Source organism: Myiozetetes cayanensis, unplaced genomic scaffold (assembly GCF_022539395.1).
Source record: "Myiozetetes cayanensis isolate MyiCay16 unplaced genomic scaffold, myiCay2020 scf4, whole genome shotgun sequence".
In the NCBI taxonomy this organism is placed as follows: domain Eukaryota; kingdom Metazoa; phylum Chordata; class Aves; order Passeriformes; family Tyrannidae; genus Myiozetetes; species Myiozetetes cayanensis.
Window position 1 is genome coordinate 47,383,839 of NW_026087631.1, and position 288,358 is coordinate 47,672,196.

General features: G+C 37.9%; 4 protein-coding genes and 1 long non-coding RNA gene across 14 annotated transcripts; 3 read left to right on the forward strand and 2 right to left on the reverse strand.

The window, feature by feature from the left end:
• The first annotated feature begins 13,733 nt into the window (after positions 1-13,733).
• KIF2A (kinesin family member 2A) lies at positions 13,734-68,404 on the forward strand. 6 transcript variants are annotated; one of them, XM_050330064.1, is made up of 21 exons: positions 13,734-13,942; positions 33,307-33,401; positions 34,002-34,121; positions 34,533-34,587; positions 36,578-36,700; positions 37,237-37,337; positions 39,729-39,824; positions 40,632-40,686; positions 43,704-43,866; positions 47,142-47,232; positions 47,373-47,436; positions 47,838-47,929; positions 48,170-48,312; positions 49,049-49,253; positions 52,470-52,580; positions 57,884-57,951; positions 59,614-59,697; positions 60,856-61,006; positions 62,607-62,708; positions 64,710-64,845; positions 66,665-68,404. In XM_050330064.1, exons 1-21 carry the CDS (start codon positions 13,879-13,881, stop codon positions 66,748-66,750), a joined length of 2,205 nt encoding a protein of 734 aa, XP_050186021.1. In that variant the 5' UTR covers positions 13,734-13,878; the 3' UTR covers positions 66,751-68,404. The 6 variants fall into 6 exon arrangements, with proteins under 6 accessions (XP_050186021.1, XP_050186025.1, XP_050186024.1 ...); XM_050330065.1 differs by having other exon boundaries at positions 13,736-13,942; positions 36,578-36,643; positions 59,614-59,727; XM_050330063.1 differs by having other exon boundaries at positions 13,737-13,942; positions 59,614-59,727.
• On the reverse strand, positions 68,361-75,868 carry DIMT1 (DIM1 rRNA methyltransferase and ribosome maturation factor). 3 transcript variants are annotated; one of them, XM_050330109.1, is made up of 12 exons: positions 75,731-75,868; positions 75,563-75,636; positions 75,107-75,193; positions 74,669-74,730; positions 74,470-74,563; positions 74,332-74,381; positions 73,395-73,518; positions 73,188-73,280; positions 72,446-72,510; positions 72,183-72,246; positions 71,596-71,702; positions 68,361-70,915 (listed from the first exon to the last, which is right to left on the reverse strand). In XM_050330109.1, the coding sequence occupies exons 1-12, from the start codon at positions 75,783-75,785 to the stop codon at positions 70,873-70,875; spliced, it is 918 nt and encodes a 305-aa protein (XP_050186066.1). In that variant the 5' UTR covers positions 75,786-75,868; the 3' UTR covers positions 68,361-70,872. The 3 variants fall into 3 exon arrangements, with proteins under 3 accessions (XP_050186066.1, XP_050186067.1, XP_050186068.1); XM_050330110.1 differs by lacking the exon at positions 75,563-75,636 and having other exon boundaries at positions 75,731-75,860; XM_050330111.1 differs by lacking the exons at positions 75,107-75,193; positions 75,563-75,636; positions 75,731-75,868 and having other exon boundaries at positions 73,395-73,522; positions 74,335-74,381.
• Positions 68,361-212,224, reverse strand: LOC126647666 (uncharacterized). The gene is made up of 2 exons (XR_007630636.1): positions 212,096-212,224; positions 68,361-68,934 (listed from the first exon to the last, which is right to left on the reverse strand). It is a non-coding gene; the product is annotated as an uncharacterized LOC126647666 (long non-coding RNA).
• On the forward strand, positions 77,504-240,109 carry IPO11 (importin 11). 3 transcript variants are annotated; one of them, XR_007630630.1, is made up of 33 exons: positions 77,504-77,563; positions 78,028-78,097; positions 85,140-85,222; positions 85,514-85,657; positions 86,127-86,227; positions 91,004-91,076; positions 94,388-94,591; positions 96,205-96,337; positions 97,170-97,228; positions 98,017-98,065; positions 100,158-100,228; positions 101,038-101,230; positions 102,603-102,755; positions 103,013-103,056; positions 103,980-104,070; positions 105,522-105,569; positions 106,208-106,313; positions 110,582-110,708; positions 112,722-112,755; positions 112,938-112,978; positions 114,035-114,151; positions 115,534-115,647; positions 117,002-117,117; positions 118,566-118,642; positions 122,362-122,441; positions 122,948-123,028; positions 125,345-125,440; positions 126,882-126,995; positions 127,876-127,997; positions 143,082-143,177; positions 145,481-145,565; positions 199,846-199,927; positions 239,615-240,109. XR_007630630.1 is itself a non-coding variant. In XM_050330051.1 (32 exons), the coding sequence occupies exons 4-32, from the start codon at positions 85,520-85,522 to the stop codon at positions 151,148-151,150; spliced, it is 2,928 nt and encodes a 975-aa protein (XP_050186008.1). In that variant the 5' UTR covers positions 77,504-77,563; positions 78,028-78,097; positions 85,140-85,222; positions 85,514-85,519; the 3' UTR covers positions 151,151-151,304. The 3 variants fall into 3 exon arrangements, 2 of the variants coding, with proteins under 2 accessions (XP_050186008.1, XP_050186009.1); XM_050330051.1 differs by lacking the exons at positions 199,846-199,927; positions 239,615-240,109 and adding an exon at positions 150,986-151,304; XM_050330052.1 differs by lacking the exons at positions 77,504-77,563; positions 199,846-199,927; positions 239,615-240,109 and adding an exon at positions 150,986-151,304 and having other exon boundaries at positions 77,699-78,097.
• LRRC70 (leucine rich repeat containing 70) lies at positions 135,983-140,489 on the forward strand. The gene is made up of 2 exons (XM_050330078.1): positions 135,983-136,283; positions 136,767-140,489. Exons 1-2 carry the CDS (start codon positions 136,190-136,192, stop codon positions 138,692-138,694), a joined length of 2,022 nt encoding a protein of 673 aa, XP_050186035.1. The 5' UTR covers positions 135,983-136,189; the 3' UTR covers positions 138,695-140,489.
• Positions 240,110-288,358: the final 48,249 nt, after the last annotated feature.

The following is a 288,358-nucleotide window of genomic DNA, read 5'->3' on the forward strand; positions in this document are numbered from 1 at the left end:
ATGCTATAGGTTTCTGAGAGAAAAAAAAAACCACAAAAAACACTATCACAGGAGAAAAGAAAGGTTTTTTAATTAAAAGATTCTTGGTAAATAAAAATGCAGTGGTATATGAGCACAGGAACATATTTTTGTAATTCTCAGCCTAAAGAAACCTGGCAGGTTCCAATACTCTAACTGAATGAACGTGAAACAGAAAAACCACTGCAAAAATCCTTCTGGATGAATGCAGCCAGTTCTATACTTTTTCCACCTCTTTATGCAGGTGCTTAACAGGAAACATATGTGAAAATCTGCACTTTGAATCATGTTTTTCAAAAAATGAATGAATTATCAAAAGTGATGCGTTATTGACATTACTTTCTCACTGTAATGTCTTTCACTTGCATCAAAACACATTGGAATAACTCAGTGGTGTCTACTATTTACTATATAGATTCCTGCCATGGTTATAACAGAACATTCTCCCCCTGAAAAGCTCCAGAATTTTGCAGCAAGTCCATCTTTCTCTAGACACATGCCTGCATGTTTCAAGATCTATGGACTGACATTGTGTAACTCCTAAGCTGAAAAGGGTAAATATTCATATTTTTTCATATCCTACAAATATGTATATGGTTTTGACTAATATTAAACCCATTATAACATAGGAAATCCAACTCATGCACATAGACTTGGTTTGGGTACTTCTTCAATTGTTATGAAAATGTGGTGTCAATTGAGAAAAGAAGGGATGGGGAAATTTTCAAAGAGTTCTTCTGCTTTTATAGGCTCCTTGTTTATTTTTTTCTTTCTACTCTAAGCAAAGACATTAATAGAATAAACTTCTCAGAAAATTCTTGATTATGCCTCAATAAGCTATAATTTCTGATATTCAGGGTATATTAGGGAGGTAGTATTTATCAACAAGTATTTTTGCTTACTATTATGGGGTATCTAAGTAAGTACAGAAAGCAGGAATTTTCAAGGTTACACTTTTAAAATTTTTCTCCTAATATTTTAAAATCCAGTTAGACTCATTCTAAGAGAAACAAAACTACACTCTTGACTATAGCAACCTCATTGTGCTGTACTTCTAGGAGAGCTTGTCAGCAGCTGTCTGATCCACTCTGATGTTTATTCCCATTGCAAATATCAAAGAGGATTTTTGTGGCTTCCCCTAAAAATGAGCATCAGACTTCAACATGTGCTCTTTTGGTTGTTTTCCTCTGGGGACAGCAAACTGCAAAAATTCTGTGCTAGAAGAGATCCAAACAATTTCTGCACTTTCTGCTTTCCCTGTTCCAGCAACCTTTCATACCTTCCAGCAACCTCTTGTTTCTCTTGTAAAAGTTGCGCCATTTAGTCTTTTCCACAAGCAACTTTTATCTTAAAGCTATACAGTGTCTTAAGTAGGAACATCAACATAATTTATACAGTAAAACTGACCTTCAACAGACCCCAGCTATGCAATGGCTCTATGGATTTTGTGTCACATTCTGTACTTGTTTGCACTGGTAAAGTTCATGATGTTCATCTATCAACACAAGCAAATAAGACATGTTTTGATGAGATGAGGGTATAATACTTTTCACAACAAAACACCATTTTTAGAATTCTGAAAGCCTCATAGCTTCCTCAAACTTCAGCAAAGAATAATGTTCTATGCTTGATTTAGGTAATAGTGACAGCTGCTATAGCGGACAGCATTCCTCAGAAAAAGCAATCAGAAACCTACTTTAGCTACAGTGAAGTGTTTCTCTGCTGAAAGGTCAATCTGCAAAAAAGAATTATGAAATGACTTATTTGCAGGCACCATGAAGACACCAAGGCCCGCTACAGGGCTGTTAGAAATACATGTAATTTAACAATAGTAATCTGTTGGTTTCACAGAATATCAGAAGCTTTTTTAAATCTTTAATGAAATGTGTACTCCAAAGGCCTGCTTTAAATCTGTGAAAGGTCAGGCAAAAGGAATTTTGAAAGGGAATACCTTCTTTTCATGTACCCTTATGAGTAATCCATTTATTACTGTGAGATAATTGTCACTTAGTTTAAAGAATCTCATCCTGTGTTAAATAAATAAAACATTTACTTAATATATTATGTACTTTTATGACAATTTTTTTGAAAAGTAGTACTGGTCCTTAACTGTTAAGTTGTGACAGTGGCATAAAAATATGACTGCATTTTACACACAGAGTGAATTTCCAAGTTTGTTTGTATTTTTATAAAACATATAAAAATAAGATTCATTAGTAAATGCCATAGATTTTAGGTACTAGAGAGTATAAAGACTTTTAAAATAGACAGGATTCATACATAAAATGGACAGACTAGTCAGGACATTTCTGGTACAGTGATCATTTTATTTAACAAGATTCTCATGATGCCCTAAAAATGTAGATGTCACGAGGGACTCCATTAGAAAGCTCGCCTTGATACCAATCCTGGCCTGCAGTGAGGGAGCAGTTTAAGCACACTCCCTCTGCCTCAGAGAGAACGGCTCTGAGCCACGTTCACCACTAAGCCTGGGAGAAACAGGTGCCCTCTGGCACAGAAACACTGCCAGCCCAAGAGGTTTCCTGCTCAGCACGTTGTTCTGAGCTGAAACCCTTTTGTTAACTTTCTGAAGGAGGCAGGAAAAATGGGTGGTTAGCACAGGATTCTAGGTGTCAGTGCTGGAACAAGTCCTCCAAGACTGTTACAGCAATAACTAATTTCCAGGTACAAATAATTATGCTTTATATATGCATACCATTCTTGTAGAGAAATAAACAAAACAAAGTCTGTCCAGCCCATTCATTATCAGGAAATAAAGAAAGGGAAGAAAGGCATCTTTGCATGTACTTTTCATTATATTTTTTCCTGTTTTTCCTATTGTTTTTGATGTTTGGAGTTCCAAAGTACTACCAAAACTAGTACAATTACGTTAAATGTAGCTACTATAGATAGATTCTTTATTTCTGAATATCAAAAAGAATAACTTTAATCTCAAAACATGTACCAAGTGTTGAGGAAAAATCTAGGCCACAAGAGTAAGTTTAAGCTATGAGGCAATGACAATTTTTCTCCATCTATGAAAGAGAATTTCTTTTTATGTATTTAAAATTATACCCTACTTTTCAGCTTTAAAACTCAACAGCTTTCTCTTATAAAAAAAGAATAAAACTCTCACATCCTTCTCTAAAATATAAACTAGTAAGTGAACTGTCTTAACTTTCTCTGAATTATCTGTTGGGAGGTGCTATGTCTTACAAAATTACACTGCTTCCAAATATTTTTGCCAAATGAGAAGAGATCTGACATCCTCACTTAGGAGTGGCATTTCGTCAAAATTTATCACATCAGTGATAAATGTTATCACTTTGGTAAAGTGAATAATCCAATTTAAATATTTTGATTTTTAAAATATTAAAGATCAATAATTTTTAGAGGTCCTGAGTTTTTATTTATTTGCTTCGACTGCTTAGAAATACATTCTGTAAACTCTTTTTCTATGTCTCTCACCTGTTTATGCCTCTTATATTAGTCATCACTATATCACCTATCTACTAAACAAAGTTATTGCCATAGATTGTGTAACTAGAACCCTAATTCTGTTGTACTTGCTGTGAGTTATTTTTGTTCCTCTTCCAGCCCGTCACATCCTTTCATGATTTTTTCTTCTTGACAAAAAAATGGTGTGTAACACAAACTGTCCTTTAATGACTGTGATTTCAGATTTTATAGTATTCTGAAGTCAAATGTAAACACTCCTTTTCAGAAAAAAAAAATAAAATTGATGCTTAAGGGATGTTTAATTATGTACATGTTACTGGTTTAAACTGGAGAATTGCAACAGTTTTTCCTTCATCCCTCTTTATGCACAGAATTCACAGTTGATTTTAAGCATGAAACTATTGGTATGGATTGAGTGTATCTCTTTTCTGGAGTAAAAATACGCTATTCAGTTTGCCAAAATTCTTGTTTATTTTTTTATTAAGAGATACTTGTTTCTTTTTTTTTTTTTTTTTTAATTCTGATAGTTGCTAGCTTTAATAGTCCTTAGAGTTTACCTTGCAAGTACTATCAACTTCTTGAAAAGACAGAATCAGCACACTTCAAGGATTAGGTTTGAATTTAAATATTCAGCACTTCATATAAAAGTGACCCAGTTTCAAAAATGCTATCAGGAAAATTCCACATATGGCAGCAAATCTTGCATTGCTTCTATGCGTGCTTACTTATATGGACAAAGCATGCTTGAGTCTTGTCAAGTCCCTGTATCTCCTTAATTAATGCAAAATTGCACAGAGAGGATAATGATATGGACAAATGGTATGTTATTGAAAAGACAGGTTGCTGTGTCTCAGTCACATTTTTTCAGGAAAGGAGAAGGTTCTAAATTCATGTGAAATAATTACAGACTACACTGAATTTCAATCATATGTTTTCATCTGTTAGATGCATATCACTGATCATATCACACATATCACATATTTTCCAATTTTATTACTGATATTCCATAAATCATTTGTTCTCCTGTCCAATACAAGTGGCTTTGTAAGAGCTGACAAATGTTTATACCTGACTTCAGATACTTTAAAAACACTAAGCAGTAAAATCAAATCTAGAAGTAGAGAATCATCACAGAATAGAATAATAGAATATCATGATTTGGAAGGGATACACAGGAGTCCAACTCCTGCCCTGTCAGGGCAGCCCCAAGAATCACTCCATGTGCCTGAGAGTGTTGTTCAAATACGTCTTGAACTCTGTCAAGCTTGGTGCTGTGTCCACTTTCCTGGGGAGCCTGTTCCAGTGACCAGCTGCCCTCTGGGTCAAGAACCTTTTCCTGATATCCAGTCTGAACATCCTCTGACACAGCTTCAGGCTGTTCCCTTGGGTCCTGTAACCGGTCGTCAGAGAGAAAAGATCAGCACCTGCCTCTCTACTTCCTCTTGTGAGGAATTTTCATATGTTATTTTAAAGTTATTTTTTGTTTAAATAGATAAGTCCAGGAAATGAGCTTATAAGGAAAATCCTATGTATGATAGTCACAATTAAAATAAAGTCAAAAAGTCAATAGCCCTAAAGTTAATTTACTTTTGAGACTGTTTCACAGAAAATATAAAGATGTGAGAAGAAAGACAGTTTCTTAAGGACTATTTTAGAATATTTCTTAGGAAAGGATACAGTTTGTTTTAGGAAAAACCAGGTGTATATATAAAGAGAGAATAGTGGCAAAGATAATACCATTCTGGTAAGGGACTTATTTTTCCTTGGTTTAAAAAAAAAAAAAAAAAAAAAACCCAAAAAAACCCCAAAACCTTTTGATTCTTTAATCTTAAGATGACAATAGCTCCTTCCATCATCTTCTCTGCAGTTCTTTTATATAATTTCCTGAGTGATTTTTAAAAATCTGTTCTTGAACCAGTTGTGCAGATAAGTTACTGTCCTCTTCAGGTCACCTGTTATGTTAATAACTGAGTTTTGGGCTAAAAGAGCTCTGGTAAGACCAGCGTTTCTTAAGAGGGAGAAATTCCATTATTTTTCTTTCTGGTTGAAATCTACATCTTCAGCAGAGAAGTGATATTATTTGAAAATGCATTCCTGTCAATGTACTCTAGAAGAGAAAAATGAAAAGCAAAAGCTCAGATGAGGATCAAGTTGAAAATATATCGACAAAGACTGAGAAAGAACGTCAGAAATTGCAATCTGTCTGACAGAAATAAATTTTCTAGAGATATCTTGTAAATGTTCATAGAATTTCATTAAAAGATCTTATCTTACCTAAGTTATATAATATGGCAATACTCAGTACAAACTGCTGAACTTTGTAAATGGCATAAAGAAGAGATAAAAATGTAGAAAAGCTCTCAGATAATATATCACAACCTTGGACCAACACAGGTACCATGTTTCTCCACTAGAATTAGCAAAATTCCTTAGTAAAGCACTAGGTATGATACATGAGTTCTTTTCTCAGCAAATAGCACTGCACTGTACTATTTCTGTTACTGACTGTGCAACAATACTAGCTTATATGGTCTCTAGGATAATCAGTCTTTAACATAAAGCTTTATATGTTACAATTCCACACCAGAAGACATATCAACTGGTAGTAGAACTTCTATGGTTGTTCATTATTCATATAATACAGAATATGAGAAACACCATTATTCTGCATGTACTTGTATTTTTTTCTTATTTGGTGATTTAGATGGGAAACTCATTATGCCTCGGGTTTCCTGGGATACAAGAATTAAATCTGGACCACAGAAACAAATTCAGTAATTAGTTTTGTTTTTCCAAATACTAATATAGGCTAGAAATACAAGTTTTTTCTACCAGAAAAAGAAACAACACTAGTGGTAATGGTCTTGTAATTGTCTTCATGGAGGTGTGCTGAATGTTGAAGGTTTAACTGGGGAGGCATAACTCTGAACAGTCTTGATGCCCTAACACCACTTAGTGTGTCTAAGTAAAAATCAACTTTATAGAGGATATCCTAATACTGAGGATGACTTAATGTGATATTTTAGCCAGGCCTATTGAACACTCTATTTCCACATAGCAATAAAGTTCAGGCTTATCTCCAGGCAGCTTCCTGGACATGGTGGTGCTGAGCCATCCTTTTGAAAAATTTGCTTCAATGTGTCATTTTGTTGCTTTTTCAAAGTAAGCTTTTCCCATGGTCTTACACTGTGATTATCACAGTCTTCCTGCGTGGCAGGTATTTTGCAATGATGCAAGTTTTTTTACAAAGTATTCTATGCAAGTACTTAACACTTGTGTGTGCAGGGACAGGTCACTATAAGGGATTATTACAACTAAAATAGGTTTCTGTGCACACTCATAAACTTCATTAAAAAAAAAAAAATCTCTTTATTATTTACCAGGGTCTGCTAAGTGCTGTGATCACAGAGAGTCATTCTGTTTGACTCTGGTTTGCTGAACACTGGCACATCATGGGAAGACAGCTTACTAAATATGTGACAATCTATAAGATATTAACACAACGAAGTTATGCAATGGTCTCTTAACTTTGGGGCACATATATTGAATACACATTCTCAGAGTGTTTAGTGCTCACAATTGCCTTCCTAAAACACACAAAATTAAATTCTTCTAAGATACTTAATTAAAATAAGTAGTCATAGTTGAGAACAAAAAAGTTACAAATCTTATAAAGTAACTACTGGGAATTAAACACCATTCTGCAAAACATGTGTCAGATTCATGGGTTGGATGAAAAATGAAAACCTGGACGACCCTCATTTCATTGTTTCTCAATGTATTGGGTTATTTCACTAATTTATTTTATTCTGAGGATGAACAATTTGCATAAAATTCAACCCCTTTACGTAAACTTCTTTTAGAAAGATGTTAACATAAAGAATTTGTAAGTTATGAAGGCCGAAAAGTTACAGGATAGGGATATTCTTTTCATCATAACTAGGTTCTGTTGCCTTTATTTTGTGTTGATGGTTGTCGAGCAACAGAAAACAACTTCTCAGGACAATTTCTGATATAGGTGTACATGTGCTGGATATCCTAGAATTGTCTGCATTTGCCTGATTTTTCTTGTTTCTGATTTTCTTAGATGAGGTTATAACCTCAGAATTAGAAATGAAAAATGGTAGTAATTGTAACAACTGCTAAGTAACTTCATTTCAATGCCCCTTAAGGACACTTAAGTGGTTTTATATATAATTATTCAGAAAAAAAGTCTCCACCTCTTCTGCCAGCATATTGAAAGTCAGGGGTTCTTTCTTCAGATTCCATTGTACAGGCATGCCAAGTAACCAGGTAAATCATTTAGATGGTGAATACACAGCATTAAACTCATTGCTAAAACAGACATGAAGTTCAAATAAAATCTTGGTGGGGTAGAAGGCTTAAGCAGGAGAAAAAGGATTTGTCATGATTACAATAGAAATGTAATGCTGCAAGGATCTGAAAGGGGTCATCTAGCGCATCCTCCTGCTTGGAGACAGGGTATATAGGATCTCTAAGAGGTACTTAATCTCTTCTTGAATCACCTTCACCGGAGAATTATGACAAACACCCCATATAATCTGATCTAGGGTTTAACTGTACTTAAACTGAAAGGTCTTTCTTTTTCCTATAGCGTACTCCAGCCTCTAGTGTATTCCAGCCTGAACAAACTGCTGCTTCTGCAATAGCAGTTTGACACCAGGTTGTATTAAGCATGGTTATCTTATAAATCTTGGTAATTTTCAAATTGATTAATTTCTATTTTTTTCTTGTTTGTGGATTTAACATTTTCATTTTCACATTTAATCTTGTATATATAATAATTTTTGGGAATTGTAACTTTCTTCCACATGCCCGCTATATCAACAGGCTGCTTGTGCTGGACCAGTGTGCCTGCCAGGCCAGCTGGCACCATCCATGCACCCTGTTTTCAGCACCTGTAAGAAGTTCTGTTGGACAAAGCTGCTCTTTGAGGTTCCTTTTTTGAGTTAATCACAATACTATCTACATTTGTATGACTGTCTGAATCATTTCCTCTTTTCTAATAGCATGTTCAGATGAAGAAAAAATATTTCTTTTAAATGAAACTTGGCAAAAAAATGTCTCTTGGGTGGGCTCTTTTGGAAACTCTACACAATACCATTGTTATCAAGTCAAAGGGGGAAAACCAAAACTTACTTATCTTTCATATGCCTTTCTGCCATTTGCCTGAATTTTCATCAGTGCTGCACTAAAAAGGAGAAATTCAGTCCTATCTTTGCCAGAGGAAATAAGAAAAATAAGAAATAGTCTTTCTTAGGGAAGATGCTGGGACTCAGATTATACTTTACAGCACTCCACAGGTATAGACCCAGAAGTTTAGTAAGCAGAAATTAATTTGAATACATTTCTTTAAGCTGAAAGAAGAAAACAGCTTCAAAACATTTCCTACCTACTTTCAGAGCAAAACATAAAAACTAGTTTTTTCCCCAATATACTTTCACTATCTGTGTAGTACTCAGTACAAGTATAAAAAGCTTTAATGTATTTAAATCTATTCCAGTAGGTGGATCCAAAATATTCTAAGTATTTCTTCCTTCATGAAATTGATCTAGTGAGCTTGGAAACATTTGAATTCAATAATGAACATCTAAGTGAAAAAACTTTACATCAGATTCACAGTGTATTGAAGCATGCTGGTATTTGCAAGTAACTCCATGCCTTGGCTCCGTAGCACCTGTCTATGAGAGTAGCCATGCCATGCCTTTTAGCCAGATACTTTATCTTCTTCAGAGTTGTCTCTGTCCACAACTCAGTATGACAGCTTTTATGCCTCCCTCCACTGCAGAGAGACTCTGACCTCCTACCACCTTCTCTGAACAGAAAAGGGCTTGCCCAATCACTGATGCCTGCCAGAGCCCTTCCACACCAAAGTACAACCTCACCCTCTTTACATTTTGATTCTGACTGATATCTGTGCCACAGAATTCATTCCAGTACAGCTAATTTCTTACAACTGTGTAGGATTTTTATCCATGTCACTTTTCACAGAATACCTGTACTCTTTCTGTGAGTTGCCCTCCTACACACTGAATGTAAAGAAATCCTTGCTTTCAAATAATCTCAAAGTAGCAGTTCAGCTGAAACTGAACCAACATCTGCTTTGACTGGGAAGTTATTGCAATGATTTCTTCCAAATGTAATACTTTGTTCTTGTTGCTTTGGGAAACTAAGAAGTAGTAAGACATATTTCTAGGGACTGGAAGACAGTAGAGTTGTTTAATTTTATGTTTCACCATTTCTGAAACACAGGAAAGAGGAACATAGTTTGACTATATCCCTTTAATACTGGAAAATACCATCATGAATATTTTACAAAAAAGGGGCTTTTAGCTTTTCTAAAAGTATTACAGAAATTTTTCTAAATTATTACGGTAATTAGTTACAATGTCTAAAATTTATTTTTGCTTTTTACTTATGGACAAAAGGTTATTTTTGCTATGTTTATAACTCATAAGAGCTCCCTAAATATACATAGCCTTTGTTAAAATACCTTTTAAAATCTTCATTCTGATAAATACATGCAACTTAATTTGTCAAATGCACAACAGATCTGAATTGTCTGCATTTATAATTTCTGTCTAGTTTCCAAAGTGAAGGGGTAGGAAATACAGTGAGATTTGCAAGTATATAAAAGTTGATAAATCTTTTAAAATTTATTTTTTCTCTGACATTAATGAAGATAATAACATGCATGAATCCATTTGTACACAAATTTATTAATTTTTCCAGTGAATCTGTCAAATTATTAGATAACTAATGTGTTTTAAGAAAACAATTCTATTTAGCAGTGATTTTTTAAATAAAACATCTTTTGCTTTATTAGATATCTAAAATGTTAAAACAGATACTTTTTTTCCTAATATTTGATGTAAGGTGGTTCTATGGAAAAACACAGAACTAAACTGAAGCTGACTAAACTAGATTTTTGTCTTGTAGGAGGATAGGGATGAAAAAACAGTTTTAATTATTTTGATTTAAAAAAAAAGTTGTCTCACGATTTTTACTTCCAAAAAGTATGCATTGTTATAGTTACAAATGTGCTCCAGATGCACAATCAGGTTACTATCAGAAATGCATCTTCTGGACTGTCATTTTAACCTTAAGGACATATTATAACTAATCCAGCCACAGTGCACAAAGTAGCTATGAAACAGGGAAAAGAAAAAGATGTTGCCACACTACTACAGATGCAGAGCTGGAGTTAAGGACAAGGTAAGACATGGAGATGTGCTTTTCCCAAAAACATTTTGTTTCTCTCATGTCACCTGCTTTGAAGAGAGTGGAATACATTTGCATTCTTCTCCACTTTTTGATTCAGTTTTTTAGGAGTGCAGCTCAATCTGGAATAATGACGTAGTATGCAAAATAACAATTTTATTTGTATAGTTGCATTTGCCTTAGGGACAATTTTGATCAGTAATTGCTTTTCTCCACACTTTAGGCTGAACACTCAAACCAGTAGAAGTGTACCAAAACGGCCTATGTGAAGTGATGATCTTCTAAGTTATCAAGGAGGTAGAGTCATATTAAAAACTCGAATTTTACATTGAAATACAGTCAATTAAAATTTTTAATTAATATGATCGTGTCTGCGTGAAATTCAAGCAGTTGACAGTGTTTGTTAAAGACTTAAGAATCCCTTATAACAGCTGAAACATAACTGGCGCATGATAATTTTCCACTAGTTTGGATTACTAATCCAATAGCAGCCAAAGTTTTGAACTGAATGCCAAAACTTCAGTAATTGTATTCTTTCTCTGTATTGGTAAGAGCAGTATGTATGAACACATAAAAAAATAGACACATAGAACTCTGAGAATTTTATAAACACTGAGACTGAGGTCTCTGTAGTGTTCCTCAGTTTGACCTCTCTAACTTTCCACTGTCTTTGCCCCAGTCACTGAAGCTTGGAGAAAGCCTCGGCTTTAGACCTATTTCTCCTATTCAAATGTCTACCTTGGCTTACTTTGCCTTAATTTATGGCCTACAGACCCATTGTATAATGCTTCTAGCCTTCTTCTTAAGATTAGGTGCAAGGAACGGAACAGAACAAATTTTTCTTTAGCAATTTGGGCAGAGCAGGTATGGAGGGGAGAGTTTTCTCAGAGCAAGATACCTTGGTTAACTCTCTTTAGGCCTTGCTCTTGTTTCAGGAGTAGAACCTTATTTTGTAAATACATATGGTTGTGTATATGTTTCTAAGATACACCTCTGTTAGTTCAGTAGAATGATTTCATAATTTCCATTAATAATACATATAAAACTAGTCACCTATTTCTGCAGTGACAGGAGTCAAATAATTTTTCAGAAAATTATACACAAGTTACCTCTAAAATTTTTCAGTTTAATGTTTATGGAATACACAGACCAAATAATATGAAAAACAATTTACTGTTTTGTATTTAACTATTTAAAATGAGGTGCTTTTCCATTACTCTGCATCTAACCAGAGTATCTGAATGTTTTTGTTTCTACATTACATAAAAACATCAGGGAAGGTTTAATCAAACTGATAATAAATAAAACATTCTAGAAGAGCTCAGAGTCTCTCAGTTAGGACCAATGTGTAAAGGTTTGCAAGAGAGTGGGCTTTAGTCAGAGCCATTTTCCATCCTGGCACAATTAAGGCCTGTAACTTTCTCTGAGAGTTCAATAACAAAAATGTTGTTCCACTTGGTTTGTTAATCAGCAAGAAAAAAAAGTTTCCAAGACCACTGGTTAAAAACCAGGAGCTCATTAGACAACATAAGTTCCTGAGAACAGTGTTTCTAATAAGCTCGAGAGCAGCTTAGCACAGTTGCTGCTTGTCAAGGCCTAACAAGCATTTCTGAGATCATAATTTGTCCCGGGGTGGAAGCTGTACCACCACAGCTGCTCACTCTATATGTACAAAGGCTGTAGGAATTGGGAGCCCTGATTTCTTGACTCTGACTTTCCAAGGTATTATACTGATTTCAATATGAAACCGACAGTGGGGAGGCAGGGAGAAGAGGTGACACAAGTAGGGTGACAGGCTGGCTGGGAGGGCACAGGTCTCAGGGGGGTGGCACTGTGTCAGCTGTCATTCCATATTACCCGGTGATGTGTGGATTGGGGGATTATTTTTACTAGACTAGTTTTTGCTGGGCAAGTATTTCGGGAGTTTATTGTGATGCTGCTCAAGGTCATCAGAAGCCGTACAGGAAGGACAATTTTAAACCAGGCAGCTTCTTCATGTCAGGAACAGTCCTTGGAGGAGAAACCTAAGGGGTGATGCGTAATGCGGTGTGGGGTACAGGAGTCACAATAGTGAAATGGGGAACACTAAGTGTGTATTATTTTTATTTGAGCTGTATAAAGGCATGAGGCGTTGATGAGGTAAAGGTCACAGAATCATAGAATGTTAAGGGGTTGGAATAGATCTTACAGGTGATCTAGTCCCAACCTGTCCTGCCATGGCAGGGACCGCTCCCACTAGGCCAGGTTGTTCAACGCCTTATCCAGCCTGGCTTTGAAGACTGCAAGGTTTGGGGCATCATCCACAACCTCCCTGGGCAAGCTGTTCTATTGTCTCATGACTCTCACAAAGAATTTCTTTCTATTATTTAACCTGTATCTCCCCTCTTTCAATCTGCACCCATTACTCCTTGTCCTATCACTACAGTTGCCGATGAAGCGTCCCTCTCCAGCTTCCCCGTAGGCTCCCTAGAAGGATGGATGGTGGTGATGGGGTGACCTTCATAGAATCACAAAACATTCTGAGCTGAAATGGTTCCACAAGGATCACCAAGTCCAACATCTAGCCCAGAACAGGACACCCCCAAGAGTCATGCCTTTCTTGGACCCAAGCACTGCTGGCAGGTTGGGGAGAAGAAACACTGCTCCTAAGCCTTCCGCCCAGCGGCGCATGAGCAGACAGCAGGTATAGAGAACTATTACAATAACACTTCGGAGCAGCTCGGACACCATCTGGTGCTAAACGGGCGGGCGCGGCTGTGGGTGTGCGTGTGTCCTTAAGCCGCAGGGTCAGGTCCCGAAGGTGGAGCCTGGCACAGCGGCCTGCCGGGCAGGGAGGGCGGGAGCGGCGCTTCCCGGGGCCGGGTGGCGGTGGGGGTCGGTGCGCGGTGGGTGAGGGGTGCGGAAGGAGGCGGCTCAGCTCCCACACCCCCTCCCGCGGGCCGGACCCGCTGTGACGCGGCGCCGGCCGCGCAGGCGCAGCAGCGGCCGCAGCGCCTGTTGTATCCGGCCGGCGCCTTTTCTTTCCTCCCGCCTCCTCCTCCCGCCCGCCCAGAGCCACAGCCGCCCCTGCTCTGCGCGGCCTCTCCTCCCTCCCTTCCCTCCCCTCCGTGTGCCCGGCCGGCAGCGCCTCTGATCTCCCCTCGTGCGCCTCATGAAGCGATGGCAGCGGCCAACTTCGGCAAGATCCAGATAGGGATCTACGTGGAGATCAAGCGCAGCGATGGTGAGCAGGACCGGGGCGGGGGTGGCGGCGGCCGCGGACCCTCGATCTCTGTCCCCCATCCCCCATTCTTTCCGGGCTGGGCCGCGCTCGGGGGCGCGCGGGGCGGGCGCGGCCGCGCGCCTGGAGCCCATTGTGCGCGGGGCCGGGCGGGGCCGCGCCCAGCGCGCGCTGCGGTTGTGAGGGAAGGGCGGGCGGGGCTGGGGGACGCGCGGGGAGCCGGGGTGGGTGTGGGGGGCCGTTCGGGGCGGGGGTGGGTGGGAGGAGAGCCGGGGAGCTTTTGGCAGGGAGGTGGGAGGGCCTTTGGGGAGGTGATGGAGGGAAGGAGGAAGGGAGGTAAGTAGGTAAGGCCTTGAGTGTGAAGAGGTAACTTCTTGTCTGCTCCCGATGCTCTGAAAAATGTCACAAAGGTAATGCACTGGCAGGAATGCCTTTGGACACTTCCGTCGCTTGGCAGAAAGCACGGTGTTATTATTTCAGATGTTCTTTGTGATTAAAATGTAAGAAGAGTGCTTGTTATTTATGCCCGTGAGTTGTAATTTCTCCTTTGGGGATCCAGTGTTTCCCATCTTGCCCAGCATCTCCTGACAGGAGGATGTGTAGTGCTGTCTGGAAAGACACGTGAATCAAGGAGTCGTGCATGGCAGGTTTAGGGTGCACAGTCCTCATATTTGTCTCTGGGGACATTCAAAACCCACCTTCACACATTCCTGTGCCACCTGCTCTCACTGGCCCTGCCTTGGCAGCAGGGTTGGACTAGATCATCTCCACAGGTCCCTTCCAACCCTAACAATTTTGTGATTCTGTCTGGTAGGAGAACTGAAATGGGAAGATGGCTGACTGAGTCAATGGCAGGTCACTCATGACTTCAGCTCTTGGATATGAGTGGGGATATGTCATCTGTTCTCAGCCTCTGTGAGGTCTGTGAAGCCTGCTAAACTGGGGTGGGGTTCAGCTGGGATTTTCTGGAAGGTCTTTTTTTTTTTTTTTTTTTTCCTCTGGGATCCAGGAGCTTGCTAAAGGATAAGCAGATGTTTCTAAGGGAAGAAGGATCTGAACGTCAAAGGCCCTGAAGTTAGCATGATTTTGTCATGAGGCAGCAAAAAAAGCAACCAACAAGCTTTATGCAGCTTGTCTTTCTTGTGTCCCATGCTACAGTTCAACCCTACAATAAAATAATGGTTGGTGTTGGCTGGACACTGTATTATACTCAATCCCTCAATTTCTGCCTCATGGCTTGTCTGTCATGTGAAGAATCTGATCAGTCTGGCAGTTGTTTGCATAACTCCTGAGGATCCCAGTCTGTGTTTTCAGAAAGCCTCACAGTAGCAACTCATAAAACTGTTTTTGTGAGGTCTGTGTGAACTTCTCAGAAATGTTACTGTTTCCTTCGTATGCCTTTGGAAAATAAGGCATGAAAATGCTTTGCATCTTGTTTTTTCCCCTCTACAGGGGGCATACTTTTTAATGTCAGAAGTGAGTTTGGTAACTCTCAAGTGAGTTTGGTAAGTCTCAAGTGTAATACTACTTATTTTCATGACTGTTGGTGGTTTACATATTTTGCCGCATCACTTACACATATGATGCAGCACATTAAGTGTATTTCACATCAGTAATATATGCTAGGGGGATACCTTCACGGCAGTTATTCAAACTATAGGGTTTTGAGCATTTGTTTTAAGTTGGTCCTTGTGTGACCAAGACTGCAGTGTCATACCAGGTGATGGGTTCTGGTTACTGGGAGGTATCCTTGTTTTTTGCTGGGGCTGGAGGAGATGCCCCATTCTGGCTCAGGCTACTGCAGCTAGGTGTCATTAAACTACAGGAGAAACTCTTCCCGTTAAACTACAGGAGAAACTGTCCTAGGTATGTGGAAGGGAGCATTTTAAGAAAGATATGGAAGGACAGGCAGCACTGGATTGCATTACCTTTCAGAAGGTAGTTTTCTGATTTCAGCTGTGGTTGCATAGGCAGTCGAAATTGATCTTGCTGCTGCTAAAAAGGGGAGAGTCTTGCTGTTTGTGCCTCTGTCAGCTGCGTTGTTCCTGCAGACTCTCTCCTATCCAATGTGGCTAATGATTTTTTTTCTTCTGATGATTTAATACATTAATTGATGATTTGATTCACTAAACACAGTGGAAAACTTTTGGATGTGCTAGTTTTCTGCACAATTAGTATGTCCTAATAGCTCACAGAGAGATTTATGACCACAGCAATATTAGTATATAAAAAAGGCATAACCAGGACGACATGGAAGTCTTCACGTATGATCTTCTGATTCAGTTACAGTGAGCCCTCTGGGTCTCTATCCAGAACTGTATCCTAGGTAGAATCAGGGCTGTCTGTCATACCAGCTATCCTTGGCTGAGAAAGCATGATTAAAACGGTTTAAGAAACTTTTGGAAAGAGGGATGTGTTTTTATGGGCTTTTGTTTTACATGTTGTCTTGTCTATAGGAAATCTTTTTTTAAAACTAAATATTACTTTGAGAGGTAGGTATACTATTCTTAAAATTTTCTTTATTTACCTGTTTATTTGCTGAATCCAGAGAAGAATAAAGTTTTACTCTCTTAGTGGGGTCAATGAAAAAGTATGCATTTTTTTCTATCTACCAGTTATGTTAAACACTTTTCTGAATACAGAGTTTTATTGATTCCAGATAACTATTTTTCTTTAAGTAAAAAAGAAAGCTTAAAAATCCACACTTTTGGTGAAACATGAGTGTTACAAGTAAGACCAGAACATTCTGGAAAGAAGAGTCATTCTGTTATTTTGACAAGTTCTAATTAGCCTTAAGTGTTTCATGAGAGATTTATTATAGGACTGAATAGAAAATATTGTTGTACAAAAGAAAGGCATTGTTAGAAGTCATGGCCAAAACCATGAAAAACAGTGTTTGGATAAAACCCAGCATTTTCAAGGACTGACGCTGCAGAGCTGCTTACTGTGTATCTGTGTTTTTTCTCAGTGGGTAAACATTGATATAAAGGTTACCTAGAGATGCTGATAATATTTCCACTTATAATTGGAATAACTATTTATGTTCATGTATTGTAAGAGTGTACTGAGTGATCAGCTAGTTTGTTTTTTTTTAATAACTTCTAATATTGAAATTTCAGTAGGTTGCTTGAAATATACCTTAGTAGTCTGTCTTGAAAATGGGAAAGAACATCTTCAGCTTAGCAAATTGCTAAGAATGGACTGCATTTCCACATTTGAAAAATGTACCTTATCGCATGGAAGCTTAGGGAGGTGGGAGGGAAGCTAGAAGGCACCCACCAGACCCACTGTAGTGATCCTGTCCAGAAGATTCTCCTTGTTGAAGTCTACATATGGGCATTTGTTGACAAATTCCCTTTACTCAAATAATAATAACCTGCTGGTTTCTGTGTGAACTTATACCTGTATCTACATGTCTTGTTCTTTATCCCATTAATGATTAATGATACAAAGACCTATATAACTACTTGGAGAAAGAATCTTTCACATTTTTTTCTCATAAATTCAGTCTTTTGCTGAAATAAGAGAAATCCCTTCTGCCCTGCAGCCCTTCAGCAGGCTGATTAATGTTTTTTCTTTACTTTTTCAATCTCACTTTGTTCTGTCCATTTCCTCCTCAGGTTGTTCCTGTTCTATTTGTCTTTGCATATCTGAAATACTACTTAGAAAGACAGGAAATTAATTATTTATATATTTGTTCATGTTAAAAGTGGGATGTGAGGAGAGAGGGGCAAATACAGTTCTGGCCTCACTGTGTCAGAAATAATGTACAGGCATGAGAAGAAGGGACATTCTTGTAATTGAAAGAGTGACTGAAGATTCGATTGAACTTTAAGGATAAAGGGAAAATACTATATTTTCAAGGATTAACCATCAAATGGTGTAACAAAGAAAGATCATGATTTTGTAGCCATGTTTTTCATAATACAAGAACAGGAGAGCTGTCTGTTTGAAAAGGAAATCTTAAAATTGTTAAAGGAGAAGAGATGAGGTATAGTTATCCCGTGGACCTTGTTACCAGTGGAGATTGAATCTAGAAGCCTAACAGAATTTTAAGAAGGATGGTAGGAATATCCAGTTTTGCACTAAAAGCTAAAAAAATATACACCAGCAACTGTAAACAATAGTTTCTGTTCTTCCTGAGTCTGTAGTTTAAATAACTTCTAACTGATGTGAGATAGGAGAAATCTTGCTGTGGCTGTGTTATTTTTAATTACCTGCTTAAGAATTTTCTTCATTTGTCTCTGAAACAGCTGGAACTGGTCACAGTCAAGGATAATCCATCCAGTCCAAAAACCTGCTGACAGCTCCTTTATCCTTTATCTTGCCAAAACATCATAGTAGCTGTTTTCACCTTTGAGCATAAATGAGACTACATTTTTGCAACAGTCAGAGCTGTAATTTTTTTCTTTAAAATCCCTCTTCTGTGAAACTTGTGTTTCTCAGAGTTGAGAGGTCCACAACATCCTTTCTCTTCTGGATAATCCTGTATATTGTGATCTTCGTGTACAACTCCCTGTAGCAAGAACAATTTTATAGCAGGATAGAAGGTTTAATGATGCTATAAAAATTCTGTTCAGATTTGGGTAGCCACCCTATTTTACAAGCTCATGAGGAGAGATTTAAATGGTAATGTACTTTTACTCTTTCCTTTGGTGACACACATCTGTTTGTTCCCTGTGATTAAGACTTTTCTGTTACCACATTTAAATCATTTGACTCAATTACCTAATCCCTGTGTAAGCTATACAGACACAATGTGTCTTTGTGCTTCCGTAGTAGCCAGAACACACCCAGGATTTCGAGTCTTCTGTTGCTGGTCCAGCTGATGGGTCCAGCATTTAGGCTTACTTATCTGGTGTAGATTCTGATTGTTACATCCAGAGTTTCTGGAGAGTGTTCCCTCAGAAGAATTGACCAGGAGGATGTGTTAAATTTTCTGTGTCCTATTTGGAATCACTTTTTAAGCATTCAGCTTTCATTAAGCAGTAAGTGACTTTTCACTGTAACTCACAGATTCTCAGATATTTGTGTAGGCCTTCTGTATTTTGTATAAATAGCTTTTTTGAATGACAGGAGTTGAGTCCTAATCTTCAGAGAATCTTCTCATTTTTGTTTCATAAGTGTGTTTTATACAGCACTACATACAGAGCTGTATGTGGCAACTGGGATCACACAGCTTGCATTGCATGTTTTTCCCCTCACTAATCATGTTGGGGGGGAATCTATCCTTTGTTTCCATTTAAAAGGTAAAATAATTGTATTTTTCACTCATTCTCTATGATGGCCTTTTGCCCAGGGCACAGTGTTGCTTCTCTTTTCTTCTTATGGCTTTGCCATGCTACTCTGGCACCAAGCACAACTTTTTAGCTTGTCAAGGTGGGACAAGATGGGGAAGAAGTCATGCATGACTGAAAAGTAATGGCATTGCAAAAATATCTTTATCTGTTTGCTCTAGGAGATAAACTAAGCTTTTGAGTTTTTTTCATACACCTACTTGCTGTGGAACAATGTAGAGAAATGAGTGTGAAGTATTTACCGGGTGAGCTTGTTTCCGGGAGCACAAAATCTGTAGCATGTTTACTGTCTTGACTTGCGCAGTGTGCCACTGTGACTTTTTATTGTGCTTGAGGATTAAGTAATAGAATGGAGTAAATTCACTTCATTGCTCTGTTCTTGTTTCAGTTCTTCCTTTGTAAACATTTGCTGCTTATATCATAAAGTGTTGTTAGTTTTTTTAAACTTTTTTTCCTGTCTTATGTTTTGTTGGGTTGTGTGGTCTTCCTCACCATACTGGTTTTCCAGTCAAGAAGAGAATACTGAGGTTGACCCGTGGTGAGCACTAAAATGTGATGTTTGCTATAATTGTTCACATTATGTGTATTCCATACAGGAAGAGAATCCAATTACTTTTGATACATTAAAGGTTTATGTTAACTTCAGAATTAAGTTTCTAATGTAATACAAGAATTAAGATATGGAAGTTAACAGTGAGGACTACTAAGAAGTCTTGACTTTGTCCAGTTGTGAAAATGTGTAGGAAATATAATGTACGGTCAGGTAGAGTGGTGTTTGTAAATTCAAACTGAAGAGTTTTTAAGAAGACATTGGCTTTTAATAGTCATTTCTCATTATATCTCTGTAGCATAGATAAAATTATTTGGAAGCGTATATGCTTTCAGTGTGTATTTCAAGATGGAGGGTAGAATGTTCTTATGTAGCTATAAAGCATTCTTTGTTATATCTGTTCATGTATTTCAAAACCATGAAAAAGCTTTCAGATACATGACCGATTCTTTTTCCTTGTTTGAAAGTTTGTGTATGTTTTCCAGTTTTATGACTTGCATCTTTTGAGAAGTCTTTTTATGTTTTTAAAGGGAAGAGTGAACAGTACCTTCCGATACACTTTTTAAAAATGTGCATGCAGTTTTATATTTCAGACCTCCAGTTTTTATTGTGAACAAGTATTCAGTGTTTTATTTAAAGTGTTCTCAAAAGTTGACTGAAGATAGGCATTAAACCAGATGTTCCTGGCTATGTTGTTTGCAGCAATTTTCCTGGGTTTGGACAGATATTTTTGTACTTATGTAAGACTATTAGACACTCATCATAATTAAGTTAGCTACATTTATTTTTGACTATAAAGATGTGTAACTTTAGGCTGCTTTTTTGTGCCCGCTGCCATGCAGTTATTTTTTTTAGATGTGTTGTAGGGAAGTGAGGGAGGAAGAGCAGGGAAGTAAAACTATGGTTTAGGTACATGGTTTAGATATAGATTGTCTAAAACTGCTGTTAGCTATATCCTCAGACCCTTCATATTGTGTATGTACCCTCAAATCTTCATACTGTATATGTACAGGCACATGTGCTGTTCCTTCTTTTTCTGCTCTCCTTCCTTTCCTTAAGATGTTCACTGTTTTATACTGTTGTTTGAGTACTATTTTTTTATTTTCACTCAAAAAATTAAACAGTCTTTAGTTTCTATAGTGTTCCCAATATAGAGATAGGCAGGTGATTTTCATGAGTTTCCTACATCTTTGACCTCTGTAAAGAGATCCTTTGAATCCTGCAGTAAGTGTTTATCCATAAGATGGTGCTGACTGTCCAATAGCCTGGAAATGTGCTTTGTTCATATCCCCAGAAGATAACGTGATAAACAGGTCAGTTGTGGCTTAGAACATCCATAAACCATTGATTTACTAGAAGTCAGTGAATTCATTTGCCATGTTAAATGGAGCCCCCTTTGGAGGTAGAACAGGGGGCTTGATATTTGTCTCTTGTGCCATTCTTCACCATTCTTGTTAATTGCTCCTGGGAAATGGTGCAGCCACAGGTAGTAGTTCCCAGGGAGAGTGTTACAAAGATGACATTGCCATTTCCCTGTTAAAAAGTGTTCCATGGAGTTAATATTGCTATATTTGTATTTGGTCATTGCTAAATATAAATAAATACAAAAATAAACTTAGATTTTACATCTCTTAGACAAAAGGCAATAAAACTATGTGAAATTACATGAGGTTTGTCTTTCCTGGAAAAGAGAATGAATTTATTAAGCTATGTTTATGGGGTTTTTTTTAATGTGTGTAGTGCACTGAATCATTTACATGAGCAGTACATACCTAGAAGACTTTTGCTAACTCTACTATTACTGTCTAAATTCAGTTGTTTCATGTTGCTAGGAACCAAAGTTAATTTTAGAATTGTTAGTTGAAAGGAGTAGGTAGAAGTTCTTGAAGACAACTCTGTATTATGTGTCTAACCACAACTGTTAATGACCTTTTTCAAAAATGTGAGTTAGCAGTTAGATTTAGTAATTAAGCCACTTGATCAGTTTTTTTTTGGTTTTGTTTTTTTTTTTAAATTGGGTCTTGTTTGACAGCATTGAGTCTAATACTGTATTTTGACTCTTGAAAGATGAATGAGGGACTTCATTGCTTAAAGATTTGAATGTGGTAGTAGAGTTTTTTATTTTGCTTTAGTCATATAAATATGCTTTCAGAGTAACTTACTGTTTTTATCTAGGAGCAGTTCTTGCTGCATCAGGCATAAGCACCATTTGGGTTCCCCAGGCTTATAAAGGGGACTGACTGTCTGTTGCATTGCCTGCTGCTGGTGTAACAGTGACACCCTGCAATGCTAGTTGATCAATCCCAGTCAGTAAAAAAGTGACTTGCAAGTAACTTGCAGATAACAAAAAAGTCTTTTACTTTGTTTTTATTTTTATGAGTGTGGTAATTAATGCTTTTCAGGTAGGGGAATGTTATTTGCTTTCAGGTTCTGAGTAATCCGTTTGAAGCTTTGCCAAGTGCAAGTTTGGTGTTCTCCTAACTCCCATTGGACACTCACAGCTCTGTAATTCCAGATATCAGAAGTGTGAGTATTGTCAGTCACTTCTGTTAATTACAGGATTGTTGTGAGAGTTGCCTTCAATGGGCGAACACATTGAATGTGTGAGTGGAGGGAGATGAAGGGTGGTCTTTGTTTAAAATTTAATCTTTAGAAACAAGGTATGTAGCATACTTGTGCCCTTGCAGAGTTTGGCTCTGGAAACTTTGTTGCACAGGGCTGCACATTTCGCAGTCACTGAAAAGTATTACTTTTCCCTGATGGCTCAACTACATATAGAGTTTGAGGAGTATTTCCGACTGATCTATAAAAGTGTTTGCTAGAGATGCGGGCACTGCGTAGTGATATGCTGACGAGGACCTCTGGCTCCAGGAAGATGGCACTAGAAATAAATTCAGTTTGAAAAGCACATGCACACTGAAATTTCCAAATATTCAAAATTTCTGATCTCATTTTTGGTTGTGTTTTCTTGTACTTATGTATTTTTATGATTTGAACTTCACAGTCCATTTTGACATTTTAGTATGATAGGAATTCAGGTGATGATGAGCAAGGTGAATACTAATCACAGCCAGGTGATTTTTAAGTTACAATTAGCTTTCATCAAACCCATAAGAATCAAAACATTTCTTAAAGTTTTCTTGTTTAAACTTTTAGAATTTTGTTAAGCTAAAACGCAAACTTTAAACTTGCATGAGAATAAAGTTGTCTCAGTTTTAACCAGGAGCAACAGTTGGCAGCTCTGTAATGAATTGAGTTATGGCAAATGTTCTTTCTAAATGTAGTATTTTAAAGACGGGGGGAAAAAAGCCTCAACAAATAACAAACTATTATATGACATGTGGGTTGTGAAAGGCAAATGGTAAAAGTGTGAAATATCCCTGTGGCCAGCTTAGGTCAGCTCTCCTGGCCATGCTGCCTCCCAGCTTCTTGTGCACCTGCTCACTAGCAGAATACGGAAAACCAAAAAGTCCTTGATTAAGTGTAAGCACAGACTAGCAACAACCAAAACATCAGTGTGTTATGAACATTATTCTCTCACTAAATCCAAAACACATCAGCGTACTGGCTACTTGGAGGCAAAATAACCATCCCAGCCAATACCATACAAGGACATACTTGGACCGAATCTAAATTTTGCTCCTAGACATCATAAATGTATTGAAATTTATACTGAACACAGGGGGCCTGGATCTGCAAAAACATTTAATAAAGTATTCTGGAGAGTAACTTTGAGAAGCAGTTTTAAAGATTTAGAGAAGCTACCTGCATAAGTGTCCTAAAGGACTCCAAGAAACTGCAAAAAAAAATCAAATTATATTCAGTTTTACAAAACTTTAAAAAAATATATATATACAAGACATTGAAGTATTCCTGCAATTAATTTACAAGTTGTGAACTGATGGGACAGTAGGAATGTCATTACCAGGAACTGAATGAAAACCTTACTTTTACCAGTAAAAGAAAAATGTGATAGAGGACAGAAAATATGGTCATGTTATACATGAATGTCTTGTTCCCGTCTGAATAAAGTTTGCATCTCTCATTGTTTAATCTTTCTGGAGGGGATTCATATAGGCTATGGAAGGCACCAGCAGGCTCTGGAAAACCTTGGAGGAATTTTGAAAACGGGTAGATTTTTGTTGTTTTCGTTTGGGCTTTTTTTTTTTTTTTTTACACTTTGGGAAGGATATTACTATGTGAATATATGACAAAATTAAGATTACTTTTTGAAAAGTGAATGAAAACCTTTGTTTTTAATTTCATTTTCTCCTTATAAGTCTTCCGAAGTTGAAGAATGTTGTGGTTTCTAATCTTTGTGAAGTATTTTTGCCTATTTGGAGGTTCCTCCATCTCCTTACCCCTTATAGTACTTACAAGTAAGCTCACCACTATTATAGGAAGTATCCTAATGGTTCGTCTAGCCCAACAGCTGTTGGAGAGACTATTTAGGGAAGGCAGGTTAGCCTTGCCAGTGTCCAGTCATTGTCTTCCTACACTATTCAAAATTGTATCTAGGATATTAGAAGTACAACTCTGACTAGTCCTATTAAATAACCATTTATAGACCCATTGTCTGTGAATTTATTGAATACCTTTGTTACCACACTTACACTGTGTCTTGCAGAAGCAAGATTGAGAGGTTCTTCACTGCTTACTGCACAGAAAAGTACATTATCACTTTTATCTGTGCTTTAAGAGACTTCTCCCAGCTTTAGTGTTGCAGGATGCGGTGAATAGCTGTTTCCACTCATTTTGTCCTTTATGGTTGATAAGTGCAACCAATTCCACCCCCAATTTTTCCCTCAAAAGTGAGCAGTTACTTACCTTAATATTGTAATTCTCTTTGTCTTCCTGACTCACATCTGAATGAACCACATGACCTGCCTCCTACCAGAAGCCTGAACTTCGAGTGGTTCTCAAGAAGAGACCTAAACTGTACCATTTGTCCATCACTACTTGAACAATCCTTCTGTGTTTTAGTAAGCTTCATACTTTCATATTCTTGTGCGTGTCCCTGGGCATGCAGCACGTGCTTCTATTCATGCTCCTAAAAACATTGTAGTGGGAGGCTGCAATGCACTTTTCTCATTTTTGTGTAGGTCAAGGCAAATTAAACAGTCTTGGTGCTCTAGGCATGCCACTTGGAACCACAGGTTTGCACCTGTAACAGGGATTTCAGTTCACATGAAAATGGGCTTTGGACATGTATTTTCTGATCATCTCTCACTTCCTTGTGCTATGCTTTAGTTCACTGTGAAAGTAGCCATGGAGCACACCAAATTCTTTTTGTATGAAATGAACCTGGAGGGTACACTCAAGATATGTACATGATGTCCTCTGACAAAAGGTGTTCAGACTGTGGTGCTAGACCCTCCCAGTCCCCTCCAAAACACATGATATGAGTGTCTGATCCCCAGCACCACCTCCTTTGCTCTGCTCCTGTTGCAGCACTGTACTGCTCACTGCCATAGGCACAGCCTGGGCTGAGCACTGAAGTGCTGCACATTCAGACAATGTGGCATGAATGATGCTGTCCCAGGGCACTTGTGGGCAACCCCATACCATATCAGTTGTCTTAGGGTTTCTGTTCATAGTGTGGTCTGAAAAAAAGGCACAGAAGTGATCTCCAGGACATTCTGTTGCAACTTCATACTGCCTGCTGCTTGAGAGTGAGGAGTTTGTTCATGGGTTATGCCATGGCTCAGTGAGAGTGTGACACAATATACCTTGACAGCAAGTGCTAGATCCCTGTAGGAGTTTCTTCCCCTCCCCATCACAAAGAGAAAGACCATTGTGGTATCCCAACAACAAAGCCAACATTAAGTGAATAAAAAGATTTTGTGTCATGTCCGTTTTGTTTCATGTCCATCGCATTAACATCTGTTACAGAAGTGATTACAGCTCATCCTGCTTGATTTTCCTCTAAAGCAAATGGAAAAATTACAAATCTAATCAAATCATTCTAGGAACATACAGTGCCTTGACAAAAAGAAGTACCAAATAGTGGAGGACAAATGCTGAAGTGCTTCTAGTCCCTGTGTCCCAAACTAGTATGCTAGAAATGGAGCAGGTAAACATGATGTTGAATTCTGAAGCTGACTGTGGGGTGACCTGACCGAAGCTTGTCCCTGCCAGGGCCAGTATGGGTGGGGTTTTATGCAGCATTGTATCTCTGCATTTCAATAAACTGTTTAGTAGAGTATGAAAAATTACTCAGGTGAAGCTTAATACAGAAAAGGTAACATGTTTAAGACAGGGGATGATAACATACCTAGTAATTTTTAACTAACAGCATACTTTCTGGGATCAGTTTTGGGACTGTCTAGCTGTTTTTTCCATCTGTTAAAGTTATTACTTGCTGAGAAGTTAACACTGTTTCTGGGAAGCTTCATTACTATGTTAGAGTGTGAGTATCACCTCTGTGGAGATGTATGTCTTGAAGGAAGATTAGGAAGTATGCAATGAAAGAGCTGGGGTAAAAAGTGGCACAAAGTGAATGTGTTTTTGTTGTAGATTAAGACATTATAGGCATCATAAACTGTAAATGGCAGGCGTAAAACCTTGATATTCTAGCTAATCACAAAGTAAGTGTGAACTACAGGGTGCAGTGCCAAGAGGAAAAGTGAGTGCCATTTCAGATTTGCTGTTATTTGTCAGTGAGTGCTCCTGTGGAAAGCAATCTGGAATTTCTCTGGGATATTACATCTCCTCCTTGGCAGTTTCGGAAAAACAGATACTCCTAAAAGACTGAAACAGGTGGAGTTACTTCTTGTATAGGTGCATTTTTACAAGCCATAAAGAAAAGCACAGAGTACTAAATGACCGCGAACACATGCAATCTGTAAAAATGTTTATATATATTGACAACCAGATGCTAGTGCAGCTTTTTGGGTGAATAGCAGAGGTATCACTTAATAACATTAAAGTGAAATGTATGCAGTTAATTGAAAATTTTCTAGGGGGCTTATCATAGTATGTGTTAGATATGACCAGACAGGTGCTTCCTTCCAAATACCTTTTTCTATGGGTGAGTTACTAAGTAAGTAGAGAACTTAAAAATAATAGGATGACTGGCATGTTACAGCTGAGATGACTTGCTGGTAGATACTACATATCAGTGCATCTGTTGGCCAGATGCACGTGGTTCAACACTTCATTATGAATTCAGATGCTTTAGAACCATGTCTCCTCTCTCTGATACTGACAACTCCAGAGGCAATATGTAGCTGTAACTTCTGAATGCTGTGGTGGTGAGATGCTATTGAAAACCTTTTGGGAAGCCAGTGGGATGTGTGCCATTTATTTAACTGGCAGTTGAAGCTTCTGAAAGCAAAGAAAAAGAAAAAGTTTTAAGAGGAGCTCATTAATGTAAAATAATGCCCTTTGAAATGTGCTTAAAAGAGTTTTAGGTCCTCACCCCTTAAAGACACTGGACCTACCTTGAAGGGAAGTAAAACCCTAAGTGTTCCATGGACTGGGAAATCCACAGGAAACTTGTTTTGAATATAAAGGGAAATTTTAGAGATCAGCTTGCAAAATTAAACATTAGCAGAAAAACCCAACAAATCGAAACATGAAAAGATTGAAGATTTGACAATTATTAGAAAAGCAAAAACCATGGCAGCAACATGGGGATGCAGTTCTTGGCAGCTTCAGAGAAGGTGCTTCAGTATGGACATCTAACAAGTTCAGCTAGGCTGAGCATGGTGAATTTTAATTTAGTGGTTCAGAGTGGAGGGGCTTAAATGCAAGGGGAGTGAAAAAGTTGCTTGTGTCCTTTTGCTGTATGGGGGATATTAAATGTACTGTATTTTGAATCTAAATATAATACACAGCTAGTTCAGTCTTTGTGTTGCTTATTTCTCCCTTCCTCGTTCCTTAATGGACTGTCAGTAAGGTCTGTGAACTTCTAAAGCAGTGGTGGTTGATTGGCACTTGTACGTAAATTATACACATATCTCAGCTTGGGATATTTCTGAGTTTGGTAGCTTTCTATGCAGAGGTAAGAGTAGATTAAGTTGGATTTTAATTCAAAGTTGAAATATATAGCCAGAAATGGGAAACTTGATTTGGTTAATACTGCTTTATGTTATGTTCTCAAAATCCCTGTCTGTTACTTTGTAGAGGTTTACAGAGATGATAAAATGTGTTTCTAATGTGTGTCATATGAAGGTCTTGTGTATTCCTGTGATAATTTAGATAATACAGGAAAACAATTGGTAGCAGCTAAGGATCATTCTGAAAAATTAGTAGTAAAATATGCATTTAATTAGAAGTATATTTTTTTTACTATGTAAGAACTCACTTTAGAAATATTGTAGGTATTGTGCATGTCTAATGGTCCATTTGACAATGTGATAACACTGCAACTGTGGTGACAGAGAAGACAGTAAGGCAGGCTGAAAAACCCAAAATAAATCCCCGTGGTTAAATAAAACAAAACTGGTGTAACTGTGGTGAATACAAAGAAAATAAAAGGCTACTTGTTTGTGGATAAATGAAACTTTGAAATAAAATAAAATCAAATACATTTAGTGATGTGGAGAAAGTAACGTCAGTCAGCAGTAACTGACGGTTTTTCCTTGGGGGATTAGCAGCAGGACTGTCTGTGCAGTGCAGGGAAGACTACAACAAGTGCTGAGTGTCTGAATAGGGGCATCCCCACAGTTGACACAGCTGGAGACACCAAGCCTGGATTTCTCTTTCTCTTTGGGATTTTTACCTTGAAGTTTGCTATAGGCATTATTTGGTGAGTAGAGGATTTTTTTTCACCTCTCTGAGCTCTGTGAGAGCAGGAAAGTTACAAGAATTGCAGTCTGTAGCACAGAAGACAATTTTCTGGACCATAGTAATTCTGGTAAGTGCTGCTTCTGGATTTGCAACCTCATGTTTCTCTTTTTTTTTTTATGTAACTTGGGGTTTATATTGCTTTTTTCACATTTTTAATTTTTGACTACCAAGTGACAGAGGGTGAAGGTCAGTCCTGTCCAGGTGTCTCTAGATGAGGTCACATTTGATGAGGTAACATTCATATTAATCCCTCATGAACTAGATTAGGAAAATCATGGCTATTTCACGAATGTGTATTATACTGTTTTAAGGGATGAATAGCTTCTGTTGCAGTCATCATCCTCAGCAAGACTGTAGCAGATGTGAAGTTGTAGTATATTTTTACATTCACCACCATGTACTGCTGATGCACTTAGAAGAGCTAAGTCTGATAGTCCACTGCCTGAGCAAATAGAACACATTTGTGCTCCTGAAGATGTGGCAAGTACAGGATTTCCTTTACTGAAGTTTAGGTCTTTTAACGTGTCCATAATCTGGTTGTGCTAAAAATAGTTGCCTGGGTTTGAGCTAACTAGGCTTAAACAACCATATGATAGTTGTAATGTAATGCTGCTGGGTAGGATCCTGCTATTGGTTTTGGGGGTGGAATGAGACAGTCATAGTGGAAATTATGAACCTCTCTTCTCCATGGCCCAATCCAGAGTGTAAATTTTTAGTTATTACAACTCAACAGTATTTTTAAGACATCACAAAACTTTTGCATATAATGTGTGAGTACAGTGCCTTTTGGAGTGGGCAGACTTCAATTATGTGTAAGTGGTCCAGCTTTATTTCTTGAGTCACTTGGGAGACCAAAAAGGGGTTTAACTCACAAGTCAGCCAGTGCCTTAGCCCAGACTGTAATTTGGAAAACACCAATCCATATTTCAGACTGATAACTGAGAGGTAGTAGGAAGATGAAAAGGCTGTGGTTTTAGTATTGTCATTGATCACTGCCTTAGAATTTTGGTGGTTTGGAGAAGTTTTGCAGGCAGAAAATGTTCAGTTTGCTTAGAGGTGAGGATCTATCTACAGCTTGCTACTTGTGGTCAGTTGCACTACTACCTAGGTTGGGGGTTAGTTAAAATGTTTGATTTAGCCCTGGTAATTTGCTTTTGCTGCTCATCCTGAACATTTTTGTGCACTATTAGCTGCCCTAATAGCTCTTACAATAGTGGATATTTATCTGTGAGCAGGTCAGATCAGTATGCTTGTTACCTTCTGTTTGTCAAATAATCATCAGAATGACTAGGAAGAAAGGGGAGGTAGACTTATTTTTCACTTCTATTGATTTGAATGAGAATATTGTAATGTATGTGTATTTAAGGTAATTTTAAAGTGTTGGCTTCACACAGTTCTCTGTTGTATTGCTGTGTTGGCAGCAGTATTTTCTGCATGCTCTAGTCAGCAGGAGATAAGCCAGATGTCACATACTGTATGACAGAACATATTTACACAAATATTCTTTTTCAAATAACTTCTCCATTAGTTGTGAGCCCTATAGAATATGCTGAGTTGGAAGTGATCCATCAGGATCATCAAGTGCAACTCCCAACTCTGCACAGGACAGCGCAAGAATCACACCATGTGCCTGAAGGCATTGTCCAAATGCTTCTTGGACTCAGACAGGCTTAGTGCTGTGACCACTTCTCTGGGGAGTCCTGTAGCAATGGAAAAACTTCCCAGAAAAAAAGTTGCTTGTGATGTGAATTCTAATCATGTGAGGAGAGGCACTAGAATTAAGGGAATGCCGAGGGAATAGTTGTCTCAACTTTACTTTCTTCTTTTGTTTTTGAGGTGTGTGTGCAGATGAACATCCTTGAATCACATTTTTTCAGTTTGTTATGATACATGTTCATTTTTACGTGGGCATGTTTATATGTCATGTTTTGGTACCAGCTCTAGAAAGTGCACCAGAAATTAGGGACATTGCGTTGAACCCCTCTGTGCGGATTGGTTTGGCTGTCATGCTTTAACATTTGTAGCTTGGTCTTGCTTTATATGCTAGACGAGGTTTATGCCAGGCTAATTGGTTGCTGGCATTCTTGAATTTCCCAGCTGCTGTATTCAGCTGTTTACTAGAAAAATATAATGGAATACTGTTTACGCAGAGCAAGAGGCAATTGTAAAGATTCTGGCACATATAACATGTAAAATTTCAGTAACACAAAGAATTTTTAGGAACAAATTGTATGAGTACACTGCCAATTTAAACATTGTAATGAACATTTTCTGTTTTAAGCTGAGAATATTTGGAAGATGGACATAAATTTTTTTGTTAGTGTTGGGGTTTTTTGTGGTTTTTATTCAGTCCTGAATTTTTTGACCAGGCAACAGGTGAAATCTGGCACAGAGAAGATTTATTGGAAGATTTATTGTGACTTTTTTGTTATGACATGGTGGCTTACTGTGATTTTGAGAGAGGGGGGTGTTCATTCTTCAGTCTGCTTTGATCTCTTTTCACTTATTATGGCAAACATTATATCTTTTTTAGTTATTAATTGTTCTCTGTCAAAAGTAACTGCACAGAAGCAGGTGGTGGGACTTACATGATGGCTCTGTGACTAATACAGTGTCACAGGTTTCAGCTGTGACTAGTAATTTTCTTCAAAATTTATAAAATTTAGTAACAGTTAATATTATTGTAATATTGTGTAGAATATGATTTGGTAAACTTATTTTTTTCATATATTGTTTTTCTCTTGGTTCTGGATTGATAGCTGGACCAGACCTTAAAACAGCAGCAGGACGTTATTTCGATGTAAGCATGAGTTTCCAGTTTCCAGAGTTTGTGTGTCCTTGTGGTCAGGTCGCAGCACACTCTGCAGAAGAGGCAGGAGTGGCATTGCTACAGGAAGACAGCACCTTCTGTTGCTGCTTTACTGAAGGACCAAATAGCTCATTGAAACTGTTCTACAGCAGGGTGTTCTTGCACAAAATTAAGTCCCCAGGAGTTATTAAATGCTGAAATACTAAGGGAGAGGTATATTGAAGATGGTGAGAATGGTGCATAGGGAGCACAAATGGAGGGGTTTGTTTAAACAAAGCATGGCACAGGGAAATAAAAAGTGAAGGCCAGAGGACAGGAACCAAGTGAAGCAAAAGAGGAGGCTTATGTCTTTTAGTGTTAGAAACTACTTAACCATCTTCAGTAGTGGAGTGAATGTTCTGCTTTGGACAAGGAGAAGGAGGGAGGTTTTAAATGCATATATGATGTATGTTGCAGTTGAGGTGAATGCCACAGATGTGAAGGCAGTGGTGCCTAGGGCTGCCAGCTGTTCTCTGAGTTCCCTTAGTGCTGTCGGTCTCTAACTCCACACATTGCATTAGAGTCCAGAAAGTTGCTGTTACCTTCCATGATGCTTCCCTTTAGTCTCTCTTCTTCCTGAATCTTAACTAGATGTGAATGTTTAGGCAGCCTTTGTAATAAAAAAAAAAAATCAATGGAATGTATTTGTTACTTGCACTTTTAGATGAGATAATTTGGGATATCACTCAAGGTTTTTCTTTCTTTCTGTCCCTCAGTGGGCCCTAAAAGGCTTAGCCTGTATAAAAACATTAGTCTTTATGTTTTTGGAAAATTGTTAAATTGTGACTGAAGTGGCTAAAACAGAAGTTTGGAACAATCAACCGAGGAGAAAACTGTGAGCACACTGGAGCAGATGTGTGTGAACTGTGCCCCAAACAGGTGTTCAGCAGCGGCAGCAGCAACAGTATATGCACAACTGCTCTAGGACAGTCACTCATGCTTTGGAAGCTGCCCCTGGCCCTAGGGGGTGGAATGAGGAATTGCTTCGTTGTATTATACCTCATTAAAGGAGGGTCTGAGAGTAGCCATTGCATTGGACTTGTGTTCTTTGGAAACCTCAGTTCTTGGTACACTTAGGGCAAAGCATGGATGCAAAATCAGTGTGACACCTTGATCCTTTTGTGTCAATGCATGGCTATTCTGCTCTTCCAATTGCTCTTCTCTGCTGTGCATAGCAAATAGGACATAAAAAAAGTGCACTGCATATTTTAGAAGAAAAATCCTTTTTCCTACTGAAAATTTACTATGTTTATTGAACTTTATGGGGGCTTGCTACCTTTGTGTCTTTCCCTGGAGAAGTCAAAGCAAAAGCACCTTAACTCAAGCTCAGCAGCCTGTGCAAGTAGGTCTTTCTTAAATAATACTTTGCATTATTGTTCCCAGGCAGTTTAATTTTAGTTGGACTACCAACTGATTGGATGCCCATAAAAAAGGGACATCAGAATACAATTTCAAAGGGCTTCAGTTCTGTGTTGAGGTGTGTAATCTTGAAGCCTAGAAGGGGGACAAACAAGCCCTTGGGGAGTGCACCTCAGGGGACTTCAGTACCTGTGGGAGTCTTGTGGTATTTGACTTTTCTTTTCCAAGGAAAGAGAGTCTAAGTGGCATGGCTTTTGTGTGGTGTTGTGCTTATGTACCACTCAGTTTTCTGTTCATCGTCCTTTTCACTTGAATGCTGACTGTCCCATTAGAGCCTCCACTGGTGGATGAGGTCTGAGCCATTTCACAGTGTGTGGCCTGGAATCACCTAATTGATCACCTAACTTTTTTCAGCCCGCTTCTTCCTACATCCTTCTGAATGTCTCAGTGCAGAGATGAAAATAAGTTCTTGAAATTTTTTCCACTAGTCAATAAATGATAATCTGTGTTTGCCTTTTAGGCCGAATTCACCAAGCTATGGTAACATCCCTAAATGAAGATAATGAAAGTGTAACTGTAGAATGGATTGAAAATGGAGATACTAAAGGGAAAGAAGTAAGCTTAATTATTTAGAACTTTTTTCTTGTGTAATCTGCATGAATATTACTTTGAATTTGTGCTAGAAACAAAAATTATACATAAATCTGAATTTACTTGATGATTCTTTGGTTATAGTCTGTTTTGCATACGAAGTGCAGAGCAAATTCTGGTTTCTGTTGTAGTCAATTTGACTTCCTGAGCTCGGTGTCTTAGCTTTTAAGTAGTTCTTCTCATCTCTTGATTAAGAACCAGATTACAAAGGCTGACCTTGTTATCTTCTTTTTACAGATAGAAAAATCAAATTTTTGAGAGGGAGAATGAGACAGTAATTCTAGCTACTTCTGTTTTAGTATAATCACTTACAAAATTATTACTATATACTGGTCATTTTTAATTTATCCCTTTTCTGACTGATGTGTTTTCAAATAATACAAAGACCAAAACTTAGTCTGTTTTTAGCAAACATAGAACAAAATAATTCAGATCTTAGAATTAACAAATTGTGGGGTAAAAACACTAAATATATTTACTGTTTATTGTCAAATATAACAGGAGAAATAGAGAGGGTTTATTATGTTATAAGTCTCATAAACATGTTTTATGTTCTTTACACAGATTGATTTAGAGAGCATATTTTCACTTAACCCAGATCTTGCACCTGATGAAGATATTGAACCTGGTCCAGAGACACTACCACCACCTGCTTCATCATCCAAAGTAAACAAAATCGTGAAGGTTTGTAATATCTATGCAGCATGTTCATGATAGCCTTACAGTAATTCTGTATATGATGTCGTGGTGAAATTTTTAACTCCTGTTTCTGTTGTGCTATTTGATAATGATGTTCCTTTCTGTTCCTTATGGTGAATAGGGATTTCTAAATTTTTTTAAGAACAGGTTTGGCAAAGGGGCAGTTGGAAACTAAATTTACATAACTAAATATATCCCATTGAAAAATACAGAAAAAGTTTTGGAAGTTGTTTTGAAACCATACATATAGTTCAATCAGTCTTCACACCTTCACTTTTCAGGGAGGGATTTGGCAGCCATCACATCTGTATTGCTCATGTCATATGAGGCAGAGTGGATCTGCAGCTTGTTTTCAATAATACGCTGATCAAATAAGAGAGATTTCTTTCTTTACAGACTCGACGAACTGTGTTCCCTTCTAAGAATGACCCTCCTACCAGAGATAATAGAGGTAAATGTTATATCTTTTCATTTCAAGGAAGTAAAAAATATGGGAACATTTTAACCTCCTGTTCATCTAGTATTCTGTAATAGTCTTATATTTCTCATTTGGTATGTGTGCTTGTGACATGTAAAAGACATGGTATGTAATTCCTAGAATTATTCCTCTGTATGTCTAGGGGTTCATACTATACAGATAACATTTATATGCAAGTTTAAGCAATACAGCATTAGGAAAGTTAAGCTGAATAGACTGAAGGTGCAAAAATTTGAAGATAATAATTATGCAACATTAAATGAGGTGTGGACTTTTCATGTGAGGACTAAGCATCCTCAGCTTATTTCAGTGATTCAATATACACTAAGTAGTGCCCTTAAAATTCTTATACTTTCAATTTTTTAACTTAGTTTTGTAGCAGCCTTTGTGTGAACAGTCATTCAAAGCCCTACAGTTTTTTTCTCTCACTCTACAATTAATAGCAAAAAATCTGGAAAAAAGTGCTGAAATACCACAGGAGGATAGGTGAAATGTATGTATTGGATGAATACAGATGTAATGCATTTATTAACGTGAAAGAATGCTTATTGTTTTCATTTTCTCTCCTGTGTGCAACGTAACTAACTGGTACTGATGATGGTAATGATTCTTCTTCCAAACATTAATCTACTGTCATTAATTGAGACTAGATTCCAGTCCATCTGTTTAAACTTGGAAAACAAGTGGGCTTGCATATCCTTGCAAGTGATCAGACTCTTCTGGTGGAGGGTTGGGACCACTTTTACATTTCTGTCATTTGCCTCTGGGGGTATTAAACAAATGGAAAATCTCATGAAGAGTGTGTATTTTTTTTTTTTTCAAACTAATATGTTTTAAATATGAGACATGTTACAAATGGACTGTCCTCACATCCATACATATTGTTATTTGTAATAAATGACCTGTTTGGTATGGAATTACCCTGTTACTTGTATTTTAATAGGTACCATGTCTCTTATTTTTCACTTATTATGCCTCTTATTATTCACTGTTGGACTAAATATTTTTCTATTTTGGCCTTGTAAGTTAGCTTTTCTGAGCACACTGAAAATTTGTGCTATAAGCTAGATCTCCTATGACACCTGGAATGATCTGGGCATTTGTCTTGTCTGTTCTGTTCAAAACCTGTTTCCATATTTGTCTCCCTGTTACACAGTGAGATGGTCTTTGCTTGGAGAGTCATCTCTGGCTGCTAATCAAAGCTGATACCTCCACTATTGTACTGTTATGGCAGACTCTGTTAGAAGTGTATACAGGAAGTGGGCCAGCTGAAGCAGACCTGCTTGAAGCAACTATTTGAAAAACAATTTAAAGCATTCAGCTCTATCAAAGAGGCTTGCATGCTCGCCACTCCCACTGCATTCACTTGGAACAGACATCACAACTTCTTCAGAAATTGTCATCTTTAGCATGTATAGAATCAAGTTTACACATATTGAATATATTTGTATCCCTTCTGGTATAGAGTCAGAAAGGTTTGTGTCTTCCACTCGCAGGTTGTGGACACATTTCTATTGCTTTGCTCCTCCAGAGATCAGTGCATTTTGTAACATCTGGAGAATGTGAAGCAGTGGGGCTTTTTTTCTTACTAGTTTTTTGGGTATAATCACAATATAAATGAAATTGCAGCATTTTAAGCTTCAGGACTGCATATCCCCAAGTACTCTCTTCATTGGGTGCACACAGTAAGTTGTACTAATTCTGCAGTATTAAAAAAAGTGTATGTGCAGCATTGGTACTTAATAATTGTGTTGGTGTATAGTGCTAGGATAAAAACGTCTGCATACCAGATTGTCTTTATTAATAGACTTTTTTGAGTATGGCTCCTCCTAACCCCCAGTAAATTATTGTGTCTGGAAAGGGGCCTCATTTTATTTCATCATAACAAAGCATTTCAGAGGTGGGTGAAACTGTTACTGTTACTTTTCCATGTCCAGATGAGCTTTGTGCGTTTCCTTTGCAGTGGTTGGTTCTGCACGTGCGCGACCTACTCAACTTCCCGAGCAGTCTTCCTCCTCTCAACAGAATGGTACTGTTTCAGATATATCTCCAGTTCAAGCTGCAAAAAAGGAATTTGGACCCCCTTGTATGTAAACCGTGTATCAAGGACTCATTCATTCTGGGCATTAAATATACATTTTCTTGGATTATGTTGTTGTCCATAAATGATAAATAGTCTATATGCTCAGTTGTCAGTGAGCTTCCTTGAGAAGCTCTTTCAGAGAGCTGTGGCTAAACATATGTTCATTTTTGTCATAATTGCACTAGTATTTGGAATTTGTTTTTTCTTTACCTTCTTTTGACCATAGTGGTGTTGTTTTGCCTTTTTTTTTGTTTGATTTGTCTGGGCTTTCTTTTGATTCAAACCAAAAGATCACATGTATCTGTCCAAATATTTTTTGTGGGTCATTGTCCATGTATTTTTGATTGTGTAATTATTTTCCATTCCCATGACTTTTTTCTAACAAATTTTATGAATTTTAGAAATTAAAATGACATAATTATTCTTTGTTAATAGTGATTTACTTGAAAATATAATTCTAATTATTGATAAATTAACATAATTTAAGTGTACACTGTAAATACTGAATTCATACTTAAAATGAAATATTTTTCTTTAAGCACGTAGAAAATCTAACTGTGTAAAAGAAGTTGAAAAATTGCAAGAGAAGCGTGAAAAAAGAAGGTTGCAGCAGCAGGAACTTAGAGAAAAAAGAGCTCAGGTTAGTACTTTTAGCTCAAATAGGAAACATATGTCAGCAAGAGAAGTTTACAAAATTGTTATGCTTTTTTCAGTCTTTAGTAATTTTTATGAACTGTGATAATCTTGAAATATAATGCTGTCATCCTGTATGCAAGTTTTATAAATATTTTAGTGTTTGATAGAATTTCCCCCTCTTTTTCTTCCTACAGGAATAATTAGTTTCAATTGCTGTCTTGCTGCATGTTCTTCAAAGGAAAACTACTGATGATAGCTATTTTTTAGGGAAAATGTATTATTGAAAATAACCTTTTGACTTTTAGAAAGGTCTGTTATTCTACAGGAGGTTATACAAAATTGTGATAAATTGTTCTTTATGATCTTTGATGCTTTATAGATCTATTTCAGGTGTGAACAGTGACTTTTTATTTTTCTTTCTTTAAACTAATCTATGCTTTTACAATTTCATCATGCAAGCAGCTTGGCAGCAAGTTAAAAACTTGTGTGAAAGAAATGAAGTTGCTGATCCTTTGACAAAAATCTCTTAATATTAATGACTTTCTGTCACACTGCTGTAAAAGCTTTAGCAAAACTAGAAGTGTAATCTTGTTGGCAGCCCTGTGCATATGTGTTAGTCTCTAAAGAGATACCATCAATCCACTGCTGACATGAGAGTTACTACCGCCAGGTAAATAATTCAGACAATTTACTTTTTGTGGTTTAATAATGTTTCCAAGTTGACCTAAAATCACCTATGTTAAATTTGTCCTCTCTATTTTATGTCCATTTACGCGAATACAAAACATTACTATGTCTTTATGTGTGAGGAACAACCATTTATATATTAAAATACTTTGAAGTGGTGTTACTTCTGAAATTTTCTTTTTATTGCTTCTGTGAAGACTCCCTTTGCATCTGAGTCTTAAATTTCTGTATGAGGAAGTTGTTGTGAAATGCAGCAGTAATTGACCAAGCACTGACTTCTAGTGTGCAAGACTGTTAAACAGGGCTTGAAGAATATTAGCCAAATGCTTTTTCCAGAGTAAGTCATACTTCTTTCTGATTGTTATAAGGAAACATTTCATCAGGAATACATTTGATGAGGATTTATTGTCAGCAGTTTTTAGTTCACTGTAATCAGAGTGAATGACATCAAGGTACATTCAGCTTCTGTTTACCAGGATACAGTTTTGTCTTAGGTATGGGTTGGCTGTGTCACAGGTGCAAAGAATGAGTTGGCTCCCTTTCAGGTTAGTAACTCCTATGTAGTGCTTTCTGAGAATGCCTACACTGTATCCACAAAGAGCTGATCCAGAAGGAGTTTTATATCTGGGGGGGTAGCCATGAAAAACTTAGTAAGGTCTGAGCGCAGATCTGGCTATGTATGGCATGAGCAGCGTGTCTCAAAGTACTGTAAAACAGGTAGTTGCAGGAAGAAGTGACAGGAAGGTTGTTTAATCAGTTCTGCAGAGAACCAACTCATCTCACAGTAGGCTGAGACTTAGCAAGGCTTGGTGGTGCTCCTTGCATGGCCTCTTAATGTCTCCATTCATTCTTGTACTAATGGTTCTAGGTTTAAGAAAGGGAGGTCTGAGTCTGTGTCATGGGGTCAGCTGTCTTGGCTGTGTTGGCCTCCTTGCTGGTGGGGTGGGATGAGGGACAGAAAAGGCCTTTGCTGAGTAAGCACTGCTCAGCCATAGCTAAAACATCAGAGTATTATCAACCCTGTTTCCAGCACAAATCCAAAACAGAGCTGCATACCACATTCTTCTGTGGAGAAAATGAAATCTATCCTGGCCAGAATCAGCACAGCCTGGATGTAGCCTACTGTGTATTCTTGGGATTGCATCTGTTTTTGGTGGTTTGGAACCATTAGAAGAGTTTTTAATGCATCCAAGTAGGAATTAACACAGGACCGGTACCAGGACCAAGCTCCTTTAACTGACTTGGATCCAGCAGGGTTGTGTTTAGAGCAGCTGGGGTGTCTGCACTGCCTTCTGTGATGTGTGTTCTGCCTGTGTAATGGAGTGTATCTGTCAGAGTGCCATATCTTAGATTAAGAAGAGCTGACTGTATGTTTGTTTAGTGTGAAGGTTCTGACATAGGCGGGAATAATTCTCTTGAGAAATGAGTCTTCAATTAAAACGTATTTTCTGTTGCATACCAACTAAAAACATGAAATAGGAAGCATGTAATTCCTTTTCTTTATGGTCAGTAAATTAGCGACACCAGAATGGAAAAAGGCATTAAACGTACATTAAACTTGCAGGAGACATTTCTTGTGTTTTGGAGAAAAAAATATTGTTTCAGGTAATGTGTATTTTTCTTATAGGTGAATATAGAAGATACTGAACTTAGTCCATTTTAGAAAACAAAGAGTATAGTAGAAATTTTGTTGCTTACTTTTCCCTAGGATGTTGATGCTACAAACCCAAATTATGAAATTATGTGTATGATAAGAGATTTCAGGGGAAGCTTGGATTACAGACCGCTGACAACTGCAGATCCTGTAAGTACACCAGCAACATGGAAATGAACATGGAAATGTTGCTGTGGGTTTTTTTTTTGTGTGTGTGTGTGGTTTTTTTTGTTGTTTTTGTTTTTTGGTTTTTTTTTTATACTTCTGTCTGTAAATTTGAAAAATAGGTATTTTTAGTATATAATAGTATTCAATATAACAATATTTTTTCAATAATTTGATGATATTGCAAATAGTAGGCTGAGAGTTCTAGGTTACTAAATTATTATTAATTATGTTTGTTAAGTATCTTTTTGCTATTAAATAATGCCAATATGTACTAAGTAGTCAGTCAGCCTTTGTATCATAAATTTTCCTGGGATGCTAGAGAATGTGCACACAAAACCGTTCAACTTCTCTGAAAAACCCTGTTTAGCAGAAAGATAAATATTTGATATTTGAAGGTGATGTAGGCCTTTGGTTTGCATAGAAATCAGAGGAGCAGAATCCTTCAATGATGAAGATTGTCAAATCTCTGTGGAAATCAGAGATTGTTACAATTTCTGTCAAGAACATATATACCATGCTAAAGTTAGATTTGCTTGGAAATAGTCCAAGATGTACCTGGTACTCTATAGCGTTAGATCACTGTTGGCAGGGAGTTTTGTTAATGGATAGTTCTCGTTTTTGGGTTCTTGGCTATTGTGCAGACACAAAGGGGCTTTTACATGTTCAGATGACATTGTCTTGGAAATTTCTCTTTTTTTAAATGATTGGTTAATTAATTCAAGAATAGAAGTAAAATGAAATAAAATATCTTAAAAATGGAATGGTAAACTGAAAAACTTTCCTTTGCAGATCGATGAGCACAGGATTTGTGTTTGTGTACGAAAACGACCTCTCAATAAGAAAGGTATGATTTCTGAAGATTCTGCTGACTTATTTACCTGAAAAGCTGCTTCTGATAATGATATTATTTGTGCTAAAGAGCTGTAGAAATACTGATCAAAGGTGAAACTGTTATACTAGACAATATGTTTGATGGACCTAGGAAATTCATGGAGGTGTCATAACCTGGATAGAGATTGGAAGAAAAGTAGTTTGACTGTCACAATTTTATGGATTGGGAGCCGAGGCAGAGAGAGACTGCCATTTTCTTCCAAGGACATATAGAATGTATTTAGTTGATCTGGAAATTAATTCTACTGTAATTTTTTCTGTATTCTTACATCTTGTTAGGATCATTGTTATTTTAAAGTATCCTTCAAGTGATCTGACTAGAGAGTTACACAGTGAAAACTTTCATACACATTTTTGTACATGTGTTTTTATACTTTCAAGTGGTCTTGAGTCAAAAATCAAGACAGCTATTCAGATGCTGGTGTCTTATGAATGGTAGATGCCCAAACATAGCCAATGTATCCTTGCAGGGCTAGTGGATTACAGACAAACAGGAGACTTGTATACCCTGTAGCTGCTGCTCAGGGCTGGGCAAACATACCTTAGAGCATATCAAATACCACTAAAGAAAAGCTATTAGGTACTAAAATAACTCCTTAGTGTTTTTTTTTTTTGGTGTGTGTAATGAGTAGTACAACTATTTTTCTTAGTGCCTGCTTATCATACTGGAGTCTGTATTCCAAAAAAACCCCCAAAAACTGTTCAGGTTTCAACTCCAGTTAAATCACAATCTTCCTAGGAAGTTCTGTACTTTCAGTGGGAATTAAAGAACTCAAATGCTTCTACATTGCAGCCTGTCAGAATGCAGTATTGAAAGATATTTCTTCCCTTCTCTGTCTCTTATAGTCTGTTTAGCTGAAGAACTCAAAAGAGCATCGCTCTGATGCTGAAACAACATTACTATTTTTGTACTGTAAGAACTACGAAGAAAATGGGAGAATTGTTTTCCCTTTCTCATACATAAGTTGATACCTGTATATAGTTAGTTTTTTTTTTACTTTTCCCCTTCACATTGCTGCTTCTATTTTTTTTTTCCATTTTTATTTTTGCCTATTTCTTGTACATTTGGGACAAGTGTCACTTTCTACCTGTGCTACAGTTATAAAGGGGCATTACAGTAAATGAGAACAAGTTATCTTTAGACATGAATTTGGATTCAGAAGTAGGATTTGATTTTGTGAAAGTTGCATTTCTTAGGTATTAGTGATTTGGAGCTATTAAAAAAGTAGATCAGAAGTGTTTGTAGAAAGATGAATGTCTAAGTGAAAATAAGGTTGGCACTTTTGCATTTCTAAGAATAAACTGTAGTAAAAAGTGTGATAATTAAATAAGCAATATTCAGAGAATGATAATCTAGTACTCACAGTATACAATCTTCTGGAAACACTTCATAAGAAACAGTGTTTCTCATAGAATCTTAGAAAAGTATAAAATAAGATACTAGACTGTAACCTTATGAATAGAAAAAATAAAATTAATTTGTTTTATGAACTCACAAACACACAAACACAATTTGTTTTATGAACTCACCAAAAACTTCAGGAGTTCTCAGCACTGATTGTTCTGTGGATCGACTTTTCAGGAAGTAGGTGTTCAGAGTGACATTTCAAGATTTTATATCAGTGACGTATATTTATAATTGTGAAATGTATGGTGGGTTTCAGAGACACTATTTCTAATTTTAATCAACAAGGAATGCAGGTTTTTATATCAAATAGCTGGAAGCAGGTAACTGTCTTATTCCAAACAATTGTTTAAGAAAATCATCTTTTGACTGGTTAAACTATGAAGTTTTTGCTGCAAAGAATTGTCCATCATACATTTTTTTCATCACTTTTCCTTAATTTTCACTGTGATTGTTACAAAATAATTGCATTTTTCTTTGTTGCAATGCAGTTGAAAAATTGTTTGTACAGTGACTAGAATGGATGTTTCTGTTGGTGTGTAATGTAATGCAATGGTAACCATTGTATTGTTTGATCAGGATGTTAAACTATGAAAAGGTTGCTATCTGATTGTATAAAATCACATCAAATTCTTGAACTGCATGCCTTAAGAAATTTTACATAGAAATGCAAATAGGACACATTATTGGTTCCTGATGGTACACACAAAGGTTCTTTATTTTTGTGCATATTATGGATCACTGGGTTCTCTGTTTTGCTGACTCATATATCATACAACAATTACCAGTAAATTGTAGTGCTGAATAGTAATTATAACCTGGGATGTCACTGTTGAAATCACAGTGGTAGGATCATTAGCATTTTCAGTTTTTTCTGCTTACAAAGTAATTTTTAGAAAGGATTTTAATTTTAGAGAAATTCTGTATTGAAGGTGTGTAGTGTAGGTTCCAGAAGGCACAAATTCTTTGTGCGTTCTGGATGCAAACTGTCTGTGAGGAATGAAAGCAAAATTTTTGTTTTAGAAAGCTATAAACTTATGACTGTAACTTTCAGGATTTAGAGAAATTATGAAGATAGTATTTTAAAGTAAAACAGATCATAAAGGTATTAATTACTTTTGTGTTTCCAAGTTTGACTGTCTGAGCAGTATAGGACTTTTGGCATCTAGTTTCTCCACTGGGAATGTAATTTTAAGAAGTCAAAGAGTGTGGCAGTAAAGTGTAAAAGAGTATAACCTCTGAGGAAAAATATCTCAAATCCATTAAGAGTGTTATAGAATACATAACAAGCTACAATGATAATGCTGTAATTAATGGTATAGTTTTTCTAATCAGTGTTGTATAACATCTCTTTCATTTCTAGCAACTGGTAGATTAGATGATGACTAGACTTCCAGAATGAAATCTCATACTTAGCAGATAACTATCAGGGCATCAGAAGCCCAAATCCATTGCAGTGTTGCTACTTGGAGGAGCTGTGTTATCTGAGATAAGAGTGTAAACAATGAAAAATGTAAAAAATAGTTATGTGTTGTTAGTTAAATAATATTTCACTTATTTTATAGAAACTTTAATGAAAGACCTTGATGTAATAACAATTCCTAGTAAAGATGTTGTGATGGTACATGAACCAAAACAAAAGGTGGATTTAACAAGGTACCTAGAAAACCAAACTTTTCGTTTTGATTATGCCTTTGATGACACGGCTCCTAATGAAATGGTTTACAGGTATGTGTATATGCTTTTTTTTTGTGTGAATCTTTTTTCTCATGTTTTTTCCATGTTAATAATTGTTGCACTTATCTTGGTCATAGACTTTATTCCTATTCTCTGTGTTACCAGAGTGTTATATTGCTACTTCGATTCTTTTGGTTGTTTACTTTTCTTTTAACTCTTTATCCCTAATTCTTCACCTGCAATGTCATCTCCACCTCTGTTGACTTCATTCCTGCTGGTTTCCATACTGTGGGAAGTATTACCTTCCTCCTCAGCTACTGATTACTTGAGCCTGAAACGAGCTCTCCATTTGCCTCAGGGTTGCTATCTTTTGAAGAGTGTGTATGCAGCACCTGAGGAACCTGAGTCACAGCTTTTGGTGTTCAGGAAACCTAGAAGAAAAGGACAGCCCTAGCACCAAAGAGTTTGCAGTTTGAATATAGACTAATTAAGATATGTAAACAAAATCAGTAGAGGGTGGGGAAAGAGTACAAAGAAAGTGAGAGAGTTTGTATTGCCAAGATACCTGAGCTAACTTGTCTGCTAGAAGCGATCTGGCTGATATAACATGGAAGTGTGTAAGTTACCTTGCTCAAAATGCCAAATATTTCTGATTTAAGCAACAATGGCAACAAAGATACACATCCTCTTTCATTCCCATGGAAGTTGGATCTCCTTTTTTTTTTTCCTTTACTCAACTGCTTCACTTCCACTGCTGATACAGACTAATTTGCCTTGTCCAGGTCTCTAAATGGAGTAGATACAATCGCAGGCAAGGTTATAATATAACCTTGTTATAATATATGGTTATAATATATACCAAGTAGTCATAATCTTGGTACAAAATCTAAATACTGTGAAGCATTTTGCAGGGAATATTGATATTAGAAAGAACTTGGTGAATATATTTTTCCTTGTCCTTAGGAAGTGCTTCCCATAGCTTTAAAGACTATGGTCTTAATTATTGTTTTTTTTCCACAACTAGGAAGTGAAAGTTAGGACTCTGACCTGATTGATTGTGGGTGTTAGCATCCTGTCAGTGGATAACAGAAAATTCACAATAAAAGAATTCTTAAAAGGCTGTGAAAATAAAAACTTTTATCTTATGCTTGATGTAATTAGAGAAGGGTGGTGAAAGGAAAATCTCATAGTCTGTTAGTTTACACTAACAAAAGACTTCTAAACAGCAAAGCTGTGTCCTTGGAGATTTCTGTCTTTGCTGGTTTAGTGCTAGTAGCATCTTTCCTTTCCTTGGTACTGAAGAGCTGTGGGAGAGCCAGCTGGCTTGTGATGTTTGAAATAACTCTCCTCCTTCTTGACAATCCATTCTTATAATTTCCCTCCTTGCTGTTCTTTATCTGTGGGAACATAGTGTTTACATGTGAGGGGTGGTTTCGGTATACAATGTTGTTTTATTCTTGTACTGAATTTTCTCCAGACAGTTTTTATTAGTTATGTAATACATTAATGGCAATAGAGGAAAATATTTTAAGATTGTTGTATTCATACTGAGACAGTAATCAGTAGTCTTTCTTGTCCCTCGTATGGAACAGTAATGATCATTACTTGAAGGGCAGTCTGCTCCAAGGTCTCCTCTAATAACAAAAGTAAGAGCAAGACAGGTATCATCATCTGCTCTCACCAGAATTTCAGGGTCACCATGAAGAAAACAATATTGTGTCAAGTTGTGCAAGTTCTCTTCAATATGCTAAAATTACTGTATGCCTATACTGAAAAAATGTTCTCCAGTTTGAGACAGAGAGGTGCTACTATATTATTATTACCACCATTATTATATTTTTTACCATTATTACTATTATTACTTTACTTAACTTGTATATTAAGTATTTTTAAATTCACAAACTGCAACACTGAGGTGCAAGTTTTTGTTAATATTGGAAAATATTCAGTAGTTTGAATGTTTTAAAGGAGAAAAACTTCAGCCCCAGGGCAGGGAATGCTGGTGGGCAAACCCATGACAGCATTTTTGAAAGAACAAGACTGCAAGTAAAAGTTCTAGTAAAAGTAAAGTTGGACTGTTTTGACATAGTCGACTTTGGAGTTGTGTGATGCTTTGTGAAAACTTTTCTAAATATGTTTGTATTTTTCCTTACTTTAAAACAGATATAATTAAGTCCCTTTTTTTATCATTAAGGAAGATAAATAATTTCGAACTCAATCAAACAGAAGTAATGGAGTATGCATCTAAGGTGGATAGGCTTTGTGAAATTTTTAATTTTACATACAGAGAGAACAAATGTCAAAATATGTGCATATCCTCTTGAAACACAGAAAGTGTAAATTTAGAAAAAGCAAAACCAAAAGTCTAAGGCTGATCAGGAATCATCTGGTATATTCGTGCTGAAAACTCATGGCTCTTTTGGACGTAGATTTTTGGCATAACCCTTGATTGCTGAATGGCTCAGTCTTGTACATATTACTTTTGTAAGTGATCTTATGTTTGAAAGCAGAATGAAAAAAGGATGTAACACCTCCTTGTTTCTGTAATCAAATTTTCCTTTTTCAGTCACTTACAGGTAATTTATGTGTAAACAACTGGAGAGACACCTCCATTTGTAACCCTCTGTTAGTTTACTCTTTGCTTTTGAAGTTTTTAATGCAATAACGGTGATAAGCAGCTGAAGTAGGAACAATAACTCCATTTTTCTTAAAGTAAAACTTAATTCTCTAAAATAAGAAATGATAATTCAGATAATATTTTTGACACAGCAAGAAGTACCTCAGGAATTACTAGATTTTTTTCATTCAACTTGGGTATCCATTTTCATGACCCTTTTCTCAATGTATGCGTGTTCTCAAAATACTAAGATGTGCAGTGTTGTGGCCACTTGTCTTTCAAATTTGATCTTGGAAGTTGATTTGGGGAGCAAAAAAACCCTACAGCTGAATTTTAGTATTGGCAAAATTTATATCTGCTACACTGTCCTATTTCAATGTCTTCTTATTCTGTCACCTTTAGTGCAAGTCTCCATGATGTAAATTGTGATGTGTTGGATCATTAACAGGGAGCTCTTTTTCCTTGGGGTTTAAAAGATGATGATATTGTTGTGATATAAATGAGAGAGACCTTGTAGCTTTTAATTGTTGGGAAATTTTAATGCCTTAGAGCTAGTAGTCTTTTAGTTCATAAAGTATAAATGTCCTTTGACTTCTCAAAGTACAGGACCAATTTTGTCACTTCTGGTCTTAATGTTTTTGTTATCCTTTTGGCAGTGGCATCTTAGAGTACTCCAATTTGTTAAGTACTGTTGTGTTTTGCATTTAAGGTTTACTGCTCGACCTTTAGTGGAGACCATATTTGAAAGGGGGATGGCCACTTGTTTTGCATATGGACAAACGGGCAGTGGAAAAACCCATGTAAGTATTTCTTCTCCATGTCAGCAATACAGTTCTTTTTACATATGACAGATTAGTTCTAATAAGTAAGAAATATATAAGCTACAGTTCTGTGATTTTTATGTACTTTTTATGTACTTTTTAATGTATTTTTAATTTAGACTATGGGCGGTGACTTTGCAGGAAAGAACCAAGATTGTTCTAAAGGCATATATGCGCTTGCAGGTAAGACTTTATTGATGAGTTGGCTTTTGGCAGATTAGTTGGGATCAATAAATTTTCTACTCCCTGTCATACAAACATAAGTCTACCTATTTTGCTACAGTGGAGCTTTGGTAACATCAAAGGTATTTCTTAGATGTGTAGCCTTTACTTAGTAGTGTAAATACAGACTGCTTCAAAAAATGCAGTAACGGAGGATTTAAGTTTATGATTTTGGGGTCTTCTGCATCTTCCAGTGTAATGTGGCCGTTTAAACTGCATTGTTTTAGACCTAGTTACTGATCCTTTCTGTTTTTCTTGCAAAATATGAGAGATGCTGTAAAATAGACTGTTACGCATGAATGAGTGTTCATTAAATAAAATAGATGACGAGATTTCTTTTTATTCTGAAAATGTATTCGCAGCTCGTGATGTCTTTTTAATGCTAAAGAAGCCAAACTATAAAAAGTTAGAACTTCAAGTATATGCAACATTTTTTGAGATCTACAGTGGTAAGGTAAGTACCTGGTCTTTCTCTGAGAAAGGAAGAATTTCTTATTCACAGACTAGATGTTGAGCTTGTCACATAAACTTTTTTTTCCTCTTTGTACTAACAGCTGTATTTAAAATAATTCTTTACACTTCTCTTGCAATTATGTTTTTCCATGGAATAGTTTACATATCTTTATAAAGAATTTGAAACAGGAATGTCTTTTAAAACTCCTCTTTAACTGTTCTGTTTTCCCCCTTCTGTAAGGTTTTTGACTTATTGAACAGGAAGACAAAATTAAGAGTGTTAGAAGATGGTAAACAGCAAGTCCAGGTGGTGGGATTGCAGGAGCGGGAAGTCAAATGTGTTGAAGATGTTCTTAAGCTTATTGAAGTAGGCAACAGCTGCAGGTATCTTCATGGCTTACACCAGTTTTTCACTGTACAATAAACAATCAAAACAAGATTTTTTAGGGGTCTCTTAATAGTGATGCCTTTTTAATATGCAGTGGATTTTTTGATGATGATGTCTGCAAGTAAGGAATCTATCTACCTTTTAAATAAAGATATTTAGAATTTCTCTGTCTCCTAGAAAGGAAAACTGCTTTTTCAGTGGGTTGTGAATTGCATGCATTATGTAAGCAGCTTACTAACTTAAATTCACATGATTTAAAATCTGGAATGCTGCCAAATTCTTCATCTCTAAAAGGCCTTGATGCATTCTGATGTTAAGCGCAATATTTTTTCTTTTTTTTTTTTTAAGATTTGAGCTTCATTGTTTTCAAAAATAACCTTGTGCATGGACTACTGCATGATCAGATAGAAGTGCTGTCAGCATTTTATGTCTAAGTTCTCCGATAATCTGAAATATTTGAAGATCTGATTATATGTACTTTTAAAAGGGAGGTAAAATGTTACTAATCTTCCATTTCTGATTGAAGAGATGGAAAAAGAAGTATAATTGTACTATGTACATTAAATTGTTAGGGTTCTATCTCTAGCGTTCACAAGAGTGTTAAACATGCTGTCAACGTGTACGAAAACATAGGAATCTACCTTGAAAAAACTAGCATTGTGAGATTAGCATTTAACCTGTGTGGTCCTTTGCTTATTCATATGTCCTTCTCTTTTATTCCCTCACTTAAAGGACATCTGGCCAGACATCTGCAAATGCACACTCATCTCGAAGCCATGCAGTATTTCAGATTATTCTCCGAAGGAAAGGAAAATTGCATGGTAAATTTTCTCTGATTGATTTGGCTGGCAATGAAAGAGGAGCAGATACTTCCAGTGCAGACAGGCAGACGCGACTGGAAGGTGCAGAAATTAACAAGAGCCTTTTAGCACTCAAGGTAACTTAAATGTTTCCATTGCCTTTGAGTAGGTGGAAACCTACGTATAATAGCAATAACTATTAAAATTAATGGTTTTGCAGTCTTTGCTTGTCTACATTGTCTTCTGATTTGTCTGGTAAAATAATGTATTGGGTTTACCCCTAAATGCCTGAAGGAACACTTCATAATTCCCAAGTAGAAACAGTACAGAAATATGGGCCTACCCAATTGCATTTAGTTTTTGTAAAAGAAAAAAACCAACAAAAACCCAACCAAAAAAAAACCCCATCTTGAACAGAAAGTCCCCTAGTAGTTGAATTTGCAGACATGTCTGATATATATTTAAAATGGAAAAGCAAGTGACTTTGGTACTCAGGGTATGAAATACTAATTGGAAATATGCTTACTGATCTCAGTATTTATTTCCTTTTTTTTAAATAAAAAATAAAATTACATTGACAGTATACTATTTATTTACTGCTGTTAATATATTCACTAGAGCAAAACAACAGCAACATGTCCAGAAAGAGCTAACAACGGCATAAAAATAAACCTTGAAAGTTGAAATCCACAGCAAATTGTGTGATACTGTCACTTTACAGAATTTCATACATCAATCCAGGATGCATCAACAGAGCTATGAAATACTACGTACCAGCACTGTGGTTTTATGTAAAAAATCGGAACCCCTAAATCACTGTGCTTACTTTTTTATTCCCAGTATAAATTTGGGAGAACTCTGGTATCTGACTAAAGAGATCTCACAAAACACCACAAAATTGTGATCTGTAGTATGTCATTACGAAATTGTGTGGCATGTTGAAATATTGGAAGCAGCAGTTCCAAAACTGTCGCCTGTTCTGATTTAACATCAAATGAAACAATGCAGGGAACATGTTGGTGTTACTGTTCTTTCAAATGTAATTGAATAAAGCTGTTTTGTTTTGTTGTGTTTTGGTTTTTGTTGTTATTTTGTTGGTTTTGGCAGTGTGTGTGGGTGTGGGGGTGTGTATGTGTGTTTTCAGTTGTTGATTTTGTGCTGGCTAGTGCTTAAACAACATATTTTGTTAATTTTCCTAAAAGTTGTCTTTTTAATTATGGCAAAATGTTCTGCTGGTGCTGTACTAGTGATTTTGATCTAAATTATATGGGGAAGGGGAAATAAAAATAAATTGAGGTTTTGCAGAGATCTAAAAGGTGGTAAGACAATAGAAGTTTCTCAATTATAAGTTAGTTTTCCATTTTTCATCTGCCCAAAAACATTGCTCAGCTTTTTCTATTTGTATTCAGGACCCATGAAGTTATTGTCAAGTTTAAATTAAACTAGTATGTTCTGAGAAGTGGTCTTTGATGCTAATCCAGTGATGTTTGTATCTGGTTATCAGTCCTGTCTTAACCTGTTCAGATTTTTAGTATGGGAAGTGTTTGTGTTATATCTCTACATGGAAGTAGTGTTGTAATTTTGTTACCTGATTTTCTGAGCTGTGATGAAAAGCAAAAAGGAGTTAAAAGCTCTGTTAATTTAGAAGCTGGAGGTGTCCTTCTGTAATCTTTTACTAATAAAGAAATAGCCCAATTCTAACCTTTCAGGAGTAAGCAAACTAAAAATCATTATAGTAAATTAAAATATTTTAATTAAACTTGTTGATTGCCATATCAACAATTCAGCATACACATTTGTAACTTTTTACTTTGCAATGTCACTTGTTGAAAATCTGTTGGTCTTCTTCCTGTCTTATATGCGAGTTTATGCACTCTTTATGCAAGTTTAATATTAATGTATAAGTTAAAAATAGTCAAGGAATACACTGCCTTGCTTACCTGTAAGTATTGAGTCTTATTTTAGCACCTGTATGTGAAATTCACATTCAACAAGCTTCAGATTTTCTGTTTATCTGAGCTGTGTCCATTCTGTAAAATTCAGCTGGTTAGTTTTTTCAGTAATTACTTTAGTTAAAACCAATTTACCCTTGTGTTTGTTTTATCCTGTATAATGGAATTTTTATTCCAAGCCTATTTTTAGTTCTGTTTTATGCTGTTTCATGGCTGCCATACTTTCTCGGATTATCTTTCAACAGTTTCTAGCCTGGCTTCTGGAAGAAGCTTTTTCTAGGAAATTTCAAAAGACCGCAAGGATGTGTCTTCAGCTGAAGGATTGGTTGAACTTCTGTAGAACTATTCATGTAACACAAAGGCCATTCCATCTGTTGGTGCAGCTAAAAGCAAAGCTCTAATTTAAAAAGCATTTGAAGGATGGTTGTTTATAGAAGTTCTGTGTGCAGATGTGTTAAAAGTGCACCAAGGAAACCTTGCATCTGAAGACGTGTCTGAAGCAAAGTGTCAAGGCAAAGGCACAATGTGAATTAATGGTCAAAATATTATATGACAAAACCACAAAAATTTAAAATGAAACTTTCTTTGCCTAGGAAGTAACTCATGATGTTAGAGCACTGAGTGGACAGAAATTATGTTTAGATTAATGCTATCTTGGTTTGCACTGTTGTGCTTAGTTGCTGATATAACTTCTATAGTAATTTCAGAATATTTACATCTGTAGAGTATTGTTCACTGGAACCCAACCAACTGCTAATATTAGTGTGGACCCATGCCCCTGTGAATGAAAGAGGAGACCTTATTTCTGTTTTTTTCACTTAAATAGTATTTTAAAACAGAGAATGACTTAACATTTTTGAGTGCCTTCCAATGCTGAGTATATCAATAGAAAGCTATGCCTACTAGGTCTGTGGCCTATCTGTGGCTTTCAGAGAGTTTGCTTTCTTCTGAGCTCTAAAGAAAGTCAGTGGTAAATTTAGAATCAAAGCTACTGCTTTTAATTGGTATAGTTAACACATGTCCCTGTCCCTGCTGCTGCTGCTGCTGCTGCTGGCAGAAGTTGTAGGTCATTCAGGCTTTTGTAGCTGATAATCAGAAGTAATTGTTAGCCTGAACATTTAACATCCACAGTGTTTTGTTTTGTTGTTGGATACAATAGGTGTAAACATTTTGGATGACACTCATTTTTTTAGGCTTCTAAGTCCTTCTTTTTAAGTTCCTTCCTCCCTGCTGAGCTTAAAGAGAGGTAGAAACCTAACACTTACTGAATCCAAGCTTTAATGGTAAATTTTAATGATATTTTAGGGGAGAGCAACAAAATAAGCATGTAGTTTCTGATTCTGAATTACGTTTTTATTTTATTTACACAACACATGTTAAAGAACCTCTTTGTTCTTTCAGGAGTGCATTAGAGCCTTAGGCCGAAATAAACCTCATACACCCTTCAGAGCAAGTAAACTTACTCAGGTGCTAAGAGATTCATTCATTGGAGAAAACTCACGTACCTGTATGGTAAGTTGATTTGGTTAACTGTTCTAAGAATTACAAAGAGAAAAGGCACTGTGAATTGAAAGCCTTTGTGAATTATGTTTAAAATTGGTCACTTGCTACTGGCAGTGTGTTGGACTTAAATTTCTCCACTGACACTGTATGTGGAGGGGGATTTCAACAGAGACATTTCTGAATTGTTAGGATTGAACATTAGGAGAAAGTTCTTCAACAAAGGGGTTGTGCAGTGTTGGAACATGCTGCCCAGGAAAGTGGTCAAGTCATCATCCCTGGAGGTATTTAAAAGATGTGTAGATGCATCACTCAAGGATGGTGGGCTTGGTTGGGTAAATGGTTGGATTAAATGATTTTTAGAGGTCTTTTCCAAATCAAGTGATTCCTTGATTTCAGATAACTTGTTCCTGTCTCACTTTTTATTGACTCTTCTTATTTCTTCCTTTAGTTTTCTAGCTAGGCAGGCAGCTAGAAATACTTCTAGGTAGAATTTTGTCTGTTTTTAATAATGTCTTAATTATAAAAGAGTGTTTTTTATTGATGCAGAATTTTGGGAAAGGTGTGTAGACTGGAAATACAGAGATGAGTTACGATCTTTAAGTAACAAAGACTAAAAGTTGGTACCAAGTGCATCAGTGTATGCTTCAGGCTGTTGAGGGGGAAGTTACTGGGATAGATGGAATGAATAGCTGTAAATAAATATGTAAAAAATATATATGTGTATAATATATAAAATAAAATAGAAATAAAAATTATTGAAAATAATAGAAATTATTATTAGCTATTATAAATATATAAATACATGAGTATATATAAATATGTAAATAGTTGTTGAATAGTTGTAAATATGCATTTCCACCAGTCTGAAAAACAGAATTCTTCTGACAGATGGAGGAAAGAACAAATAAAAGCACTGACATCCAGTAGTCTTATTTGTGCATTCTTAACATTTCTCCTTATGAGAAAGCAAACTTTCTGCACACCTATTACTAAGTTTGTTTGTGTTGGATACTTTTCACAGACTCCTTGGAATTACTTAGTCTGGAGGCCAAAAAGGTCTGCAGACCACAACGTGAAAGCTGTGGTGTTAAGGCAGCCTAGTCTTCCCTTTAGCTGTTAGGTATGACTCTAATTTGAAAATAGTGATAGGATAGCACTTATTAACCTACCTTTCTGCAGTTTTCTGGTGAAAGGAGAGGATTGTTTTCTTTCTCTCTGAGACACACCTAGCATAAGATGCCCCTTCTTACTGCAGAGGGGTTGAACTGAATGACATTAAAGAGTCTTTTCCAAACCAAATCATTCTATGATTCTATAACTTCATAAATCCTATCCAGGATCGATCAGAAAGCTAAATTGTGCATCTCCAGCGAGTGTATCCACACTGCTGAACGAAATTTGAAAAGTTGGTCTGTTGGAAGTTACTCTCTGCATTTTGAATAATTAACATTTGTGAATATTTCATGGAAGTTCTCAATTAAGGAAAAAATCCACTCTGAAATTGAGTGGAAATATGCTTGAATTATATTTTTTATTTTCTTATTCAGATAACTACAGTTTCTTCACAATTAAGCGGAAGAAGCTTCTTTCAGGATGAGATCCTGCTTTCAAACTCATTCTTCTTTTATTTTTCCCTGCAGTTCTGAGCAGTAGGAACACGAGCGACGTTCTGGGTTTAGTGTTTGTTTACATGTAATTTTTTAATCAAGAGTCTAATCAGCAAAGTTTATCTTAAGATACTGTCATTGTTTAACCCCAGGCATCAACTAAGGAATTTCTCAACAAGACAAAGATTTGATCGAATGTTCCAGTGTGCTGTTTGAGTAAAACATTTTGCAACTGTGTTGTGCTTTTCAGTATGGAATGCATATAAAACGATGTGGTAAATCTCGTGATTTTAACTTACCAAGGGATTCTTGGAATGGCCTGGTATAAAATACCTGCTGCATGTTTTCCACTTGTTTTATGACATACTAATCTGTAAGGAGGATATTTGAGCAAAATTCATTTGGTAGTTTCTACATTTTTGTGACTTTTCCTTTTATTGTTTATGGACTCCCTGTTGCAATTGTAAAATTTATGTCTTTAGGGATGGAGTAGTCTCTTCTGTATATAAAATTAAACTATGATTTGGAAATATATTTTTTCAAATTTCAGAAAAATATTTTGAAAATAACTTCATAACATGGACAGTCATGACTAGGATGTGCTTTATTCAAAAGAAATCTAGAGACACGCAGTCAGCATAAATAGGTTTTTTTGAACTTTATTAGTCATTGCAATTTTACTGTTCTTGTCCTTAAATTGTTTGAGAAACCATTTAGTAGGATAATTTATCACCATTTGAAAGTTGCAATGTGACTACATAGAACAGTCTCATTTTTTAACCAGTGCTGCTCCTTGATGTGCTGCATCCTTGATGTGCTGCAGTCATAGCTGAAGTGCCAGACCCATAAGCCCTCCAGGGTAGGAATAGGAGCCTGTAAACTTCAGTGTCCCACTGGGGCCATTGAAGCCGCTGTGGTGGCTTATAAGCAATGTAGACACATGCAAAATAGGAAGAATGGTAATTTCAGGTCTTAAAGATACTCCTGTTTGTAAGTAGTAGAGCTTTCTCCATCGTCATTTGAAATTCAGAATGAGGAAGCGAGTGACAAAGAGGTCAGAGTCCTCTTGTCCTGCCTGGACTGGGCTTTTTGGGGCATGAGGAGATGTCATACACGAAGACTTGTGCACGGGTTCATGTGCCCTGAAAAGGATGTCCACGTGGCTGACAGCACCTACAGAGGCATGTCCCTATGTGCATTTAGCTATATGTGCTACAGCAACTGTACTGCTCTCTATGCTGTTTATACTCTTTAAAATGTTGAAGCAGTCTCCTAGTGTTACAGCAGTTGTTGTAAATAGTTAAAGCAAAAGATGCACACAAGCAGAGGAAAACAGAGAATTCATTCACTTCTCATTGTCAGGCAGGTTCAGCTGCGTCCAGGAAAGCAGGGCTGTATCACATGTAATGATGCCTTGGGAAGACAAACACCATCACTCTAAACATCCCTGTCTGTGGCGTGTTCTGAACATTGAACTGATGGAAGAGATGCATACATTTTTCACATTATATAAAGCAGGAAGGGTTTCAGGAACTGCTAAGTTTTTGTTAATTAGAATCCAGAACAAGAGATGTGTAATTGCATGATCTTCTTAAATATACAACTTGTTTTTATTAGTAACTGATGTGTAAACTTAGGGGTTTAAACTTAAGTCTGTATGGTAGCAGGCTCTTTAGGCTTTCTAACCTGCTTCCACCATATATTTTTCCTTTCTCTCCAGAAGGAGAAGTTCCTCTCAGGGTGACAACTTCTGCTTTTGTACAGGAATGTCAGCAACAGGATATAAGAGAAGATTGGGATTATCTAATCCCCATCAGTTTCAGTCTCCTGAGAGAGCATCATCATTGTTGTGATGCCATGAAAAATGTTAGTATGTAGAATCATAGAGGTATTTGTCATGGGTAGAGCCTTTACCACTCTCTTGAAGAGAGCATAGGTGGAAAACTTGGGCTACCGAGAAAAACTAGGACAAATAATGTTGCCACTGTTGCCCAATCACAGTTCTTATTTTTTCTGAGTTCTGGAAAGAAGGTGCTATCTTCAGAGTATCTTATTTAACTGGAAAAGTAAAGACCTTTAGATTCCAAATATATCTGATAAGAAGTTTGCCATAAAATAACTTCTGAGGAAAAAATCATATTATAGAATCATAGAATCAACCGTATTGGAAAAGACCTCTGAGGTCATCAAGTCCAACCCTTGATCCAACACCCATGGTTACTAGACCATGTCACTAAGTGCCACATCCGGTCTCATCTTAAAAACCTCCAGGGACGGTGAATCCACCGCCTCCCTGCGCAGCCTATTACCATATTTGATTACTCTCTCTGTAAAAAATTTTTTCCTAATATTCAACCTAAATCTCCCCTGGCACAGCTTAAGACCATGCCCTTGTGTCCTACTGCTGGTTGCCTGGGAGAAGAGACCAAACCCCCACCTGGCTACAACCCCCTCTCAGGTAGTTGTAGAGAGTGATGAGGTCTCCCCTGAGCCTTCTCTTCTCCAGGCTAAACAACCCCAGCTCCCTCAGCCTCTCCTCACAGGACTTGTGCTCAAGTCCCTTCACCAGCCTTGTTGCTCTTCTCTGGACCTGCTCCAGCACCTCAGTGTCTTTCCTGAACTGAGGGGCCCAGAGTACTCCAGGTGTGGCCTCACCAGAGCTGAGTACAGGGGAAGAATCACTTCCCTGCTCCTGCTGGCCACACTGTTCCTGATGCAGCCCCTGATGCCATTGGCCTTCTTGGCCACCTGGGCACACTGCTGGCTCATGTTCAGCTTCCTGTCAATCCAAACTCCCCGATCTCTTTCTGCCTGGCTGCTCTGCAGCCTGTAGCGCTGCATGGGGGTTGTTATGGCCAAAGTGCAGGACCCGGCACTGGGCTTACTGAACTTCATACAATTGGAATCAGACCATCTCTCCAGCTTGTCCAGGTCCCTCTGCAGAGCCCTTCTGCCTTCCAGCAGATTAACATGCCCCTCCAACTTGGTGTCATCTGCAGATTTGCTAATGGTACACTGAATCCCCTCATCCAGATCATCAGTAAAGATACTACATAGAACTGGGCCCAGCACTGATCCCTGGGGGACACCACCAGTGACCGGCCGCCAACTGGATGCAGCACTGTTCACCACCACTCTGGGCCCGGCCATCCAGCCAGTTCCTAACCCAGCAGAGAATATACCTGCCCAACCTGTAGATTTTCTTTACTTAGAAAAATAGTTAAATTCAAACTCATCTTTAATATTATTAAGTATGATTTTTGACTATGGCCAGAATCATCATAGAGTCTCCTTGAACAGAGAACAGCCTACAAAGATATATAAAAAAATAATCTGGTAATTTTTTGGAGGGTATATTAGTCTTACAGTCTAGTGAGTTGCATATTTCCTGTTTTGAGGAGTCTTTTATTTTTTAGAGTTTTGCATTTACATATTATGTTACCAAGATAGTTAGGTTGGGGAAATTGATTGAATTTTTATGAATTCTTGATGTTTTTTGTCTGGTTAAAGGAATTAAATTGAAGCTTTGACTGGACATCTGTGTCTCTGAGATGTTGTTATATAACGACAACTGTACATAGCAGACATTTTTTGTAGAAGATTGCAAATGAAACTGCAGATTAAAAAAATATATGAAGTTAATTTGAATTCATCTACCCATTCATGTCTACAAAGTGATTTTATTAACATGTGGCTTTTCTCCAGATTGCTACAATTTCTCCGGGAATGGCATCATGTGAAAACACTCTAAATACATTGAGATATGCAAACAGGTATGTAAAATATTATTTCTTATAGCTATACCAGCTGTTGATGACTGACATTTGAAATAGTTGTTCCATGATGGTTTTAGCTACTTGAATAATTTGATCATAGTTGCATTTCTTAATAAGATCCAAATTACTGATCAAGGCTCACATTTAATTTGTCACTTTTTACAACCATTATAGTAGAATCTATAGAAATCACATTTACACCATTATCCAGAAATACAAAGATGGATGATGTGGATTGCAAGATATGTGGAAGATGTCACTATTAGTTTTGCCACTGCTCTGGAGGGACCATCTCTTGCATTAGTGTTTCTGATGATTCCCTGGGATGTTAGCTACAAGTTCTGTGATGTTATTTTTTTTTTTCATCCCCACGGTGGAATTGTAGGCAGTTGCCAGTGTGTATCATACCTTCGTATGAAATTTCACGCTTCCCAAAACAGACAAATGTCTGAGACCCCCAAATAAAAAGCCAGTAAATCCAACAGACTTTTTGATCACTGAAGAGAAATTAGCACCTCCAGAGGCAGATGCTGATGCTCTGAGACCTGTACTGCTCTGAGAAAGTGTTCCGTTCTCCCCAGTGAGTTTGAAAGAAACCCTCTCCTGCTGCAGTTCTCCCACATTTAACAGAAATGGGGTGATCAGGTTCTGTGTGTCCCTGCAGTCAGACCTTGACCCACAGACACCCCATGTTTTGCTGCAAAGCACAAGGCTGCAGACAGGGGCCTTCAGGTATCCTGGTTTTGCCATTTTTTACCATGTGGTGGCCTGCTTGTCCCAGTGAAAGATGGCAGAATCACGACAGCTCCTGCTTGTCGGGGCACCACAACCAGTTGCTGGCTGGGCACAAAGGCCTGCTGAGGAGGCTTACTGCCAGCTCCTCTCGATATCCAAATGTCCCTGTGTCTGAATCAAGGGAGGCAGTAATAAACCTGCCTAGCTTGGACCAGTCTTTGTGATTTCCTTCCTGGAGAGAAGGAGGCTTCTCCTCGCCTGCTTACAGTAATATAACAAAGTACCGTCCACATTCAAGACTCGTGGGAACTTTTACCCCTTATAGAACTCGTGTTGCTCAAGTGACTCTAGAAGAGTCACCACAAAACTTTAAACACTGTTTCTACTGTACTGAATAGTTGTGCTGAAACTGTTTCCTCCCTTTGGTGTTAAAATTGTATATTGTTATGGAGTACCTGTCCCTGTAATGTTACTTCATTTGTTTGTATAGTTTTTTATTTTTTTCTAACAATACATCATTTTCACAGTTAGTAATTAGGTGCTGGACACTAGCGTGTGTGCAGTGAAAAAAGGATGCAGAATAGAATTTAAAGTTTTGTAGCTGTAGTGGTTTGGTATTTTAAAAGGAGCCATTTATTGGAATATTGAATGTAGACCAAATCTTATTAACTATACAAATGGAAATCTGGAACTAGCCTTCTGAAAACACTGCTATTATAGTCCCCTACAAATTAGCAGCACCGGTTTTGTTCAGTTTTGTTAGTAATCTGAACTGTTTGCAGAAAGTTTAAATATGTTGACACACATGTGTTTTAGTATAAAAATAATTTTGTAGTTAATTATTGAAGTATGCTAAACAAAGAGTTGTCATTTTAACTGTGTTTATGAGAACATTTAATTTGCCACTGTATTTTGCTGCTGCAGAGTAAAGGAGTTTGGAATTAGTCCTTCGGACATTCCCTTCTCACAGGGTAGTGGCAGTCGCTCTGATCTCTCTCCTTCCTATGAGTATGACGACTTTTCTCCTTCAAACACCAGGTCTACTTCATTCTATACATGGAATCTTTATTTTTAATTTTTTTTTTGGCTATGTAAATTTACAGACCAACCTTTCATTAGTCCCTTGCCTTGAGTCACACATACTTTGTTTTTATTTTGTTTTGGCAGGTGATGGTTCTGCATGATCTGCAATCATCTTCCCAGTATTTTGTTTACCCTCCTTAAACATCCACATTCTGTATCCAGGCTTGCTAGTTTCCTTCATACATTAAAAAAAAAATGATGATGTCACCTTTGTCTATTTAGTGGACCAAATCTAACAATTCTGTGTTCAGGGTAACTTAAATATCTCTGAAAAAATTTCTACATGTGTATGTTATTAAAACTTTTTATCACTCTGAAGTTAAATGAAAAATATTTTCCATTGTAGTAAGTGCTAGTTGAAAAACATTTTTCCTATTAAAGAAATGTAGAATATGTTCTAAAACTTGCTATACTTTCAGACTTTGAAAAGAGACTTATGAAAGACTCCATCTTTCATAAACTTGCTTTTAAATGGTATTTTTTTGACAGAAGCATTACTAATCTTTGAACTACTTTCATGCTGCAAAAGCCTAACATTTTATTAAAATATTTTGAACTTTGAAATTAATTAAAGGATCTATTTATTCTCTGAAATACTTGGTTGCTAGTTATTATTTTCTTCAGAATTTCTTTATTGTTTTGCTTAGAACAGCTAATGGGGTGCTGATCGACTAACTTTTTTAAAGCACAATTGTGTACACCAAAAAAGAAAGCTGGTCAGGTTTAGGGTGAATGAACTTTCCTTTCAAACATCACTCATTGTTAAGGAGTTACTGTTGAGGGGTTTGAGATTCTTGCCCTCCTAACTGTTAACAAGCAGCAAGATTTTAATCAGGAAATGCCTCTTGCTAGAAGATTGGCTGTAATCCATGTGCAATTATTAAAAATGCAATGTCCATCCTTTTTACAAATCAGACTAACACCTTTTTGTCACTGAAAGTACATTAAATTTGTGAAGCTGACATCATCATCTCCCTTATTAAATGAATTAATTGTGCATAAACCTATAGAGCTTTATTTTTGGTTGTGACTCTTTTGCACAGAAAGGTACTAATTTACAACTGGAACATTTTCTGTTTGTAGGGTGAAGGAGCTGACGGTCGATCCTAGTACCGCAGGGGATATCCGTTCCATTATACACCATGCTCCCAATCAGATGGATGACTTGGACACACAGTGGGGTGTGGGAAGCTCTCCTCAGAGAGATGATCTCAAACTGCTTTGTGAACAAAACGTGAGTAGTTTACAGTATTACACGGAAAGAGATAATGCAATACAGTGGCAGAACAAATCCAGATTAATGTGTATTTGTAGCCTGTTAGCAAGATCTTCAAGTAAATAGATCATGCCTCTTCACCTTTTCAGTTTCTTGTTCATTAACATACAAAAGAAAAACCAAACCCAAAAACATTTCTTGAAGGTTTCCTTTCATCCTCCTTTCTGATTAGGGATTTTAATATCTTGGCAAGGTCTGCTCTAGGCTCTGGCACTCTGTAAGTGTGCATTTTTTTCCAGTACAGCTTCACATTTTTTTCAGCAGTTAGAAGTATCTGGGACATTTGTCTGTTTTATTTAAAACTCTTTGTGGTTTTGAGCATTATATTCCCTGCATGCAAACCAGTCTTCAAATGAGTTTGCCTTTCTCTGCATGTAGAAATCTCACTACCCATCATTCTTCATCCTGGCATCCTGATTTTCCTGGAGTGAAACCACAGTGTGCTGTTTGGAAAGAGAACCAGGTGATGTTCCCAACATGTCTTCCTGTGCTGCAGGAGTTGGGAGCTGAGAGGCATCTTGCAAAGGGCATTTTCCCTCATTGCTAATTATCAGCTCTGGTGGTCCTGGCTCCTTAAATATTCAATAGGGATTAAAACTCGATTTGTGAAAATGCTGATGAAAAATAGAATGGAAAAATCCTTACTTATCCTTAACTTTTTTCACAAATCTCTGTTTCTCAGACACTTCTTTGTGGTGTCTCCAGTATTTCTTACTTTGATAACTGGCTTTTCTTCCAGTACTCTGTTTTATAAGAACATTCTAGTGATTCCTATAGCTTCCCACTGGACAGTCTTTCCAGCCAGATATCCTTTCATATCACACTTGCTCATTACTCATGTGGAATGAAATTAAACTTTAAAAAATATTTCAAAAGCATTGTATAATTAACTGTACTGTCTTACTAAAACATTAATTAAAGCCTACCTAGCACTTTCATTTTTTGTTGTTAACTATTCCTTTCTAAACAAGCCCTATTTGCCCCAGTTTGTACATCCATGAGTGCATTCTTCTAATGTATGAATCACTATGTACATTTTAGATTTCTCACTTCACATTTAACTTTTTTTTCCAAAGGATTAATTTAATTTTGATTTTCTGAAATGTATTGAATGTAATTGCTGTTCTCTTTTTTCGAAAACTGTTAACTGTTGCAGCATGCACAACAAAAAGCCCTGACAGAAAACCAGAGTTTTTTGTAGGCATTAAAACCTACTAGAAATTGTAATTCTTCCCTTGTGGTTTCTTCTTCCCATTCTTTCAATTTGTTATTTTTATGTGGAATACCCTGTTTTCCAGTATTTGCTAAGATTAGTGACTGAAAATTTTAGTAAATATTAATTGAACTGAAATCTGTAAATATTTTCAATATATTTTGAATTTATTGCCCCTTCTGCTCATTCCTGGACATTTTCTTGTTAGAAGTATTAAATTCTATTTTTGACAGGTTTTGTCTTCTTCATCTTTCTTTCCATGTTCTATGATGAAATGGATAACATTCAGTATGTTTCTGTAGCCACAGTTCTTTCCAGACTAACAAGGTTAACTATTGTTTTTAGGAAGAGGAAGTTTCTCCACAGTTGTTTACTTTCCATGAAGCTGTGTCACAAATGGTAGAAATGGAAGAGCAAGTAGTAGAAGACCACAGGACTGTCTTCCAGGTAAAAGAGTTTGTTTTATCCTAATCCAGGAATTTAGGGTTCTCCCAATGAAAGTGCATACTCTTGAAGATGTAGGATGTCATGTGGCTGTTCTGATCTGTCAAAGATTTCTAAATTGATTAATTATTGTAAACCTACAGATTCCACTGTAACCACTAAACTTTGTCCTCATGATGAAAGAGAAGCATATTTCTGTATCATCTCAGAAATTTACCCAGATTTTCCTTTGCCATGGCCAGCAATTAATAGTAATGTCTCTATCAGCACCATTTCTGTTTGGTTGTCTCCCTCTAAGATACTGCAATACTCCATCCAAGTATTTTATCTGCATACTGTTTTGTGCCATCTCTGAGATCCAGAAAAGACATGGGCATTTCAAACTCTCTGTTTGCTTCCATTTTACAGCTATGTAAAGGTTTTCATTCACTATTTGTCAGGGTTTCTGAAAGGAATATTGCCCATGCAGTGTAGCATTGGTCAGTGTTACAGAGCCTTTTACACTCACAAAATGAATTGTGGGAATAAGTTACTAGTTTTGAAAAGGAAATGTGAGTTGCTTCTGTTCATAACCTTAAGGGCCTTTAAGCAGGCTGGCTGTTTACCAGAAAATAGCAGACCATTTAACCTATTAAACCTCAATTTATGTATCTAGCTTAGTGGAACATTGATGAGTGTTCAAGTAGGATGCTGAATAACACATTTTACAACAGATGCAGAGATTTAGTTATTGTGAAACATTAAGCCTGAAGTAAAACATACAGAAGTGTGAGTGTCATATGCAATATGCTGTGGCTGTGTCCTAATGCTTGTGACTTCTGAAGAGACAAACTGCATTAGTTAAAAGATGTTATTGCCTGTGTGTGACCATCTGGCCTTCTGCTCTAGACTACTGCTCCTTCCATTGTTCACTGGAAGGAAATGTGTCTGAGCCTCATGTTCCTTTGTTTGCAGTGTGGCTTGTGCGAGTGGCTGGGCTGTGCGAGTCGCTGGGCTGCCCTAATATAAAATCCATCTTCTGTCAGCTTTTTCTGGAAGCAGCTGATAAAAAAATCCTTTTTCTGATAAAAATAGCTAAACTCTACCTACATAAGGAAACATGCTCTAAAGGTGTTGGTTTTCCTCTGCCTCGGATGTACAAGATTATGTTAGATGAGTCTTACCACAGTGCAAGCTTCTTCTGTCCTGAAAGCCAAAAAACAAACAAGGGGTTTGGACTACATTTTCAGTTTTGCTTAGGTTACTGAGCACAGAGGGAAAGACTTTATTTTAGTATGTCAATCCCAGCATGCCTAGAACTGTTAGCTGCTTTCTTTTTTTATATCAAAGCATTTCCAATGGGATCGGTTCTGATCACAGCTTTGCATGCTTCTGTAAGATTTAAGCTTCTCTTTCAATTCTTCTTTGCTGCAAGCCTTTTTTTTGTGTGTGTGTGTGTGTGTGTGATATTCAGAGTGCAAAGATGCCTGAGAATTGCTTTAATGAGTCTTTACTGTAGTCCTGTGAGTGGAGTTAGATCATGCAATTAGTGAGTTTAAAATAGGTCATCTTCTATACAGCTTCTCTCAAAACTGGACAAAATTATTTTGGCTTCTTGACTCTAGTATAATGACTCTAGGACTATAGTCAGTGGTAACCAGCTGATACTTAAAATTGAAGCTTGTCTTCAAAGTTTGAAACTTGTATAAGGGAACACAACCATGACATGAAGTTCTGTTTGCTGAGTTTCTTAGCTTTATGACCACCTAATGTTCTGAATTTGAAGAGAACTGGTATAGCTGGGTTTACCTGTTGCTGGTATGACCACTGGAATTAAAAAATAAAGATACAGTTTTGCTGAATTAGGAATAAGATTTCATTTTAGGATTTAAATCTATTATATTGAGGTGACTAGACAGTAAATGTATGGTAATTTTGATAAAAAGTCTAAATCAGCTCTTTGTCTTGACACTTGTCTTGAAACTTTGCTTATGTATTTTGTTATTTTTTTTAACTTTTATCTAGGAATCTATTAGATGGTTGGAAGTTGAAAAACTACTTCTTGAGATGACAGAAGAAGTAGACTATGATGTGGATTCTTATGCTACCCAACTTGAAGCAATTCTAGAGCAAAAAATTGATATTCTGACCGAACTTAGAGGTAAATTGCTTTTAATCACTTTTCTGTGCATTATTAGCATATGCCATGGAGCCTTGCTGTAATAATGAGGAGAAAAAAACCTGTGTGAATATATTCTAGGGTCTTTTTTACCTGCTTATGCTGCTCTGCAGTGTCCTGTGGTAGGAACATTTATTCTGCTGCCTGAGAACAAGTTCGCATCTGTGCTCAAATCAGCCTAATGTAGAGTCTATGCTTTACCTCCAGAAAGTATAAACTCAATCCTGCAAATTTTTGTTTTCTTTTTTCCAAAACACTGAAAGAAGATAAGAAAGTATAACTGTGTGAAAAAAACCAGAAGGCAATGCAATGAAGAAAAAGTAGTAGGAACTCCCAGTTCCAGCTCTGTCTCACTCTGTAGTGTAGCAAGGAGCCTGCTGTCATTTTTTAAGACTATACTTACGAGTGGCATCAAGCTCTTCAGTATCTTGGTTGGTAGTTTACTTCTTTTTTTCAACAGCCTTTCTGTTTGAATTTTGTCAGCTAATCTTTGTTGAAAAACAAATTGCAGGCTTATTACTTTACTTGGTGCCTAAGATTTACTCTGCCACTTCTAAAATCAGCTTGTCATCTTGGTACCTCATGGGGATAAGTTTTTCGTTTCCATTTTTTGTTAACTATTTGGACTCCAGGAGACACAGCTATACTGGTAAAGCTTAAGGGTGGGGTTTGGGGCTGAGTGGAGGGGTTTTTTAATGTGTTAGAAAACACAAAAAAGTGTTTTCACACACACAAAAAAAGTTAGAATCCTACTTTTTATTCAGACTGAGTATCTGCTGTAAATTAGAAGAATGCATCAAGCAAATCAGATTGACCTGTTTGCCTTGTAAGCATGCCAGTTATGCTTTAGCTAGGAATTGGGGGTTCCTTGTTAATTTTCTTTTTATGGATGGTAGCTTCCTTTTCAGAAGACAGTTTGAGACACCTGCAGTGATAAAACACAGTTTAGGTGACTTCTAGATACTGTTTTTGAAACAAGGTACTGGAGGTAAAATGCTATCCAAGAGATCCTTACATCTTTATAGGAAGCATAATGTATGTGTAGTTTTACAGGAGAGAACACCTGAAAAGTCAAAAATTCTGTCCTGTTGTCTTCTGTGTTCTACTCATGGTGCATAATGATCACTGGATTGTTTAACTTTTACTTCTATCACTATGGGACTGACATCTTTATGCTGTCCTTTTGGTTTCTTTCTACCCAGTCTTGGGCTTATTACTGGGGAATGGAAGGGAACAGGAATAGAAGTATGAGGATACCACACTTCCTTTCTCAGGTTTCTCCCATTCCTGTTATGATGAAACAAATGAATAATGCATTTAACTATTTAGAGTTGAATAAGTTCCAGAATTTATTCACCAATGCTTTTCACATTCATAGAAAAACAAGGGGACTAGAAATTAAATGTACAGAAGAGGCTGATTGTACACTGAATAAGATTTTGTATGCCTCCAAGGTTGGTTTGGAAGGTACTGGGAAGGAAAAGTACACATGTGGTATCTCCCTAGATTCTCTAAGATAAAAGAAAGTGTGAATAGTTTGCATTCTGGGCATGCAGTTGTGTAGTTTACAAACTTATTATGCCAAAAGACCGAGGTAGCATCAAGAAGGGACTAAGTAGCTGAGCAGCTTGTTTGTATGGTGAGTATTGAATTTAAGTTTGTAGTTTGTAGCATCAACTACTTTTGTGAAGGAATGTTCTTTGTTGTGCACTAGGGCTGGGATGTGGAGGTTTAGGGCTTATTTTCCAGATCTGTTCAGCACAGGCACATCAGTACTCATTCTCTTATGTTTTCATTAAAGACAAAGTGAAATCGTTCCGGGCAGCTCTTCAAGAGGAGGAACAGGCCAGTAAACAGATCAACCCGAAAAGACCACGTGCCCTTTGAAATGGGCCCTTGCTGCTAAAGGAATCCATGAACCTGTACTGCTGTAGCACACATTTGTTACAAAACCCAGTGGCCGGGGGAACTCAACTACTTGAAAGTGTAAAAGCGTTAGAAATGTCTGTGGAAATGTCCTGTTTCTTATTCACCTGAGTGACATTTTCAGTTTTATGTGAAATGCTCCTATGATGTCTACAAAATGCTTCTAGACCAGACAGCACATCCATGCAGGGTTCAGATCTGTGAAGCACTTTGTTTTTAATATTTCATTTATTCAAATAGTAACACTTGTTTGGAGATACTTGCCATGTTTTTAATAATGAAGTAAAACTGTGGCCACTAAAAAGTCACAGCACTTCCTTCTGACCATGTTTAGTCTATTACAAAGACTGGCTGTGCCGTTTTAAAATTGTGGCGTGCATGCACACACTAGTGGTTTTGTATAACTTCTCTTCTACAGACAGCTGTGCTTACCTATTCCCATTCTGTGCCTTGATGAAGGCTACTTAACCCTAGACATCCTTTCTAAAGCACAGCCTTAAAAACCTACATTCCTTATGTCAATATAAATTACTTTAGTGTGTGTACATTTTTGATGTGTTTTAATACTTATTTTTTGGTGGCTAGTTTCATTTCACAGGATGTGCCATATCATTTAAACAGGAACTGCAAGCTGTTAGGAGTGGACAAACAGCTGGACATTCCATTTTCCTTGTACAAATCTGGAATCTTGATTTATTTGAATACCATAAAGGGTGGTTATATTAATTCTAACATTTTCTCTGTGATAATAAAAAAACAAAAAAACCAACAAACCAACAAAACCCCATAAAAATATAAATTAGTTGATGTGTAATAAAGAGTAATGTTTAAGTACTAAGGAGAGTTGTACCTTAGGATAATGCAGATATATGGTATGTGGTGATAATGCTGTGTATGGATAGTTTAACTGTCAAACTTTGGGGATAAATACATCCATACTGGCCTTTCACATACTGTTTTAAAAACTTGGCTTTTGATGCATGACAAGCTTACATGTACATTAACTGTAGTTTGTAGGTAGTTTGAGTAGTTCTGTTGCTTTAAGAAGTAGCTAATACCTATTTTTCCCTTTGTACAGTGCCAGCAGCTGAAAAGTGGGGTGAAATTTGACGATTTTGCACAATACCTCTACCTAGCGCTAATAGAAATCCTGCAAGTACCTAAATTCTCACAAATGGCGCCATGTATATCAGCACTTTTTAGATGGTGGCACTCAAGTTATTTTTGCAAGTCAGTATCCAAAAAAGACTGACCTTTCATGTAAGAATTTCCTGTCAAATGAAGAACTGTAGACCTCTCTAGGAGTTCTCCCTATTTCCAAGAGTTCATATCAGCAGACTTTCCCTTGGAACTGTTTAAGAATTACTTTTGGAATACAAGCCTGTTTGTTTGTGCCAGGCGTGGGGGGAAATAAAGGGAAGGCAATGAAAAGAGAGTTAAATGAGCCAGAATTTCTTGTAGTGTTTAATGTTTGTATCTCCCATAGAAAGGTAGGCTATGGGAAGCTCTTGTCGCATCATGGTTAAAAATATAAAATTCTCCTGTGTGTACACATTAAAACTGAAACAATGTAGATTTTACATAATGTGTTTAATAAATTAAGCTATTAAATGAATTACATCTGAGAATTTTTGTTACTGTTTCAGAAGGGTTTAAATTTGTCAGCACATTAGTTATATTTTTGAAAAGAATACTCTGAATTCAGAGTAAGTATTTCCTTCTGCAGCCAACTCTTCTCCACATGTTCATCATACAGGAAGAAATTTCCCAGACCACTGTCCTAACTTAGTTTTGCATCAGGTCTTAAAAGAAACATCACACCTTTCTCAACATTTACGAACGTCATCCATCACATTTAAAAGAAAAAAAATAACTTGAAAAGACAGACAATAGCTTTTGTTAGCAGGCAGGTTATTGTGTGAGAGGGTTCCTTTGAAGCTGCTCCTGCAGAATTCTGTAAAGTCTCCGAAGATTGAGACGTCCTACATGAGTAACAGTGGCTTCCATACTATTTGTCTGTAGAGCCACAACCAGGCTGTGGCTTCCTGCCAGTACCAAAAGGGACAGGAAAGACAGAATTCACTTTCAGCAGCTTTTTATAATGGCCAGTCTTCGCGAGCGAAGATCCGGGGAAGGTCTCTACACCTTCCAGCCTGCGCATTGGATTTTTTAGGTGAGACACAGTGTGTGCGGAACTGAGCCCACCCTTTAATCCTAAGGTTCATCTGCCGGGGCCAAGCGAGCTTGGACGGTGGCAGCGAGGTCCTTAGGACGTAGATGGATTGCCTTTTTAAGGGTTAACGAGCTCCATCTGCCTGGGAGTGGCCCTGACTGGGAATCGAACCCGGGCCTCAGAGGTGACAGCGCTGCGCCCTTAACCACTAGACCACCAGGTACTACGCTGTGTAATTACATGTGTCCTGTCAGCCAGCACATGCAAGCAGAAACTGTGTCTACACCCAGTCTTTGTGCCAGAGCCTGCTGTAAGTGTGACTTACACAGATACTGAAGCAGTGAGACTTGAGATAACCTGATATGACTGGTTAGGCATCTGACTTCCTGTAGCCCATTGTCATAATGGACTGGAAATACTTTTAACAGGACTCAGACAAGTTTATCCTCAATTCCTGTCCTGTAAAATGAAAGCATTTACGAAGTGTGACACAAGCCTCCAGCATTTGTTCCTTCTGTCTTAGTCTGGGCATATTCCTTGTGGCAACTTACCCAACTCACAATTTGGTTCTGCATGCAATGAAGCAGCATGAGCATTATTGAATTATTAAACTGTGAAATAAATGAGCAATTCAGTTTTTAAAGTCAACATCTCAGGATGCGTGCAAATTCAAGTCTATTTCTGAATCAATGACTTCTAAAGAACTGAGAGGGGATGTCAGTGGTTGGACTCAAGAGATCTTTTCTATCCCTAATGATTCAATGATGCGTATAAATGAAGTTTATCTTAGAGGAGGTTTTGCTGATTTGCCTGTTTTCTCTTTTGCACTTAACTGTTGTCTCATGGAAAGATACACTACACTATATCTGAAAAAAAATCACATGGTATTTAATACACAGGGTGATGCTTTCACCCCTGCATGATGCTACAATTAATAGTTGATGTTTTTGACAGCTGTGCTGCAGTTAATGCAAACTTCGTTGGAAAAGCTCTCCCTTGTCCTTAACAACTCACATATATATATATAACCCAAACTGTATTAGATGGTTCAGTACTTTCTGTGAGGACACAAGGATGACTGCCCTAAGTCTCACTGAAAGCTTTGATCTATGCTAAAACTCCTCCTTGCCTTGAAGGGTGAAATAGTTATCTTACAAAAATAGCTACTTGAATTTATACTTGGCCAAAAAAACCCTTCTTCTGTGCTTATGAGATATGGCCCTTCGGTAGTTTTCTTCTAGTTACTACAGTGGGGGAGGAGAAGGTAAAGGTGATTACACTGGTGGTTTCAGGTACCACAGTAATGTTTCTGTAAGTGATACCAAGCCCATAAGACAAATGCTGTTGTTCCCAAGGAAGAGTTATTTTTTTCTCAAGATTTCTCAAAGAGAGGCAGATTACTAACAGACTTGGAATGTGGGTAGTTACCAGAGGACAACTGGAAGAGACAGGCATTTCAAATCAAAAAAAGTGTTTAAATACACTTTAAAACAAACACACAAACAAACAAAAAACCAAAGGGAATGATCACAACTCCACTTTTGTTGTCCAGACCAGTTATGGGTTGTAATGTTGAGTATTATGCAAGAATATATGGAGGTGATCAGAGAACACAGATTTCAATTATGTCAACTTCAGTCCAGTTTTGAGTATATTCAGAAATACATTGTCATGAGGAAGTCCAACACCTTGCTTCAGTCGTGAAAGAATGTACTGTTTTTAAAATACCAAGCAGCAGAGCTTACCTGCTGTTTGTGATAAACCACATCTAACATTTTAATAAGAGCCCAAGCATATATGGCATATTTCGTTCATTGCTCTTATGAGAAGAGCTTGTCCCGTTGCACTCGCTCTGACTTAGGTAAGACTTTGGTGACAAAAAGCAACACCTCTCGTTCTTCTAGTAGGATCTATGAGAAATGGATGCCTTCTGAATTGAAGCCATGCAGCAATCTGAAAGAGTGAAACATTTATGTTACAATGCTACAAATTTATACTTCAGCTTAAGGCATTTTCAAGACTTGCTGGCTGGCAAAGAAAACAGTATGAAAGCAGCCATCACTGGTCAACTGCAATAAAAAATTGCAGCAAACTACAGTTAGTTATGTTAGATCCTACCAGGTTTACTATGATTCTTTAAAAGCAGTAGTAGTCTTAGTTAGTATACTGAGAAACAGCTATGAACTTTTACCTCTAATTAGGAGAGGAGTCATGCTGCCACTTAAATTAACTGTCCATAAGTAAAAGCAGCATATAGCAGGTTATTATTCATATTTCAAATTATACTATAGACTGTGGCTTAATCCTCAAGGCAAAGAAAGACTCTGTAAGACTCCAGGAAAATTCTAATAACAGTTACATTACTAAAGTCATTTTTAAAGGAGATACAGAAGGGTCTAGTACACAAACACCAGAAATAGAGATCTTTAGCTAACTGCTTCTCAGTGTTGTAATCAGCATTTAAAATATATATAGGGTTTAAGTGTTTGTTAAGTGTTGCCAGGAGCATCTGGTACTGAGAGGGAAACTACCTTTCCTGTGCAACCCAGCACTGAGCTAACACAGGTACAGGTACAGATAGAATTTAACGCAGCTTAAAAGGAAGGCATAAAGAGTTAAAAAAAAAAGGATACCGAATGAAATCATCTATATCCATTGAGCGGGCTCGTTTTTCAGAGTAACCTGTATCTTTTAGAACTGTCTGTATTTTCTCTGCAATTTTGAAGTTTTCAGGTATTTCCTGTCAACGGAAAATAGGATAGAAATTATATTCCACTCATTGCACAAAAAAGGTTCATTTAAATTACCTATGTTTTCCTGCTCTTGGAACAGTTTTTATTTCAAGTGATAAAAAGTTGTATTTTTCTTGTATGAATTATTGTATTACTCTATTGTATCTGAATTTTTATATCTCAGCTCATCCACTATAAATGAATCACAGCAGTATTGCAAGACACGGAAACTTTTATTAGATTAGCAGAAGACCTTGAGACATACACAGAAAATATTTTAATAGCATACTCGATTTTAAGCTTTTTCACTATAAATTAGTGACACTTTTAGATTTTTCACTAAGAAAAGAGGCAAGTTCCTACCTCCCTCAAATTCTCTTGGAAAAACTTTAACATGTTACACTTTTCAATATTAATTTTTTACTCTTTTAAAAGACAATATGGAGGTCACAGTACACAGAAATAGAATATATTAAAAAGGAACTTACTGTATTATGTAAGGAACAATGAATTCGGTAATTATGATCCAGCAACTGCTCTACAGCACTTGACCTAAAAGAAATACAAGTTTAGAATGGAAACCAAACTATAACTACCTTTTTTATTTGACTGGTTGTTAATCTTCACTATAAAAAGTTGTAACAACTACACAGAGCTGTTCTTTTTAAACAGCTGTCTACTTTTCCTCTAAAAGACATGGTTAACTTGATGAGCTCTCAAATTTTGAAAAGATTTGACAGAAGTTACTTACTTAAATGCTGCAGAAAGTGTCTTGTTTTTCCTAACAAAGGCTATCCTTACCAGACCATCCCACTCCTGAAATTAAAAATTTCAGAATTTACAGAACGGAACATATAGCTACTACAAACAAGAATAGTCACTACGGACAACTTCACAACCATATTGAACACAAAGGAAAATCCTTCATGAAAATGAAATTCTAAGCAATACAAAACCAGTCCTGTCTTGGATAGAGCAATACAAATGGAGAAAATACTTCACCCACAAAAACTCTTAACTGTACTTTTTCATGCCTAGGCACTACTGGTCAGACCATACGTGCTGAGAAGGCAGATACTTAAAATCTGGCTAACCTTGGGCAAGGCTGAAGTGGCTGTTCAGTGTTTTAAAAATTAAGAATCCTGTAACATCTGTCTTCAGAGATTACACACACTCGTCTGAAGATAAGACTTCTCATAGATATTCCTTTGACCAAAACCTATAAAGTCATCAGCTCTAAGGGTCTCTGGGAGTACAATGAAAGGGACATTATCTGCACCACTCTAACTGACCTTGATTTTACCAGAATTACTGTACACAAAGCTGTACCCAAATTGATGGTTGCACATTCTGTTAATGTTGTAACACAAGCCTGATCAATAGACTATATATTTCAGAAACTCCAACACATAGCTGGTACTTCAGAGTAAAATCAGAACATAGAACTAAGTAGTATTATCACCAGTATGTTACGTTGAGTATACAGTGGTCACCTGGAAGTTGATAGGAGGTGGTGGGTTCTTTGGCTCTATTCTTACAACACTGGATTCAACTTTGGGAGGAGGCCTGAAGTTGTTCTTTCCAACCTGTTGGTCAAGAGCAGTGAGGCAGCTGTGTGAACAAGCAGCAAATCCTCCTATCCCTTGAAACACCCTTCTTCTGTCTTTGACAGCTCTGTTACCTAATGCAGAATGACATACCTTCATCAGGTGGTCCACTCGAGCTAATAACTGAGTATTAATGGAGAGTCTGCAGTACAGTTTAGTTCCTGGTTTTGCAACCAAACGAAGTGCAAATTCCCTTTGAAACATAAGTATTGCACACCTGAGAATAACAGATATCAGAAAATTAATTCTAAGTAATCAATTTTTATGTCAAAAGAGAACTAACACACTTGGAAAACACACACTGTGCCTCAGCACTTACAAGCAGTGAAAGTTTATCATAAACAAACTCTGCTTTAATTAGCCCAGAGTGCACTAAAAACCCTAAAAGCCATCAGAAAACCTGGTCAAGCCAAACGAGTCATCTCAAAGATGTAACAGAATTTATTATTAATAGTGCTAAATGAATCAGGATCAAAGACACAGGCTGGTCTCAAGTTATTTGCCTGTAACAAATCATTTTGAATAACTCCTTGTTGAGTCCTTCAAATCCAAACTCTTCAAAAATTGACCAGTAATGTCACCAACATTAGTGTTTTAGTGACTGAAATTAAGAACTGCAGACATACTGAACAACACACAGAAATACTTGGGCAATTAGACTTTTAGATCAGACAACAGGCAGTGACCTGGATTTGGATCCAACCCTTTTCACACTACCTTTTTCAGGTTGGAAGGCATTTGGAAGGCTACGATGCCCTACTTATCCCTGAAACGACAACTAATTGTAATACTAAAGAGGTGTAACTCCTGTTTTCATCAACCAGATGCCAAGACTGAATCTCCTCATCTTAATATATCAACATAAACTAATTTCCAGGCACTATCAGGTTTATATTACAGAAGAATTTTGGTGTGGCTCTGATGTATCAAATCGCTATCTTAAGAACCAAAAAAGAAAATTGATCTGGAAATATTTTTAAAACTACTTTTTTTCCTATGAGGCAATAGAGAGCTCTACTCTTCCACGTACCTGAAAAAAGGTCTATGAAGCAATAACTTGAAAACAAAAGGTGAAGAAATCTGAAGAAAAGAGTAACAGAGTAAGTAAAATTTCTGGGAAATTATCATTTAAAAGAAAAAAATTTCTACTGTATTGTTTACCCCATACCTGATAAGGCAAGTTAGCCACACATGCATCAAAGAATGGCAAGTCTGTTTTCAAGATATCTCCAACCTTGATTTCAAGTTTGTTTGCCAGACACCTGTGGGAAAAAATACATTTTGATTATTCTCAGAGAAGCACGTTGCCAATGTTTTGTCAAAGCGGCTCCACTGTTTCAAGTGCTATTTCCACAGTTGATACTTACGTGCCCTGGATTCTCTTCTGAAGTTCACCAACAAGTCTAGGGTCAATTTCACATGCAATAACCTGAAAAAAAAATATATTTGCAACTTTATGCAACACCTCCTAACTGGGATTAAAATTTTAATCATAAAAACCCCCAACCCTGTATCTATTGCCGTAGGTTTAAATAATTCTTAAAAATTCCCTATTAGGCTATGCACCTTCCTCCCTTTCTGAATACATGCAAGCTTTACGACATAAATGGATAACAGCAATGTAGTTTGATAAAATAACAAAAGATTTACACAGACAGCTAAAAACTCATTGGGATTATGCAAATGTTAAGAAAAATATCCATGGAGTGATTCTACTGATTTGAATGCACTGTATAAAGACTACAGTCTAAGCCACAATGTGGCCAGTGGTAAGATGGTGCGCGTGGAAGGGAATTCGCACTTACTTTTTTTACTTTCTCCAACATCTTTACTGTCAGGTTGCCGGTTCCCGGGCCCACTTCCAGAATGACATCCGTGCGGCGCAGAGCAGCCTAAGGACAAACAGCATTTCGGGTGCTTGCCTAGAACGGATTCCGCGCAACCATTTGACTTCAGAACGAAAGATAAGAGCTTTTTACGTAGCAAAAAGTTCAAACCGGGTATCAGAAAAGCGTGAGAGTCATTTAGAAAGGAAGGAGCGGGAAATAGGGACTTATGCTGTCCGGGAGCAGAAAAGCCAGCGAGCAGCCACGTTAAAAAAAATAAAAATCACACACACAAAGAAGTAATGTGATGGCAATAACCGCGGTTCAGCGGCAATAATCGCGGATCAGCGAAGCCCGGGAAGGGCCGGAGCCAGGACTGCGCGTTCCCGGAGCTCCCGGCGAGTCCCGGCTCCCGGGACAGCCGCCGCCTCCCACCTTCTCGATGATGCTGTTGACGACGAGAGGGTTCTTCAGGATGTGCTGCCCGGCCCCAGTATTGAAGAGGATGCCTACGGCAGAGACCGCCGTGTTACCGCGGGTGCTCGGCCTCCCCGCTCCCGGCATCCCGCCCGGCCGGCCCGGCCTGGCCCGGCCCGTACTCACCGCCGGCGCGGCTCTCCCGGCGGTCTGAGCGCTTCCCGGCCCGCGCGTTGGGCATGTCGGCGGCTCCGCTGGGATCCCTCGGGAAGCGCCGCGCTCGGCTGGAACCGTCCGGGACAGCGCTCCACGTGCCCCGCCGCTCCCCACCGGCCTCGCGTGCCCCCGCCGCGCGGGACAGCGCCCCCTGGCGGCCCGGCGGCCCGCCCTCCATCCTGCCGGGAAAGGCGGCTCCTGCCCCCTGTGATGTGTCACCCTTAAGGGGAAAGAGGGCACCCGAAATTCGTAAACCCTCGTGGTCGGAGGGAGAAGTCAGAACGTTCGCAAAAATCTAAGGAAGTTTTGTAAGTGAACTACACATGGCATGGAAATCGGTGTGTTAAGTCCCTGACCTACTATCTAAGCACACGAGAGTGGGGTTTGGTTAAAGGGGTAGGATGAAAAAGGAGGAAAAAAAAAAGATGAATTAAAGAGGAGAGAAAGGGAGGAAGGAAGGAAAAGAGGGAAGGGAAGGGAAGGGAAGGGAAGGGAAGGGAAGGGAAGGGAAGGGAAGGGAAGGGAAGGGAGAAGGAAAAAGGAAGTAAGGAAGAAAATAAAGAATAAAAGCACAGTCAATTCTTGTAGACTTTTCTGGAAATGAGTCAGAGGGATTCGGGGGGCTTGGATAGTCTTGTCCCCCCTACCAGATCGACCTTTGGGCAATACTGCATGGCCGTTCCTGTGCTGGTGCTTTTGTTTGTTGGGTCTCCGTGAAATAGACCAAGGATGTTTGTCCCAGAAAAGTGCTTCTTTACCTCTGCATGGCGCCTTCTCCAGCCACAGCTTGTTCTTTCTCAAGGCATGTTAAATACCAACAGCTCTTGGTTGGTTCCACAGCCACCCGGCTACTGGCGCTTGGGACAAACACATTAGCTCCGTCTCCTCTTGGATCCTCCAGCCCGGTGGGCGGCAAGGCCCGCGCACGGGACAGACCCAGCCGAGGCAGCCCCGGGGTGACACGAAACGGTGTGTTGGATGAACGCGCGGTTTTCGGGAGCCACTGCTCGGCGTGGCCGGACTGCCGAGAGCGGAGGGACGAGGGAAAGGGAGATATTCCAGAGAGAGACCTGCTTAGGGCAGCTGTGGGTGCGCAGGGGGCAGGGAAGGCTGCGGGAGGACAGAGAGCAAAGGGAAGCCGCGGAACGAAACGTTGTTTTTCAAAGAGCATATCTCCTGCATCATTACTGTGTTCTGTAGGAACAGCTGGAATGGGGGACGCTTCAACCCCGGCCTTTGCGCGGCACAGAGGCCTGTGCGGCGCTGCACTGGTTCCAAGCCGCTGGAGCACCGGGAGCACAGACAGTCCACAGGCTGCTGCAGTACCGGGGGTGCCGGCTTAGGGCTTGCTGGTCCCCTAAGCCAGCAAAAATCGACTCACTTCAAGTTAGAAACGCTAGCATGAAGTACACTTTAATTTTCATATTTTTTAATATTTTAAAACTTCCTATATATATTTTAGTAGCTCCATGCATTGGCATTAATATCACGCATTTCCGCCCTCGCGCCCTCCCCCGAGGCGCTGCAGCCGCCCAAGAACGTCCACAAAGGGCGTCTGCGAAGCGATTCTAAGCTCCCGACATCCTTTATTCCGGGGCCAGTCCCGGCTCCGGAAAGCTCTCCTAGCCCTGGAACGCCCCTGGCCGCGGGACGTCACGTGGCGCCACCGCCCCGCCCTCTCCCCGTGAGGGCCCGCCCCTCGCGTCGTGTATGCGGGGCCGCCGCGCGTCGCTGAATAGTGACGTCAGGGAGGCGCGCCGGGGCGGGTGGCGGTGGTGTCGTCGCCGTAGGGGCTGTTCCTCGGTTTGTGCGAGGCCGGGAAGGGATCGGGAGAGAGGGAAAAGCGGCTTCGGCTCCCGGCATGGAGCCGGGGCAGTTTCTCGGCGGGCTGCTCCTCCGCACCCCCTCGCCTGCTGCTTCCCCCGGTCCACCGTTGGCGCTGCCCGTGCCGCCGCGGCTCTGGCGCAGTGTCCGCCGCGGTACCCGCTCCGCTGCACTGCCCCCGGGGAAGAGCAGCGCGGCCTTCCTTGCCGTCTGTGCTGGAACTGGCAAAGGGTTTGCTCGGAGCTGGGAAGAAATAATTATTGTCTTATTTCAGGGAACTCTTTCCCGCTTTCTGCTTGAAACAGAAAGGGGTAGAATTGACGGGAAGGCACTGGGGAGATATGAGGCATTAAACTGCGTGGTTTGCTGTCAAAACTTGTTTTTCTTTTATGGGAAAGAGCGTGTACTGGCTTTTATTAAAAGTGGTTGTTTTCTTGTTGCAGGCTAAAGAACAGAAGGTTTTGCACAGAACAGAGTCTTCCCTCAATCAGACGCAGGCTGAGTGCAGCAGTGGTGAGTTGTTTCTCCAGTTTGTTACCTTAGAAGACATCAGTGTGTGTGAAATACGTGAACGTGGCCCTCAATGCAGTACTGATTCTGCTTCCCACTTATGCTTCTGTGTGCCTTGCTTCCCTTGTTTCAGATAAAGTCAAGTCTGTAATGCGTCTGACATGGCTTTCAAATCAGCATCCATAATGTATGTGAACTACTTGAGTTTTTGTAAATAGCATGTTCCCTGTGGATTTTGGTTTCCTGAAACTTCATTGCAACAATTTTTTCATTGCTCTCTGTTTTTCTTGTCTCATTCTTTCCTCGTAGTGTTCTGCAGAGGAGCATTTACTATCATATATATAAATGACATAGTAAAGGTTTTTGTCACCCATGCTTTACATATAAAATTTTGCAACTGTATCATCAGAAGTAGAATTTAATTTGAGTGAAACTGGAGTGTCTTAAACCTGTTCCAGTGCACGAGGCAGACTGAATCTTGTATTTCCATCTCAGTGGCTGTGCACAAGTTAGTTCTAAGTGTTCTGCCATGTCTTTTTGAAAATCTGTTAAAAGGAGGTGAATTAGGAAGATGTCAACAGAATGAGATTAAACTTGTTATATTAGTCATCCTATAAACTTACTGTTAAACATTAAAAATATTCTTCCATTGTCTCTGTATCCATTTGTTTTTTTCTGTGTCATCAGTACTGAACTCCATGACAGTCTCTTCTGAGTTCTGTCCAAGTTAATCCTTGAAATTGTCCCACTCATTTGTTTACTACCTGTTTTTTTCTCTTGGGTGTTTTTGGTCAGTTTCATGACCGTTTAACCTGAAAAACCATTCTTCTCCTCAGAATTTTTAATACTAACTGACTTACTTCCTTTAACACTATTGTCAGCCTTGCTCACTGCTGTCCTTTATTCCTGTGTTCCATGTTCTTTTATTCTTTGTGTCTTCTGCATGCTTTTTTCAGGCTTAGGTTTTAGTTTCAATGTTAAGTTTCCGTAAAAGTGAAATTTTGGAAGTTCTGTTCCTCTGTTTCTGTCCGTAGCAGTATAGGAAAAAAAACACCTCTAACTCTCACCTGCTATGACGTTTTTATTTGTTTTCTTTGCTGTGGTATAAATTGGGCAAACTATAGGAAGCCTTGTTCATTTACATAAAGGAAAATTACTATGTTGGTTTTGAAAAATCTTGGTAATGCCTAACAGTTGTTGTGGTGATTTTGGTGATTACTGCAGTTGTTAGTGGCTTTAAGTACTACATTTAATAATCAAGATACTGCTAGTTCTTTTGGATTCACTGTTGAGTAGAAGTACAAACATGGCATGATTAATACAGATATTGCAGTGTTAGAAAAGAGATTCATGGAAGAGTTTGTAGGAGGCAGGAGAGATCAGTGTAACTACCAACTTTTCCTGAAGCTGTTGGTATTCTAGTTAATGTGTTGTATTAGTATCATTGTGAACACCAACATTCCTGTTACTTGTTTCAGAAGGTGTTCTTGTGGCTTTTCAGCAGAAAACTTTTGTTTTTCCTGTTTTTCTGAAAACAAATGTGCTGTAAAAGACAGTGGTAAGTTTCTACTTGAACCTCCCAAGCTGCAGTATGTAGTTTTATTGTTGTTTATTAGTTGTGTAATCTGCTGACAAGAAGCAGAAAGTTATCTCAGTAAGCGCTCTTCTAGTTTTAAGTGTCTATGAAGTCTTCCCTTGGCTTCCACTTCATTAAACAAGTCCTCAACCTCTCCTCATAGTTAATTTACTTTAGATCCGCGACTGTCTTAGTAACTCTGGCCTCTCTGCAGTTCTTCCTACTCGAACTGAAGAAAGGGAGAACTGTGAGAACCAAACTGGAGACAGTGTTCTAGAAGCAGTGTCAGACACTGACTAAAAGAGGATAACAACATCTCTAGAATCACTTGTACTCTTAAAGTATCCCAGAAAATGTTTGCACTATGATCAATGAGAACACACAGTATTTTATGTGATACATTTACTGCTTTGTCTCCTTCTGATTTCATAAAACCATAACTGAATACATTCTTGCGCCTAATTACAGGGGAGAGAGTTGATTAAATTCCTAACAAATGAGAAAAAAGTACACAGTATACTGTACGAAGTATACTGCATTCTCTGAAGTCCAAAAAAGTGAAGTAGGGAGGCATTCAGTGTTTAAATTCTTCGTTTTGTTCCTTTACAGATGTATAACAGTCCTTGATTTCTTTTCACAACTGATGTGATTTTAAAATTATGATGTGTTTTAGTGTGATGAGAAAAGTACCTGGATACTCTTGCCTGTACTAAAGCATTGACTGCTCAGGAAAAAACAGTAAACTAGCCTAGGAAGTGTAAAACAAGAACATTTAAGAGACTTGGAATATTCTTGAAAGCAAACTATATTTGCAGATACTTCCTTAGAAAGGGAATCAAAGAATTAAGAGTAGAACAGAAGTGTGTCTTGGATTTTTGCCAGTAAAAGGAGATGAAGTAGTTTAGAATTGAGAATGGAAATGCGGGACATTGGGTGGTAAGGATGAGGAACTGTTATTAGTACGTGTGGTTTCTGAAGACACTAGTTTGTTGTGCTGAGGGGTGGCATTTGATGTGTCTTGCTTATCTTCCAGGTGTAACTGAGTTTGGTTTTTTTCCTGTCAACTGAGACTTGAGAGTATGCTGTTGTCTAGTTAAGTATTACCATATTAAGTGGGATCTTGGAGAGCTTGTTGTGTGTGATTAGTCTTTTTTTCCTCATGGCAATAGAGTCACGTTTGGTTTGCAGATGACTCTATTGGACACTTTCTAGTAGAAGGGGTTTCCTTTCCTTCTACTCTAACCCTTATGTGCAATTGGGTTGCCATAGCGATGGGTGTGAACCACAGAAGAGCAGCAGAAAGCAACCAATATTTCTGAAACTGCTCAGTGTTTATTGTGAAGACACAATCTGACTTTAGTAAGTAAAGATGGGAAACGCTACCCTTACCCAGTAATCAAACGTGGGAGTCTGGGAGTTGTGACACGAACTGCAGATCCTGCCTGCCTTCTAAGAGCGTGTTCCTTTTAAGATTGACAGGCTCTGCCAGCATTTCTCTGCATGCTTCATGGCTCTGAAGGCATCCAAAAGATAATAGCTATTTAATACTCACCTTCTCAGTTTCATCTCTAGGGCAGTCTTGTAGAAATAGTTCAACAGTGAGTGAAGCTGTAGAAGCTCCCAGCAAACTGTGGAGAAAGTCCTTGTCCCTGTGAATTAACCTGTCTGTGGTGTACCCCATGTCCCTTTGCCTTTTCTGTGCAACAGTGAAGTCTGATTTGTAAGAGGTGAAGATTGTCTCTATCCCATAATATTAAAGCTAATATTCATGGCCTTTACCATTCTGTGGTGTCTAAGAGCATCTGTATGTCCTCTGTAAATCTGAAGAGGTCCTGATGCATCAGTTAAAAAAAGAGCGTCACAACAAATTCAGCTTGGAGAGATCTGGGTTGAAACTCCTGAAGCACATCTGTGTCTGTCTGCAGAAAAAGATTTCACACATGTATCTGTCCATGGCTGTAATTAAAACTATGGTTTGACAGGATCCCATTAACACAAGGTGTGACCTGATGCCCTCATTGAGTCAATAATTTTTGCAGAGGGCATGCAGAGAGTAAGTTTCCAATAGATATCCTACTAGTGGGAAGGTAAAGCAAGGAGAGACTTTGTCAGAGTTGAAATTGCCTGCTAGGACCTGACCCTGTTAATGGCTTGACACTGTTGGAAGTCACATACTCCTCCCTCCTCCTATAGTGTCTTCTGGTGTTTCTTTGTGGAAGAATGTGCTCAGATATCTTAACTTTTTGGCTTGTTTGGGTTTTTTTGTTGTGTGTGCCCCCCTGCTTTTTGTGAGTAATTATGGCTCAGTCATAATGTGTAAGTTTGCTTTAATTCACTTAGGAGAAGGAGAGTGAAAAAAAAGCTACTTTTGTCTGTTCTACCTGCTTTCTTATGCCTAGCACATCATCAGCCTGTTGGGCAATGTGATGTGAAAATGATTAGATCGTTTTGCTTCACCCAAACCAAAACTGCATTTTTCCCACTGCTTCCAGCTTCAGGTATTTAAGGGGTGCAGGAAGAAGCAGAGAGTCATGTATTTATTTTGGTAACTGTACTTCTTTGTATTAGCATAAATTTGTAGCTAGCTTAAATAGTAAATTGGAGATTGGTTCGGTAAGGATTGATTCAGAATAAATTTTTTTAGATTTTTAACTTTTTTATTTTCCTTTTTTAACAAAAAGAAAATAATTGTACAAATAAGACTAGTGACTTAGTAGAAGAAAACAAACTATTCAGAGAAATTTTTAAGGTGTAAAGGCCATGGACAGCTCTTTGTTCTGATGATAGGTTTGCAATCAATTTTGCAAAATCCCAGGTGTAGTGAGGCATCGTTGCCATTTGTGCATCTTGCCATTTGTATTTTCTGTGTATTCACTCGTGTTTGTCCAGGTAATTTTTTGCCATCCAAATCATAAGAATATATCACTTCCTTAAATATTTTACAGTGTTTATAAACCTTATCTAAAAGTTGCTCCATCTTCAAGGGGTTTTTCTTTTTTTAATTTGATTTTGCATGTGACACCCTCATCCAATGTTGTGTAAGGACTGTCGTTTATATGGCCAAAGAGCAGCTGTGCAAATTCATGGAAGACTAATCTCTTGAGTGCTGTTAAATTCTCTACCTCTTAGTAGGAAATCCTTCAACCTGGATTTTCTGGATGAGAGAGCATTATGTAGAAATGTCCTGACCTGGGTATCTACTATGGTTTTGACAGAGAAAGAGCACTGGCTTTGTTAAGTGCATTTTTGTTCTGACACACTAAGCTTAGCTTGGTTTTTCTTGAGGTTTTTTTTTGAGCAGCAATAGCTGCTCCATTTTTACATGTAGATACAAACGTTTCAAGAATGAGAAGTGTTAATAAAAAAGAAGCTTTGCAGATATTTCTCTTTGATTTTTGTTTTTGTTATTTGTTCATTGTTTACAACTGCCAGCTAAGCATTTTGAAATAAGACAATGGAAAAAAGCCTCCTGGTTTTTGTGTTTGCACTTTATTAACTTCAATAAGTATCTTTTGATGAGAACTGTTCCAGATGAAGTATATAAATTTTTAGTAGAAGCAAAACCCTTTGGGTTTTTCTTCCCCCTTCTTAAATACATTATCCCAGAGGTGCTACCATCATTGCTGATGGGCTCAGCCTTGGCCAGCGGTGCATCCATCTTGGAGCCAACTGGCATTGGCTCTGTAAGGCATGGGGGAAGCTTCTTGCAGCTTCTCACAGAAGCCACCCTATAGCTCCCCCCACTACCAAAAGCTGGCCACAGGTGGTTAAAGCAAAAATATTAAAAGACTCATCACATGAGAAGTATAAAGCAGAGAGGGAGTCACTCATTCTGTTCAATTATTGCTGTAAAGAGAGATCTGATTTTGTGGCTCATTGGTTCAAAAGTATACTTTTTTAACCTTAGGACGTTCAATTTTTAGTCAGTTTTTGTTGAGCATGGTTGGAGACTTACACATTGGGAGTTCTTAAGTTTTTTTTTTTGTTAAGGTGGTTTTCTCAAAAAAATGAAAGTTTTAAACCAATATCAGAATAAAATTTGATTTCTCCAACTTTTTTACCATTGCTGTAACAATTTTAATCTCTTTCTTTTTTTCCTGAAGATGGAAAAATAATCTTTTTTTCACATTAAACAAAAACCAGTCATAGAGTCAGAGAGTCAATAAAGTTGGAAAAGACCTCAAGGATTGAGTCCAACCTTTGGCTGGTCCCCATCTTGTCAACTAGACAATAGCATTTGCCACGTCTGCTTGTTTCTTGAACAGCTCCTGGGATGGTGACTCCCCCACTTCCCTAAGGAGCCCATTCCAATGCTTAACAACCCTTTCTGTGAAAAATTCTTCCTGATGTCCAACCTGAACCTCCTCTGGTGCAGCTTGACACCATTTCCTCTTGTCCTGTTTGAAGAGAAACTTTTTGGTTGTTGATTTAGAAAACTTAAGTTGCTTAAAATCTGTTCTTAAAAGGAACCTCTGAGACTCAATTTGTGAGTTTTAGCAGCCAGACATTCTTTGATATAATACAGTGCAAGGTTGCAGCATGCTGGCTACCCTTGGAATCAGCTCCCAAAATACACACAGGGGTATCTGTGCTACAACTCATATGTCCACAATCCATGCTTATGAATTTCCACTTTTTGTTCCTTACATTCCTGTTACATATTCATGACATTTCCCAGCACTTATTAGCATATATACATATCCTTATAACGTCTCTGAGAGGCTTCACTGAGGGTCTCCAGTGGTTGTCTGTGTCTGGAACTCCCCCAAAGTTCTAAAGGACTGTCTATGAACTTCTTTAAGATAATACACCTAATTATAAAGTAACTTGATACTGCTTGGGTGGCTGCCTCAGTTCCTGTCTTCATTGTTTCTTTTCTTTGCTTGGTTAGTCCTTTTAAATCACTTGGCTCAGCTACATGTAGTTTTTGGGGTGCATTCTGCTGCAAAAACCATTAGTTCTTGTTAAATCTCAAAACTCATATACCATGAATATTTATCATGTATCTGTGTTACAAAAGTTTAGGTCGGTTGTAAACAGAGGTTTTTTATGGATAGAAAAAAGTTTTATCTGATAGAGTTCATAGTTTCTTTAATACGTCTTTTTTTTCTCTTGTAATGTTTCTGTAGTCGTTATAAATGTAATGTCTGTCATCTGGAGGGCAATGTTTTACTTTGTCTTCATAGAGTACAAGGATGTATGAGGATGTATTTATATTGGAAGTTAGGCAATAGGCATTCATAGTTCAGCTGATTAGCATTTTTATGCTAAATAGATAAGCAAATCAAATATATCAAGGAGATTTCAGTTTCATTTAGAACTGATTGTGAAGCTTAATTCTTTATTTTTTAATTGATGGGAATTGTTTTGATGAATTTGAGTTATAGTATTTATCTGAAATGGATCATTTTATCTCTTGAAGGAAAAAGAAAGTGCAAAAGTGTTAATCTGCATCTGTGCCTCTTTCAGACAACCCTATGGTTTACTCTGCCTACAGCTGAAGTCATCTCTAGTTACAGTTTTACTCTCAGTTGCTGTGCTTCACAGGAGAGGTAACTATTTTAAAATCAAAATATTTCCTATAATTCCTCAAATTTAATAAATGTGCTTATAATGATAGACTTAATGCTTGCTTTTTCTGCTGAGAGATTTTTGAAAGCAAAATAGTTTAATCACTGTATCTTGGCATGGCCTCTGAGTGGGTGTAATGCTATCTTTACACAGTGCAGTCTAATGAAAAATTAATGTAGGGTGTTTGGAAAATATGACTGGAAGATACCTGTCTATATGTGGCTGTCTTTTTTTCCATAAGTGTTTTCCCTCTTTTTTTTAAATGTTCTCAGATTTTCATGGATCTCAACAGTGCTAGCACTGTTGTTTTGCGAGTCTTGACGCAAGCTACTAGCCAAGATACTGCAGTGTTGAAACCAGCTGAGGAACAACTGAAGCAGTGGGAGACACAGCCAGGTTTTTATTCAGTCTTGTTGGTAAGATACAGTGGAAAAGTGCTATTAAGTAAACTTGGAATAATGACAGTAATGGAGAAGTCACCTAAAGGCTAGATTCTGACTAGAATAAGAAATTACCTTTTATTGTACAGTGCCACAGACTTCTGAGAGCTATGTCATTAAAGAGTGTAATAATTATCTGATTCTATTGATTATTATCCTTTCATTCCCTGCTCAACCAGACAAGATTAGCAGCACATTTGCCTAACATGTTGTTTTTTTAATAAATGAAGTACTAGGGCTAGCGATAAATGTATTTTTAATCTCTAAAAATTCATGTTTAAAACAGTATTTCTGTTACCTGTCTAATGCATTTTGTTTATGTACACCTGTATGTACAGAGGTATGTGTACTTACATACATACCAGGACATGTGTTGATGTGTTGACAATTTCTATCCTGTTTGTGATGTGTTGAGCAGTTTTTAACTTTTTTTTTTTTTTAACAGAATATCTTTACAAATCATAGCCTCGATGTGAATGTAAGGTGGTTAGCTGTGCTGTACTTTAAAAATGGAATTGATCGCTATTGGAGACGAGTGGCACCACAGTAAGTTCTGGGTTTCTTCATTTAACCTTCTGCAGCTAGCTTTGTAATGGTCACTAAATGGGAAAACAGCAGATTTTTAGTTCATAGAAGTTACTTTAAAATTTACGGTGAAACTGATAAAATGTTTCAACTTTAGGACTGGCTAAGAAACTATTTTGTCTTTACATTGCTTCTTGTGACTGTTCATGATTTGTTTTTGAAAACTGAGTTATAAGGCTGTCCCACAGATACCAGATTTTGAAGTGATGAAGTGTTACAACGATAACACACGGACTATTCTGAGAGTAGCTAGCATGAAACATAGCGAATTTCTTGGAGAGTGACAGAGACATTTTGTTTTATTTAAGCTGATTCATATTGCATGTATACATTGGAAAGAAGCAGTAACTGGATGCTAGCAAGTTCTGGTCTTCATTTTTGTTGTTGTTCTGATATGTGGGTTCTGATAAAGCATGATGAAAACTTCTTCAAAGAAGATCAGAAATACAAGCAGTATTCATGAGCACCACATCATTTACTTAAAAATTACAAAAAATACCATTTTAATATGTAATACCTACAGAATTAGGTACTTCTTAGTGTTTTGTAAGAAGTTTTTTTCTTTTCAAAATAACTTTAATTTCAAGAAGAGTTTCAATTCCAGAACTTATAAAGACCTGCAAGTGTTCTCTCTCTCTGAAAGTGTTCAGTATGTCTTAAATGCTATCATATAGATAGGACATCGCTGTCAGGTTCAGGGTATTAATTGGAATTCTAGGTCCTGTTTTTATAGATTGTGAATTTAAACTAGTGCACAAAGTATGGCACAAAGTATGATTTTCAGTTCTTTACTTGAAATAGTTTAATGTATTTTGCCTTACACTGTAAGCTCTTCCAATGATCTACCAAAGGAGGGAAAAGTTACAAAATTCTGTATCCACAGCATACTTTAAATAGTGTAGGGCTCCTTCATTATTTACGTAAAACACTGGAGTATTTGTATGTGTGGATTAATATACAATTGAAAAACACCTACAAACATTTGTATTCTCTTTTATGTGAAAGGAAAAATATCATCTTTGGCATGAAAGATGGCATATGTCTTTGACATTTCTGGCTAATTCGATGCTGGTTACATTACTGGTACTTAGTAAGCATTATCCCAAGAAAATAATTGTTTCAATTTGTTAATATTTTTAGATACTAGTAGCATTTCTGGTGAAAAAAACATAGTTTATTTCCTGCAGAAGTAATGACTGCAATTTTACTGTTTGAATTGAGCTAAAAATTAAATAATCTTTCAATGTAGTTTTTCTGCATTTTTAAGTTGAATGTAATTTAAAAAATAGCAAATCACTGTCTATCATTAAAGATTCTGTGGGCGATTCCATATTAAATTTCCAATGCAATCCTATTTTATCCCTGTTTCTAATTTTTCTGCCACTTTTTTGTATTTTTTAAATACAAAATAAATATTAAAGTATAAAATAAATTTTAAAATTATTGGTTGCTGTTAAAGATTCCATGAGGTAAATACATAATAAATTTCCACTCTGTGTCCAACTGTTTATCGATTTCTAATTTTCTTTATAAATTTCTTTAAATTCTTCTAAATGTTGAGGGCATTTTGAGAAATGCCAGTTTAAGCTGTAACTTCTCAGTTGATTGTTTTGTGAACCAGTCATATTTTAGATGTCATGAAGGATTCATTGCATTTTTGTTGTCCTTGCAAAATTCATGTCTTTCATCTTGTGTGTCTCAGCAGCAGCTGTCCCCTCTCCATCCATAGTAGTACATCAAAGCATGTTTTGATCTACAGATCAGACTTAAAACAGCATTTTCCAGTAGGAGTGATTTTGAAGATGAGATTGTGAACTTTCTCCCTCCTGTTTTTTCTGGCACCTTTCCAGATAACCATGAGCCTAAGCTTGTCATAGCCTCTTTTCAGGCACATTTTAGCCTCTTTTTTGGAATTTATTGTCAGCTTCCTGAGAAGGTTGTGTCATTTGATGATTTTGTATGTGTTTTTATTTTCTTCAGAAATGACTTTTCTTGAATTCAAATGTTGAACACGTTTTTGGTACTACAGATAATTACATTTAAATCCTGTTTCTTGTGGACCGTGTTCTTCTATATGAGTACCATGTTAACAACTTTAATAATACTTTTCAAATCCATTTTTTTTACTTGAATGATAACTATAAATAACTCCTCATAAGCCAGAAATCCAAAATAACTTTTTAAATATTTGGATACCTGTTTGCCTGTACCGCAAACACAGAATAAGATCAATAAAACTTTGACATTGCAAACTGTGAAGGACTATGGCATAAATACTTAGAAGTTCATGTCTATATGAACTTGTTTTAATTTTTGTGCTGGTGTAATTCAGTGCTGAAGGAAAATAACTCACTGTGTGATGCCCATTCCTCCTAAATACTCGCCTGCCTAAAACTTGTATGGCAAAACCCTGCCTAAAAATGTATGGAATTGTGGGACTGTCTTGCAATGCTTTAAGGGAAGATGAGGACAGTGGTGCCAGTGGCAATGTCTGTGACTCCTGTAGGGACTGAGGCTGGAGCCCTCAGGGGGTTGCAGGGCAGTTGGGAGTGTCCCTGTTCTCCAGCAGGTGTCACTGTTGTATTTAGATAGTAAATTCCTCCAGCCATGGTCCAACCGTAGAGATCTCATCACACAGATGAGTACACTTGCATCTGTACCACTTGCATCTGTGCCTGATTTCTTAGAATTTTTTTTTCCATTACTGTTTTCCAACTTTGCTTATCACAAGCATCTGTATTTGGGGCATCCATCCTCATTAATCTGTTTCTTTTCCTGCCTTGATTTGTTTGCCATGGGAAAAGCCTAATTACAGCATTTTTATTTGGAGTAAATAATGAACTGAATTCTTGCTGCTCTTAGACTGTGCATGTGATAAGTTCAGTGTAATTATGATTATGAAAAAATAATTAAGGCAAGGAGTTTCATGAGCTCACAAACAAGGTATATGAAATAATGTAGTAGAACAGGGTTTTTTTTCCTTCACAAACCAGGTTTTAGATGCTTTCTATTATTTCTGAAAGGGAGTTATTGTATAAGCTACATTTAATGGAGAATAGAATTCTTAATTGTATTAATGACATATTTAAGTTTTAGAAACCACTTAAGTTATGTCTGTATGCATAGAAATGATATACTATATTTTCATGTTATAAAAGAGGACCACAAAAAGTTATTTTCATGAAATGTAATCTAGTGGCTTTAGATTAATAAATTTAAGAATTACCTGCAGAAAAACTTATTGTTGCAGAAATCTTTGCAAAGTTTGCCTAAAATGTTTTTAGGCATAATTTAATTTTATTCAGAAAAATCTTAAAAGCCTAAGTCTTGATTAAGAAAAATTAAATTTAAATGTGGTTCCTGAATGCTGTCAGTCACCTGGACAGTAAGACTTAGTGTATAGTTCTGAGTCACTAGTGAAACAATGACTTACCCCCCTTTTCTACTGTACTTTGAATGGTAAGTTCTTTGATGTAGGAAATGGAGAGTACTTGTGTTACGTACAGGGGCCGGGGTGGGAAGAGAAAACTGTAATATTTTTGCAAACATTTTGATCCTATGGTAAATCCTGCTTCTGTTTTTTTTTATTGTTTTGAGAGTATTATCTAATATTTGTCTAGATTAGTGTAAAAGCTATGCTTTAGGGAGCTTTCGGCATCATTTTAAATCTCAATATATAAATATAGTAGGTTTGTATTTGCGCCTGAGGTCAGAAAACAGGAAGTGGTTGTGTTGATATGTTTAATTTTCTTAATTTCCAGTCACTAGTCTTCACTGAGATGTGACGTTTGCATTCATGCTTCTGAATCATTGCAATATTAGGTGGAACTGTTTCATCTAAACAACCTTGGATGATAGCCTAAAGGCTTTTTATAAAGAAGAAACAGCACTGTAGGTGCTATCACTGAATTAAAACATGTTGAGATTTTCTACTTCCTTTTTTTTCCTGCTAGTATGATATATAAATACCAGTAAAGCATTTTCAAAACCACTGTGTTGTGTTTTCTATGTAGAAATTATAAGAAAATTGTGTAATATGAAGTCAGAAGTAGTAGAGGAATGATGTGATACTTGTAGTCTTAAACTGATAAGAGGTCGCTTGAAGTATTAAGATGCCACAAAGTTGCACTTGAATGCAAATAACCCTTTAGGGCTTAGCATTTGTCCTTCTTACTGTTTCCCCCACATTTTTTGAAGAATGTATCACCATACTTTTTACCCTAAGCTATAATTTTCAAAAGATGCATACTTCTAAGTATAAATATAAAACTTGTTTGTAATAGAAAAGAACTATTGCTTTTGCAAAAAGAGCTTTCATCTGATAAGGTGATTGCCTTATTCTGGGCATTTCGTGGTCATGGTCCATTAGTATACATGGACAAATTCATGCTCAAATTATCAATTCTGGAAGTAATAACTGTATAATAATTGTCAAAGAGCAATCAGTCTGTAATTTGTACAGTTTTATGTTTTTTCATTATATATCTATGTATCTTACTCTGTCAGCTTTCTCTTTTGCCGTTTGTCTTTGAAAAGGTTACCTTAGGTCTCAAAACCTGAGTTTAAAAGGTATCATAAGTTTTTGTTTCACTGTTCCCTCTCTTTTAAAGATACTTGAGATAGAGGAAAAACAGTGAATGTTCTTTTGATAGTTTTGATACTATTTTTGATAGTTACAAATGAATTAATAGTAGTTTTTAATCAAAAATTAATATTCTAATAAATATATCCTGACAGTGCTCTCTCTGAAGAAGAAAAAACTACGTTGCGTGCTGGACTTATCACGAACTTTAATGAGCCAGTGAATCAGGTTAGTGGTGAATGTTTACTACTCTCCCAGCAAATGGCTTTATTGGTATATGACTTGGTTTCTTCCTTTATAAAGTATTTAATTATAATAATAAAGTTTCAGTTTTCATATTGTCTTTCAAACAGATCTTTATGTTGAAGTGATACCTCTTTCCATATATCATAATTCATAAAATTATAGAATTACTTTTGTTGGGTGTGGGGGTTTTTTTGTTTGTTTTGTTTGGTTTTGTTGTGGTTGTTGCAGTGTTACTTTATATTGTCTCTTACCTAAACAGCAAGGTTTATGCAACCGTTTTGATGAAATGGTTCCAGGAATGGATGTAGCTCAAAAATAACCTTTCCTTGAATGATTTTTATGGTTTTTTCAGCTGTATCTGTTCTCTGACCTGGCTCCCAGTATGGCTGTACAAGAAAGTGTGATGATAGCAGGAATAAGCTGTTGAGATTGTTGCTGGATAAACTGACCTAAGCAGATTTGCTGTTACATGTCTAGTTACAGCATTAATGCATTTAAATAAGCATAATAAAGCTTCAGTATGGTAGAGTCTTGTCTTGCATAAGGTGACTAACTGTAAGCTTCTATTTTGATTATAATAGTAAATTCTTATTCTATAGAGTATAGAACTAATGTTAGGGACTCAAAATATGCCTATACTAAATGAATTGATCTTCCTTCTGCTAACTGTATCATGTAAGTATGAGATTCTGCAAGGAAGTATTTGCTAGTATTTTGAACTAGATCTTAAAGAACTTTTTCAAGAAATTACATAAATGATTGGCATAAGGTAAAGGTTAAAAAGAACATAAACTTCTGCTCTGTAGATGGTTCAGTTTTAACTTTTCAGGATTCCTTGATGGGATTAATGTAGTTTCTAGGATTAGAGCAATTTATCAAAATTATGGTAATTTAGTCTTTATAGAAGACTCTTGTACAATGATAATTTTGACTAGAATTAAAAATTTTAATAGCAAATCATGATTTTTTTTTAAAAAAGAAGGTATATAGCAAATATTTTAAGATTTGTAGTCCAGGTATAGTTTCAGTGTAAAAAATATGACCAAATACTATATGCTTCTTTATTTCAACCAAAAAGAACTATGAAGCATGTCAAGTTAGACCATCAAGTATGTGTTTATGTTTCTACTATGTAGTATATAACTTAACAAATGTTTAATTTCGAAGAGTTTGCATGTTTTTTACATATGTGAATAGGTAAATTAGGTACAAAAAATAGTATTAACTACATTATTCATAAAACAATTCAAACTTTTTATTACTTTTTCCCTAACTTTATTAGTCTTTAGTCAGTTTACCTGCTAAGACAGTAGGATGACTTATTTTGTAGTTATAAATTCCAGCGCTGCTGAGCAGTTCTGCAGTTCTGAGACTATAGTTGCAACTGAGATTAGAACCTTTTAAAATGACATTTTAAAGACTAGTGGCTTCCTGGTTTTATTTGTGTGTTTTTTATGATATTTTTTGGGATGTAATTTTTTAAGGTGGGGAGGATTTTGTTTTATGCCAGCAGCCTAAATAATTACCCAAACAATGTGTTCAGTATTAGAGTCCATCTCCTTTCTTCTAGCTCTGCAGTCTGTAGGTATGCTGAGGTTTCCTTTCAGAGGAACCTTTCATTTAGTTCCCAGCATGCTTGATATATCTGAGTTTTGATATTGTGTTCCTGATGAGTGCTCTTTTCCAGTCACAGATAGTTCATAACACAGTTGCTCTCTGCTTGTGCTTTTTGCATCATTGAAGGAAGAGAAATTATGACTCTTGCATGTATGGAAAGAAGAACAACTCAAAAATATTGAGAAATAGACATAGTATTGAGATGCGATGATACAAGTTGACATCCAGGGGAGGTGTAAAAGAAAAAGAGAACATATAATGTGTTGAGAGCTTAATTTCTGTACCCTCTGAAGATATTTATGATATGGAGGGAACAGAGGAGCAAACTAGTCCTTAACATGTATGACAGCAGAATTTTTTTTTTTTTTTAACTTAAAAAGCCAATCCTCAAGGAAAAGGTGCTCTTGACCTCTCTAGAGAGTTTGCTTCTTGTATGACAGATGGAGAGGAGTTTATTTCCTCCCCATTGCCAATTGACATAATTTGTTCCAATAATCAGTAAGACTCTCAGCTCTTCTTTGCGAGTGTTGATGTCTTTTTCCTGAAGCAAATCTCTGTAAGCAGGTTGGTGGGAATGAATATTGTAGAAAACTTTGTGAGGTGGTGAGGCTCTGGATTAAACAGATGAGGAAGCAGTAGAGGAGGGCACAGCTATTTTCCTTTAGACCTGTAAATTACTTGCATTCCTTCTGATAGCTTAAGAAGGGGACTTCTTCACCAGTCTGGAAGTGTGGTGCTATAGTAATGGTGCGTTGAAGGTGGGAGCATCTGCTTCACTAATCCAGTCAAGGATCCTTTCAGTGGAAATGGGATAAGAACAGGGAAGACAAGAATGTGAAATTTCTGGATATTTGAGGTGGGGTTTTGAAGGACCATACAAAATTTAGTGAGGAATGTTTAGGGAAAGGGAGTTGCAAAAGCAGCAAAGTGTGGAATAGAAAAAAAAGAGGGCATAAGACAGGCTAGTCAGGTGTAAACCATGGGTGGTCTGTATCTGCGTCTGAACAAACCCTGTGCCTAATCACCACTACTTGTCCTGTCCTCTTGATTGCATCCCCTGCCTGTCTTGCTGTGTAATCTCTCTCTGTTCATCATGTGTGTGGGCTGCAAGGACAAGGTGCCAGCTACTGGCAGAACTGATGTGAGTGGGATTTGGGCCAGCAACCAAAGTCAGATGGTGGGAGTGGTGCAGGTGCCCCTGGCATGTAGTGTGAGGATCTGGAGCAAGAGAGTCTCAGCTTCAGCTAGTGGGATGGCACCATGGCTTACAGACACCTGTGCCCGGGGGTGGGAATGGCTCTGTCTAAAACTTAAACTCAGGTAGAGCAGAATGTGTGTTCAGCAGTCTGGTTCACAGAAAGTGATAGAAAAGATCACAAAGAAGTGGTTCCCAAATATCTTTTTCTTTGTTTATGTGCCTTCTAGAACAAATATATTTACTGGTCTTTATGTAGAATTAAAAAAAGGTATCAAGTTTAGCATTTTATGTAAATAAAATATTTTTGCTCCACATTTATTTGCATTCAGCAAACTTAAAAATAGCTTGAGGAAAAGCACACAAAAATCCATACTACTTTTTTGATTCAGGTTTTATTTGGCTGTTAATTTCTGCATTGTATATTTCCTAAATGCCCTTTGACTTTGTGTTATCTGCTTTTTGTTTTGCTTTTTTGCAGATAGCTACTCAGATCTCTGTACTGATTGCTAAAGTTGCAAGGGTGGACTGCCCAAGGCAATGGCCGGAACTTATACCCACTCTTGTAGAATCTGTGAAGGTGCAAGATGATCTTCAACAGCACAGAGCGCTACTTACCTTTTATCATGTTACAAAGACCCTGTCATCCAAACGGCTTGCTGCAGATAGAAAACTTTTCTATGATGTAAATAATCCTTGCCTCTTCCTGGGCTTAGCTGGCAAGGCATTAATGGCATGTCTGTGGACTTCAATGTCTGCCCTTGAAACAGAAATGCTGTTATGGTGGTGGGTGTATGTATATTATGAAGTAACTGAAAGTCAGTTTCTAGGTGAAATATTTTTGGGATATTTATTAATTTTGCATGCAGCTGGAGTGTTCTTATTTGTGTAAGAGGCAGAGTTTCATCTACAGAACAGTATCTGCATATCAGCCTTATCATGCCGTATTATTTTATGTGAATTTATGGTGTTTTTTGGAAGTGTGTTCTGGATTTATAATTCATTATAGTAAATAATTCATTATAGTAAAAATACTGGGTTGTAGACTTCCATACTACTCTATTTTTGGTTTTATCATCAGTGAGAATATGTTTGGGGGGTTTTCCAGATGAACTCTCTGGGTTAGTTAAAAGGCAAGATGGGAATGCAAATGCCAAATCTTGTTCATGCACCTTACGTTCTTTATTGTAAGAATCCAGTGATTAGAACACAGATTTAACTTTGGTTGTAGGCTGTGCATCTCCAAACCCATTTGGTGTTAGGTAACAATGCAGTAGAGTTAACTGAATTTAGTGAGTTAAACATCTTTTCCAAATGTTATATTTCCATTTTCAAAATTTTATTTTATTCCTCCATTTTAAAGAGTTTCTAAAGCACAAAAAATGAAGACTGTTTATGAAGGTTTACCTATTTATCTCTGTAGAAAAAAGTTCTGTCTGTGTAATCCTGAAACTGAAATTTTAATTGCCTGGAATCCAAGACCTTGAGAACTGACTCCTGTTAATAGGACCTTTACTAACCTTTACTCAGCTGAAGGAATCAAATAAACAGGTTATGTACTTTTGATTCCATTGATGAGGTATAGCAGACTGAGTGCGGACTTTGGTAATAAGAAGCTGTCAAGTGCTGCCATAACTGAGTGAGAAATTCTTTATCTTCTTTTTATAATTCAGATATCTTTATCAGGCAGGTACTGTCTGGGAACTGTAACATAAATTAAATTTGAGATTTGTTCAGTTCTACCTTATTAGAAACTATTTGTCATTCTCTATTTTAAAAATTTTGAGGGAAAAGGGCAGATTTTGCAGCTATCAACAAAATAAAGTTAGTTTTGTTGAAGGTATGTAAGAGATAGATGTGTAACTGCTGTGTCCCAGAGTAAGCTGATTCAGATATTAACTATGCTGTAAGACAGACAGTTTAAGCCTTTTGGAAAAGAAGTTATGAGGAAAACTGATCGTTTTTTAAATACCACATTATACACTGGCAGCTATATTTAATGAAAGCCACGTAAAAAATGAGCCTTAAATAGTTGTCTTTAAGGTTAGGGTCATAGACCCAAGTACTCAGGGAAAACACTGCATCTTTCAAACATCTTGAAATTAAGATATTTTTCTGGAAAACATTTTTGGATCAGTACAGCATAAAACAAAGAAGCAAATTAAACATTGTGACCTGTGATACAGAAGAAGATGGATTAAATAATTTAACAGTATACATTGGCCTTTAAAATTTAGGGATTTATTTTGCTATGACAAAGTTCAGGAAATATATTCTTGATCTTTCTTCCTTTTGCAGCTTACATCAAGTATTTATAGCTTTGCATGTTCCTTGTGGAATCATCATACAGATACATTCCTACAGCAGATTTGTGCGGGGAATGAAGCTGCAGCTGCAAATTCACTAGAAAGGACCTTGTTGTCATTGAAAGGTAATAATATAGAATGATATTAAATATGAAGAGTCAAATAACTTTCGTCACAGTGAATGAGTAGGACTTCTTTGGTCAATAGTTCCTATTCTCTAACAAAGCCAAGCCCATTGGGAAAAACAGTAATCTTGGTTTATTTTACCTGTAGCTTTAGCAAGACAAGGAGGATTTCTCATGTGAAAGGGGGAGACAGTAGTCTTGTATGCACCACTTCTCAATATGCACCATTCCAATGTACTGCTTGTAAGAAGTCAAAGTCTAGGAGGTGAGAAAGTGGAGGGCATAACAGGATGCTTTTTCACATGGGTTGTAGTTTGGGCTTGCATGTCTTTAGCAACTTATGTGGTCAAACTGAGCTATGAGTTTAATTCCATTAAGTTCACCTTGTGTCCAGTGAAGAGCTAACCTGAAAAGTTTATCTTTAGGTTGATGCTCAAATGCTTATCTGTGGAGTAAATATATGTCGTGACTGTACCTTGCTGCTTTGAAGAATTGTCCATGTGCCTTGCTTGCAGTGTAGATAAAACCTGTCTTGAATTGTTTCAGAAAGTGCAGCATGCAGTTTTGCTGTATTGCTGGCAATACAGAACTGAGAAAATTCACAGGATGGCTTATGGACCTTGCTTAGTCTGTACTTGGCCCTTTTCCTACTGTAGAATCATTCAGAGGTTGAATACTTACAGTTTTTACAGAATTCTTCTTGATTCAGTAATTCTTGGAGTTCTCTTTCATTGTTTTACACAATGTACTGAATTTTAAAGTAATTTCAACAAGGTTAATGTTAGATATGGAGCTGATAAACAGCTACAAAAGGAATTTTTTTTTTTCCTAGTCCTTCGGAAACTAACGGTTCATGGCTTTGTAGAACCTCATTGGAATGCAGAGGTGATGGTAAGTGACATGTATATATTTCTAGTTCTAAATTAAAAATCCTTTGTGATGATTTCAGATGTTAGAGCTATGTTTGAAAATTGTTGAAAGGCGCACATTTTTGTTGTGTAAAGGAAGATCAATCAATGTGCTCTCAAAGTTGTCCTTAGTCAAGAGCTGTCAGATCTTAGATAGATCCTAAACACTGTGACACTAATGGCATTATGTTTAAAAGAAAAAGGGTACCCTTACCAATTTACACATCACGTGATGATGACACCTCTGTTTCTCACTGAAAGATGTCTCTCCCTCCCACCTCATGTAAAAGTGTGTTTTCATTCAGTGGTGAATGTGATGCCATATTTATTCTGTCATATTCTATTGATGGAATTTGTGTGAGATAAAAGCATGTAGTGTGCAGCCCGTGGAGAGGGGAGGGTCAGGGAAAGAAATCCAGTCACCCTCCTTAACCCTGTTCTGCTGGAAGAATTGAGTCCTAAACTAGGAGGTTGAGAACAGGATAGAACTGGATAAGCATATTTTAAAGCATATATCTGTAGTTACCTATCCCTTTTTCTACTAGAGATGCTATGCTGTTTGTGTGGTATTAATAAGGTCATTTTGGATCATCTATGCAATCTACTTCCTAGCTAGTTATTAATTGTCCAAAATAATAAATTAAAAGTGATAAGGTTGAGTCTGAGCTGATACCACTTGTGAATTTACTTCAGTTTGACACAACTTTGTTTTTATAATACAGCGCAAACCAAGATTCATCCTTAAAATACATGTATACTTTTGTGTTTCAGGGTTTTCTACATGCTGTATTTGAACGGCTGAAACAGTTTCTGGAGTGTAGTAAGTATATGGATAATTTTTGTTGTATTTGTTGTTAAACATTGGAAGCTGGATGAAAACAATACAGTTTAGAGCATTATCAATAATAATTTAGGTGCAAGATATGTTTTTATAATTGCAAAGCTATTACTTTAAATCCTGCTGGAACTGTCAGAGAAGAATTCAAGAAAAGTGTCTTTTTAATAAACAGGCTAAAATCCCACCAAAATTATATTTGGTGTCATAATGCTAATGGGAGAAAAATCTTAAGTCATGGATTGACAAGGTATCCATATTAAAATATGGAGCTGCTACTAAAACCCAGAGCATCTTGAGTTTTCTTCTTTGGGAGAGTTCTGTGTTTTTTCTTTTTCCAGTAGTTTGTTACGTATTTTGGTATGTGTCAAATGGGAAATAAAAAGCGTATTCGAATCTTTGTTCTTTGTAACTGGAAAAGTAGTAGTCTGAGACAGGCAACCACAGGTTAATACAGTTGACAGAATCAGAATCATAATTGGCAGATGTCAGTGCTTTTACAGGGAAGTTACCTGAAGCAAGCAAAAAGGAGATGTTTGACAGTGTTGCATCTGAACTCACTCCGCCTTCCTTGTGTGTACACTTGTCATAGATCTGATGTGAACTGTTCAATCCTTTGAAACTTGCCAAATCATTATTTTAGGACTCAACAATGCTTTTTCCTAGAACAGATGTCTAACCTAAATAGAGTTTTTTTTAATATAAGTTATATATAATTTTAACATTTTTAATATTTTGATGATGTTCCTTGGCTTAGGAGCCTGTACTTAGGTAAGAGGGGCTGATCTGGGCTTTGAGCCTCATTTCTAGAAGAAGTGGAAACAGCCACTGTTTGCCTCTTTTACTATACTGTAATCAGGTTCTTTCTGGCCCTTCCTTAATTTTTTACAAGATAAATGCCTTGTTTGAGTGGACTGAATTGAAGGCCATCCCATCCTAAAGTTTGGTGGCTATTGTAGTCCCCTAGAATATGAATAATATAAATAATAATGGTCTAGTGGTAAAGGCGCGGCGCTATCACCACCGAGACCCGGGTTCGATTCCCGGTCAGGGCCACTCCCAGGCAGGTGGAGCTCGTTAGCCCTTAAAGGCAATCCATCTACGTCCTGAGGACCTCGCTGCCACCGTCCAAGCTCGCTTGGCCCTGGCAGATGAACCTTAGGATTAAAGGGTGGGCTCAGTTCCACGCACACTGTGTCTCACCTAAAAAATCCAATGAGCAGGCTGGAAGGTGTAGAGACCTTCCCCGGATCTTTGCTCACGAAGACTGGCCATTATTATTAGAATATGAGGACTCCAGGGTTTGTGTCCTAAGGCAAGAACTGAGCTGAACCTTCCCATTTCCATTTTCTAAGCAATCAATTGTTTTGCAAAAGCAGGTACAGCTACCTTACAGGATTAGTGTTTACATTTATTATGCCATGGGTTTTGCCTGTATGCCTTCATTATGGCAATTTTTTTTTTTCCCTGAAATCTTTATCTGTTTTTTTGTTTGTTTTGGTTTGGTTTTTTTTGGTTGGTTGGTTAGTTGGTTTTTTTGTTTTGTTTTGTTCTTTTGTTTTTCTTTTAATTTGGAATGTTTTCCAGTGTCCATAATAAACTGTTCTTTGAGGTGGAATTTCTACAAAAATGCATAATATTATGCAGAAAGGATGTAGAATAGTTTTATTAAAAGGACATTTTCATACTTTCGTGCTGACTTACTTTTTTCCTCTACTAGCATTTGATTCATTGCATTCATTGCTATCATTACATTTTCTGTAATAATGTCCCAATTGTTGTAGCCTGGTGGAACACTGAAATTCACTGTATCAAGTACATTTCAAGTGAATTTCACTGCAACTGAGAAAAATGGTTAAAGTTTTTTTCCTGGTACTCATTACCTTGCATTTGACTTTGAATTTATTCTGCCATAGAACTTTTTTCTGGCTGGCATAATACCTGAACTGTAAAAAAATAATTTTTACTTAATAGTATAAAATAAGTTCTTTTCCAGTGTTAATTTTCTAAAACTTAGCTATCCAGAAAGAAAAGGAAAGTCTGAAAAATGATAGTTGTTAAATGTCTGATTTACCAGGTAGAAGTATAAGAGCAGAAAGCATATGCAGAGATCGTCTAGAAAAGATTATAATTCTGTTCACTAAAGTGGTAAGTAAATTCTCCTTTCAGTTATTGAATATTTTTTAGTTCTGGAGGAGCAGTCCCCATTGAGATATGTATGTGCCTTGAGGTGAATACATTTCAGATCTTTTAAAGAAGTGGAAGGTAGTGCAATTTAAAACTTCTTTGTTATGAAATGTATTTTAGAAGAAACAGGTGTCTGCTTACTCATGCTGATGTAGATTGCAACCATGAAGAATACATTTCTTTAGCTCATATAAAATTAATTGCATTCTGTAAGTAAATTATTTAGCCAGGATTTTGCTCAAAGAAGAGTTCTGGAAATTTTGCTAAAACAGTGGTAAAGGTACTGAGGAATAAAGAAGACAAACTTTTCTTCCTGTGTTTTGTAAGTAGTTAGATCGTTGTGGATAGTTGTAAAAGCTAACTTGAGGAAGCTTATACTGCAGTGGAGGGGGAAGTAAAAAAAATGTTTTATTTCTTATGCCTCTTTTACTTGCAACAGTTCTAATAAGGGTGAATTATCTGCTGAAATGTTCACCATTTCAAGTGTGGCTAAGGTATTGTATTTACTTCTAGTAATCCCATCTAGTTGAAAATGGATTTGTTCCTCGAACTTAAAAAAAGAAGTGATTTGAACCAAAATCAAGAATGTTGGTGTTAAATAATGCTTCATTAACCATCGATACTGATCTCTTTCTAATTTCCTGTCTGTGTTTTCTCTAATTTTATATAAGTTGACACTTGTTTTTGATAACTAGTTTACTAAAGCATTTATTAAGACTTGCACAAAAAGTGTTTGAATTTCTTTCTTGCTTTTCTACCTCTTTTTTTAGCTTTTGGACTTCCTGGATCAACATCCTTTTTCATTCACTGCTTTGATTCAGAGATCATTGGAGTTCGCTGTGAGCTATGTTTTCACAGAAGCTGGTGAAGGAATTGTATTTGAGCAGTTTATTGTACAATGCATGAATCTCATTAAGATGATTGTAAAAAATTATGCATATAAGCCATCCAAAAATATTGAAGGTACTGCTGCTATTTACTAAAACCACTTTTTGTGTCTTGAGAAACATTTTGCTAGTTGTTCGCAACAGTATAACTCCTTTATGAATGTCTTAATAATTAGTAAAGTGTCGCTCTCTATATTAATAATTACTACTTTAATTTTTAAAGTATTAATTTAAATAGATGGTGATTTGCCAAAGGCAATTTAAATACAAAAGGATCATGAATATCTTTTCTTTTTTGACTGTTTTAGTTTTCATTGAACTAATTTTAAAAGGTATTGTGGTGTAGAATTGGGTTTATTTTCATCAACGAGTTAGTTGCATCTTTCCCTTGGGAGATGTTTGATAAAATTATGTATTTGCTGTAATTAATACCAGCACTCTGAAATACAGAAATACAGTGGATTTGGGACGCAGTTGAATATAAAACAGTTTATATGTTCTGTTTTGTAGGACTGTATTTCATTTTGAAAATTCATAAACTGCTGTATGTACAGATTAAAAAAACACCACAACCTTCCACATGAGCTTGACGTGTCGCAATGGCTTGATAAAAATTAGCATTCTCTTTTTAAATTTGAAAAAAACCAAACTTCCGTAAGTGTACTGGTATGTGTCAGAAAAGATTACATGAATCCAGTGTTTAAAATTCATCAGAATATTGATGTATTTCAGAGTTACTCCATAATTTTGCAATACCCTAAGTCTATTGATTATTAACATATTTCTGCTTGCAAAAGTACATGGTAAGCTTTGAGTTTCAAAATGTAGTCACTTGAGACAAGAGGAATATAGCAATTTTGATGAAAGTTTGACTTTTTGAGAATGATGTGATTACAAAAAAGTGTAAAACAGAAAGTTTATTTTTCTTAATTTGACTGACATATAGTGTTTGTGTTGGTTGTACAGCATACAGTATTTGTCTTTATTGCTGGTTTCTTTAACCAATACTAACTCCTAAAGATCCCAAGTGATTTCTAAGATTGTATTTGGATAAACTTTCTGAATAGGTATAAATGGAATTTCCTTGAGTTCTGTGTGCTTTTAAATTCAGTAATGCTAAAACAAAAGTAATGTGCCCAAGGCAGGAGGTAAACAGCTTTTCTTCTCATCTACCTAGCAGCTGAATAGCATTTAAATACTGTGTGAAGTCCTGACAACCCTTCAGTCTAATTGTGCTGTCAGAGAACTCTCTTAAAAGTAATTTGGGAGTTTAACTTGATTTTAAAAAAGTGCCACATGAAAGTCTCTTAAAGTCTGTCATGAAAATATTTGTTTTTCTCAGAGGAGAAGAATGTTTTATTTATTGATTTCTTTCTAGTTTTACTAGACTAATGTTTGATCATTAAGCAACTTAACTGTAATTTGGAGTTTTCTGTGTTTTATTTCAGACAGCAGTCCTGAAACTCTTGAAGCACATAAGATAAAGACAGCATTTTTCACATACCCAACACTAATGGAAATATGTAGGAGATTAGTCACTCACTATTTCTTGCTGACAAAGGAAGAATTGACCATGTGGGAAGAAGATCCAGAAAGCTTCAGTAAGAAACATGTTGAATTGTTGGTTGCATTTTTATTAGATATTGATATAAACGTTTCATTGTTTCTACAAATTGTCTCCTGCAAATACTGAGCATTTTATTCCTACAGTCTTCCTATGTGGGCAAACATTCCCTCTAGAGATTCTTTTCATAACAAGAGATTTATTAGTTATCTATGATACCCTCATATCCAAATGCCAAACTTTATTTGAACTATATTTGAAATAATACTTTCTTCTTTCTTTGTGAAATAATAGCTGTAGAGGAGACAGGAGGAGATTCTTGGAAGTACAGTCTCAGAGTAAGTGTTTCAATTTGAAAGAAAACCATTAAACATTCCTGGATGCATTTCTTGATAGTCTTGTAACCAAGGGAGGTGATACCTGGTAGAAAGATGGTGCTTTTAAAAAAAAAATCCTTAAGGAAATTTCTTTAGAATTAGTAAAAATTAACTTTGCTACTTTATCACTGTTCAAACGTGCTTAAACACACTGGAAACTATGCACTTGATATTTTAGGAGGGAGGGAAAAGGAGTTTGCTTCAGCATTTGTTTTATGTAGTATCTGATGGTGGTTAAAGCCAGTAGAAGTTGTCTCTTCTTTAAACTGATGTTATCACTTATGACTTTATTAATGGACATGTTGAGTGAAGAAGTTTTCAGGTGATGTATATTTAAATATGTAGATATCTTTAAGTATATTTAATTATATTAGTTATTAGTTAATTTAGTTCAGATCAGAAGTATGTTGTTATAATGAATCTCCCAATTGTCACTGCTGTGATGTGCTTTGCAGAGTGATCTCAAAGTTTATTTACTGGATTACTTTAATTTTAAAACTGAAAAACCCAACCTTGTGCACCTAGTGTGTTCCACCTATAAATGGATATTTAGTCCAAATCACTCAGCTAGAGTTAATCCAAAACCAGCCTGTGATGTCTACAGTATGATCACTGGCTACTCAACACTAGCTGTTTCACTCCACTGATTGATTGCTCTTCTGCTATAGAATTGGCTGATACAGATGCAGTCATCAAACTCTTCCTAGAGTTAAACATAATGTATAGTAGGAAAAATGGTATTTCATATAGTGCTAATTTTGCTACAGTTTATTGTGTTTTAAATTATGACTTTTAGTGTGAGATATTCAGCACTTGAAATGTTAGCATAAAATGTATTTGAGTTGCCTTTAATAGATTTTAAACCACATGTTCTAATTTTTCAGCCATGCACAGAAGTTCTTTTTATTGATATTTTCCATGAATATAATGAGATTCTTACCCCAGTGCTTTTAGAAATGGTTCACAGTCTACAAGGTAAGTTCTTTAAAAAATAAAGGAAGTGGAAAATGTAGAATTCTTTACATTTACTTTCCTGAACAGTTAAACAGTTTTAACTTGAAATATCTTGTTTTATATAGTGCATTCACTCTGTATTTTTGAAAGGCACATGTTAATATTTTACAATTTTTTCTAAACCTACCATAAGGAAAATGCACTTGTGTCTAGGAGGAGGAAATCCTAAGGACTTTTTACGTTTCATCGTAACTGTTTTAAATGACTGACAAAGGTTGGGATGTTTCTGGTTTCATGAGGTTCCAGGTTTTCTTGAGAGTAGTCCATGAACTTAATGAATTCTGTAGGTTGGTTTTCTTCAGGAATTTCCTGTTCAAATGTTGCAAGGCAGTTTATGCTATCTCTGCTAAAATCCTGGGGGAAAAAGAAATTTTTAAAGAAAAAGTTTGTTATGGTGTTATTTTGGAGAGTCTATGGGACTTCCTAAATCTGAAGAATCTGCTTTAAAAAAAGTTGTTTTCTGTATGAAGACTGAAGTATTCATAGCTGAGGAATGTTTCACATTTTCTTTCTGTTTTACTGTATGATTCTTTGCCCCCAAATTAAGTTTTATAACATCTAGGAAAGATAATAAGTGGGAATAGCTTTTTTCCCCCCCTGTAATTTCAGCTTAGGTTATTTCCCCAGGATGTATCTTAGCTGACGTACAATATTTTGCACTTGAGTTGACCAGGATGGATCATTACATTCTATTTTAAGTAAATACTCATTTTCAGACATCACAAAATCTCTTCATAAAATACTTTGTACACATAGGTGTTGAGATGGCTTGCTGTGCTGTGATACTGGGAATAGTAAAACGTTCCTTACAACAGGTTTGACAGTTAATATGTTTTCCAAAAATTACAGGCATATTAATAGTGTTAATACTACCATGCTAAAACGTACATTTGTACTGTTTTTCTCTCCTGTGGCCCATATTATCCACTTCTGCATGTTTTGAACTTGACATTTACTTTTGAAATACTAGATAATATTAAATACTCATTAATTCTTAAAATTTTGGGAAATTTTCATTTACACGAGGTAAGTTTACACACACACACACACATATATATATATATAAAGTACATGGAACTACATCTAGGACCCTGTTGGAAATTTACTATGTGGTTGATAGTCATCTGCAATTTGCACATTTTGAGTCTTTGTTTTAAATGCATGCTTCTGACTGCTATTAGAAAGGTTAATCTCCAAAGTAGTAAGTCAGAAATAGGATGTGAAAGCAGAGAATTGATTCTAATATATTAACTAAAGAAAGCATCAAAACTGAAATGACTGAAATTGTAAATGAAACAAAAGCAGCAAAACAGTCTTAATTCATGGCTTACTTACATAGGGCATGTAAGTGCAAAGTTGCTTGCCTTCCTTGTTTTAGTGACTTTTTTCTTTATTTTAACTTTGGCTTGTAGGATCTACCAACGTAGAAGATACCAATGCTATACTGATCAAAGATGCTGGTAAATTTTTCTTAACCTTTGAAATAACAGAGCCACTTCTATGTATGTGTGTGAGTTCTTAAAAATAGCATGAAGAATTTGCAAGATTTTTAAAAAAAACAATTGGAAAGTGGGATATAAGTCCTAATTCTCCTTTCAGTTGATGTCAGTCTGCACTTTTCAAAATGCTGATGCAAAAATATGATGCTTTTTGGCTTTTTTGTGGAACAGACCCTTAGAGAATTTTTTTACTGTCCTGTCTTTTTTGCTCTGCAACTAAATGACCTTTAGTGTCTCCATGGAGATACTCTGTCCATTTTCCAAGTAAGAAGATTTTATGGCAAAAGAACAGAATTGTTTCTGATGGAACCTAACATCCTTGATGTTAGAATAAGATCCTTGTTGTTCTTTCAGCTTCTAGCTATTTTCAAGATACTGAGCTTTCTTCTGTAATGCCTTTCTTGTACTAAAATCTCCTCCAGAGTTCCCTTCACTGTGGTCTGATAAAGCTTTCTAAAGAAAAATATGCTTTAATTTTGTTTTCTTTATTATGCTGAGGTTATCAAAAATGTGCTTTGACTCTCAAATTATTCTGATTATTTAGTATTAAAAAATAAACATTTAAGCAAACAATAAGCATAACTTTTGTTCTTCCCCAGTGTATAATGCGGTTGGACTGGCTGCTTATGAACTATTTGATAGCGTGGATTTTGATCAGTGGTTTAAAAATCAACTATTAGCAGAACTACAGGTTTCTCATGACAGGTAAACATCTTGATTTACTATGCCTTCATCATTTAAATCCAAATCTGATAATATATAATAATTGCAGAGTTGAAAAATATTCAACCTTTAAACATATCCAAGTGAGCAGAGGTATGAAAATACATACAGATAACTGCTACAGTCACTGAAGTGATGGTGTTCTTAACACTTTAAATTACTATATGATGGATACTTCCGGGTTCTGGGAAAGTACATTAAGTCTGTCTTCTTGCATATATGTGACTTGACTAAACCTTCTCAGAACAACCACTTCCTCATTTAAAGAAAGATATTTAGTCCTCCAAAGACCCCAGAGTTCTTCAGGCAACAAAGTCCAACTGAAATCTATAGAAATAATCTCTCTAAAACTGTAGTTTAGCCAAAATAGTGATTTTTTTTTCCTTGTGTTATTTTAAATACAAACCTTCTGTAACTCACTTCAGTTAATTTTGCCCGCAATAAAGAGGGGAAGTAAGGGTTTGGGTTATGTTGTGAAGTATGAATAATTACAGACTGTTTCTGCATGAAGATTTTTATACAGTCCATCTGTTGTGGTTTTTCTTTCTAACCAAGGTCCCCTTCACTTGGATGGCCTTCACATGAGTGCTTCTTTTTTAGTTTGGTGGATGTCATAGGGTATTTTGAAAGATCAGTTTTGGCATCTCAGTACAGACTGATCTGCCCCTCTTTAAAACTGTCTAGAAGACGGAGTTCCTCCTGTTCCTCAAACTGTCACTGTTTCCCCAGGGGAAAGGACAGTGACCATTACTGTTCATGCTAATTCTTATCAGATGAGTTCAAATCACCCTTGTATGTCCTGTTTTTCTTAACAGTCATTGACAGTGAACCTAATGTCCTTTGAAAGCTGTTATTACTATGTTTTCTTCTACATTTGCAATTTATCTTACCAAATGTAATTGTTGTCTGAAACATGACCTAATTTGTTTCCTTATACCCTTAGGAGCTACTATAAATTGTAAATGATTTACTATAGTGGGTTACTAGTCAACTTTTTTATTTCGAAATGCCAATTATAAAAGCTTTATTTACAGACAGAGTTCAGTTTCATGTGGAATGGAAGACCTTGTTAAATTTACAAATATTAAAATGCTTTTCAGGGCAATATACTTTAAAGAAAATTACTTACTTACTTTTGTATATATAGCCTTATGCCAGAGTCACAGAATAATTGCCACAGTTGTTTACCTTCTGTCTCCTAAAGTTGGTTTTCTTTTACCTTGCTGTCTCCAGTTGGTCAAGTACTCTAAGGTTTAGGTTACTAAATGTCAGAAGAGCAGGAAAAATGAGAGATCTTTTGTATAAGATTGCTGATGGTGGGGCATAGCATCAAATGATCAACCTCCAAATAGAACTGCCATGGTATTTGTAATACATGCTGACTTTGGCATTTTTAGGTTATTCAGTTGTATAGCATAAGTGTTCCGTTGTTGATACAGTTATATTTCGATCAGAAGACACCCATTTGATTGGCATTTGTTGTATCCCAGGATGAAATTCCTGTGGAGACAGAAGCTTGCAGTAGAAACCGTCTAGAAGTTTGAAGCCTTGTTTGCTTGAACTGCTTCTGCTTTCGTCATTGGAGACCACCATGACAATAAGGGAGACAGTGTTAGTGGTTTGGAATCCTGCTTTAACAGCGGCTTCAGGAATGATCTGCTCTCCCTCGGGGATTAGCATGGCTGCTCACAAACTGGTTCATATTTGGGAACACAAATTTGTGTGTTGTCAGCATTAAGCATAGAGTGTGTGGTGTTTTGTTTTCATTGAATGTTCCATTATCTGTTGATAGTAAACCTGCCAACCATAACCATATCCATAGAAGAAATATGGGATGAATATAAAAGTATTCTTAAAGATTTCTAGAAACATTGCATTGCCAAATTTGTCACTTGCCATGATACTTAGTTTTGTACTGATTGAGGAGAAACTTTTCCATAATATGAAAGTAGTTTACTGCATACAATTTTTTTGGCAATAATTCATTTGTAAAACAACATCTCCTGCTGAGAGAGAAAGTATCAATATGACACTTAGTAATTTAGTATCAAGCAACACACTTTTGACTTGAATATCTGATGCTGCCCAGACACCTCAAAGATACTGTTCTATGACTATTGCAGCAGAAGCTGCATTATTTTGTGCTACGGTGGATTGGGAAAGGGGGGGCACCAGGACCTGGGTTTTTAGCCCATACCTGGAGGGGAAGATGCTCCCCCCTGCTCCCCACCACATGGTCCCCAGGGAGCCTGACAAGACTCACACACGGAGACCAGCAGAGGAGAGCCAGAGAGATTTTTATTGTATGGGTAGGGATATATATAGGCTTTGAGGGGATTACCGAATAACCAATTAAAAGTTCAGGGGGTCTTACAGAACCACCAATGGCAAGAAAGGGTTAACAACCAATAGAAGGGAGCAGATACAGGCCAATGAGAAAACTTCCTGATATCTCCCTGGACATTCCTTAACAGAGATAAGGCTGGAGGACTCTGGGAAGAAGAAAGTGAGTTAGCAAAAAAATACAAAAAGCCATTTTGAAAACTGTTCACTTAAACAAAATTAAAATCTTCTGTTTTTCTTATATACTGCAGATCCATTGCAACAGTTTTGGAATATTATCACTTTTCCCTTGTGAGCTTTAGGCCCACCAGGCTCAATACTGGACCTATGCTTAGTCAGTGTGTGTACTCTTCTTCTAAAAACTAATGTACTAAGAGGTGAGCTTTTCCCAAAAGTAGTGAATGTAGAAAAAGTAGAACCTCAAAATTGAACACATATGAGCAGAAGAATTTTTAGAAACTTTAGTAATTAAAAAAACCCAAACCCCAAAAGAACCCACAGAAAAGCAAAGCAAACCAAAAACCCTAAACCAAATAAAACCCAAACACCCACACCCCCCACCCCAAGAAGAAAGCATGCTGTCTTTGCTAGGGAGAGAGAGAGAAAGAATATAGAGATGCAGGTAGGGTGTATGGATTGAACAACAAGATAACACCAGAGCTGAAAATCCTTGCTGTTAGCAGACAGTTATGTACTTACGTTATTTAAAACTTTTCTTTATGTGACTGTCTTTTCAAAACTATCCAACTTGAATCTCAAGAAAGTGACTTAGGTTTTTTTTAATATTCTGATTTTTACAAGGTTAAGTGTAAAAAGTGCCATTCTAAGAGTAGCAAAAATTGTATCATCAGATTCTTGAGCAAATAGAAGGTGTTAGTAAGGCAATGTCTTGTGTAAGTCATGCTTCAGCATGGGTTATTCATGCTTCACTGTGACTCAGTAATTATCAAGCACCACTGGACTGTTATTCCTCATTAGTTTTGTGTTCCAGTTTAATGAACTGCTATGTACATGCTACTTCCACAACTTTCAGGTTCTCTGAAGATGATCTTTGTTTATAATCTCGTGGTTATGGGAATGTTTAATGAAACACATTTAAAAAACGTAGAGAAGCCTCAATAACTTCCAATTTAAATTGCTTCTTGATGGCTTACAAGGTAGAAGTTCATCAAGTGAAAAATATGATTAAGATAAGAATAATTTGTTAGTTAAAATCCTCTGAATAGGGTTCATCTTCCCTAACTTTATACATCTGCAAGTTAAACATACTAATCTGAGTTACATGATCACTGGAGAAAAATAGCAATTCTGTAAAATGCTTTTCTCAATCACTGTTTTTCTCATTTGTTCTTCCCATTGACTCTAGAGGTCACTGATTTGTGCCCTTTTTGCAGCAGTAGTGCAAGATCAGGTAGTGTCAGTTCTTAATCTGGTGACATGAACTACTTTGACAGTTGCTGTAATGCAGTCCTGAAGTTTGCATTTTTAAATTGCATCTGACCTAAAATTTTTGAACCCAGAAAGAATGTCAAGGAAATTACTGGAAGCTATCATGAAAGCAGTAGATGCCATGGTGGCAGTAATAAATGTAACATTTGTTTTTCTTTTTTTTTTAATTGTTGTGCCATGTGCAGAATAAACTGTATTTCTAGTGAGACATTCAAGATTCAGTCATTTAGGATGAAAATTAACCTTTTCAGGCTAAGCTGGTGTCTCTTGTGCTGCCTTATGAAGAATTTTGATGAAAAAATATTTCTGCACTAACAGATCTTGACAAACGAAATCTTTTAATTGTTTTGGACAATTATATTTTCCTCATGATCCTTGGATTTCTTTTTCATCAAAGTATTCTATAACATCTAGTATAATGAGATAACAAGTGCAGTTTTTTCTTCCTACTTTTAAAGGTATAAACCAATACGCCGACGAGTAATATGGCTGATTGGGCAGTGGATTTCTGTAAAATTCAAATCAGACTTGAGACCTGTTTTGTATGAAGCAATTCGTAACTTACTTCAAGACTGTGACTTAGTGGTAAGTAAAAATAAATAATGTTTTTGATTAAAGATTTGTTTTGTAGAACATAAATACCATACCTTGCGTAAACTTGATTGAAAATTTCATAACATCATGTTAAAGTCTGTTGTGTCCTTCAGAAGATAAACCATTGGGAAGATTTATTGGTGTTTAATTGTGGAGATATTGAACAGTAAGATCAAAAACATTAAACAGGCCCTGAAGATATTCAGTAAGTGATGACTTTGATGGGAACATGAATTGAAAGAGCAACAGCCTCTTTTTTTTAAGAAGGAAGTTATGAAATGTCTTTTAGTAATTTATAAACAAATGGAGACTTTGTGTAGATAAACCGGGGTTATTCGGGGACTAGTCCTTGCAGTATACAGGACAGATTGAGTGCACCCTCAGCAAATTCACAGATGACACCAAGTTGGACAGGAGTGTTCGTCAGCTGGAGGGTAAGGAAGGCTCTGCAGAGGATCTGGACAGACTGGATCAGTGGGCTGAGGCCAATGATATGAATTCAACAAAGCCAAGTGCTGGGTGACAATAATCCAGGGCAGCACTACAGGCTGGGGGAGGAGTGGCTGGAAAGCTGCCCAGTGGAAGAGGACCTGGGGATGGTGGTCAACAACAGCTAATTGTTGTGAGCCAGCAGTGTGCCCAGCTGGCCAAGAAGGCCAGTGGCTTGGGTCAAAAATTCTGTGGGCAGTGGGACCAGGGCAATGACTGTCCCTTTGTTCCGGGCACTGGTGAGGCTGCACCTCAAGTCCTGTGTCCAGTTCTGGGCCGCTCACTAAAAGAAAGACATTGAGGTGCTGAAGCATGTCCAGAGAAGGGTAATGAAGCTGGTGAAGAGTCTAGAGAGTAAGTCATTTGAGGAGTAGCTGAGGGAGCTGGGGTTGTTTATCCTGCAGAAAATGAGGCTTAGGGGAGACCTTGTCAGGTAGTTCTTTACAACTACCTGAAAGGAGGCTGTAGCCAGGTGGGTCTTAACCTCTTCTCCGAGGCAACTAGTAGTGTCAGGACAAAAGAAAATGGACTCAAGCTGCAGCAGGGGAGGTTCAGGTTGGACACAAGAAGAATTTCTTCACAGAAAGAGTTGTTAGGCATTGGAACAGGTGAAGTCACCATGCCTGGACATGTTCAAGTAATATGTGGATATGGCAGTTAGGGACATGGTTTAGTGATAGTGGTGCGAGTTTGATGATTGGACTAGATGATCTTGGAGGTCTTTTTCATACGTAATGATTCTGTGATTCTATGGATATTTAAGCATTAAAACTATCTGCTAGCAGGGTATGATAAATGGCATTGTTTGCTATCCTGCTTGAGTACAAATCTGTTGGTTTAAGCTACAATTTCAGTTTACCAGCAGGTGAGATTAATTTGAGAAACTTGTTTTGCTATTGTTTATTTTTTTATTTTTAAACAAATAGGGCTAGCAGCCCACAAAAAAACCCCACTCAAATAATCTTAGCTAGTTTGGTAGATACCTATTGGTTAGTAATTGGCAGTCATAACAGTTGTTTCTGTGATTCCAGACAGCTTTAGCATAGCAGGATGTGTTTCTGTGTCAACTGTTTTTACTTAATGCATTTTAAGCATCTGAACATCTACCAGGAAGAACAGTCTACCTTGTTGAATTTATTTGATTTTGTGCTTCTTGGTTTACAGCAAGCCATGAGATAATTCCAAGTTAAACTTCTCCTCTGTTGCTAGAGTTTTTATCACAGGCCAGATAGAATTAAACAAGAAGATGTCTTTCTTGTCCTTCATGAATGTTTTGCCTGAGTAGTTTCTCCAATTTCTATCACTTTAGCAGTGCCTTAATAAAATGTAAAATATACTAAGATGAAAGCGAATGAAAATGAGTTTTCCAGCTAACCGCATTTCTTAGAGGATGACAGAACACAGAGAATTATTCAACTGCCAAAATATCAACTGATTTGATGTTGTCAGGTATTATGTCGATATTCAAAATGTTTAATGGACATATGCATTATGCTTTTGACTTTTGTCTTTCAGGTCCGTATTGAGACAGCTACAACACTGAAGTTAAATATCCTTTTATTTGCAAAGGTGTTTGATTAGTTCTTAATTCAGAGTTACTGGAAAATAAGGAATTTTAACCTTATTACCAAATTCTTCACGTTATAATTTTTGTGTATCCATGAAATATTTGCTTATTTGAGTTTTGTATCCATTTGCAATCTTTATTATTTTTCCTTAATGATTGTTCACCTGTAGATGACTTTGAGTTCAGAACTGACCAGTTCTTACCAGTAAGAACATTTATATATTCTGAAGAGTAGATAAATCCATAGAGAAGTGCAGGAAAAAATATCTCCCAATTTCATTTTAAACCATATTATTTAGTAATTAGGGTGTGGATTGTGTGTATGTATATGTATGTATTATTTTTTTCAGTCGTCATAGACCAAAATTTATACTCATACTGCTGCTGTTAAGGTTGCTAATGTGCAATACAAAGACATACAATTCAGAACATTTCGTATTACAACAATCACAACTTCATAGCAGTGTGTTTAGTACTGTATATACTGTGTGTTAACAGATAGTAAGTTTCTTCTTGCTAAGACAATATTAATACTATATCTAACAAATATGTCTCCACAGCAGTGTTGCTTTCCTGTGTGCCTGTTTCACACTACTTTCCAAACTACTGTTTTGTGAAAATACTAATTACAAATGTTTGGTTAAAATAGTGCCCTAAAAACACAGACTTTCTTGTTCTCCTATATTAGTGTTCTCTACAGTGGTCATTGCTGTGGCCATGAAGTAAGTAATTATAAGTACAGCAAAGATGTACTTTGATCACTCAAATTTAGCAGGTGTTTCTCATTTGATTATGATTTTCATGTAGACTTCAACTCTCTTGAGAACAAACAAAGCAAAAATGCAGAGTGCATTTAGACTGTAAATATTGGAATTGTTTTAAGATATCTTTTTCAGCTCAATATTTAAGTTTATATACTGGCCCAAAAACTTTGACACTAACAAAGACTCTCTGGAGAGATAGCCTATTTTACTTGTAAAGTCACGTTTACATTTACCAAAACATGGAAATGGTGTATAGTCAAACTGATCATGTTTGAACTGTTATATAAGAGCATATCTGAAATTTTTTACCTTGCTTAAGGTTATGATTGCCTAGTGTACATTTTTCAAAATGAAAAAGTAACATTTTGCACACTTTCAAAGTGTTTTTCAAAGTTCATGGAGGTCTTAGAGTTGTAAGCATACATTGGAAAATTACCAGTTCATGTCACTAATTGTATTTTGGTGGTCTAATCTACAGTTCTTTATTTTTCTTTTAGTATCTGGAATCCATGTTTACACTGCTCTTTCAGCTACTACAGGAAGTAACACAATGTGACACTAAAATGCATGTTCTTCATGTTCTGTCTTGCGTGATTGAAAGAGTCAACGTGCAGGTATTTTTTATTATATACTTCAGTGTTAGCTTGGTCATAAGAACATAGGGGAGGACTTGGTGTGAAAGAAAATGGAAAAAAAAGTTAATAAACTGGTTATTGTTGTCATAGCTGCCTGCATTATTTGCATACCTCTTTTCTCTTTTCAATTCTCATTTACATTTTGGGTAAAATGTTCTACTCAGTTACTACTTTTCTTTAGTTACTTTGTATTTTTTATATTGACTCATCTTTTAGAGCACAAAAGGATTGTAACAGCTTGTCTCACAGTCTTTCTTGCAATTTTGTTTTTTTTAATTTGTGATTTATTCTAATTGTCTAATCATAGATCTGAACTACTATTCTATTTAATCTTACATGTTAAAGGAGACATTTTGGGATCAACATATTTCGCACTCCGAGACACGATGCAACTAAATTTGTGGTTTCTCATTGGTGCTGATTTGGGTCACAGTTGCCTATATACCACTCTCCTTAACTTCATGAAAAGTTTCAAATTCACATTACATTAATGTTAAAGTATATTCTTCAGGTTATATATAAAGAAATCAAAGATGGTTTTGCAGAATTAAAGAATCAATAGTTGATTGCTTTTGTTTCAGGTTTTGGTGCGGGTTTTTTTTCCACAATAGTACTATATTAAGGGTAGAAATAATTCGTATTTTTGAGCTTATCTTCTCTTTCTACAAGTAATCCTGTCTGAGAGCCAAATGAAGCTTTCGTAATTGTCCGTTGTAGAAGTAGTTAATGTGACAGCAGATTTCCCAGATTTCCCTGCATTTCAGATCTGCTAGAGATGCAGCATTAAAAAGAAGTTGAGAAAGAACCCTTGAATCTGTTTAGGTTAATTTATAATTAAATATTTTAGAACACAGATTAACCCTTTAGTATTGAAGAGCGTAATAGAAAAAAATGCACGTTAGATTTCTGGAAGTTATGAAGTCTAACCCCTGCTCAAAGGACAGATGACTTCAGAGGTTATTCAGCTCTTTTTTTTGGTTTGTTTTATTGGACTGTTTCTGGTCTTAGAGAATGCTGTTGTTTAGGAATCCTGTCTCAGTGAAGAATATATTACTATGGAAATATCACTGATTATCAAATTGTAAGTATTTTTTGTGTTCCATTTACTACTTAAGCCTGGTTACCGTGCACAAATATCACTGTAAGTACTTTGTTCTTTTCAAATACTCTGCAGTCGGAAGTTACTTCAATCACAGAGTGAAGAATATGGTATTTTAGAAAGAGGAAAGAGGAGTAAATTAAAGCAAACTCAGTATTTTTACTGTGACAAAAGCAGCTCATATTTTATCAGAAACTACAGTGGGGATAAATTAATAGACTTGTTTACACATTAAGAAACCAATTTTTGTTCTGAACTTCAGATACGACCGTATGTAGGATGTTTGGTTCAGTATTTACCCCTCCTTTGGAAGCAGAGTGAGGAGCACAATATGCTACGATGTGCCATTCTAACCACACTAATCCATCTTGTCCAGGTAAGGAATCAGTCATGTCAGTGTCAGTGTCTCCTACAGTTCTTTCTTAATGATGAAACAATACATGGTTATACTGCCTGTGGAATCCATGCTATTGACTACTTCTTTAATACAGACTGTATGCCATCCTACCTTCTTCCTGCATCTTAAGAAAGTTCTAGTAGGACCAGCAAAGATCAAGAGAAGTGCTCTGAGGGTGTAAGACAGTGTCCGTACAGGAACAGAATTAATATACAGGCAGTCTTGAATTTGGGGAAATGCATGACTAAAAGTACGGTATTATAGAGCTTAACAGTGGAGAGAAAGTGGAAAGGGAATGACTAAACATTACAATGGGAGGAGAAATAAGGGTTCCTTTAAAAGTGAATTAAGTTTAAACACGAGGAAGTATATTTTTACCATGAACGAATTGTGGAAATTCTTGGGTTTGACCCCTGTGGAGCCTAAAAATGCAGGTATTTTTGTATACAAAAGGTATTTCTCTTTGTATTAGACAAATTTATGGAAGACTCTTTTAAGGCAAATTTGTATAAATAAATAAATGCAGAAAGAAGCCTTGAGTTAGAAACATCAAATAATTTTAAATTAACCATTATCAAAATATAGGACTTATGCAAATTCAGCATTCCACTAGTCTAAGTTCTTCTTAGGGAGTAATATTACAATATATTGTAATGCTGTTCAGTAATTGACAGTTCCCAATTTAAGAATTCTGTTCCTTTTAGGATTAGTTCTAATTTATTATTAGTTTGACAATAATTCTATTTAGCTTATTTTTAAAAATTGTGTTTTCTTTTTAAGTGCTTGCTAAAAAATTCTTTACTCTGCATTCTTGGGAAGAAAACTTTATGTATGACTCATGGATCATTTAAAAAATGAATTACTGTCATCAATCTGTGAATCTTTGTGTAGCTAAGAAAACAAACCCTTCTCTTGATTCTTAGAATATGTCAAACAATTTCATATGTGGCAAGAGCAAAGAGTAGTCCTTTTCTTGATCTGTAAAGCATTCAGCATTTAGTCATGTAGTATTTATTAGACTTGTGACTCTTCCAAGAAAGAGAATGACTAGTGAATGTTTTAGGAATGTATATTGTTTCTCGTTTTTTCTTGCAAATTATTGATAAGAGGATTGTTTTCAAAAAGCGTATCATTTTCTCAAAACGTGTTGAGAGAAAGCTTAGGAGTATCAGACTATTTTGTTGTATGAAATGAATGCAAGTTCAACCTTTGTTTTCTTGAATGCATGTTTATATATGAATATAACAGCATTGCAGATCTTTTCAAATGCTGTTCTTTAAATGCTTGGTTTGAGGTTTTTGACATATTTTACATTTCTTATTTGTTTTTATAGGGACTGGGAGCAGACAGCAAGAATCTTTATCCTTTTCTACTTCCAGTTATTCAGCTCAGTACAGATGTTTCTCAGCCTCCGCATGTCTATCTTCTGGAAGATGGTTTAGAGCTGTGGTAGGAATATTTTCTATCAGTTTGTAATTTTAAAATAATTATTTTTATATCCACAGAAGAAAAAAAATTTAAAAAGCTTTGAATATTAAAATTTATGTGTTTTTGTTACCTTACCTTGACTTCATCTATATTGCACTTTTCCTCAGGTGACATGAGGGTAGGAAGTTAATAAAAACCCCACAATTAAATAACTAAGTAAGTAATTAATTTTTCAGGCATTTGATAGTGAAGATACAGTTCTGTAATGATAATGACCAGGAAAACAGAAAGTCTAGACTCAGTGCAGTGTGCATGCTAAACTGTCAATTTGATATGCTCGACTACAGGAGAAAAGTGACCCACTGGTTCTCAAAGATGGTTGCAGGAAGAGATGTCAAGTTTACAAGGATAAAGTGTTGAAGTTAATCTTTTAGATCTCAGGCTATTTGGTGACTGAACATAAAACAAGAAATGATGTTGCGATCAGTCTACTGTGAGCCTCATTTATTTTTTTCTGATGCAACTGATGCTATAGGAGCAGGAAACTCTTACCTGGACTGAAATCAGCTCCTGTTTCTCTCTAAGAATAGAATACATAGTTTGTCTTAAAATAGCGAGGAATTCCTTTGATCTGAATTGTAGATGAACATTTGAATTATAAATACTTAAGCTATAGATGATCTGTTCTATGTGCAGCAAAACTGAGATTTATAATGCTGGTGGCAGCAAGTCAGAGTGCAAGAGCTTCTCAAAATTTAGGACAGAGGCCTTTTTAGTGTATGATACTTTTATATTTTCTTAATAATACTGATCTTGAGATTACTATTCTGATGTTGGTGCAGAAGAATGATATTTTAAGATGTCCTAGAGCATCAGAGGAATTTGGATGGAGCTGGCAGAGACAGTTGGGAGTCTAATGGCTTCTTGAACAAAGAGAAGGAGAACAGCTAAGATATTTTACATAATCACACATGTTATTTAAATACAGTAATCCCACACCTAAGATCTAGGAACAAACTGGAATTTTTTTCTGTGGCTTTAAATGCAAGTTTAATTTATTGCTACCATTTTCAAACCTCAGGAATTTTAAATGGCCACCACAGCTGCTCCTTTGATGTGTAGAGCACTACACGTTGTCCTTGCACTGTAAATATTCCTCTATACCCACCTTCTCACTACCAGGCTGAGTACTTAGACAGTCTTGCTGCTGCATTTCAGACACTATGTTGTCATTATAAAAAGACGGTAATATGTTTTTCTTTGTTTTCCTACCTTGGCAAGAACCATGCCTGTACCGATAGGTGTGGTGTTAAGAATTATTGCTGTGCTTGAAGTATGCTTCCAGTAATTGTTACACATTGTTGATCATATAGATGGTTACTGGAAGTTAGTGTGTTTTCATCTGTCAAAATGATTGCTCAATTTTATTCGTAAATCATCTAAAATATTTTTGCTTAATCTATTCTTAGGTTAGTGACACTGGAGAATAGTCCATGTCTTACACCAGAGCTCCTGAGAATATTTCAGAACATGTCTGCCCTCCTTGGTAAGTCTTTTACTAATAAAATTTCGTGGTTTTTTTCTGTTTGTTGTTCATGCATTAAGTAATGTTGCTGTGGCTGCAAGTACTAAGGGAGCTTGCAAAATTGTAATTATCAAAAATTGAGGAACAGGTTTTTATTATCTGACTTGGTCATCTTCTTTGATACTCATCTATTTACCCTGTTGCTTTATTTTTAATAAATTAAAGTGCTTGTACACAAGAAATAAGACAAATTTCAGTTTATAATTTCAGAGGTTATTCTAAGAAGTTCCTGAAATTTAACACCAAATGTGCTGAGTTTTATTGATATTGATTATATGGAACACTTGGCTGCTCTGCCTACAACCAGAATGCAATTACTAAACTTTCCATAATTCAGTTAATCACAATGTGGGATATTTTCAAACTACCTTAATGTATCTCTAAGCATTTTGGTCAAGCAGCACTGAAATCAAAAACAGTAGTTCTGCCTGAGTTGTTGACAAACTATAAACTTAGTAATGAGAATTAGGACTCCATTCGTAGGAAATACTGATATTTCAGATGCTTTTGCTTCGTAATTAAAGGGACTATAAAACTTTTTTAGTTTAATTTTATTATATTAATATGATTTTTTGTTAATCTTCAGCTGTGCTTTTGTAGGTTGTATAGCTAATATGGAAAATGGGTTAATTTCTTTAGAGCAATATGTTCATAAAATTACGGAAGTTATCTTTTTACTTGATAGCTGTTTTTGGCACTTAATACTTTATTCTGACTAAAAGTCAATAGATTGTGGTACGTAGGTGTAAGATGACATCTTCTGTTGTTTCTCTTTGTATACAAGATCTCTAATGATAAAACTGCTCTGTTTAGTAGTGGGTTTAGTATTTAACTCCAGAGCTACCTCTTAGATTCTGTAGTGGCGATACTTTCCAGGATAGAGATAAGTAGGAATCTTCTTACAAAAGGTGGAGGTATTTGGGAATATTCTATGCTTGTAATGATTTCCTTTTTTTCATCAGGAGTGGGGATAAGTGAGGCAAAACCACAGCAGCTGATGTGTAATTATAGAAGGATTTCTATGGATTTCATCATATAGACTTCTAGTACTAATTTACTTCCTGAGCATTTTTCTGAGGAACTTGTTTTCTGAGTGTCAAGTTTTTCAAAAATTTTGATTGCTGTAAGCCAAAATGATACACATTTTGCCAGAAATTGGAAACCATTCTGGTATGCTCTTTACCTGCAAATTCTATGTGTTTACATCAGGAGAATCTGACTGGACAGTTTTGACAGGACACAGCCATAGTATCGTCATGTTTAAATAGAGCTGGAGTTTCTGATTAGTACTAACCTAATTTTAAAACATAGTAGTTACAAAAACAGTACAATACTGCCATCCACTACCCTGCAAGCAGCTACTTTATTCATTCATTACACTTGAAAATGAGTGCAACAGCACTTGGTATAAGGAAAGTGCTTGGTATAAGGAAGTGCAGCATCTTGCAGAAGAAAATATATTGATCAGTGATGGTCAACTGTGCCAGGTAATTAAGTAAGTGTTCAGTCTTAGTTCTGACAGGTAAGGTGAAGGGAATTTCTGAATCGATAACTGCCTTGCTTATGTCTTGGACAGGGTCAAGAGCTAGCAAGGTGCTCTAGAAAATAATTTTCTTGAAATTACAGTGTAAGGAATATGAACCTCCTGACCTTTAGTTTCTGAAACTTTTTACTGAGTAAAATACCTAACATAAAGGTAATGCAGCTATTTTTCTGGTGTGTTTAACTGCTACATCAGCATGTAAGTAATTTAGAAAAGGTGTCAGATGTCAACATGGTTGAAATAGAAAAATCTGGAAGTCAGGGAGAGAAGCAGTTCGTCCGTGAGATTTTTGAACTGAAAGAGGAAAAATACAGAAATGTTTTTAATTTTACTTTTTTAACTAGTGTGAAAATAATATGTAGTTGTTCCTTTCCAGATATAATTGTCCTTCTGAAAAGAGCTTTTCGTACCCATTTCAGGATACTACTGCTGTTGGAACTGGGTGTCAGAGGAGTTATACAAGTCAGTTAGATTTGCCTTCAGGTGTAGAATGTTGCATTTCCATGAAGGCTTGTTTCACTTAACCTTCAAAGATTATGGTGCTATCACTGATGTACAAGGGTAATTCACAGTAAATTGTCATATTTGGTTTTCATATCAGCAGTACTGCTACTGTTTAAATTCTGTTGAAATATAATTACCCTAAAGAGGGGTTGCAGAGGCTCTTTAATCCATGTTTGCAATGTATGTAATGTGGAATGGAGAAATACAATAATTATCTGAGCATGGGTACATTTCTGCACTGAGGATGCTTAAAATGACCACTGAAGCTGATACAATTTCAGCTTGGAAATATGGTCAAAGTCTAGACATACCTGTTTCAAGAAGCATCAGGTTTGCTGTGCCTGTGCTGTATTTGTAAAGGTCATGGCAAAAAGCCAATTACTGGACTTGGACTAAGTCCTCTGATTCCTAACAAAACCCAAAGGACCACATTAGTTAAGAAAGATACATGTTTAATTCAGGAGAACCTGGTAAGAGAATTGATGCACGATTAGCTTTTAAATATAATCAGTTGAACATGGTACCTTTCTGGAAAAATGCTTTTACTAAACATTGAGCTTTATGTACAGATGAGTGGCTGAAATTCTGTCATTTCCATTCCATCTTTTACCTTCTGACATGAAATATAATTTTTGCTATACATACTTTCTATCTTTGTATCAATTTTCACAGAATCACAGAATGGAAAGTTATGAAAACTTAGTAGCACTTCATGTTTATGTGACCATTTACTTAGAATTTGAATATTTGGATCAGTGTCTGAAACTTTAAATATGGTTGTAACCAGTAAGAAAAAAATGAGTGTGGAAAAAAGAGAAACTGCTGAAACTTCCCAGAACTTTACAGTTTAGCAAGGCCTTTGAGGTTTTTTGGTCTTGTCTTGTTTTTAGGTAATGATGGCTATGGACTTTCTGCACTGATGTCAACATCCATGTGAAACTTTAAAACCTTCTGTTTTGCCATAAGTTCTGCTTATAGATGTTCTGGCATGATTTTTTTTTTTTTTTGAAAACAGTCATAAAGATAGTACTTGAAGACATGTCTTTTTTCTCTCTTCAAACTGCTACTCTGTATCTTCTTCTCTGCGTATCTATCTCTTAAATGGGTATGCTTATGGAAGGGTGTGCTTTACACTCAAGGAGTGCCCTAAAGGTCAGTGGGTTTCAACTCAGTGCCATTTGATGTGGCATCTGGCTCAGAACAGCAGAACTGTAACCTTTATTTTGTTCTTTCTGCTCCGCATTTACTGAGTCAAATGTGAGAGAGATTGTTTATCAGTAATTGTAGGTCTCTTTAAGTATGTGTTTCATTTGTTCTCTCTTTAGTATCTTAGCCCTCTATCACATCCAAAACTTGACCTTTTCTTTATAATTTTATTATTAACAGTGGCTTTTGAGGTCACAGGATTTCTTGTGCTTCCATTTGAGTACATGAGAGCTGTTGTCATCCCAGTTCTGTATTGTCTCTGCTAGGGAGAGAGAAACTGATTGGTAATGGATCTAAGAGAACTTTTTTCTACTTGTTGATCTGGCACTGTAAGCTGTGAGAAGAAAGAGACTTTTAGAAGCAAATCATTTTGGTTGTGCTTCAGTTTGGTGATCAGGTTGTGAATTGTGATTTGTGTTTTTTCCAGAATTGAGTTCAGAAAACCTCAAAAATTGCTTTAAGATCATCAATGCTTATATTTTCTTATCATCATCTGAATTTTTACAGGTATGTTATCATTATATAAAAATTTATGTTATCTCCTCAGTTTCCTACTGACAACTGTTTTTTCTCTTATCTTGGAAAATATACACACATCCAGACTATTACCATGTGTAAACAAACACATTATTGTTCTGTTGTTAGGTCTGTGTGATGCATGGTGGACACCCAATCAAATCAAATTTGAGAAAGATGATTATTTAGAATTAATGCTTTATGGATTGATTTAGTACTTTGATATCTGAAAATTGGGGTAGTAATAGTTACTGTAATTCTACTAGATTAAAATTATGGTCATAAATTCTAAAAAGAGTTGAACTAGAAATATTATGCCTTGTTCTCATACTTTCTTCATTTTAAAAATCCTGCAATGTTAAAAAAACAACAAAATACTTAGATTAGATTTTAGTTAGTTTAGAAATGATGAGCATTTTAGCAGATAGGATCTTTGAAGAGAAGCTAAGTCTTCATAAAACATGTTTGCAAATACCTTCTTCTTCCTTTTATTTCAGGTGTATGCTACTGACTTATGCCGGTCCTTTTGTGAACTTTTGAAGGACCTAACTACTGAAGGTCAAGTTCAAGTTTTAAAGGTGGAGTAAAATAAAAATAATACCCAGATACTCAGCTTTGTACATGTAATTTTTTCAGATAGGATGAATGTAGAATACATAGAAGAAAGCAACATATTTAGCAAACTTTGACAATGGAGTCATTGGTGGTTTAAATTACTTATTTAAAGTCTGTGCATGTGTATAAAGACCTAACAGCTATTAGAGCAAGCTTTCCCAGTCAATATTGAATGTTATGTGTATGTAATCTCAGTGAAATTCCTTTGTATAGAATACTTGCATATGTACCATGACATAGTGTTCAGTCTTTGCCTTTGGCTTAAGTGGCTATTGTAACAGCCAGGATAGAGTTGCTAGAGGTTTTTCAAAGTACTAAAAAACCCTTATATTCACACAAACTTCAAATGGTATTATGAAAGAGACGTGAAATTCATAAACTTCACAAATATTAAGAATGATACTTTGAATGTGTCTTTTGAAGAATTTCAGAAAGTAAATTTGGAATATACAGTGAAAGATAGTTGATTAGTAGCAGTAGTGTATTACTACTTATGTTTCCAGTGGGTGCATAATAGGGGTCTTTGCATTGCTTATAAAAACTTGGACCTAAACTCAGTTAATTGTAAATGCAATGGAGGGAATAAATTGGACCCCATCTGCCTCTTTGACAGGTCATACAACTTCTTGCAGGATCATAGGACAGAAAATAACAGAAATTGATAGACCTCCCTATTTATAGTTCCTGCTATCTGGAGCTTAAAGGACTATAGTTCTGAAATTTAAAATTTCAAGTTCAGTCTATTAGTAATATTTAGAGCCTATAGTTGGACAAAATGTTTTATGCAGGAGGTTTTAATCAGATCTCTAAAATGGAAGGATGCTGCTAATATGGAATCATTTATTCACTTGAGTCCCAGAGTGGCCTTGCATTATCTGCAAGGTTTGTGTAGTATACTTGGAACATGTTCCTAATATGCCCTGTTGATTCCAGAGGGATAACTGAGCTACAATCCTTGCAAATATTTTTACAAAAAGCAAAATATTTTCCAAGGTTTCACTATGCTGACTTGTTAAATAAAAAAATCTCCAAGATAAATATTGGGAACAGAAACACCCAGGGCTGTTCTCTGAAACAGTTTCCTACAAGCAGTTTTGGCTGGATTGAAAATAGACATTAGAAATATAAATTAATAAGGTTAAAAAATACTAATTTGGACCAAGAAGACAATTTATTTCAAAATTACTAAGGGTTGATGTGACTTGGTTTTCTAATTATCTGAGATGGGCAATATAAAGTTTGAAAAGACTGTGCAAAGAACAAATGAGTTAGCCAAAACTTCCCGTACCCAGAAAGATGAGTGAGGGAAAAGTTATGTTTCCCTCTGTATATAATATACCTCTTTTATACTTCTGTATATTAAAGGTGTACAAAACTGAGAGGCATTGAAAAAGATCAGACACTTAGTATCTCTCTTAAGGCAAGAAATAGAGGGTATTAAATGAAGCTAGTAGGAACAAATTTCAAAAAGCAAAATAAATATTTAGGGGGATTGGACAAGAGCATGGAAGAGTAGTTCCTTGTGGAAGTTCCTCTGAGATGGAATAAATGGAGACTAAGAATGTATGAGGGAGGTATCTTTATTGTACCTTTATATCCTTTATACACATCAGCGTGTGTATATATGTGTGTGGTCTCTGTCTTTATTACAAGTGGGGGCGAGCAGCTATCAGCCCCTTATTCTCACAACTTCTTCCTGTCTCCGTTTTACTGTAAGGGGAGAGCCCAAACATCTGGGCAAAAGAAAAACTGAAGAACACAAGATTAAAAATAACTTTAAGGAACAGCTCAGTGGGGGGTGGTGGAAGTTAGAGTACCCAGGGTACCTAGAATAGCATCTCTGAGACACCTGCAAAGAGATGGTAGGTCCTCATCAATGGTTCTTCAAAAAAGTGATAAGACAAATGTATGGAAATAAGCCTTGGACTGCTGGCACTTTACCCTGCCAACCCACCTCAATCTGCTGCTTTTCCTGGAACCTTAACAAGGTCCTTCCTTCCAAACTGCCTCATCAGGTTTGCCATGGCCATGGGGAGGCTCATGAGATGCTTGGAAGGGTGGATTTCGTTGGCATGTCAGTTTTCATCAGGTCCATGCATGCAAATCAGGTTTGCGGAGTACTTTACTAGAATAATACTTCCAGCAGTCCTGGGGTTTGCTGGTATTTAATGACAAACATCCTGCAAGCACTTTACATATGTACACTAGTATACATGGTTCTAAAACTTAAGATTTATAAATGTACTTTACTAATTGTCTAATTTGCTTTTGTTCTTAAGGTTGTAGAAAATGTCCTAAAAGTAAACCCTGTATTGGGTCCTCAAATGTTTCAACCCCTTCTGCCATCAGTATTCAGGGGGATTGTAGATGGGGAGGTAAGAATTACTTTAACTACTATTTGCATTTTCTTTTTGAACATGGAAGGCTATTATCTGGGCCAGTTTTTTCATATTGATATTGTATTTTCTCTTGTTTAAAGAGCAATTGATAGATTTTTGACAGCTATTTTAAAAGTCTGTAAAAGTAACATAGTAGCACAGGATATAAACCAACATATCCATCACTTGTCATGTAGTGTTTGTTTTAATAAAATAGAACAAATTTTATTCTGCTGTTCTACTGTTCCTTCACTATTAACACACAATCTGCTGTAACTCTATGCCTACTTTAATCCTTTATAGGTGTTGGAGTTTTTTTGTTGGGGTATTTTAAAGACACACACTACTCCTTTTTAAATGTGCCTGTACCAGAGAAAAACAAACTGAACAAAGAGAAGATTGAGTTGACCTTCTTTTTCTAATTGACATATCTAATATGAAGAGGTGAAGAATGTGAGAATACTTTATGTGAGACAGAAGATTTTTTTAAGATTTCGTTGGCTTAGATGTCTTTACTTCTCCCTTTTCTCTCTTTTCTTCAACAAACTGCCATGGCAGCTGAAAAGGAGAAAAATCCAGTATACTTTAACTGTGTTGAATTTTTCAGTACTAGCAGGAGAAAAATGAAAACATTTAAATCAGCAGAATCAGTGGGTGGAATTCTTCATGCTTTTTGACTTTTTTAATCAAAACCTTTGCTTTTTTCCAGAATTGAAGACTTTCAAATATCAATATTTGGCTCCCATGATTATTGAGTTAAATAACATTTCCAAATTTAAGCCAATTAATACTACATAGCAATGTGGATTATTAAAATGTCTTCTGATTTAAGAGTAATGAATTCACTGTACCCCATTGAAAGTATATTAGTCTGGCTTAGCTATTATATTGTTACAGTTATGTAACAATGCAGTTATATTACTACAGGCTGAATTTAGTACAAAACTCTGTAGCTTCTTTTAAAAGTAATAACAAAAGGTAAATAATGAACTTACTAATTTACCCAGTTAGTTTTGAAACACCTGCAAATTATTGGCAAAAGTATCATAGCTTCTTTCTGAAATAAGTAACAACAACTTCAGAACTATCAAGCATTTTCTAGTGATACTGAAATTGTAAGCAGTAATTTTGAACCATAATCAACTTCAAAAGTAATTTTTTAGCAGTATAATGTGCTGTTTGTTCCTTAAGATACAGGTTTTTAAATTTAAAGTAAAATCACTTCTCAGGCTGTCTTGGCTGTTTGGAATTGAGAAATCCTGGTAAAGCTTGTTCACCTAATCTTCTGAGAGGCTCTTAAATTACAGTTTATAATTTAAAATGTAGTAAAAGGTATAGGGGATGCATGTAAGTATATACCATGTATTGCTGCTTTGTATCAAATATATTTCTTTTAGGTAAACTAAGCACCATTTGTTTTGGTTTACTTTTGTTTCAGAGATACCCAGTGGTGATGTCTACTTATCTGGGGATCATGGGTAGAGTTCTACTACAAAATGCAAGGTTTTTTTCATTACTTCTGAGCCAGATGGCATGTGAATTGGGTCAGGAGGTAAAGTTTATTGTCCTTTTGGGGGTTTTGTGTTTTGGTATTTGGGCTGTATTGCATTGGGAAGTCCTGCTTTCTTTTGATCGGAAGGAACTTTTCCCTCTGCTTTCCATGGTTGTTCCTCCACACTGCACCTTGAAAAGGGGCTCTTGCCCCTTTGCTTCTTCCCCTGAACATCCTGTAACAACTTTTACATATTCCCACAATTACCTTAAAGCATCCCAGACTTATTCATGTAAACTCCTTTAGTTTGCATGCCCTTGGAGGATGAGAGTTTCTCCTTGTGCTGTCTTGATGGGTCTTGCACCGTGGATAATGGTCTAACCATTCTCCTCTGAGTTTTTAGGTTGTCAGGTTCAATGTGCTACAGTTTCACTGATGAGGTTACTGAGGTTCTTTTGCTGTGAGCATTCTACTCGTAGCAAAAGTCTTTAAGTGGAATTTTAGTAATTTTCTTATCCTTGAGTATAACACAGTTTTCAAAAAGTAAAAGCAAGGGTTTTTTAAATTTATCACTAGTGTAGGTAAAATAGAGTAAGTTCACGTGCTTTGTATGTGTTAGACTGTTAGTGGAAAACTGTTTGAGTAATGCACTACTCGAAATCAGTGCCCTGTCCATGAACTGAGTGTATTTCTGACTTGTAGGGTACAATTAATGTATGGGAGATTCAGGGCCTGTAAGCACTGTTATAGAAAATTTAAAAAATAACTGTTGCTTGCTATTTCTGTCAGCTATACCTAGCTGTGTGGTGTATTATGTATACCTAACTTTATTCCAAGACTGAACAATGTATTCAGTTGGTAGAAAAATTAAAAGAAAATATTTTCTAAACAGGCTGACACACTCCATAAATAAAAAGCAACATTCTGTTCCCCATTGCAGTTGGACCAAATTCTTGGTAACATGATTGAAATGTGGGTTGATCGGATGGATAACATCACTCAGCCAGAAAGAAGAAAACTTTCTGCTTTGGCATTACTTTCTCTTCTGCCATCATTGAATGGGTAAGCAAATATACAATGTGTTAAATAAGAATGCTTCAAAGGCCTTTGAGATAGTTTTTAAACTATTTCAAAATTCTGCAGCTATATATTCCAGTATAAGTAGTTTTATTTACTCTTTTTTTCCCAAGAGAAACTTAAAAGGATGGAATTTCCATGCTACATTATGTTACCCTTTTATTTGACTTCATAGCGTTATAGTAACCTTTATTTCATAGAAAGTGTCCTTTTAGTAAAAGGGAGAAACCAGCGCTGCAGATATTATTGTTTGTTTTCATATTAACATTAAACTATCTGCTTCTCTCATCTGTGATTAAGTAGTTGCTTTAGTTGGCATGTTAGTATTTGGCTGTCCCTTACAGAGAACAATAGTCAGTTTTCTTTCCTGTTGTAGGTGATCTGAACTTTCATCCTGCTTTTCCCCTTTTTAACATTAAATGGAAGTTCTGCTTCCATTCCTTGTTGTGAAAGAGTGTGAAACAGTTTTTGCACTGTAGATTTCTCTAGCAAGAAGCTTTTACTATTGTCCTTTTGGTAGCTGTCGTCATTAGTGAATATACATACAAAATGAAAGTTTTAAATGGAAATACTGGATAGTGTTACACTGATTCCTAACTTGTCACTACTAGAATTTGTGTATAACATGTTTAGGTGAGAGTTCAGTCCATAGTTACCTTCAGATTATTCTTATCTGTTTGACATTCAGGAAGACAAGACTGCATGAGTTTGCATTTAGTCTGCTGGATTTCCTCAAGTATTGTCTATTGAGAATTTAGGTGCTGCTCACAAATCCCAAAGCTATGTTAGTATCTGTAAAGCTGTGCAATATGTGGTCTCTACCTAGAAAAGGTCAGGGAACTCTTACGTGTAAAACTTAAAAGCTTCATAGCTTTTAATATGCACAGAAACTTCCTTTTTTTGTCCTAGATCACCAGGATAACCATCTAGTTATAGGTGAATGAAGCAGCTGCTTTATAAGGAAGGGGGGTTTTTTCCAGTAAATGTAACAGTGTTATGTTGCTTATATTGGAAATGTCTTTAAAGAGGTTTTAGCTAAAATTTAAGATGCTGAACTACGTCTGTCTTCCTGTGAAGTTTCTTTTAGAGGGAGGAAGGAAAAAAGGAATTTCTTTAGATAACCTTGGTATTTGAACTACCTGCAGCTGCTCCAGATTTCCTGCTGTAAAAGCCAATTATTTCTGGCAGTCTTTAACATAACAAAACCTTCTGCACATGACAGCTTTATTTTTCAGATACTCAAATCGTTTAAGAAAGCTGCTTCTCAAATAAAAAGCCTTTCTTTAGTGGATATGTCAAAGTGGATAGTCAAAGCTATGAAAATTTCACTTATGCAGTTGATAGACTGCTAAACATACCTTCAGACAATGTGTGAAACTGATTCTGTAATTTTTTTCCTTTTACTAGAACAATGTGAGTCACTCCAGTTTTGCCATATCACAGATTATATTACACATGCTTGCTGCATTCTACACCTGAAACTTCTGTTAAAAATAAGTTTTGTAAAGCAAGCTTCTTGTGTAAATCCATTTGCAGAGTTGAAGCAAAAATGTTTTAAATAAAATACAGTATTTAAACAAAATGTTTTGTTTAAAATAAACAATGTTTAAAAAAAAAACTAAAACAATTTTTTTTCTATTGGAATGCCTTAGTAACCAGGTACCTGATTAGATATTGCTTTGGATAGCCAAAGTCATTTAAAGATTTCTCAGCTCTGCTGCAGAGATAGAACAGAATTTTGTCTTCTGAGGATGGCTAATGGGCTGTCTTGGAAGGCCAAGGTGAGGGTGAGATTCTTGCCTCATCTTACTGCTATTTGATGGTCAGGGTTTGGTACCAGTAGTAAGCTCAGATTTTCAAGATTCTGCTATAAGGGAAACAGGCATCTGCACTGTGTCTGGGACTGTTTGAGGATTTTTTTCCTTCTGCCAGTTGCTTCCTCTAACTTATAGCTGAAGCATCAGTTTATTTTAGAGAGGAATGGGAGCCAGTAGATAAAAGTACTGGGGGGAAAAGGAAGGTAACATGCATTCTCATCCTTCCCTCTGAATTGTTTTATGGATAAAATGTTATGTAAAGTATTAAACAGTGACCTTTTTTATTCTCCCTCTAAACTCTGTAGGATTACTTAATTGTTTTTAGGTACTTCTCTAATTAGTGATCCTGTTTATAATTACACTTATGTGGACTTTGAACTTTTTGCATTTTAGGGGAAGATAAAACTTCCATCTTTATTAACTTAAAACCAGTATGACAAATAATTTTCTATTTCAAACACTGCACCTTTGACAGTATCACGAGTGGAGGATTTTAGAGCAGATAAGATGGGATTTGCTGCACAGCAGTTGTTCACAGTGGTTCTCGGGCCATTTAGTTGGATCGAGCAAGTTATAAAGTGACAGTTTATTAGCCATACTGTAACTTTCTTGTCTAGGTGATATACAGGCAATTAAATGTTTTTGTTATCAACAGGGTTGCATTTTAGTCTGTGTGCATTTTAGTCCTTCCATCTAGCATCCTGTTTATCTTCCTACAGCTGCACATCATGTTACTGTTTAGAAATTCATATTAAAGAAAGAACAATGCTGCTTTCCTGATTAGTTCTTGCAGAACCTTTTCACATAGCAGTAATTTCTTGGTATTGCGTGGGGATTTTGCATAAATTAAACATTGTATAATTATCTGCATTTGCTGTCCAAGTCTAGTCAATCAATGCTAGTAATTTTTGTGTCTGACAGATATATGCATCAGCATTATCTTCCATGCTTTGTATTATTGCTGCCTGTTTGTCTTTAATCTGCTGTATATAACAGTAGGGTCCAGTAACAAGATGTAGGCAGTAAGGATTTAGGATGCATTTGTGGAGTTACAGTGTTTCCAAGTTCAGTACCTGAGGGAAGTATGCATAGACATAATGGTAGCTCTAACAGGGAGTGATTTTGTAAAACACGCAACAACTTGAAGTTTTATGGAGAAAAATCGTATCTGAGCTACCGTGTGAGATGTGAGGGATGACAGCAACCGGGGTGAGTAAAATAATAAATGTCATGATTTCCTAGTCTACTTCAGTCATATTCCAGCTTGTCTAGAGTCTGAATGGCTTGTTTGTGAACCTACAGCTTCAAGAGCACTCTTCAAGATGTAGTAGAGTTTTATTAGATGTTCCTGTGGTCCCTAAAGTAGTGCCCAGTGAACATAATCAGGAGCAGTAGTCTACTTCTTACTTAGGCCATTGTGGAAAAGGTGTGGGCCCCCACCACTATCTAGGTTTCTGCATTTTAACGTACACATCTTCAGCATCCTTTGAATTTCCTGAGACCAAACTGGCTAAAATTGTACTATGTCCCCTTCTCATACCGATAGATACATATGGAAGTTGCTTACTGCACTTCTGTCACTTTGTATAATGTCAGCATTACAATGTTTTGGAATGTCATTCTTTTGTGCTATTGAAAGCTTTTAAGAATTTATTTAGCAAAGTAGTTTTCTTTTTTATCCCTATAGTTGTTCCCTGTGTATTTTAGTAGAACATGAACCATACTGAAAGATGCTTAAGAGTGATAGGAATATTTATTCTCTAATCTGGAAATGGAAACAGAATATGGGAAAATTATAATGTCAGTGATTAGGAGAGTTTGGCGTGGTTCCTAACTGTAGCAACAGGTAGAATTTGACACCATGTTGAAAGCTAAGCACTGCTTTTGCAAGTGAGTGTTGTTTGTACTGTGCCTGTCATTCTTGAATGGGAGACTACCAAGTTTGTTTTTACTCCAAGTCAGTGCTTTCCAAAACAGTCCACTAATTTTGGTCCTTGAGGACATTCTCATTTTTGGTGGACTTACCACTGTAGAGTAGAATCTACAGTGGTAGGCAGTGGAACCACTCTACAGTAGAAGAGACATGGCTGAACTTGAAATATGAAGTATTTTAATTTCTTGTCTTTCTTCATTTTGATTTGTGGTATATGAGTAGTGGCAGTTTTAATTTTGCTCCTTTGAGTCAAATATGCTTATCTATTGTGAGGAAAGGTTAAGAGGTTTTCCAGGTTTCTCTGCTCATTTCTAATTGTTGTGTAAATGTCTGCTTTCTCTCACTGTGTCATCAAGTCTGAAATGTCAGCTAATATGAGTTCTACCAGTTAGATAATTGCCATTTTGTGAGTATAACTACTTACAGTATGCAATTATAAATCTTCATTAGGTTGTTATAGAAGTTTTGCTTCTGTCATTTGTTAAAGTTACTTAGAAATTTTAATTTTCCTCTCAAGAAGTTGTCTATATGTAATGTTAGGAAATGACAAGAAAGTGCCTAATAAAATGTCATGTTCTCCTCAGGGTAGTTATGGCCTCATTTATAAAGTCAGAATTGCTTACATAATTATTTGTACATCCTCTTTTCTTTATAGAAATGATACTCTGGAGCCATTTCCCTATTTTCCCCTCCTTTTTTTTTAATCCCTCTAGTCAAAGGTGTGCTCACTCACACCTTTAATGGACTATTAGCATTTAAAGGAGCTCTTCAAATTATGATTTTGCAGTTGTCATCAGTGTTTGGCCTTGGATTTGTTTAGCTTGCCTAACAGGTAACAGTGCAGTCTATTGATAAGAGTGAAAAATGTAGCTTTGGTCTTAGCTTGACTATCAGAATCTGCATAATTCAGAAGGTTACATGGAGTACTACCACTTCCTTAATTGCATGTCCCATTACAGCATTGGCAAAAGGATGCACTCATTAAACTTTTCTTGTTGCAATCTCCATTAATTTTCCTCTTACACCTGATTGTTAATATGGACTGGTCAGGGACATATTATCTTTTCCCCTAAGACCTGTAAGCTTTGATTTCAAGGAAAAATATACCAAGTGACGGCAAGGAATTATGCCACTAAGTGCAGCTGAACTGCTGTAGAAAACAAACTGCAGTCATAACGGTTTGGTTCTTGCTGATATCTGGTTTTGTTTGTGGCCTGTATAAAGAATTTCAGAAATCTTTCCTTAAACTCTTCTAAATATGATTTACCTTAAAATTGACCATTTTCATTATATAAAAGACAGCAGTAGTTGATAACATACTGACTAGCTTTCTTCAAACTCTTTGTAATGTGAGCTTTACATGTTTGCAAATTGGTTATTGAATAAGTAGTGACTGAAATATATCATGTTATTAAAAATGTATGAAAATCACAGGATTGTAGCAAAGTTTAAAAAAAAAATAGATTTGCAGCTGGTTTTGTGGCTCAGCTTGTTTTGAGACATTTTGCTACATCTCCTTATCTTTCTGCTCTACACTCTGAAATTTGAGACTTCCATAGAGTAGCTGAGATTTTCGGTGACTTTTTTTAGCAGAGCCAGACTATTGTGGTAAGATACCAAAAATGATTAATACCACAACCCATGTCACTACAAAAACTTCTGTACTTAAGTAGTGTCTTGAGAAACAATGTTTCATATTCATACAATTTAATGAGAAAGTAAAAGTTTAATACGGAACATCAGGTTTTAATATAACAAAAAGTGCCTAAGTATAAAGAATGTCTGTATGTTTAAAGCGTAGCTTTTGTATTTTGTGTGTGGGTATTGTCTGTAGTAGTTCTTAGGAAGTTTTCTCTTTTTGTTAAATATTTGGAAGCTGTCAGCTGCTAATGCCAAGTATATACCCATCCTGTCTCCTAAACTAGCAGGCAGAGTGTTGCTTTGCAATTGGATTTAGTTTTTAATCAATTTCTCAAAGGTGAATTAGATATTTTGGTTGAAATTTGGGAAAGTGCTTTGAGTTCCTTAAGCCTTTTGGTTTGAATTAGATTCATATTGAATACATTTCTTATTGCTTTGATAGTTTGAACAGAATGTACAAAATATTGCAGTGAATAGTAAAGGCTAAAGTGATAAATATAATCGTTATAGTCAGCATATCACATCTGTGGATTTCATTGATGGCCAATATATTACTGTTTTGTTCATTTACCTACTGGTTGCTCCATAGAAGACTATTTTCTGAATGAAGAAAAAAAATTAATTCTAACAATTTCTCAAATTAGCTCTTAGTTTCACAAAAGCTTTCTGTCATATTATTTTACGAGAGTCTAAAGTCAAATAAGAGTTATGGAATGGAAACTTGTTTTCTTTTTCCTCAAGGAGAAAAATAATTGTGTAGTTTTCAACTAGTAATAAATTTTACTGTTTAAGTACAAGCCTATTTGAGAAATGCTGATCCAAGTTACCTGTGTATCCCAATCTTTTTTATGGTTTTGCCCAAAATGATGTCATTTATCTGGTCACTACTCTACTTGATTCTCTAACTTTTCATGTTATCTGAATCCTACAGAGCTTCATCAGTTCCCTTAGTCTGTTAGTTCTGACATTTTGCAAAACCTGAGATCTATTAAGGTTTGCCTTGCAAAACTTTTTTTTTTAATTTGGCTTACTTCCTCAAGCCTTAAGGGGTTGTTTCACACAGCACATCTTGGAAGAAATATTTTGGTTTTTTCCAACATGTAAGTATCAGCATAAGTAAGCTAGTGTAGTAGTGAAGCCTCCCTACCTATTTTAGGTAGAAGATAATTTCCTGTTTGAAGTCACTTTTCATTTTTGGTCAATCTGTGGCTTTCCCCTCATGTGGCTCTATTTGATTTGGTTAATCTTTTTCAATTACTCCTACTATTTTGTCTTCCATATCCAGGCTAATTCACCAATCTTCCTGTGAACAGTCAAAACTGTACAGTGCTTTCTCTTTAAGCAGATGCCATGCCATTTTATTTTACTTTTCTTTAAATCAGCAATTATGTTAAATACAGTGAAAAAATTAAAGTGTGAAAAAAATAGTTAAATCTAAAGAACAATTAATTTCCTTAGTTATTTATTGGTCTCAGGAAAAAAAAGCCAAATGCAGATCTAATTCTTTGTTGTAACTGATACAGGCTTTGTCTAAAATGGCCCATGGACCAATTTTACTGGTCCTACTGATTTCTTATTTTAGATTAGATGTTTGGAAGAAAGCTTCTTCAAAAGCACATTCTTGTCTGTTCTGTTTCCTTTTCTCATGTGTGTCATGCATTTCAGGTTGGATTATATAGACAAAGGCATTTGGGTTATATTTCATCCCTTAGGTGGGCTCATTCTTCCTGTGCGAGCTCATTGTAGCTGAAGTGACTGTTCTCTTTCTGTTGTGCCTCTTCCTAGGCAATAACTACTAATGGGCATTGTCCTCTGTTTTTTTGAACAGATGGTCTTGTTGCAGTAAAATTGTGGATTTACAGTTATGTTGCTATTTGTAGGCTTAATCTCCCCTTTCCTGCTTTGATGATGTGACTGGACTTCACAAGTGTTTTGAGTTTGTGATGGATAAACTGAGGATGTAATCTCCAGTCCTTAGGCAAGGGGTATATTTATGGCCCACATTTGCACTAAGTGTTTATCTGCACAAGGGACACTGCAGGAAACAAAAGCTGTGGACCAAAGGCGTGGTTCTTGGAACCATAGTCCTTTGTGGATAAAATGCTTTAAAAAAGGTGACCTCAACTGAGACTTAACAAAGTGCTTGGGTCAAGTCCAAAATACACAGCAGTTTTTAGCACCACATCATGTGGTTCCTATCCCTTAAGATTTCCTGGTTTCCTTGGGATTGCTGGCAGGCTGTGCCTTGCCAGAGTATGGGGGGCACTGGGGCTGTTCCATCCAGACTCTCATCTTTTCACTGTTGGCTGGGCCAACATATATGTGGTGGATATAGTTTGGCTCTGTAGACAGAGAGAGCGCAGTGGAACAGTGTAAGTGTTGCTGTTGATTTAAAAAAAAAAAAACATTTCAGATTCTGGCTAAAAGATAAAGTTACAGGTAATGAAATAATGCCGTTACGAATAGTTATGCTTTATTCTGAAAGTTACACCTAACTAAGATAAAACTCTTTTGAACTAACTGGGTAAATCAGTAGATTAAAAATTAGTATATAATAAAAAGTAGCAATTACAGACTAAGATGGTTCTTGATTTTCTAGAAAAAAAATCACTGAGATTTCCTTTCCAACAATGCTTCTGAAGCACAGATAAAATGGCTTCCTGTCCCATGGTTTCCTGTATCCATGACAACCTGACTTTAAGCACTTCTTTCTTAGTTTCCTGAGCAAACTGTTGCAAATCCTGGGGCAAAATGTGAGTGATCTAGTATGCAGTAATACTGCCTTTATGAAGGTTTCACAGATGAGTACAGTTGATCAGCTTATAACTGCAATAAACTGCAAATGGCAAAATAATGGAAATAATGAACTTCAAATTTGGGGTAAGCAATTGTTTATATTTGTTTTGACTGTAACTGAGCTTTATAAAGGTAAAATTCAAATTATAAATGAGCTGCCAGTGAAAGGAAACCTGTTTACAATTGGCATTTCTATTTGAATGCTTTTGAAACATTGCTTAGTAATGTCTAATTATAAAAAGTAGTTAATAAGTAGTATTTTTAATTTAATAGAAGCTACTTTTATGCTGCAATCAGTTAAATATTTTCTGGCTAGGTTGGCAGTACATTTATTTAATTGTTCATTTACTTTGAAATTTTTTTTTCAGTGTAGCTCAGACTTAGTAAGTTTAAGTCTTAAACTGCTTGTTTGTCATGAAAGGAGAATGTGTAAAATACCAGTATTGAGAGCAATGCTAATGTATTAAAGATTGTACACATAGATTTAATTACTTAATAATAATTAATATTTATACAGTTAATATATTTGATTTAATAATATTTATATACTTTTTTTATCTCTACTAGCAAACTCAGAGATGAGTAAGAAGGTCAATGACAGGGATATGTATGTTCTGCAAAGTTCTCCACCTTGCCCAGGACCATTCCTGTATATACTTAATTGGGTTTTTTTGTTGCTGCTTCAGAAGGAGGCTTTTGGCTGTCCATCTGCTTGTCAACTCTGCACAGGGAGACAAGTTAGCTGTCGTAATGCAGGGCTTTCAAGCATCCCTTGGAACTTACCAAAAACGACAATTCTTGTGTACCTCAGTGGAAATAATATATCATGTGTCACTCCAAATGAACTAAGAGGGCTTCAGAAGCTTGCTGCACTCCACATGGATAACTCCAGTATTTTGTACATACACCCAAAAGCTTTTGTGGAACTCCCCAAACTGTGCTACTTGCATCTAAATAACAATAATATTAAACGCCTGGATCCAGGAATCTTTGAAGGCCTTCACAGTCTTCACTGTTTATACCTTCAGAATAATCAAATAGCTTTTCTTCCCAGAGGATTATTTAGTGATCTTCTTTCTGTTAGATATTTATCGCTAAAAAGAAATCGTCTCAGTGTCCTTGGAAGGGAGACTTTCTTGGGAATGATAAATCTCCAAACACTAAACCTAGCCAATAATAAGATTTCACGGATATCAGATTCAGCATTTCATCATCTTGAAAACCTTGCATATTTGTTTCTTGAAGGTAACAGCTTGAAACTTGTGCCATCGAATGCTATTGGAAAGCTCAAAAATCTTGAAAGACTTTCTTTGTCTCACAATCCTATTGGATCAATACAGTCTTTTGCATTTAAAGGACTTAACAAGCTTAAATATCTGTCTTTGAAAAATGTCAGGCTAAAATGTATTGCTGTAAATGGATTTTTTGGATTGAACAACCTTAGCCAGTTAATCTTAAGTTATAATGATTTAGAAAATATAAATTCCAGCACTTTTAGTTTATTAAACAATTTAATGTATCTGCAGCTAGACAGAAATAAAATAGCCAGTATTGGTGATGGTACCTTTGAAAAAATAGGGCAGTCACTTAAAATACTAAGTTTAGCATTTAATAATATTACAGAGTTACAACCTGAAGTGCTCAAGCCTTTAGTATCTCTAACTCATCTACAGGTAAATGCTAATCCTTGGAACTGCAGCTGCAAAATGCTTGGGTTACTTAATTGGCTGATGTTGTCTCCCATTTCTGTAAGAATTCATTGTCAGAATCCCCAGAGTATGCGTGGTAGACCTTTGCATTACATTAAGTGGACTCAGTTTTCAAACTGCATTAGCCCTACTGTCAGCCCAGAGACTGCTTGGAGTCTGGGATCTGTTGGTGTCCATCAAAGCACTACCACGTGGCTGATGGCGTGGCACAAAGGAAACAGGCAGAACCTTGAGCAGTTTGTCAATGCAGAAACAAAATATGTTGCTTTCTGGGAAGGAACTACAACTACATCTGCTACCCCTTTGCCCTATGAAGGAAATGCTGTTGAAATTCTTTCACAGGCAACTACAGTATTATCAACATTACCAGTGCAAATACCAACACAGATTATACCAACTAACAGAACTGTAGAAAAACAAGGTCCAAAAGATGTTGCTCCTGTGTCATTAAAAACATCCCTGAAGTGTGCACAACAGGTTGAAAAGCTGAATCAGACTTTTGACATTTTACTGGGCTTTTTCATTCTGGCTTGTGCTGTAATCCTGTTCTTAACCTGTAAAATTATTCAGTTTAGGCAGAAACTAAATGTTCTGGAAAACTCAGGGGAAAAGAGAATACAATATTATGGCTTTTATCAGCCTAGCAGATATAACATAACTGACCCAGTGCAGTCACTAACTCGGAAATCAGTTGGACATTCAGAACTGGATGAAATTAGGCTGCTCAAGCGAACAGCATCAGAAAGTCAGGCACAGGTAATACTGTTCGAACATTCATCATTGTAATTTAACTCAATTTATTTGGTGTTAACTTTACTTTGATACAAAAGGTCAAAAAATCAAGGACTCAATTTTCTAAAAATACCTTAACTGATTAAAAGCAACTGCTTGATATAATTGTGGGAAATGGCACAATTTGAGTTCTGCATCATCTTTTGCTTCCTGAATGTTTTGAAGTTTATTATTTTATTATGTGTCATTTAAATCTGACATGGATAGGTTTATTATCCTCTGTCCTTGTTTGTAGGAATCTTTCACCTATAGGTGAAGTATACATGCAGTATAAAGTACATTTTTATTTAATTTAATTCGCAATACTTAGTATGTTCCTGTAGAAATTCCATAGCGAACTTGAAGATTGAAGCAAGCAAAACATCTGTTCTCAGCAGGATCACAAAGCTGAAGAGTCTTGGGGAATGAGAAAATATACAGTGCTTTATATATTTACCTTAATGCAGTTTCTACTCTGCCTCCTATTAATAAGCACAGTGGAAAAAAAAGGGAGTGTACTTACTGCTAGGTTGTTGCAACTCTTGAAGAGAAAAATTTAAAACTAGACAAATTTTATTAATATCTGTAACATTTTTACATATAAAGTTGTGTATTCAGTCTGTATAATGAATATATTAAAGTGACTTTTTTGTTAGTGTGTATCTGTATCATTTTATTAAATACCACAAACTGGAGTTAAGGGAAACCAAAGTTCTCTTGAATTGAAAAATTGACCATGTTTATTATGTCTAAGGTAATAGAGCTGGTTAATTACTTTCAATAAAAGGTAATAAAGCTGGTTAATTACTTTCAATAAAAGATACTTTGTCATCTATGTAGTAATAGTTTGAGGGGCTTTTTGGCTAGATAAGATGTACAAATTGAAGAAATGCCCTGCACTGTAAATACATCATGCTAAAGTAATTGCTAACATTTTTGGTTTATTTTTGGAAGTGTCGGGTCAAAATACATGTTCCTAGCAAAGGCTTCATCTTAAAAATATGGATATTTTCCTATTTAGTTTTCACTGATTTTTAACAATTTCTATTTCAAATACTGATGTTCTGATATTGTCAGGTTGTGTCTATTGTATGGTAGCTTTATTTTCAACTGATGGGACTTACTTTTGTAGGTAGTATTTGTCCTCTACAGGCCTGTGCCTTACAGACTACGACCATGTGGTTTATAAGTTACACAGTTTACAGTTAGATCACTTTGTTCAAGGAAAAGTGGGGAACAATGCTTTGGTAGTCTCTCCTCCATGCTGTTGATGTAAATTGTGTGGAGGTATGTTACTGTTCCAGGCTTCAGCCTGAGATTCTGGCATTCCCCAGATGAGCCAGAACTGCCCTCAGGGTTCTCCTTCTGTCCTGCCTGCTTCCTGCTGGTGTAACTCATGTGCTTGACTGGGTTGTACTACTTCCTATTATAGTGTTTGTCTATCTGCAATTCTTTTCTAGGAATGAAAATATGAAAAGTATATAAACCTTGAGTGTACTGAGAAGGGTGCGAATGTGCAAGTGTACTTTCGTTGTTGCTCGTTATGTATCTCAATTGAATGTAATGAAATACCAGTTTAGTATATTGTAATATTGTATTTTACTGTAATTTACTGCGTAATAGATCCAATACTTATAGGGATCACTCAATTCAGCTACTTGAACTGTTTAAACTAGCTTAAACTGTTTTGGGTTGCTTAATTAGAAAGTATTTTTTAAATAATTTTCTACTTGTAGATCAGATGTTAAGTGTAATGGGCAAACGCTTTTAAGGAGGGAAAACACTGGCTGTAATTTAAGTTTGGTTTGGTTTGTTGGTTTTTTTTTTTTCAGGGACTAATCCACTGCAGTCCCTTCCTCTTTAATTAATTTTTGTTACATTTGGTCTCTCCTACATAATTCCTTGTGATATTAAATTTGTTTTCATTTAATAACAGCTCTGCAATTGGTGAGTAGTAGATTCACAATTGCACAGTAGTAAATTCAGCAGTTTTGTTTCCCATATTTCTATTTGCAGTTTTACATAGGTGACTTCAGAAATAATGGACTTGAAATTTGATGGAAACTAGTTAGGTTTTCCTTCCTAGAAATGCTTCTATGCCTTGGTTACGTAGGAGTTTTGGGAGTGGGCAAAGGTTGAGACTGAACATACCTAATTCTCAAGGAAATCTGGCAGGGAGCAGCTCTGTTATTTTAGGCTCTGATTTCCACAGCTGCTCTCTGCATGAGAGGTTCCCTCTGAAGGTGCATCATTCTCACTGACAAGCTGCTGTAGGAGTTGTTTTCCAGGTGTGAGTCTCACTATCTGTAGCAATGGAACTTGAAAGGAAATCAGTGCTGTCACAGCTGTGTGTGAGCAGGGAATTGGAGCAGTTAGAAACCATCCTTTGTAGTGGAGATATTCTCTTATATCCAGCTTGGCAGCATAGGGATTAGACTGACAAGGAACTGGGAAGTTCATTATGCAATTTTGAGGGGAAATGCCTTTCTTTTGCAGTTAGTATCTTTTGTATTTAAATATTCATGCCAGGAAACAGACCCTTTCATATACATGTGTGGTTCATATGTCTATTAAAATCATTAAGGAATACATTAGAAGGCTTAGTTGAGCTATATTAGTTGAGTCTGCACCCATAAAACAAAATGGTGTTTCATGGAGATCAGGTTAGTCAGTCATAGTCATCCCCTGGAAATGTCTTAGCTGCTACTTTATTGCTGTAGGAGCTCCCTAGTACTATGCAGCTCCTAAGGGGGTGTGTGTGTGTGTAATAATCATTTATGTTGGTCACAGTATGTGCAAAGTAATCTCTGATTGTCCCTCTCTACTTATTTTCTTAGATAATGAGACAAGAATAATTAATTAATCTCTTTCAAATCTCTACACTAGTAAATATATGAAATCACACTGTTTATTGCTTCCCCCTGGTGAATAAAAAAGCAGAAATTATATTCTTTCTTTTAATCTCTAAAAAAGTATGTTTTCCCATACAGATTATTTTGCTCATTCTGAGGGAGATGCATAGGAGACATGGGGTCCATTTTACTTAAGGACCACTAAAAATTCATCATGACATATGTTTTAAGTTGATGGTAAAGCTTTATCTACAGTCTTTATCTGTGTAATTGAAATAAAAATTGAGAATTTTTACATAAAACCTCAGAATTTAAAAGTTGAATACATAATTGAGTGTCTTCAGTTTTCATCTCAAATAAGAAAAGAAAATGAAAAAGTATTAAGAAATAGATTCATCTGTGGTCAGCTACAATCAAACTGCAATACATGAATTTAGTGTTCAGTGCTTGTAAATAAATGGAATGTATCTGCTTCTGCCCATTGGGTGGTGGCAGCAGCAGCGTCTTTAGGGGATAATTAAGCCTGAAATTACAAACAGGAAGCAGTAAAGTGCTTCAGTCAATGGCAGTCCTAGGAAGAGAGTTGTGGTTTACCATAACCAGTCAGGCCTTTTCTCTTTTTTTGCTGTATGTAAGTGGAAGTTCTTCAGTCTTCCCAAGATGAACATCTTTTGACTTGCAGTGTGTCTCCACCCTTCTGTAAGTCACAGAGTAGGAGACCAAGCACCGAGGTCCCACAATCCCACATCTGACATTATATCCACAGTAGCAGGAAATTAAGTGGAAGCAGAAGTTGGCTGCTTTCGATTAACTAGGAGTTGGTGTCATCTACTTTCTCCATCCTGGGAAGATCATATTTCAATGTCCCTACCCTACAGACGCATCAATTCTCAAGGCAGGGGCAAGTGTAAACATGTTTAGTGTAATTTTGGGCATTATGCGGATATCTAATCTGGCTTTCAGGTCATGCTGGATAAAGGTGCTGAGTAAAGCCTACCAGCCCTTTGCATTTGTCTGAAATAGCCAGGTGTTTCAAATGGCTGGAGGTGTCCATGTTTAGGCAGAGAAATCCTGCCTCACCTTTCTCTATAGTCTGGGAAGTGACATTTGCACAGAATTGGGTGCAGGGATTTTCCACCCATTCTGGGGTGTCAGCAGCCTAGTAGGGTGGAGAAACACACGTAAGTAAGTGAATAAACCATTTTTACTAGCCACCTCTGCTCAAGGGTTTATGTGTAGGTTTATACATTGAATAGTGGTGCCAGAAGTGGTGTTGGGATTAGAAGCCAGTACTCCTGATCTTCCTGCTAGCAGGGGCATGCCCTTCTCGCTCAGTTCTTGACTCCTGTGCTGATGTGTATTTTCTTTTATTAATTTACAATTATTTCTAAGTTTTCAACAGGGGCACGTGGGGTTTTATTATATTTAAGAGTACTTCTTGGTAAATGTGCTCTACAGTTATTGAGCAAATTTCATGTGTAGTTCCTTTAGCTTAGTCATTTTCCTGTTCTTTTGTAATGTTATCCAAGATAAATTTTGGTCTTTTACAGTGTAATCCAAGACAAATTTTGTGGTATCATCAATATTTCAGTGGAAGGACTACATGATGTTATGACTGAAGATTCTGAAACAGGAACATATAAAGAGTAAGTGGAAAATCTAGTTTTGTTGAGTTTAACAGTGGCAGTACTGTTTTATATGAAGTGTTTTGATTTGAAAAATCTGTAGGCAGTTAAGACATGCTTGTAATACTTCTATTTTCTCAAGAGTGAATGTTTTAGTAAGACAGGAAATTTTTGTTCCTGAGAGAGAATAATTGCAATGGGGGAAGGAGAGCTTAAAATGACAGTATAATGTCATATTGTTCATTGTTACGTAATAAGCGATGTCTTAAAATGTTCATATGCTTAGATTTACTTTTTGCTTACTTGACTGTTATATCTAAATTTGCAATACCACAAATTTGTGTGTTGATATGGTGGTAGCTCAGAGTTTCTTTGAGTGTGACATCAACCTCATATGAGTGTACTTAGTGCACAGTACTTCACAGTTTAGAGAACTTGAAAACCTGTCCCACAAGGACAGTTCTCTCCCTTCAGTTGTTCCACTTAACACTGGCTGCTACAGGACATCTCTCAAAAGATAGTTTCCAGAGCTGGGAGCAAGGGTTTGCCTGTAGCAGGAAGGTGGGTTTTGGGGGTGCCCAGAGTGCACTTCAACCCAGCACCACACTCATTCATCTCCTAATGACTCCTAGATTACGTATAGTAGCCAATCAAAGCTGGAAAAATAAAAAAAGCCACTGAATTGTAAGATATTTTTTGGACTGAGTTCTTAATGTTGTTTTTTTCTCTGTAATGATTACAGAATTTTAGATTGATAGTTGTTAGACATTAAAAAAAGATGCTCTGCAGGATGTTCTTACAGATACTATATGCTAATAACAGTATTTATTGGATGCTCTGATGCTAGGAATCAGAACGTTTTCTGACTTTCAGATAATTACCAGGTCATGGAGCAGACTGAATCTGAACTAATTAATTGATTGTTTAAGGGGGTGTTTGTTGGTGCTGAAACCAGCTGGCACAGAGCAGCCAGTTGCAATCTATTAAGTTTTTCTCTGCTTACACAGGTGGTATATACACAAGTGTGCCATGAGACTGGTTCACACTCACACTGAGCCTGAACTGTGCCCAAGAATTGTTTGCAAAAGTACTTTCCACTGAACTATCAGTAAAGAAGATGTAACTCCAAAATCTGGGAATGTGCACCATGTCTGGCAGTGTGTTTTGTTTACTGTTGGAAACAATATTAGAGTCCCTTGTATTTCTAAACATGTTACTTTGCCAGCACTTGTTGAAAAGGAGTTCTCATGGAGAAATAGAAAAACCTGTGTCCTAATTCATTTTGTATTTTAAGCCTGAAGGCTTGTAGAACTTGTCACTACTTTTCCAAACTCTGGACATTGTTTTTACTTCATAAAATATAGCTGCGCTGAACCAAGGACATACTGATATTGACAGATACTGAATAAGCTGTTTGAAAGATTCTGACACTTATGTAATGTATTTTGACATCTGAAAGTCAAGTGAGAGCACGCATCTGAAACTGTGTGCACTGTTGTGGCTCTCCAGGTTAAAGAAGCATGATTTAAGCCAGAACTGGTTCAGAAAAAAATAGCTTTCATCAATGTCTTTATAAAGTGCATTCAAACTGTTTTAAGAGACAGAAAAACCTCTGACATTTAAACTATTTTTTCTATATATTTTCTGGTTTTACGCTTACTACAAAAATAATAGTTAAAAAAAGGCTGTTACTTGTATATATTACCAGTTGAGGATGAAGCAAAACAAAAAAGAAGTTTAAAACCTTTGCTTTAGCTACTCAGAAACAGCTAAGTAAATGTCTGCAGAAGCTAGCTCATATCTGTTCACCTAAAACAATGTCTTTTAGATCTTAGTGTAGAACCAATAGCAGTGCCCTTATTAGTTTTCAGGTCCTCATGTTAAAGATTTCACAGAAAAACATGAATGCTATGAGAAATGTTTGGTAACTTTGTATATGTGCCACTTTGACTTTCATGTTGATAGGATAGAGCGCTTGTATAGCACTTTCTTGAAAAGAATGGAAAATTCTAGCTGAGAACAGTAGGTTTTTCTGTAATAATTCTTTTTTGAAACACTGTAGTCTGTTTTCTATATACAGAAATGCATTTTAAAACCAAATCTTAAGCTAAAATGTGAAAAATAGCTGAGATTGTTACATGGATTGAGGTGACAGAGAACAAGCATTCAGGCTTCATCAGATTCACTGTTCTCAGAAAAAAATTACTTGTTAACAGATCATCTGACTTTCACCAAACTCTCATATCTATTTTGTGGTTTTAGAAGAGCTTTAAAATAATTTTTAATGGTAATGCATGTTAAAACTGTTTTTATTCCCTTCTTAGCTGCATGTTAATGTCTCATTTTGAAGAGCCCAAAGCTACAGATGACGAGGAACCTCCCACAGAACAAGACAAAAGGAAAAAAATTGTAAGTTTTAGATCTTTTATTTAGTTATAGACCTGATTATGTGCTTCGGCTTTGGTTAATCTGTTCTTCTTGGAAAATTTATCTTTTGAATCAAAAGAGGAAAATGCTTTGATGACAAACCTTGCAGCCACAGCACTTATGCTTCTGCCTTCCTTTTGCATCTTAGAGGCTGTTTTCAAAACAAACTTTGTCCGTTCACAAAATCTGGACATTACAATACTCAGACAATATAAAAAGAATTTATTGAAAAGCAAAAGAGAACTAAACCTTACTGAAATGTCATGGCTGGAGAAATTTCTCATATTTAATACAATTCATGTGCTTGCATAGAACCTTTCTCTAGTGTAAAGAACTCTTACTAAAAAGTCATGGTTTTAAGGAAGCTTTTCTTTTAAATACTAAGATATATAAGGAATATATTTATAAAAGCAATATAATATATTCCTTTAAAAAATTACACAAAAGCAAGCAAACTCTAGTTGTTATCAATGTCTGTAATAAATTCTTTCTGAATCCCAACTGTAGTTCAGTATATGGCTTTGCAGATGGTGCAGAAATTGAAACTTGACACTTTGCTATTTATTTCAAAATTTATACAGGTCATTTGGATAGGCCACTAGGAGCAGATAATAATAATTATTATTATCAAATAATAATCATGGCTTTGAAAGCACAGCTAGCATTTAATTTGAAAAACCTGATTAAAAACAAAGTATTAGCAGCTTGTATCTGGGCTTAGAGATTAAATCTCATAAAATAGGAATCATTAAAGATGAATGGCATTCTCTCCTTCAAAATAATAATGCTTTTCAACTTTTAAGGCCATTAATATGAGAAAAAAAGATCAACTTGCATGGTTCATGCTAAATATCACTTCATGATGTTTGCACAAGATGTAGATACTTTAATCTCTTTGTCCTGCTCTTGATACCTTTCTTTATTAACACATAGTTCATAATTATTAGAGAATTTTTGCTGGAACATTACTTTGTAAGTTTATAATAATTTTATCTGATTGATATTTCCAAATACTGCTATATTTTTGTCTCATTGCAAATATATTGAAGAACATGTAAACAGGTAGAGAGTGATTCATGTCCTTACATTAAGGGCATGTAAAAGTAAGTCACTTTAGGCCTAGACATTATGCGTGATGCTTGTTTTTAAGAACTCCAGTATCATTGTTAAAATAAGGGACTTAAACATTCTCAATGACTTATTTGAAACTATAGACTGGAAAAATGGAGTAAGGTACCCTTCCATAAAGACCTATCTTATTTTAACTTGAAGAATCTATGCAGGTACATGTTTCAGATGATGCTTATATGTAAGCACAGAAGACTTGGGAGATTTTTTTTGCTTTATTTTCACATGGGAAGAAACTAGGTGAATTGTGTTTTTACATTTTCAGGAAAGTAAATAAATTATTTATAATCTAATAAGTTAAATGGTCAAGTTTTATGTGATAATATGGTTTACTAAAAGTAATACTTTTTACTTCATTGTTTGGAGTATAATTTCTCTTTAGACATTTAATCTACAAATTACCAACAGATTTAATGTGAGTCTTACTGATATCTCCTAAAAACTTGGATAGTAAAGAATACATTCCCTTCTTAAATTATTCTCTGGTCTTTCCTAGTTACAAGATAGTAACCATCATCGCAAATATGTACGATTTTATGCCCAGCATTCTGGCTGCCTCTTTAGTATTATAAAGTACCTAACCTGAAGAGAATCTCTCAAGTTCTGGAAATCTTTTCAACAATTTAATTCATGTATCACCAACGCACTTTTTTTGATTTTTTTTTTTTTTAACTTTTATTGCCTGTTCTTGCATGTGATGCCATTCAGTTTACTTGTGTTAGCACTTGTAGTAATTGGATCACTGTTTTAGTACAAATTAGTGTATAAATACTTATTTGAAATGGTGTGATTTTTGACTGTAGCTGTTTTGACTAAGAAGCTGTGGGAATTTTCTAGGATTTTTTTTAACTGTTTATAACTGGAAAATAGATCTGTTTTGCTCTTATCAGAATCAGGCACATTTCAATTAAAAAACCCCCACACATCTGGGAACTCGGCATACATACTTGTGTTGATATATATAGACCCTGACCAACTATGCTTACTGTTCTTCCAAACTTATGCTTTTGTTTGCTTATTCGGTGAAGACTGCAGTTGGCTGTCTAATATTGTTGACAAACTCATTTTATCAAACTATTTCATTTATTTTGCTAGCTCTGAATACAAGTTCAAGAAAAGTAGAATGAAAGAAAATCAAATTTATTGTTGTTGAAGGAAACTCTTTAATTTACTTGATACACTTTTAATGTGACTATCTGAACGAAAACAAATTAAGGTACTAACTCCTTAATTAAGTCAGACTCTTAAGTCCCATTTGGCTTACAGATACTAGATGATGCTTTTAGCAGCAAATATTAATTATACTACAGAAGTTCCTAGTGGCTTAGAGTGCTGCTGCTTTAAATGGTGAGGGATGGATTTATGTTTGCTGCAAAAAACTAAGCAGGGTTTTTGTATTGGGCTTACATGGCCAGATTTTGGTATCAGGGAGACCACATTTATGTACAGTTTCTTACTTGTCCTGATAAAACAGATCTTGGTAAATAACAGCAGAAATATTTTGGTCATATTCCTTTTCATGGGAAGGCTACATACAAAGTTGACTAAGTTCTCTGAAGTTTTGTGGAAAAGAAAATGTGGAATTACAATATTTATCAGCAGTTAGGTAAAAAATTGAAGTGCATACTGTAGCATATTCCTGAATGCTGAACACTGTGCTGGTCTGGCAGCTCCATTAGGAATAAAAGACAATAACTTTGAATTATGTAATATATCAAGTTTGGTCATCTTCTTCAGTTAGGTTGTTTTTTCAAAATTACTTTTCCATAGTATTGCTGATACGATTCAGAGGATTATTTGAAAATAAATCATGACCAGCCATGAGGCACATCCTGGGAAGCTGGGACGCTAGAGAGTATCTCTGTAATGTATTATAAGAAATACTAGAAAAAGCTCAGACTTGAAGTTCCAGCAAATTTTGCAAATAAGCAAGAATTCAAACCCTTTGTTTTCAAAACAATACAGCACCTTTTTTCAGACTTTGAAGATCACCACTGGGGTGCTAGAAGAGCATTGCACACTGGCATTCTAGTAGCTTTTTAAAATTAGAGAAAAATTTGGACTTAAGTTGAGGCTTATTAGTGAACATTGACATATGAGAAGGCAGAAGTTTACTTACTGTTGACTTAAGTCTGGAGTTTTTTTCTTTTAATTTTTTTAAGGTATCTGGAGGATAAACTTTGTAATATGAAATTGCTGATTAAATCAGTTTTTCTTGGTAGAAGAGAAAACGTGAAGTTGATACTTTAAGGCAGTTGGTTCTGGCTTCCTATTCTAATTCTGAGTATTTTAATTTAAACAAGAATTTATGGTAGGATTGCACAAGTCATACAGTTAACTAAATGCATAGATTTGTAGTTTAAAAGGTTGTAAAAAAAAGGCTTTTTGGCATCACTTCCCAAGGTGACTTTGCCATATACAAGTGTTTACATCCTTGTAAGGCTGACACAGCAGCAATGAAACGAATGACAGTTTTAGTATCTGTTTTTCTGTGCAAAATTCCATAGAGTAATCTTATGCATGACTATTCAGAGCTATGAACTTAATGAAACTAATTATAAATGCATTATATGTCCCAAATTGCAGTTGTTGGTGAACAAATGCAAATTGTTCAGAAACTGATAGATTCTTTGCTTGGTAAGACAGTCTTTTTTTTTCCCAGTAGACTGTCCTAGAGCTGTTACAAAAAGGATATCACTAACCTTGGCAAATCTTGATTAGAGTAGCTGTGATTTAGAAATTTCATTAGAAAAGTCTTTTATATTCTAGAGATTCAAATTACATTTACTGAAAAAAAAATACTACAGAATAGTAAGCTATTACTACAATTACTTCCCTTTTCAAAAGACTGTAATGTTAAGAATAGGTAATAAAATTATCATATCTTACCTTTGAAATGTAAAATAGCTGTATAATACAAAATGGTGAAGGATTGAAGGCTAAAAAGCCAATATTAGGAATACTGAGGAAATGTTTAAGAGATTCACAATATCAAAGGTGCGGTGACCATAATAAGAAAGAAGAACTTGTAAGCAGTGATGGAAGAGGCCAAAAACCAGCCTTCTTTTTTACAGGAGTTTTGTAAGAAATAGGACTTAACTTCTCTTTTGTAGTAATTACAGTAGTTTTAGAAGTTTTAATCTATTTTATATTTATGTGGCCAATTCACTCAGTGTTTTCCTGGTTTAGGTGTAATGTTAAGTAAGTAATCATAAGGTCTCAAATCTTCGTTTGCGAAGCCTAGCCATGAATCTTAAGGTTTAACTTCTTCTACTCCATATTAACACTCAAATATTTCTTTTTTTTTAATCATGCCAAAAGAGCTGTTGTGCAAGTTTAATATGACTTATGTCTTTAGAAATAATACTGTAGCAAGGTATTATAGGCTTGTAAGTCTCCTATTTCAGTGGACATTGAGATCTGGCATTATATTTTATTTCCTGACCTTCCAGCATAAACAATAGTGTTGTTTGGTTTTGACACTTGAGATGAACAGATCATAGATCTGCATTAACATGCCATTAATTTTGACATCCTGCTTTATGATGCATCAAGCTCCAGGTGTCCCCACCTCCCACCCCCTGGTGGACTGAGGGACAAATGCTGCCACACATCTGCTGACACTGAAATTAAGAACACATCCTTTGTCAATATAACCCTTTATTTCACCTTTTTGCTTTCATTAAGAGGCAGTTAACATGTGGAAGAGAGTGACAAATAATCTGTCCGTCCCTTTTGTACCCAAAATTAAATTGTATAATCCAGCTGGACTGGATGAGGTTTATAGGGAACTACCACTGAAGTGTGTCTATTCTTTATGCATATAGACAGTTTATTTTAACTGTTGCTAAATAGTTAAATTAGTTCGACTCCTTCTGTGTTTTGTTTTCTTACTAATAAAATAAAACTGACCATAGTTCATGCCATCACGAAAGTGCTTGTTGTGGTAACATCTGATGTGATTTTTAGGAGTTACAGAAAACTCATTCAGTAACTAATAAAGCAGCTTTTAATTGTTTTATCTTATAGAAGCATGGAATCTTAGAGCAAAGTATAAGACGCTTATGATTTGACACTGCTTCAAATAGTTTTAAACTGATATTTGCCTTGATAATAATTAATTTGATAATTTTTCAGAAGTTTTTTGTTTTCTCAATTAAGTACAAAGAAAAAAAATATTTATTTCCTGAGCTGAAGTTATAACAGAAATTAGTAAGTCAGAGAATATTTTTTAATGCATTATTATGTATTTTTCTCTTACATGTTTTCAACAGCTTGCACTGAAGGACCCTGTACACACTGTGTCATTGCAGCAGTTCATCTATGAGAAGCTAAAGGCACAGCAGGAATTAGTGGGAGAACAAGGTTTTCAGGCCCTTATGGAAACTGTGGATACAGAAATAGTTGCCCAGCTACAAGAATTTTTACAAGGCTTCTAAATAAGCAGAAAAAAGATTTTGTATGTCCAAATTTTCTTTCCAAAAAAAACCCCGAAAGAACTTCAGCATTCCATCTTGTATGGAAGAGCCTAACGGAAAGTGAAAATAACTTGTATTAAAAAATAAAAATAAGTTTTTTCTGTTGCTATTAAAACACACTTCTCCTTATTTTTTTTAAATAATATACTAAGGCTTTTATCATTAAACTAACATTTCTGTGACTCCTGACATGGTCTATACTGTCCTAGTTAGTACCTTTTTTGGTACCATTACTGCCTTTTTTGTTCACAAAGCTATGTCATAAAGTCAGAGATATGCAGGAACTTACTAATGTATTTTAATGGGAAGAGTCTGTTAATTCAGCACTGTAATTCAGTATCAGGAGCTACTTCTTTTCATATTGTATACCTATAACTTTCTCCCCTTTCTGTTAGTCTTTCTTGACTGTATGTTCAACCATACAAGCAGAAGGAGTTACAAAAACAATAAGACTGAGCAGAAATATTCCTTCTTGAAAGAAAGATAATTCCCATTTGAATTGTCTCAGAGAAAAAGAAACTCAGATTGTATTTGATGAGTTGCTAGAGAACATCAGTGTATATCTCTCTCTGAAGATGTGGCTTTTTGTTTTTGTGACCAAATACTTTATTTCTCTTAAGAAAAAATTTCTTGAGTTCATTCTATTTCACTTTTAGCTGTCGTAACACAGAGAAGCTCACTAGATGTAGATGAGTTATTAATTCCAGTTAATTTGTGGCTGTACCTGGATTACTTTAAGTTGCTATGTTCAGCATCTGTATTATTCGCATGTTTTCATCAGAGGTATGTCATCAGGATACTTCAGAATTGTTGCTAAAAAGTTTGGTCACAGTTGAAATAATTATTTGCAAACATGAAGCTTATTTTTTATTATTTATTAGTTACCTGCAGCAATCATAAGGTAAAGCTGCTCCTTTGTGTATGCCTCTGTCTTTTGTACCTTGCAGGTGGAAGAGGGAAAAGAAGGCTTATTTCCATTTTCAGATTTTTCCTTTTAAGGACTGATCTTCCACCTTCAAAGCTGAAATGAACTTTGTTTGCTTCACTAAGGGATGATTCAGCTATTAAGTCAGATTTTTTTTTTCCAGGGGGGTTAGCTGTTTAAAGAGACCTACAAGCTTTGATAATCTTAGCAGATAACCAGATGCTTTTAAAAATCTGACCCTTCAGGGAGTAACCATTTTCAAAACCTTCCTAATGCATATGCTCATTTCATATGCATTAGGCAACAAGTTAAATTTGCCCCTAAGTGTTTAGCTTTTTATCTTGGAAGAGTTTACTCCAGGGCTTGGACTAGAAATTAAAACAATCATCATCGTCAAAACTGTTTATATGACAACCACTGTCAGTGAATACACTGCAATACAAGTGCCCATCTGCACTCAGCAGCAATCTAGTAATCAAAGTGGAGAAATTTCATCTTGAAATAGCAGAAAACCCCATACATTCTATCCTTATATATTGTCCTTATATATAGGGTTAAATTTTCACTGGAAGATTGTGGATTAGGACTGCAGCAAGCTATAGCCCTTTATGATGTTAAAATTTCTAACTTCAGTCTCTAGGGGAAGAAGCAAAATCAAATACAACAAATGGTCTGATATCAAAGCAGTAAAATACAGTTTCTGAAATTCTTATGAGGCAAGATCTTTGTGTTGCCCTTTGGGCTTTGATTTTCAAAACAAATAGTAATTTAAATTGGGAAATTTTTTTCCTGTAAAACAAACTCCTGAGTGTTACCGATGTTATCAGTTTAGCTCGGCAGTGACTAAGATGAAGACAAATGTTTTCTGTCACTCATAAGAGTTAAACAAGTGGACTAATTCTCCTGCCTCCATCTTAAAAAGTTAGCTTTGCTATCAGTGATGACCATTTTTAGTCCTTTGGCCTAACTGAAATGTTAATAATCACTATGATCTCATTGCACTCCGTTAAATTTTTTTCAGCTTTAAAAAGTAGATTTATCCATCCTGTAACTTATTCCTATTAGATAATTCAGGTGTTTGTCTCATACAAAATACAGTTGGAATAACTTTACTTCTAACACTTTCAGGTCGGATAATGTGTGGTCAGGGCAGGGGCCTTAAGTTCTTGCAGCCTGTGCCAGGAGGGAGCCATGGCCTCCTGCCTTCCCTTCAGTGAAGTGGCAGAGGGGTTTGTGTCATTTGAGAGCAAGTCCAAGGGCCAGAGTATTTGCTGAAAATCTCAGCCATTGCTGTGGCCCAGGAGGGTGCAGAGAGAGTGCAGGGTGCAGTGAGTGCCTGTAGGTGCTGTCCTGACAGCCCTCATGGGCAGGGCTGTTGGAGAGAACCTCACTTCTTGCCAGGAAAGTGAGTGCTTGTGGCACTGCTGATGGGTTGGCAGGAGTTGTTCTGCCCCCTGTGGTTTGACTGAGAAGGGGTTCCACGATTACAGGGAAACAAACACCATTCAGGCCATTCATTTTTAGTTCTTTCTCCACAGCGTCTTTACAGAGGCAAATAACCCATATGCTTTTTCCAACGTATTTTCCCTAAATTACTGAGACTGTTTTGGATGGGGCTCTGAGCACTCTTGTCTAGTGGACAGTGTCTCTACCTATGCCAGAGGGGTTGGTAGTGATTCTAAGCCTAGGAGAATATGCAGGAGGGAAACTCAGCTCCTGTTGGTCCAAACAGGTGTTCAGACATCTTCTTCCATGGTGCCAGGAGTGTCAGCCAAAGTCCTAAGTGGAATCTCAGCTTGTAACTGCACATTGTAGCAGATGGACTCATTTCTCTGATGGTTCAGCAATGGCAAAATCACTTCTTTAGATCATATTAACACAGGTACAAGGTTTACCGTTAATATCATTCAATACTGTTTAATGTGCTTGACTTTTTTCTGTTTTTATTTAGTTCCAAACCCTAGTTGCAGTTCATGGTGTTTGAACTGCTGAACATGCCACATTTTTGTTTAGCAAAAGCAGCACCTTTGTAACTAAGGTGCACATTTTGAAGGCTCTCCAAACTCATTCACTTGTCTTGCTTCAACATTGATTATTCAAAAAATAAATTATTACTAATTTTAAAGTGTTCACAATTTCTGTCTCACTGCTAGCTGTGATTATTAATGATGACTAATTATCAGGTAACTAGATTTCACTACTTCAATAGAAACATTTCATAAAGCCCAAAAGCTTTCTTCATTTTGCTGACTCTGGGCAAAATGAAATCAAATTAAGTGGAGTCAACCCCCTCTAAAATTTTGTTGTGTATTCATAAGGAATGCTTAAAAATGTTACATCCTCTGTTCCCCACACTGGCTAGGCAGCATTTTGTTAGGCTGAGTGTATACTATTGCACTAGTATGCTTAAAAATACTGATCATGAAGGAGTTGTTTTCAATTTTACACAGAATGGATGTTCAGTTCCGGTCTAAAATGAATTGAAGCAAAAGAGAAGTTGCTGCAAACAAGCGAATTCTGCCAGCAATACATAAATATAACTATAGCATGCCTCTTAAGAGTTGATTATACAGAATAAAACCACATCCTACATAAGGGTATGTGTCATTTCTGAAGTAAGCAGTGGATGTTGGCAGGTGGCAAAGCATCTCACCTGGGCTGGAGTTGTGCAAGTAGTTGACCTTTTCATTCTCTTCCTGAAGAAGGGAAATTGGTGAGTTGACAGAAGTATTCTACTTGACAGAAGTAGACCTAAGGTTCACCTAAGGTTTAACGCTATATTTCTCTCTTTAGCTTTCTTAACGTACTTTGAATAAAATGCAAACCAATTTTAAAGTCAAGCTGTCACTTGTTAACTTGTGTAAAGCCCAGAACATTCGCAATAAATATTCCTAGGTAAATCAATTTGCTGAACTTGCGTATTGTTTCAGGTGGTAAGAAACTAGTTTTCAATTTTTAGATTAACCTCTGGAAAGCTTATCAAATTCTATAATGGAGTGGTGTTAATAAAGAGACACTATGTTTAAAATAATGACAAAATTTAGTCATAGTTGACTGTCATTGCAGGTTGTCATTCCTTCCCACTGGAATTTTAACTGCTCCCCAGCAAGAAAGATTATTAAAGCAGCATTTAAAAACAGAGAAAAAAAAATGTTTAAATGAAGCAAATGTTTAACCCAAAAGTTACACTTGGTTTTCCAATATTTGCAGCAGCAAAATCTTTGGTGTTAATCAGGGAAAGTGAAAGAATGCTGTGTGGGGCCTCTTTGATGGTGGTTGTGGTTTAAACTAAGTTATTTAGGAAACCAACTGAATCCATCACAATAGCATAGACAAATATCCAGTAACTTAACACCCTGCGAAAATTTAAATTACTGATAGGAAAATTTGGAGCAGAGAAAGTGTAAAGCTGGATATTTTGTGCCGGGCAGTGTTAAAAAAAATAAATTGTGAGTAATTTGTGAAGTTGTTTCAAGTATTTTAAACCAAGTTGTCTTTAATTGGGAGAAAAATTCTATTTATTTATTGTTATCATTTGGTTTTCAGCCTGGGGAAAAGCTGATAATTTCCTTGGGGCTGATGAAATGGAAACCTAGAGGGTTCAGTTGTTGAGGGAGAGAAAGCATTCAAACAAGCTCACACAGCTGGAAATGAGATTTCACAGAGTTGTTCTGGTTGGAAGGGGCCTCTTGAGGTCATCTAGTCCACTCCCCTGCTCAAGCAGGGTCAGCTGTGGCAGATTACCCAGAACCATGACTAGTTTGGTTTTGAGCATCTTGACTGATGAGGGCTTCACAGCTCTCTAGGCAGTGTGTTTAACCACCTTCACATCTTATGTTCATATGAAATTTCATGTGTTTCAGTATGTGTCCGCTGGCTCTTGCACTGTGAATAAGCATCACTGAGAGGAATTTGACTCCCTCTTCTTATCTCTCTCATCAGATACACACGTTGCTAAGACCCTCAAGATTTGAGAGTTTCTTTCTGTGGAAGAGTTTCAGGGGAAAAACTGCAGGAGTGATGGGCTAGAAAAATTCTTACTCTAAGGAAGGTGAAATGGTGGAATTCAGTGGATCTTAATGTCACTTGTGGAAAAGAGACAAGATTGATTGTGAGTTAGAACAGAGAATTGGTCAGCGTTTGGGTATGGAGACTGGATGGACCCATAGTGAGAAGAGGATATGGGTTTCTGCAGAGTGGAGGGGTCTTACAGGTATTTTGTCAAGAGGAAGTAGAAATATCTGAACCTTGACAAAGAGGATATTTCAGGAGCAAGACCAGCAGGTGAGAACCTCTTCAGGCAAGATGAGGTGGTAATTTATTTTGATTCCTTGTAAAGGGAGGACTGGTTTGGGGAAAGGCAGAATGCAGAAAGACTTTCTGCCTTGAGCCCTGTAGCTGGCAAATTAATAGTGGAAGGAATGAATCAGTCTTGTAGCGTTTAGTGTTTGCTCACAAAGTCTGCCCTGAGTTGGAAAGAATGAAGGACAGAATCATTCTGTCCTGTTTTTTTGCACAACTGGAGGCAGATGAACCCTGAATCCGTTGTTTAGTTTGGAAGCATCTCATATGCTATGCACATACTTGAATCACAGCACAAAACCAGAATTGTTGGCTTGGACCAATTCTACAACAACAAGAAAGACATTTACCTTAATTTGAGATGGGGATGTTGACTATTTTTTCGTGACAGCGTGATCCCTGGAGTTCAAGGCCCTTGTTTTAATATTCAAGCATTTAAGTGTGAGTTAAGCACAAAAGACATAATGAAATGTTTAATGTCCTATTGCCCACAAGCGTTGAGTGGAATAATCTTAATTTGCACTTTATGTAAAATCTGTAAGGAAATAGAAAAATAATGACATAACCTGGCTTTAGAAACTTACCAGTGTTACTGTGTTCACTCACTTCTTTACTATTTTGAAGTAACATTAGAGTGGTACAGAACACTTAAGTATAGCAGACCATGTCAGAGGCAGTTCTATTTCCATATTTTATTTTTAAACTCTTTTACTGTTTATTTTGAAGGATTCCAGGATGCTGCTCTTGATTGGTCACCATGTTAGGCATTTTCCTATTCAAAAGCTTTTTTTTTTTTTTTTTTTTTTAATAGAGCTGTCTTCAATGTGTAGTTCATCGTTAATATGCTGTGTTACCTTTACATATATATAGAATAAGTTAGTCTCAAGCTGCAACTAAATAGCTGCATCTGTTGCCCAGTGGCAATAGAGAATTCTGCTGGCTCTAAATCTTGAGAGACTTTGAACGGATAGTTAAAAAATTGAGATTTTCTCAGGCTTTCAGAAATATTCTATGTTTGCTTCAACGGGCACTCGAGAAGGATAGCTATGACAGTCAGGTGAAGTCCTGGGTAACTGGAAAAAGGCAAACATGGTACACATCTTTAAAAAGGGTAGAAAGGAGGGCCCTGAGAAATACTGACCTGCTAGCCTCCCCTCTGTGCCTGGGAAGATCACAGAATAGATCTTCCTAAAAGTTCTAAGGCACATGCAGGACAGGGAGGTGATTCAAGGCAGCCAGTACAGCTTCACCAAGGGGTGAAAAGGTCTCTGCACAGGACAATTTTAACTGCCTGCTTACAGAAAGCAGGTGAGTAAACCTTGGTAGGAGTTGAAGGGAAAAGGACTGCCTTAGGAAGGAAGAAGACAGAAAAAGTGTGTTCAGGACAAAAAAATGTAATTTAAAAATGAGGAAGGTGATGAGGGTTGACATGGTAACAGAGACAAGAAGTGAATGTTACCAAACCTTGAAAATAATACATATAAATTGATGAAACCAGGAAAAACATAGGCAACAGTATCAGACTAATGTTCTGTTTGGTGTGCATGTAGTCACTTGTGTTTCTGTGACTGTTACCAGGTTTCTTATATTTTTCAGAGCTCCCCAGTGAAGTTAAGTGCTTGAAGCTTGCATCTAGGTACATTCAAGTTTGCCAGAACTTCTCCTGTTTTGGAGAAAGAAGCTATTTGGGGTTTATAGTTGTATTTTTAGAGCGGCAGTAGAAATCATGGCATATTGAGTTACCATTTGGCAGAGTTGGTATGCTGTTGGTGTATGTTTCCTCCTATTTTAAATAGGAAGTGCAATGCGTTTACTTAAACCACCACCAACTTACACTAAAGGTGCACAGAACCAAACTTCAGAACTTAACAGCAGCAAGTCAGTGGTAACTCACCAAGTGACAATAACACAATTGTTCTTGATCATTTTTGCGTGCCCCAAGTATAGATGTAAAGCCTTAGTGCAGGCATCAGCAGTGAAGAATGTGGCTTTGAAGTTTTGATTAAAATAAACAAACCAGCAAACTCCAAAAGGATATTTGCCTCCCCTTCAGAGAGTGGGTTTTTTTGTCTGATCCCTGGAGTTGTCAGTCTACCAAATACTAAATTCACTCAAAGTTACTTTAACACTTCTTTCAATAGAAATTATATTGAAATCTGTATTATTTCCCATTGCCCGCAGTTATGTTTGCACTTCAAAATCAATAAAATCTTACTACAATAAAATCCTAAGCAATCTTAAGTCTGGGCAAATACAAGGAACTTTGTGTGCAGCTTCAGATTAAATTGAAGTTCTAACTCAAGTTCATTTTGTTGTAAATTTGGATGAAGTAACTAATACAAGCCATAATGCCCATAAATAGGACACAGTCAAGCCTCTAGAGACACAATTTGAAGTGAAAAGGCTGCGACTAATAAGCTAACATACACTTATTATAAGAAATTGTTAAAAACTGCAGTAGAGGCAAATGATACCTAACCCAGGGCATCCATTCCTCTCCAGTCTTTTATCATATGAAATAACAAAGCATGTGTGCTTGGTGTAAGGGATGGGAGGATTTGATTTTTTCCCCCATTGAGTGTCTTAGGGGTCACATACAGTAGAATAATTGTAGTTTACTGCCTGGATATTTTTGCTATTAGAGAACACACTGAGAAATGGTGCAGAGATGTTGGTTCTACCAAGTAGAATTTTAGCAGGGTTTTAAGGCTGCAAATCAAAGCTGGCTGTCCTTCCTTCTGCAGAGGTGCTTACTGTGCTGTGCTTCCAGGACTTGATTTCTGGGGTTCTGCTACCTCCATGCCAGTGTTGGACACAGTCTGCTGCCTTGTGCTTTCTCAGAACCTGGCTTATGTGAACAGACTCTGCAAGGACCAACTCAGCTCTAGTGAAGTCCATGATGAGCAAAAACTGATGATCTTTGTTGCACCAGAGCTGGGTTTGCAACAGATATCCTTGTGTTATTGCATCTAACATTCCCGAGTTAAACAAAGTGACCAGAAACATCATGTTCTGCATGTGTAGGTTCAAACAGGGGCTGTTAGTTAGGATTCCTCATAGCAGTGATGCAGCAGTCATGATTATCTGTGTAAATTAGCCTGTAATTTACATTTCATGCTCAAATTAGTTCATATTTGTGCTAATAAACATTGTCGGACCAAGTTCAATCAACAGCATGGCAATCATTAAGGTTGGAAAAGGCCTCTAAGTTCATCAAGTCCAACCATCAACTTAGTATCACCTTCATGTCAGTATTAACCCATGTCCCCAGGTGCTACACTCACATGTGTTTTGAACACTTCCAGGGACACGAACATCACCACTTCCCTGGGCAGCCTGGTCCAGTGCTTGACTAAACTTTCTTTGATGAAATTTTTCCTAATATCTAATCTAAACCTCCCCCGGTGCAACTTGAGGATGTTTTTGTCCTGCCACTAGTTTCCTGTGAGAAGAGACTGACAGTCACCACATTACAGCCTCCATCAGGTAGTTGTAGGGGGTGATAAGGTCTCCTCTGAGCCTCCTCTTCTCCAGACTAAACAACTCCAGCTCCATCAGCCACTTCTCATCAAATTTTTGCTTTATATTACATAAAATGACAAGCAAAAATGAACTGAGGTGTGCTAACTTAAGAGCTATTAAATGATGTGTCACTAATGGTCTCTCCCAAAAACACCAGAAGCACTAAGGCAAATTCTTCTCTTGGTTAGATTGCTATAATTTGGAACAGAATGTAAATTACAGACAGTGTGTCTGAGTTAGGGAGTGGCATATACATTTGTCCTGGATTTAGCTAGCTGCTGTACAATTCACTTGAAGTATATGTTTGGCTAATGGCACTGTGCATAGGCAGAGAACAACCTCTCTTGCGGCAGGAGAGCCTCACTTGAATAAGTGAGGAGACCTGAAAAAAGGAAGAACAAAAGCAATATAAATGAGATAATGGCAATTTTTAGTGGGAGGAGGAAGTATGATCTTGTATTGAGGATAATCATAACAGTTGATAGTGCAATCCTAACAGTCTGATAAAGTTTTGTACACATGTAACTGATGAATGAAAAGATACATTTGGGGTGGAATGTTTCTGAATACAAAATAACAATTTTACCTGAGAGGTTATTGCATCTATGTTGAGGAAGGAGGAAAGGGGGATAAAACCTTGCTTGCATTAGCAGACTTTACCAAAACTTGTTATTTAACTCCACAGCTGAATATGGTCAATTCCATTAACCCAAAGAACTACCAATCCATAATATCATGTTCCACTCTACTGCTGTGGTGCTTCTGTAGTAATATATAGCCTGTTGGAAGAGCTGAAGCTTTGCTAATTAAACAGACACACACCATGAATCCCCGAAAACCAGGAATATTAAAAACCTATACATGCTTTTTTCTAACTGATACTCTGTGTCATAAATTAGTAATTTTTTCATATATGGGAAAAGTACATGACTAAACGTTGTCTCATGAAGATTTCATTGGTAGAGGATTGGGTTGGTTCTATTATTTATAAGCAAAACAACTGCTTTTCCTGGAATTAATTTTTGAAAAAGGCAAGTAGTACGCAGAATACATTGCAGAACATATGTACTTAGTTGGGGGGAGGGGGAAATTTGTTTGTTCGGGGTTTTTGGTGGTTTGTTTTTTGTGGGGGATTTTTTACTTTTATTGAGGTCAGATATATTAGTTGATATAATTTCAACTGTTCAGACTGTATTTTTCTTTTGTTTTAAGGTTTCTGTAAGTGGTTTTAATTCCTTTTCTCTCTGTAGTGTTCTAATGCCCTCAGGAATTGGTACAAAAAGCATGTTCTGTTCTTCATGTGAAGTATCACACTTTTGGGTTTTAGTTTCAGACAAGTGGCAAGGCACTCAATTTTTGATTTGTCTCTCTTTCATGACTGTATTTTGTGAGTTCCACATATTTCCTTGGACTAGAGCTGTGGGGGTTCCACAGGGCTCCGTCTTGGGCCCTGTGCTCTTCAGTGTCTTTATAAATGACTTGGACACAGGACTGGAAGGGATACTAAGCAAATGTGCAGATGACACAAAACTGGAAGGAGCTGTTGTGTCCCTCCAAGGCAGGAACCCTGCAGAGAGACCTCGACAAATTGAAGGACTGGGCAACCACCAGCTATATGAAGCTCAACAAGGGAAAGTGCTGGATTCTGCACCTAGATTGGACAAGTCTAGAGAATGAAAGCAGTGCTATGGAAAGGGACCTGGTTGTCATGATCAAGGGCAGTTGAGTAAGAGTCAGCTTCCCCTGCCAGCCAGGAGGGCCAAGTGTGTCCTGGGGGCATCACCAGTCCAGCATCACCAGCCAGTTGAGGGAGGGTATTGTCCCTCTCAGCTCTGCTCTGCACTGGTGCAACCTCACCTTGAATATTGTGTGCAGTCTGGGGCACCACAATATAAGAAAGACATTAAGCTGTTATAGAGTGTCCAAAGGAGGGCAACAAAGATGGTGAAGGGCCTTGAGGGGAAGCCATATGAGGAGTGGCTGAGGTCACTTGATGTGTTCAGCCTGGAGAAGAGGAGACTGAGGGGAGACCTCACTTCAGTCTACAACTTCCTTGTGAGGGGAAGAGGAGGAGAGGCACTGATCTCTTCTCTTTGGTGACAAGTGACAGGACCCGAGGGAATCACCTGAAGTTTTGTGAAGGGAGGTTTAGGTTGGATATTAGAAAAAGGTTCTTCACCCAGATGGTGGATGGGCACTCGAACAGGCTCCCCAGGGAAGTGGTCACAACACTAAGCCTGACAGAGTTCAAGAAGCATATGAATGATACTCTCAGGCACCTGGTGTGACTTTTGGGGATGGTCCTGTGCAGGGCTAAGGGTTGGACTTGATGATCCTTGTGGGTCCCATCCAGCTCAGCACATTCTACGATTCTGTGGTGCTGTGATACCTTCTAGAAGCCTTTCAGTACCTAAAGGAGCTTATAAAAAAAGCTGCAAAGGGGCTTTTAATATGGGCAGGCAGTGATAGAACAAGAAGTAATGGCTTTAAACTGAAAGAGGACAGGCTGTGATTAGATGTTAGAAATAAATTCTTTACTGTGAGGATGCTGAAGCACTGGAACAGCTTGCACAGAGAAGTCATGGATGCCCCAGCCCTGGAAGTGTTCAAGGGCAGGTTGGATAAGGCTTTGAGCTACCTGGTCTAGTGGAAGGTGTCCCTGCACATGGCAGGGGGTTTGGAATGAGATTATCTTTAAATCCCAATCCAAACCATTCTATGATTCTGTGAAACACAACATTGGTTTCAAAGTTTAACACTTGGCCTTGCTCCAGCCCTCCTTCAGTGTCTCAGTTTCTGCAGGATTGCTGTTTATCTGAAAACTTTCGTCGGAATATACAAAGAATATTCAGTTGTTCTTGTTAGTAACTTCTTGAATCCTCAGTATCTTTACAAATCTCCTTTTTAATCTTTAATTCTTATCATCAAAGATTTCCTATCTCATTGAGTTACACAGCCTATTAACATACAGTATGAAAATACAAACTATGAAAACCATGTAAATGATACTGAGATGTCTTTTGTAGTGATATGAGATGTTTCAACACACAATGAGAATGCGTCTTGAAGTTTTTCAAAGGAAAATTTCAACAGTTTGCTCACCAGAGTGTTTATAAATGTTACAATCTGAGCATTAATGAGGCAGTAAGTGGATTGGAAACAAGGCTTCTCATAATTCTGGTGATACATTTGAGGTAAAAATAAGAGCTATGTTGAGTTTCTCTGGGGAAAATATTTGTGATGGAGAAAACATCAGATAATGTGAGCTAAGCTCTTTACCACCTTCATGTGCTTTTGAGAAGCATGCTTAAAAACAAAAACCTGAAGGTAGTGGAAATTTAAGAGCCTTTGCATTGTTTGGGGATAATCTGTTTTTTGCAACCCTGTTGATAAGGCCTAGGTGAAGGCTGGGTGCTGGTTAAGTCTACAGATGTCACAGATCAAAGAGATGGTGTTTATCAGGCGAAACGTTTTAAACCAAGTCATCAGGTTTTTTGTTCCCTTGCCACCCAGTGCATGCAGGAGTTCAGGGTAACTGAGAAAGAGAGAAGGTTGTTTCAATGAAGAGTGAGTTGTTTTGCATTTTTAGAGACTCATGTCTCAGAAACCTGGGACAATGTGCATGTATTTTGTACAGCTTTAGAACCAGTCATGGCATGTCTGAAAAGCATTTTAATTTGCATAGTATTTTTTACATCATAAGCTTAGCAACATTCAAACATGAATTGTCTTTGTTTACTTAACTTTTGGCTATGACGCTTCTGGCTAGCCTTTGAACTATGTGAATGGTTTTCATGTACGCAATTACTTGTGAGGTTGCAAAATTCTTAATACAGATACAAAGAGTGAGATGAACCTTGTGAAGTGTAGGTACCCCTAGAGCAGAGGTGCACACATCAGAATTGGTCATCTTAGGTCCCCAGAAATGGGCAGTCAAAATAATTGTAGTAAATCAGATGCAAAGGTGATAGTTTCTCTTCATTAGCAACACAAATCTATGTTGCATTGACCTGCAGTTCTTTCATGCAGAAACTGGGATTTCCTAGGGCAAGCACGCTGTGGAAATCTTAAGGCACTCACCTCATAGTCATGAAATGTATTTGACTGCTGAGCCAAACAAGAGGCACAAAAAGCCCCAGCTCCTGCTACCATAGAGAGACTTCTGCAGCGACTGTACTATACTTTGGCTACTTTACATTATTTTCTTTACTGTTTCCTTTGCTTTGAATACTCTTCTTTGCAAGGCTTTGTATTGTAAAAATGAGAAAAGTGTTCTGTATATTGATGGCAGGCCTGATGGTGTGAAGGGTTTCAAGCGTTTCAAGAAAGGTTTTAATCTTCTTCATTGAAAAAAAGCTGACGTTCATATGTAGTAACTCGGGCCTGTTTTCATATACTTCTAGTGAGAATATGATAGCGTTACAGAAGACTGTGTAATGATGACAAAGCTTAGTAAAAAGTGCTCGTGAAGATAAAAAGATGATGTGGTGGTTTGTTGGGAAAGCTGTGATTTAAATGTGCTTATCAACAAAGTCAAGATAGAAATAAAATGTCCTTTTTAAAAGCATAAAAATTAGATATCAACTGAAAAAGTGCATTTCATATGCTGGAATTTGCCATCACTTATGTATTTTGGCCACTATATGAATATAATTTTTAAAAAAGGATATGCAAAAGAATTTTTTAACATTTGGAAATTCTGCTTTTGTGGTCCTCTAGAACCTGTTCATAGGATGATTCTTGTCAAGGGCCAATCCCTTAAAAAAACATTGCAACACTTTGATCTTCTTAACCCCTTGCAGCTTTTCTATAATAATTACAGTGTGTGTATATGTATGTATATGTTGAGTGGGAGGTTCATAGCTGTTCTTCAATTACCTATTGTGAACACTCCTATATTTATAGTATTGCATTCATTTGCTGGAGATGATAGCACTGCAAGTTTCTAAACCATTTTCAGTGCCTTTGCTTTGTTCTGAATGTTTTTATGCAGAGAGCCTAAAGAAATTGGATCTTGCTCAACCTCAGGAAAGTCCTATTCATCATCTGCCATGTCTAGGGAATGACATTAATGACTACATAGGTTATATCAGGTTCTGAGAGTAATTTAGTTAGTGCTGATGATGCTGTTTTAAAATAGCCTCATTTTGACTAAAGAATTTCAAGGATCACTAAATTTCAAGAGGCAATGGAATTTCAAAAAGTCTGATGGAACAGAATCAGCTTTGTTGTTGTTGAACTTAATGTTCACATTGAGTAAAATTGGCTGGGACGATAAAATAGTCAAGGATAAATACAAGTAAAAACAATTCTGATGCAGTTCTGTATTCTGTCTGTAGGGTAGGGTTTCTGAAGTGAGAAAAAGGATGTTAAAATGGAGAGAAGAATTATACATATGCTACTGCCCTAAGTAACGTGGGATAGGAGAAAGCAGAAATTTTTAAGTTGTGTCTGAGTCAAGACAGAAAAAAAATACTTTTTGTTGTAGCAAATTCTGTAGGGATTTGAATCCTGGTTTTAGAGACAGTATAGTTGTGTTGAATTTCAAGTAAGCATCCAAACTTTATTGTCTTTATCTGGGTTCATTTCCCAAACCACTTAAAGCTCATTAACTAATACCTTGTACTTTTTAAAAATATGAGAACTGAGTGATAAACATTTGTCTCTTTGACAGTCCTGTTTACATTGGCAGGACTTAGGACTTAGCACCAAAACTTTCCACAAAATATGCACAAGTGCTGTTTCTCATAGTTTTTTTCTGAAGCAGAAACTACTTTTAGAGACTCTTATGTTGTGGGATAACTTGCATTCATGGTTACTTCTACTCTTTATAATGCTTTTACCTGGATAAAATGTTATTTTTTTACAATGCTTTCTCATACCAAATAATGCCTTAACGCTTAAAGCTGAAGAAATAGTTGCAATGCTCCCTAGAACCAGAGCAAGAAGCATTTCAGGTGGTTGAGTTATGTATAGGGACACTTATACATCTCTCTCTCTCTCTCTCTAAAATTGTCTTGATTTAGAAAACAATGTTCTATGAGTCAAAGGTATATAAAAAATAATTACAGAGATCAAATGCTTTTCTAGTATCTGGTTTCTTTTATGACATAACATGATATAAGATGAATGTTAGGAAAAAGAATTGTACAGGCCAGTGGTGAATCCTCTGTGTTTCCCTGTATTCATTTGGACTGCTGAGCTCTGGTCATATTCTGTCAAACCCATTTAGGTTTGTAGCTGGCAAAGAATATGTAGGTGTGAGACTGCCAAACTAAATCTGGATGTTACAGAAACTAGTGCTGCAGATGGTACACCTTTTTACTAACACCTTGGCTTCATTATGTTGAAGAGGGGGCTGTGCATGAGAAAATGGCAGTAGAAGATGTGAAGGCAGCAATGCAGTTGTCTAGAAAACAGGTTGTAAAGCTGGAAGGCACAGGGAAAAAGAGTCAGGCTGGTCCTGTCATGATCCTGGCCCTCTCTGTGCCTCCATATTGTCAGTCTGGTTCAACTGAGAGTTCCCTTAATTGGTCTGTGATTTCAAGTATTTTTTGCTAATGGCTTTTCTTCTACAGTGCTGCTGATAAAAGGGAGGAAGCAGGAACGGGTGAGGTGGGACAGTCCCAGCTGTGGTTTTGTCCCCATACTTATTATATCCCTTCTAAATTTTCCACTCTGGATTAGTGTGGTTTAAGGAACACTCCCAAATCTGTGCAGGGTTTTCTCCTCCTGCTTAGATAGCTAATATCCCAGACTGATTTCCCTTCCTCCAGGTGCTATGTGGCTGTCCATGGAGCAGTAAAGGCTGATGGCTTTTGTGACAGGGAGAGCTCCCAGAGCAGCCAGCTCAGAAGTGGAGGAGGGTAACTCTGGCTTTTGGATAGGGCTGTGCAATCAGCACAGGAGCTCCCTCTGGTTTCTGAAACCACATCTAGGAGGCAGTGCCTGTCCAAAACCACAGACTGAACAGGACGTTTCCTGCCTTGCTATTACCATGCCCAGTTTTGCTAGTGCCATGAAGTAGTTGGAAGCCACTGTGTTGGTTTCATAGTAGGAGAAATACTGCTTGAAGTTAGGATTCCTGTTCACTTCCTTACTCCTAAAAGGCCCTCTCTTTGAGGGCTGTTCCTATATCCAGAAATAGTCACTCACTCTTTCTATCCTCCCTTTTACTTCCAAATACAGTCTGAAGAGTTATCTGTTGCAAATATCGGTGCTTTTTCTACACATGTATGAGCACCAACACATCTAAAGTTTATGTTGTACCTGAAGAATTTAGTTGCAAAAAAACTTAATTTCTTTTCCGCGAAAAGTAAACCTGGAGAACACCAGCTTTCATTCCTTCATATCATTGCTTTTGGATGGAGCTAACCAGCAGCTCTTGTTAGAGATGAATGATTTTTGTTATTAATGTGAAACTATTAACGTGGTTCAGAAGCAATGAGTAATATGTAGCCATTTGTTTAAGGGCTAATAGAGCCTATATTTCAGCTGAAGAAGTGGTGGTTCTTCACTGTACTCTCAGGTACCAACTCTGACTTTCTTGCTGTGAGAAATTAAGCATTAGGCATTTCAAGTGTTATGTTGACTTTTTAGAAGACCTTTTTGAAATGCAAAAATAAGCTTAGAATTGTGTCTTTGGTTTTGTCTGAGAATTGTTTCTATGAGGATTGACTTAGATCAAAGCTAGAAATTTCCCATCATAATTCTCAATATTGTGATACCAGCCTTAACAGCCTCAGCTCGGTTTAGTTATAATTTTAATGTATCTGCCTTGTCTGGAAAACAAATTTTTTAGATATTTTAGGTGACTAGGTCCCTTCATTTTGATGGTACATTTTGGCTTACATAACTTAACATCTTATTTTTCCTATAATATATACACAGATTAAATTATTAATAAGTGAAAACAAAATTAAATATATAAACCACAAATCTGAGCAACTTACAGAATACTCCTTTTCTAAATAACTAGTTTAAAGGACAGAAGGCATCAGTACAGAACAATTCAAGTTCACTCAAATGAATTTTGATTTTTTATTTTATTTAACTCAGAAATGTAAAGAATAGCAATCATTTTGAAAGATGGAAATGTTACAAGTCAGTCACATGTGCTTTCCTTACCTTCTGATAAACTGAGATTATGATTATAAGAGAGAAGAGATAGTTCTCTACAGATAAAGTAGAAATAGGTTTTACTGTTACAAGCCATTTCTCCTCAGTGTGTTTCTGACCTCAAAGGTGAGGAAAAAAAATGGAACAATAAAAGTAGTGAGAGGTAATTGTGCAAAGCGCTGGCAAGGATGTTGAGTTTTCAGGGGAATTGGCTAGAATGAGTGAATAGGACATTATAGCTCTAATCTCTATGATTGTGAGCATCTGGATGCTGTTGCTTTGCTACCAGACTCTGGATGAGATGTTTGGTTCAGAGGTCTGCCATTTCTTGAGGCTTCACTACTCATCTGGTTGTGTCATATTAGATATCTGGGGTTTTCTCTCTTCCTCAGATAACCTTGTTCAATTCAAAGACATCACAGACTTTGTATAGAAAATCTCAAAGGAAAACATTTATTTTTTTGGTAATACTGAGCATTTAAGTGCATAGTGTGGAATGTGCTATTTTTAGTTTTGAGGTGAACTTGAGGGGAAAGTGTAAAGACCTGGGGGAGCAGCTAATTAAAAACTCTACTTTGCCCACTTCATTAATCTCACCTGAATGCAAACAATTTAAAATTATTACATGGATACTTTGTGGCCCCTCGGGGCTGACACTTTATCGCTGTACCCAGCACTGGCAAGGCTGCACCTCAGATCCTGTGTTCAGTTTTGGGCCTCTCATGACAAGAAGGACATTGAGGTGCTCGAGTGAGTCCAGAGAACACCAAGAGAGGTGGTGAAGGGTCTGGAACACAGGCCCTGTGAGGAGTGACTGAGGGAGCTGGGGTTGTTAAGCCTGGAGAAAGGAGGCACTGCGGTAACTTTATAGCTCTCTACAACTACCTGAAAGAAGATTGTAGCCAGGTGGGAGTTGCGCTCTTCTCCCAGGCAGCTAGTGACAGGATGAGCTCTGCAGGGGAAGTTTGGCTTGAACATGAGAAGAAATCTCTTCATGGAAAGGGATTTTAGGCATTGGCATGGACTGCCCACCCAAGAAGGTGGTGGAGCCACCATCCCTGGAGGTGGTCAAGAAATGACTGGACATGGTACTTAGTTCTACGGATTAGTTGACAAGGTGGTGATCAGTCAAAGGTTGGACTTGATGATCTTGGAGGTCTTTTCCAACCTAAATGCTTCTGTGATTTGGTGTTTCTGTTATCATATAATATTAAAAAAAAACCCCAAACCTTGTAAATATACTATTGATTTGACTTTGTGTGCATTGGAGATAAAGCTGTAAAAATTTTCTGTATTTCCTATTTTATAAGACTGTTTTCTTTTATGTTGTGATAAACATTCACCACCCTTCTTACTAGTGAAACCTGTTCTTCCTGTCCACCTGCTTTTCCTTTTCTGAAGCTATGAAATGGGAATCTTACCTCTAGCAGTGATTTCTTCTCTGTTGCTCTTCAACGTGCTTCTTGGATGCAGTCAAGTGAGATGGTATTGTACCAGGTATAGAAAAAATACATTTAATAATAAAAAAGATACTTTAAAAATCATCTATATTTTTAATGTTTATCCTTTTATAAGAGATTAAAATGCCCAGGGGAGAGTTGTCCAAAGGCTGGAGTTCGGAAGAATAAGAAAGTAAAGTTTTTTGTCTAACTAATTTTGGTTTCATTGTGGGTGTACTTTTCAACTATTGCTACTTTTTATTAATAGGTTTTAAAAAGCATGTACCTACATGTAGATTTATGATATTACAAATCTATTTATGATATTACAGACCTAGGTTGTTACAGACCTAGGAAGCAGCAACTTTGATGGTCTTGACTACTTCACAGAATCACAGAATATTCTGAGTTGGAAGGGATCCACAAGGACCTAGTCTAACTCTTAGCCCTGCACAGGACATCTCAAGAATCACCATGTGCCTGGGAACATTTTCCAAATGCTTCTTAAACTCTGTCAGGCTTGGTGCCATGACCACTTCTGTGGGGAACCTGTTCCAGTGCCCAACCACCCTCTGGATGAAGAAACTTTTTCTAATATTCTTCAAGATGGGAAAAAAGAGAAAGCTATTTTTCTGCCTTCATGTGCACACTAGTAGAAGGATAAAAATCAGAATGGAAAATATTATGAAAGTGCTAGTATTTTCTAATTAACCTTTTAGAAACTACTGATGATATAAAATTCTCAAAAAGTGAAATTTCTAGACCTTTTAAAACTGGAGGAAATAGGGGGGAGCCAGTTTAAGGAACATTAGCTTCTCTGAAAAGACTCCCATACTGTTTTAAAGTCAGATGTTTTGAAGGACTAGTACATCAGAAATCATCCTTAAAATGACATCTTTTCTTGTAGCACAAGTATCTATTCCTGCACGTATGCCTCAATCTTTGCTGAGAAACAGGAAACCTTTACAAGACTTTTAAGCTTGGCTGATTTTGGATTAGCTGTTGTAATTTGACACTATCCAATTTGGTATTTGTTTTTGTTTTTTCAGAGATGGGCATATTTTTATAATATACAAGAGACTTGCTTTTCAGTTTTGCAAAAACATTTGTGTAGGAAAAACTGCATCTTGGAGTTTGCTTCCTTGTTTAAGACCTTTCTTATGATAGTAAATTTATATCAAATAGTTATTGTGTTACTATAGCCTGTAATATCTTTGACCTTACAACAACCCTCTTGTTGCTGCATAGCAGTGATGTAAGCAAGGAATAGTCCCCACAGGGTTGTATTTTCAAAATATTTTGTCTTTTTTAATAAAGTTACATCTGAGATATGCAGAGGGCATGAGATGTCAGAATTCACTAACAGTTTTCAAGAAATCCTCTGATAATTCCTTTTAAGAAATATTATCAAATTTTCTTTTTGTCCACCTCATAACGTTATATTACTGCCTGGATTCTAGTGAAAAGTTGCTTCTAGATAGAAGTGCTCTGGGTCCACTTTGCACCTGGCATTTCCAGCACCAGATCAGTGAGGGGCAGGCAGTTGAAAAGACAGCTGACTGAGGCACAACAAAGGCAGTTTTTAGCAGAAAGAACCCTGAGCTGAGCTTCCTCACTGAAAAACTGAGAGAAGGTGTTTACTAAGAGGAGTGGAAAGATTGAAAAATTGACAGGAGAGGGAATTCTTATTCAAATTGTTACTTCAAATTTCATAGAGTAAGTTAGATTATTAGGAAAAAAAAAAACAAAACAAACCAGAAAACCAAAACAAGTAAACCCCTCTCTCACCACTAAAATACACCAATAATAAACCACCACCGCCTAACCAAACCAAACCAACCAACAAACCAACCAACCAAAAAATGCAAACCATAAAAACAAACTAACAAATAAAATATAACCAAAACAAACAAAAAAATCCCAGAACCAAAACCAAAACATCCCACAAAAAAAAACCCAAAAAAACAAAAAAAACCACCAAACTGGCAAAAAACCAACCAAACCAAACACAACAAGGGGCAAGACTGTGACCTAGGATAAGCCATCTTACACCAATTAGCTACTTCTTAATGTAGACAGATATGACTTTGACCCTGGAAGATTTTAAATGTGCAGCTACTAAAAATTAAACAGCACAATTAATGCATGTTTTCAGTTGCTGTGTCACTGGAAAAAACCAGATGTATAATTTTAAATACAGGGTAAGTGCACTCTTTTCAAAGGCTCCTTTCCTGATTGGCCTTTGCATTTGCACTACTGGCACCACTAGCCCCAGGTGATCTCACCTGCTGCTCCCTCCATTTCTGTTTTGGTTTATATGTTATGAAAGCTCCCATACTGCTCAGTCCTGAAGACTTCCTTATATAAAACTTTTGTAAGACAAGTAAAGAATTATAAAGAATTTACAGTCTTATTTGAACTAAAAAGTTAGAGGGGGAATTAGCTGTTACTGGGTATTTGATGCAGTACTTTAGCCTACAACACTGGGTAATATGGGGGGATTATGGTTGCTTATTCTTCCACACTAGGTATGTTCCTTATTCTGGTTCGTTATTCTTAAGGCTAAATATATCTTTTTTCTTCAGTGCTAATGCAAAGACAAAGTCCCTGGGCTCAAAGGTTACCACCAGAGAGAGGTGTGCAGATTTGACATATCATTTCCATTTACTATTGCCCCAATGCATTCTTCAAAGATATTTTTCACATTCCCAGGACAGGAATGAATCACAGTAACTTGAATTTAGGTACTGGCTACTAAATAATTTATTCCCACTTAGCCATTCATTCCCAGCATCCAACTATCCATTCCAATCATTGTAGTGGGGCACATTGTTTTTGTAACTGATGTCCATACCTTCTGTCCAGGGAGTCAGCTAAAGGTGGTTGGATTTTTATTGGAAATGAAATAAAATTACACAACTGCACTATTTATAAAGGCTTCTAAAAGTTTGGTCTCAGCAGAGGCTGTTCTGAAGAAGTATAGATCTACAGAGATGTTTAAATAGTAATCAGATTGATGGTTGTTGAGACAGTGAACAAAGAAAAAGTTTTATTGCTTCTGTTTTTCTGTTTTGCCAGAAATACAGATATCCTTGCACAGAGATATTTCTCTAGATATTTGACCTCTGTGAATTTAAAGAAAAAAATAGAGTAAATAAGAAAACTTACAGTACTGAAGAACTGAACTAAATGCTTGAAGATAGGAAGGGATCATTAAGTAACATCAGCATTCAGGATTAGTGAAATATGCCAATGTTTTGCTACGTAGTTAAAGCTAAAATGCTTTCATCATTGTTTAAATCTGAAATTGGAAATGCTCTAAATTAAGAAATTGAAGTTCACACCAAAGTAGGTACCATCTTGATTCTCGTTCTTCCAAATCTTTCTGGTCAGTCAGGCCATAGTTTTCATTCTTACTCTACTTTTATTAGTAAAAAAGGAAACGTTTTATATGATATGTACAATACTTGTTTGTGATGCCATTTCATTTTCAAAGAATTTGGGATCTTTTTTTAGTAGTCTGGAGTAGCTGTCTTATTCCACTTTGGAATTAATTTTTTTATAACAAAAAAAAAAAATTATTACAACAAATCATTAGTTACTTGGAGAGAAAAAAATAGCAATGCATGGTTTTCTATTGTTTTGTTCAGAAACTTACATTTCCACATCAGGTAAGAAACCTTACTTATAAAAACAGCTGATGATTTTTAGCTGGATGACTAAAACAATGGATTATCATTGATAAAATACTGAGATTTTCTAAGGTTTTTGACTCTCCAGAGGCTTAATTAGTAATGGCAAGTCAGTGCTTAGGACTCTGACATTGCATGTGTCTTATTTAAATTACTAAACAACATGTCTTAGTGAGGAATTAATATTTGATAATGAGTAGTAAAGCTTATTGTGGTGTTCTGGGACTGGAGCATTTGGCAAATATCAGCTTTCTTGCATATGCTTTCAGAGGAGCATTGTAAGATGACTTATTTGAGTGACTAGGCCTGTCAATATGAGCACAAATGCTATATAATGAAGTATTTATGTATCTTGGCAGTTCTTTAATAAAAATGTTTGCATTTTTAGTATATGGGGTTTGCATCACTGCTTGAATTCTACAGAAGTGGACATGTAATGCTGCAATTTATGTCACAACATCTGGCTGTGGCTCTTGGTCTCTGACAATACCACTGATGCTTTTTGTGGTAAGGGAATGTTTTCATTCCAGCAGTACCATAAAGACATTTAACCATGCCCAGAGAAACAAGCCAGTACCTGTATATTGTCTAAACCCCACTTCAGTCTCACAGAATAGATGTATTAGTAGCAATGTCATGTATAATGATCCCCTTAACTTTCTTGCTGTCAGACTTTGTCTCAGTAAAGTTGATTTTATCTGAGTGCAAAATCAAATTGAATAGTGATATCTAAACCTGCCTGGAACCAAGCCAGATGGCAAAAGTACTGTAGAACCTGTAATCTACTCTTGTCCCATTTATTTAAGTTGTGTAAACACTTTGCATTTTTAAGGGATGAAAGCTCTTTATCCCAAAGATAAACAAACAAAATGCTAAAATTTAGTTCAAACACCAAGCTTCCCAATGTACTGTACCCTGGCAAAGGTCCACAGCAAACTTTGAGACGATTAATAGTGAATGGTACTGCCATGCTGATATGTACTGTGCTATTCAGTGCCCAAGTCTTTCTGATTAATCATTTGCATGCAAAAAAGGGGCTACTGAAAAAAATCTTGCAACTAGTAAACACGTCACGTATTTGGAATTGTGTTTCCTCCCCATACCTAATCTTAAGCAGCTTTTAGGTTGCATGTTCCTCAAGCTTCTTCTTGAATAAAATGTAAAATCCTCCTGCCACTGTCCACACCATGGGCCTCGTTTAAGTGATTTAGGCAGCATCGTATATATCTCTATCTCTATATCTCTATCTCTATATCTATATATCTATATATCTATATATCTATCCATATATATCTCCAGTAGAACTTTTTTTGTTCATATATCCCCCACGCTGGCATGAGAAAATATTTATACCTTTGCTCAATGTAAGTGAATCAAATTCACTTGCATGAAGAATTTGTTTAGAATGCTAAATATGAGTTAAAGTGTGGCCAACTCAGTAATCCATCCAAATTTATTATTGGTAGATTTCTTATGACATACATCACAACCACAGTTCTGGGCTCTTATGCTATGAACAATGCAGATACACAGCAAAAAACCCCCTCAAGCTCTTTTTAAAACCATTTGTATTTGTGTAAAAGGGATTGAACTCTAAATATCTTTCATATGAGTTTTTTTGATAGAGTCCTAAAGAGAACAGGTCATGTCTACTCTGTAGATGTTGACAGTAATAATATGAAAAAAAACCAAACCCACACATTTGAATTTTGCTTTTGTCATAGTTCCGATTTTAGCAAGGAATTTTTCTTTCCCTTCCCCCTGCCTTGTGTGCTCTCTGTATAGGCCATCAGGTGAACAAAAGAATCGGCCTGATCCACTAATGGCTGAGAGATTAGCCTCCTTGACAACGAAGGGGGAGGAGTTGGGGGGGGGCTAGTGTGTGGCTGGAAGGAGGTGGGGAGGCTAGGCTGGTGTGCTGGTGGGCTCAGGACCTGCTGCAAGCTGCAGAGCTGCCTGTTTTTTTTTTATTTCCGGTCGGACGGGAGTTTGCTGCTGCTCTCTTCTCAGCTGTTGCTGGCTGCAGGTCCTGCTTAAAGCGAATCCTAACCAGCTGAAGTTCGTGAGTTTTCTTCCATTGGGAGAACTTGCTGTTTTATTGCTGTTTTGTTTTTTTCTTCCCCCTTTCCTCCCCCACCCCTTTTTCCAGTGTGGGAAGGGAAGGGCAGTCAAGGTTTTTTTTTGTTTTTTCTCCTATATACCCTGGGGGTGTTGCTTTTTCCCCTTCCCCCAACCCACCTGGCAGCAACCATGGATCTCACAGCACCACCTGGTGACAAGCACTGGACATTACAAGTTCTGCTCCTCCAGTGATCCAACAGCGCCACCTGGTGACTACTATAGGATACTACGAGTTCTGCACCTCCAGTGACCCAACAGCGCCACCTGGTGAATGGTACAGGACATTACAAGTTATGCATCTCCAGTGACCCGACGGCGCCCCCTGCTGACTGTGGTTGGAACTGCACCAAAGGGTGCAAGAAATTGAACTATTTAATTTTCCTTTTGCTGGTTTATCGGTTTTGTTCTTGAAGGGGATTATTGGTGGGTATAGGAGTATTGCCTGGTTGTTTTACTTGGGGTTTTTTGTGTTCCTGTTAATACACACATACCTTTTAATAAAGGGCTGTTATTTTCCCTTTTCCATGATTTGTTTTCCTTCAATCAGAACCTCTTAATTTTGGATTTATAATTTCTTGGAAAGAGAAGTTTGGGTCTTTTTCTCCTAATCCATCCTCAGCAAAAGACCCTTGTCTTATTTAAACTGGGACAGCTTTGTATAGGAGAATTTCAAAATTTATTTCTTAAGAAACTTGCTACACTATCTTTGTAGAAAAAGTATGGGTATAGTTAGAAAAGTCAAGTTTTTAAATCTCTAAAAGGGAGGCAAAATCGTTTGTCAATTTGTGTTTCCCATTTATGGGGAAGTAAAAGGTCTGGGTATAAAATGCCTTGGACAGGGCATATAACAGTTGAATCAGTAACTCTGCTCTTGCTCTGGTAACTCTGGGTTGTTGTATGTTGTCTTTTGACTGTGATGGTCTATAGTGAAAATAGTGCAGCTGAGGGAAACACGTGAAACATGATTTGACTAAGGATGACAAAATTTCCCTACATGGATGTTCATAAGAAACTCTTGCAAGGTTGTAACCTGCTTCCCACCTAACCTGAGCCCAGAGAGGTTTCTCTCCCAGAAGGTGTTTTGGTTGAGTGATTCCTTTAGTTTCCATGAGAGCCTAAAAGCTCTGCATTGGCCTCACTGACTTTCTGTCTTTGAGAACACAAAAAAGGAACAAACTCTTGTCATAATACTCTCAGGAAAAAATAGATCTCATGTTGCTGGGCCTTTTTTATGTTCCTGAAAAAAAATTCCCCTTCTTTTTCCTGTACAGCCTTTTGACATGGCTCTCTTTATGTCTGCTTTATGTATACTGCATTATTTGGGAATATTTTAAATTATATTCTCATCAATCCACAAATTTCAGCTTTTGTGGTTAGTTAGTTTGTAGTTAGTTAGTTTGAGGCTGGCAATGTGAGTGACTACTTACACTGTTTATCTTTTTTTTTTTTTTTTTTTTTTTTTTTCAAACTAAACATATCTAAGTTAGAGAGAAAATTTGGATTCTAAGGATCCAAGATACCACCACTTGGAACCTGCAGTCACATACCAAATAGTTCTGTTATTGCCAGGTTGATCCTATGGTTATTAAAATGGTCAAGACGAGCCTTTGTGGCAAGAATGTCAGCTAAATAGCTGTACAGAATATACAATACTGTACAAAAAGAAAAGGCAATCCTAAAATATGACAGTTACTCTGTATCTGAAAATTGGCTACTGTGACAAGAATGGTAATACACACAGTAAATATCAAAGCTTTCTAATGGTGAGCATATTTCTTCATTATGGAGTATCCTTTTTGCATAAAAAGGGTCCTCAATACCCAGATAATCTATAAGCATCAGTGCTTTTACTTCTTTATAATTGTACAAAGCTGTTAGCAGGAAGTATCTGAGTATGGAAATGTATCAGCTGTGTGAAGAATTCTGGTTGCTTTTCAAGACAGTATGTACAACTGATAGATAAAGTGAAATTATTCTAGGATTTTATTTATTTGCTTGCTTTTCTCATACCATGCTCTATCTTCTTTATTTCAAGAATGACCTGCAAGGAAAAGCATAATTGATATGGCATAATTTTCATCTCCTTTTTAATCTGTAGAGGAAAACCAAATATTCCTAATAATACAAGTTGTGGCTATTATATGCTTGGTCTGATATTTAGATTCTACCTGGCTGGAAGATGCACATCTTGATGAATTATGATGAAACTATGAGCATGAAACAAAACTTGAACAATTTCTATGCTAGGATAAAGGACCTAGAGGTTTCTTCACAAGTTAAACTATTCGATTCTACCAGCTAAAAATGTCAGGAAGAAAGAAAGATTAACTTAAAAAAAAACCCAAACAAAACCAGCCAAAAAACAAAACAAAACAAACCCCCAAACAAAAACCAAAAAAACCCACAAAACCACGAGGCATTTCAGAATTGTATAAAATGTCCCACCAAACCTAATTGAAATGTCATTCTGAGAAGTCCTCTAAGATTTAGAGATTTTATCAAAATCTGTGGGGCAAGGTTCAAGTCAGTGCAAGAGTGCAAGAGGCGTGGGCACAAATAAAAACTTCCTTGCAGATCACTTGAACATCTAAATGTTAGGTCTGAAAAAAAATATCTGTAACAAGTTCCTTCCGGTTCAGTAGGAAAACCTAGGAAATAAAAATTATTTCATCAATATACATTTATTAATTGTGTTACAGACTCTTCAGAAAAGGATTCATAATTATTTTAAACCTTTGGGGGGTTGCTTCTGACCCCACTTTCACAAGTGCAACTCTCAAGTAAGGGCAAAAGTACCTCTGTTCTTCCAAATCTGGGGTTTAATCCCTAGTGCAGAGAACATTTGAGTTGGTTCATTGACTTTGAGTGAGATTATTTGCATACATAAATATTATACATAGTATAATTATGCCAAATTGAGCACAAGCCAAAAGCACTCACAGAACAGAGCTTCAAAGGAAGCGCTTCATCAAAAGATGAATATATGCAGGAGAGTTTTTAGAATTTTTTGGTGTCAGGATTCATGTCACCGACAAAAATGAGATGTCAGTGTCCTTTATACAAAGATAATGCCAAGATTATTCTACTGTATATAGAGCACTGTTTGGCTGTATAATAAAAGACCTTGGTTTTCTTGAAAAATGATCTTTGATGTTTCATTTTCTTATGATCTACGCATTGAATAGAAATCTCTTCATGGACTAGTACTCTTAATGAAGTTCATAAATATATGGTAGCTGAATATATGAAAGAAGATTATCCTATTAATGGGGCATAAAAAAAGGAACAAGAACTTTTTTGAAACTTGAATTGGCACATGACCTGTTGGTGAGAAAAGCACTGTCAGATAAGGGGTCTGCCAATACTGAAATATACCAAAGGGAAATATAAAAAGTAAAACTTCAGTATTTCATAATCCTGAAAACCTGTGTGATTAGATCCTCAAAGGCCTGAGCATCTTCAATGTCACTTTTTTTTTTGGTGCAAACTGAGTCAGGTTTCTTTCCCTTAAGAGAGTTCCTCTGCACTGTATAAAGTCAAAAGTTGAAGCCCAAGACTGTTTGCATCTGTATCAGTAAACTCCGATTTTTGTTGGTAGTGGTCTTGTGGTGCCAGAAGCATTGAGATTAGCTATTCTAATGGAGAACTACAGAACTACTGGAGTAGCATTCCATCCATTAAAAACAATAAGAACAACCAAGCCAAACAGATGCCAAACCCAACACAAACAAAAAACGGAAACAGAACCCACACATGAACCTGATATTTTAAACATCCTAGTTGGATACTTTTTCAGAACATTATATCTATATATATATCTATCTCCTACTGACTCAGAGTTGAGTTCTCTGCATTTCTGACTACCATGACTGCCTTGTGACATGTGACCTCATTTATAGAGGCAAAGTCACTTTTTACCAGTTCTTTGTCGTAGCTGAGTGGAAAGGAAATGTTTCCTGTTTGAAAATGGAAATATTCTTAAAGCTGTTTTTCCATGTTCATCAACTTACCAATAATTATTTTTCCATCATCTTGTAGAATGAATTAATATTTTTCTTGCTTCCTAGTTTTCATAAGCTTGCAGTCCAGCACTGCTGTGCAAACTGATGAATTGCTGGAACTCTGATGTGAGACACGCTTGGAGAAAGAAAAGGCTTAAAGCTCCCTTCTCCCAGGTGTTTTCACCCCATAAAGAAAATTTTAAAATCCAGTTTTGTCATTGCTATGTGAGCAGCTTTGTTTTCAAAGGTCAGTAAAAGCATTCTCTTTGAGTGTAACTGTTGAAGAATAAAAATTGTACTGCAGTATTAAATTATTTTTCAGCTTCCTGTAATTTACTACAAATTAGGTGTAATTATATCCCTCCCAGCTTCACTTGAAAAGGAGATTAAATCTTATCTGACTGCTGGGCTGGGAACAGGTACAACCAGGCAGAGATAAGTGAAAAACTTTTAAGAAATGGCTTTGTAGTTTTCTTTCCAGTTTTGCAATTTTATTTATACTTTATTTAATCTACTTATTTTAATTTTTAATTGAATACTAAGTCAGACACTTACTGTAGAACTTAATACAGTAATAACCTAAGGAATCATGGCTCTGTTGTAGAGCAGTCAGGCTGCACAGTTTGGACAGTTTGCTGTGGTCTGACTAGCCTTTGTAAAACATGCTGAAAAGGTGTACGCTTAATTTTATGCTGTACTTGGACTCACAGTCAGTGATGACTGACACACTATTATGAACCTTGTTTTAGAGAGTATGTGTCATTCTATATGTGCATGGTATTTAGCACACTGGGACTTAAGCTCGCATACTTTCCTGTGTAGCTGAAAACTTTTTACATTATGATTCAACAGTACAAATATCTAATAAATTTGGCTTTATTTTCAAGGATTAAGAATCACTGTGCATACATGTGCAAACGTTTCATGTACATCTCACATGCTTCAATTTGCACTGTGTTTTGGACAGATTCTGACTGATCAGAAACTGTTTAGGAGGGTGGGGAGTCCTCTGTACCTACTAAGTGTAAACATGCTATAGAATATAGCCTCCAAAATTAAGTATTTCAAGCTAGATAGGTTAAAGTTTGTACAGAGTGTTTCTTCTAGACTTTATGTCAAATTTCACTTAAAATTCTCACAACTGACCTTTAAATTCCTGCAAATGTTCATGGACAGTTATCATTAGGACAATGTGGGTACCATACTTATACTGATGTCAAGATTGCATTAAGTCCCTATATACAGGCAATAAAATCCTGAAATAGGTGATGTTAAATCTCTCAGCTATCAGGACCAGTCCTGTCTTACCAAAAAGAACACTTGGAATGATGATTAATAGGGGGCAGTTCTGGGTTAATATGGGCAGAATGATGGTTAAAAGGGCACAGTGTGTGAATAGTACTGAACTCACTTTAAAAAACACTGCCAATCTTGTGACAAGTCATATTGAAGGTTCTGATGTCCTCTAAACTGTTGTCTTGGTATGTGATCATGAATGTATTCATTTTTAATACATGTGTACATGAATGTATCCATTTTTGCCTGGTATGGCATGAGCAGTAAGTACATGGTGCTCATGATGAACCTTTGTGTATAAATGCATCACAACACAGAACAAGGAGGTGCAGTTTCTTCTTCACTGTCCAGTCAGTATGGCTGATTTATTTTCAAAACATTAAAATAATAACTTTGAAGGGTACACTGCAAAGCCTGTTTTGGTTGAAAACTGGGGATAACAGACAGCTGAATGTGCTCGTGTTAGAGACCAGCAGTTTTCAAGGGTTTTTTGAGTCAACCTATCTTGTGATGTCTGTTCTAGCTCTATTGTTTCTAAGGTGGAAAAAAGGGCAAAAGCTACCAGAAGACTGTAGGTTATCACTATGGTGGTCTCTATGTCTTCCTAAAAAGTCAGTGAAAGTGAATGCTTCTCAGCCCTATTGCAGAGCAAACTGAAGTTTTAATCTTTCATTACTGGCTCGAATTTCTTGAGATTTTGATTTTAACTGCTATCATAACATTTAACATTGTATATTATTTTTATTATTTATCATATAAGAGATATTCTACTGCAACAGTTCCTGCTAAATTGTGATGCTAAGACTTGATCCAGCTAGTGCTTAGCTGATGTATATCACGGCTAGGCTTCGCGAACGAAGATTTGAGAAGGGCTCTACCCACACTTGCTGCAAGCGCACTGATGGCTAAAAAGGCCAATGCGAGATAGACAAGTCCGGTTGCAGAAGGCACAGCAGAAAGACTCCCCAGGTGATATCGACAAGACGCGATTCTTTCTGCCTTGTCTTTTCTCCTTGAGAGTGATCCTGCGTGTGTTCTCAAAAGCAGCAGCAGCGTTATAGATGGTGTGTCTCCAGGCACCCAATTGGAGGCCAGGGTAGACCAATGGTGGTGATCAATATGGCCAAGGCTGAGGGATTGTTTCAGGCAGTCCTTGTATCTCCTCTTCGGGGCTCCTCTCTTGCGGCAGCCAGTGGCAAGTTCCCCATAGAGCACGATCTTAGGGAGGCAGCAGTCCTGCATCCTGGAGACGTGCCCTGCCCAGCGCAGCTGTGTTCTCAGCAGCATGGCCTCAATGCTCGTGACTGCTGCCTCTTCAAGGACAGATGTGTTGGTCACATAATCCATCCAGTGGATGTTTAGGATTGTACGGAGGCAGCGCTGATGGAAGCGTTCTAAAAGACGCAAGTGATGGCGGTAAATGACTCATGATTCAGATCCATATAAAAGAGTAGACAGTACAATGGCTCTGTAAATGCTGATCTTTGTACTTTTCTTCAGGTGTTTGTTTTGCCAAACTCTTTTATGGAGTTTACCGAAAGCTCTGTATGCCTTAGCTAACCTGTTGTCTATTTCTGCATCAATCTTACCATCTGAGGAGATGATGCTTCCCAGGTAATTAAACTGCTGGATTGATTTGAGTTCTGTTTCACCAATGGTGATATGGGGATGATGGGAGACTTTCTGAGGTACAGGTTGATATAAAACTCCTGTTTTCTTCAAGCTGACTTCCAGCCCAAAAAGCTCAGCAGCCTCTGCAAAGCAGGATGTTAAATGCTGCAGAGCTACTTCTGTGTGGGTGATGAGGGCGGCATCGTCAGCGTAAAGCAGATCACGAACGAGATGATTTAAGGTCTTAGTGTGAACCTTAAGTCACCTTAGGTTGAAAAGGCTCCCGTCGGTACGATATCAAATGTAGATACCGTTTTCATCATCGAGGTCTGCCGTGGCCCTTTGGAGCATCATGCTGAAGAAGATTGTGAATAAAGTTGGTGCGAGAACGCAGCCTTGCTTCACACCATTGGCTATTGGAAACGGCTCAGAAAGTGCGTTACCATATCTGACTTGGCCGCGCTGGTCCTCATGAAGCGAGATGATCATTTTGAGGAACTTGGGAGGACATCCTAAACGTTCCAAAATCTGCCACAGACCTTTTCTGCTCACAGTATCAAAAGCCTTGGTGAGATCAACAAAGGTTACATAGAGTCCTTTGTCCTGTTCCCTGCACTTCTCTTGCAGTTGTCTGAGAACAAATACCATGTCTGTGGTACCTCTGTTGGTTCGGAAACCACACTGGCTTTCAGGCAGAAGACCTTCTGCTATGGTGGGTATTAATGTGTTCAAAAGAATTCTTGCAAGGATTTTACCAGCAATGGAGAGCAGAGTAATACCTTGGGGGGCCAAGATGGGGGCGGGCAGGCGGCCACGCGCTCGGCATGCTCCTGCAGCTGGGTGGTGGGTGGTGAGGGACCTGCTCCTGCTCCCACGACTATGTTCAGCATAAATATGACCTAGATTGAAATAAAGATGTGAGAGAAAGTTTTAGGGAGCTAAGGGAAATTAAGATCATTATTTGATCTGTGTTCTCCTTTCTATTGTGGAAATTATAAGATATTACTAACAAAAAAAAAAATTAATTAGTGATAGATGAATGAAATGGTGCCACCTTAGAGCACTCCTCAACTTATTTTTTTCTTCACAAATTTCTCCCTACACACTTGATTTGAAGTGTTTGAGGTTTTTTTTTTTAGTGTTACCAGAAAAGTATCCTACTGAGAAAAAAAGTCTTGATGCTTGTGCTGTACCTTCTGGGAGTACAGACCTGAAGCAGGTAAAATTAGATGACTAGGAGAAAGACTAGTAATGTAATCATAGTGCAGTGAAGGCTCTGGGCACACTTGAATTCCACTGCTGCTGGAGCTATGCCTTTACTTCTTAGGAGAGATCCCAGGACAATGGAAAATGATGGAAAGAGCCTGAGAGACAGTGCTGTGATGCTCAGGAGTCCAGAGCTCCTTCTGCTCCTCCTCTTTGTATTGTCTTCTGCTGAAATACAGTCTACCTCTCAGTGTGATCCCTGGGCACCCTGGTACTGTTTGCCTTCCCAAGTTCACAAATGTGCTCTTCTGGGGAAGGGTAATATTATTAATGGAAAGCACTTTACAAGCTTGGCTTTCCACATTAGGGAAAAGAGATGTATATGTGGAATCTTTCCTGATCAGATGCTAGTGTCTTATTTTGTTTCACTTCAAATGGTCACCACTATTTGCTTTGTGCTGATTATCAGGAAATGAGTTGAAATACTAGTTCTAATGAGAGCAATAGTCATTATTTTAAGTGTATTTTTGTGTTTAATTTATAAGCCCCAAAGAAAGTTAGATGATCAATTATTTTCAAATACAAATACTATCTTGTAAATATGGCTAATCAGTGAAATCATAGCACTAGAGCTACCTTTTGCCAATAAAACCAGAAACCCAAAATATTATGACAGCATCACCACCACCACCCACCCCTGTCTTTCTGTCTTTTTGTGACTCTTTTGATAGTAAATTTGGAATTAAGTCCCTTGAGTAACTAAGAAAAGAAATAGCCATAAACAATTCCTGGTTTGTCTTACAATAATTTTATATAGGTTTCTGAATGTTTTACTAAGGGCTTTTGTTTTTGTTTTATAAGCATTGGAATTTGTCTTTTTATTGGGGAAAAATGGCAAAGGAACCAATTACAGATACAGTTTTAATACCCACATGTATAAAACTTGTTACAATCAAACAAAGACAAGATCTAAAACAGGAGCTGTTGCATGTGGCAAATTGGAGGCTGATGACATTGTGAGCAACACATCATGGGTCTTTCCATTACTGATGTTATTCAAATAATGTGAGAAATACATTGCTGTGAAATAGTGACATATATTTTTTCTTTAAAAAAGTTAATCTGAATGTTTATTCTGAATTTTGTTGATTCACAAAATGAAACAGTTACATAATTTTGTACGAACCACTTGGTGTGCTAACAGATGTTTTGGAGCAAGGAAAGATAGAAAAGAAAATGTGGATGGTTTTCAGGTGATACCACAGGCACATGCAGTGGTGGCTGGGTAGAAGGCTTCCCCTTGAATTTCTGAATTTGTGACAATGCTTACATAGAGAAGTGTTTGTCATTGTAGGAATTTCATCATTCAGATGCAAATATTTTACCGGCCTACTATAAATATTGCTGGGTTTAATGATGCTTTTCCAGATAAAGATCAGTATGCAGGTTAAGTAAAGCAACAAAAAGAATTAAATAATTATGTGTAAACTTCAGGTAAAGTGTTTTGTAGAACACTAGACCATCCTCCACAATTTATTTTTTTTCCCCCCTGCACTGTGGAGACTCTTCTGTTTGTTTCTGTAGGATTGTTTTCAAGGCACAAGCCCTTTGTGGAACTGTGTTTTCATGAAAATGTGTGCAATTGATTCTGAAGTCTGTACTGAAGTGTTTACATTGACAAAGATCCTACTGATACCTCTAAGGGTTTTGTCTGACTTAACATTTTAGGCTTTAGTTCAAAAAAATGAGCTAGTTCAAAAGAAAAACCTGAACAACACTAGAGGTAAAAAAGAAACTTAATGGAGACAAAAGAAATTCTGCATGTTCCACAGCAGAGAACTAGATTGGACCTGGCTTCCTGCAAACGAGATTGAAGAAAGGAAAGCCAAGACACTCTGGTGCCATTGTCCCTGTACAAAGGTTGTGCAGGATTATATCAACAGGGTGTGCTGCTTGAAAAAGTTGAGCTCTTAGACATGTCAGTGCATCCTATCATATCAGATTTTAGCGCAGCTATAGGAGTAATAATACTCCAATGTGTCGAATCCTCTGGAAATTTCTTTACGTTATGCATAGTATTTATTTTTTTTCCAGTTGGAAAATCATAAAACTGAAACATCCCTGAACTTCTCTTGTTAATGATTATATCAATATTTTATATGTATATTGTATAGGAGGCTTTCAGGAAAGAATCATTGCTATCAGACCCAGCAGCAGCAGTAGAACAGGTTGACAAAGAAGCCTATGTGTCCCTCTGCAAGGACTCACATCTCAGTGGTCTGGCACTGAGTAGCAAGGAAAGAAATGGTGTTTTTGGGAGTTTGTACTATCTGTGTTGCATGAGTCTTGGAACCATGCTCTATTCTGTGACAGATGTGCAAGGCATGTATGGGATGTGCAGTCAAGTCTTCTGACTTTTATGTGGGAACTGTTCAGGTAGACTATAATTATATGTAACATACTTCCACTAAAAAGCTTTAAAGTAGGCTTAATTTTACAGAAATTAGGCAACTTCAGAGTGCCCTCTGTGTAAAAATAACAGGGGTGAAGAAATCTCAGAAAGGTTTGGATTGCATTTGCCTTTTCCTTGCACTGGAGAACTTCACAAGCCATTTGAATGAAGGGGCGAGTACAGGAGTTTGAGTGTTTCAACTGTTGGAAAACCTTAATTGCAATCTTATATGAAGATGCTTGGAGTTTTAAATTAACTTCAATGGTAATCCACAGCTTAATCACTTTACTGACAATGTTTTTCTTGCTCATCTCTCATAAAATATAAACCTATTTGTAGTAGATTGTACTGATGTGGTTTGATCTCCCATATTGACAGAGCATAAAGAAGTTGCCTAAATTCCTATTTGAGCTGGAGTGATGTCTTCACAAAACTGGTGATGAACGTTTTTGTCGTTGACAGATTCCACTGCAACATTTGTTAGGTTTTTTCAATCACCATCAGTTGAAATGAAGTAAGCTACTTTTGCTTGTCCCAAATATAATGTGATTTATCCATGGCTTTATCATTATTGTCCTGTCAGTGTGCAAATGCTGCAGTGTTTCACAGAGTAAAAATGGACTCTCTGATATTCCTTCAATTTCATCAATTAATATAATTGAAAATAAATGTTAAAGACTTTTAATGTTTTTTAATACTTCAGCTGGACCAACTCTCACCTCTTATTGACATTTTTGCCTTGACTAATTTGTTCAAAGGAGGGTACATTGTGTTTCCTATTTTTGCAGATGAGTAGAATTCACCTCACTTAAAAGAGAGAAGAGGCAATATATTTTATTAAGGTAAAATAATAATTTGTCAGAGTTCAATAGGCTTAGTGCAATTTATGAAATTTTAACAGTGCTTTGACAAGATTTACTAAGCTTGATGGCAAAATTCATCTAAGTTACTACTGCATGAAAGAAACATACAAAGGAAGACAGAATCAAGTTAGAATGAATCATGCAGAGATTGGAGATGCAAAGGGTAAGGGGGATCCTCACATTTAGTCATAAGGCTCAGAGTGGAGCCCCTAGCTTTCTAAACTTCCTTTGAAGCCTAGCTGCTTTTAGATCCATTTTTAAGTTTCAGATGTGGTAAACTGTTTTTATATGACAGAGTTATCCATAAAATGTTTATAATAATATTGAGTATATACTTCAGTTAGTAATATTTCATAGTATTAATTAAGTATGCCATCAGTCACTTACTAAAGATCTGTGGTGGGTAAGTGATCCCTCTGCCTTGGGCAAAGAAGAATCTTTTAGTGTCAAGTGAGGAATCTTAACCTTGAGAGTTGTCCCTGCTCATGTGGAGAGTCACCTGATATGCAAGTCCAGCTGCAAGTCAGGGAGAGCTCAGATTGGGCCTATCCTGATAATGATATTTATAGAGTTAAGTAGTTGGCTGCTAGTAAGTAGTATAGACAAGATAGTTGTCTTCATGTTAGCTCTGGTATCTTGTTCTGTACTTAAGTTATCTTGCACTTTTGGGTTTAGATACCACTGTTCAAAATACGTTTCAAGACGTTTTCATTTCCCTGTGTGTGATTCAGGGGTTTTCCAGCTTATCAGTTCACTCCAAGGTCATGAATCTGGGTACTCCTTAGCCAGCCTGAATCAAAGTGCGGCCAGGAGTGAAGGATATGTGTCACACCTATGTAGAAGTGTGTGACCAACAGCAGATGCACACTAATCATTGCCAAGGCTAAAGGATGGAAGTAAAGTAAGGTGGCACATTACATGGAATTTATTTGAAGGTTGACTTTAGCATAGCTTTTCCAGCAAGGTAGATTAATAAAGATGCTGTGGTCATCAATGCAAAGGACTACTTGTACGTTGTTCTCAGCCTAGCTCAGACAGATCTTGATATTTTGCCACTGCAAACTGTGCTTGAATGCAGTGGCACCTTGTGTGATAAACCTTGGGATGTGCAATCAGGCTGGGATATTGCCCTGAGTTGTCTCTGCATCTGGTTCACAAGGCAAATTATTGTATTGACGCACCCAGTGCCCACTAGCACTGTGTTGATACACATGAGCAAGATGTAAGATGGCAAATGGTGTTCTTCAAAAGAAGCTAATTTTAGTGGAAGCCCAAAGGAGAAGAGAAAGTCCAGTTCTGAAAAGTGAGACTGAGTTCAGTGGTAATTGAAGCGTCTGGTTTCTTCATAGTATGATAATCTAATTCCAAAATATGTAATCTACTGGGATTTCTCAGATATGATAGAAAGCTGATAATAATTTAAAGTGGAAAGCCTTACTATTAACTTCATAGAAACATTTCTGAAACAAGGTAGGTATTAGTTTGATCAAATTCTAGTAAATTTCATGAAAGGAAATGGTGTTCTTGTTATATTGAGGTTGACTGCTTGGTAATTGTTACATCTCATGGTATTAATGCATGACATTCAAATAGATTCAGCTTTAAAAAAGACTTCCTCAGTTCCAGAGTTTAATATTTACAGTATCAGAAATAATTTCAGTATTAATAAAGACTTAAAATTGAGTCTGTAAGAAACAGACCTTGACTGAATTTTATCCAAATCTGCCTGAATTCCCAGGAAGTTGTAAATTATTTTATTATAATCTGGGTGTGGAAGATTGTTTCAGAAAAATTTAAGCTTTGCATAATTTTCAAAGTCTCATATATTTGAACAAGTCCCTTTTCAAAATTAATATTTATCCTTCTATTACACTTATGTGGGTTTACTCATATTTTGTTTCAGGAAGACATGTTCCTACTGGGATCCTCACTTCGTTCAGTGAGTGTTAGGTTTTCAATATTTTATCATATCATTTGAGAGATTTTGAAGAAAAAGGTCAGGTCCCTATTGTTTTCATCAGAGTAATCTGTGGTAAATTTTTTAGAACTGTGTAGCTAATATCTTCATACTCACATTTTCACTGATGAAGGAAGGTGTGCATCTGTCTTCCACATGCAGTTACATTTAGTGCAGTTAAACGGCAGCTAATTTGCACTTGTATAGAAAACTAGACCCAAGGCCAGACAATATCTGTTATTCTCAATAATGGAATGAGCTTTGCAGAAAATTTATAATTAGACTATTATGTTTCAAAAACTCTTTAGAGGTATTTTGGATTTCTGTGGTATATTCCCTGTTGATTCTTGGTGTAGAGTGCAACCTATAGCTTTCTACCACACCAAACTCTGCTGGATTTGAGTTGGAAAGAAACTTCCTGGCAGAGTTTCTGTCTTTAGATCAAAAGTTCTGGTTTAAATTTGTCATGGATTTATGTGAGATACAGAGATACAGCAGATAGGTGAGTAAAAAGTAATAAAAAATCCTATGAGAGCTAGACAGGATTCTAGTTGCTTTGTTTTGCAGGCATTATAGCCCCAAATTTTCATAACAAAAGCAGGCTTCATCAATAAGGATGCTCTAATATTTTAACACACTTCCTGTTGCTGATGTTGTTTAAGTTCAAACAAGATGAACAAAAATAATTAAAAAACCCTAACAAAAATAAATTAATTAATAAGGGATAATAAAATTAAGGAAAACGTGCAGATTTATTTATGTAGTTTCATAGAGACTTGTTGCTCCTTGCACATAACAGTTCAAGTGTAGCACCCTCCTTCCTGAGCTGTACTGCTGCAGAGGTATGTGGTGACTTAGCAGATGTCATAAAGACTTGGAAGTGCTCTGTACTCCAAAAGAAAAAACAGAATTTACTTAGAACATGGCCCTCTGCTAGCCAGCCATGAGAGCTATGCTTTCCAGAATTAAGAAAAAAAGTGTTTCTGCCTCCTAGAATTTCGCTGCTTTAACCATGAATATTATATTCTTGTTAGAATTAATATATAGCATAATGCTGAAAGAAAGCAGATGTCAGACTCAAATAAAAGCAATTAGCTACCTAAGAAGCAACATCATTTTGTTAACAGTTTCAGCTAAATTTCAGTTTTAAAAACACTGAAAAATCTATAGCCAATGCAATGTCAATAATTTATTATGCATGAAAAACATTTCAGTCATCATTCTCTGAAGAGTACTGTTGGTGGAGAGACACAAAATTTAATAAAATTTCTGAAGCAGACAGTCTTCAATAGTCTAGACAAGTAACAAGATGTAATTTTTGTGGATTACACATTTCTAATTATAAGTGCACTACTATGAGATTAGTGAACATTATTATCTTTTTAACAATGGTGACTGTTAAATAAATGAGAGGCAGTTACTTTCCATAAGGGTTAAGCAAAGAATCTAAAAAAGGTGTTTAATTATTTTAAAAATTGAAAACCAGGGCAAATGTAGGGTTAGCTTGCAAATGAGAAATACAATGAGGAGGTTTTGATTCAGTTTTTAAAATGGCAGCCCTTAAACTGTATCAGTGTATGCAGGTATGCAGGATGCCCAATTACACAAAACTAAAATAGTAAAGATTTCATCAATAGTGTATTTTTCTTTGTGCTCAGAGTCAACTTGATTTCTGTGGCTGTGGGATAGCACTCCAGGATACCACTGAGAATGTAAATGAATCAGAATGTGCCAAACATCTTTCACAGTTATAAGATGTAACTTCAGATGGATTTGTTTTCATAGTTAATTATTCTAGTTCTTAAAGTAAAAAAAATTTGTCTTAGTTAGAATAATTGTATAATTTAATTTTCTAATGAAAAGAAAAAGGGCAAGTGGGGAATAAACAAATTTGAAACAATGAATAAGAAACAAGGAAAGAAAATTATGTTGAAATGAAGCACTGTTGTGTTCCTTATTTGTTCTGTGACTGCTTCATAATGGTAACTCTAAGCTGCATCCATGTACACATTAATAATGCTGTGCACATCCTTTGTCCAGTGCTAATTTACAGGGGGAAACTCACAGAATGAACTAATGAAGGAATGTTAAATTAAGAACTTATTCTTACAAGCCAACTAGATTGACTACAAGTGGATCTTTGAAACTTCATTTTACTTAACTGCCACTTCAAAAAGGTAGTGTGCAGGAGAAGCACGTAGTTTTATTTCTTCAAAGTAAGTTCAGCACAGAAGGCATTAATGTTATTCCTATTCCTCTCTCCCCTTAAGTTTAATGCCCTTCTTCTTAATCTGATGTTTCTGAAGGATTTGGAAAGACGCAGTTATGCTACATTTAGTACAACATCATGTAGAGTAAGTCTTGTTTTTACAACTGTGTGGAGGTTGCTGATGCTGTACAGCAATGTGTGATTGATTATCTGCCTTTGGACATTTATGGTGACTGTCCAGGAGTGTCTTCAACTGACAGTGTGGACTGTCAGGTGCTGAAAAACATTGGAACACCCACCACTATTAAGAGGTATAGGGAAAGCGCTTCACAATTAACAATTTCCCTTGTACGCTGGTGTTCCATTTTAATCTGATGTGCTAGCTCTGAGATTTATGAGTGTCTCAGCACACAGCAGCTGCTGACGCAGGCTGCAGACATAGAGTTGCTCTGAATGGCTGTGCAAGGGTACATCAAGAAATTGTAGAGGAAATTGAAATGGCAAGACTTTGGAGGTGGTTGATGAGTCTTGCTGATAACTCCCACTCTGGAGGGAACAACAGAGTGCTTCTGCAATAGGGAAAAACAGGCGAACAACTTGCAGAGAATATTGATAATCATAGAATCATAGAATCAGAGGGGTTGGAAAGGACCTCTGAGATCATCAAGTCCAACCCTTGATCCCTACCACCACAGTTACTAGACTATGGCACTAAGTACCACATCCAGTCTCTTCTTAAATACCTCCAGGGATGGAGAACCCCCCACCTCCCTGGGCAGGATATTCCAATGCCTGATTACTCTCTCTGTAAAGAATTTCTTCCTAGCATCTAACCTAAACCTCTCCTGACAGAGCTTGAGACCATGCCCTCTTGTCTTACTGATAGCTGCCTGGAAAAGAGACCAACCCCCACCTGGCTACAATCTCCTTTCAGGTAGTTGTAGAGAGTGATGAAGTCTCCCCTGAGCCTCCTCTTCTCCAGGCTAAACAATCCCAGCTCTCTCCGCCTCTCTTCTTGAACTTGTGTTCAAGGCTGGAAGCGCTGGTTTTTGCAAAGTCATTTAGGCTTGGGGAAGGAGTGCTTCCAAGGCACCACTGCTAAGTGGCCTTCCCTGGGCTAGTGCTGGGTGTTTGCATACAGGGCCCCTTTTGACAAAGCCTGGCTCTCAGGAGATAAGCATCACACCCCCAGAGAGTACCACTGGCCTCCTTCAGATAAACATCATACACATCTAGAGAAGGCATCACATACCCAAGACTTTGCCCCTAGGGCCTCCTCCCCTCAGCCCCTGTCAGGGGGCTTGCACAGCTCACTCCAGTAGTAAGGTTTTAAGGCAATTAAAAAAGTCTAGTTCCTCACACATGTGTTTTGTGGTAAGGCAAGTATGGTTTCTTCTTACTCTACCTCTATCTGATAAACTGGTCCCCTTCAATAGGTTTTTTCGGTTTTTCTTTTTGCTGCTAATGTGAAGTCCCACCTCATCCTCTGTGAAAGCTGGCACCAAAAAGCAGACAAGTGAACTAGGATCCTCCCCTGCTTTTATGCAGTATGTTATATTTCAACTGAATTTCAGTATTATTTGTTTAATTTGAAGTCTTTTCAGACTTTTTTTCTTCTGCTAAAGGGTGTAAAATAGAATGAATTCATCAACAGGAAACTTCTCAGTGTGATTTATGAGGAAAAAAAAATTTGGGAAATCTATTTCTGCCTATTTTGGGAAATCTGTTTATTTAATTTGGAGTGGATAGGGTTATTTTACAGCTTTGTACATGAAAAATATCCATTTACTGTATAATTATAGTGTCAAGATGTCATTAGAGACCTGGGTGAGAACCTTCAACTAAGCAGGTATTTCACCATCTAATTCTAGCAAAATTTTTCTGATATACGGAAGAACAAAAATTTTCACTTATAAAATTGAATGGAAAATTTATAGGTAAGTATAGCTGAACTGTCAGTCTAAAAATTATCTTATGATTACCTAAATCTTAAGGTAGAAAGACAAAACCTAGGAGAGAAACAGAGCTTGTCTTAGGGTTTTTCCTTGTGTCTCTAGTACAAGTCTTATGCTGGCTGATTATAAGTCAGTCATAATACAGTATTTCATGTTTTTTTCAAGCACAGAAACTTGGCCACACGTAATTTTATTATGACACTAAAAATAAGTTTACCTAGGTCTGCTGTTGTTTCAACTTGCCTTAAAGGCAGACTGGAGTAATTTAGACAACCATTTTCGGGAGGTTGTGTCTTCTCTCATATGATCAACTAGAAAAAAATATCCCACCTACCATAATCATAGAATCCTAGAATTAACTGGGTTGGAAGAGACCTCTGAGATCATTAAGTCCAACCATTGATCCAACCCCACTGTGATTACTAGATCATGGCACTCAGTGCCACATCCAACCTCGTCTTAAAAACCTCCAGGGACGGTGAATCCACCACCTCTCTGGGCAGGCCATTCACTCTCTCTGTAAAGAACTTCTTTCTAATATCCAACCTAAACCTCCCCTGACAGAGCTTAAGCCCATGCCCTCTTGTCCTACTGCTGATTGCCTGGGAGAAGAGACCAACCCCCACCTGGATACAACCTCCTCTCAGGGAGTTGTAGAGAGTGATGAGGTCACCCCTGAGCCTTCTCTTCTCCAGACTAAACAAACCCAAATCCCTCAGCCTCTCCTCACAGGACTTGTGCTCAAGTCCCTTCCCCAGTCTGGTTGCTCTTCTCTGGACCCGCTCCAGCACCTCAATATCCTTCCTGAACTGAGGGGCCCAGAACTGGACACAGCACTCAAGGTGTGGCTTCACTAGCACTGAGTACAGGGGAAGAATCACTTCCCTGCTCCTGCTGGCCACACTGTTCCTGATACAGGCCAGGATGCCATCGGCCTTCTTGGCCACCTGGGCACACTGCTGGCTCATGTTCAGCTTCCTGCCAATCAGCACCCCCAGGTCCTTTTCTGCCTGGCTGCTCTCCAGCCACTCTGTGCCCAGCCTGTAGCACTGCAGGGGTTGTTGTGGCCAAAGTGCAGGACCTGGCACTTGGCCTTGTTGAACTTCATCCCATGGGAATCAGCCCAACTCTCCAGCCTATCCAGATCCCTCTGCAGAGCCCTCCTGCCTTCCAGCAGGTTGACACTCCCTCCCAACTTGGTGTTGTCTGCAAATTTGCTAATGATGGACTCAATCCCCTCATCTAAATCATCGATAAAGATGTTAAACAGAACTGGGCCCAGCACTGATCCCTGAGGATCACCACTAGTGACCGGCTGCCAGCTGGATGCAGCCCCGTTCACCAGCACTCTCTGGGCCTGGCCCTCCAGTCAGTTCCTAATCCAGCACAGAGTGCACCTGTCCAATCTGTGGGCTGCCAGCTTTTCCAGGAATATATTATGGGAGACAGTGTCAAAGGCTTTGCTGAAGTCCAGATAGACACATCCACAGCCTTCCCCTCATCCACCAGGTGGGTCACCTGATCATGAAAGGAGATCAGGTTGGTCAAACAGGACCTGCCCCTCCTAAACCCGTGCCGGCTGGGTCTGATCCCTTGTCCATCCTGTAGGTGCTGTGTGATTGCACTCAGGATGATCTGCTCCATAACCTTGCCAGGCACTGAGGTCAGGCTGACAGGCCTGGAGTTTCCCGGGTCCTCCTTCCAGCCCTTTTTGTAGATCGGTGTGACATTTGCCAACTTCTAATCATCTGGGACCTCCCCAGAGAGCCAGGACTGTTGGTAAATGATGGAGAGCGGCTTGGTGAGCTCTTCTGCCAGCTCCCTCATCACCTTAGAATGTATCCCATCTGGTCCCATGGACTTGTGTGGATCCAGGTGGCTCAGTAAATCACTGACTATTTCCTCCTGGAACACAGGGGGGCTATTCAGCTTCCTGTCCCTGTCTACCAGCTCCAGAGGACAGTTGTCCTACTGGTGAATACTGAGGCAAAGTAGGTGTTAAGTACTTAAGTACAGCCTTCTCCTCATCCCTGTTAACCATGTTCCCCCCCAAGTCCAACAAGGAATGGAGGTTTTCCTTGCCCCTCCTTTTGTTATTAATGTATTTATAGAAGCGCTTCTTGTTATCCTTAACAGAAGTAGCCAAATTGACTTAAAATTGTGCTTTTGTCTCTCTAATTTTCTTTCTGCATGACCTAGTTATACTCCTAAACTCACCCTGAGTAGCCAGCCCTACTTTCCATAGTCTGTAAGCTCTCTTTTTATCCCTGATTTCCTTCAGAATCTCCCTGTTCATCCAAGCTGGTCATCTATCTCTCTGGCTTGCCTTTTGGCACACTGGCACAGCCTGTTCCTATGCACTCGAGACTTCCTTCTTGAAGCACATCCATCCCTCCTGCACCCCCTTGTTTTCAAGGGTTCTTTCCCAGGGTATGCTCTGGACCAGTCTCCTGAACAGGCCAAAATCTACCCTCTGGAAGTCCAGTGTGGAGGTTTTATTGGTGGCCTTCCTTGTATCCCTGAGTATTGCAAACTCTATTATTTCATAGTCACTGTGTTCCAGATGACCTCTGACCACTACACCTCCCACCAACTCCTCTCTATAAGCAACAGGTCTAGTGGGGCAGCACCCCTAGTAGGTTCATTTACCAGCTGGACCAGGAAATTATCCTCTATACACTCCGGGAATCTCTTAGACTGCCTCTTCTCTGCCATGTTGAGCTCCCAGCAGATATCCAGCAGGTTGAAGTCGCCCACAAGAACAAGGGCTGGTGATTTTGAGATATCTACCAGCTGCTTGTAGAATAATTCATCCCCTTCATCATCCTGGTTGGGTGGTCTATAACAGACTCCCATTAGGATCTCAGCCTTGTTGACCTTCCCCTGATTCTGATCCACAGGCACTCAACCTTATCATTGGTGACCTCAAGTTCTACAGAGTCAAGGGACTCTCTAACATATAGAGCCACCCCTTCACCTCTCCTACCCTGCCTGTCCTTTCTGAAGAGCTTGTAACCATCCATGGCAGCACTCCAGTCATGCGAGTCATTCCACCACGTTTCTGTGATGGCAACTACGTCATAGCTTTCCTGCTGCACGATGGCTTCCAGCTCCTCCTGTTTGTTGCCCATGCTGCGTGCATTGGTGTACATGCACTTCATCTGGGCTGCTGATTTTACTCTTAACTCAGGCTTTTCATCCCTGGGCTTCTCTTTGGAGAGCCTGGATTCAACTTCTTCCCCCTTCAAACCTAGTTTAAAGCCCTCCTGATGAGCCCCGCTAACTTATGGACTACAGTCCTTTTGCCATTCCTAATCTTAAAGAATATTCCAGATGATATGTCTGTCATTAGTCCAGTGATCTGACAAAAATGCATACAAGAATCCAGTCTTGTCACCAATGAGGCTGCAACATGTGCTACCAAAAATAGAATTTTAAACTTAAACTAAAATTAAGTCATGTAGATAAGTAATTATTTTCCCTTATAATGAGAACAGTAAGTGGAAAAGTAGATTTGTGGTATCAGGCTGAATATGGGGAATTGTAATAGAGGGGTTAGTTAAGAGGTGAAATGGAAAGACAGTTCCAATTAGGTGCCCAGTTTCATGTGCTCTCTCACAGATTATTCTGGTAAATCCCGTCACTTGAAGAGAAATCCTGCTGTTACTTATACAGGTCATGGTTACTGTTTTCACTTTCTTAAGCTCTCCTGAAGATGGGCTAAAAATATAAACCCTATTTTCAGCTTTTGAAGTCAGAGAAATAGATTTAAGTTGACAGAAGTCATATTGATATAGATATCTCCAGTATATCTGGAATAGCATCTCTTTCAATATTGTCTGTTAGGTCTCATTAATGTTAAGAACTACTTGCATATCTGCTTCCTTACTTTTCAGACAGGACTGATTTTGTTTAAAACTGCATTTTCTAAGCTATCAATTCTTCTGATATGTAATTTTGCAATGACTTGAATTTCTTCTATTGTCCTTTATGCCATACACCTAAGATTTAATATTTTATGGAAAGAAATAATGTGGGCTTTTCTCTCAATTGTATTTGCCTTACATTCTTTAGGAAGAGATAATAAAATACTGAAGAAATATGGATATTCTTTAATGATTTTAGGTTTTTTCTAAAGAAACAGTGTGGTTGATTTTGGACTAGTATGTTGTTTTGTTCAAACTGTAGCACTGTTGTGAAATTTCTGGGAAATTCAAAAAACACTTCCAAGCAAAAATATATTGAAATTTAAGAAGAAATATTGAGGTTCTCACCATTTTCTAAAATGTGAAAAGTGTTAAATTTTATTATTGGAAGAAGTTCAAGCTAATAAAAGCCTTCTTTCATATTATCACTGCTGCTGGCATGCAATCATTATGTGTTCTAATTTTACTCTTTTAAAAGTTACCAAGAGCTGCTGCTACTTAGTAATTATTTATTTTCTCTTCTCGATCTTTATTCCTCCTTTGTTTGCTGTAGTGTCCTAAAATTTTATAGAAATGAAGCTTACATTTAGAAATAGATGACAAAAATTCACATCAAAAAAGTTTTTATTTTTGTCATAATATGGTGGGCAAAGAAATTATGTAAATTTATAAAAATAGAAATTAATTAAAGCCCTTTTAATTTCAAACTTTCATAATTTGGACAAAACATTTTTAAACTTACAAAGAAATAGTTTTCAAATCCATACAAATAATTCTATTTCATCAGAGATGTTGAACATTTGTTTTGCATTTCATTCCAAAATTTTAAAAAAATTAAATTTGCTTACATTGTCGTTAATTGGAATTAAACTGAAACAGGAATGGTTTAAAGGGCCAGATTGTCCTAATGCTAATCTTTAAAGGTTTGGGAAAAAGCTGCCCTGAGCTGTCTGGCTGTTCTGCAGTAGTAGATCTGCCCAAAAGTAGAAGGTGGAATATGAGGGATGATAATTTTGCACCTGGTATGACAATTTTTCAAGCTGTGAGACTTGCCATTCATCACTAGGAACAAAATAAGAATACATTTTTTACGTCTCCATATTCTGCTAACAAATTCTGGTCTTGGGTAGAAAACATTGAAAACAAGTGATGAGGGTTTTTCAACTTTTTGACTTCAGATTGCTTATACTGGCCAGATAGCGCTGCGTCTTCATTTGTGGGAGCTGGGTTCTTATTGTATCCCTAGGTGTTTGCTGTATTTTCATCTGCAAGTATCTATCACTGCTTGATAACTGCCTAGCTGTGGTACTTTGCTTCTTGCAGTGAGAATGCAAACCTTACACCCTGTATAATTCTTTTTCTCCTTTGATTTCCTCCTTCTTTTTCAGTAAATGAAACTGCTGCTCCAAAAGATATTGGTAAAAATTTAATATAGATATGTGTTCTGATACTGCTAGGCAGAGCTGTCATTTATTCAAACTGGTAAGGGAGAACTGTCTGTTTGTTTAATTTGGACTGTTCTCTTCCTTACATTTTACAGAGTGAGAGTTCAGCAGACATGAGGAGGAAGCTGCTGTAGATAACACTGCAGATGATGCTTTGTCATAGCAGCTTTTGCTGGAAAGGTATCTGAGCTCTGCTGAGGGGTGAATCAACTCTTCTGTCCATTCCTTGTTGCTGCCACATGGCATTTGGTAGCTAAGACATACTTTTAATTAATTCATTAATGGTTTATGTACCTCTGGCACCTCTTGGCGACTTTGTGAATATCCAAGAAATCTCCAGGCTGTTTCATTTTCACTTCCAAATGTCTCCCCTAGTTTTGCACCTTCTTCATAACCTCAAAATGAGCTTGGTGTTTATTTCCAGAAGAGTTTTCAAAAATATAAAACTGAAATTTTTGACAGGTTTTTGGTCTCTGATGACTGTTTTTAACACACTGGATTTCTGGGAGAAGCACTGCACTGAGCAGGGAGGGGAGGTGCGTAGATGTTTATAATGGGCTCACTGGGGAGTTACCAAAGCAGGTGTATGCAGGGAGCAGGGCTTGTTGCTGGACACTGTGAACTGAATATACAGGAATGAGATAAGGAAGATCATGCCCATTCACTCTCCTTTTTTTGTGTCTTGAATTGGCCAGTTCAGGTGCTTCTGTGGGAGGGTACAATGCCTGAGTTTCCTTTGAACAGGCAATTTTTCATTACCCTGTGGGCTGAGATGCTGTTACCCTGCAATCTCTGAGTACTCAGGTACCTTGTGACATGCATAGCTTTGACAAAGCTCTTTGTAATTGAGGGATTGGTTGCCATGGGCTGCTTTAGGCTTCTTCTGACATGAGGGAATACAACATTGTTTAGCTAATGATGCATGAAAACTTTCAAAATCATTTTTATATTTAACTTTTAAATTTTATAGTTTAAATCCAATAAAAGAGGGATGGATAGAGTTTAAAAAGCCTTCAGCAGTAAATCTGCTGCATAAATCATAAGTATTCAGCTCTCATACATGACAGTAATGTTGATGTTAGCATGCATTGTGGAAATGCATGCAGTCTCTGAAATGCATTCCTCATGATCTGATTCCTCAGTCTCTTACTGTGCTTTACTCCTCACTAGTATCTGCTGGCTGTAACCAGAATTGTTGTTGACCTGTACTTGAAGGGCTAAAAATCTGACTTTTCCCACGTTATTGTGAAATGCAACACAGCCATGGGCTCTGTTCTGCAGAGAATCTGCAGTCCTGAGAGAACATGGAGTAGTAAGAGGGATCAGAGCAGTACAACCACACCTTAAGAGGACCATGACTCATTCATACCACTGTTCATCTGCTACACAACACTGTTAAAATCCTTCAGATGGTTAAAAAGGGTTTAAATCCTTGGCTGCCTTACAGCTCAGAGACTGGAGTGTGTTGGATCGGTTGGATGAAAGAGTATGGGGTTTTTTTTACATTGTTCTTGTTACTGAATATGAATCAGGGGCTGCTGGGATGTATGGTTGCAATAGAGTCCTGTTTCAATTGTTGTTACACAGGTGCTTTGAAAAAAATGTCCTTTTTTCAGTTACTCTCTGAAGCCACCTAAAGTTCCTGCATCCACAGCATCTCTGGCAAGGGGCTCCACACGTCTATGTATGACCAACTTGGTAAGTATCCTCCTTTGAACTCCAGCCACTTTCGTTTGATGGCCTCTGTTTATTAGCATTAGTAGATCAAACAGCCAGTCCCTATCCATTCATTTTATGATAATTATGAGCCCGTAATCCTCTAACATTTCACTCAAGTGTGCTCCTCTTTTCCACACTGCCTAAGTCTAGTCCATTCAGCCATTGCTTTCATGAAAGCTGCTCCATAGTTTGAGTATCTTTTTTATGTGTATTCAAATATTTTCCAGTTCTAATTCGTTTCCCTTGAAGCTGGTGTATCAGGACTGCTCAAAAAATTCAAGGTATTGCATTCATGTACAGTGACATATCGGAGGCGAGAGCTGTCACACCTCCTATGTTAGACCGTGTAGAAATCCACTTTGCACAGAAATCACACAGAGTGAAGACAAAATGGACATCTTTTATTGAAGGGTGAGCTAGCTTTTATGTGGTAGAGCATGGAATGTGTGGAATTTGGGAGGTTCATGCAAGTGAATGTCTATAAATGGAGAAATTGAGCTAAACACATACAAATATGGTTAAGAAGAGATACAAAAACAAGGAAAAGCTATAAATTTTAACTATCAAGAGCCAGTAGGCAGAGGGGTTACAATCAAAGAATAGGAACAGAGCTAACAATAATTGAAACTGCAGATTACATATAAAGTAAAATTTTTTCTTACAACATTGTTAATAAATTGAATAAATCTAACAGTTTTATAATATGAAAAGCAGTCTCTGAGGTAGGAAGTTATCTGTTGTCCAGTAGTTTAGCTGCATTCCAAAGCTGTCCTCAGTTCTCTTTCTTCAGAGGTTTTTCTCCACCATAAATAGGCATCTTGTGGGGAACTTCCAACAGTGACACAATTGCATTTTCTGTTCTGTTCTCTACTCATATCTCAAAAACTCACAGTGCATGTCTCAGTTTTCTGTCCCAATTGCATTAATGACCAGCTTGTGGCCAATCCTTTCCCTGTATGCAAACTTGCATTTTTCTGCACTGAATTTCATGCCTTTTCTGCTTTACCTAGTGTTCTGCAGGCAGCAAATGTTGTTACTAGCCATTCCTGTATACATACTCCTGATTCTACTGTATAGATGCAGGCAGAATACTGAATTCTAGTAAAACCAGGCTCTTCTGTCTGCAGCACTGATGCTACATAAAGAGTAGGGTGTTTTTACTACTCTGTATTGCAGTTTGTGAGACTGGAGTTCTAGGAATGTTTTAATAATTTTTGCAGTTAACACATTTTCTATTATAAAATGGGAGAACAAAATAACTACTGTCCAATTTCAAAAACTCAACATGTAAAACTACAGAAGGAGAAATAGCAATGTAAAATGCTCATCTTTATCTTACACAATTTTACTTTTTGCTAACAATAAAAAAGGCATATCTGTTTATTTTTCTCCCCATCTGTACTGCCTCAGGATGGGAAGATTTTCTTTTCATCTTTGTCATGGTTTTGCCAACCCCCAACTCCCCTGTTGGGGCTGAAAATAGTTTTTTCCAGGTGAATTTCCAGAGTAAAACCAATCAAAAGTTTTAGTAACGCCTCTACCAATTACATATTTAAGAAAACAGAAGAGAATGTTGTTGTGCAGATGCAATTAGTAGCCATGTAGGAGAGGAGACAGGCACCAAGACGGCCAGGGCTCCCCTGCTCCCCCGGCCCTGGGCCAGGGGCAGGTGTGGCACTGAGGCCCCCCTTCTCTCCTGTAACAGAGTAGAGAAAAACAAACCTTTAGAAAATAACTGCCTGGACAAGACATGCTGCAGAAGAAATTCCAGGCAGAGATAACAGACCTCCAAGGTCAAAGGTGGCAGCTGGAGAGAAGAGAAAAAGCTGCGAGGAAGGGGGGGAACCCCTTCTCGCTATCTCTCCTCCTTCAGCAGGAAAAAGACTGAAAACTAAAATCCCTGCCACCTGTGAAAGATTATTGGGGTGAGGAGACTCCCATGAAGCTCATAGAGGAGCTTACACTGAAGTAAATGGATGCACGAGGAAGCTGAGACTTTGTAAGAAGCCTAAAATGAAAGAGTCCTGCTGGAGACCTGTAGCCCATGGAGAAAGAGAAACCTACGCTGGAGCGAAACGGCTCAGGTAGGCTTGGGATCTTGGTGAGGGATCCGTTCTGGTGCAGCTGAATTTGTGACCCTGAGGGACAGCAGAGAATGGAAGACCTCTTGCCCAAGGGATGGACCCGCAGTTCCATCTGCAACAAATCGGAGTTGTCGTCCTAGAGATAATAGAAGAAGAACTTTCAAGTGCTGCAAAATTATTTGAAAGATCTGTAGCTCCAGAAATGGAGAAAGAGACTGCTTCTCCTGAACTGATACAAAGGGGGGAGGGGTATTTCTGTAAATACATAATACTTTTACCTAATTAGAATTGTTGTAGGTATAGTTCTTTAGTTTTTATCTTGCTAATAATAAATCCTAATCTTATTCTCTCCAATCAGATCTCTTTTGTCTGCATAAAACTTCTCTCAACTTATAGCAATTGTGTGGGGGGTGAGAGAAAACTGGCCAAGAGAAAACCCGTGACAATCTTATATTGGGCTTACGAAGTCTTTTAGTCAATGTTATAGGAATCTTCCCATAAACGTCTCCCCTTTTTTCTTTCTGCAGCTACTTTGCCTGGTTTCCCCCTCATTTTGGATAGCTTGTACTTTTTAGCTGTTCCTTAGAGAGAGTATTACATCCTTTTTCCTTGTGGCTTGCAGATTTTTTATTTGTTACGATTTTGCTAATTATGTAAATTTTTAATCTCTTTTTCACTTATGTTTTTCTTCTTGTAGTTCTTTCTTTGTTTTATGGGTACTTCATCTTCCTCTTTCAGGACTTTTTAACTCAGACAGACACATACGATCTCTTAAAATTGACAGTAGCTCATCATGAATTTTCTTTATACTACTGTACAAATCTTGTGAGAAAAGCTAGGGAAACCACAAAGTTGCTCACCTTATAAACTTTGCAGCATGTCTGGTGATTGATACATCCATTTATAATTAATGATCTCTCAGGACAGGAGAAGTTTGGTTTGTATTAACCCAGTCAGAAGCCTGTGGAGCTAACAGATGGAGATATTTCGGTAACAGAGATTTGTCTTGTTTCTTGGTACAAGTTGATTGTTTATCTATGCTTAACCTAATGCTGCACAAGTCTACACAGACGTCCTGCCTTATGTGGTGGACTGGATGATGTAGACATGCATATCCTATGTGGTCTGATGTATCTGCCTTGTTACTTCAAGTGTGTCTTGTGTGAAACAGGGAGATAGGTGAATGCTGTTACCTTTAAATCATGTATAGAACATGATAACTCAATTTTGCAATATATTAATATGTTTTAGTTTACAACTGTGATGGTTTGACCCCGGTTAGATGCAAGGATATCCACTAAGCTGCTTTCTCACCCTCCCTCTGCAAAGTAGTAGACGAGAGGGGGAAAAAAACAGTAAGGAATTCATGAGGATAGATAAGGGCGAAGCAGACTCAACATAGGGAATAAAACTTAAATTTGTTACTAACAAGATAAAACTAAGAGAGCAAGAAATAAAACAGTCTTAAATACCTTCCCCACCCCCACCCCTTCTTTATTCCAAGTTCTCTCTCCTCCCCCCAGCAGTGCAGGGGGACGGGAAAGGGTTTTGTAGTCAGGTTGAGTCCCCCTCTTGGACAGCAGTTCTTGCCAATCTGCTGTCCTGTGGATTGGTCCTCCATCGGGTGGGGGAGTGGGGGTGGTCTTTGCACCCTCATGGTCTTCTATGGGCTGCAGGGGGACAACCTGGGTCACCATAGTCTTTCCACAGACTACGGGGGGGGGGTGGGGTGGGTCATGGCTCTGAGTCCTTCCCCTGCTTCTGTGGGGTCCCTCCCCATGGGAGACAGTCTTTGATGGACCTCTCCCCATGGGTCCATCCACCCCTTGGGCAACAGTTCTCTTCAATCTGCTGCTCCATGAGTCATTCTGGACAAGTCCTACCAGGAAAACTTGTTTCGGCACGGGTTTTCCTCTCCACAGGCCACAGATCTCCTGCAGGACCTTGCTCTATCCTTCCACTAGTTTCAGCATGGTGCTGTTCCGTGAGCTGCAGGGGGTCTCTGCATTCCAATGATCTTCCACTAGCGGCAGGGGCCTCAGGTCTCAGTCTTTCCCCTGCTGCTCTGACCTTGAAATCTGCTTGTTATCCAATGATCTCCTCCTCTCTTCTCCGGGTTAGAATTTCTTCTGCGCAACAAACCTTCTCTTCCTCTGTTCTTAAATATGTTATCACAAAAGCACATTTTCATTGGCTCAGCTTTGGCCAGTACCAGGGAAGTTCCTCCTGGAGCTGGCTATCATTGGCCTTTTTCATAGGACAGTGAAACTTCTAGCAGCTTCTAACTGAAACCACTCTATAAACCACTCATATATATATATATGAAAATATAAAAATAGCCAGTGGAAAAGTATACTGAACCATGTAACTTCCCTTATATTGTACTGTAGCTTAATGTAACTCTGTTTCTGTTATACTCTGTATACTGGATTCTGACTCAGTAAAATAAGGAATAATGATGATTTCCATACTATGAAGCACAGTAAGTCAGTCTCCATGTGCACTTCAGTTTTTATGTCTATAACAGTGCAGTTTTTCTGTCTTTACCTGATCTTCAGTTAAAAAAAAAGAAATGTAAAACCTGGGATTTTCCTTGGGAAAACAAAGGCAACAGTAGATCAATATACAGCTGTGAATTCTAGGCACTGGATGGAAAGTTGAGCACAGGCTGAGTCCTTGGTAGAACTGAACTTGGCAATTGCATTAAGTTATAAGGAAAAAACAGTTAAAGTTTACAGATGAGCAAATGCTTTTGAATTTTAGATTGAGATAAAGGGAAAATTTTTGCAGCTGTCTCTTCTTTGTTATTGCTCTATTAGAAATCATCTCTACTCTATAAAAATATTTAACATTTCATGAAGGTATGTATGTGTAAATCCTCCCTAAATGTGTCCTTTACAGCAAGAAAAGCAGAAAATCATGTCTGGGGTCCCCCTGCATTTTGCATATATGCAATATTATGAAAAGTTAAGATGTCATTTTCTGGCAAAGAGAGTCACCTCAGCATTATCCATGTTGTATCCTGCTTGGTTTAGCCTCCCAGAAAATGGTTTTCAACTAAACCATATCTTCCAGAGTGTTAGGTAAAAACCAAACAAGGCTTGTGGATGTGTGGATCCTTGAACATATAAGATGAGTGTATTTACTGCTGTATTCATAAGCTGTTGAGCCCCTGCTTTCCTCTGAGCTAGCTTAGGTGGTAGTTCTGCCTAGGCAGTGCTCAGAGATAAGTAGGTCATAGCCATGTTTCTTCTCTCCAGTTTTTTGGAGTGGCTTGTTATGAGGGTTTCACTTCCTGCAGAAACACAGCATGCCTGTGTAGGAGCAAAGTATACATGGGTATTGATTATTAAGTGCAGAGAAATCTATTAAGATACCACAAAATCCTTAAAAGGTCAAGAGCTGCAGAAGTGTTTGCATAGGCACATTGCAAAGTACACTATGAGCAGCAGGCGTGTTCAGGAGCCAGCTTGACCAAGAAGTAGAACAGGTGTATGTAGTGTGGTTAAGCTTTCTATGGCTTCTAACCTCACACTTTTCTAATTTATTTTTAAAAATTGTTATTTTTGTACTCAAGTTAGCAATCTTGCATCAGTGTCGTGATAAGGGTATGACAAAAGCAGGGTTGCTGGGAGAGTGAACATATTTTGGAAATTAATGTTACTGTTGGAAAAAATTGGCTTACCTGTTTTCCATGCAGGGTCCCTTCAGATCTGAAACAAGAGCAAATTTCAAATGCCTCTGATGAAAGAGCACACAAATGTGGTGGTTTTTTATAGATTAAACATCATAACATTGCAAATATTTATCTTCGAAAATTCCATTTATTGTATTCGTTCTTTCAGACAAAGGCAGTATTTTATTCAGGTCTTCTGCAAAACCATGTTTGGCTCCAACAAATACTTTTTCAGATAATTAAACTTCACAGGACTCCATCCTATAATAAAAGCCAGCTGGAAAATGAAATAATTAAATAAATATTTAGTAGTCTACTAGAATGTGAGAAAATGGCCGTGAGAAACTTCAGATTGTGTCATAGATGAGTGATACATAATTTATGGTTTTAGTAAAAATATACATTGTCATACTGTATCTTAAAAGGGCAGACTGGCATTTTCAGGTCTGAATAAGTAAGAACATTTTGAAGAGGTTTTTAGAAGTAGAGAGGATAGAAGATGGCAGGGAATTACTTGGTTTAAAGTCTAGAAGAGGTACATGAGGGAAAGAAATGTAAATTAGTTCTCTAAGTTTATAGAATACCCTTCTGTAGTAATGTTATGGCAGATGGCATGTACAAACTAGTTATCTAAGAAGACTAATAAGAGCTCAATATTATCTTTAGTTTGGCTTATGCAAAAACTTACATTTATGATGTGAAAAAAGGCAGGTAGGAAAGAAACTTCAAAAACTCCTGGAGCATTGAAAGGCTTGTTTTCACATGAAAGTCGTCAAATCCATAGAATCATGAAATGGTTTGGGTTGAAAGGGACTTTAAAGATCATCTAGTTCCAACTGCCCTGCTATGGCAAGGAACCTTCCATTAGACCAGGTTGCTCAAAGCTCCATCCAACCTGGCCTTGAACACTTCCAGTGATGGGGCATCCACAACTTCTTTGGATAACCTGTTCCAGTGCCTAACTACGCTCACAGTAAAAAGTTTCTTACTTATGTCTAATCTAAAGCTACTGTCCTTCATCTTAAGGATGGTCTTAAGGCCATTGCTCCTCGTCCTTTCACTTGCCCCTGTGCTCTTGTGAAAAGTTTGCTTTCCAGCATTCTTGTAGGTGCCCTTTAAGTACTGTTTGCTGGTTGTCTCAGATCCCCTCCTCATCTTGCATATACCATAGGTGCTTTCATTCCTAAAATGCAGTTTGCATTAAGAATCCAAAGTTAACCCTTAAAAGGGAATGTAATTAAGTAGTGTAAATTAACATTTCACTTTTAAGCTCAGAAAGTGTGGAATTATCTTTCTAAGTTAGGAATTAAGCTCTGCAGTAGTTGCTATAAACCAGCTATGCAGTGGCAGTGGATAAATATTTGAGAATTAATCTGATTGAAAGAAGTAAGATTCCCCCTGGTTCATCCAGGATATAAATATTTTAAAATATCTATTTCTCTCCTGAATATCATGGTTTGAAATTTATTATACTACAGTCCTTTCATTCTCTTTGGCTGTATTTAACAATCAAGGTAAGAGACAAAGAAATCAACCAAAGAAGAATAAAATCCCTTGCAATTACTAGTGAGAGGATTCCTGTACATGCATGATACCAGTTCTGGGATGGGACTCCTAATTCAGCAGGCATTAAACACTTAAATGATGTTGCAACAGGTATAGAACCCTGTGCAATATTCAAAATAAGTATTGCATTACAGAAGTGCTCAGATATAATGAGAGTGAGTTATTTAGAAGTGCAAAAGTGAAAATACACAGCATCTGCAGATTTTTTTCCCCATAACATTGTTTCACACTGCTATTATCATAGTACAAACATCAGGGGAACAGTATAAGCATCATACCTACTCTGCACTTTATAGGGGGACCTTTATGGCAACCTAGAGAAGAGGAGTTGTGATGGTGATGGTTTAACACAATCTCAGTTGAGTACAGCAGTACTGTTGGCATTGCTCCCCAAAAAATCTTCTAAACTATGGACTTAGATTGTATCAGACAGGAAGTAAGCAGGGGAGGATACAGCTCACTGCTGTGTATTCAAACAACAACAGGATGAAAATCCTCTTTTGATGCCCTGGTGAGCAGATGCGATGTCCATGGTGGCTCAGAGGTAGCCTTTAGCATCAGCCCCCTTCTACCACAGTTGCTGATGGTCTCCGGTACTGGTGCCTGCTGGCTCCTTTCTCTGTACACTGCACAGGACACTTGCCTTGCACTTAACACGTGCTTTGTACTGAAGCTCTGAGTGTTGTGAGTGATGAGGTCAGGAGAGGAATTTTTTGTCATATTATACAATCCTGTCACTTCACAATCCATCTTTGCATCCTGTCACTTGCCACAAGCAGCTCTAAAGAAACAAAGCACTCTCTTTTACTACTCACATGTCAATTAATTTACTTAATCCTGTGGATCTCTGCATGCAGCAGGGATTGTGGACAGACAATATTTTCCAGATTGCATACATTAATGGGGAACAGGAAAGAAGATCAGCCTTTCTAGAAACTGTAATTTTTCTGACTTCTCAAGGACTTTCAGAAAAGGAGGCTGAAAAGCTAGGGATTTCTGGCTGTATTAATAATTACAGGCATATAAACCTGTTTGGTCCCTTGCAATGGCATTGGCTTTGAGGCTGCTCCTGGCAGTGTTACTTACTGCCATGAGCTGTTTATCACTCAGGGTACAGTAGTACATTTAAAGAGTCCTCATCAGGTGAAGTCACATAGTAAAGGGATGGTTGTTCTCAAGGAGCTGAGGTATAACTGCGTATTACTAGTTCCAGAAAGCAATTTTATTTTTCTGGTTTTGAACAAAGAGGGTTTTTGTGTAGAGAATAGAGAGGCACAGTAACATGCAAATTCAACTTTAAGTAGAGAGTGCTTTCAACCATTGCAGGCACTTTTACATACTGCTTAATCCTTTTTATTTTTGTTTCTTAGAATTTGTGTGTGGCAAGAGTAAAAACTATGAAGTTATCTGCTGAGTATGCTACAGATAATAGCATACCATATATGTAAGATATTACTTCAAAACCACATTGCACTACTGTTGTGATTCTGCAAAAGCAGTGTTTGTGGAGAAAACTAACTAAAAGGAATGCTGGCCTGTGCTCTAAGCTGCACCTGTGCATGTATTGGGATGGTGTGTTTTTATGGTTTGAAATGGTGTACTAAGAAAGACATGTTTTGATTTTAATGCTACTGTGAAGTTCTCTGTCGTGGTACCCTGATATAATAGAAATAGAAGTCTTCAATATTTTCCATAAGGAAATTGAAAATACAGAATCTGGGAACAAGGTGGTTTTATTCCTAAAGATGAAACTATTTTTCTGGTAATATAGAAGCCAAAAGCTTCATGACCTAAACTAATCATCAGATAGGGTCAGGAAGACATTGCTTTCTTTTATGGTACAGCATCCTCCTCTGGAGAGGGATGTGCCTGAGAGTAGAAGTGACCTGCCTTCTACTGAAGCACCTGACATAAGTCACTCCAGAGGGAAAAAAGTATTTGAGGAAGTCTTAGGTGACTATTCTGTAAAAACCACTATCATATGAAATACTTAAAAAGTATTTCCTATCAACAAAAATGCCATTTCAGCTTTAAGGAGAAAGACTTTGAAATACTTGAGGTGAGTCTTGTAATTTTACAACAGTTTATTCAGAGAAAATGTTTTATTGACAGTACTGAAGATCAAACCTGCTGGGAAATTAAAGGCTCTATTATTATTTCATCAAAGAGTGTAAAATTTTATTTCGTTTCTATAAGAATAAATCTAGGTTTTAACTACTTTTACAGTGATGATTACAGAACTTGTTAGCCATATGTTAGCTCTTCAAATCTGAGCTAAACTGCCTATTCCAACTGTAGAAATAATTGGTGTATCTAAGTTACATTAGAATGGCATACTTGTTTTTCAGACTTAAACAGGTCTTTCTTTTGTACGCAGAGGTGACTTATAAATAAGTACTTTGTCAGAGGCAAGGTTCCCTATAAGCCTTTCTAATTTGAAAACCTATGACTGGCAAGCTCCTAGTAGATACTGTGCTCTTCACCTCATTAGTGAAATTACACGATATTCAAACTTAGATACTTGTTTATGGAACAGAAGGGAATACACATTCTATCTTGTCTTTTATACTGAAGTAAATGATGGGGAATCTAATCTTCAGGAGATGACACATTGCGAAAGTTAAAATAGATTTCCATTTCCCTTTCTGCCATTGACTTACTGTGTGACTTGGGAAAACCTTGTTTAACAGATAAGTGACTGCTGGAGGTAATGCCACATGAATCTAACTTACTGTGTGCTTGCTCTTTCCTTAGAGGTATTTTTGAAGTCTACTGAATAAATATTAGGTGTCCATATAAAAGCATTTCCTGCATTTTTTGCTCAAGCAATGCTAGTGGGCTATTTTGCTAAGGCTTGCCTTACAGCAAAAGACCTTCAGCTGCTGCACAGAAGGGCTACTGCAGGTCCTGCAACTTGCTGGGATGCCATGCGAAGTGCTAGTGAGGGCATGTCTCTACTGTGCATTTCATCTTTTTTGTGTGCTGAAGAAAGTATGTGAGAGTACTTAGTGCTGAAGGACTTTTGAGTTTTTTAACTATCTTCATATCCAGCAATAGAAGGATTCTCAAGTAATTTCAATGTCAAGATGTATTGCGTATGTGAATATTTCTATAGAATAATGGTATGGATTTTTTCATAGATAGATTCCTGAGAAAGTTGTGCTATTTTCATTGTAGGCTGGAAGTTTTCAGAGAGAAAGCATTAAAAAAGGTATTTCTCCTCCATTTTGACCTGAATACAATATAATTTTTCCTTCATTTTGATATAAAGCAATGGGATGATATCTTCCGCACTGACCCACTGATATTTTCATTGTGATATAGGGTGGGAGCAGACCCATAGTGAAAACAGCAGTGGGTCAGTGCAGAAGGAGACATCATCCCATAGCAACAGGAATTAATCTCTACCCTAGAACAAATGGGTAGTTCTTTTTCCTAAAGAAACACATGTTTCTACGGCTGGAAGACATTGTGAGATTAAAAAACAAAAAACTACCTACATAAAGAAATCTCGCGGTCTGAAAGAAAAATCTATTTCTGTAATTGGGAACTGTGAAACATAAACACCTTCTATGGTCACACAGCCAAGGATAAATTGCTTAAAATAGCTAACAAGCAAGCAAAACCCACAGTAAAAATCTTCAGTTTACTTCCTCTTCCTGGGTTGAGATGAATCTTCATTTTCCTCTTATTGAGAAACTTCTATGGATTACAGTCACTTGGGCACTGTTGGGTGCCCAAGCTGTATATGTAATATTTCAGAAATATTTGCTACCAATTTTTGCTTTTATGTCCTGTAACTCTATTGCAACAGACTGATAGAAGAGGTCAACTTGCTCATTCACTGCAGAGCATTTAAAACTTGATAGAGTTTCTTCACACAGGGAGCGAGTAGCCAAGACTAACAGTGACAAAAATAATGCTGTCTGTGAAATGGTGAAAAACAGCTAGCTGATATGCCTATCAGAAGCATGTTTTTTCAGAAAAATTAAAAAGATTTCTTTAGTCTCCTTTTATCATGGAAGAAAAATACTCAGAAGCTTTTCCTGAAGATTTATATTCACACAGAGGGTACTGGAATCTGATACCCTGAGTGGAGACCTGTTTTATTTAATTTTCCTCTATTTATTGTGGGAAAGGTTTCTCTGGGAGTTTTGTGATACAGCAGCATTGTCTACCTCCACTTGGGCTGGCTGACACTGCAGGCTGTGTTCCTGTCTGTGGTTACTGTGGTTACTCTCCATCATGTTCCTAATTCAGGAGCTGTAACAGTGCTTGCTGTGCCCACCACCCCCTTTGGATGTGCTGCAGTCAGTCACATATGCCCCAGCTGGTGAATCCCCATGGCTGCTGTACTATTATTTTATCATCTTGCTATCTGCTTTCTGACCTCTCCATGATTTTCCACCATAAGGTACAGATACATGCATCATTTTCTTGTACTCTTCCAGAAGCCTGCATTCATTTCTTGGCCCCTGTTTCACTGAGGTCATTTTATGCAGTGTTCATATGATATTGGCAAAATGCCATTCTGACTGCAGGGCAGGGGTTTTCTGCCATAATAGAAATAATTTTGTGAGGCATTAAAAGACACCTAAGATTTCAAGTTTAATTTAAATGTCTTTCTAGTTTATAAGTGACTTGAAGGTATTGGTCCTGATCTGTGTGAGTACTTTTAACTCACACGCTCATTTGTGTTTTATTCCACTACTGGAGTAACTTAAAAATGGTTTCACCATTTCAGTTTTCTCATATTATATATATAATATAATGTATAATGGCCAGTCTTCGCGAGCGAAGATCCGGGGAAGGTCTTTACACCTTCCAGCCTGCGCATTGGATTTTTTAGGTGAGACACAGTGTGCGCGGAACTGAGCCCACCCTTTAATCCTAAGGTTCATCTGCCGGGGCCAAGCGAGCTTGGACGGTGGCAGTGAGGTCCTTAGGACGTAGATGGGTTGCCTTTAAGAGCTAACGAGCCCCACCTGCCCGGGAGTTTCTCATATAAAGCACACTAAATACAGCACAAGAACCCATAGGCAGGCTACACAGGTCTCTACTACAGGCAGAACCAGTTGTACTTCAAAATCAGGAACACTTCTACTCATAGGCTAGCTACTATTTGAAAGTCTAAAGGACCCTAAACAATTTAATTCCAGTCGCACTGAATGGCAGAGTGAGAAAACAATTTCTCAAGAGCATTACGTCTCCTACTTTTTAAACTAAACTTACTACATATATTACATACATGATATACATACATATTTAACCCCTTGAAAGGAAGCAAGATGGAGAAAACTGAGTCAGTTTGAAGCATCATATTTTTTCAGCATTTCTTATAGACATCCCTTGTCTGCTCTTAAGAACTGCTGTTGCCATGTTTATAGTCTCGAAGTGTTTCTGTCATGCTTTTATGTTATGCTCTAACTTAATACTGCCATGCTTGACTGCCTCCCATTCTCTTCCTAATAATCACTTTATAATACTCAGTAAGATTCATTTCAGCTCATGGTCTTCATCACTGCTTTAGACTTACAGTCAAGAGTGTGTATGTATCTGAAGAATAAGAATTGCAATGCAACACATAAGAAGCAGTATCCTGTTAAAAGGCCCGTCCAGCTGTGTCCCAATTTTCACAGCAGTTGCAATCCCAAGACCATCCATAAGGAGTGTGTCTAGTACAAAGATAAAGCTAAAGAGTGGTTTGATTCTCCAGCTATGGTCTTTATTGAAACTGGTTGTGTTGAACATAGAGTATGAAGCATAAGGCTGCCTATGTAGTTTGTGTGCTCTGCTCTGTGTGTTGCAATAGCACCAGACTGAAATAAGCTGTCACAAAGAACTCCAGAGTCCAACATTTCTCCTTAGAAAAAATGAGGGGGAACAGGAATAATTTTCAGTATAGATTCCAGGAAACAAGCAAAACTGATCACGTGCCAGATGACACAAAAATTATAGAAGTCTTTGAAATGGTACTGCACTGGTTTGCATACCTTTCCCAGTATGGTATCCTGAAGTGCACTATTTTTATTTGCTACTTTCTGGTTTTCAGAGATAAAAAGTGTAACAATTTCTGGTATTACAAACAAAAAAAGATATGTTGTGCATCTATGTGCTCCACTTGTGCTGCACTGCTCTTGAAGAGGCATAATTGTGTCTGAATAAGGTATTACACAGTGATTTCACCCCTCCCCCCGCCCCCTATTCAGGATTAAACCATACAAAAAATTACTCAAAGTGGTCATATGATTTACAGCTTTTATCCACCTCCGTGAAATGATGGTGCCTCATACTGAGCTGTTATTCTCTGTGTCGTGGAGAGAATGATGCACTTTATCCATAAGAGAGAAGCAACAATATACCTTATTGATCTAAAATAATGAGTTAACAGAGTTCAATGGCAAATGACAGCCAGTTAAAAAGATTTGATGGCAAGGTATGCTTGATTATTTGCTACATAAAGGACAGGGTTAGACAGAACTGTGACAGAGATCCTCCTGTTGGGTCATGGTGTCTAGACAAGATCCCCTTGCATATCAAATGTCTTCTCAGAGAGGAGTTTAGGTGAGGCAGGATCCAGATATAGACTTGGTCAACAGTTTATGTCTAAGAGATTATATGTGCACAATCAATCCTTCGTATCACTCACCTGAGATTTCAAAGTTTAGCATGTGGTTAATCACTGAGAATTTCCTGCCACAGGGAATCTCTCAGCCATAAGCAATAACCCTGAGAGGTGTTCTTTCACAAGTGGAGATTCCAGCTTTCAGCCAGCTTTGTGCAGCAGTGCTCAGCAGGCCTGTGTGGAGACCTCTGAAAAGTATATTGAATGTTAAACTCCTACTAACATAGGAGTTGACTAACATAGCATTAACATAACTGCTCTGAGTCTTACCAGAGAGACTTGCATTTGCAATTTATACTAGGAAGTTTCATTGTATACCAAGTTCAGCTAGTTCCAGTTGTGCATTTTCAATGAATGCTTTTTGCATATGTCTGTGAAAGAGCTCACCAACAATGATCTCTCTGAGAGAATGATCTCTGAAGAAATTCTGAGGAGACTTGTCAGGACTAATGCTCCCTTTTCTGTAAGATTCACCCACATTCAGATGGTTTTACATTGCAGTCTTTTGAAACTTCTTATTTGTCTCAGCTGAATAGATTCTCTGTATAGCATTGTACAAAATGCCATAGTTGAGTCCTTGGACAGATAAATAAAAAATTATAGTATTGAAAATATGTTAAGATTAATAGAATTAAGAAATATGCTTCAGTGAATCACAGTGGCACACAGATATTATACCAAATTATCACAATATCACTCTGAATTCCTATTTTGCTGTCCAAAGTGACCGGTGAATAACATATTTTGCATTTTTTTTAATACCTAAACAGATCCTTCTCAGTAAAACGGTAAATTACAAAACTAATAATAATAGAAACCATGAGATTTTTTTCTTTTATGTAAAGAAATAATTTAGCCAAACAACTTAAATTTTCCAGTTATAGTGAATTTATAATATTTTATATTGCAAAAGGAAGTGTTTCTATGGGAATCCAAGATTCCTTTGCCAGAGTACAATCTTCTTTTTGGTGAATGCAGAGTATTATAAAGTAAAAATAAAGTGCATTTCTAAAAAAACACAACATCATGATAGTTAAAATTAGTTGTGCATGGTATGCTTAGTTTCTTAAGAAAAATAGTATGTAATTTCATTACAGGGAAAGAATTTTATGAGCACTCAATGATCGCTGTAGTTACATATTTGACAGAAATCCAATTTTGTTGTTCTCACATGAAAATCATCATTTTGATCTCAGTAGTGAGATGGAGCAGTCTGTTATTGTATGTCTTTCTGAAATTGTTCCTCTGCTGCTCCTAGGCTGTAGGAACTCTAAATTGTTGGTATTAATATTGTCTGGAAAGGTCAGGGAATAGTTTATTTGTCAGTATTTGTCTAGATTCTGAATAAAGTTGCAGAGCTTGCTGCTAACTCTCATTGATGCTCAGTGTTAGCTTGTACTGTGCTGAATTTGCAAAGACATTGTTTCTTTTAAAGGATGTTTTAAAGTATCATGGCTAGGCTTCGCGAACAAAGATTTGGGAAGGACTCTACCCATGCTTGCTACAAGCGCACTGATGGCTAAAAAGCCCAATGTGAGATAGACAAGTCCAGTTGCAAAGGGCACAGCAGAAAGACTCCCCAGGTGATATCGACAAGACGCGATTCTTTCTGCGTTACCTTTTGCCCTTGAGAGTGATCCTGCGTGTGTTCTCAAAGGAAGCAGCAGCATTGTAGATGGTGTGTCTCCAGGCCTCCTCATTGGAGGCCAGGGTAGACCAATGGTGGTGATCAATATGGCCAAGGCTGAGGGATTGTTTCAGGCAGTCCTTGTACCTTCTCTTCGGGGCTCCTCTCTTGCGGCAGCCAGTGGCAAGTTCCCCATAGAGCACGATCTTAGGGAGGCAGCAGTCCTGCATCCTGGAGACGTGCCCTGCCCAACGCAGCTGTGTTCTCAGCAGCATGGCCTCAATGCTCGTGACTGCTGCCTGTTCAAGGACAGACGTGTTGGTCACACAGTCAGCCCAGTGGATGTTTAGGATTGTACGGAGGCAGCGCTGATGGAAGCGTTCTAAGGGTCGCAAGTGGTGGCGGTAAATGACCCATGATTCAGACCCATATAAAAGAGTAGACAGTACAATGTATATGGTTCAATAAAAGGACATGTTATTTCAGGCAATAAAAAAAGGACCTCCAGTGAACAGGTCATATTTACATTTATGAAACTTATGTTCTAAACACAAGCTTTTCTTCAGTAATATGACCTTTCCAAAATAATAGATTAATGCTTTTCTCTTGAATAGTAAATAATTTCCATTTAAATTATTTTATGTATGATATATAGATATTGCTGGAACAATGTACAAATAAACTACTCCATGGGATGCTCAAGTTGATGAAAGTTCATCTTGTTATGACGATCTAGTCTGACTGTTTTGAAAGTGTTTCTTTTGATGGAAATGATTTTGTAGGCTTAATTTTTCTTTCCTCTCCTCCATTTCTTTCTCAGCTCTGACTATGACTTTCAGCTGGAAGATTGCATCCTAACCTTAATTCTTTAATAAGAAGCTCCCCTAGAGCCTCTCACTGACTGTAGTGCAGGTGAGGAACCGTAGTTTTGGGGTATTCAACATCAGAATAAGTGATGTGAAACATCATCCCTCTAAATCTGTTTGCAAAAGCATAATCTGAAAGGATTTTTCTGGTGATATGGTTACATAAGAAGACATTTTGCTGAGCAGGAATGGTCTCTCAAAATTTTTCCATGTTTTCTTGATACCCTTCCTATGTCAATGTAAATTTATGGATTCTGTTGTTTATGAACTTGCTCACCCATTGTTTTAAATGAGCTAATCATACTTACATCATACTTTGCTTATCTTGTTACAATGGGTCATTAGGGAAGGTCTCCAGTGTTTAATACTGACAACTAGATAGTCAGACCCCTGAATCCAGTGGAGGCAGGGTAAGTTAAGAACCTGAAAGGCCACCCTGTAAATCTTTCCTTCAGATATGCAGTTTTGTGACACTGTCAAACAAACATGAACTTTCAGTGGGGGAAAATAATTTTTTGTCTTTGATGTCCCGTTGTGTAAAAGATAAATAATTTAAAGTAAGGAAAAAAGTAACCTTAACAAGCCTGGTTCATTCTCTCTGGTTTAGTTTGTTTGGTTAGGTTTTTTTGTTTGGTTGGTTTTGGTTTGTTTGTTTTTGTTTTTGTTTTTTTTTTTTCCAGTAGGATAAATGGCATTTACCAGTACCTGTTTACACACAGCTTTTGAAAGTGAAGAATTAATTAATCTGTTTGTATCTCAGTCACTCTTATTTAAGAGTTCTTATTTTGAAGAAGTCACAATAAAAAGGTAAGAGAAGACAGAGAGGTTGGACTGATTTGCTGGGAATGAAGCATACAGTAGAATTAGTGTAACTTTTTCATATCAGTATTCATGCTGTAGGGGTAAGCATGGTAAATGGTTACCTGTTATTAATAAATGCAGAAGTTGAACAATCCATATGTTTATGTCAAAGAGAAAAAATCCATTTGTATTTAAAATTAAAAGCATTTGCATACATGGAGGATCTTTATTTAAGATAAATAGATTTAATATTTATGCAAATATACTTCAAATACTTTTGGTGTTATGTGATAAATACCTTTAATACAAAAAAACCTTTCTGTTTTGTAGCCACTCTAAGGGAAAAAAAAGCCTTTTGCAATTTTTTATGTTTCTTCTCAGATTATAGAATGATGACTATGTTAATAAGCCAGTTGCAAACAAAATTAAATGTTGGCCGAAAAAAACCTTTTGGGGAAGACTGTGTACTGTAGCCAAATTCAGACCTTCAGTTTCTACCTGAGTTCATGCTTGCAGCTCCTAGAGGAATCTATATTCTTTTCTGCTGGGTAGTCAGGTTCTTGTTTTTCTTTTTTTTTTTCCCTATAGTTTTCAGAGGCCAGAGGGTAAGCACAAGAATAAAGAATAAAGCAGACTGAAAACCCACTTGTAAGTTAAAGAAAAAAGGAGATTTTCAAACTAGAATAGTTGAGGGGAGCTAAAAATGTGAAACATCTGTAAAAGAGCAAGACAGAGGGCAAAGACCAAGGATAACCATGCTGGGTGGGCATGGAGTAGTGTGTAATCAAGAGATGGATTTTCAGACTGCTCCCGTCTCACCAAACTTGGGGGAGAAGATTACTGTTCCATATTTTAATCCTAGAGGTGTTACACCAGTGAGGGCTACCCTGAATGAAGGGATGAGTCCTGGAAGGAAATTCTGTCCTTCTCAGTTGTATCTGCTTGGAAAAATAACAGAAATGACCACCCTTCTAGATGCCATTTCTCTAGTGCTCTTTTATAGCCCACATAAACTCAGGATGCAAATTAGAGCATCAGTAATGAAAATTGCACATTTCTTGTGACTATAAAATGAAGTAATGACAAAATCTGCTAGGAAAGAGGAAGCAGAGAAGATAATGGCAGAGGAAAGGAGGAGAAATAAAATAGTGTTCTTGACTACTAAGTATTTGCACAATGGTGGAAAGCTAGTGACACATGCTACTTATGTGGTTCTTGCTTTTCATTCCTCATGACAGGCAAGAAGGGATATTTGGTTAAGTTTGCATTTTTATGAGCTCTTTCTTTCTTTAGAAAAAAGTTGGACTGTAATTTTTTGCCATTATATGATTTTTTTCTATGGTTGAAGTAATACTGCCTTGTGCTGTTCTTCCAGAATAATGAAACTCTTTCATCACACGTAGTTTTGTAAAGAAAGAGAAACAAGTGCCTTTTAGTACACTTTACACTAATGCATAAGACTAGCTCACTTTAGTTCTGTAACTATTTGTTTTTATGGGTTTGTTTTTTTTTTTTTAGTAAGTTCTGTGAACAAACGTGGATGCCTCACCATAAAACTACTTTTGTCCTCATGACTGGGAACCTCCTCTTGTGATTATTTTTGCCATTAACAGAGCAGAGACTTCTGGCAAACCGTGATGTTCAGCAGAGATGCATTAGTTTGGAAGCTCTTTGTACTTTAGGAAGATCTTAGTGTTGTAGTATTTGAAGCAGGAAAAATTGTACCTGTGAGAACTGTTCTGAGTCACACTCATCACCATGAAAGGAAATTAAAAAATATCTTCCTGTTACTGATCTCAGACACAGTTGTTCTCTTGCTGCTAGCATGAGGCTTGAGATTGTCTTGGGATTGTCTTGGGACTTGCTGACTTTGTTGGTCAGCCTTGACTTTGTATGAATGCTGTCAGCAGCAAAACGTTTTGTTTTGGTTTGGTTTTTGTTTGGTTGTTTTTTTTTTTGTTTTTTTTTTGTTTTATTTTTTGTGCATGTGTTTGGGTTTTTTGTTTTTGTTTTTTTCTCCTCTGCCTGTTTAGGATTCATATGGACCTTGCACTAGAAGCCTGTAGTGCCTTATAGTGTGTGTAAGGTTGAAGTGATGCTCCCATTTCAAACAATTTATGAAAAAATGCTTCCACGAGAAAACACAGGTTCATGTGAATGTACTGAATATATTCAACTGAATATGTGATACAAATAGTTACCATAAATAACTACCTTCTAAACTTCATGCCATGTTTCTCAAGGGAAGAAACATTCAAAAAGTTTCTTGTGAGCCAAACAGAAGAATTGCTGAACTGCAAAGCAGTTGGTTGCCTAAGTTTCCTGAGTGTATGATCTTCTCTGTTTAGCATAGAAGTGTATCCTAAAATAGTTGGCTCAGACCACTGCCCTGTGGAATCACTGGCATCACCTCTGTATCCTGACAGATAGTCTTTTGCAATACACTCACGTTTAGCTATAGGGCTTCCCCAGTTCTCCTGGCGACAAGTTTCACACAGATGTATGGACGCACTTCTTTGCAGTCATGCCAACTTTCTAACATAGTCTAAATAATGTTTAACAAACACACTGACTCTATTGCAAAAGAATGTTAGATGTGGCTATCTTTTTCCTTTTTTTTTTTTTCCTTTTTTGGCCTTTTTTTTCCTTGAGTCTGAGTTCAGCAGCCTGTGTGATTTGTGACAGAACCACTGATCAGGAGAAGGAAAGCATGGCTATATCACTCGGAGATACAGCCTACTGAAAACACATTTCTTCTTCCGGATTTCTGGATTTTTGATACACTTATGCCCTTTTGGTTTTTCCATGCTGTCGTGGGTTGGCTGACCAGCCCTCCCCCCGGGCTGCAAATAGCTTTTCCTTGTGGATTTCCAGAGCAAAACCAATCCAAAGTTTCAGTAACACCTCTACCAGTTACATATTTAAGAAAACAGAAGAGAAGCCTGTGGCACAGAAGAAAATGGGGGAACCAGCTTAGCTGCCGGCCCTGTTGGGCCTGGGTGTGCACCCTCCCCACCCTGGGCCAAGTCTGACCCCTTCTCTCCTGTAATAGAGTAGAGGAAAAAAACTCTAAAGAAAAACTGCCTGAATGACAAATACTGCAGAAGGAATTCCAGGCAGAGATAATGGACCTCAAAGGTCAAAGCTGGCAGCTGCAAGAGAGAGAGAAGAGAAGCCCAAAGCGGGGAGTGGGGGCAACTGTTTCTCCCACCTCTCTCTCTCCTTTCAGCAGGGAAGAGACTGGAAACTAAAAATCCCTGCCACCTGTGGAAGATTATTGGGGTGAGGAGACCCTTATGCAGCTCATAGAGGAACTTACACTGAAGTAAGTGGATGCATGGGGAAGCTGAGACTCCATGGGAGGCCTAAGATGAAAGAGAGTCCTGCTGGAGACCTGTGGCCCATGGAGAGAGAGACCTACAGTGGAGCAAGTCGGCCTCACTGTGATCCCAGTGAGGGATCCATGCTGGTGCAGCTGAATTTGTGACCCTAAGGGACAGCAGAGAATGGAAGAACTCTTGCCTGAAAATAAACTCATGCTAGAGAGGTCCATCAAAGACTGTCATGTTTTCCCTTCAGTTGCTATGAAATTTTGCCCAAGTTTACATTGAGCAGAAACTGAACAACTGCATCCATAGAGAAATGGAACAATTCTTTGGGGTCATAAGCAATACGAGAAATTTTTTGTTTGGTTGTTTTTTTTTGGTCAAGATTTATTTTTTCTGAGGTTAACATCAGTGCAGTCTAACAGGTGAAAAAGCACAGATCATCTGTGTGTTGAAATGTCCAGGCACCTTGAGCAGTAACTCTAAGCATAGCCCTGTCCCTGCTCTGCACACCAGCTGTTAATTTCTGCTGTAGTTAAGTCTCATTTGAGCACATCTGCACAATTTTCAATCATCAGTGCATTCATCCAAAATAAAAGACATAAGGAACACAATACAAAGCGTAGATTTTACAGGAGGTCAGATTCTTCAATCTTTGTCTATGCTTCAGTAAGGGAGGTTCCTGTATCACCTAGACAACCTTTTCAGAATGAATTGTCTGGTGAAGTTATGCCTATATACAGCAACTGTTTTTACATTTAGTGAAATGATTGAAACCAATACCCAAGCAAGGGCCTAAAGATGTTTCTTTTGCTCTTCTTTTGTGCTTCTAAGGAATTCACAAACAAAAAAGCAATATGCATTAACTCTATGTATCTGTATTTATGCAATACTTACAGTCAGAATACCATTATTTGCCTGGGAAATATTTGTAGAAGCAATTGTAATTATGTGGTTGAAAGAAAATATTAATGCAATCAGACTGCTGATCTTGTGGCTCCATCATGTCCATAATCCTTGTGACATATTGGTACTGAAGCTAATGAAAATTAGGCGTGGGAAATATCATTATACCAGCCATCCCAACCCTGTCCTTTTGCCCTCACTTTTGATTGTGTTTAGGGATTCAGAAAGTAAATGTATGAGGTTTCAGTATATAAAGGAAATATTTGACCTGCGTATTTCTGCAGAAAACATATTAATAGAAGAACAGAAATTATCTATAAAAAAATTGTAGCAGTTTGGGAAGAGACCATAGCAAATGACACTTAGAGGAGGAAAGGAACAAACCAGCCATGGTGTAACCAAATCACATCCAAAGAAAGTAAATTGGAAAGAAAGACCTTTTTTTTTTTTTTTTTCCTAGTATGGATGGACCTTATAGCTTTAAATAAAGTGTGAAAACTCCAAGATGCACTGAAACAGAGAAAACCTTATGGCAGCATGTTAGAGATTCAAATCCCTTCTGGTGTGTAGAGCAGCACAAATAAGGCACATGGTGACTGAAGATGTAGCACATTGGTGTGATCAAGAGATGCAGTGATATATGATGTGGAACAGGCATAAGTAATGGTAAGAAAAAGAAATAAGCAGCTGTTATAAACATGAAGGTCCATTGGATGTCTCCGTTGTTCTGTTTCAATGAAACAGATCCTGTGTCTCACAGATTCAGCATGGTAATTCTGGTATATGGATTTAGGGTGTTCAGAGTTCTCAGCAAATAACTTATTTTATGGGACAATGCCAGTGAACACTACACTGAAAACTGTCCAAATGGCTGCTATAGGATTTTCAGTTTTGGTCAGTGAGGTGCTAGGATCCTGGGTGTCCATCAGACCTAAATGATTCTGGGTAATAAGTATAATAATAACATTAAATTTAATTAAAAGTAAAGGTTGGTAATTTTCTAAAGAAATGCTATTTTATAATGAAAAAAATGTTTCATTTAAAAAAAAAAGGTCTCAGATGTTTAACTAATTTGAAATATTTGTTCTCAAGAGACTGGTTTCCAGTGAGTAAGTTGTTTGTGAAAAAAAAACCAAAATGTTTGATCAGTTCCCCAAATACAGAACTGCAGAGGGATTTTCTAGTATATTTCAGGGAAGTATTTGAGAGAAAATCAGAAATTCATCTGCCATAGGGTTTACCTGATGCTTCTGCCAGAAATGCCAGTGAATAATTGGCTCTTCTGCCTTAGTACTATGAATAGGAAAACACCTTTGATAATGTAGTAGTGATGTGGACTACTCTGGCTGAGGGAAGGACAGCCACTGCTACTTGTATCTTTGCTGCAGAAAAGACAACAGGAGAAGGGAGTAAAGATCAAGCGTGGTTTATCTAGGCTATGTTAGAAATCAGATCTCCAGTCTGTATGTCGTTGCTTATTGTTATAATTTCACTGATTTATTTTCTATTCTAAGTGCTGTTTGTAGTAGTAGTCTCTTGTCATGGTTTTGCTGGTTCTTGGCAGGAATTTTTCCCTTCCCCTTGCCCACTGCATGCAGGACTGTTAAGTGGGCACTTAAGGAGCACAAAAGAATCTGCCTTCTGGTTAATGGCTCAGAATCTCTTCTCCTGGGAATCGGGGAGTGAGGAACTCCTTTTAACTTTTTTTTTTTGTGTCTCTTGGGAAACGGGGAGAGGAGTTCAGGCTTACTGCGGAAGCTGGAACGTCGGAGTGGAAGCTTGGTGGGGTTTTGTTCTCAGCCTGGTTGCCAGCTGGATCCTGATCAGATTTTTTTCATCAGAGAGGAACTGTTCTGGAGTTCTTTTTTTTTTCTTTTTTTTTTTTTTTTTATTTTTCCCTTCCCTGTTCCCTGTTGTTTCTTCCTTAGCAGTGGTTCTTGTGCACATCAAGGGAAGAAGGAAAACTATATTCGACCAGCTGAACAGAGTGAGGTGTTTTCCCATTGAAGAGGACCCTTTTTTGTTGTTGTTGTTTCTATCCCTCCTCTCTCTCCCCTTTTCCCAGTGTGTGAGGGGGGAAGGGAAACCCATTTTTGGTTTCTCCAACACACCCCAGAGGGTGTCATTCCATGTGGTAATGACCAGTGATTCCACAGTGCCCCCTGCCAAGCAGCATAAAGAACTGCAGGTTCTCCCTTTCCAGTGATCCAACAGCGCCACCTAGTGACTGGCACAGGACACTACAAGCACTGCCTCTCCAGTGATCCAACGGTGCCCCCTGTTGACTGTGGTTAGAATTGCACCAAAGGGTGTAAACTGAACTGTTTAGTTTCTTTTCCTGTGCTTGTTTATTGCTTTGTTTTGAAGGGGATTATTTGTGGGTATAGGAGTATTGTTTGGTTGTTTTACTTGTTTTCTTTCGTTGTTTCTACCAGTACACATACATCTTTAAATAAAGGGCTGTTATTCTTCCTTTTTCCACAATTCTTTTTCTCCTCAATCAGAGGCTCTTAATTTCAGATTTACAATTGTTTAGAGGGAGGAGTTTGGGTCTTTCTCATAACTCATCCTCAGTAAAACACCTGTGTCTCATTTTAAACTGAGACATCTCTGCTTTTGCATGTTTTAGAAGAAAGCATCAGAGCTGTTTCAAACAGGAACTTACTGTAAACGCTTGGGACTTATTTCAGAAAGACTCTCCTGCTGAGTGACATGGGAATAGCTGGAAGCTGGGAGTCACTCATTTGGAAGCTGCACCTGTGCCTTTGGAATGTGCTCTAACCCTTCATCCTCCTAGATTTATTTTTGATCCTTAAGACATATTGAAATACTACAGGTACAAACAAGCATTTGAGAACCTGCAAAGATGAGAGAAAGAGGAAAATTCTCATAATGTGTGTGTGAGAGCAGAATAAGTTGGGTTGCACCTTATTTTATAGATAAGCACTGTATTTTTAATGACATTTAAGTGGCCCAGAGCTTAAAATAGGTGTCTGATCCATTACAGTAAAATAAAGTCAGTAATCCTTTTGAAAGACTTGCATCTAAATTACAATTTACTTCATCTGTAGCTCTTCCTTCCATATTCTTATTTTAAGCAGCAGACTTACATTTTGTTTTCTAGACAAAAGAGTTTTTCTACATTTGAGGGGAACTAAAAAATTAAAGAGAGAACAGACCAATTCTGATCCCCTTTTGTCCATTTGTTCTTATTATAGAGAGGGAACAGGTTTTGAACCTTGTAAAAGGTGCATCCAGTAGTTTTACAATTGATGCAAATGATGTGCCTGAAATCATTAGCCTGGCCTGTATAAGCAACACTGTGGTAGGCAGATACATTTGAACAACACTGAATTACAGAAACATGACCAACAAAATAATTAAAAGCTTGAGGGTGACAATTTATTGAAAGCAACTAGAACTATAATTTCTGTAGCAGAAAAGCATATATGGAATATTTTTCCAGCACTTCTATTACTCTCACATCCATGTCAGTCTGCTTAAAGAGACTTGGGGGATTTGAATTCTATTGAAATTAAAGAGGAATTGTCAGTTTAAGAGTCCAATCAAAAATCTCATCATTCTTTAACAGATACCGAAATCCAGAAGGAAATTATTAATGAGAAAATGCTTAGCTTTTTTAAGAAAGAAAAGAGTTTGCAGAAGACACTGCTCTAAATAATTAATCTGTCTCTCCTCTTTGTCTGCAGTTTCTTCCATAAGAAATGTCAACTTTGTCAACTAAGTGGGAGTCCTTGTTTAGTAGCTGATAGTTTTAAAATACAAAGAGGGTTTATAACAGTGTTCAGCGTGTCAGCCCTGTGCTGTGTGAGTAACTGCTGACAGTGTCAACTCCAAAAGTCAGAATTTGTTTAGGCAGTGGCTTCATGTAACCTCTAGAAAGAGCTGCAAGTTCCTCGGAAATCCCTATCTTTTGAGTATAAAAATGTCTCTGTACAGGCTGGGTGCTTAGCTATAAATCAAAATAACTTTAAAAACCCAACCAAACTACCAAAAAACCCACCAAAAGCAGACTACAAAAAAAGTTATAGATTGTAAATATAGCAATAATTACAAATTGTAAATTAAGATGGCTAGGTTCTTGAAGCCATACACTGTATGGTTTTGATATAGAAATAAAAGGTAAGTTTTCTTCTGCTTGCAAGCCATTCAGTGTTGCTCCAAAACTTGTAAGAAAGGGTAGGACTGCCATGTTTCCATCAAGAAATCTGGGCATAAAGGTAAGTGTAAGCCACTCTGTACATTCAAGAGTCCAAGTCGAATGCATCCAGAACCTTCCTAGAAATGAGCAGTTGGTGTGTCACCTTGTACTGTGTCCTCCTTTCTTCCTCACAGACTTTCTGCTAGGAAGATTCTTATGCCTGAATTTACTCCAGTAAAAACCAGAGAAATGTAATGCATTTTGCCTTCTGCAGTAGCCTCTGTTGTCAGGCTTTGTGCAGCTTAAAGCAGAAGGAGGTATTTGGAGGAACCAAAATGAGAGAGAAACCAAGCTCTCAATTTAAACATTAAGACAACGTATCAGTGGGCAGTACTACCACTCTCCCAATCAGTTGAGCAGTTTTTGGTGTATTTTCCTTTCATCTTTCATTGCCCATATTTTTGACCATGTAAACTAAATTACTCCAAGTCCAGACAGATTGCAATCACTTCAAGTGTTTCCAACACTTAACATAAATTTTTATGGGATTTAGGTTAATTTCCTATGCTTAAAATTGTTCACACTAATAGAGCCTTGGAAAAGCTTTGTAAGAACCTTTTAAGAGCACTGGATATACTGTTGCCTTTTTGTCTCTGTACATCTCTTCTAACAGCTAAATAAATTTCATAGTTTTGCCCAGCCAGCCAGACGGCCAGCCCCTGGGGCTGAGAACGGTTTTGTCCAGGTGGATTTCCGGACAAGAAACCAATTAAAACTCTCAGTAACGCCTTTGCTAATTACATATTGAAGAAAAACGGAAGAGAAGGTTTGTTGCGCAGTTGAAATTACGGGCAGCAGCCATGTAGAAAAGGCAGTGGGCCCAAGGAGGGCAAGGCCCCCTCCTCCCCCGGCTTGGGCCAGGGGCAGGTATAGCACTGAAGCCCCCTTCTCTCTTGTAAGGGAGTGAAGAAAAAAAAACTTAAAGGATTAATTGCTTGGACGAAAAAACTGCTGTGGAAGAAATTCCAACAAAGAGATAACAGAGTGTCCAAGGTCAAAGCTGGCAGCTGAAGCTGCAGCAGGAGAGAGAAGTGCGAAGGGGGGACTTGCTTCTTCCCCCTTTCGCTCTCTCCCTTCAGCATGGTAAAGACTAAAAAAATAAATCCTTACTACCTGTGAAAGATTGTTGAGGTGAGGAGACCCCCAGACGGTTTACGAAGGAGCTTGTGGATGTACCAGAGAATCAAGACTTCATGAGAGGGACTGAAATGAGGCAGAGTGCTGTTGAAAACTTATGACCCTGAGAGAACCTCATACTGGAGCAAGAACGGCTCGGGTGAGATGTTGGAATCTCAGTGAAAGATCCATGCTGCTGGTGTTGAAGATTTGTGACCCTGAGAAAATCTCACACTGGAGCAAGAATGGCTCGGGTGAGATGTGGGGATCCAAGTGAGGGATCCATACTAGACCCATGCTGGAGAAGTCTGTAAAGGACTGTTCTCCTGTGGGGAGGGACCTCCATAGAGAGACAGGGGTTGACTCATAAACCATTATCCCCTGTAACCCCGTGGAAGAAGATCCATGGTAGGCAAGTGTCCCCTTGCAAATCCATGGAAGAAAAGACCTTCAAGGCCTGGGTAACCCCCCAGCCTCTGGTCTTAGCCCAGGAGGGGGGTAGGCCCAACCCTGGAGGCTGACACAGAGTGAGAGAGAGATGAAAGAATTCCAGCTGCGACGAGAGTGCTGCAGAATTATTGAGGAGACCTGGAACTCCGAGAATGGAGAACTAGACTTCTTTTCCTCCTTGGACTGATATAAAGGGGGGAGAAGTATTTTCTGTAAATACATAATACTTTTACTTAAGTTGAATTATTGAAGATGTAGTTCTTTAATAGCTTTTATTTTGATTTTGCTAGTAATAAATATTCATATTATTTTCCTAAATCCAGTCTCTTTTGTCTGCATAAACCTTCTCTCAACTAATAATAATTGTGTGGGGGGGTGTGAAAGCAAATTGACCAAGAGCAAAACCACGACAATATACTGTTGCCTTTTTGTTTCTGTACATCTCTTCTAACAGCTAAATAAATTTCTATAACCTTTTGGGAAATAGGAAACTTTTTATTGGACTTCTGAGGGCAAGAAGATATAAAACAACATGCAGTTTTCCTGTCTTCTCTGGATATATGTCTTTAGCAACACAGGATAGAATAGTTCGTGCTTCTTATAATTTCTATGGATGAAGTTAGCCATTTGTCTTTTGTCTATAAAGTATTACACAGTTCCCATAACAGGAAAGAATGAATTATAAAAGTAATATACATTTCAAAGGAAGTATGGATTACAGTCAGTTATCTTAACAAGCATAGAGAGAAAGAAAGCCCTCTAATGCTGAAACAACACTGCTGATTCAATACTGAATAAAGAAGAGATGAATAGGAAATTTGCATATGAACTCTATTTGAGAACGTAGATGAACAAATTTCTGCTTTACATTGCAAATAATTTCTAATAAAGTAAAGAAATAAAGGATTTCATAAATGCATATGAACTCTGCCAAAACATCATTGTAATATAGAGAAATAGGTGAATAATGCAGAGACAAGATGAAACAGAAATATTACCATAACTTATTGTCTAAAGAATGATTTTTAGTTTTCCCCTTCAATGCCACCAGAACTCCTCATAAGGACCCAAAGGGCATGTTGTCTCTATTTCCAAGCTGCCATCAAATCTCAGTGTCTTTCTCTCAGTGTCTTTCTCCCAAATATTAAACATCAGAAGAAGAAATCACTTGTTTCTAGCTGTTTGGGTGGGGGTTTTTGTTTGTGTTTATTTTACTCTGAGGAGATTGTTTAATCTGTGGAACTTCACTGATGGTAGACCAGGCCTGTGCCTTTGCTTCCAAATACAAACCTTACCTTGCTTGGCTGTGGTGGTTACCATAGAAATAGTGTGATGCAACATCTCCTTTTCTGTTTCATGGTAGAGAGTTAAAACCGAGGTTCCTGGAATGAAAGTTCAGAAAGAGAACAAAAATGACATTGAAATTTGGATAATAGTGGATAACTGTGTTAAGTAGTTGGGGGTTTACTCTGTCAGGGTTTTGGTTTTTTGTTTTTTTTTTTTTTTCCTTCAACAGAAAACAACTAATTTCTCTGGCAGTTGGAGTTATTCAGCTTGAAAATAAAAACTGTAATTTGTTGTCATATGGCCTGTAGTCTTACAGCAGTAAGACATCTAGCAAATGTTTTGTTGCAATATTCAAGTATATCTTAAAAATACAGAAAAAAGAAAGTATTATGAAGAAGATTTATTTAATTAAAAAAAAAGAATAAGAGGAAGAAAAAAGAATACTATATGCAATAGAGTTGCACATTCCTAAGAATCTGACCTTCTTGGAAATAAAGAAATGATTCCTTAAATAGGAACACTTTGATGAAATCTCTGAAAGAAACAGTTGCATGATAAAAGCATCCTCTGTTTGTGTTTACCTCTGTCCTTGCATCTGATTTTTAAAACTACTGAACGCCTCTACTGAAATCTGGTAGGTGCAGTTCCATTTACTTGAACTTGCAGATGATCTGAGAATTCAGAACTTTGTTGATTATGATTTGAAAAAAAAGAGAATAGCTGAAAGTTTCATAGAATTATATAGATTTGTTGTAGCAATAAAAGAACAGAAAACTGTGAAAGGGTTTAGTAGATACCAGCATTACCCAATATCTTTAACTCTTTAGTTTATTTCTTTTCTATTTCTTTCCAATTTAGATTTTGCTATTATGTAAAGTAGATTTTCAGGAATTGCATATTAACTCTTCAATTTCAGTTGTAAAAAAGCTCATTGATTTTTACAAACTCAGTCTGAGTCCTGATTCTTATTCAAAGGATAATTATCCAAAGTCTTGGTGCAATTTCTCTGCTCCCTCATAAAGCTGTGGACTGATACAAAGTAATGTATTTCTACTAAATTATTCATTAAGTCAATATCTCTCTTTAATGCAGTAATCAATAACTTGCTGACAAGGGGCTAGTTGCCACCAAAGAACTATTAAAAAAAAAATCAAGCCTTGTGGTAACAAGGATTTTGTTACATTATCTGATGTTTGGTTTACATGCCTGGACAAAATTGTGGCATCCTGGGAGCTTATCTTTTAATCTGCAGTTGGCATACCTTCTTTGTTCTGTTTGATGCTAATATCTGTGACCATGGCATAGCTTTTTCATTGATTCCTAGGGAATTTTTTGACCTATCATTATAATAAAGTATTGGCAGTCATCAATTTTAATTCTAACCAAAGATTACTTTATTTGATTTAAGACTTTTCTAAGATATTTTTAAATACTTTAGTGGCCAGGCATCTAGAATCAAACTGTCATTTGGATTGAGGTTTTCATTTATTATGTGCAATTGTTATAATCTCTGGAAGTCTGTGGTTCTTCCTTTCAGTTTTCTCAACCTCAAGGGAGTGATTTCTTCCATCACAGGTAAAGCCTGCCCCACATTTTTTTGGTGTTAATTAGTGTGGTAATTCACTGACTGGCTTTGTAATGAACAAAACTTATCTTACCACTTGGAATACCAAGTACCATGGGTGAGCATGGAACCTTTTGGAGAAACTTCTGAAACTTTTTGTATGTGATTTGCTGTATTTCTATCTGTTTCTACATCAGAAGACACTGCTAGGTTAACAATTCTCAGTGTCCTTCTCCTTGAGAAGTCATAGCTTTGCCTTGTACCCTCTATCCCATTTCCTTTCTCTGAAGTATGTTCTAAATTCCATTCCTAATCTCTTAAATGTTTAATGCGTCTTATATGTCTTATATGCCTTATCCAAAATTCCTCTTGAAACCAGTAGCTTTTACCTGGCACTATTGAATGAAGTTGTTTAGGAGCCAAAATCATGCTTCAAAAGGAGTGTGTTCTTGAAAATGATTTAAATCAATCAGGGTCACACATTGGCAAAATTAAGCTTCTGCATCTAAGGATATTGAAATACCTTTTATTCTAAATGGAATTTCAGCCCATGCATCACTTAGGTCTTTGATAGTGGTGACTATCAAGTTTCCCTAAGCCTTTCAGGTTTTGCTGTCAACTGACCACAAAAGTGAATAGTAAACTGCTTCAGAATACATTATTATTTTTCTGCTCTAGCTTTTTTTTTTTTGTACCTATTCTTCACACATTATTCATACACAGCCTAATGTCTTGTTTCCTTCTTCGTTGGCATGAACATTTCCACCTCATTAAGGATCTCATAACTGCATTAGGCAGTGATATGCAAAGAAAATAGAAATGAGACAGAATATAAATTATTTCTGTGACTGGCACAGAGAAGAAAGTGAAGAAACTGACCTGAAACAATTGTGAATTTGAGGCAGGAATAGAACAAACTAAACTTACAGAGTCACAGAGTCACAGAATATTCTAAGTTGGAAAGGACTCACAAGGATCATTGTGTCCAACTCAACTTACTTAGTAACCTTGCTGAAGTATGTCTATGCAGAGGCAAATTATACTGAGTATCCCATCTCAGCAGTACTGAATATAAACAACCCAGAAATACGACTCCAGATTTTAATTTTTAGCCATATTCCATTTAAAGTATATTTTTATCTAAAATACCTTCTTGAAAGTTTACTATAAGGCTGCAACCCCACTTTTCCTACTTATTTGTATCTATGGTCATTTTCTTTTTGCAGTTGTTTCATTTCTTTCTGGCATCTAAAACATATGAAACAACTTTTCAGAATGCCAGTTTTGCCCTTTCAAAGGAGGAGACAAAAAAGCTCAGTAAAATTTCCTCATAGCTTCTTTGTCTAGTCATTCAGTTTCTAGGATGTGTTAAATATTGCATTGCAATAACTACCCATGTGTAGTAGTTTTAAGACTAGGCCTTCCTTGGTGACCAGGTTGTAACCAAGGAACCAAGGCCATGTTCCCAGTATTCCATACGATTTTTACGTAAGCAGGAGTATAAATAAGAAGAGAGAGGAAACTCTCGCTCTCTTTCTTCCAGTGAACCGAAGGCGAAGGTAGCTTTGCTGACGCTCTGCCCGGGCGAGGGAGTGAGGCCTGGCGCATCTGGTTGGCCTTGAGAGGCAGAGAGTGCCGGCGGTTGTGTGGTGTGGCTCGCTATCTCTGGAGGAAAGTATTTGCGTTATATCCCTTTTATTCCTTTTTCCTTTTCCCTTTCCCTTCCCTTTTCCTCTTTGGGGGGTTCCCTGTATATAATTTTCTTTATATATATATATATATAAAAATATATATATATATATATATATAAATCTTGCACTTAAAATTCAGTTCGGTTTGGGTTCTTTTGATTTTCTTTTTCGTGATCTTTCAATTGCACGAGAGTGAGAGGGAGGGGGAAGGATTTGTCCCTGAGGTCCGGGCACTTGGCTGGGAGCCAAGTCCAACCTGGGACACCATGTTTGTAACAGATCATGACATTATGTGTTCCTGAACATTTTTCATTTGGTTTGAATCTTTAAAGATATTTTGTGACTGTATTCCTTCTCTGCACTAGAGGAAGAAAAACCATTTGCATTGCATTTCTTGAGGCATGCTTCTGAACTTTGGAAATGTCTATTTCTGGAATCAGCATGCTTTGCTGACTCCTTAGAAATGCATTTTTAATTGCTTCTTGTGCTTTACCTTTATGTTATTATTTTCATTTTTCTGATTTTAGAGATTTTTAGGCCTTCAGATTTATGGAGAAAAATAAAGACCTGTTGAAACAATCCTTAAAGTATATATTTCCCAACACTTTTCTGATAAAGTGGATCATAGTCAAATTTAAGTTTTTAAACAGAGTAACTGTTATCTTGCTTCTAGGAAATTGCTTGGTTTTAGATACAAGTGTAATTGCTGACTGACACTTTCAGTTAATTTATGTTCCAAACAAAACCATTTCAGACATCCAAATTTAGAAATTAATATCTGTCAAGACAGAGAAAATTAAGACTATGTTTTATGTACCATGATTTTTTATTTGCTTTTACATTTATTCAGTATGCACTTAATCCCTATTATAAAATCAGTTGCACAACTTACAAAAATCTTGTGATTTTTTCAGGTCTTCACCTGAAATTCTGTGAGCTTCAGGTTTTCTTTTCTGGCTATTTTTATACTGATTAAACTTTTCCATGGAGTTGAAAATACAGTGCTCTATACCAGATGAAAACATTTTGAACACATTAGCAATACTTATGCAAATTGGTTTTACTTTCTTTTCACCTTGAATAAATGCATTGCTGCTGCCCATATTCATGGCAGTAGCTGGTCTCAAATATTTATTTCTTGGACCCAAGGGAAAATATAGGTATTCCTTTAAATGACAAAACGTGGCCCTTAGTATTCAGTTGAGATCACCTTTGGGTCTGTGAAGGACCAGTTGTGCTCTTCTGCTGCAGAGACAGAAGTACATGAGTTTGAGTCTCACTGCAGACCCCATCAGATATGTGATGCTGAAGAGTATGCTAGATCATCTGGCAAATCCTATCAAAATGATCTCCAGTCCAAGCAAATACTCCAATAAACAGCCTTTTCATCTCTTCAGGGGAGAGGTGAAGTATTAGGCACTCTCAATAACCAATTTGCATGCTTTTATATGACTGTCAACAAGCCATCGTTTAAAGCTTTACCAGAAATATACATATATTTATGTGGAATATACAGCATCCTGGCATAAAGCTCCATAATTACATATTAAGAAATGTGATCTGTATTCAATGAGGGTAAGGAAAGAGACTTTTCATTACAGTAAGACTGGAACTCTGGTACATTTTAGACCTAGGCTTAGCTAGGAGGCTAGGAAAAAGATGCTGTTTGAACTAGCAGATGGTGAAAAGTAACTTGATTCTCAAAAGATTGTTTATTTCTGTGTTTGAAATTGAAGAGTATGAAAAAAGTAAAGAATTTAGCTCCTTGACGGCTCATTCTGTGGCTAAGAAAAAATCAAACCAAATCTTAAAGCACCTTACCCCTATGCCTGCCATTAGTCCTTAGCTCAAGTTCAGTCACAGATTCTCTACCTTCTCCCTCACAGTGGCACAAAGGTATGGGCAATTGGGGCACTGGTCAGTTCAACACATATTTGCTGCTTCTTCCTCCTCACGTGGTTTCCCTGCTTCAGCAAGGAGTCACTCCCATGGGAAACAGGTCTCCATGAAATTCTCTAACATGAGTCCTTCCCATGGCCTGCAGTTCTCCATGAACTGCTCCAGCTTGAGTATCTTCCATGGAGTGCAGTCCTTCAGGCACAGGTTGCCCCAGTGTGGGTCTCCCACTCAGTCACAAGTCTTGCCAGCAAACCTGCTACAGCATGGGTTCCTCTCTCCATGGGGCCATGGATCCTGCAAGGATCCTGCTGCAACATGGACTTTCCACAGGGTTACAGCCTTCTTCAGGAATCCCCCTGCTCCAGCATGGGGTCCTCCATAGGTTGCAGGTGGATCTGTGCTCCTCTGTGGATGTCTATTGGCTGCATGGGGATGACCTTCTTCGCCATGGTCTTCCTCACAGGCTGCAGGGGAATCTCTGCTCCAGTGCCTGGAGCATTTCTTCCTCCTCCTTCTTCACTGGCTTTGGTGACTGCAGAGTTGTTGCACTCACATATTCTCACTCTCCTCTCCTGGCTGCAGTTGCAGGTTGTTTTCCCCCCCTTCTTAAATATGTTGTCCCAGAGGCACTGTCCCTGTCACCGATGGGCTCAGCCTTGGCCATCTGCAGGAGCCAGTTGGAACTCACTCCATCCAATATGATATCAGCTTCCAGAACCTTCTCACAGAAGTTACTGCTGTAGTCCTTTTGCTATGAAAGGCTTGCCACATAAAGCCAATACAACCCTTCAGAGATGAAGAAAAAGGAATATCCTGTTTCTTTTTTTAACTGTTGTTGTATGCAAGACTTACAGCCATATGTAATACAGAAGGGCTAAAGTGGTATCCTATAGTCTGGTATTCAAGCTTAGTCACCCAGTTGTACTAAGGAATTGCTCAGATGAAGCACAGATGCAGAGACGGCATTTCAGAAGGAATTCACCATATTCAGGAGAAGGTTTCATAGGAGTGAAACGTATCACTTGGGCTTTGATTGAGTCTGAAGGCTTTGAGCTGTAGATGAACAAAAGAGAGAGATAATAGTATTTAATGGGAGACTTGAAATGGTTTGGAAATTAACTCTTTAAATTATGTTTTGATTTGTAGATTATTGTTACATTACAATTGAAATAATGATGATGGTAGAAGGTGATCCAGTTGCACACGTTTTCTGACAACACCCAAACCCAACATGTTTTCAGACAGTAGCATTAAAACCTGGAACCTCTCCTCTTACTCTCCATCACTTCTCACTTGTGTATCAGGATAGTTTGCTTTGCATGGTTTTGAATCAGAAGGGAACACTGAGATAAAATGGTGTGCTTAGGAGTACTTGTTAGTCAGCTTCAGGCAGTTCAAAACCATTAATGAATAAAAAAATAATAATAAGAAAAAAGAGGAGTCTGGAAACAAATACACATAGCTTTCACATGAAAGAAGAACAGATTTACGCTCTATTTCGTTCTGTTTGTAAAGCAACTGGAAAATAATCAGTGAAATGGGAGACAAATTTCAGTCCCATGAGGTTTGCTATTCAACCAGAGAGCAAACACAGGCATGTACGTATTGTGCAGTTTTGGTACTCCTTCTGCTGTGTGATCATATTTATGCATTTACTTACAATCACAAAAACTTCCATTTGCAAGGGGGCTCCTGCAGGAGTGCTTTGTGCTTCATATTATGTAAAATAATACCTGTTGTCATCAGTGAGCACTTTTTTGATTAATCTCAACAGCTCTTCCTGAAACATGCAGTTATGCTAAAATAAAACACATCAGATGATAATATAATACAACGTGCTGCATTATTGTAAACTATTCCTGCAAACTTACTGTCTGTGTTGACATAAGGTCAAACATTACTTTTTTTCCTGTCTTTTCAATAATGGGGATTATTTGAAAACCTCTGAATCCTATACATTGCAAATCTAATATCCTGATTTTTTGTACAGTTATTGAAGGAAAGGGTGGCCTATTTTTCAAATTAAGTTCTTTATTACTGAAATATTTGCAAAAAGAAAAAAAAATAATGCATTATTATAACAATGATGCTTCACTATCTCACCCATCTTGAAGGAGAACTTCTGAGTTTAAAGGAATGCTTTTCAGGAAAACATCTTATCACTAAAAATAGCTCTGCTACCAAAAGAAGCTTGCATTATTCACTAAATAAAATTAGCAGGGCCCCAGGGACTTTCAGAGAAATGACTCAACATAAAATACTCTTATGAACTATTAAATCACCAACACAGAGAGATAAATAAATATAGCATTCACCATGACTGATGTGCTGTGCCCTGTCTGTGTTGAAATAAAATATCCTAATTTGGCAGTAGCAAGTTTTTTGAATAATGTGGGATATACTGGTGTTGCTCGGTAGTCCAGAATGACAGAAAAGGACCTTACTAATACATGACTGTAATGTAGTATATTATTTTGTGTCCTGCTGCAGGTGTACTGTAGATTATTTTCTGTATTTACCTAGGGGTTATTCTGTTGACCCTATAATAATAATAATGGCCGGTCTTCGCGAGCGAAGATCCGGGGAAGGTCTTTCCACCTTCCAGCCTGCGCATTGGATTTTTTAGGTGAGACACAGTGTGCACGGAACTGAGCCCACCCTTTAATCCTAAGGTTCATCTGCCGGGGCCAAGCGAGCTTGGACAGTGGCAGTGAGGTCCTTAGGACGTAGGTGGGTTGCCTTTAAGGGCTAACGAGCCCCACCTGCCCGGGAGTGGCCCTGACCGGGAATCGAACCCGGGTCTCCGCGGTGATAGTGCGGCGTCTTTACCACTAGACCACCAGGGGCTGCCGTTGACCCTATAAAGGCTGCAAAATACGAGCATGGGTTAATAATGTAGTGGAGATTCAATAGAAATTCACCCCTTGTTTCTTACAGTACTTCTTATGAATACTTATTCTAAATTCCTAATTTCACCCATAAATAATAATTTCACCCATAAATAAATTTCCTGATTTCACATAAATATAATTACTACTGCAGAATGATCTTCATTGGAAGACTTCAGAAAGGGCAGGAAATTTCAGCAATGGATAGCTCAAGCTCTAAATTTCTGTTTTGCACAGACATACTACCACTGAAGTAGACTTTCATGTTAAGAGAAATACTGCTCTTGAACTCAGTACTGAATTTGTTTTAGTTTCTTTTTAGTGGCTATGTGCCTGGTTTAGTAATCCACTCAGGACTCTCTCCAGTGTCCTTATCAGGGAAATTCAGGCACAGATGTGTGCTAGCATCCCGCTGCAAACCGAATAGATCTGGACCATGTTTTTCGGTTGCACAGACTGGAGCTCAGCTTGGGCCAGTCAGTTCTCTGCTGGTTGGAGTAAATTCTGAAAAGAAGTTAATGAAAAAAATAAACCAAACTAACCAGATCAGAAAAATACTATGTTTTAGCAATTAATTCCACATGGTGTTCATCCTGCAGTAATTCAGGAACAACAAAAATACAATAGTTTATGTCTATAGTAAAATCACTGACTTATCCCCAAATACATTCTGAAATGTAAAAATATAAACAGTAATATTTAGAAGTATGTTAATGAATAAATTTTAAGATATTTCACATGTGCTCTTCAGTATAAACAAACTTTTGTCCATTTTTCTGGCAATGTATTTATTCTTTTATAGTCATTGCAATAATTAGTCTAATATGGGTGACAGTGAAGAAAAAGAGAAATATTCCCATTAAATGTATTATCATTACAGGAGGACTTTTGTCCAACAAATTTCAAAAGTGAGTTGCATGTGTAAACATGAGGTTATATTAAGAGAATCAATTACATTTTCCAAATGTGCAAAGTTTAATAAAACCTACACCAGATAATGGTGTAGTTAAAATTAATTTAGTTAAAATTAATTTATTCCCATTTTTTTCTCCTTGAGTAAAGGTAAATACAGCAATGAACACTTGCAGCAATTTTTTTCCCAAGCTATTGAGCTGTGTTATTTCAGCGAGACTGGTAGAGGTACACAAGAGGCTTATAATGTTTTTTGACGGTAAATGGATTCCTGCTGCTCACTCTGGTTATTTGGACTTTCACTGCTGGTCTGCAAAAGTTTGTAAACCTAAGTGTATGTTCCAGAGAAAATCAACTCCAAAGAAAGCCTTAAATGGTTCTGTACTTTAAATTTGTTGCCTCCAGAAATATAAAAAAGCCTCCCATCCTTAAAACACCTTGGGTTTGTATATGTTTTTTATTTTTGAACAATGCAACAAAGCTATAGAAACAAACTCACCATCTTTCTCTTGTCTTAGAAAGAAATATTAGGCTAAAAGCAAAATATTGAAAGGAAGCCCAACTTCCTGACTGATAACTTCAGCAAAACAAAATTCTGCTGAGTGAGGGATGTGGCTCTTTGTCTTATTTTGAATTTTTACACTGACTTTTATGATATTCTTGATGAAACTATATAAACATCATAGGTTGTACATCAGAAGCTGCAAAAAGCGTATCTGAGGAATTATAATCCTAAAGTAATATAATCCTCACTTTTTACAGTCTACTCAACTGTATTTGGAGAAATAGACAAGGTTGACAATATATGAATTTCTTCTAGGGTCCTAGAGCAACCTGGTCTAGTGGAAGGTGTCCCTGCCCTTTGCAATGAGGGGTTGGAACTAGGTCATCTTTAAGATCCTTTCCAACCCAAACTATTCTGTGATTTTGTGATTCTGAAAAAGATCTAGAAGTTCAAGCAACAACTGCTGCTTTAGTTCAGTGTTGTCCTTTGGGCTGGTCTCCATCATCCATGCTGCAGTTCCTCTGCCACCACTGTCTCAAAACTTTCTGCCCTTCTACAGTCTCTTTTTTTCATGACGTTGTTTTGTCTGTCCTTTGATGGTCCAGTAGTCCAGACTTCATCTGGATTTTGTTCATGATTTAAGACTTAGCTGAATGGATGAGGTGTTACAAATAAATATTTTGTCCTTTCCTCTTTCTACTCTATTTTGGGTACTCTGAGGAATATGCAGATTAATAGTATGGGAAAAGGTCCTGTATAACACTTGAATACTCATCATATTTGGTCACTGAGAAAATAGAAGGTTTTTGCAATCCTGTAAGAAACTTGTTCTAATGGATGAGAAAAAAATTATTATGAGAGTTCATATATCAAGTATGGCATGAAAAGGCTACTTGTTTGAATCTAGTAATTAAAAACATACCCAAAATGTACTCTCAAAGCCTATATGTGGGAAGGAGGAGGGCTTTTTGGATGGAGGACAGTGGAAGATTTGTCCCTTTGACAAGTTGCAGGGTTTGGAAAGTTATGGAAAGTATTAAATACCTGGGAAACAGGAGTGAGGTTGTGCACATGTCTGCATGTTGGTGTGTGGTTGGAAAGCACAAAGGGTCTCTGTGTGCCTGTGAGAATGAAAAAAGAGTGAGATGGTAAGAGTTGGACATATTCATACAAATTGTTCCATCCCTTCTTTCTTTTGCTGATCAGGGAATGCCAGGACTTGACCCTTGTCAAGTGGTACATTTTCGGGGAAGGGCAGACCATCTAATACTGGCATACGTCCAGTGACCTGAGACAGGACCCAGATGGTATAACAAAAGTGCAATAATTTTCCTGCAGGAAGTAATCCTAAAGGCTGGAGTGGTCTCTACAAACACAATACTGAGCACCACAGCATAGCAGATCACAGAAGACTCACAAAATTAGTTAAAGATACTGCATAATGCTCTTCAGTGTAAGAAAGGGTTCATGATATGTCTTCCAGATGGGATTTTGAGCTTACTTCCAGGTACTGGAAAACTGGTTAATTTGGTAACCCAGTTGTTAGTGCTAAGACAAGGCTGAGCTATGGTAATGCCAGGGCAGTGGGAAACAAGGGTGTTTGTAGTCATTATAGTTCACCTTAATAGTCTGCTTTTGTTTTCCTTTCATCACAGGGATGGGAGGCAACAGGGAAGAAGGTTTCAGTAGCAACAAGATACTTTCTTTAGAGTTGCCCTGTTGGGGATGAGGAAAACCAGGAGGAAAATGAAACAGTATTCGCTGCATGGAAGGACCAAGGGAAGGGAGAAGTTTCGTTTGAAGATTGGAAAACCAACTCTGATATCGCCTCTACCTGCAACAACCATAATGATTAAAGACTTTACAGTGGTAGCTGTGTTAAGCTTGTGAAACCTATTCGTAGGCTGATTTTCCCCATTTCCCTTATGGACTTTTTGCCTGCCAGGCATAGAGACAATCCCTCATTGGTCCGTGTACCCTGAGGTACTGACCAATCATGTTTCCCCCAGTTATCTCCTCCCTTGTCCCTACCTCTTAATGTTTTTTCATGAACCCTTAACCAGTAGCTGTTAGCGGATTTGCATGCTCCGCCCCATCTCCACCCAGTTTCTAGAACCTACCCCAACAGACCCTATAAAACCCACCATCTTGTGTTAATAAAGTTGAATCAGCCTTTGGCTGTGCAGGTGTTTGGACGTGTGTCGTGTGTCTCTTCTTGGGGCTGTGTCATCACCTGAACTTTACCTGCTAGCCTTCTCCTTGGCTGCTACCCTAACAGCTAAAAGCTAGCCAAGAACCCCTGACACTGGTTCGTTCCTTTCCTCTCTACAAAACTGCGTCATTGCCCAAACCATACAGGGTCCCTTTGTGCAAGCCAGGTGGAGGATGCCTAAAGAGCAATTTACAGCAGGACCCTGACAGATGAGGCCTGAGAAAGATAAAGGAGAGATGAAATATCACTGAAGTCTGTAGCCAAGGAGCTATTAACTGAAGTTCAGGGAACAGCTTGTGGGAGCTGTTGTCTCCTTGTCCCCTCTGTAAATGGCTGGCCATTTCTCTGCAGGTTCACTGGTGGGCCTCAGACTGTGGTGAGGATACAGATCATGACAGCTGCCATCAGCTTTTGTGGGCATAGGCCTGTCTCAGAGGGAGCAGAAAGCTCCTCTGAGGGCTGACAGCACTGTCCCAGAGATGAAGCAGATCTGATATACTGGCCAAAGAGGCAAGGTCCCAAGCACTTAAAACAAAAGGTCACTGCAGGGAAGCAAGGGATGAAGGCCAGAGCAGGTACCAACATGAATAATATCAAGGAGAGAACTGTTTAGTGCCAGGAAAACTTCTGTCTGCCCTGCTAATGTTCAAGGGAAGCTGACAGACTCCTTGGTGAAGTAATTTTTTTTTACAGGGATCACGTACAAATATTGCAAGATGATCAAAAAAGGCTGATGTCTTGTGCTATGTGCATTACACCCACCAGTGCCCAAGGATGTCTTCCTAAGCAGCTGGAGCCTGGACTGCTGAGCTCTGACAGGCATTTCCCCTCGGACAGACAGTCCTACTGAAGATGAAGACATACACATTTTATGTTCAGACTTTGTTCTTTACTATTCGTCAAAGGAAGGGCTTCAATCACATCATTCCAGCATCTAGAACACCTAACAGTGTATCTGGCATTGTTGTTTTACTACTCCTACGATGTGTCCATCCCTTAAAAGGTCGTATGAAATTGGCACACAGATACTGCTTTAGTTCATTTATTTTGAAAAGGCATATGGTTTTTTTTGCCTCATAATTTGTTATTTATAGGAAATGGACTTTAATTTTCTCCTTTAGAAAGTAACAATACAGATAAACAGGAGCTGACTTATGATTCAAATTTCATATATATATGGAATATATTTTAACTTACAGATTGACAATCATCTCCTAGATACTAATCATATTTACAGGATTTTTAGGCAGTGTCATGTTGCAAAACATTCCTTTGCTAAATTTTCCTAAACCTGTCTGTGAGCCAACAGAGTCCTGTGGGATGAGCAGTTCCAGGTGTGGGTAGGAATTTCCAGAGGGGAGAGACAAGTATCATTTCAGAAAAGGAACACATAATAAATTCATCTACACCAGTGTAAGCAGTATGGGTAACAAACAGCACGAACTGGGAGCCACTGCACAGCAGGAAAGTTATGAAATATCATAGAAATGTGGTGGGACAAGTCTCACTTCTGGAGTGCTGCAAGCTAAAAGCTCTTCAGAGGAGAGACGTGAAGCATGAGGGGTGGTGGAGTAGCACTGTACTTAGGGAGTGTTTTGATTGTATTGAAATTGACGATGCTGAACACTACAAGTTGAGTGCCTATGGGTAAAGATTGGGCGAAGTTCAGCTGGGCGGATGTCATGGTGGGAGTCTGTTATGAACCACCCAACCAGGATGAACAGGATGATGAGGCAGTGTGCAAACATCTGTCAGAAGTCTCACCATCACCAACCCTTGTATTCTGGCAGCTTGCCAGATGTCTGCTGGAAATATAACACAGCAAAGAGGAAGCAGTCCTGGAGGTTCTTGGAGCATGTGGAGGACAACTTCCTAACACAACAGGTAAGGTTGTGTAAAGGAGTAAAGGAGTTACCAGACGAAGGACCCTACTAGACCCACTGTTTGTGAACAGAAAAGGAATAGACAGTGATGTGGTGGTCAGTGGATGTCTTCAGCATAGTGACCATGAAATGTGTTTTCTATGCTGGGTGAAGTGAGGAGAGGCACCAGCAGAACTTCCACTTCGGACTTCTCTCAGGTAGAGTTCATTCTGTTTAGTAGTGTGATGGTTTTGATCTAGGCCTTCCTGGTGACCAGTTTATAACCAAGGAAGTGGCCAAGTACCCAGTATTCCATACGATTTTTACGTAAACCAGAATATAAATAAGTTAGAGATTAGAGACCTTGCTTTCTTCTCTTCCAGCGAGGTTCAGGAGCTGTGGGTCCTTGCGTTAGTCTTGCTTATCTAAGACTGACGCCTGCAGCGTCCACTGTCCTGCCACGTGGAGGTTTCGGGAAATGCTGGCCGTGTCTGCCAATCCTGCTTTTCTAAGGGATGTGGTGAGATCTGTTTTGCTAGTTATTACTATAATTCTTGAATTTGATAGCATATACCTATTCAGTGTCCCTTTTTGCCCCCTTTTGTCCCTTTTTTCCCCCCTTCCCTATCCCTTCATGGGGTGGATTCCCTTTTACTGTGTACATAGCATCTTAACTGTATATAACTATAATTTACGTAAATATATATATTTTTATATAAACAGCTTGACTTTGGATTCTTTAATTTTTATAGTTTTTTTTTCTTTGCCCTAACGAAAAAAGAGAAGAAGGAGACTGCTGCCATGACTTTCGGGCATTTGGTAAGGAACCAAATCCAAACTATCACAAGGAGGTCAATGGACAGATTACATTGGGAGTCAGTCATGAAAGGCAAAGTAGTCCAGGAAGGCTGGATGTGCTTTAAAAGGAATTGTTAAATATGCAGCTGCAGGTTGTCCTCCTGTGTCAGAAGACAAGTTGCTGGGGAAAAAGACCAGCCTGGTAAAGGAAACTTGGCTGAAACTTGGAAAAAAAGAGAATCTGTCATCTCTGGAATGAGGGTGAGGTAAATTGGGAGGACTACAAGGATGTCACAAGGGAGAAGGGCCAAAGTCCAATTACAACCTGATTTGTCTGCTGCAGTTAAAGACAACAAAATTTTTTCTATAAATACATTGGCAGCAAAAGGAGAGTAGAGGAGAGTCTCCATAATTTGTTGAATGCAGAGGGTAGTGTAGCAACAGGGTGAGAAGAAAAGGTAGAGGTGCTCGGTGCCTTCTTAGCTTCAGTCTTCAATATCAAGATTAATTGTCCCAGGTATACCCAGGTCCCTGAGCTGGAAGTTGGTAATGGGGAGATGAGTGAAGCCCCCATAATCCATCAGGAATGGTTAGTGACCTGCTATGCCAATTAGACATCTACAAGTCTATGGGTCCTTATGGGATCCACCTCAGAGTGTTGAGGGAACTGGCAAAAGAAATGGCCAAACCACTCTCAGTGATCTACCAGCAGCCCTTTTTAAACAGAGAAGTTCCAGATGACTGCAAATTAGCAAATGTAATACCCATCTATGAGAAGTTCTGTAAGGTTGATCTGAGGAACTACAGGTCTGTGAGCCTAAACTGGGTTCTGGGCAGGGTTATAGAAGAGATCATCCTGAGTGCCATTACATGGCACACACAGGATAACCAAGGGATCATGCTCAGCCAACATGGATTTACGAAATTCGGGTCCTGCTTGTCCAACCTGATCTCCTTCTAGAACACAATGACCTCTAGTAGATTAGGGGAACACTCTGGATGTAGTCTATCTGGACTCCACTAAAGTGTTTGACACCATCTCCCACAGCATCCTCCTAGAAAAACTACCTGCTCATGGCTTGGATGGGTGGACTCCTCAATAGGTAAAAAAATGGCTGCATGGTTGGACCCAGGGAGTTGTGGTTGTGCTGGTTTATAGGCAAACTGGCAGGAGAATTTAACCCAACTCAAAAGAGATTATAAATCAGAATTACAATTTAATAAAAATAATACAATAAATACAATCTTACAGAAGAACAACTAGTTTTAACCCACAAAAATCCAAATGTATAACCTGGCACCCTGGGACATGAACAGAATGGTGTTCATTGGCTCCCGTGTTGAGCCCCATGTAAGCCCCCTGAGTCCAAAAGTAAAAAGAGAGGAAGAACCTCTTGGTGCAAGTGATGGTCACAGTCTGGTTGAGAGTGGTGATTGCAGTCCAGTTGAGAGCAGTGGTTGCAGTCCAGTTGAGATTCTGGTCCTCCTCCGGATCCCATGAGTGGCAGCAGAAGTTCCAAGACCCCAAGATTATATACACTCAGGTTCAGGTAGGAATGCCCAGCACCTCCCCCAGGGTGGGGAGTTCCACAGTGGGTGAGTTGTGGGCATGAGGACAGGAACATCCCCTGCGGAGGACAAACGAAGGAAGCAGGAGGAGTACAGGAAATGGCGCACGATGTGTGAAAAATGCTAAGAGGACTCTTGCCTGATGGTACGGACATTTGCAGGCGGTTTGGGCCTGATTCGTGAATGGGTGGGGTGTTCTGTGATCGTTTGGCTAATGTTTATGGTGTTTACTATTAATGCATGTTTTTTGGTGTTTGAACCCCAGTTGTATTTGTTGTATTGTTTGGATATGTATGAACATGTTGGTCCCCTCATGAATTTTCTCCTCCCTGATTAGTCAAGGTTTCCCTCTCCCTCATTGGCCAGGATTTGCCGCAGTGTGGGCGGTCCTGCCATCTCCCTCCTTTCATGTTATTGGCTCCTAGTTAAGTTATGCATGTTGCTGAATCCCCATTGGTTGTTTAGTCCCATGCTCCTCCCAATTTCCAGATCCTTCCACTCCGAACCCTATATAAGGGTTAGCCCCCCCCTCAGTCGGGGACAGCGCCCTTGACTCTGTACCCTCACGCATCCCTGTGTTAATAAACACCTACAACAGAGCAAGAACCCTTCGTGCTGTCATTGCCTCTCCTTTCACCAGGCTGCGGCAGATGGAGCCCAGAGGTGGGGCTCTGTTGTAGGTTCCTCATATTGAAGAAACTCCAGAGTGCCCTGCTGGGATACTGGAGGCACAGACGTTGGAGGTGTCCTCCCCGGCAGTCACCCTCAGCTGGACGGCAGGGAACGGGTCAGCTCACCGGCAGTCCCTCTCGCACCTTTTTCTGCGGCGCGGAGAAGGTGAGCAGCTGAGGCAGTCCTACCCGTCCTTCCCCGATTCCACACCCCCTAGTTCTGTTTCACGTCTTGTGGACTTTTAACATCATGGGTGCTCGCCTGTACACACGACAGAAGTTTATTTACTGCCACCTCAAAGACTTAACATCACAACGAAGGAAAAGGCACCCGCTTGATAAAAAGGCTTTAAAATTATTAGCACGATGGCTGGATGATAAATGTGAGCCTGTCCCGGACGTCTTTAATCTAGAAGACTGGGACGATATTGGTTTTTACATTTGGAGGGAACAAGAACGTGGCATTCCTGGAGCGGCTCAGGCACTTTTAGCGTTGCGGCTAGTTTTGATGGCTCTGCAGAGCCAAATGACGACATGGAACTCTCGCCCTTTTACCACTTCACCTCATCGTTACGGGGACTCTGCTAGAAATCAAAATGGTGGGGGAAAGTCTATTCTAAAGAGATCGCGTTCTGTGTCACAAAATGGCAGTGTGTCTGAGGGAGGGATATGGAGCCGTTGTGAGGCGCATGAAAATTCGAAAGCACGTGAAAGTTGCCTTAGGGAAAGGTCCCGCCCCCGGAGCCCACAGGCCATGCCTTCATCGGCAAGCTCCACCTCCTCAATTACATCAACACCTCCCTACGGTCACAGGGACAGGAAGGGAGATAACGTCAAGGGTCATGTCGTGGGAATGTCCTCAGACAACATCCGCAAAAGTGGTGGCCCCCATGATCGGCAAGAGGCCTACCCTCTGGGTGTAACCTTGCATGATGATGTGTGGAAGGCCTGTAAGGCCCAGGCCATACAGGTTGGGGACACAGAATTCCTTAAGGCCTTCCCTATTTTCTTTGACAACTCTAATCATTTACCGGAATGGGTTCCAATATCATACCCGGTTCTAAAAGATATTAAAAAAGCAGTTGTAGACTATGGGCTGGGAGCTCCATTTACCATAGGCCTTTTTGAGTCCCTATTTCAGGCCTACACGCTTATTCCGTATGACATTCGGGTAATTACAAAAGGGTTGTTAACTACAGTTCAAAATTCTGTCTTTGAGAGTGAATGGAAAAGTTTAATTACAAAACATGTTAATGAGAAAATGCCTAATGAGAAAGGTCCCATTGATCATCTAATTAATACCATGTATGGTGATGGTCCTTTTGCCACAAAACAACAACAGGTTGGAATTAAAGTAGAATACTTGAATACTTCCAGAGACCTGGCATTGCAGGCTATAAAGAAAGTAGCAGATGCTTCCACTTCTGCTCCATCCTTTACTATGATAAGGCAAGGTCAGGATGAACCCTTTATTGATTTTATTACAAGGTTAAAAGAAGCAATTGTAAAACAAGTTGATCAAAAGGAGTCGCAAGACATACTGTTTCAGAAACTGATTCTTGAAAATTCTAATCAAGAGTGTCAGCACGCACTGAAATACCTTAAGAATCCAACCCTCTTAGAAATGATTGAAGCGTGCAAAAATGTTAATTCCAACACCCATAAGGCCAAGCTCTTAGCAGCAGCCCTTTCAGGTCCTAACAAGTGCTATCATTGTGGTCAAAAGGGTCACCTAATGAAGCAGTGTCCACAGCTGAATGAAAAAACCACCCCTGTATTGCCTAAAACTCCTTGCCAGAGGTGTGGCAAAGGTCGCCACTGGACAAAGGATTGCAGATCAGTCACCGATCTGCAAGGCAATCCATTACCACCAAAACCATCTACATTAAAACGCAGAGTCTCCTTTAAGTCACAGGACAACCTTAATTCCAACAGCGGTTCGGGAAACGGACGTCCGAGCGCCCAGGGGGGCGCGAGGACAACAAATTCCCCTTTTGTACAGAGAAGATTTTCACTGAGCTAAATTCCTCACAAGAGGCAAAACATCCCTCTACTGCTTCTGATATTGTTTCTGATTGGGTTTATCTCTATCCTTATTCACCTATCACCACCCTTATGGATAAGGATCAACTATTAGGGGTTTTTCCATCTACAGATGTTTCACCACAAAAAACTTATTTAATAACATCCACTCAGGCTTGCCTTGAGAAAGGTGTTTTTGTTATTCCCACATTGTTACAGGACATAGACTCTAAAAATATGTGTATTTCAATTAATGTCTCCACTCCTCCGATACAAATTACAAATGATGAACCCATAGCAAAGCTTATCTCAGTACAGCAGTTATCAGCTATGACCATGGAGGCTAACTGGACACAATCAGTCGCTTCTCGACCACTGCTAACATGTACTTTGTCTTCCCCAGAGATGCCACAGTCTTTCCAGATCACTGGGTTGATTGATACGGGAGCAGATGTGACTATCATAGCACAAAAGGACTGGCCTCCCACCTGGCCTGTCTCTGATACCCTCATCAATATTAGTGGTGTTGGAGGATCGAAGATCCCGAGGAGAAGCACTGCTCTCATTCAGCTTGTGGGGCCAGAGGATAAGTCTGCCTCTCTTCACCCTTTCATTTTAGATATTCCTCTTACTTTGTGGGGCAGAGACTCGTTGATGCAGTGGGGCATTGGGCTACAGACAAATTTGTAAAACGGGCCACTGGTGAACTGCAGCTTCCCCCACTGATTTGGAAAACGTCCACCCCTGTTTGGGTAGACCAGTGGCCCCTGTCTTTAGAAAAGCTGCAGGCACTAAATGATCTGGTCAATGAACAGCTGGCTAAGAACCACATTGAGCCCTCAACGAGTCCCTGGAATACCCCAGTTTTTGTAATTAAAAAGGCTTCCGGATCCTGGAGACTCCTCCAGGATCTCAGAAAAGTTAATGATGTCCTTGAGCCCATGGGTGCCCTCCAACTGGGAATGCCTTCACCAGCTATGCTACCTGCAGAGTGGCCCATGGTGGTAGTTGATATCAAGGACTGCTTTTTTTATATTTATTTGCATCCTTCTGATGTTCCCAAATTTGCTTTTTCTGTTCCAGCATTAAATTCCTCTGAACCACGCCGCCGTTTCCAGTGGAAAGTGCTCCCTCAGGGAATGAAAAACACACCTACTCTCTGCCAAATGTTCGTTGCAAATGTTCTTTCCCCAATTCGCTCTAAATTTCCACAATCCATAATTCTACATTACATGGATGATGTACTAATTTGCTCTCGTGACAAACTGACAGTTCAAATTGTTCTGGATTCAGTTATCTCAGCTTTAAATTCTAATGGATTGGTAATATCCCCTGATAAAATACAAAAAGAATCTCCATGGAAGTATTTGGGTTTAAAAATTACAAATTCGACATTTGCCCCTCAGACTATTACAATTCGGAAAACTGTTAAAACTTTATATGACCTACAAAAACTTCTGGGGGCGATAAACTGGATTCGGCCGGTGTTGGGAATCAGTACTGATGATTTAAGCCCGTTATTTGATTTACTTAAAGGAGATGCAGACTTATCCTCTCCCCGGTCCCTTACCTTAGAGACTGAGCAAGCACTGCAGATTGTGGAACAGAAAATCAGTAATCATAAGGCACACAGGATACTTGAAGGTGTTCCTGTTTCCTTGGTTCTTTCTTTAAATGACAAACAACCTTTGGCTGTTCTAGGTCAATTTTTTCATAATGATGAGGACTTCTGCTTGTGGGAATGGCTTTTCCTACCGCATCAATTCTCAAAAACTATTACTACACTTCCCAAGATGATTTCTAAACTGTGCAATAAAGGTCGTTTCCGTTGTTTGGAACTTAGTGGAAAGGAGCCAGATTTTATTTTCCTTCCCCTAACTTCCGAACACTTTGACCAGCTGCTGAAAGGCTCAATTGACTTCCAAATTGCCACTGTGGATTACTTAGGTTCAATTAAATTTCATATTCCAGCATGCAAATTCCTACAAAGACTACTGCCTATTGCAATTGACTTAAAAATTATGCATTCCCATATTCCAATTAGAGATGCAAAAACTGTTTTCACAGATGGCTCCGGTAGGACCGGTAATGCAGTGGTTGTATGGCAGGACCACAACAATTGGAAACAAGACATACACAAGGTGCAGGATTCGCCTCAGTTGGTTGAGCTTTCAGCAGTTGTTCGTGCTTTCTTCCTTTTCCAATCTGAATCTTTGAATATTATTTCAGACTCTTCTTACGTTGTTGGGATTATTACTAGGATAGAGAACTCTTATCTGAAACATGTGGCTAATCAATCCTTGTTTGATTTACTTACTTGTTTACTTTTCCTTATTCAGCATAGACAATTTCCTTATTTCATCACCCACACTCGATCTCACACTACACTCCCCGGGCCTGTAGCGGAAGGAAACCAGCAAGCTGATCGATTGGCAGGTATGACCACCATTCCAAATTTGTTGCAGCAAGCCTGCACGGCTCACGATTTTTTTCACCAGAATGCTAAAGCATTGCAGAAACAATTCGGCCTTACATTGGCACAAGGAAAAGAGATTCTAAAAGCATGCCCTGATTGCCAGGCAGTAGCTCCCTTAAAGGCAGAAGGGGTTAATCCCAGAGGACTTTCTCCTCTAGAAATTTGGCAGTCCGATGTCACGCACATCAATGAATTTGGAAAACTCAAATATGTTCATGTCTCCATTGACACCTTTTCAAGGTATATAGTCGCTACTACCCATTCCGGTGAAAAATCTCGTGATGTCCGAAAACATTTCCTTGCGGCTTTTGCTCATATGGGGGTACCTAAACAGATCAAAACTGATAATGGGCCCTCATACGTTGCGAAAGACACACAGGCGTTTTTCTCATCATGGGGTATTACCCATTTAACAACCCTACAGGCCAAGGGATTGTAGAGAGAGCCCACCAATCCACCAAGAATCTTTTGCAAAAACAAAAAAAAGGGAATATAGGAATGTCCCCCCAGGAAAAATTGGACAAAGCCCTGTATGTACTAAATTTTCTAAACAGATTAGATGATGGTAACAAGTAGAACTCCAACTGAAAGACATTTCCAGATTCAGAATGAACAGGTATCCCTGTGTTAATAAACACCTACAACAGAGCAAGAACCCTTCGTGCTGTCATCGCCTCTCCTTTCACTGGGCTGCGGCAATCCCCCTATCTCACAGGCCTCTTAACACCCACCTTATAGCCTGAGGGGTTAGGGGTGCTCTGGGCAGCTGCTGCAAATGGTCTATTGTTAACAGTTTCTGGGAAATGACATATAGGGTGTAGAATACACAATTTGGGTTACACCCAAACCGTGATGAACTGTTCTCAACTGCTCTAACTAGGACATTATCCACCCCTTATTCTATACCATCTATGTCATGCCCAAATTAACACCCTTTGAAACTATATACATATATATACGCAATGAAACATTACAGACCATTCTCACTTAAAATTGGGATACACAATGTGTCTCCCCATCTTTTTTGCATTATCTGCCAAGTGAAACCAGGTCCTTAAGCAAAAACTATCCTTTGGATGGATTTGCATTTTCTTAAGCTGGGACTAATCCAAACAGTCTTTCATAGCACATCTTTCATATGCACCATGGGGACTTTATCTCCATCCACAGTATGCAAGGGTTCTGATTGGGCAGGGCCAACTCGATTGATGGAGTCTCAGGTGTTGACCAACCAGGTGACCTTGGCTAAATGCATCTCCTAATGTTTGAAAGTCTCCCCAACCAGTGCCTTCAAGGTGGCTTTCAGGAGTCTATTGCACCACTCAACTTTTCTGGCAGTTGCTGCATGGTAGGGGATATAATACAACCACTCAGTGCTGTGGTCTCTGGCCCAGGTGTCTATGAGGCTGTTCCTAAAATGGGTCCCATTGTCAGACTCAATTCTCTCTGGGGTGCCGTGTCACCACAGGACTTGCTTTTTAAGGCCCAGGATGGTATTCTCAGCAGTGGCATGAGGCATGGTGTATGTCTGCAGCCATCCAGTGGTGGCTTCTATGTAGTGCTTGCCTTGGCGGGTTTGGGGAACTGTGATGTAGTCAAGTTGACAGGCTTCCCCATACCTGTATTTTGACCACCGTCCACCATACCACAGAGGCTTCACCCGCTTCGCCTACTTGATGGCAACACAGTCATGGATAACCTGTGATACACTGTCCATGGTTAGATCCACCCCTCAGTCAAGAACCCATCTGTATGTTGCATGTCTCCCCTGATGACCAGAGGCATCATAGGCCCATTGGGCCAGAAATAATTCTCCTTTGTGCTGCCAATCCAGATCTACCTGATAGACTTTAATCCTGTCACCTCAGTCCACCTGCTCTTCATTAACCTGACTCTTGGGTATGTGAGCACCTACATGACGGACCTTCACGCTCAGCAATGTCCTGCCACATCTCAGATGCCCAGATGGGCTTCCCTTTGAGTTGCCAGTTGGCCTTTCTCCATCCCTCTAGCCATCCCCAGAGAGTATTGGCCACCATCCATGAGTCAACGTAGACGTAGTTGTGGCCACTTCTCTTGTTCAGCAATATCCAAAGCCAGCTGAACAGCTTTAACCTCTGCAACCTGACTTGACGCATCTAGTCCTTCGATTGCTTCTGCTACTCACTGTGTGGGACTCCATACAGCTGCTTTCCATTTCCAGTTTGTCCCTACAACGAGACAGGAGTAATCTGTGGAGAGAGCATACTGCTTTTCATCTTCTGGTAGCTGGTTATATGGTGGGGCCTCCTTAGCCCATTCCTGCTCCTCTTCTTCTTCAGAGGATAGTCTGAAACTCTCACCTTCAGGCCAGTTGGTGATAATTTCCAGAATCCCAGGGCGATTAGGATTCCCTGTCCAGGTTTGCTGTATGATAAGAGCAATCCACTTACTCCATGTGGCATCGGTGGTGTGATGTGTAGAAGAAGCTTTTCCTTTGAACATCCAGCCCAGCACTGATAGTTGGGGTGCCAAGAGGAGCTCTGCTTTGGTGCCAATCACTTCTGAGGCAGCTCAAACTCCTTCATAAGCAGCCAAGATCTCTTCCTCAGTTGGGGTATATCTAGCTTCAGATCCTTTGTATCCCCAACTCCAGAATCCCAATGGTCATCCTTGTGTCTTCCCAGGCACTTTCTGCCAGAGGCTCCAGGAAGGGCCATTCTCCCTGGCTGTAGTGTAGAGCATGTTCTTCATGTCCTGTCCTGTCCTGACTGGCTCAAGGGCTACTGTTTAATTTGTTCAAAAACCTGTTGTTGTTCAGGGTCCCACTGGTAATCATTTTTCTTCCATGTCACAAGGTAGAGAGGATTACAATCTGACTGTACTCTGGGATGTACATCCTCCAAAAGCCCATGGTGCCTAGGAAAGCCTGTGTTTCCTTCTTACTGGTTGGTGGGGACATGGTTGCTATTTTGTTAATCACCTCTGTTGGAATCTGGTGGCGTCCATCTTGCCACTTCACTCCTAGAAACTGATCTTCCTGAGCAGGTCCCTTGACCTTACTTCATTTAGTGGCAAAACCAGCTCTTAGGAGAATCTGGATTATCTTCTCTCCTTTCTCAAAGACTTCTCCCGCTGTGTTCTCCCATACAGTGGTGTTATTGATGTACTGTAGATGTTCTGGAGCCTCACCCTTTTCCAGTGCAGTCTGGATCAGTTCATGGCAAATGGTGGGACTGTGTTTCCACCCCTGGGGCAGCCAATTCCAGGTGTACTGCACACCCCTCCAAGCGAAAGCAAATTGTGGCCTGCACTCTGCTGCCAAAGGAATGGAGAAGAAGGCATTGGCAATGGTAACATACCACTTGGCTGCCTTGGACTCTAGTTCATACTCAAGATCCAGCATGTCCAGCACAGCAGCATTCAGGTGGTATGACTTCACTGAGTCCATGTTAATCCACCATCAGCCTCCACTCTCTGCTGGACTTAACGCACTGGCCATATAGGGCTGTTAAAGGGTTAGTGAGTCTTACTGACCACCCCTTGAGGCTCCAGTTCACAGATCATCTTATATATAGGAGCCACAGAGTCTTGGTTGGTGGGGCATTGCTGACAGTGTACTATTGCTGTGGCCATGGGTACCAACTGTTCTTCAACCTTCAGGAGTCCCACAGCAGAAGGGTCCTCTGAGAGACCAGGTAAGGTGTTCAACTGTCTTATTTCCTCTGTCTCTACAGTAGCTATGCCAAAAGCCCAACAAAGTCCTTTTGGGTTTTTGAAATACCCACTCCTCAGGTAATCTATGCGAAGAATACACGAGACCTCTGGGCCAGTCACAATGGGGTGTCTATGCCATTCCTTCCCAGCCAAGCTCACTTCAGGTTCCAGTACAGTCAGCTGTTGGGAGACCCCTGTCACCCCAGAAAGAGAGATGGATTGTGCCCCTATGTATCTTGATGGCATCAAAGTACATTGTGTTCTGGTGTCAACTAAGGCCTTATATCTTTGTGGGTCTGATGTGCCAGGCCACTGAATCCACACCGTCCAATAGACCCGATTGTCCCTCTCCTTTACCTGGCTAGAGGCACGGCACCCCTAGTTCTGGTCGTGGTACTCACTACACTCTTCAAGTACTTGCAAGTATGACCTGGAGATCCCTTCAAGAGGATCAGACATATCATCATTCCTGTTACCATCTGGAGTCTTGCCCAGGAGAGACTGGAGCAGCATTTATCCTTGAAGAGTTCCTTGTGGTACTTGTTCCTCTCTTCAAATCATGTACCAAGGCTGCTAAGGAAGAAGTGGGTTTTCCATCCCACTTCCTCATATCCATGCTCGTGGAGACAAAACCATAGATTGCCACGTGGAGTGTACCCTCTCTCCTTATCTGGGGGACACCTGCTCCTGATAGCAGAGACTCTTCTTTGTCTTGGTGAGATATGGAAGATCTCTTCCTTAATTTCTTCTCTTAGCTTCTGGTGGCCCTCTTCAATCTTGTCTTCCAGGCTTCAGACATGTTCAGCCAGTTTGGTTTCCACAGATGAGACGTGGGCTCGTAATGGGGTAGTGACAGTGTCTTCATAAATCCTGAGTTTACTAACCAGTGCACCCATCTTGTCCTCTTCCTCCCTCCATTGCAACATTGCTTAGTAGTGGGAATACATTTCTGCCCTGAGCCGTGCAAACCACATCTGGGATGTGCACTGTACACCGTCTGGACTTTCAGGGAATCTTTCGTCCTCTGAAAAGATTATCTCCAGTACGGCTAATTCCCTTAAGCACCGGATACCTTGTTCCATCGTGTTCCACTGTCCTTGAAGTACGTGGAGGTCCTCCTTACAAAGATATCTCTCCCTCACATTGGACAACAGTCACCACCAGAGGCTGAGAGTTCCTGCCTCCTTCCAATCCTCTGATCAATGACTACATCTCAAGACAGGGATCCCAGCTGCCTTGCTTCACTCCCATCTGGAATTGTATCATTAGCCACAGCATCCCAGATTTGGAGCAGTCAGTTCAGAATGGACTCATTTCCCTGTTGCGTGAACTCTCTCCAGAGCTCATGTAGCTCACCCAGGGATAGGGACTGAGTGATTATTTCTGGTTCTGTCTCCTCTACTTCATGTGAAGGTCCTGCCTCTTCATTATCATTCACTATAGTAACTGATTTAGTCTTTGATTTATTTTTCTGGACGGGGCAACTACTATTAGTTTCGGTTGTCCTTCTGGCTCCTCGACAGTTTGTGTGGACACAGTGCTGGTTGGTTTATTTCTTTTTCCCTCTGACTCAGTTGTGGTTTAGGTGGACATGGTGCCTGTGGATTTGCTCCTTCTCTCCTCCCTCTGACGGTGCTGAGCAATGCCAAGTAGTGTCCGGTAGGCAGTTGCCAGGGCCCAGCAGGTTGCTGTGAGCTGGCCATCTCTGGAGCTGCCAGAGCATTCCTCCTTCATAGGAAGGAGGTGAAAGGCTGGAAACAATCATTCCTTCCTGTTCCCCTAAAAGGCTCGGTGCAATTTTTAATGAGGCCCCAGAGGTAGCAACCCAAACCAGGACAGGCAAACAAGACTGAATACACATTCACAATGAAACTCACTGCTTCTGATGTTATGACAACATAAACATAGTATATTAATAAAGCACTTTTGATCCCTCTCTCTGGTCTTAAAGAGAGCATCAAAATAGGCAAATAGTTCCCCATACCTGGAAATATGAACAGGCTCAGATACAACATCCACATGAATACATCAAGGAAAATAGAGATCAGGGAGTTTCTGTATCCAAATACACAAATGCTTAAGATGAAATTGTGATTCTGACTTCTCTCTCGAGTCCCACACTGGGCGCCAAAAATGTGCTGGTTTATAGGCAAACCAACAGGAGAAATTAACCAACTCAAAAGAGATTATAAATCAGAATTACAATTTAATAAAAATACTACAATAAATATAATTATACAGATGAACAATTAGTTTTAACCCACAAAAACCCAGATATATAACCTGGCACCCTGGTGTTCATTGACCCCTGTGCTGAGCCCCACGTGAGGCCCCTGAGTCCAAAAGTAAAAGGAGAGGAAGAACCTGTTGGTGTGAGTGATGGTCGCAGTCTGGTTGAGAGCAGTGGTTGTAGTCTGGTTGAGAGTGGTGGTTGCAGTCCAGTCGAGATTCTGGTCCTCTTCTGGATCCCATGAGTGGCACCAGAAGTTCCAAGACCCCAAGATTATATACACTCAGGTTCAGGCAGGAATGCTGTCCCAGTTTAAATGAGACAAGGGTCTTTTGCTGAGGATGGATTAGGAGGAAAAGACCCAAACTTCTCTTTCTAAGCAATTATAAATCCAAAATTAAGAGGCTTCGATTGAAGGAAAACAAATTATGGAAAAGGGAAAATAACAGCCCTTTATTAAAAGGTATGTGTGTATTAACAGGAACACGAAAGAAACCAAGTAAAATAACTAAGCAATACTCCTATACCCACCAATAATCACCTTCAAGAACAAAACCAATAAACCGGCAAAAGGAAAATTAAACAGTTCAATTTTTTGCACCCTTTGATGCAGTTCCAACCACCATCAGCAGGGGGTGCTGTCGGGTCACTGGAGATGCAAAATTTGTAATGTCCTGTACCATTCACCAGGCGGCGTTGTGGGATCCTTAGTCACTGCCTTCAGCAGATTAGGATTAGCTTTAAGCAGGGCCTGCAGCCAGCAACAGCTGAGAAGAGAACAGCAGCAAACTCCCCTCTGACAGGAAGAAAGAAGAAACCAGGCAGCTCTGCAGCTTGCAGCAGGTCCTCCCCTCACCGGCACACACACCAGCCACACCTCCCCATCTCCTTCCAGCCACACACCAGCCCCCCATAACTCCTCCCCCTTTGTTGTCAAGGAGACTAATCTCGGCCATTAGTGGTCCAGGCTGATTCCTTTGTTCACCTGATGGTCCATATACAGAGCACACACACACGACAGGGGGAAGGGAAAGAAAAATTCCTTGCTAAAATCAGAATTATGACAAATGCCCAGCAACCTCCCCCAGGGTGGGGAGTTCCACAGTGGGTGAGTTGTGGGCATGAGGACAGGAACTGCGACTCCTATCTCACAGGTCTCTTAACAGGTCAGGTGTGCTCTGGGCAGCTGCTGCAAATGGTCTATTGTCAACCATTTCTGGGAAATGACATAGAGGGTGTAGAATACACAGTTTGAGTTACACCTGAACAGTGATGAACCGGTCCCGGCTGCTCTAACTAGGACAGTGCTTAATGGAATTAACAAGCTTGGAGAGGAGTGATTTGAGAGAGGTTTGGCAGAAAGGGACTGGGGGGTGGTGGTTGACAGCTGGCTCAATATGCTCCAGCAATGTGCCCAGGTAGTCAGGAAGGCCAATGGCATCTTGGCCTGTATCAAGACTAGTGAGGCCAGCAAGACCAGGGCAGTGACTGTTGCCCTGTGCTTGACATTGGTGATTCTGCTCCTTCAGTATTGTGCTCAGTTCTGGGCCCCTCACCTAAAAAAGGACATTGAAGTGCTGGAGCATTTCCAGTCTAGTGAAGGTCTAGAAGGCTCTAGTGAACATGTGTTACGAGGAATGGTTCAGGGAGCTGGGTTTGTTTAATCTCAAGAAAAGAGGTTCAGAGGGGACCACACTGTTCTCCACAACCACCTGAAAGGAGATTGTGGTGAGATGGGAACCGGTCTCTTCTATCGTGCCTATAGTGAGAGGATAAGAGGAAATGGCCTTAAGCCAACACGAGGGAGATTCAGATTAGATTAGAAAACATTTTTTTACTGTTAGGGTAGTCAAGTATGGGAATAGGTTGCCGAGGAGGTGGAGTTACCATCCCTGGAGAAGTTCAAGTAGCACTTGGATCTGGCACTGATATGGTTTAGTGGTTTAGGAGTTACAGTGATGGTGTTGGTTAGATGGCTGTACTGGATGATCTTGTAGGTCTCTTCCAACCTTGATTATTCTATGGTTCTATGCTTATAAAGAGATTAAGGGTAGAAGGGAATTGGAAAACATATTGCTCAATAAAACGCTGTGAAAGATTTAATAGTGTTATATTTCCTGACAGAAATGGATTTTTTTCTATGGACATTCAAGTATTCATTTCCTCTACCTAGCTATCACACCAAACTTCCTCTAGGAGATCCCAGATACCTCACACCGGCATGTAGCTGGCTGCCACAGTGTCTCTTGGCCCCTATGAAGTACAAATAGCACTAAGCTGCCCTGCTCTGGGGAAGAGCAAGAGTACTCCGGAGAATCACCTCAAGTGATGGGTCTTTGCCATCTATACCATGGTTGAGTGCATCCTTCGTAGGTAACACTGGCATGGCCAACCCCATAAAAATCTACATGGTGAAGCAGGATACTATAAACCTGTGGAGCAAATTCTGTTGGAGGTAGCTAGCAAAAGCCATGCTCCAAAGTAGGTGAAATTCAGCCTTAGTAGGCAACTCAGAGTAGTGGTGGCCCAGTCTCCTTAAGCGTACCCGCCTTGTGAATGAACAGATGGAAACCACATCTTCTGTGGAAGCAAAACAGTAACACTAGCCTAAACCAGGTTTCCATCAGTAAATGTTTTCCTCTGTGTTGCTGGTGTTCAGTAGATTGTAACAGTGCTTTCCATGCCTAAATAGCAGATCAACAGCTAGGTTTTCTTCCTGAGACCTAAGTGTAGATAATGAGACAGCATTGTAGAGAACCCAATGTCTTCAGGCATGCAGATATGAGCAGAGCAGAGCATTGCCAATATTGATAAAAAGAAAGTGCTAATATTTGCAACAAAACTCATTGAAATCTCCTTAATCTTTTGAGGATGAACCTCCAACAAAAAGTTGTTTTTAACTGAGATAGAATCATATTCAAAACAAGATCAAATATGCTCTGTTATCAGATAGGAAAAAATAAATTACATTTCACATATTGAAAGCTTTGATACTTCAGTGATGTTTTTATTTGAAAATTACTTCTCTCATCTTGTGTAGAATGCAATTTTCATCACAATAGCATGTAATACTGCTGAAAATTTATGATTTTCCCTTTTAAGTTGTCACTTTTCCCAAAACAGTTTAATTAGCTGTTTGATCCAGTCATTCATTCTCACCTCTAGTGTGTCTATTCAAACCTCTTAACCTATCTTGGTATCCACTACAAACTCTGGGAAGTAACAAATACAGCTCAATATATTAAGTTGTTTTGGCAGTGCAGGTAGAGTAAGCAGTAGTCCTTGAATTTTGCAGAGTGGATTTTTCATGTGGGATAAGTAAGAAGAATGTTCTGTGTAGTCTTGTAATGCACAATTCTGAACTATTTTCTCCTGGATCACCAGTTGTGCAGATTTTTTCCTAGCTTCAACTAGATAAGGGTTTAATAACATTTATCTAGCACAGCCACTTCTAAGAAAAAAGATTGTGCTTTTGTGAGATGGCTCGCTATGTTGTTAATTAAAAAAAACCTATTATGAAACAGTGAACTCAGGAAGCCTGTATCCCTAGGGAGTAGAAGGGAAAACTAACCTTTCAGGTTCTCAGTACACACAGCTTCCAGGGGTGATCTGGTTATGAAGAACACACTCAGACCTCCTCAGCCTCCTCTGGAGTTATGTGAGATTCTTCAAGAATTATGCAGGGATATGGGAACCTGTCTGCTTGTGTTAGTATATGCTCTACTTTCCAAACTTATCAAGAAAAAGGGTGAACACTTAATCTCCTTGTGTCTTTCTTATTTTCTGGTTTTAGTTCTCCATATCTGTGATTTGCATGATTTTGTGTGTGTGTGTGTGTGTGCTTTCAGTTACTATAGACTCCAGTAGGTTACAACAGGGCCCTCTGAGACCCTCACTGGGTTCATATATGGAGTTCATGCTTTAGAGCAGCACAATTACACTCCCTGTACCCTGCCTTACTGCAGTTATGTTCCCTGATGTCTCAGTTTAAATGAGACACAGGTGTTTTGTTGAGGATGAGTTACAAGAAAGACCCAAACTCCTCCCTCTAAGCAATTGTAAATCTGAAATTAAGAGGTTGCAATTAAGTGGGAAAAAAAATTGTGGAAACAGGAAAAATAAAAATAAAAGCCCTTTATTAAAAGATATATGTGTATCGGCAAAAACAATAAAAGAAAACAAGTAAAACAACCAAACAATACTTCTACACCCACAAATAATCCCCTTCAAAACAAACCATAAAGAAAGAAAAGAAATAAACAGTTCAGTTTGCGCCCTTTGGTGCAATTCTAACCACAGTCAATAGGGGGTGCCGTTGGATCACCGGAGATGCAGAGTTTGTAGTGTCCTGTGCCAGTCACCAGGGATGCTGCTGGATCACTGGAAAGGCAGAGCCTGCAGTTCTTTATGCTGCTCGGCGGGGGCACTGTGGAATCACTGGTTGTTGCCACATGAAGTGACACCCTCTGGGGTGTGTTGGAGAAACCAAAAATGGGTTTTTCTCCCCTCCCCCCCCCCCCCCCCCTACACACACACACTGGGAAAAGGGGAGAGAGAGGAGGGAGAGAAACAACCACCAAAAAAGTCTTCTCCAATGGGAAAAAACTCATTCTGTTCGGCTGGTTGAATAGTGCGGTATAGTTTTCCTTCTCCCTTGGATGTGCACAAGAACCACTGCTAAGAATGAAGCAAATGGGAATGGGAAAGGGGAAAAAACCTCCCGAAAACAGTTCCTCTCTGATGAAAATCCAAGCAGAATTCACAGCTGGCAACCAGGCTGAGAACAAAAACCACGCTGAGCTCCCCTCCGACCTTGTTCCAGTTTTAGCAGCCAGCCAAAACTCCTTCCCTCCTGTTTCCCAGGAGATGAAAGAAAGAAAGGAAAAAAAAAAAAGAAAGAAGCTCCTCACCCCCATTTCCCAGGAGACGAGATTCTGAGCCATTAACCTGAAGGCAGCTTCTTTTGTGCTTCTTAAGTGCCCACTTAACAGCCCTCCATGCAGTGGGCAGAGGGAAGGGAAAAATTCCTGCTTAGTTTCTAAGAACCAGTAAAACCATGACACCTGGCAATTCCTGTTCATCTGGAAGCTCTGTTGAAGCTCAGCAATTGCTTTGAATATGAAAGGAAGTGCGAAGGGAAAAGGTCTTTTGACTCTTAATCAGCCTAGCAGCAGGAGGTGGGTCTGCCTTTGTTCCTGTTTCTGCTGCCTGAGCAGTCATGGGCTTTCAGCAGGGAAGGTGAGACAGGAAGTGAGATTTGTAAAACAGGATCTGAAAGGTGTCTCTCAAAGCTTCTCTCCTAAGTAAAAAGACTTCTACTGTTGTGTGTGGCTTTGCCACAGGATTTATCCTGTAGCCTTTCAGCAGGACTGAGATGCACTGCAGGATCAGAGCTTGAATTTGCTTATTTGAATTCCTTCTCCTGGATTTCAGTATGTATTTGGTCCCAAGTGTGAAATCTGTTGGTGCTTACAGCTAGTACCATTTTGCATATCTTAAACTTTCAGTGTGTAGTTATGGTGGTGCTGGGCAGATTAGAAATCTTAGTAGAACATAAGCAGGCAGACTGCAAAAGTACACAGGGTTGTGGGAGATTTTTTAGAGTAGAAGTCACCAGCTTCTCAGTGGTGTCACAGGTACATCATGATTAGTGAAGAGACACTGCCTCTTCCAAACCAAGAAGGGACAGTGAAGATCTAATATGATTTCACTTTCAGATTAAGGCACTGTTATCTTACTTCTGTGTGACTATTTTAAATGGAATATCATATCATTAAATAATATGGAGTTGTATATATATATATGCATATATATTCACACACGTGTATAAATCTTATGCTGTTAGGACCCTGTGGATGCAAATACCTGTGTATTTTCCCTGTCTATTCTGCCTCTTCCAACACTGCGGAATAAATTTTCATCTGTGTTACATTAGCATGTATAAAGGGCTGTTCCGCCATCTTTAAGCCCTTTGTATGTCAACATACTTATTGAATTTTGCTTAGTTCTACCCACAGAAAACTATGGACTTTTTGGTGTTTGCTCAGCTAGGAAGAGTCCTGTATCAGTTGCTTCTGTTATCCCCTTCTTCTACCTTGTTGCTTTTTCTTTTATGGAACAAGGTCTTCATGGAGAAAACTGACTTGGCTCATCTATGTGCTTGAACTTCTGGGCACTTTAGTGTGCCATAATACTCCATAATAGTGCTGAAGTGTTTCCTTGCTCTAAAAGTGCTGCTCAGAGAAGCCTGAAGATATCAGAGAGACTTCTTCTAATGTGGGACAACTGCAGACTGAATGTGACCATCACCATCTCCTAGAATGAGAATATAAAATATTAATTAGTAACAAGATCACAAATAGCACCAAATTTGTTAGACATATTATTTTTTAAAGCTAGGTAACTGCTTTAATTAACTGACAACTGATATTGTCAGTTAATTCTAAGTCAGTTAACCCACAGTTTTTTTGTTCATTTCACATTAAGGAGGAAGATGTCTAACCTGTTTATCCAAAGTCATACATATCTGTTTGCCAGGTACAAAAGAACTGAGGCTGGAAGAGAAGTTTTGATTTGTTGTACATCCTTAAGTGAGAGCCTGAAGAAAGTAAGCTATAGAAGGTAGATAGATGACATCACAAGATTGTAGAAAATGGGAAGAAATGGAAATGATGTATCAGAGAAGTGTTTCAAAAGAAATAAAAGGGTGAATGCTTTATATGACACAAACCCCCATGAATTTCCAATGCTATCTTTGTCTTGTTCAGAAACTTAATTTTCTGTTAATAATTTTTAAAGTATATATTAGCTTTGCAGATTGGACTTTGCAGAGCCCAGACAATGTCACTGGTATTGAGGGACTCTGGGCACTCCGCTCTACAGATGCTTTGGACTATAACCTCCCCAAATCATTTTTTTTTTCTGGCATTGTTTTCTTGTTCTATAGCCATCTTCCTCCATCTTTCTGAACCCAGTTCTTCTAATTAAAGCACTAATTCATAATAATTTTTACTCTTCTTGAAGAAAATTTCTTTCCATCAAATTTGTATGTTTGCTCTGAAAGCTTCATTTGTTTTGGTGATTCATAGAAATTAGGAACTTTTCTGTTAACTGATTTTTGCTTGTTCTGTAGCTTCACTACAGCAGATGTATCGTGTATGTTATTGCACTACTGGTTTAGACATGGCATTCATAAACTCAAATCTGTTTCATAGTTTGTGCATAGCATCTTCAAACTATCTCAGCATAGAGTAATATAATGCACTTTTTGCTATGTACTGGAGTTTGATAGTCCATTTTTCTTCATGCAGAGCAGATCTTGCTATATTAATTTTTTATTCTGAAAATTGGAGAAGTTGTTAAAGAATAAAATATTGCTCACCAAGTTTAAAGAACTAGATGGGCAGAAATGGACACCTGCAAGGCTCTGCATACTGTCTCGTATGATATTGTAATGAAGAGGGTCTTGAAAGATAGATGCTAAAGTTAAATTAGGAGGAATAAGTACACAAGTTAAAAAACAAAATACTTTAGAGAGCTATGTAAGGGAGAATTCAAATAGGTATCATAGGTTATCTATCCTGGCTTGTGTCCAGAGAGACTTGAAAGGTGACTCCAAGGTGAGAGCCCTTCTAAATTAGGAAAAGGATTAGATGACAAATAAGCTTCATATACTGGAGAGCTGACATGAAGAAGATGAAATTCAGAGAGGACAACTGCAATGTGTGGTACGGAAAGACAAAAAAATTAACTTTCCATGTAGATGTAGAACTGAGAATAACTGGCTGAGCAGGAGTCCAGCAGGAAAGTGTCCGTGGAGGACCTCAAACAATATGATCCTGGAAACCAGCAATCCTTATTTCAAAACGCTTCCCAAGTTTTGGAAGCATGTTCAAAGAAAAATATGGGCAAATAGAGATAACTGGGGGAAAAAAAACAGTAGTGGTAAGAAAACCTGTACTTGGAGAAAAAGCTGAATGAACAAACCCATAAAATCTCATTTTGTTTTCTGATTTATTAAAGTTTATTATAGAAGAAAATCACTAATTCTGGTGGGATAGTACAAGACAAAACTGTGTTTTTCTGCAGAATAACAGAATTGTTAAGAAAAAGAGTCCTGCTACCAGGAAATGGTGCATTAGAAGAAGCCATGGAAAGAAATCACAGAAAAAAGCATTTCTCAGAGGTGGCTTGGTTGCAATTTACTCTTACAGAAGGTTAGACAAGATAGGACTTAAAGTCCCTTCCAGCCCTGCATTTTTTTTACTTTTCTCTCATTATGTTTCAAACAGTGACTTATCTGAGAAAAGTCAGAAACCAAAAGTCTGACAGGCTGGTTTGGCAAAAAACTGTCGAAAAGGGATGTGTCATGGGTTTACCAACTCCTGCTGCTGGGGCTGAAAATAGTTTTCTCCAGGTGGATTTCCAGACAAAAAGCCCATCAAAAGTTTTGGTAACGCTTCTGCCAATTACATATTTAAGAAAAAGGAAGAGAAGGTAGTTGCGCAGAAATTAGTAGCCATGTACAAGAGGCAGCAAGCCCCAAGTAGGCCAGAGTCCCCCTCCTCCCCTGGCCCTGGGCCAGAGGCAGGTGTGGAACTGAAACTCCTGTAACAGAGTAGAGGAAAAAAAACCTTAGAAAAGGACTGACTGCCTGGACAATACTGCTGCAGAAGAAATTCCAGGCAGAGATAATGGGCCTTCAAGGTCAAAGCTGGTAGCTGGAGAGAAGAGAAAAAGTTGCAAAGGGAGAGGGGTGGAACTCTTCTCCCCTTCTCTCTCTCTCCCTCTCTCTCCTTTCATCAGGGAAAAGACTGAAAACTAAAATCCCTGCCACCTGTGGAAGATTATTGGGGTGAGGAGACCCCCATGCAGCTCATAGAGGAGCTTACACTGAAATAAGTGGATGCACGAGGAAGCTCATGGAGAGAGACCTACCCTGAATCAGAACGGCTCGTGTAGGATGTTGGGATCTGAGCGAGGGATCCATGCTAGTGCAGCTGAATTTGTGACCCTGAGGGACAGAAGAGAATGGAAGATCTGTCGCCTGATGGATGGACTCACGTCGGAGAAGTCTGGCAAAGACTGTTCTCGCATGGGAAGGACTCCACAGGAAACAGGGGTGGACTCAAAAGCTATTATCCCCTGTGACTCTGTAGTGAAGATCCATGGTAAGTAAGTGAGCCCTTGTGTGTAGTAAGTTGAGGACGGCCAAGAATTAAAAACCAGGCACCTTTATGATGACGGTCAACATTCAGCTTTTATTGCTTCATCTAGTATATTACATCTTGTTCTTACATATCTGCACTCACACTCTGTGCAGAATCTTACAAACTATTACTATTCTTAACTTCTCTATCTATAACTTATTACCAGCTTTCACATATAATTGGATGTTCACCTCTTATTTACATTCCTTTCTCACTGGTCAGGTCTGGCACCTTAGCAAGTCCTTCGCAATCCCTGCTTTTCCCCAGGGATGTTGGCCCCAAAGTGTCTAAGTCAAAATCCTTCACCCCTGCATCCTTCATCAGGGGCTCTGTGGCCTTGCCGCTCACCCCAACACCCTTGCAGTCCATGGAAGATCCTACAGGACTTGGGTAACTCTCCAGCCTCTGGTCTTAGCCCAGGAGGGGGTAGGCCTAGCCCTGAGGCCGACATAGAAGAGAGAGAAAGAGAAACAGTTCCAGCTGCAACGAATCTGAGTTGTCGTCCTAGAGATAATAGAAGATGAACTTTCAAGTGCTGCAAAATTCTTTGAAAGATCTGCAGCTCTGGAAATGGAGAAAGAGAGTGCTTCTCCTCCTGAACTGATACAAAGGGGAGAGGGGTATTTTTTTAAATCCATAATACTTTTACCTAATTAGAATTGTTGTAGATATAGTTCTTTAGTTTTTATCTTGCTAGTAATAAACTTTAATCTTATTCTCCCCAATTAGATGTCTTTTGTCTGCCTAAACCTTCTCTCAACTTATAGCAATTCTGTGTATGGTGAGAAAAAATTAACCCAGAGGAAACTCATGACATTTTTGGTGGAGAATGTAGGCAGAGACTGCCTGAAGAGGCAGTGGCCGGATCAAACCACAACAACATTAAAAAAAAGCGCACATGAACATGAGTGACAGAAGAAGCTTTCCTGTGAAATACAGGAGGGTTTGGAAACCTGCTCTGCCTGCCTCCCCTGTCCTCGGCTTTTAAGCTTACACCTAAAAAGTAGGATAATCAACCAGTGGAAGTCCTGTGACAGCTCTTGACTGGAAATGTCACAGAGAAAGTCTGTAGGGGAGTGTTTGGCATTGCTTAGAGTGAAAGAAGCAGCTTTTCAGCCTCAGCTCCTGGGACTGAACAACTCTCCCACCCCCGTGTCGCTCAGCAGTTGCCGAACCCCTGGTTTGGACACTGTGAAGGAGACCAGGTCTTGTCTCCTCTGTTCTGGAGGTGGCTGCTTTATTTTCATGGTACTGTTTTCTCCTGTTCTGACATGCTGAGCTTTGCTACAGTTTTGGGTCACCACAGCAATGGCAGAGGTGTTTGGCTTTGTACTCACAACAGGTGATGAGAGCAAGGACAGGGTTGTTGTGGCAGCACTTCTGAAGTCAAATAAAACACCCTTGCAACTTGTGAGTAAGGAGACTCCATTTCTTCTTATTTTCTACTAAGGCCAAAAGTCATTGCAGCTTGTGATACTGGATTGTAAAGTCAGTAACAGAGCCCAGAACGCAGAGTTTACTCTTCTGAATATCAACATGGATGGCCAGAGCCTGTTTCTTTGTAGAATCTCTGAAGCAAGCTATAAATTATAATTTAAATGAAAAAAAATCTCATCTTCTTTTCTGCCCATTGGGTAGCTGTCCCAGTTTAAATGAGACAAGGGTCTTTTGCTGAGGGTGAGTTAGGAGAAAAGACCCAAACGTCTTTCTCTAAGCAATTATAAATCTAAAATTAAAAGGCTCCGATTGAAGGAAAAGAACAAATTATGGAAAAGGAAAAATAACAGCCCTTTATTAAAGGTATGTGTGTATTAACAGAAACACACACACACACACAAAACCCAAGTAAAACAACCAAGCAATACTCCTATACCCACAAATAATCCCCTTCAAAAACAAACCAATAAACCGGCAAAAGGAAAAGTAAACAGTTCAATTTTGTGCCCTTTGGTGCAATTCCAACCACAGTCAGCAGGGGGTGCCATTGGGTCACTGCAGATGCAAAACTTGTAATGTCCCGTACCATTCACCAGGTGGCACTGTTGGATCACCGGAGATGCAGAACTCGTAATGTCCGGAGCCCACCATGTGGGTATGCCGGAGAAACCAATGCAACCAAAAAAAGGAACCTTCTTTCCCTTCCCACACACTGGGAAAGGGAAGAGAGAGAGGGGAAAAGGGGTCAGACAATTTCACTTACTCCGGCTGGTTGAAAAAACTGCTCTGCCCAGTCCTTTTTTTTCTCTCTCTTGGCGGGGCTTTGTCCTCCAGGAAAGCGGTGCTGGGGGGGGGGGAGGGGAAAGAAAAGGAAAAGAAAAAACTTCCAGGGTAGGAAACAAAACAATAGTTCTTATCCAGGGAAAAAATCCAGGCTAGGCTCCTGGCTAGCTTGGCTGAGAGTAGAGCAATGAGACTGAACCCAACCCAGCCACCCCTCCCACCTTCTTCCAACCACCGTAGCCTCCCCCCAACTCCTCCCCTGTTGCCCAGGAGATGGGAGAAAAAGATAAACATTAACTCCTTTATCTGCCCCGTTCCCTAGGAGACTAATCTCTTGGCCATTAACCAAGGGGCTATGCCTTTTGTGTTGTTAAATGCTTACCTGATAGCCAGGAGGAAGGCAGAAAATTCTTTGCCTGGCTTACAAGAGTTAGCTAAACCACAACGGTAGCACTGTGCTATTTGCTGTGATCTTAAGCTCAAACACACCTAGAAACACCTAGATAATCATTAGAATTTAAGATTAAATAAGAGGAAGTTTTCAAAAGTAAACATCTATTTTTCTGAAATTGTTTTCTCTGAGATTTGCCTGATACAGGAAGAAAGGAATCACTTTTTCTCCTGTTCCTACAGGGTATGATATTTCCATACTTTGTTTCAATAAAATAATTAAAATTATTCCTACAACCCAGGACACTTCTGACCATTCTCAAAGGTTTTTAACTTCACTTTAATCTTCAGAAATATTTTCAAGTGGCACTCTGATCTTGATCTCAAAGTAACAGTAGTCTCGGAAAAGTTAACATGATGTCTCTCACTTGACACTTATCTCAGGAGAAAGGTTGGCTGAAAAACAAGAACACCATTTTATGGCACAAGGAGGCTTTCTTCTGTACAGAAAGAGCCAACTTCCCTGCTCTCCTACACTGCTGAAAAACTAGCTCTTCTGGTAAGGCTTTTCTCTCAGTCTGAGAAAATTTTCACATGAAAATCCTTGAGAAGCCTCAGTTTTTCAAAAATAATCCCACTTCTTCTGTGGTCCAGTGATCATGGTTAATTCTGTAAGTTTTATGGTTTTATTGATAGTACCCAGAATGTTTTTGCTTGCTGAGTTATTGGCATTTTTTCTGACCAAATATTGAGACTGTTTTATTTACAACTGATGTACCCTAGGGACGATAAACTTATTAGCTCTGGATAAAGTGAAAATAAGTTACATTCAATGTATGTTATAGTTTAAAACTTCTTCTAAGCAACAGAGCAATTGGTTCTTTTATTATTTTTTTTTGATTTTTATTTCTCAAGCATATGCTAATGGACTGCTGAGTGCTTAGCATACTTTAAAATACTTTAGCTTTGCCTTATCCTTTATTCCTTATGATTTTTTCACCTAATACCTTTTCTCCAGTTGGTACTGATTCTGATAAGTTTCCAGAATAAGAACAATAATTCACTGCAGAATGAGTGGGAAAAGAGACTATGGGATTCTCTCAGTGTAAATAAACAAGCAGGAAGGATTGCAGAGTTGAGAAAAAAAGAACTGTCTGTCTGTACACAGACTCATGCAAAATTCTGAGTGCCAGTGTCAAATCAGTTATTGATAAAGATGAGACCAGGATGGCATCCAAAAGATGCAGTCAAGTGCTTATAAGCATTTTCTTTATTGCTGTTGGTTTTTAACTTTTCGTGTGGGAGGAAGTGTAGGGTTTTTTTCTGATTTCCTCTAAATACCATTTGTTATTGTTTTGCTTTTTAACTTCCGTGGTGAGTGACAACAGAATTGTTCCACTTGTGACTTTTTTTTCCACTCTGAATTAGTCTACATTACCCTCCAGGAAATTAAAGGCTGGGGTTTATGTCCTCTTACTAATTGCTTTTCTTGCAGTAGTTGCTTTCCTGTCTCTCAGCAAGGGCATAAGCACAAATTCAGTCAGTCTCAATGGGTTAAATTAAAGGGTGTGCATACTGGGTGGGTGGTTTAAGATGTTTATTGTTTGGTTTATCTAACCAAGGCTTTCTGTAGGAATTCAGGTTTATTTACTCTTCCCTTAATGAGAGAATATTTTTCTCTTCATTTACTACCTTGTTTTTAAAAGTCAGGTAAACCCTCCTTTTATTCAGTCATGTAGAATTACACTGGAAATGGTCTGAAATCCCCAGCACATCATTATAGCAGTCACTATACCACAACTCAGAATAAGAGACTGAACATCAGATCTTGAGCTGGGCTAAGTTTTGGACTGGTGCTCTGCAGCACTCGTGGAATGTTTGATGTCCTTTCCCCATTGGGTCTGATGCTCTCTACTGTCCTCTCCACCAGTGGACGATCACCCACTCTCTTCATTGCTCATCAGCCAAGCACCTCCTTGGACCTTGAGTCTGACCTAGCTTATACCAAACACATATGCATATACAAAATGTCCCCTTTCCTGTTTCCTGCCTGCGAGCTCCATTCTCCATTGTGCCTCTTTTGGGATTTCAGGAGGTGGCTCAGAAGCCAAGACAGCTGCTTTTGTATAGTATTTGTGATGATGACCCTTCTGGCTCCAGTTTGCCTGGAAAGATGTTCTGATGTGCCTGTACTGGGTGTATGTCCACAGCCTGAACAGACCACTTTCAAGTGGTTAAGAACTGACTATAGAGATTTTCAGTCAAATGTTTGATCCAGAAGATCTCAACTTTAATAGCATTTTTTACCCTCCTGAAGTTATTCTTACCTCACTGTTGATGAATAATTTATATATTTTTTGAATTGGTTAGAATTTTATAGGACATTATGAAAAGAAGTAATGCGCTAGATCTGAAATAATTTGACAGTCTGAGCACAGTATGCCTCAGATTTGCGAACTAGGTATCCAGCCTGTTTAAATTACCTGTTGCAATGCTGGCCTTCCTTTCTGTTCTGATATCACTGAAGTATGGCAATGAAACTAAAATTAACTGCGTTTTCCTGCAGTTAATATGAATCCCTACTATCAGCAAAATGCTATAGAAAATTACAGGCTGGTGTCGTGATTTTTTTGGGCATAACCTAATTATTACAACATTCATTGCACTAAGAAAACACAATAGATCTTTGGAGTTATTCTTTTTAGTTCTCTATTGCCAGAAAAACAGAACACTGAAATTCTGTTTCTTTTCCTAGTTACCAGAATAATAAGAACTGTGTTTCCGTGGCCCTGTTAGCCAGGATGTGTGATAGACACATTTTGCATTCAGATGACACAGAGTGTTCCCAACTACCATTCCTTATACTGTTGTAGTAACTCACCTGTATTCTGTAAAGCATCTAAATGAATAATAATGAGAAAGCCTAAAAGAATAATAATGTCTTGGCACTTGTAACTTTTACCTTTCGTGAAATTACAGGCTCTTAAGGGATGCTGGACAAAGTTGGAAAACACCAACTCTCTATAGTATGCCATCAGATCTGGGGAGACCACTCAGGGTTTTTATCTGGGAACCTACTGTCCAGAATGAAATTTTTGTGCATTATGTTATTTTGTGCATTATGAAATTTTTATGCATCAAATGTTGTTGTTCCCAGAAGAAAGTAGTAATATCATGTTTGCTTTATTCGAAGGACAAATATTCAACAGAGTGGATGAAAGGCTGTGACTTAGTGCTGCACATTACACTGTACACTGTACTCCATGGAGGAAGAAAAAATAATTGTTTATTTTTGCTTATTTTCAAATCATTTTCCTGAAAAGGGAAAAGAGTAGCTAATGAAAATGAGAAAGTGTTGTTACACAAGCAGAAACAACTTGGAATCATGAAGCTGGGCTTTGCAACCAAATAATATGTAAAACATACCAAAAATGCTTTAATTTTCTATGCAAGAAATATACATAATTGTCTACTGTAAATGTGTTCTGGTATTTTTTCAAAACATACAAAAAATAGCTAAACAAATAAGCAAACAAGAAAGAAAATAGCAACCAAAATGCTTTTTTTCAAACTCTGACTCCTGTGACTTCTTGTAAAAGGTATCTCCAGGAGTACTTGAGGAGGACTGTGCTGGGATGTGTGCTTTGCAGAACATGTTGTTTGCATATAGCTGTACATTCTGTATACTGTACTTTTTCAAGTATCAGATACCAGATGGACTCTGGTAACTTCTCCAACACTGATACTACCACCATTTTCCACTAGAGCCACCTTTTCCTCATCAGCTCTTCAAACTGCATTCAAATTGCAGCCCCTTTAGCCCTGCTTTGGTGGTACAGCAATTAGTATAATGAACTGACAAAGGCTGCAGATTGCTAATGTGATATAAAACTGTATTAAATAATGATTGATTTTAATGATATGCATTAAGAAGCTAAAATATTTAATTTTCTATATTACTCTTCAATATTCCCTTATTATCCTTTTACATGGAAGTGATTTGTTAGTAACAGAGTGTAGCTGGAGTAGTTCTCTAAGTGTAAATATCAGTATTTTTGCCTCTTCTGGAAGTTGGTACTCAGGAAAGTTATTTTGTTCTTCCAGACAACTGGCTCTGCAGGCAGATGGGCTCTATGTCTCATACCTTGCCTCTCAGAGAATTTGAAGGGTTTAAGAATTAGATGACTCATTAAATGTAACACAGTACTCCGAAGAGGTAAATTCTATTTGATCCAGATCTGACAGGATATGCTCTGGTAAGGGGATGCAAAGTGAGCTCACTTCTACTGCAGCATGAGACAACATAGTGTCCTATTACTCAAAGGGAAAGAGTGTGCAGATCTCTGACTTGTTAAGTTTGCTTGTTGAAGAGTGAAGAGCATGACTGTTGAAATCTATGTAGTGAACAGTGTGGTCAACAGCTGTTTAAGTGCTGTGAAAAGTTAAGTGAATATTTTTCAAATTCCTATTTCAGCCTTGCAACATCAGTCCTTCTGCTTCAGAAAATTAGGGCCTTGATATCCGCAAGGTAGGCATTGTTATTGAGTAGTTCACAGAAAAACACAGCATTGATGAGGGTTTGCATGCACTGCAACATTCTCCTATGTATATGCAATTCCATCATAAATGACACAAAAATGGTGGCGAAAATTTTTGCAAATTCCAGGTAATTAATTGCCAAAGTACCCTTGGGAAACAGTAGGAATAAGTCAGGTAAGTGAATCCAGGAGCCTTTATAGTGAGGCAGAATAACTAGATCAACAGCACATGAAATTATCTGTGTCACGATAACCAGTTTGTGCAAATTTATTCTCTTAGTTTGTAAAAGAACACCCCTGAAGAAACAGCAGTGCAGGTGAGTACTTGCTAATGAAGTCATGCAACACATACAACAGGAGACCAAACAATCAGAGGAAGGTAGGAATATCGGCCGGTAGAAGGAAATGCCTGTGCAAGTGTCTTCACTGTCATCAGTGACTGTGCTAACCGAAGTTAGGCTCCACTGCAGCCTTGCCTGCATTTTCAGCACTACTGCAACCTTACCTGCATTTTCCTCTCTTTTCATATTCTCACAAAGTAGCACAGCATCACAAGTATACCACTCTTTTCTGGGCTCTTACTGCTAATATCTCTGCCATCACTGAAGAATTTTTTCAGCAATTCCAGCCTATTACAACTTGGGCTGGGCAATACAGACCATTAAACAGACAAACAAACAAACAAACAAAAAACCAATCAAACCCTTTTGATTATAAAGTATGAAACAGGTAATAAAATATTTAATTTGACGTCAAAAAATAAAAGGTTTTGTCAAGCCTAACAGGAGTTTTGTTCTATTCCTCATGAAAGAGCCAAGTGTTTTTCTATTGCTTAGACACATCCAAGGGCTGTAAAGCTACTGCCTGGAGGGGTTTTGGCTATTCCTGCATGTCTCCAGGTTCTCACTGCTACAGAGGATGCATTGCCCGGAGTGCCAGGCAGGCAGACATCCAAACCCAGACTGTGCACACCCTCTGAAATCTGCCTGCTCTGAGTATCGTCCTCCCTTGAAATGCAGTGGGCCCTGCCCATGCATGAGTGCTTTCCTAAAGACTTCCTTTGGGCTTTGTTTGTGCACCTCCCCGCAGTCAGGTTTGCTGCAACCTCTGATTCCCTCTTCCCTTGGCATGGCAGAGACTGGAGCCTCCCCAGTATGGAAAGTGCCTTTTGGCATTAGTTGGGCAGTTCACATCTCGCTACCCTGAATGAAGCAAGTTGTAACGATCTGGTCCTCAGGGTTTCTGGAAGACTTAGGTCAAGACACTGACTCTAATGTGCACACCTCTGGTGCTACAGATTTCATATGAAATTTGTAATCAAGTTTTTATCACACTAAGGATAATGAAACATTTTAAGCAGATTGCTTAAGAAAAGCCTTTGCCTTAAAAAATAATTACAATAAGCAAAAGCATAATCAAATATGCAAATTATGTCCATGTGGGATATTTTTACATTAGACCAGTATTTCCACTCTTGGGGAGTGGAATTATGCAACATAAATATGTATAAGTAGATTTCCTTAATTCAGGCATGTTATGCAAGTTACAGATGCCATTAACATATTCAAAATTATCATAAATCAGGAAATTATCAACTGAATATATATAAATAGTGATTAAATATATACATTTGCTCTCTAAACTATAGAAAGGACATAAGAAATTGTTAGTAAACAAGACAGTAATTAAGGTTTCCACTAAAGACTTACACTGTTTCCTGTTGAGAAGTTCTACAACCACCAGAAGGATGTGGCATTTTGCAGATGTGATCTCTGTAGCTAGACTCCTATCTATGTGAATCTGGCCTTGCTTTGATTAGGGTAGGCTCTTGCTTCTTTTAGCAAGTGTTGGAGAAAAGGGAAGCCACATTTAAGACCAAGAAAAGCAAAAAAAGGCTGCAGAAACCTACATGAGAAGTCAATACATTTTATGTCAAGTAAAAATAAATTTAGGTTTGGTGAGGAACATGCTATTTCTAATATTCAGAGGGGAACAGCTGCCACTGAACCAGCCAAATATGTCCTTCAGGGTTACATTTGGCAGGCAGCAGAGCTCTAGCTGTGGTACTGCTCTGTGTAGGAAATAATAATATAATATATAATAAACGCGGGCACAGACCCAGACACCACGTTAACCAGTACCTGAATCCCTTTATTCAAACGAGACAACCACTTATATATAGGCTCAAATAGTAAAACGTCACACATGTGACCTTAACAACCAGTCACCACAGGGTTACGTCACTGCACATGTCTGATAGAGTCCTTGGGAGACTACACCTCCCAAGGCGCTGCTCGGGCATTCTTCCTGTAACATGACCCCAACCGCTCTGCACCTGGGACCAAGGGATTCCGGGAGCAGTGCTGTCTCACTGTCTCACTGCAGGTTCCTTTAGTGTAATTTGGCAGACATGGCCTTGTATCTTGTGCGGGAAAGAAAATGTTGGAGACACATAGGTTTTGATTGCTTAGGAGACTGTTATAATTCCCAGTGATGTGACAGGATAATCCTTCCTCAGTATGCAGAGGAATTCAGAAGAGAAATAAATCCTTAAGTGAGAGCACGTGGTCCATTAGGATCACTTTGAAAGACAGTGATGAAAATAACTGCAAAGCCAATTGCTTCTCGTAAGTGCCTTCTGGAGAGATGACCGAACACTGAAAATTAGCACCAAATGCTTCGTCTTGCAGAAAGACTCGGAGTTACACAATTGATTGGTGTATAACACTGCCAAAAGGATTTTGTCAGTCTTTGACTGATTTACATCAACAACATCAATTTTAATCTTGCTTTGCATTTTGTGTTTACATGGTTGCTTACAAAAGGTGTTTCGTGTTGATTGATAGTTATAAAGTTGTATTGATTGCAAGTTAAATACTGCCTTTATAAGAACTGTAGCAATTTTTGATAAACTTAATTGTATACAGAATGAGCTTAACAGAAATTATTTAGTGCAGTAAATATTTATTAAAATTTTAAAATTTCACAGTTTAATTGTGTTAAAAATGAGGAATGGAATATTAAATTTTCATATTATTGGTGGCTTATTTAATGTCTGCTTACATTTAGGTTGATATTGGATATCCCTTAATATGCTCTGAAAAAGTTTTAAATAATTGTAGGAACTTCAGTAAAAATATCTTAAATATGATAGAGAAAAAAAAAGTTTATGAAAATGAACATAGCATATAAAACCAGCAGGCATATTAAATTAAAAAAATCTATAGTTAACTGACAGATATTACTAATTACTTCTGGTCACCATGTGATCTCTTCAGATTTGTTTTTTAAATTATGATATTTCTTTGTTTTTTTCATTTTCAATCCAAGGTAGTAGGAGTTGTTTTTCAGTATTCTCATTCTCTAGTGAGCTAGGTCAAACATCTTGCTAGAAGCAACACATACTTATTTAAAATTTTTAAAATAATTGCAAGAATTGCAGGAGAAACATACTTGTTTTTTTGTGCAGTGTACATATACACAAAGACTAAAACTGTTTGCCTGGAGAGGATGTGTTCCTGTACTTGCCCAACAGGTATACAGGAGGTATAAATTGCAGAGCACATGATCCTCACGGCCAGCTTGATGTAGAGCTGTTCCCTTACAACTAAAAGACTGTTTCTGTCTGTGTGAACTTCTTGATCAGCTTGAGATTCATTCCTATGAAGGAGGTACTCCTTCCCATAGCTCATGTGGATTAGTGCTGCTCCCATGTCTCCCATCATACAGAAATTTTGCTTTAGGCTAGACTCAAAAGGATTGTGGGTTCAGTACTAAGATTCCTAGGAGAATTCTAAGTCTGTGTGACTGAGATATATGCAGTGAAATCTTGTGTTCTCCCCATAGCTTGATCTGGAGGCTCTGTGGGACAGACTGCCTATAAAACTATCGTTGCTCTCCCACTTTCCCTTCCATGAGGAAGGCAGGCAATGTCTGCTGGAGTCTTTGAAGAAGAAGAAGAGAAAGTGAAGATTTCACTGTAGCCTGTGTACCAAGTGGTGGAGGGGTGTTAATGCTAGCACAGGAGATCTCAGTGGATAAGCACATGCTGTCTTGTATGGAAAAGGATATCACACACTGAACACCTCCAGTGACTTGACAACACATCTGTAAAACTTTTCTACATCTGCATGTTCCTGTCAGGTCAAGTTGAGCACTTCAAAAACCTGTCATTTCTAATTCTCAGTTACAGTTCAGGAATCTGAATAGCACATACCCCAGCTTCTGAATTGTTCTTGATATGTGGAATTTTATTGTGATTGATATGACTACAGGATGATACTTCACTATTCCTACCTCAGTACTCTGTAGCCCTCCAGCACTTGCCGATGTACTGTTCTGCTTTGAGTGGAGGAGACTGAAAATAAGGCCAAGTGTTTGGTACACCTACATCTTTATTGCCTGCAATTTTACTTTCTGGTTGAACCTTTCTATACTGTTTCTTGAGTTATTATTTTTGTTTGGGGTTTGTTTTTGGTGTTTTATTTTTTTTATATAATTTTTTTATTCTGCATTACAGCAGCAGTCTTGTAATTTATTCTAATCCATGAAATTAATTTCAATATATACCAGAGATTTTGTGTTCGTGTGTAGCAAAATACAATTTAAACTGGAACGATTGAGCATTATTAGTTTCATAAATCCTAACTGATCTACTCACCCTTCCTCTCCCTGAATCAACTTCAGTATCATATTCATGAGTCTTGTCTTTAAACTTGAAATAAATGCTTCAGAACCTGTGTAGATCTACTTTACAAAAAATTGTGCCCAAAAATACCATTGTCATATATTCATAGAAATATACTTTATAACATATACATATATACAGGGAGAATTACTTTTCTCTCTGTGGTTAAAAAATTAGTTACACTTTCTCTTTGCAAAAATAATGCCCTTTAAAATTTACCTGTACTTTGGAATGATATGATACATTACATCCTTTCCGTACTGTAATATGTAGACTACTAAGTATTCCTGAACAAATTCAATAACTTGTGCAGTGTTATATTGCTTTAATTGTGTGAGGCTTAACTTGAATTCTTATTGACATGCAGTGAATAAAAATAAAGCTTTATTTCAAAACTCATTACCAGAATCCCATCCCGTCTCTTTCTTAGGAAGGACAGCTTTTAGCAAGCTCAGCTACATCTATCCATAACATATTAATGGATTTACTGACATCTTGATATTTGTTAACGGATATTTTAATATTCGAGAGTGCTGATTAATTTTGTGCCCAGTTCAGTGTTCTTGTTTTATGAGAATTGTCTGATGAGCTGCTTCTTTTTTTTTTTCTTTTTAATGAACATCTGTATCTTTTCAACAACATCAGCACATCTCTCCTGATAAGGGTGGAGTGTTTGGTTATGCAATCCTGATAAAATGGTTTTGCATTAAAAAAGAAAGCTATGCCATTTTTTTAAAATGTTGACATTTCCCTCTTGTAACATCACAAATAATTAATTGGATTACAACAATTATGGAATTGTTTTATTGAATCCTTCATTGTCCAATTTAGAGAGAAGGATGCTGGGGGGGGACTGTGTCAACAGAGTCCAGATAAATGACATCTGTAGCCCTTCCCTTGCAGACTGACGTAGTCACTTCATCATAGGAGGCCACAAGGTTGGTCAGACAGGACTTACCCGTGGTGAAGGGATGGCTGTCCCAGATCACCTCTCTATCTTCCATATGCCCTAGCACAGCTTCTAAGAGGATCTGTTCCGTGATCTTGCCAGGAACAGAGGTGAGACTTACAGGTCAGTAGTTCCCATGATCCTCCTTTCTACCCTTTTTAAAGACGGGTACAATGTTTCCCCTTTTCTAGTCGCCTAGGAATTCTAACTACCATAACTTTTCAAATATCCAGAAGAGTGACTTGACAGCCAGTTCTCTCAGGACTCTGGGATGCATTTCGTCAGGTCCCATAGACTTATGTACATTTAGGTCATGAGCCTGATCTTTGCTTAAAGTGAGAGGGACTTCACTCCCCCAGTCACCATCCTGTTTCTATCCCATCACGAGGTGTGGGAAGAGGCTGCCACTGAGGACTGAGGCAAAAAAGTTGTTGAGTACCTCAGCCTCTTCCTGTATTTTTACTAGTTTAATAGCATTGTTTATTGGGGAATACACATTCTTTCACCATCCTTTTCTGAATGACATGCCTATAGAAGCCTTTTCTGTGACTCCTTACTTTCCTTGCCAGGTTCAGTTCCAGCTTCAGTAGTTGGATTGATCTTGACTAGTTTCATTTATCTACAGACTGGACATAGAACGAACTGCATGTAAAACAAAATCCTTAAGGATTGTGCAGAACACAAAATTTGCTTTACCTTCTTGCTAAGAAAACTGTTTTTCAAAATGAACTTTTTACCCTTAAAGGAATGTGGCGGTTTTGACCCTGGCTGGATTTCAACACCTACTGAAAGCTGCTTTTCCCCCCTCCTCTCCCTTCTGCTCTTCTCCAGGTTAGAGAAAAAAACCCAGAGAATTTCTGAGTAGAGATAAGAGCTGGGAGAAGTCACTTATTGATCAGGGTGAAACAGATTCAAAGGGAATAGAACTTAAATTTATTGCTAACAAACTGAAACTAAAAGCTGAATTTATTCCTAACAGAGTAAGAAGTAAAGAGTAAAAGAATAAAACAATCTTAAAACACAACACTTTCCCCCCATCTCTCATTCTTCCATGTTCTCCCTCCTCCCCCTAGCAGCACAGGGAGATGGGAAAGGGGGGAAGACTGAGCCAGTGGCTGTTTTTGCCGCTGTTAAAATCTAACTATTAGACAATAACTCTTCTCAATTCACTGTCCTGGGGGGTCTCTCTGCACTCTGATGGTCTTCTCTATGGGCTACAAGGGGATATCACCATAGTCCTCATCACAGTTACAGGGGGGTAATGGCTTTGAGTCCTTCCCCTGTTTCCTGTGGAGTCCCTTCCCACGAGATATAGTCTTTGATGGACCTCTCCAGCATGGGTCCATCCCTCAGGCCTCAGTTCTTCCACAATCTGCTGTCTCTTGGGTGATGAATGAGCTGCACCAGCTGCACCAGCGTGGATCCCCCACAGGGCCACAGGTCCTATCTGGGACAACTTGTTCCAGCATAGGTTTCTCTCTCCATAGACCACAGGTCTCCAGCAGGACTCTGCTTTATCCTAGGCCTCCCATGGCATCTCAGACTCCTCATACATCCACCTGCTCTAGTGTAGGCTTCTCCATGAGCTGCAGGGAGGCTCTCCTCACCCCAATAATTTTCACAGCCAGCAGAGGTCTCAGCTTTAAGTCTTTCCCCTGCTAAAGAGGGAGAGGGGGGCCCCTGGGCCTCTCCTCCCCACTCCTGCTACACTGACCTTGGAGTCTACATTGCTTTCTCATGTTCTCCTCTGCTCTCTTCTCCAACTGGAATTTCTTCTCAGCCACAAGCTTTCTCTTCCCCTGTTCTTAAATATGTTATCACAGAAGAGCATACCATTGGCTAGTAGTAGGAAGTCCGTCCTGGAGCTGGCTATCACCAGCTTTTTCATAGAACAGCAAAAGCTTCTAGTAGCTTCATACCAAAATCATCTTTATGGCCCCCTATTACCAAAAATTCAGCCACTTGAACCCATGACAAGGAATTTATGCTTTTAAAAAAATGCATTTCAGTTGCAAAGGTATTATGTTTTGAACAGCTGTGAGATGCAGCGCTTATTAGAGAGCGGAGTAATTAGAGATTAGTTGCCATCGTAGCTCCAGTCCAAGCTAACTATAATTTTGCTTTACTGTAATGTGACTTCTAATTAAATTCTCTTCTCCCTCCACCTAAATAGTTTTAGTCTTGGTATCACCATTTCAAACTAACATATTTTATGAAGCATACTCTAATAACATACTCTATGAAGCAGTATACTGATCTGCTTCACACTTTGTCCTGAAGTTTTCCCTATTCACATGGGAATAGTTGAGGTCTGCAGTGGAAAAGGAGAACGTTTTGGATGGGTTATGTAGGATCCAGACTGCATTTTCTAATATTGATTGCCCATTTTTAGTAAAAAACATGGATGCACCTGATTTGAATCTAAATGCTCATAACATTTAACCTAGTTTCTTTATAGGTTGTAGTGAAATAAAAAAATAGATATAAAAATATAGTCCACTGTATTTATAGACTTGAAAATGTACTAATGTGAAAAAATAAAATTTGATATTTAAATTATAATGTCATCAACTGGTATCTTAGAAAAGAAAATGTTGATAACTGGTTTTGGGTTTCACTGTTGTGTTCATATTGTGTCCACATTTCCTCTTAGCCACTTTGGTTTACACCCTAAAATCTTCTACTGGTTCACACATTCCAGAAATGTACCTGGAGATAAGAGATTTTTGCTGAACGCTTTCCAGGATAGGTATTCAAAGGGAAGACAAATCTGAGTGATCTTTAACCTTTCTAAATTACACTTATCCTTTGTATTGCTCTGTCTGTGAAAAAGGCTTTCAAATCTTGGAGATTTTAAACTTTCACTTGCTTGAAATTCTGCATATTTATGAGTGTCATATACCCTTTTCAGCTTTTAAAGTGTTTTAGAGCAATTTGCAATTAAAAAGATGGTATCCAAGACTTCAAATGAATATACTTGCAGTGAAAAATGAGATTAATGATACTATTTTGGTCTCTAATCTTACTTCTTCATTTTTAAGCCAAAATGGTATTAGCTTCTTAATGTGTAGCTTACTCACCAAAGCAGCAGCAATTCCATGCCAATATTTTAAATAATCAGCAGTCTACTTTTATTAATTTGTCAAAAATTAAAGATGTGGGAAAAGATCTGAGAAATATTTACTGTAACAGCAAAGGTTTTGCTTTAAATAATTAATAACTTACTATGACTCATAGTTGGGGCAAATGGCCAGAGGAACTGAGTCTTCCTTTATTTTTTTAATCCTCAGATAAATTAATTAAAAGCCCCAAAATTTAGCTAATACATAAATTGGTATCAGCAGTAACCAATGAGTTGAATACCTATCAGATGCTGGGTATTGCTTCTTTTCTAGCTGATGAAGGTGTGGCAATGTCCCTCTTCTCCAGCCACAACCTGCAAGCTAGGTGGGCTGGAGGACCAAGTTTCCTGCAGCTGGTACCCAGTGACCCATTAAACAATTTCAGTTGAATTTTCTTTTAAAGGTATATGTGAAAGGTGCATGGTGGGCTGCTAGACACATTGAAGTATGACAATGATCTTAAAAGTTTCATTTTTAGGACACAATGATTTTCAATGAGATCTAATGTGTGTGTCTTTTCCTGAAATTCAAGATGACAGAAATTTCTTTTTCCAAATTAATGGATTCTGTTGATGTTGCCCAGTGATTCCCTCTTTCTGGGTATTTCACATATTTCCATATTAAATGTAGAAGTCATCAGGCAGTTGGACTAAATGATTGTTAGATGTCTCTTCCAATGGAACCAATCTATTAGAAATTAAATCAAGTTTTTACTTTTAGTAAAAAGTTAGTCCTGTAAAGTTAGAATCAATTCTTACTTTTATATATATTTTTTGTCTTTTCAATCACCATAGAAGAATGTTAGTAAAATAAGTTGTTGCTGGTCTAAAACCTACATAAGTGTTTTAAATAGTTACATTTTAGAACAAGTGGAAAGCATAGTTTTGTTTGCAGCTGTTCTGTTACTTGCAAGAGCCAGAGAAATGGAAAGTATTAAGCTTGGTAGCTTAATACTCATTGGTAGGTCCTGACATAGTCAGGCATGAGCTGACCATATTTTTTTTTCATCTCAGGGATTCACCCTATTCTGCTAGAAAAGCACTGCAGATGATTAGTCTATAGTGTTTATTATAGATGGATTTGCTGTTGGATCCCAAAATATGACATCAGTAGAGAAAGATTTGAGTGGACTTTGCAGAAAGCCTTGGGCTAGGACAGTTGGGAAAAAAACTCCCTCTGAGAAGCAAAGGAGATGTCATCAGATGTTGATTGCTCTGCCTCATCCTAGAGGGTCCACACCTGGATTTCATCAAACCTCTGCAGAAACCCTATTGCATCTTATCTTTCCTTTTGTATCCCTGAATCCCTGCATCCTGTAGAACATCTCTCCCATTGTGTTCCCTGAGTCCCTGCATCTTGTAAACCAGAATACCTATTTTCCCCTGTAGAATCCCCTAAGATAAAGTTTTTCCTCCATGAGGTAATTGCTAAGACCCCAAATTTGTTAACCTGGATTTTCGCCTTATGTCATCCCCAAAAAACCCTACTTGTAATAAATTGTAATCATTCCATCCCCCTGTTGAATATGTAAACCCTAAACCCTTTAAAAATTAACTTGTAAGTCCAATAAAGGGTTCCAGTTTTTTGCCTCCCCTGGGATCATCTTAGTCTCATTGACCTCCGCAATTTGCTGCACAGGCCCTGGGTCTTCTCTTGTCCTAGAGAATCGGTATGTACATTATATTGAAAACCACATCATTTGTAGATATCAAATATTAACTCTGAATAAATATGAACCACTCTTTTATGACATTTGTATCCGTAAAATCAACAGTTATGACTGTAAGGTCAGCATACTACAAAATTATAAGATCCTAGTTCTTACAGCCGTGTGTGCCAAATTTTTAGTGTAGTCCTGAATTCCTTCTGTAATCTTTGCTCTACTTTCCTAATTACTTATCTAATATTCAACATAAAGTCTGGGTATCAGATATTACTTGAGACAGTACAATAAGGCATGATGAATTGTCCCACATACTGTAAGAAAGAAAACAATGAGAGATATTACATAAAATGTTACTGAGCCTGTAGAAATGTTGGAAGATGTATTTTGCTATGTTACTGAGGAGTAACACAGTCTCACAGTAATCTACATGCAATGCAGTTTGTGGTACAGAGCAAATTTGTGCATACAAGATAAATGAGAGTTCTGTCTAAAAGAGTAAAATAACTGGTAGATGAGAAGTGTTTTCAATGCCTGTTGCCAAACTGAACACTGATCTTGCAATAGAAGCCTTAACCTCGATAAGGGTCCACCATCAGCTGTTTTATATTCCTTGTTCTTTTTACTCTGAGATGTAAAAGGATCTGCCAGCATTGCCTCATGCTTTGTGTGGCACCTGCTGAAGATAGACTCTCTACAGAACTAAAAGGAAGCTGAGTCAGACAGAAGTTCCTCATTTCACATGAGCTAGGCTAAGCAGATGATTTCAAGGCCACCTGCTGACACAGTCTTTTGGTTTCCCCCCAAACTGTGTGTATTTTATGATACTTACCTAATTTTCTTTTTTTCACCCTCTCCTGTCTGGGTGTTAATCTGCCCACTATTGCCATAGTGCCAGAAAATAAAAGAACAGATCTTTCCCAGCCAGTTCAGATAGAGGGTTACAAATATGGATCAGATGGTGACAATTGCAAAGCCCTTTTCTCAAGAAGCTAAGGCCTGAGGATCAGACCTGCTTGTCTTCTTGGACTCTGTCTTATTGTTCTTTCTCCATACTCTCTGCTTTTTGTGAGCCCCTAATGCTTTGCGGACTGGATGAGTAAGCAACAAAGTGGACCTGCTATAGAATGGGTGAAACTAAGTACCTCATGCTGGAATTGTCACACTCACTTATGACTCTTTCATAGTCCTGTTTTGTTCTTGGGTGGATCAGCACTACAATAGAATCAGTTGAAGAGTACTGACATTTTGTTACCCTCAGGGAGAGCTTCTAATGTGTTCACTTTGGCCTCAGAGGCATAATCTTGGGGGGGGGTTCTTTCTGGTAATCACAAGGAGCAGTCTGAGTAAAGTGGGTAGGAATCAGTTCTGAAGTAAGCAGAAAGAAAAACAAAAAAAATCATAGAGTAATACCGTGAGGACCCAAAGGTAAATAAATATAGAACCAGCTGTAAAGTAACTGCGGCAATGGCAGGGAAAAAAGCGATGCAGGATGGATGATGAAAGAGTATTAGTTTTTAATCTCTTTCTAACACCTTAGTGACTGCAATACTATTAACAGAAGAAGATAAGAAAACATTTTTCTTAATTTTCATTGCTTCACATATTTGTTTTTCAGCCACAGGTTATGCCTCTCCATCTCTTTCTTTCATTCACTCATGTCTTGCTTTCTGTCCCATTTTATTTTGTGTCACATTTTGATAGGCACTAAACATAAGCAACTTGTGTCAGTCTCGCTGTATCTGTCTGGTATTCAGCAAGGAGCTGATCTGAAGTTCATTGACAGTACCATTAAGTTAGGCAAGGGACTGGATCCTACCCAGAGCTCAGCAGCTTTCAGAGCCTATAATAACTATTTTAATTAAGTGCTGTATCTGTGTTAACAGCTGTGCACAGGAGACCTGCCTATATCCATATCTTATTTAAACTTATCAAAAATATCTTTTTATAGCTCTCTATACATCTTTCACATATGTGGTGCTGTGGGATTTGCTGGACCATTGATAAGTGGATCTAAACATTCAAGACTCTCCTAAAGCATTAATGGAGAAAGGTTTCATAAAAGTCATGACTGTTAATACACAGACTGTATAAGAATTGCGAGTGGCATTGGGAAAATGCTACAAGATATAAGATTCTGTGAAAAGAGAGTAAGAAAGTTACTTTTAATGAATGTAGGCTAGTCCTATGGCCTCTGATAGGAATGGGATGTGGACATCTGTGTCAGCATGTGTATGTGTAACAGGGAAATCAAACTCAATTCTGTATTTGCCAAAGTTTAGACGAGTGCCTCCTCATGGGCACTCATCTTTTAATATTTTGTTGAAACAAATATGTTAGAGCCTGTCTTGCAGAACAGGCTCTCACCAAGCTGACCTTGGTGCTCCATGACAGGATCTTAGTGCTGAAAATTCTGAAGAGCAGATATGTCCTCTCTAAGGTATTTGGGACCATATCAGTGCTGCAATAGGTTTGCTATTTGAGGATGGCAGCAGCAAATATGACAATAGATTTGTATCTTATCAGTGTATAAATGTATAAGAATTTTCTGAGAGCCAAAAAAACCATAAAAATGATGCTGCAAGTACTTGAAAGTTTGATTCTCGGTATTTTTTTTGCAACGGTTTTCCCTCAAAACAACAGTTTCCTCCAAACAACATTAAATGTCTGTTACCAATATTACTTAAATATAGCACATCCTGAGGCTGTGAAGGTGGCTAGTAAGTCTGGTCCCAGTTTTATTTTCACAGATCTGCCATAACTGGAGCTGATAGTTGTAATTATGCCACTCCCCAGGTCTCAGCAACCCTTTCTTCAAAACACTTTCTTCAACATTAAACCCTAGAATTTCCATGCCAGCTTGCATGTAAATTATCCTGTGGCAATGCAAGAAAATCAAATAGTGAAAAAAAAAAATCAACAAAGACCTAGAGAAGGTCATCCACTAGGAGACAGAGGAATACAAGGAAAGTTTGTGGACTGTTAAAAATAATAAGGTTGAAAAAAATGGTATAATAGGCTGTGTGCAGACTTGTGTTATAGTAGCATTTCTAGTGGCTGTAATGCTGTGCATGAAGACCTCTTCCAGAAGTGTTTACACATTCATAATGTTCACAGCTCCTGATGGGGCCTCTAGGAGAATAGTGACATCTGGTGAGTGAGCCCCACTACCGGGGTAAATTGTGGGGCTCAGTTAGAAGAGAAATGAAAATAGTAGGTTTCACATGTGGCAAGATGGAGAGGCAGTGGGAGGGTTCAGTGGGAGACCTTGCTGGCCTTCTTGACAGACCAGTTTTAGCAGTGTCTCTTCCATTTTCTATTCATAACCACTTAAATGTCTGAATGCCTTCAGCTTATTAATTTCTTAGAAAGGTTAAAGCTGTTCTGATAAAGCAATTCCTGTCCCAGTTTCTGCCAGACCTCTCTTCATTTTCTTTCACAAAACGAAAATGAAGTTTTAACTAGAAAATGTTTTGGAGAGTATTGCTAGTTAGAACACAAATTTTGAAGAATGGGAACAAATCTGGGGCTTATTATTTTAGTCGGGTTGTTGGAAATATATTTGGAGACAGAAATCAGATAAGAAAATTTTGTACAGTACCTCTCACCTTAAACTTCACTTTGAATTGCAGCACTAGAGCAACCTTTTTGCACTACTTCTATTTCAAATAGATGCCCCAAGAAACTTGTAGAGACTAAATATTTCTGTAGCATCAAATGAGTTGTGTGAAAATTATGAATCTGATTTGCTCAGGGAAAAATGATAGAAAGAACCCTGAGTATTTGTTATGAAAGTATTGAAAATAAATTACATCATATTTTTGTATAGTTATCAATAAGAAACATTCAAACATCAAAGGCATAAAACACTTTGTCTCATACATCTATGCAAATAGTCACTTTAAAAATAGAATATACTCTCACTGATTTTTAAATAAAAATCTAATTCCTTTAAAAATTAAAGGATTGGGATCATAATAATGAATGAAATTTTAGTAAGGTCTACAAATAAATGTAGTTAAACAATAATCTTCATATCTGATAACTCTTTGCATGTTACATTCAAGAACCTCAACACATCTGTGAGCATGGATTTAACAAGTCCATTTTATTAGCTGTCCTAAATTGCCATTTTAAGTAGTTGAAGCTCAGATAGACCATGGGCAAATGTTGTTGTCTGTTTTCTTATGTGGTATTGTCTCTGTTCAGGACTACGTAAGACACTATCCATGCTTGAAAAAAACAGCACACTTGGATAATTTACTGTTATGATTGTTTTGCCCACAGTAATGCCTTTACAGCATTTCATCATCAACTGACAATTACAGTGGGAGGTGAATTTGATCTTTTTTGTTTTCAAGGTGGCTTACAAAGCCCACAGAAGACATTCATGACAGCATCAGTAGGAGGTTTAACTTCCCCATTTAGGCACACCCCTTTGCAGTACCACTAAAATTCCAGTGGCATTAAAAGCCCAAGCTATGTTGAAGGTTCAAAGTGAATGAAAGGCCTAGTATGTCTCTAATGGTCAAATCTGCACTCAAAGGATAACTCAATACTTAAATTAATAAGCCCTCAGTGGTATTTAGTGTGAAGCCTCTAGGTACCAAAAATAATGGAAACATAAATTTGCTTTACAGGGGGATCCTGGAATCTTCTCTCAGTGTTTATAGTAAAGATGTGAAGGCTGTAAGTGAAAAGTAAATCAGTTAATTGAAAACATACCATCAAGAGATGTATTAGAATTTAGAATCAATTGTGACAACTGCATTAGCAGAGATTAACTTTCCCATGGAGGTGAACTGATGCCAATCAAGTTGCTGTGCAACTATAATTCTCATGTAGAGCACCCCTTCCACTAAAGAACTGTTGTATTCTGTTATTCAGAATTTTTATAAAGGGGATGTTTCAGTACCATCCTTTCACATTCCACTTTAAGTAATGTTCTACTTTGTATGCTGAAGAGACGTTGATCACATGTTCATTAACAAAATAGAAAAAGAAAACATACTATTCTCACAGCTCTGCTAAATACAGATAAAAGCATGTTTAACAGCTTCAAGTCCTATTGTGTGGATAAATATTCCACAACATTTATTCTGTTCTTGTAAGTCCTTTCTGTTTATGCTATATTTGTGCTTTTCTGTTTACTTCTGAGAATGGATATTTCATTTTGCTTTAATCCATCCCAGGCAAATAAGGGTTGTAAATAACAGACTGATGTCACAAAAATACTAAAAGCAAGCAGGATGTGAGAGCACGCTCATCAGAGCCACTGTGTTCACCTCACTCAGCCACCATATAAATATCATACAGTACAGTGGAAGTGGAGGAGCAGCCAGCAGCCCCCACCAGCTGTGCAGTTGGCCCATGGGGTTTGTGTAAGCATGCTGAAAGGTTTTGTGCCTTTAGAAAATCGTAAACTAAAAGCAGCAGAAAAGAAGGCTACTCTGTAGCCCTTGTATTCATCCTCTCCTGCAGTCTCAGCTCGGTTTAAATGTGGACTGCATCTGTCCAGATCGTTTCACCAGCTACAGAAATACTCCAGACAGATTCAAATTTTCTGGCTTTCCATTGGATTAAAAAAATATAATGGAGAAAAGATAAGATGAAGTCAAGAAATGGTGCTTTCAAAGCTTTCAAAAACGTGTGGGTTTCTTTATTGTTTTATTTGGTGATTCCTAACCATCTCAGCTGAAAGCTTCTGTCTGCTGTTGGCATGAAGGAGGGTCTGCAGTGATTGAGGGCCAACCTCTCTCTCAGCCTGGAAGCTTCTTTAGGAAACAATGTCCAGAGAACCCATCCACATGAATGGAGAACCCATACTGCAAAATTTAAAGACCACAAGGAACTTTTTTTATGGCACTAGATCTGTGGGACAGGCTAGGCTGCTAGTGGGCAAAGGTTTGAATGTAGTTGAAGATTTGTGTTTCATGTTCCCTAAACATGTTGTTATTGTTCAGTAAATAATTGATATCTTCATGCAAATGGGATGAGGTTCCCCCATCCACACCTGTAATGGTTTGGATTTAGGCCTCTTCCTGGTAACCAGGTCGAAACTAAGGAAGTACCCATATCCCAGTAT

What these genes read in the sequence shown, in the direction of transcription:
- KIF2A (XM_050330063.1), top strand. Translation starts at nt 13,879, where the DNA reads ATGGCAGCGGCCAACTTCGGCAAGATCCAGATAGGGATCTACGTGGAG. An exon ending in GAAGTAGGCAACAGCTGCAG is followed by an intron (nt 48,313 to 49,048) that starts GTATCTTCATGG and finishes CCTCACTTAAAG; the next exon opens with GACATCTGGCCAGACATCTG. An exon ending in TTTTCTCCTTCAAACACCAG is followed by an intron (nt 59,728 to 60,855) that starts GTCTACTTCATT and finishes TTCTGTTTGTAG; the next exon opens with GGTGAAGGAGCTGACGGTCG.
- DIMT1 (XM_050330109.1), bottom strand. Translation starts at nt 75,785, where the DNA reads ATGCCCAACGCGCGGGCCGGGAAGCGCTCAGACCGCCGGGAGAGCCGC. An exon ending in CCGGGAGAGCCGCGCCGGCG is followed by an intron (nt 75,637 to 75,730) that starts GTGAGTACGGGC and finishes TCTCTGCCGTAG; the next exon opens with GCATCCTCTTCAATACTGGG. An exon ending in TCAACAGCATCATCGAGAAG is followed by an intron (nt 75,194 to 75,562) that starts GTGGGAGGCGGC and finishes GTTTGTCCTTAG; the next exon opens with GCTGCTCTGCGCCGCACGGA.
- IPO11 (XM_050330051.1), top strand. Translation starts at nt 85,520, where the DNA reads ATGGATCTCAACAGTGCTAGCACTGTTGTTTTGCGAGTCTTGACGCAA. An exon ending in CACTAATCCATCTTGTCCAG is followed by an intron (nt 115,648 to 117,001) that starts GTAAGGAATCAG and finishes TTGTTTTTATAG; the next exon opens with GGACTGGGAGCAGACAGCAA. An exon ending in GGGGGATTGTAGATGGGGAG is followed by an intron (nt 125,441 to 126,881) that starts GTAAGAATTACT and finishes CTTTTGTTTCAG; the next exon opens with AGATACCCAGTGGTGATGTC.
- LRRC70 (XM_050330078.1), top strand. Translation starts at nt 136,190, where the DNA reads ATGAAGGTTTCACAGATGAGTACAGTTGATCAGCTTATAACTGCAATA. An exon ending in TAATGAACTTCAAATTTGGG is followed by an intron (nt 136,284 to 136,766) that starts GTAAGCAATTGT and finishes TATCTCTACTAG; the next exon opens with CAAACTCAGAGATGAGTAAG.